At 35.5% G+C, this 268,473-nt stretch overlaps 2 protein-coding genes across 2 annotated transcripts; one reads left to right on the top strand and one right to left on the bottom strand.

Annotated features, from left to right (window-relative positions):
* The first annotated feature begins 46,631 nt into the window (after positions 1 to 46,631).
* Positions 46,632 to 145,246, top strand: LOC148938709 (anoctamin-10-like). Its single transcript, XM_089107598.1, has 12 exons — positions 46,632 to 46,852; positions 89,867 to 90,143; positions 93,240 to 93,356; positions 98,455 to 98,642; positions 104,215 to 104,373; positions 106,063 to 106,282; positions 108,334 to 108,464; positions 120,570 to 120,659; positions 123,076 to 123,270; positions 131,047 to 131,238; positions 136,186 to 136,434; positions 143,085 to 145,246. Exons 1-12 carry the CDS (start codon positions 46,670 to 46,672, stop codon positions 143,130 to 143,132), a joined length of 2,049 nt encoding a protein of 682 aa, XP_088963724.1. The 5' UTR covers positions 46,632 to 46,669; the 3' UTR covers positions 143,133 to 145,246.
* A 4,462-nt stretch (positions 145,247 to 149,708) lies between these two features.
* LOC148938708 (sodium-dependent phosphate transport protein 2B-like) lies at positions 149,709 to 232,064 on the bottom strand. Its single transcript, XM_089107596.1, has 8 exons — positions 231,947 to 232,064; positions 201,965 to 202,100; positions 197,904 to 198,044; positions 169,562 to 169,693; positions 167,441 to 167,632; positions 166,301 to 166,434; positions 152,171 to 152,399; positions 149,709 to 150,552 (listed from the first exon to the last, which is right to left on the bottom strand). The coding sequence occupies exons 1-8, from the start codon at positions 231,947 to 231,949 to the stop codon at positions 149,762 to 149,764; spliced, it is 1,758 nt and encodes a 585-aa protein (XP_088963722.1). The 5' UTR covers positions 231,950 to 232,064; the 3' UTR covers positions 149,709 to 149,761.
* Positions 232,065 to 268,473: the final 36,409 nt, after the last annotated feature.

Here is a 268,473-nt window from a genome sequence, read left to right as displayed (position 1 = left end):
TAAAGGAGTTCAGTTATATGATCTTTGAATTATTTTTAACAAAATAGGTACCTCAAATTGGGGGGGGGGGCAGTTTCCAATTTCCAATCAAATGAACCCCCTATGAAGTTTATACGAGCATCCCTTTCATAAGAACCATATACATCCCCAGGACAACACTTACAACGTCTATCCCGCGGGCTCTGGAGGGTGTTTTTGTTATCTAATTTCTGAAAAACTTCCAAAACACTGGCTATCTCAAAATTTGTAGGGGGCGGTTTTGGAGAAAAAAGAGCTTGGGGGGCTAGTTTAACTCTCTTGACTTTTAAAACGTAAACTAGAACTTCCAATTTCCAATCAATTGAGCCCTCTATGAAGTTTATACGAGCATTCCTTTCATAAGAACCATACATGCCCTTAGGGCATAACTTAGAACGCCTTCCCCTGTGCCCTGGGGGGTTCTATTGAAACCAGATTTTTTTTTCTTACCTGACCTTTGAACTATTTTTAACAAGATGTCTATCTCAAAATTTTCATCAGATGGGCTGGGGGATAGCTGCCCTTGGATCTCTTTTGACTATTAAAAAGTGAGCTCGAACTGTCAATATCCAATCAAATAAGCCCTCTGTAAAGTTTATACGCGCATTCCTTTCAAACGAACAATATATGTCCCACAGGGCATAACTTACAACGCCTGCCCCCGGGCCCTGGGGGGTTGTAACGACACCTGAGTTTTTGTTACCTGACTTTTGAGAAATTTTTAACTTAAGACCTATCTCAAAATTTCTATGGGATACATTTGGGGAAAAGGGGCGTGGGGGGCTATTGCCCTCCAATATCTTTTGACTCGAACAAACTTAGCTAGAACTTTCGATTTCCCATCAAATGAGCTATCTCTGAATTTTTTACGAGCATCCCTTCAATAAAAACCATATATTCCCCAAGGGCATAACTTACAACACCTGCCCTCGGGCCCTGGGGGACTGAGTTGACCCCTGAGTTTTCGCTATATGGTCTTTGAACTGTTTAAAAAAAAGCTATCCCAAAGTTCTTATTGGATGGGTTTGAGGAAAAAGGGCGTGGGGGGCGGGGCTAGGTACCCTCCAATCTCTTTTGACTCTTAAAAAGTGAACTAGAACTTTCAATTTCCAATCAAATGATCCCTCTTTGAAGTTAATACGAGCATCCCTTCCATAAGACCCATAGATGCCCCCAGGGCATAACTTACAACAGCTGCCCCCGGGCCCTGGTGGGTTGTGTCAACACCGGAATTTTTGTTATATGATCGTTGAACTATTTTTAACAAAATAGCTATCTTAAAAGTTTTATTGGATGCATTTGGGAAATTAGGTTTTAAGGGGGGGGGGGGGGAGCGGGTTACCCTTCAATATGTTTTGATGCTTAAAAATTGAACTAGAACTTTCAATTTCCAATCAAATGAGCCCTCTCTGAAGTTTATACGACAATTTTGTCTATACAAAACCTTTATGCCCCCAGAGCATAACTTACAACCCTTTCTCTGAGGGCTGTGGGGGAGTTGTAATCCTCAAAGACCTAATTTCCAGAATTTAAAACTACTTTTAATAAAATGGCTGTCTCAAAATTTTGATTGGATGTGTTTGGGGAAAAAGTGGGGGCGTGAGAGGGGGGTTAGTCGCCCTCAAATCACTTTCGACTATTAAAAAGGGCACTAGCCCTTTGAATTACCAATCGAAGGAGCCTTTTTTGAAGTTTCTACGACACCCCCTTCTATAAAAACCTTATATGCCCCCAGCGTATGACTTAAAACCCCTGCCTTGAGGGTTGTGGGGGAGTGTCCTCCTCAAAAACATAGTTTCTATCTGAAAATCAACTGCGCTGAACAAAATAGCTATCTCGAAATTTTGATTGGGGGGAATGTGTTGGGGGGGAATGAAGGGCGTAGGGGGGGGCTAGTTGCCCGCCAATCACTTTCGACTATTAAAAAGGGCACTAGCCCTTTGAATTTCTAATCGAATGAGCCTATAAAGACCTTATATGCCCCCAGGGCATAACTTAAAACCCTTCCCTGAGGGTCGTGGGGAATTCTCCTCCTCAAAAACATTTTCTATATGGGAATCAACTACGTTGAACAAAATGACTATCTCAAAATTTTGATTGAATGTGTCTGGGGGAATGATGGGCATGGGGGGGGGGGCTAGTTGCCCTCTATTCACTTTCGACTATTAAAAAGGGCACTATCCCTTTGAATTTCCAATCGAATGAGCCTTTTTTGAAGTTTCTACGACAACGCCTTCAATAAAAACCTTATATAACCCCAGGGCATAACTTAAAACTCTTGCCCTGTGGGTTGTGGGGGATTCTCCTCCTCAAAAACATATTTTCTATCTGAAAACCAATTACGCTGAACAAAATGGCTATCTCAAAATGTTGATTGGATGTGTTTGGGGAAATGATGGGCGTGGGGGGGGGGGCTAGTTGCCCTCCAATCACTTTTGACATTTCCAATTGAATGAGCCTATTTTGAAGTTTCTACGACAACGCCAGTAGTGTGTATGTGCACAGTCCGAAACTTACATAGAAACTTACACCTGAGGGTGTGCACAGTCCGAAACTTACATAGAAACTTACACCTGAGGCAATATGCACCACGAAACTTACAGATAGTCTGGTTTGGTGGATATAGTTTGGTTTTGTGGGCATAGTCTGGTTTGATCGGTATAGTCTGGAATGGTGGGTATAGTATGGTTTGATGGGTATATTATGGTTTGGTTTTTCAAAGAGAGTGAGTATTTGACATTTTTGCAAAAAGGGATAAGGAATTCGCAAATTGGACACTATGAATGATAGTAATTAATGTTTTGAATAATAGGAGTGGGAATGATTCTGATCAGTGATTGGATTGTATGATGGTGGAGAAAAAAAAGATTAAACTGATTAACAGTTAAGTTAACCCAGAAGGGGTTGTTAACTCAGGTAATTTGTTATAAATTTGAAACAACATCAGTCTATGAAAATGGCTAGCGACGATAGAATGACATTGTGAGTTGACCTAGCTTTACCTCTCCGATGTGTCAATTTTGGAGGGAAAATCAAAAATGCTCAGAATCTAAAATAAATGGGATCTGCCTCAAGGGAAAGCCTCAGAGGCCCTTTCTTCCCACATTTCTGAGGGCAGGGGAGGGGGGGGGAGTCACAATTTGGGAGAGTAAACAAAACATGCTCAGAAACGAAAATAAATTGCAGCTGCCACACTGGCACGGAACAGCGGCCCCACCTGCCTCCTTGTCGGAGGGGAGGGGGGAGGTGGAGTCAATTTTGGAGGGAAGACCAAAAATGCTCAAAATAATTAATTAACGGGAACTCCCTCAAGGGCAAGGCTCAGAGGCCCTTCGTTCCCCAATTTCTGCGGGCAGAGGCGGGGGACAGGTCAAATGTTGAGGGAAAAACAAAAATACACATAATTGAAAATAAATGGGATCTGCCTCAAGGGGAAGGCTCAAAGGCCATTCGTTCCCCAATTTCTGAGGGCAGGGGAGGGGGGGAGGGTCAATTTTGGAGGGAAAACCAAAAATGCTCAGAATCGAAAATAAATGGGATCTGCCTCAAGGGCACGGCTCAGAGGCCATTCGTTCCCCAATTTCTGAGGGCAGGGGTGGGGGAGGGTCAATTTTGGAGGGAAAAACCAAAATGCCCAGAATCGAAAATAAACGGGATCTGCCTCAAGGGCAAGGCTTAGAGGCCCCTCCTTCCTCAATTTCTGTGGGCAGGGGGGTGGGGGAGTCGATTTTGGTGGGAAAACCAAAAATATTCAGAATCGAAAATAAACGAGATCTGCCTCAAGGGGAAGGCTCAGAGGCCCTTCGTTCACCCAATTCTGAGGGCAGGGGAGGGGGGAGGGTCAATTTTGGAGGGGAAAACCAAGAATACTCAGAAAGTTCATTTTGAATTTCCTTCATTGAAATGCAAGAGTTGGAATATTTCCCATTTCTGAGGGGCAGGAGAGGTGGGGTCAATTTTGGAGGGAAGACCAAAAATAATCAGAATCGAAAATAAATGAGATCTTCCTCAAGGGAGGAAGACTCAGAGGCCCTTCGTTCCCACATTTCTGCAGGCAGGGGAGGGGGATGGGGAGTCAATGTCAGAGGGAAAACCAAAAATACTCAGAATCGAAAAAAAACGGGATCTGTCTCATGGGCAAGGCTCAGAGGTCCTTCGTTCCTCCATTTCTGAGGGGCAGGAGAGGGGGTCAATTTTGGAGGGAAAACCAAAAATACTCAGAATCGAAAATAAACGGGAATCTGCCTCAAGGGGAAGGCTTCGAGGCCCTTCGGTCCCCCATTTCTGAGGGCAGGGGCGGGGGGGGGGGTTCTTTTTGGAGGGAAAACCAAAAATACTCAGAATCGAAAATAAACGGGATCTACCTCAAGGGGAAGGCCTGGGCTGATGTTTGCAAGTCGAAGAATTTGTCTTTGTTGGTTTGAATGTCTAAAGTGCCTGTCTTTCTCTGTTTACATGTCTGATTCTTTTTGTTTGCATGTCCGGGTTGGTGTTTGCAAGTCCAAGTTGGGTTTTCAGACCTACGTTTTTTAGATTTTCGTGGGTGTTTGGTTCCCGGGGTTTATTATTTGAGGAGTTAACTTTAGTATTTCGTGATTTGACGTGCCTGAAATAATGAATTAGAATAGTTAATTAGCTGTTTGGGTTTTCAGACCTAGTTTTTTAGATTTTCGTGGATGTTAGGTTCCTGGGATTTATTATTTGAGAAGTTAACTTTAGTATTTCATAGTTTGACTTGCCTGAAATCATGAATTAGAATATTTAATTGGCTGTTTGGGGATTTTCAGACCTAGGTTTTTTAGGTTTTCGTGTGTGTTTGACTCCTGGGGTTTTAGATTTTCGTTGGTGTTTGTTTCCTGGTGTTTATTATTTGAGAAGTTAACTTTAGTATTTCATGTTTTGACGTGCCTGAAATCATGAATTAGAATAGTTAATTAGCTGTTTGGGTTTTCAGACATAGTTTTTTAGATTTTCATGTTAATTAGGTTCCTGGGGTTTATTATTTGAGAAGTTAACTTTAGTATTTCGTGATTTGACGTGCCTGAAATCATGAATTATAATAGTTAATTAGCTGTTTGGGTTTTCAGACATAGTTTTTTATATTTTCATGGGTGTTAGGTTCCTGGGATTTATTATTTGAGAAGTTAACTTTAGTATTTCATGGTTTGACTTGCCTGAAATCATGAATTAGAATATTGAACTGGCTGTTTGGGGATGTTCAGACCTAGGTTTTCTAGGTTTTTGTGGGTGTTTGTTTCCTGGAGTTTATTATTTGAGAAGTTAACTTTAGTATTTTGTGGTTTTACGTGCCTAAAATCATGAATTAGAATAGTTAATTAAACTGTTTGGGTTTTCAGACCTAGTTTTTTAGATTTTCGTGGGTGTCGGGTTCCTGGGATTTATTATTTGAGAAGTTAACTTTAGTATTTCATGGTTTGACTTGCCTCAAATCATGAATTAGAATATTTAATTGGCTGTTTGGGGATTTTCAGACCTAGGTTTCTTAGGTTTTCCTGGGTGTTTGTTTCCTGGAGTTTATTATTTGAGAAGTTAACTTTAGTGTTTTGTGGTTTTACGTGCCTGAAATCATGAATTAGAATAGTTAATTAGCTGTTTGGATTTTCAGACCTAGTTTTTTAGATTTTTGTGGGTGTTAGGTTCCTGGGATTTATTGTTTGAGAAGTTAACTTTAGTATTTTGTGGTTTTACGTGCCTGAAATCATGAATTAGAATAGTTAATTAGCTGTTGGTGTTTTCAGACATTGTTTTTTAGTTTTTCGTTAGCGTTATGTTCCTGGGATTTAGTATTTGAGAAGTTAACTTTAGTAATTTGTATTTGACGTGCCTGAAATCATGAATTAGAATATTTACTTGGCAGTTTGGGGATTTTCAGACCTAGGTTTTTTAGGTTTTCGTGTGTGTTTGACTCCTGGGGTTTATTATTTGAGAATTTAACTTTAGTATTTTGTGGTTTTACGTGCCTGAAATCATAAACTAGAATATTTAATTAGCTGTTTAGGGTTTTCAGACCTAGGTTTTTTAGATTTTCGTTGGTGTTTGTTTCATGGAGTTTATTATTTGAGAATTTAACTTTAGTATTTCATGGTTTGACGTGCCTGAAATCATGAATTAGAATAGTTAATTAGCTGTTTGGGTTTTCAGACCTAGTTTTTTAGATTTTCGTGGGTATTAGGTTCCTGGGGTTTATTATTAGAGAAGTTAACTTTAGTATTTCGTGACTTGACGTGCCTGAAATCATGAATTAGGAAAGTTAATTAGTTATTTGGGTTTTCGGACATAGTTTTTTAGATTTTCATGGGTGTTAGGTTCCTGGGATTTATTATTTGAGAAGTTAACTTTAGTATTTCATGGTTTTACTTGCCTGAAATCATGAATTAGAATATTAAATTGACTGTTTGGGTATTTTCAGACCTAGGTTTTTTAGGTTTTCGTGGGTGGTTGTTTCCTGGAGTTTATTATTTGAGAAGTTAACTTTAGTATTTTGTGGTTTTACGTGCCTAAAATCATGAATTAGAATAGTTAATTAGCTGTTTGGGTTTTCAGACCTAGTTTTTTAGATTTTCCTGGGTGTTAGGTTCCTGGGAGTTATTATTTGAGAAGTTAACTTTAGTATTTCATGGTTTGACTTGTCTGAAATCATGAATTAGAATATTTAATTGGCTGTTTGGGGATTTTCAGACCTAGGTTTCTTATGTTTTCGTGGGTGTTTGTGTTCCTAAGTTTATTATTTGAGAAGTTAACTTTAGTATTTTGTGGTTTTACGTGCCTGAAATCATGAATTAGAATAGTTAATTAGCTGTTTGGGTTTTCAGACCTAGTTTTTTAGATTTTTGTGGGTGTTAGGTTTCTGGGGTTTATTATTTGAGAAGTTAACTTTAGTATTTCATGGTTTGACTTGCCTGAAATCATGAATTAGAATATTTAATTCGCTGTTTGGGGATTTTCAGACATAGTTTTTTTAGGTTTTCGTGTGTGTTTGACTCCTGGGGTTTATTATTTGAGAAGTTAACTTTAGTATTTTATTGTTTTACGTGCTTGAAATCATGAATTAGAATAGTTAATTACCTGTTTAGGGTTTTCAGAACTAGGTTTTTTAGATTTTCGTTGGTGTTTGTTTCCTGGAGTTTATTATTTGAGAAGTTAACTTTAGTATTTCATGGTTTGACGTACCTGAAATCATGAATTAGAATAGTTAATTAGCTGTTTGGGTTTTCAGACCTAGTTTTTTAGATTTTCGTGTGTGTTAGGTTCCTGGGGTTTATTATTTGAGAGGTTAAATATAGTACTTCATGACTTGACGTGCCTGAAATCATGAATTAGAATAGTTAATTATCTCTTTGGGTTTTAAGACATGGATTTTTAGATTTTATTGGGTGTTAGGTTCATGGGATTTATTATTTGAGAAGTTAAATTTAGTATTTCATGGTTTGACTTGCCTGAAATCATGAATTAGAATATTGAACTGGCTGTTTGGGGATGTTCAGACCTAGGTTTTCTAGGTTTTTGTGGGTGTTTGTTTCCTGGAGTTTATTATTTGAGAAGTTAACTTTAGTATTTTGTGGTTTTACGTGCCTGAAATCATGAATTAGAATAGTTAATTAGCTCTTTGGGTTTTCAGACATAGTTTTTTAGATTTTCATGGGTGTTAGGTTCCTGGGATTTATTATTTGAGAAGTTAACTTTAGTATTTCATGGTTTGACTTGCCTGAAATCATGAATTAGAATATTTAATTGGCTGTTTGGGGATTTTCAGACATAGGTTTTTTAGGTTTTGGTGGGTGTTTGTTTCCTTGGGTTTATTATTTGAGAAGTTAACTTTAGTATTTTGTGGTTTTACGTGCCTAAAATCATGAATTAGAATAGTTAATTAGCTGTTTGGGTTTTCAGACCTAGTTTTTTAGACTTTCGTGGGTGTTAGGTTCCTGGGATTTATTGTTTGAGAAGTTAACTTTAGTATTTCATGGTTTGACTTGCCTGAAATCATGAATTAGAATATTTAATTGGCTGTTTGGGGATTTTCAGACCTAGGTTTCTTAGGTTTTCGTGGGTATTTGTTTTCCGAAGTTTATTATTTGAGAAGTTAACTTTAGTATTTTGTGGTTTTACGTGCCTGAAATCATGAATTAGAATAGTTAATTAGCTGTTTGGGTTTTCAGACCTAGTTTTTTAGATTTTTGTGGGTGTTAGGTACCTGGGATTTATTATTTGAGAAGTTAACTTTAGTATTTCATAGTTTGACTTGCCTGAAATCATGAATTAGAATATTTAATTGGCTGTTTAGGGATTTTCAGACCTAGGTTTTTTAGGTTTTCGTGCGTGTTTGACTCCTGGGGTTTATTATTTTAGAAGTTAACTTTAGTATTTTGTGGTTTTACGTGCCTGAAATCATGAATTAGAATAGTTAATTACCTGTTTAGGTTTTTCATACATAGGTTTTTTATATTTTCGTTGGTGTTTGTTTCCTGGAGTTTATTATTTGAGAAGTTAACTTTAGTATTTCATGGTTTGACGTACCTTAAATCATGAATTAGAATAGTTAATTAGCTGTTTGGGTTTTCAGACCTAGTTTTTTAGATTTTCGTGGGTGTTTGGTTCCTGCGATTTATTATTTGAGAAGTTAACTATATTACTTCGTGTTTTGACGTTCCTGAAATCATGAATTAGAATAATTAATTAGCACTTAGGGTTATAAGAACTATTTTTTTAGATTTTATTTGTTGTTAGGTTACTGTGATTTATTATTTGAGAAGTTAACTATAGTATTTCATGGTTTGACTTGCCTGAAATCATGAATTAGAATATTGAACTGGCTGTTTGGGGATGTTCAGACCTAGGTTTTATAGGTTTTTGTGGGTGTTTGTTTCCTGGAGTTTATTATTTGAGAAGTTAACTTTAGTATTTTGTGGTTTTACGTGCCTGAAATCATGAATTAGAATAGTTAATTAGCTGTTTGGGTTTTCAGACCTAGTTTTTTAGATTTTCGTGGGTGTCGGGTTCCTGGAATTTATTATTTGAGAAGTTAACTTTAGTATTTCATGGTTTGACTTGCCTGAAATCATGAATTAGAATATTTAATTGGCTGTTTGGGGATTTTCAGACCTAGGTTTCTTAGGTTTTCGTGGGTGTTTGTTTCCTGGAGTTTATTATTTGAGAAGTTAACTTTAGTGTTTTGTGGTTTTACTTGCATGAAATCATGAATTAGAATAGTTAATTAGCTGTTTGGATTTTCAGACCTGAAAGTTAATTAGCTGTTTGGTATTATTTGATTCATTGACTGTTTGATCAATGGCAGTAACATTCGCTGGCACTTTGTTTTTGATCGATTCATCTTTATATTCCTTAGTGATATTTTCTGCCAATGCCCTTTTTATTTTTCTAGCAATTGCACTGTCTATTATCACACTATTTTTACACAGGTAACAGTTCCAGCACGTAGACAAGACATGGTTTATCATATTAGTAGAATAGTAGGCCTTACTTTTTGTCTTTGCTTTCATTTGAATGCTAATACCCGAAAGCTGAGAATATGACTTGACACTGGGTAACATGTTACCACTAGCACTAGCAATAAGATGCCCCTCTTTATCAACTATTATTTTTATTTTGGCACTCTCTTTGAGTGCAATCATCTCCGGAGATCTCAATCGCGCATATCCACCATCATAAGAGTTGAATTTTTTTCGGTACTCCAAAGAATTTCAATTCCTTACTGTCAAGATAGTACATGTATATTTATCCAATAGAACTGCCACTTTCACCTATTTTATAGTTTAAAAACTTCTCCTTGTTAGCATTTAATGCTCAAATAATACTACCATGTGAGCACAATTTCTTAAAACGTTTTAACTTCAGTTTCTTAGAGATATTAGTTACTTGTTTATCATTCCACTGTGTAAAAAATACTGCTTTAATACATGCAATAAACTAGGTAGTGTCGATAACCGGCCATAGAGCAATAGCGGGAAAGCCACATTCTCAAATAATAAACTCCAGGAAACAAACACCCAAGAAAATCTAAAAAATCTAGGTCTGAAAACCCTAAACTGCTAATTAACTATTCTAATTCATGATTTCAGGCACGTAAAACCACAAAATACTAAAGTTAACTTCTCAAATAATAAACCGTAGGAGTCAAAAACACACGAAAATCTAAAAAATCTAGGTCTGAAAACCCTAAACAGCTAATTAACTATTCTAATTCATGATTTCAGGCACGTAAAACCACAAAATACTAAAGTTAACTTCTCAAATAATAAACCCCAGGAGTCAAACACGCACGAAAACCTAAAAAACCTAGGTCTGAAAATCCCTAAACAGCCAATTAAATATTCTAATTCATGATTTCAGGCAAGTCAAACCATGAAATACTAAAGTTAACTTCTCAAATAATAAATCCCAGGAACCTAACACCCACGAAAATCTAAAAAACTAGGTCTGAAAACCCAAACAGCTAATTAACTATTCTAATTCATGATTTCAGGCACGTAAAACCACAAAATACTAAAGTTAACTTCTCAAATAATAAACTCCAGGAAACAAACACCCACGAAAACCTAAAAAACCTAGGTCTAAACATCCCCAAACAGCCAATTAAATATTCTAATTCATGATTTCAGGCAAGTCAAACCAAGAAATACTAAAGTTAACTTCTCAAATAATAAATCCCAGGAACCTAACACCCACGAAAATCTACAAAACTAGGTCTGAAAACCCAAACAGCTAATTAACTTTTCTAATTCATGATTTCAGGCACGTAAAACCACAAAATACTAAAGTTAACTTCTCAAATAATAAACTCCAGGAAACAAACACCCACGAAAACCTAAAAAACCTAGGTCTAAAAATCCCCAAACAGCCAATTAAATATTCTAATTCATGATTTCAGGCAAGTCAAACCAAGAAATACTAAAGTTAACTTCTCAAATAATAAATCCCAGGAACCTCACACCCACGAAAATCTACAAAACTAGGTCTGAAAACCCAAACAGCTAATTAACTATTCTAATTCATGATTTTAGACACGCAAAACCAAAAAAGACTACATTAGACGACTAAAATCCTAAACCTTGGTTACCCCGACCTCACGAAAACCTAAAAAACCAAGATCTGAATAACCCTTAACCGCCAATTAAATAGTCTAATTAATGGATAACTGAAAGACAACTCATGGCCGATACAAGAAAAATTAACAAACCGTCCTTACCTAGAAGCTAACACCCATGCAAATCTAAAAAACTCGGTCCGAAAACCCAAAGAACTAATTAACTATCCTAATTCATGATTTCAGGCACGTCAAGTCACGAAATACTAAAGTTAACTTCTCAAATAATAAACCCCAGGAACCTAATACACACGAAAATCTAAAAAACTAGGTCTGAAATCCCAAACAGTTAATTAACTATTCTAATTCCTGATTTCAGGCACGTCAAAACATGAAATACTAAAGTTAACTTCTCAAATAATAAACTCCAGGAAACAAATATCAACGAAAATTTAAAAAACCTAGGTCTGAAAACCCTAAACATGTAATTAACTATTCTAATTCATGATTTCAGGCACGTAAAACCACAAAATACTAAAGTTAACTTCTCAAATAATAAACCCCACGAGTCAAACATTCACGAAAATCTAAAAAACCTAGGTCTGAAAACCCTAAACAGCTAATTAAATATTCTAATTTATGATTTCAGGCACGTAAAACCACAAAATACGAAAGTTAACTTCTTAAATAATAAACCCCAGGAGTCAAACACCCACGAAAACCTAAGAGACCTAGGTCTGAAAATCCCCAAACAGCCAATTACATAGTCCAATTCATGATTTCAGGCACGTCAAATACGAAATACTAAAGTTAACTTCTCAAATAATAAACCCCAGGAATATAACGCCCACAAAAATCAACAAAACTATGTCTGAATACCCCAACAGCTAATTAACTATTCTAATTCATGATTTCAGGCACGTAAAACCACAAAATACGAAAGTTAACTTCTCAAATAATAAACCCCAGGAGTCAAACACACACGAAAATCTAAAAAACCTATTTATGAAAATACCCAAACACCAAATTAAATATTCTAATTCATGATTTCATTCAAATCAAACTATGAAATACTAAAGTTAACTTTTCAAATAATAATTCCCAGGAACCTAACACCCACGAAAATCTAAAAAACTAGGTCTGAAAACCCAAACAGCTATTTAACTATTCTAATTCATGATTTCAGGCACGTCAAATCACGAAATACTAAAGTTAACTTCTCAAATAATAAACTCCGGGGACCAAACACCCACGAAAATCTAAAAAACTTAGGTCTGAAAACCCAACTTGGACTTGCAAACACCAACCCGGACACACAAACAAATAGAATCAGACATGTACACAGAGAAAGACAGGTACTTTAGACATTCAAACCAACAACGACAAGTTGTTCGACTTTGGAACATCAGCCCCGCCCTTCTCCTTGAGTTAGAGTCCGTTTATTTTCATTTATGTGCAGTTTTATTTTTCCCGCCAAAATTAAACCCCCCCCCTCTCCTGTCCGCAGACGTGTGGGAACGACGGGGTTCTGAGCCTTCCCCCTTGTGTCAGATTCTCGTTGATTTTTGATTCTGAGTATTTTTGGTTTTCCCTCCAAAATTGACCCCCTCCCTCCTGCCCCTCAGAAATGGAGGAACGAAGGACCTCTGAGCGCTGCCCATGAGACAGATCCCGTTTATTTTCGATTCTGAGTATTTTTGGTTTTCCCTCTGAAATTGACTCCCCCTCCCCCTCCCCTTCCCTCAGAAAAGTGGGAACGAAGGGCCACTGATCCTTCCCCTTTAGGCAGATCTCATTTATTTTCTATTCTGAGTATTTTTGGTTGTCCCTCAAAAATTGACCCCCCACCTCTCCTGCCTCTCAAAAATGGAGGAACGAAGGGCCTTTGAGCCTTCCCCTTGAGGCAGATCCCGTTTATTTTCGATTCTGAGTACTTTTGGTTTTCCCTCCAAAATTGACCCCCTCCCTCTCCTGCCCCTCAGAAATGGAGGAACGAAGGACCTCCGAGCTTTGCCCATGAGACAGATCCTGTTTATTTTTGATTCTGAGCATTTTTGGTTTTCCCTCCAAAATTGACCCTCCCCCCCTCCCCTGCACTCAGAAATTGGACAACGAAGGGCCTCTGAGCCTTCCCCTTGAGGCAGATCTCATTTATTTTCGTTTCTTATCTTCTTTTGTTTTCCCTCAAAATATAACCCCCCTCCCTCATCTGTCCTCAGGAATGGGGGAACGAAGTGGCTCTGACCCTTGCCCTTGAGGCAGATCCCATTTATTTTATATTCTGAGTATTTTTGTTTTTCCCTCCAAATTGACACCCCCTCTCCCCTGCCCTCAGAAATGGAGGAAGGAGGGGCCTCTGAGCCTTTCCCTTGAGGAATATCCCATTTATTTTTGAGTTTGATCATTTTTGTTTTTCCCTCCAAAATTGACCCTCCCCCCCCTCCCCTGCCCACAGAAATTTTGGGAGGAAGGGCCTCTGAGCCTTTCCCTTGAGGCAGATTCCTTTTATTTTAGATTCTGAGCATTTTTGATTTTCCCTCTAAAATTGACACATCGGAGAGGTAAAGCTAGGTCAACTCACAATGTCATTCTATCGTCGTTAGCCATTTTCATAGACTGATGTTGTTTCAAATTTATAACAAATTACCTGAGTTAACAACCCCTTCGGGGTTACCTTAACTGTTAATGAGTTTAATCCTTTTTTTTTCTCTACCTTCATACAATCCAATCACTAATTAGAATCATTCACACTCCTTCTATTCAAAACATTAATTAATATCGTTCATAGTGTTCAATTTGCGAATTCCTTATCCCTTTTTGCAAAAATGTCAAATACTCACTCTCTTTGAAACACTAACGAAGAAACGACAAAACTAACCAGACAAGGCGCACACCACAAGTCTTAGCCATCCAATCACGCAAAACATTACCACACAAGTCAAACCACGACCAAGCAGACTATCTGTAAGTTTCGTGGTGCATATTGCCTCAGGTGTAAGTTTCTATGTAAGTTTCGGACTGTGCACACCCTCAGGTGTAAGTTTCTATGTAAGTTTCGGACTGTGCACATACACACTACTAACGCCTTCTATAAAAAACCTTATATACCCCCCGGGCATAACTTAAAACCCTTGCCCTGAGGGTTGTGGGGGATTGTCCTCCTCAAAAACATATTTTATATCTGGAAATCAACTACGCTGAAAAAAATGGCTATCTCAAAATTTTGATTGGATGTGTTTGGGGGAATGATGGGCATGGGGGGGGCTAGATGCCCTCCAATCATTTTTGACTATTAAAAAGGGCACTAAAGCTGTCAATTTCCAATCGAATGACTCTTTGAAGCTTCTACGACCATCCCTTCCATATGAAATGCCTCTGGGAAAAAAATAAAACTTGGAAACCTTATGGTCTTTATTATAAGCAGCGCTATAGCGTTGGCTCTGATTTTCTGACCGTTTGAAAATCATACCAGAAAATTCCCTACCCTTTTCTTACTCGTAAAAAGTTCCTTGGAAACTTTCCTCTCCACAGAAAGTTCTCCATGTGGAAAATATCCCATCCTTCCCCATAGAAAATCCCCCCCCCCCGAAAAATTCCGTAAATTTACCAACGACAATTGCTATATGTGAGCAATTGGCACACGGCTTAACATGTAGCCCTTTCCCTAGGGACTACGGTTTTTTTTTCATCCCCAAAGGCATATTAATTGGCCCTATAAACTAGGCTGAAAAAAATGGGTATCTCAAAATTTTAATTGAATGTCATTGTGTCAAAAGGGGCGGGGGGGGGCTAGTTCTCCTCTAGTATTTTTGGTAACTTAAAAAGGGCACTAGAGCACTTGATATATAATTAGATGAGCCCTCTCCTGTTCTTCTAGAACCATTGGCCCGATACGATCAGCCTTGGGGAAAGATAATTAGAAGGAACACGCATCCGTGATATTTTGTTCTTGCGAAAAAATACGAAATTCCAATTTTACTTAGAAACAAGCTACAACCCTCTACAACAGGGCTCTCTGATATGCGGAATATTATAATGCATTTTTCATTAAAACTTCTTGAATTTTGGGGGCGTTTCCCCTCTTTTTTGAATATAAGGCAAACTTCCTCAGGCTCGTAGCTTTTGACGAGTAACATTAAACTTGATAAATTCCATTTATTCTGAATCAGCAGTATTGTTATCAAAATTCCGTTTTTCGAGTGTTAGTTACTATTCGGCCGAGTCGCTCCTTATATTAAAGTTCGTTATACCGAACTATTTGATATTAGGAAAAAGTCAGCGACATGCCTGACAAATATACAAATTACTGAAGAACTTGGTAGCAGATTAAATGTTGTTAAAATTCCCTTGAATAAAAAAAAGAGACTGTAACTGTCATTTCTACTGAAGTACTCAAGAAGTATTTGGACACAAAGTAAGCCGATTAGCCCTGCCAGTACAACAGGAAAACACCAAAACCAACTAGCTTCAAACGAAAAGTAGGTCGTCCCCCAGTGCTTCCATTCCACTAATGTGGGAATAAAGTATTTAAGTGCGAAAAAAAGAGTAGAATTAAAGTAGGATACAATCCGGAAGTAACTATGTTATCGTGCTTACTATTTGAACAGGAGTGTTAACAAAATTTATTCTTGCGCTATATTACCAGTGTTTCTACTAGTAGTATGTTACCTTATATTTTGGGGACACTATGTTCCTTCCCATGCTATTTGGGGACATTATGTTCCTTCCCATGCTATTTGCCTACAGCTCTACAACTTTTCAAAGAGAGTGAGTAGAACCTGTCAAAGAGTTTGAAAACCTTTAGCTTAAAGGAATATCAATGGTCTTGATTAAGACTGCATCGTGTCTAGAATTAATTGGCATATGGTTTTATATCATTTTGCGTAAAAGCTAACTCTATTTGCGAAAAAAGGATATAGCATTTGTGAATTGGACTGTATGACCGATCTTAATTGAATAATAGGGAAAAACAGAGCTAGATAACATTTTCGAATTAAATTGCATGAAGGTGGTAAAAAAGGGTTAAACTAATTACCAGTTAAGGTAAGCCCGAAGGGCTTGTTAACTCAGGCAATTTGTTATACATTTGTAACAACATCAATCTATGAAAATGGTTAACGATGATAGAATGACCTTTTGACAAGACCTAGCTTTACTTCTTCGATGTGTTCTGTATAATACACAAGTGGCGTTTGGTTTGAACAGTGTTGTCAATTTAAAATAGAGTCTAACGTTATAGTATACTAAAAGTTGATACTAAGAGAGACGTAGATGGCAAGAAAAGAATTTTAATAAAGAAATTCAGAACAATCCATAGAAATCCTTACAAATCAAGTAGTGAGGTGCATATGAGTACGAACCGTCAAGGATCATAGGCACCAATCACCCTAACCACCAGGAACCTCAACCCCCAAAGGTCCCCTATTCCCCAAATTCCAAAGGACCCCTCGCCCCAAATTTTTTATAGATATGTGTGTCGCGACTTTTACTATTAGAAAAACAATTTTTGTAGTAACACTTTTCTTTTTTGGACTAATTTTTTTGGACATCGAAATTATTCAACTTTTATTTCTTTTTTTTACCTATCTTAAAATGACATGAAATATGCTTATGGCTCTAACAATTGTACTCTATGCTTGCCCAGAGACACGATGCGGATTTCCCACCCCCTCCCCCCCTTTTTTTCGAATTTTTTTGGATTTTTTTTTACTTTTTATTATTTTTTTTAACGTGATATATTTTTTCAACTTTTTGTAAAAAAAAATCACATTTAATATTTTCCAAATTCAAAATGCGAATGATATAGAAATGTTAGTCGTGACGTTTTCTATTAGAAAAATATTGTTTTTAGGAGCACTTTTTTTATTGGACTAAATTTTTTTTGGACTTCAAAATCATTCAACTTTCTTTTAACGTATCTTAAAATGACATGAAATATGCTTATGGCTCTAACAATTGTACTCTATGCTTGCTCAGAAACACGATGCGGCTTTCCCACTGGTACTATATGGCGGGTTATCAACACTACCTAGTTTAAGGGATGTATTAAATCAGTATTTCTTACACAGTGGAAGAATAAACACAACTCATATCTGTAAGAAGTGAAGATGAAGCATTTTAAGAAAGTATGTTCACATGATAGTGTTATCGTAGCATTGAATTCTGACAAGGAGAAGTAGTTAAACTATGAAATAAGTACAAGTGGTAGCACTATCGGAAACGTATGTGTGCATTGTCATGAAAGTAAGGAATTAAATTTCTTTATAGTACAAAAAAGATTCAACTCTTATGACGGTGGATATGCGAGATTGAGATCTCCGGAGATGATTTCACTCAAAGAGAATGCCAACATAAAAATAATAGTGGATGAAGAGGGGTATCTTCTTGATAGTGCTTGTGGTAACATGTTACCCAGTGTTAAACCATATCGTCAGCTTTCGGGTATTAGTATTCAAATGAAAGCAAAGACGAAAAGAAAGGCCTACTCTTCTACTAATATTATAAACAATATCTTGTCTACGTGCCGGAGCTGTTACCTGTGTAAAAATAGTGTGATAATAGACAGTGAAATTGCCAGAAAAATAAAAAGGGCATTGACAGTAAATATCACTAAGGAATATAAAGATGAAGAGATGAAAAACAAAGTACCAGCAAACGTTACTGCCATTGATCAAACAGTCAATGAATCAAATAATACCAAAGACGAAAAGCATATTGACCCTGTCGATGAAACACCTGTAAAAATCGTGTATGATTCAAAATGGAATAATGATTATTCTACTGATTACGAACTAAGAGAAGACAATAGCTATAGCATCAAGAAAGAACATGGTGAAGCATTTTATGGAACAGATTCAAAATTTCCAAAGTTGATCATTGATATTAATAATTTATAATAATGTATCTACCATATATTTATATTAATATCATATATGTCATTATTCCATTAAAAATATGTTATCTATTACTTTGTTATATTCCCATTATCTCTAGGGTAAGTTAAGACAAACCCTGAGAGAAGCAAACACCTGACCAAACACACAAACAAAAAGAGTGAGAGACACATACAAATACATAGACTCAGACATACAAACCGACAAAGACAGGCACTGGGATAAGCAAACACCTGCCCAGACACACACAGACAAAGAGAGTGAGAAACACATACAAACATATAGATTCAGACATACAAACCGAGAAAGCCATGCACTGGAATAAGAAAACGCCCACCCAAACACACAAACAAAAAGAGTGAGAGAGATAAAAACACATACAAATATATAGATTCAGACATGCAAACCAACAATGACAGGCATTGAGATAGGCAAACACCCGCCCCTACACATAAGAAAAGAGAGTGAGAATGACAAAACACGTATAAATATATAGAGTCTGACATACAAATCGACAAAGACAGGCACTGGTAGAGGCAAACATCCGCCAAGGCACTTATGAAAGGAGAGTGGGAGAGATAAAAACACATGCAAATATATTGATTCAGACATAAAACCGACAGAGACAGGCACTGAGATAAGCAAACACCCGCCCAGACACATAGCCCCAGAAAGTGAGAGAGACAAAAACAAATGCAAATATATAGATTCAGACATACAAACCAACAATCACAGGCATTGAGATAGGAAAACACTCACTCAGACACATAAGGAGAGGAAGTGAGAGAGAGACAAAAATACATATAAATATATGGATTATGACATACAAACCGGCAAAGACAGGCATTGGGATAAGCAAACACCCGCCCAGACATATAGACCCAGAGAGTGAGAGAGACAAAAACACATGCAAATATATAGATTCCGACATACAAAGCAACAATCACAGGCATTGAGATAGGCAAACACCCCGCCCAGACATATAAGCAAAGAGAGTGAGAGAGTCAAAACATATAAATATATAGATTCTGACATACAAACTGACAAAGACAGGCACTGGGAGAAGCAAACTTCAGCCCAGACACATAGGCAAAGAGAGTGGAAGAGATAAAAACACATGCAAATATATAGATTCAGACATACAAACAAACAATAACAGGTATTGAGATAGGCAAATACCCACCCAGACACATAAGCAGAGGAAGTGAAAGAGACAAAAACACATATAAATATATAGATTCTGACATACAAACCGACAAAGACAGTCACTGAGATAAGCAAACACCCACCCAGACATTTAGGCCCAGAGAGTGAGAGAGATAAAAACATATGCAAATATATAGATTCAGACATACAAACGAATAATGACAGGCATTGAGATAGGCAAACACCCGCCCAGACACATAAGCAAAGAGAGTGAGAGTGACAAAAACACATATAAATATATAGATTCTGACATACAAACCGAAAAAGACAGGCACTGTGAGAAGCAAACATCCACCCAGACACATAGGCAAGGAGCCGGGGAGAGATAAAAACAAATACAAATATATTGATTCAGACATACAAATCGACAGAGACAGGCACTGAGATAAGCAAACACCCGCCCAGACACATAGGCAAAGAGAGTGAGAGAGACAAAAACAAATACAAATATATAAATTCAGACATACAAAGCAACAATCACAGAAATTGAGATAGGTGAAAACCCACCCAGACACATAAGCAGAGGAAGTGAAAGAGACAAAAACACATATAAATATATAGATTCTGACATACAAAGCGACAAAGACAGTCACTGAGATAAGCAAACACCCGGCGAGACACATAGGCCCAGAGAGTGAGAGAGACAAAAACCCTTGCAAATATATAGATTCACACATACAAACGAACACGGAAATTCACTGACATAGACAAACATCCGCCAAGATACATAAGCAAAGAGAGTAATAAAGACAAAAACACATAAAAATATATAGACTCTGACATACAAACCGACAAAGACAGACGCTGGTAGACGCAAACATCCGCCCAGACACATAGGCAAGGAGAGTGGGAGAAATAAAAACACATATAAATATATTGATTCAGACATACAAACCGACAGAGACAGGCACTGAGATAAGAAAACACCCGCCCAGACACATAGGCCCAGAGAGTGAGAGAGACAAAAACACTTGCAAATATATAGATTCAGACATACAAAGCAACAATGACAGGCATTGAGATAGGCAAACACCCCGCCCAGACACATAAGCAAAGAGAGTGGGAGAGTCAAAAACACATAAATATATAGTATTCTGACATACAAACCGACAAAGACAGGCACTGGGAGAAGAAAACTTCCGCCCAGACACATAGGCCCAGAGAGTGAGAGAGACAAAACACATGGGTTGAACCTAGATCAACCAAACTTCTTGGATATCTCTCACTATGACTGTGTGTCTGAGTGGGTGTGCTGCCATCTATAATTGCTCTAACCTAAATTAAACGAAATGATGCATAGTCATATCTCAATGCCTGTCATGATTGGTTTGTATGTCTGAATCTATATATTTGCAAGTGTTTTTATCTCTCCCACTCTCATTGCCTATGTGTCTGGGCGGAAGTTTGCTTCTCCCAGTGCCTGTCTTTGTCGGTTTGTATATCAGAATCTATATATTTATGTGTTTTGACTCTCTCACTCTCTTTGCTTATGTGTCTGGGCGGGGTGTTTGCCTATCTCAATGCCTGTCATTGTTGCTTTGTATGTCTGAATCTACATATTTGCATGTGTTTTTGTCTCTCTCACTCTATGGGCCTATGTGTCTGGGTGGAAGTTTGCTTCTCCCAGTTCCTGTCTTTGTCGGTTTGTATGTCAGAATCTATATATTTATGTGTTTTTTACTCTCTCACTCTCTTTGCTTATGTGTCTGGGCGGGGTGTTTGCCTATCTCAATGCCTGTCATTGTTGCTTTGTATGTCTGAATCTATATGTTTGCAAGTGTTTTTGTCTCTCTCACTCTCTGGGCCTATGTGTCTGGGCGGAAGTTTGCTTCTCCCAGGTCCTGTCTTTGTCGGTTTGTGTGTCAGAATCTATATATTTATATGTTTTTGACTCTCTCACTCTCTTTGCCTATTTGTCTGGGCGGGGTGTTTGCCTATCTCAATGCCTGTCATTGTTGCTTGGTATGTCTGAATCTATATATTTATATATGTTTTTGTCTTTCTTACTGTCTTTGCTTATGTGTCTGGGCGGATGTTTGCCTATTTCAGCGCCTGTCCTTGCGGGTTTGTGTGTCTGAATCTGTATATTTGCATATGTTTTTGTCTCTCTCAATCTCTGGGCCTAAGTGTCTTGGTGGGTGTTTGCATATCTCAATGCCTGTCAATGTCGGTTTGCATGTCAGAATCCATATATATTAATGTGTTTTGTATCTATAACTTCCTCTGCTTATGTATCTAGGCGGGTGTTGGCTTATCTAAATACCTGTCATTGTTGCTTTGTATGTCTGAATCAATATATTTGCATGTGTGTTCATCTCTCCCACTCTCTTTGCCTATGTGTCGGGGATGAAGTTTGCTTCTCCCAGTGCCTCTCTTTGTCGGTTTGTATGTCACAATCTATATATTTATATGTTTTTGAATCTCTCACTCTCTTTGCTTATGTGTCTCACTCTCATGTAAATTAAATATCGGGGGAAATAGAGGTTGATGAAAAAGGATTTGAAAAGTGTAATTTAAGGTCACGATGGAAGGGGTGCCCTAAGGGGGAAGGGCAGCCTGAGATGTCGGATGAACCGAAAAGGTATATGAAATTTGAAATGTAGTATACCTCTATTTTTATAACCTGATATATTTTGGAATGCTCAATTTTATATAAATTTAATATATGGATTTTTTTGAAGAAGTTTTTTTTAAGAAAAGAGTAGGTGACATTAAATAAATTCTTACATATTTTTAAAGAAAATTTGAAAGTCACCGAGAGGAGAGGAGGTGGGAATAAAAAAAAAAAAGAAAAAAAAAAAAAAGGTGGGCAGAAAATCCCCATTTTCAATACCAAAATCCCTCAAAGTTTCCCCATTTTCTGTCTTCTTTCTAAGTTACAAGTAAAGACCTATTAGGCTGACTTTTAATACCATTTGTTCAAGACGACTTATTTTGTAACTAAAGACCTTTTACGTGTACCAAAATATCTTCTTTTGACGTTCAAAACACTGCTTTGTATTTATCGACTAGTTAAGCTCGGTTTTGATTTACAGATTCCGGGTCCAGATCTCAAATGCTGGACCATATGAATATATTTTATTTTTTTGTTTCTTTTATCATTATTTTTTCCTTCTCTGTTACTACTTTTGCAACGCCCTCGTTTTTATTTGAATTGGTACGAAGGATTAGCATGAATGATATTCAACCGGTCACTTTTTCATGCATTATTTTTATTTCAACTTTTTTTTTATATTGAGTTGTTAACTTGAAGAAGAGTATAGTAGCAAAAATGAATCCCGTAAAGCTTGATTTAAGGACAGCGCCTGCATTTTGATCTTTTGAATTATTCGATTTTAACTAGTGTAGACTGCTGCCTGCCTCCCAGTTTTCCTGAAACTGCCGATAGTAGACGCACTTTAATTTGAATTCAGGAAAATTTAATGAGAATTACCAAATAATAAGATTTAAGAGAAAACAACAAATACTAAGATTAATACCTCGAGTCAGCGTTGTCGTCGCCATTCCCATCGTCTTTCCCAATGCCTAAAAAAGCGAAGTATTCAAGCGTAGTCGCATCGGATTTCACGGACTTCATTTTTTTCTTTAAACTCTCCGTGAACGTAGGGAGGCCTTTACGCTGCATCCCATACTTGACAGAAATCGTCACAGCCAAAGTTACGTTTTTGAGCCCATTCCTCTTTTCATTTTTTACTGTTTTCAGAATGCTGAAAAGTCTTTCCACAACGACATTTGAGCAGGGAAGTCACAAAATAAACCGAATGACATGAACCACGCTAGTGAACTTTAGCACTCCACTTTGCGTCTTGATGGATGCCACCCAATTCCAAAAATCAAACCTTCAGTCCTTCCCCGTTGATTATTTGTTTCAAATTTCACGAATCTATCCATGTCCAACAGAAAATAGAACGTTTGTTCTATTGAATAGAACACTATGAATATATTGGGATAGAAGAGGCGTTTGCGTAGCTGTATGGGCCTGAGGCCGCTAGTTGTTAGCAGTAGCATTAATTTTATTAATTTCTTCCGTTAAATTCCTTTTAAAAAAACTCCATCCTCACTGAAAATCACGCCCCCCTCAGTAAAATTTCTTGCAGAAGATTCAGCCTGGCATATTCTCCTTAGCATACTTTCATTTAAAAACGAATTCAAGTTTCAATCGTTTTTCAGATCACTCCGGAAGTTTCCCCTTCCGTGGAAATTATTTCCTGACAATCCAGACATGCGAAAAATTTCCCTTCAACAATTAACATGGAACATCTCCAAATGCATAATTGAATAGGAAAAGAGAAAGTATGACGAATAAAAAGAATTTCGCTTAGGAATTCTGTCGAATCCCTGCAATGTAAAATTTCCCCTGGAAAGCTCATCCCCAGAATTTTCCCGCCCGGCGGGAAATTATCTCCATGAGAACCAAAACTAATAACGACCCCTCCCCCTAAAAAAATCTGTGTACTTCCAAATACAAATACTATAAGTAAACAATAAGCAAACTTTATAATTTAAAGACTTATCACCAGTAGAACCCCATTATTGACTCCAGGGGGGCACCACTGCTGCCATCTATAATCGAGTCTAACGGTACAAGATGACGTGTCTTTTTCTAGACCTGTTTGATGGTTATATTGTTTGATGGTTATATGGTTTGATGTTGTTTCTTAGTTCTTTTCTGTTTGTTTGACAACTTGTTTGATTTTTTAAGCCTAATGGATACAGACAGAAGTTTACATTATTGTCAGATAAGGGTGTCTAACGGGAACAAGATCACGTGTCTCTTTCTAGGCCAATCATAGGAGTCGGAAACACGAACGGTACAAGATAATTGACACCTATTTCTAGGTCAATGGACTTACGTAAGGTTTCTCTTATATTACAAAAGGATGCCGAAACAAAGGAACATTCAGAAATTACTTTTAGGGCATTATTTTGGCGAAACAAATTAATCGACATTTTAGCAATTTTTTGGGGATAACAGTTTGAAACATTCTAGAGGATGATTTGGGGTGAAACTCTGTGGTCGTTATAATGCACAAGTACACAATATTGGATTAGTGAGAGAATTATGAGTATGAACCATCAATGACTCAAACCACAATGGACCTCAACCTCCAGAGCCACCTCTCCCCAACCCCAAGACCCCTTCCCACAATTCCAACTTTTTTTGAGGACACCCCTAAATTTTCAATATAGAGGCTCAATTTAAGAGTTAAAACTGTGTAAGAAAAAAGTTAGCAGAATGTCAATATTGACATCGTCTTTCACGATTTGGACAAGCGGATGCTATGAACATCCAATTCTGTTACTTTTTACCTTACATTATCAAATATGGCATTTAGAATAATACTCCATTTTGTTAAAAAAAGTGCCACCCCATCCTATCCCCTTGGGCCAAAAAATGTTTCCTCAGTATAACTATTTCTATTTACAAACCTTAGCGCATCAGCTATTCATACAAACATCCACCAATAAAATCTAATATTAAAAGAACCAACACTTTAAAATTAAGACACAGCGAAAACGTCTTTTTCCAAACGCATTTTTGACCGTTCTGCTAAAATTCTTGGCTAGAAAAAGCTTGTAGACGTTCACGAAACGTTGAATCTTTCTTTGTTCTCTATATACCGGCATGTGAAACAATCCTGCTTATTTCTAACATAATTAAGTGTATTATTAGCAATATCTAATAATGACAAAAAGATATATCATTTTCTTAGGAGTGAAACAAAGCTCCTTTCAAATTAGCTAGTGATAATATTAAACAATGTAGGTAAATTATGAAAACATTAATATTTTTTAGGGCGGTGGATGGTGATTCAAGGGCTCATTGGGTACATTCTTATATCCTTCTTTTTCAAAATTAGATAGTGGAAGTTTTACGATCTATAGATTATTCAGTTTTATTTTATTGCTCTTTGTGGTTTAATGGAGTTCTTTACATTTCTTTGAAAACTAGGATTTTTTTTTCGGACGCAAACCTTCAACAGTTTTAGAAGCTAACCGTGTTTTTACTTTGTTTTAATGTTCAGTGAACTGAAAATTTATACCTTGGAAAGTCATAGAGCTTTCGATTACTACTCTTGTTAATTTCTGCTTGTTTTGAGTTTGACTCGGTCATCTATTGTATTTTTGTCTTGTTTTGAGTTTGACTCGGTCATCTATTGTATTTTCTGTTCATTTTGGGCTCAATTTATTTATCAATGCTGATTTACGGAAGTGTTATTATTTATATTGTAGTCGGTATTATTTTATTTCTCTTTTTTTGTTTAATTTAGTTTACAATTATTTAAAAACATGGATTTTGTATGAGGAAGCTAAACTTATATAGTTTTAGAGGCTAACCGTATTTTTACCTTGTTTTAATATTCAGTATACTGCAAATTTGGAAAGGCATAGAGCTTTCGAGCAACACACATGTTAGTTTATGCTTGTTTTGAGTTTGACTCGGTTATCTATTTTATTTTCTGGTCATTTTAGGTTGAATTTATTTATCGATATTCATTTTCGGAACTTTTATGATCTATAAATTATTCGATTTTATTTTATTGGACTTTTTTGTGTAATAGAGGTTATTTTAATTTCTTTGAAAAAATGTTGGTTTTTATTAGAACGCAAAACCTCTATAGTTTTGTAGGCTATCTGTGTTTTTACTTTGTTTTAATGTTCAGTAAACTACAAATTTATGCTTAACCTTGGAAAGGAATAGAGTTTTCGAGCACTACTCTTGTTAATTTCTGCTTGTTTTGAGTTTGACTTAGTCATTTACTGTATTTTCTGTTAGTTTTGGGTTCAATTTATTTATCAGTGCCCAGTAGTGAAAGTTTGACGTTCTACAGAATATTTGGTTTTAGTTTATTGGTCTTTTTTGGTTTAGTGGAGTTCTTTACATTTCTTTGAAAACCAGGATTTTATCTTAGGGTGCAAACCGTCTATAGTTTTAGAAGCTAACCGTATTTTTACTTTTGTTTTAATAGTCAGTGACCTGCAAATTTATACTTCACCTTGGAAAGGCTCAGAGCTTTCGAGCACTAATATTGTTAATTTCTTCTTGTCTTGAGTTTGGCTCAGTCATCTATTGTATTTTCTGTTCGTTTTGGGTTCAATTTATTTATCAATGCTCATTCGTGGAAGTTTTACGATCTAAAGATGATTTGGTTTTTTTTTATTGCTATTTTTTGGTTTAATGGAGTTCTTTACATTTCATTGAAAACTGGGATTTTATCTTATGACGCAAATCTTCTATAGTTTTAGAGGCTAACCGTATTTTTAATTTGTTTTAATATTCATTAAATTACAAATTTTTGCTTGGACATGGAAAGACCTTGAGCCTTCGAGAGCTACTCTGGCTAATTTCCGCTTGTTTTGAGTTTGTCTCGGTTATACAATTTGTTTTCTGTTTATTTTGGGATTCAATTCATTTATCAATGATGAATTGTAGAAGCTTTAGGATCTATAGATTATTCGGTTTTATTTTATTGCTCTTTTTTTGGTTTAATGGATTTCTTTACATTTCTTTGAAAGCTGGGATTTTATCTTAGGACGCAAACCTTCTATAGTTTTAGAGGCTAACCGTATTTTTACTTTTTTTTATTATTCACTAAACTACAAATTTATGCTTTACCTTGAAAATGGATAGGTCTTTTCAACACTACTCTTGTTAATTTCTGCTTGTTTTGAGTTTGACTCAGTCATTTATTGTATTTTCTGTTCGTTTTGGGTTCAATTTATTTATCAATGCTGATTTGTGGAAGTTCTACGATCTATAGATTATTTGGTTTTATTTTACTGGTCTTTTTTGGTTTAATGGAGTTCTTTACATTTCATTGAAAAACTGGGATTTTATCTTAGGACGCAAACCTTCTATAGTTTTAGAGGCTAACCGTATTTTTACTTTGTTTTATTTTCAGTAAACTGCAAATTTATGCTTTACCTTGGAAAGGCATAGAGCTTTCGAGTACCACTCTTGTTAATTTCTGTTTCTTTTGAGTTTGACTCGGTCATCTATTGTATTTTCTGTTCGTCATGAGGTCAGTTTATTAATCAGTGCTGATTAGTGGCAATTTTACGATCTATATATTTTTTGGTTTTATTTTCTTGTTCTTTTTTTGGTTTAATTGAGTTCTTTATATTTCATTGAAAACTGGGATTTTATCTTAAGACGCTAACCTTCTATAGTTTTGGAGGCTAACCGTGTTTTTACTTTGTTTCAATATTTAGTAAACTGCAAATTTATGCTTTACCTTGGAAAGGCATAGAGCTTTCGAGTACTACTCTTGTTAATTTCTGCTTGTTTTGAGTTTGACTCAGTCATCTATTGTATTTTCTGTTCGTTTTGAGTTCAATTTATTTATCAATACTCAGTAGTGGAAGTTATACGATCTACAGATAATTTGGTTTTATTTTATTGCTCTTTTTTGGTTTAGTAGATTTCTTTACGTTTCATGGAAGATTGGGATTTCGTAATGGGGCGCAAACCTTCAATAGTCTTAGAGACTAACCGTATTTTTACTTTGTTTTAATATTCAGTAAACTACAAATTTATGCGTTACCTTGGAAAGGCATAGAGCTTTCGAACACTACTCTTGTTAATTTCTGCTTGTTTTGAGTTTGACTCAGTCATCTATTGTATTTTCTGTTCGTTATGGGGTCACTTTGTTAATGAATGATGATTTGTGGAAATTTTACGATCTAAATATGATTTGGTTTTATTTTCTTGCTCTTTTTTTGGTTTAATGGAGTTCTTTACATTTCTCTGAAAACTGTGATTTTATATTAGGACACATACCATCTATATTTTTAGAGGTTAACCGTATTTTTACTTCATTTTAATATTCATTAAACTGCAAATTTATGCTTTACCTTGGAAATATTTGGTTTTATTTTATTGCTCTTTTTTGGTTTAATGGAGTTCTTTACATTTCTTTGAAAACTATGGATTTTATCTTTGGACGCAAACCTTCTATAGTTTTAGAGGCTAACCGTATTTTTACTTTGTTTTATTATTCAATAAACTGCAAGTTTATGCTTTACCTTGTAAAGGCATAGAGCTTTCGAGAAATACTCTTGTTAATTTCCGCTTCTTTTGAGTTTGACTTGGTTATCTTCTGTATTTTCGGTCAGTTATGGGTTCAGTTTGTTTATCAATGCTGAGCAGTGGCAATTTTACGATCTATAGATTATTCTGTTTTATTTTCTTGTTCTTTTTTTGGTTTAATTGAGTTCTTTAAATTTAAATGAAGACTGGGATTTTATCTTGGGACGCAAACCTTCTATAGTTTTAGAAGCTAACCGCATTTTTACTTTGTTTTAATATTCAGTAAACTGCAAATTTATGCTTTACCTTGGAAAGCCATAGAGCTTTCGCTCACTACTCTTGTTAATTTCTGCTTGTTTTTAGTTTTACTCGGTCATCAATTTTTTTTTCTTTTCGTTTTGGGATCAATTTATTTATCAATGCTGATTTGTGGAAGTTTTACGATCTATAGATTATTTGGTTTTATTTTATTGCTCTTTTTTGGTTTAATGGAGTTCTTTACATTTCTTTGAAAACTAGGGATTTTATCTTTGGACGCAAACCTTCTATAGTTTTAGAGGCTAACCGTATTTTCACTTTGTTTTAATATTCAGTAAACTAAAATTTATGCTTTACCTTGGATTAATTAAAAAAAAATTTCCAGAAAATAAGTTTTTCAAAGAAAAGTAAAGAACTCCATTAAACAAAAAATTTGCAAAAATAAAATCCAATAATCTACCAAACGTTAAACATCCACAAATCAGCATCAATAAATAAATGAAACCCAAAACGAACATAAATTACAATAAATAACCGAGTCAAAATCAAAACGAGAAGAAATTAACATAGTTGGGCGAAAAACCCCTAGGCCTTCCCAAGATCAGAACAAAATTTGCATTTTACTAAAAAAATACAAATGAATGTGCATTGTCAGTTTAATATACATATACTGATATTTAGTAATCACAATGTTAATATTATTTGATTTATTAAACTTATAAAAGTAAAAACAGTTAAATTTTTCAGTAAAGTGCAAATTTTGTTCTTGGTTTGGGAAGGCCTAGGGGTTTTGCGCCATACTTATGTTAATTTCTGCTCGTTTTGAGTTTGACTCGGTTATTTATTGTAATTTCTGTTCGTTTAGGGTTTCATTTATTTATCGATGCTGATTTGTGCATGTTTCACGCTTGGTAGATTATTTGATTTTATTTTTGCTCATTTTTTCTTTAATGGAGTTCTTTTCTATTCTTTGAAAAACTTATTTTCTGGAAAAAGTTTTTTTAATTAATTTCTGTTCGTTTTATACTGACATAGTCTTTTCAGGGAAAAAGAAAATAATACTTTAAATCTTCTCGTTTTTTAAGAATTTATAGTTTGGCCTGCTATTTGTATGCTGGAAAAAAAATTTCAGCAATTTTTAACAACATAAACCCTTTTAAAAATCTAGACACAAATAGTCCTGTTTAATTTAGTTTCATACCTCCTCTAGTTGACCTGAGATGGAAAACTTGATACCATTCGCAAAAAATCTGTTTACTTTCTTTGATAGCTTCGATAATCTTACGCTATTTTGATTTGGTTAAATTTTTAGAGCAGAAATGGGAGGGTTGGCGTGGGAGGGGGGGAGTGGAAGGGGGATTAGTTGCCCTCAAATCACGCTCGACTATTAAAAAGGCCATCAGCCCTTTCTATTTTCAATCGAATGAGACCTTTTCGAAGTTCTCACGACAAGTCTTTCGATACGAAGTGCCCTGGTCTAAGCAACAACAAAAATAATACATTATACCCACATCGATCTTTACTATAAAAATGTCAAGCCTTCCAATCATATTCAACTATTAAAAAGGGTGCTAGGTCTTTCGATTTCCAATCAAATGAGCCCTTTTGGAAACGACAATGCTTTCTATAAACACCTTATATGCCCCCAGGGCATAAATCACAAACCCTAAGGTTTGTTAGGGTGGTTGTCATCCTCTTAGACAGAATTTCCAGAACTTTCATCTATGTTAAACAACATGGCTATCTCAAAATTTTGATTGGATGTGTTTGGGAAAATGGTGGGCGTGAGAGGGATGTTAGTTGCCTTCCAATAACTTTCGACTATTAAAAAGGGCACAAGCCACTCCAATTTCCAATTGAAGGAGCGCTTTTTGAAGTTTCTACGACAACTTCTTCGATACGAAGTGCCCCAGTCTAGAGGAAATAATTTATAAATAATACATTGTGCCAACACCGTTCTTATATGCCCCCAGGGCATAGCTTAAAACGCTTGCCCTGTGGGTTGTGGGGGAGTGTCCTCCTCTTTACTTAGTCCCCGTTTCTTGTCTCGTTCTCGAGTGTCCCCGTTCTTTACTTAGGCAGCGCGATCATTCTGCCAATGATTTATACAACAACTTTGTATATAAACCCTTATGCCCCCAGGGCATAACTTACAACCCTTGCACTGAGGGTGCTATCATCCTAAAAGACCTAATTTCCAGAAAGTTCAACTACGTTGAGCAAAATGAATATCTCAAAATTTTGATTGGATGTGTTTTGGAAAAGAGTGGGCGTGAGAGGGCTGTTAGTCGCTATCCAATCACTTTCAACTATTAAAAAAGGCACTAGCCCTTTCAATTTCCAATTGAATGAGACATTTTGAAGTTTCTACGACAATGCTTCCAAAAAAAACTTTATATACCCCAGGGCATAACTTACAACCCGTGCCCTGAGGGCTGTGGGGGGAGGGGTTGTCATCCTTAAAGACTTAATTTCCAAAACTTTCAACTACGTTGAATAAAATGGCTATCTAAAAATTTTGATTGGATGTGTTTGGGGAAAAGGTGGACTTGAGAGGGAGGCTAGTTGCCCTCAAATCACTTTCGAATATTAAAAAGGGTATTATCCCTTCAAATTTCAAATCGAATGAGCCCTTTTTCAAGTTTCTATGACAGAGATTTCAATAAAAACCTTATATGTCCCCTGGGTATAACTTTTAATCCTTGCCCTGAGGGTTGTGGGGGTGTTTCTTCCTCAAAAATATATTTTCTATCTGGAAATCAACTACGCTGAACAAAATAGTTATCTCAAAATTTTTATTGACTGCGTTTGGGGGAATAATGGGCGTGGGAGGGGGGCTAATTGCCCTCCAATCACTTTCGACTATTGAAAAGGGCACTAGCCTATTGAATTTCCAATCGAATGAGATTTTTTGGAAGTTTCTACGACAACACCTTCTTTAAAAACCTTATATGCCCCCAAGGCATAATTTAAAACCCTTGCCCTGAGGGCTGAGGGGGAGTGTCCTCCTCAAAAACATATTTTCTATCTGGAAATCAACTGCACTGAACAAAATGGCTCTCAAAATTTTGATTGGATGTGTTTGGGGAAATGATGGGCGTGGGGGCGGGCTAGTTGCCCTCCAATCACTTTCGACTATTGAAAAGGGCACTAGCCCTTTGAATTTCTAATCGAATGAGCCTTTTTTCAAGTTTCTAAAACAACTCCTTCTATAAAAACCTTAAATGCCCCCAGGGCATAACTTAAAACACTTGCCATGAGGGTTGTGGGGGATTGTCCTCCTCAAAAACATATTTTCTATCAAGAAATCAACTACGCTGAACAATATGCCTATCTCAAAATTTTTTTTGGATGTGTTGGGGGGAAGGGTGCGCATGGGGGGGGGGCTAGTTGCCCTCCATCTACTTTCGACTACTAAAAAGGTTACTAGCCCTTTGAATTTCCAATCGAATGAGCCTGTTTTGAAGTTTCTACGACAGCACCTTCTATGAAAGCCTTATATGCCCACAGGGCTTAGCTAAAAACCCCTGCCCTGAGGGTTGTGGGGGAGTGTCATCCTCAAAAATGTATTTTCTATCTGGAAAATAACTACGCTGACCAAAATGGCTATCTCAAAATTTTGATTGGATGTGTTTGCTGGAATGATGGTCGTGGGGGGGGGGCTAGTTGCCCTCCTCTTATCTCAAAATTTTGATTGGATGTATTTGGGGGGATGATTGGCGTGGGGGGAGGGGGTGGGGGCTATTTGCCCTCAAATCACTTTCGACTATTAAAAAGGATACTAGCCCTTTGAATTTCCAATCGAATGAGCCTTTTTTGAAGTTTCTACGACAAAGCATTCTCTAAGAACCTTATATGCCCCCAGGGCATAACTTAAAACCCTTGCCCTGAGGGTTGTAGGGGAGTGTCCTCCTCAAAAATATATTTTTCATCTGGAAATCAACTACGCTGAACCAAATGGCTATCTCAAAATTGTGATTGGATGTGTTTGGGGGAATGATGGGCGTATTGGGGGGGGGGGGCTAGTTGCCCTCCAATCACTTTCGACTATATAAAAGGGCACTAGCCACTCCAATTTCCAATTGAATGAGCTCTTTTCGAAGTTTCTACGACGACTCCTTCGATACGAAGTGCCCGGGTATAGAAAAAAAAAACAAACAAAAAAACAATACATTGTGACCACATCGTTCTTTACTTAGGTAGCGCTAGAGCGCTGCCTATGAAAAGGTGGGCGTGAGATGGGGGTTAGTTACCGTCCAATTAGTTTCCACTATTAGAAAGGGCACTAGCCCTTTGAATTTCCAATAAAATGACCGTTTTTTGAATTTTCTATGACAAAGCCTTCTATAAAAACCTTATATGCCCCCAGGTTATAACTTGAAACCCTTGCCCCGAGGGTTGTGGGGGAGTCTCCTCCTCAAAAACATATTTTCTATCTGGAAAACAACTACGCTGAACAAAATGGCTATCTCAAATTTTGATTGGATGTGTTTGGGGGAATTTTGGGCGTGAGGGGGGGGGGCCTAGTTGCTCTCTAATCACTTTCGACTATTAAAAAGGGCACTGGCCCTGTGAATTTCCAATCGAATGAGCCTTTCAGTAGAAAGGGGGGTGCTACTCCCACGAGGACAATACCCCTTCGAATCCCGATCCGGACACTTTGTTTTTAAAACTACCACGAGGACCACGTGGTTTATGGTTTTTCTCAGTGAGAATGAAAAAACAGGAATTTTCTCACTTGAAAAAACATGAATTTTCTCACTTCGATGGATGTTTTCTTGGACGGTTATGTGTGTTGGTAAATTTATTTGATGTTTTTCATGGATGACAACAGCAATTAATGTCTGTTTTATGGTTTTTGTAAGTGAGAATGAAAAAACAAAAACTTTCTCACATTTATGGATGTTAACAGCAATTTATGTTCCTGTTTAATTGTTCGTTGTAAGTGAGAACGAAAAAACATAAACTTTCTCACATTGATGGATGTCAACAGCAATTCATGTCTGTTTTATGGTTTTTGTCAGTGAGAATGAACATGCTCGACGCGAATGTTATGAGATTGTTTGGCTAACCTAACCTGAGAACTTGATTTACATAATCGGCGGGGGAATTATTGATTCACGAAGGGGAAATTAAGAAACAAACATGGCTTCACTTATCTTTAGACGAACCTAACCTGAGAACTTGATTTACATAATCGCGGGGAATATTTTGATTCACGAAGGGGGAATTAAGAAACATTATGGCTTTCTTTAATCATAGGTCGGACGGATAAACGTTCTTTAGGTCAGAGAGAAAAATTAATGTTCTATTTTTAAATAGGGCTTCATTGATCTTTACTGTCAGGAATTAGAAATGACATCACTTGTTATCTTGGAATTATACGGGAGGCTAAGGAGATAGAAATTCTATTTTTAAATACGGCTTCACTGAGCTTTAAGTCGGAGAGATAAATTGATATTCTAACGAATCCTTAATAGTGTAGCTAGGAACATTTATGAGATGAAGAGATTAACGTAGGAAAGGGTTTCCTAGAAATTTGAAATGTGAAAACACAGGGATGCCAAAAACAAAAGGAACACGCTGAGATTACTTTTAGGGATTATTTGGGCGAAACCGTTTTAGGGAATTATTTCGGCGAAAGAGTTAGAGAAATTTTAAAAGATGATTTTAGAAAAGATTTTAGGAGAGGTTTTGAGTGTGGTCGTTATAGTAAACAAGTTCTATTTGAACAGTGTCGTGAGGTCCTCTACCCCAACCCCAAAGGGCCCCGATCGCCCTACCCCGATCCAAAGGGCTCCGATCCCCATACCCCAATCCCGAAGGAACCCCCCCGTCCCCCAACGTTACCCAGGCGCCCACCCCGGCCCCCCCCCCCCCCAAAGCCATCCCCCGGCCCCCAAAGAGTCCCCTCCATATTTTTTAATACTTTTTTAAGGCTTTATTATATCTTTTCAGAACAAATTATTTTCTTAATGTCCATCCTAAACCCATTTTACAAGTTGAAATGGGTGAAACTGTTTTAGGCATTTTAGGGAATTATTTCGGTTAAACAGTTAGAGACATTTTAAAATATGATATTAGAAGATGTTTTAGAAGAGGATTGGAGGGTGAAACTCAGTGGTCGTTATAATACACAAGTTCCATTTGAACAGTGTCGTGAGGTCCCCGACCCCCATCCCAACGGCCCCCGGTCCCCCTAATGCACATCGAGCCCCCAAAGACCACCGGAACCCCATCCCCCCCCATTTTTTAAAAATAATTTTTAAATTTTTTTAACATGGTATTTTTTTATATAAACCCTTTTCCAACTTGAAGTACTTATCTTTTTAACTCACAACAATACTTTACAGCTTTTTGGACAACCCAACAAAAAAAAATACTATCTAAATAAATTTTCTCTGAAAGGTACTTTCATAATATCACTATTAAAAACCTTTTCTAGCTTGATTTAGTTATCTTTTTCTCCCAAACATATAATTAAGTGCTTTCTGGATGCCTCAAATCAAAGAAATACCTTTAAAATCCCAGTTCGGAGCAAGACACTTTAATAATGTCAATAAGAAGCACATTTTCCAACTTGAAGTACTTATCTTTTTCACACACAACTATACTTTACAGATTTTTGATACCTCAACACCAACAAATACTTTTCAAAGACAATTTCAGTAAAGGTTACTTTGTTAACGTACCTCCTAAGCCCAGTTTGCAACTTAAAGTACTTATATTTTGCACCCAACACTATACTTTACAGATTTTTGGATACCTCAACACCAAGAAATACCTTTCAAAAGGCATTTCAGAGCAAGTTACTTTCTGAATGTCCCTCCTAAACACATTTTCCAACTTGAAGTACTTATCTTTTTCATCCACAACTATACTTTACAGCTTTTTGTATAGCTCAAAACCTCTAAATAACTTTCATAGACCTTCTCAGAGCTAGTGTCTTTCTTAATGTTCCTCGTAAAAACATTTGCAACTTAAAGTACATATCTTTTTCACTCACAACTGTACTTTACAGCTTTTTGGTTGACATCACACCAAGAAATACTTTTCAAATACCATATCAGATCAAGTTACTTTCTTAATGTTCCTCCTAAACCCATTTCCCAACTTGAAGTACTTATTTTTTTCACACACAAATATACTTTACAGCTTTTTTGATACCTCAACAACAACAAATACCTTTCAAATACCATTTCATTACAGTTTTCTGTCTTAACATAACTCCTATGCCCAGATTGCAACTTAAAGTACTTATATTTTTCACACAAATCTATACTGTAAAGATTTTTGGATACCTCAACACCAAAAAATACATTTCAAAATGCATTTCAGAGCAAGTTATTTTCTGAATTTCCTTCCTAAACCCATTTTCCAACTTGAAGTACTTTTCTTTTTCATCCACAACTATACTTTACAGCCTTTTGCATACCTAAAAACCAAGAAATACCTTTCAAATACCATTTCAGAGCAAGTTACTTTCTTAATGTCCCTCCTAAACCCATTTTAAAACTTGAAGTAAAGATCTTTTTCTTACACAACTATGCTTTACAGCTTTTTGGATACCTCAACACCAAGAAATACATTTCAAAGACCATTTCAAAGAAAGTTTCTTTCTTAATGTCACTACTAAACCCATTTTCCAACTTGAAGAACTTATCATTTTAATACACAACAATACTTTACATCTATTTGTATACCTCAACATCAAGAAATACTTTTCAAAAAACAGTCCAGAGCACGTTCCATTGTAAATGTAACACCTAAACCCGTTTTCCAACTTGAAGTACATATCTTTTTCACACACAACTATACTTTACAGCTTTTTTGAATGCATCAGCACCAATAACTAAATTTAATATAACAATTCATAACAACTTAGGTTGTTAATGCTCATCCTAAACACATTTTCCAACTTAAAGTACTTATCTTTTTGACCCACAACTATACTTTATAGCTTTTTGAATGCTCCAACACCAAGAAATACTTTTCAAAGGCATTTCAGAACAAGTTCTTTTCTTAATATGCTTCTTAAACCAATTTTACAAATTCTAAATTTTTCCATAGTATATAGAAAAATCTGTTCTGAACTTTACCAAAGAACACACTTCAATTCTAATTTCTCCAGAGAAAACAAAAATCTTCCACTTCAGTTCATTATTTCACAAAGACATAAAGAAATTTAAAGTTCAATTCTAATTTTTCGATGAAAGATTGAAAAAGTAATGCAATACTTGTGAATATTTTCGCAGAAGATAAAAAGTTGTAGTTCAAATTAAAATTTTCTCAACGAAGTCAAGGAAAGTTCAAGTTCTCTTCTGAATTTTCTCAATGAAAAAGAAATTAGTCATTGATAATTTCTATTTTTCAAAATAACATAAAAATTTCTACTAGAGTACAGTTCTAGCTAAAAGAGATAAAAAAACTAAAATACCATTCCAAATTTTCTTAGTGGTGTATAGACAAGTTCATGCTCTAGTTGGAATTTTACCAGTTACCACAATTCAATACTAATTTATCCAGAGAAAATGAAAATCTTCCACTTCAGTTCTTTATTTCACAAAGACATAAAGAAATTTAAAGTTAAATTCTAAATTTTTCGGTGGAAGATAGAAAAAGTAATACCATACTTGTGAATATTTTCTTGGAAGATAAAAAGTTCAAGTTCAATTTAAAATTTTCTCAACGAAGTGAAGAAAAGTTCAAGTTCCTATTCTGAACTTTACCAAAGAAACACACTTCAATTCTAATTTCTCCAGAGAAAACAAAAATCTTCCACTTCAGTTCATTATTTCACAAAGACATAAATAAATTTAAAGCTCAATTCTAATTTTTCGGTGGAAGATGGAAAAAGTAATATCATACTTGTGAATATTTTCACGGAAGATAAAAAGCTCTAGTTCAATTTAAAATTTTCTTAACGAAGTCAAGGAAAGTTCAAGTTCTCTTCTGAATTTTTTCAATGAGAAAGAATTTAGTCATTGATCATTTCTATTTTTCCAAATAATATTAAAATTTTCCACTTTAGTTCAGATCTGTCTCGAAGAGATGAAAAATTTAAAATACTGTTCCAAATTTTTCACAGAAGATAAAAAAGTTCAAGTTCTCTTCGGAATTTTACCAAAGAACAAAATTCAATTCCAAGATCGCCATGGGAAATAAAAATCTTCACAGTCATGTCTATATTTCAAACAGTCATAGATACATTTAATTGAAATTTCTTAATCGTTCGATATGCGATAGAAAAAGCGTTATCATACCTGTGAATATTTTACTTGACGATCTAACTATCAAGATGAAGTTCCATTTTTCTAAACGAAGTCAAGGAAAATTCAAGTTCTCTTCTGGAGTTTACAAAAGAACACACTTCAATTCTAATTTCTCCAGAGAAAACAAAAATCATACACTTCAGTTCTTTATTTCACAATCACATAAAGAAATTTAAAGTTCAATTCTAAATTTTTCGGTGGTAGATAGAAAAATTAGTACCCTACTTGTGATTATTTTCACGGAAGATAAAAAGTTCTAGTTCAATTTTAAATTTTCTCAATGAAGTGAAGAAAAGTTCATGTGCTTTACTGAATTTTACCAAAGAACACAATTCAATTCTAATTTCTACAGAGAAAATAGAAATCTTCCACTTAAGTTCTTTATTTCACAAAGACATAATGAAATTTAATGTTCAATTCTAAATTTGTTGGTGGAAGATAGAAAAAGTAATACCATACTTGTGAATATTTTCCCGGAAGATAAAAAGTTCTAGTTCAACTTAAAATTTTCTCAACGAAGTGAAGAAAAGTTCAAGTTCTCTTCGAAATTTGACTACGGAACACAAGTAATTTCTAATTTCCCAACAGAAAATAAAAATATACCTCTGCGGATATCTTTTTCAAATAGGATAAAAACATTTAAAGTTCAATTCTAATTTTTTCAGTGGAAGATAGAAAAAGTAATATCATACTTTTGAATATTTATCCAGAATATTAAAAGTTCTAGTTCAATTTGAAATTTTCTCAACGACGTGAAGAAAAGTTAAAGTTCCCTTCTGAATTTTACCACGGAACACACCTCAATTCTAATTTATTCAGAGAATAAAAATCTTTCACATAAGTTTTTAGTTCCCCAATAAAATAAAGAAATTTAAAGTTCTATTCTAAATTTTTAGATGGAAGATAGAAAAAGTAATACTATGGCTGTGATTGTTTTCCATGAAGATCAAAAGTCTCACTTTATTTATAATGTTTCTTAAATTCAGTTCTGATTTTTCTCAAAGAGATGAAAAATTTAAAGTTCTGTTCCAAATTTTTCATAGAAGATAGAAAAAGTTATACATTGATGTTGAATATTCAACATGAAGATATGGAACTCCACTTTAATTCTGAGTTTTATGGAAAAAGTACAAATTGTTCAAGTTCACTTCTGAATTTTCTTAAAGAAGAGAAAAAAGTTAACTCAATTCTGAATTTTACCAATGAAAATTGAAAAACCTTCCACTTCAGTTCTTAATTTTCTCAAAGAAATAAAAAATTTTAAATCTAGTTCTAAATTTTTTTGTTGAAGAGAGGAAAAGTTATACTATGATTGAGATGATTTACCAGTGAATATAAAAAGTTTCACTTTAATTCAAGTTTTCTTAAGTTCAATTCCGATTTTTTGCAAAGAGATTAAAAATTTTAAGTTTTGTTACAAATTTCTCATATAAGAGAGAAAAATTTATACATATTTTTGAATATTCGAAATGAAGATAAAGACCATCACTTTAATTCTGAGTTTTCTCGAAGTAGTATAAAATATTCAAGTTCTCTTCTTAATTTTCTTAATGAAGTGAAAAAATTTAGCTAAATTCTGAATTTTACCAATGAAAATGAAAAAAGCTTCCACTTCAGTTCTTAATTCCTCAAAGACATAAAAAATTCAAAGTTCTCTTCTAATTTTCCAAGAAAATAAAAAGGCTCCACTTCAGTTCTGGTTTTTTTCTCAAAGAGCTGAAAAATTTAGTTCTATTCTAATTTTAAATTAAATTTTTGCTCTTTGTCTTATGGATTTACCCATCAAATTTTTAAATTAGAAAATGAGTGACTCGTTCTATTATTAAAGACTCGTTCAAACTCCTTCATCTAACCTCCAAAACAATAGGTTAGGTTAAGTATAAATAAATATTAATAAATAAATAGAAACATTTCTACATGTTTAAATTAGGTTAGGTTAGGTTACCTTATCATGAGTGCTCATGATAAGTTAACCTACCCTTTTCCGGCGAGTATGAGGTTAGGTTAGGCTAGATTAAGTTAGGTTAGATTAGGTTAAGCTAGTTAGTTTAGCCCACCTACGCTTCACTTAGGATAGCTTTGGTTAGGTGAGAGACGGGCAAAAAGTTAGGTGTATGGTTAGGTTAGGTGATATTAGGTTTGGGTTGATTAAGTTAGGCTAGGTTAGCCTCCGTCCGCGCGCCCACGTCTGGTGTCCTATCCGAACCTCACTAAACCTAAACTAACTTTATACTAACCTAACCTAAACATACACCTAACGTTTTTCCTGACTCTCACCTAACCTAAGCTAACCTAAATGAAGCGTACGTAGGCTAACCTAACCTAACTTAACCTAACTCTAACCTAACTTAATCTAGCCTAACCTAACCTCACCATACTCGCCGGAAAAGGTTAGGCTAACTTATTATGAGCGCTCATGATAAGTTAACCTAACCTAACCTAACTTAAACATGTAGAAATGTTTCTATTTATTTATTAATATTTATTTATACCTAACCTAACCTATTGTTTTGGAGGTTAGATGAACGAGTTTGAACGATTGTCTTTAATAATAGAACGAGTCACTCATTTTCTAATCTAAAAATTTGAGGGGTAAATCCATAAGAAAAAGAGCAAAAATGTAATTTAAAATTAGAATAGAACTAAATTTTTCAGCTCTTTGAGAAAAAAACCAGAACTGAAGTGGAGCCTTTTTATTTTCTTGGAAAATTAGAAGAGAACTTTGAATTTTTTATGTATTTGAGGTATTGAGAATTGAAATGAAAGTTTTTTTTATTTTCATAGGTAAAATTCAGAATTGAGCTAATTTTTTTCACTTCTTTAAGAAAATTCAGAAGAGAACTTGAACATTTTACCCTTCTTCGAGAAAACTCAGAATTAAAGTGATGCTCTTTATCTTCATGTAGAATATTCAAATCAATTTATAACCTTTTCTATATTATATGAAAAATTTTGAAACAAACTTAAGATTTTTATTCTCTTTGCAAAAGATCGGAAGTGAACTTAAGAAAATTTGAATTAAAGTGGAACTTTTTTTATTCACTAAATAATAATCACAATTGTAGAATAACTTTTTTTACATTAAAAAGAAAAAATTAGAACTGAAATTAAAATTTCTTATCTCATTGAAAAATTCAGGATAGAAGTGGAAGGTTTTTTCATTTTCATTTGTAAAATTCAGTTTTGAGTTAAATTTTTTCTCTTCTTTAAGAAAATTTTGAAGAGAACTTGAATAGTTTACACTTCTTCAAGAAAACTCAGAATTAACATGGAGCTCCATATCTTCGTTTTAAATATTCATAATAAATGTATAACTTTTTCTATCTTTTATTACAAATTTGGAAAAGAACTTTAAATTTTTCATTTCTTTGAGAAAAATCAGAACTGAATTTAAGAAAAATTATTATTAAAGTGAAACTTTTTATCTTCCTGGAAAACAATCACAGTCATAGTATTACTTTTTCTATCTTCCATCTAAAAATTTAGAATAGAACTTTAAATTTCTTTATTTCTTTAGGGAACTTAAAACTGAAGTGGAAGATTTTTATTTTCTCTGGAGAAATTAGAATTGAAGTTTGTTCTTTGTTAAAGTTCTGAAGGGAACTGTAACTTTTCTTCACTTCGTTGAGAAAATTTAAAATTGAACTAGAACCTTTTATCTTCCGTGAAAATATTCACACGTATGGTATTACTTTTTCTATCTTCTCCCGAAAAATTTAGAATCGAACTTTAAATTTCTTTATGTCTTTTGTGAAATAAAGAACTGAAGTGAAAGATTTTTGTTTTCTCTGGGGAAATTAGAATTGATTTGTGTTCTTTGGTAAAGTTCAGAATAGAAATTGAACTTTTCTTCACTTCGTTGAGAAAATTTTAAATTGAACAAGAACTTTTTATCTTCCGGGAAAATATTCACAATTATGGTATTACTTTTTCTATCTTCCACCGAAAAATTTAGAATATAACTCTAAATTTCTTTATTTATATGTTAAAAAAATAACTTAAGTTGAATATTTTTATTTTCTCTGTATAAATTAGAATTGATTTGTGTTATTTGTTAAAATTCAGTTGAGAACATGAACTTTTCTTCACTTCATTGAGAAAATTTTAAATTGAACTAGAACTTTTTATCTTCCATGAAAATAATCACAAGTATGGTATAAATTTTTCAATCTCCCACCAAAAAATTTATAATTAAACTTTAAATTTCTTTATGTCTTTCTGAAATACAGAACTGAAGTGGAAGATTTTTGTGTTCTCTGGAGAAATTAGAATTAACGTGTATTCTTTGGTAAATTTCAGAAGAATACTTGAACTTTACTTGACTTCGTTGAGAAAATTTTAAATTGAACTAGAACTTTTTATCTTCCGTGAAAATATTCACAAGTATGGTATTACTTTTTCCATCTTCCACCGAAAAATTAGAATTAAACTTTAAATTTCTTTAGGTCTTTGTGAAATAAAGAACTGAAGTGGAAGATTTTTGTTTTCTTCTGGAGAAATTAGAATTGAAGTGTGTTCTTTGGTAACGTTCAGAAGAGAACTAGAACTTTTCTTCACTTCGTTGAGAAAATTTAAAATTGAACTAGAACTTTTTATCTTCCGGGAAAATATTCACAAGTATGGTATTACTTTTTCTATCTTCCACCGAAAAATTTATAATTGAACTTTAAATTTCTTTATGTCTTTGTGAAATAAAGAACTGAAGTGGAAGATTTTTATTTTGTCTGGAGAAATTAGAATTCAATTGTATTCTCTGGTAAAATTCCGAAGAGAACTTGAAATTTTTTATCTTCTGTGAAAATTTTGGAATCGTATTCTAGATTTTTCATCTCTTTGACATAGATCTGAACTAATGGGGAAAATTCTTATATTATTTGTAAAAATAGAAATGATCAATGACTAATTTTTTTTTCATTGAGAAAATACAGAAGACAAATTGAACGTTCCTCGACTTCGTTGAGAAAATTTTAAATTTAACTATAACTTTTTATCTTCCAGGAAAATATTCACAATTTTGGTATTACTTTTTCTATCTAACAACTAAAAATTATAATTGAACTGTAAATTTATGTATGTCTTTGTGAAATAAAGAACTGAAGTGGAATATTTTTGTTTTTTCTTCAGAAATTAGAATTTAAGTGTGTTCTTTTATGAGCTTCATAATAGAATTTTAAATTTTCTTGGTTTAATTTATAAAATTTGGACCTTTATTTTAGATTTTTCGTTTGTTCGATAAAGATTTGAACTAAAGTTGAAAAGTTTTATATTATTTGGAAAAATAGAAATGATCAATGACTAATTTCTTTTTCATTGAGAAAATTCAGAAGAGAACTTGAACTTTCCTTGACTCCGTTGAGAAAATTTTAAATTGAACTAGAACTTTTTATCTTGCGTGAAAATATTCACAAGTATGGTATTACTTTTTCTGTCTTCCATCGAAAAATTAGAATTGAACTTTAAATTTCTTTATGTCTTTGTGAAATAAAGAACTGAAGTGGAAGATTTTTGTTTTCTCTGGAGAAATTACAATTGAAGTGTGTTTTTTGGTAAAGTTTACAGGAGAACTTGAACTCTTCTTCAATTCGTTGATATATTTGTAATTGAACTATAACATTTTATCTTCCAGGAAAATATTAACAAGTATGGTATTACTTTTTCCATCTTCCTCCGAAAAATTAGAATTTAACTTTAAATTTACTTTTGTGTTTGTGAAATAAAGAAATTAATTGTAAGATTTTTTTTGTATCCGTAGAAATTAAAATTGAATTGTGTTCTATTGTAACTCTAAGAAGATAACTTGAACTTTTCTTGACTTTGTTGGGAAACTTTTAAAATGAACTAGAACATTTTATGTTTCGTGAAAATATTCACAAGTATGGTATTACTTTTTCCATCTTCAATCGAAAAATTTAAAATTGAACTTTAAATTTCTTTATGTCTTTGTGAAATAAAGAACTGAAGTGGAAGATTTTTGTTTTCGCTGGAGAAATTAGAATTCAATCGTGTTCTTTGGTAAAATTCCGAAGAGAACTTGAACTTTTTTATCTTCTGTGAAAAATTTGGAACAGTATTTTAAATTTTTCATCTCTTCGAGACTGATCTGAACTAAAGTGGAAAATTTTTATATTATTTGGAATAACAGAAATGATCAATGACTAATTTCTTTTTCATTGAGAAAATTCAGAAGAGAACTTGAACTTTCCTTAACTTCGTTGAGAAAATTTTAAATTGAACTAGAACTTTTTATCTTCCGTGAAAATATTCACAAGTATGGTATTACTGTTTCTATCTTCCACCGAAAAATTTAGAAATGAACTTTAAATTTCTTTATTTCTATGTGAAATAAAGAAGTGAAGTGGAACATTTTTGTTTCCTCTGGATAAATTAGAATTGAATTGTGTTCTTTGGTAAAGTTCAGAAGAGAACTTGAACTGTTCTTCACTTCGTTGAGAAAATTTGGGATAGTATTTTAAATTTTTCATCTCTTTGAGAAAAATCTGAACTAAAGTGGAAAATTTTTATATTATTTGGAAAAATAGAATTGAATAAAAACTAATTTCTTTTTCATTGAGAAAATTCAGAAGAGAACTTGAACTTTTCTTCACTTCATTGAGAAAATTTAAAATTGAAATAGAACTGCTTATCTTTCGAGAAAATATTCACAGCTATGATATAGCTTTTTCTCTCTACTATGGAAAAAATTAGAATTTGTAAAAAAGATTTAAGAAGAATATTAAGAAAAGAGCTTGCTCTAAGATGCCTTTGAAAAGTACTGCTTGGTGTGGTACTACACAAAAAGCAGTAAAGTATAGTTGTGAGTGAAAAAAGATAAGTACATCAAGTCGGATATTGGACTTAATTATGACGTTCGGAGAATTAATTTAACAGAAATGTACTATTAACGTAATAGTTTTGTGTTGAGGTATCCAAAAAGCTGTATTGAATAGTTGTGGGTGAAAAACATAAGTACTTCAAGTTGGAAAATGGATTTAGGAGGGACATTAAGAAAGTAACTTGCTCTGAAATGGTCTTTGAAAAGTATTTCTCGGTGTTGAGGTTTCCAAAAAGCTGTAAAGTATAGTTGTGAGTGAAAAAGATAAGTACTTCAAGTTGGAAAATGGGTTTAGGAGGGACATTAAGAAAGTAACTTGCTCTGAAATGGTCTTTTAAAGGTATTTAATTTTGATTATGAAATCAAAAAGTTGTAAAGTATAGCTTTTTGTGAAAAAGATAAGTACTTCAAGTTGTAAAATGGGTTTAGGAGGGACATTAAGAAAGTAACTTGCTCTGAAATGGTCTTTGAAAGCTGTAAAGTATAGTTGTGGCTGAAAAATATAAGTACTACAAGTTGCAAAATGGGTTTAAGAGGAACATTCAGAAAGTAACGTGCTCTGAAATGATCTTTGAAAGGTATTTCTTTGTGTTGGGACAACCAAAAAGATTTAAAGTCGATGTTTTAAAGAACAGTGTATATATTTCCATTTGGAAAAGATGTTTAGGAGGGACATTAACATAGTAACTTGCTCTGAAATTGTCATTGAAATGTATTTCTTGGTGTTGAGTTATCCAAAAAGCTGTAAAGTATAGTTGTGGATGAAAGAGATAAGTACTTCAAGTTGGAAAATGGGTTTAGGAGGGACATTCAGAAAGTAACTTGCTCTGATATGCATTTTGAAAGGTATTTCTTGGTGTTGAGGTATCGAAAAAGCTGTAAAGTATAGTTGTGAGTGAAAAAGATAAGTGATTCAACTTGGAATATGGTTTGTGAATGTACATTTATTTATGATGAGGCTATGAATAGTCTTTGTAAGGTGTGAATTGGTTATGAGTCAACCAAAAAGGTGTAAAGGATTGTTGATGGTGGAAATGATCTGTATTTTATGTTGGAAAATGGATGTCAGTTGAACGTCCTCAATGTCAATAGAACCGACATGGTTAAAGAAAGGTCTTGAATGGTTAAGAGGTCAATTTGTCAGAAAATCCATTTGTCCTAGTTGATTACGTCATTCTATGTCCATATATGGATTCCCGTCAGGACCTCCTGATAGGGTTCTACCGATTATGTAATCAATTTCTCAGAAATCCAATTGTCATAGTCGATTATGTCATTCTATGCCCATAAATGGATTCCCATCATGACCTTCGGATAAGTTTCTACCGATTAAGTAATAAATTTCTCAGAAATTCATTTGTCCTTGTTGATTACGTCATTCTATGCCCATAAATGAATTCCCGTCATGACCTTCTGATAGGGTTCTATCGATTATGTAATCAATTTCTCAGAAATCCAATTCTCCTAGTTGATTACGTCATTCTATGCCCATAAATGGATTCCCGTCACGAGCTCCTTATAGGGTTCTACCGATTTTGTAATCAATTTCTCGGGAATTCTCTCCCTTCGATTACGCAATCAATATATCTCTTCCCCACCTTTCCCTTAGAAACATCAAATTAATTCCCCTTTCTTGAATCAATAATTCCCCTTAGAAACAACAATGAATTCCCCTTTCGTGAATCAATAATTCCCCTTAGAAACATCAAATTAAGTCCCCTTTCTTGACTCAATAATTCCCCTTAGAAACAACAAATTAATTCCCCTTTCGTGACATATCAATCAATCTTGACATCACCTGTCAGACATTATTAAACTTCGCCTGGAAACAATTTGATTAATGATTGATAGTACCTGTCAGACATTATTAAACTTTGCCCGGAAACAATTTGATTAATGACTGACTTTAGGTCATTGACCCCATTAACCACGTGTTCTCCCTAATGACTCTATGCCCATATTAGGACCATAAACCACGTGGTCCTGTCACGAGTTATAGGGTCCTTTCTACTCTCATTTTCATCTCACTTATTCTAATTTTGAAATTTATTTTAGCTAAAAGAACTGAAGTGAGACAATTCATCGATTTCTTCTACCATGGGTCCTCGGGGACTGGAGCTACTGAATAACACTAACCCAACTGAGTCTTTATATGTTGTCGAGTTTGCTCCTGATATTGCCTATGAAACACTTGAGTGGATTGTACAGAAATTCCGTCAAAGGGTATTAAATAATGGAGCCGAATTGATTATGAGGATGGAATCCTACGATCCTTCAAAGGTTTTAAAATTTACAATTTAATTTTTTACTGATTAAATAATTGAAGACCCCTGTGAGAATTGTGTCGGTTTTTGAAGTTGGATTAAATAAAAAAACAATTTTTTTATAACTTAAAGTAAGGAGCGACATTAAAACTTAAAACCAACAGAAATTATTCCGTATTTGAAAGGGGCTGTCCCCTCCTCAACGCCCCGCTCTTTACGCTAAAGTTTGACTCTTTCTCAAAACTCTACCTTATAAAACAATAAAAAATTTAGCGTAAAGAGCGGGGCGTTGATGAGGGGACAGCCCCTTTCATATATGGAATAATTTCTGTTCGTTTTCAGTTTTAATGTCGCTCCTTACTTTCAGTGAAAAAACTTGTTTTTTGTTTATGTAATTTCTGAATGTTTTTGAATTAATGCAGGTTTTGAATTTGGCTCACCGTACATGAATAATTAAAACGAAATTTGCATATTGATTTTACTTTTTTTTTAAACTAATAATAACCTTATAATAACCTATGTTTGATTTTTGTTCCAGTTGTTTAAGAATGACTCCTGAATAACAAAGGCTGTTTAATTAGAATAATAACCTCTTTTAAAAGTTAAAAAAAAAATTTAGCGTAAGAGTGAGCTATTGAGGAGAGGCAACCCATCTCATATACGTAATATTTTGGTTCGTTTTAAGTTTTAATGTTGCTTCTTACTTTTAGTTGAAAAAGACTTGTTTTTTATTTAATTACTCATTGTTTTTTAAATGTCAGGAAATCCAGCTCCCCCTCCATAGAAAATTCCCTTCACCCACGAGAAATTTCTCAATGGAAAGATTCTTACACGTAACTTAAATTAGCGATATTTGCGGAACTAATTTTATAAGGCATAGTAACAAAACGGCTCAAGGTGTCGAAACTATTTTTATGAAAATAAAAGTAACAAGTTGAGCAATTCTCAAATCACTGAAATGAATGAAAGAAAAAAGATATACGTAATAATTTATGTTCGTTTTAAGTTTTAATGTTATTCCTTACTTTCAGTTGGAAAAAACTTGTTTTATTGCTAAGATTCGCTGGAAAATACCAGAAACAAATTATTACTTATATAGGCCATTATTTAACAAAATTTTAACTTTAGTGTAAAGAACGAGGTATTGACGAGGGGGCGAAATTCCTCCTTAGTAGTAAAGCATTAATAGATACAAAACGTGATTGCGTAATTTGACTTTCACAAGCCTGAGGCATGGATATGCGTGCAGTTTAACCGGTACATTGGCTTACCACGGGCCAGTCACCTATTACTCTGAACCCTACATGCCTTGGCAGACAGGTTTTCTAATGTGACACTAATTTTTTTTGTGTGTCAATCGGCTAAAAAAAGCTGGTGGTTACTCCATATGATAACCTCATTAATTGGTTTTTTAAAAAACTTGCCAAGCTATAATGTACTCAATTAAAAACCCTATATAAATGAGATGATAGTGTACTGTATAATGCACAAGTGATGTTTTGGAGAGTATTGTCAATTTAAAATAGTTTAGAAATAAAAAAAATTTAACAAGAAATGGCTGAAAAGTGTTTTGAGGGAGATGGGTTGCATGGAGGGTTGAGTTGCACGAGGGTTCAGTTAAAGGGCTACAGTTACACGGGGGTTTAGTTAAATTTTCGTCTGAAAAATAGGAGTTCACACTTAAAAAGTTCTATTAAGAGCAATTTTTATGGAAATGGTTCATTTTTGAACCAAAACTATGCTTTTCTGACTGAAGATACACATTTGAATCAGAAAAAGTAAAAATGTACACAACTGAAACAGAGAAGTGTGTTTTGACTGTATTTTCTATAATTTCGTCTGAAAAATAGGAGTTTACACTTAGAAAGTTCTATTAAGAGCTATTTTTATGGAAATGGTTCATTTTTGAACCAAAGCCACGCTTTTCTGACTGAAGATACACATTTGAATCAGAAAAAGCGAAAATGTACGCAAGTAAAACAGAGAAGTGTGTTTTGACTGTATTTTCTATAATTTCGTCTGAAAAATAGGAGTTCTCACTTAAAAAGTTCTATTAAGAGCTATTTTTATGGAAATGGTTCATTTTTGAACCAAAACTATGCTTTTCTGACTGAAGATACACATATGAATCAGAAAAAGTGAAATTGTACATATCTGAAACAGAGAAATGTGTTTTGAACGTATTTTCTATAATTTCGTCTGAAAAATAGGAGTTCACACTTAAAAAGTTCTATTAAGAGCTATTTTTTACGGATATGGTTCATTTTTGCACCAAAACTACGCTTTTTTGACTGAAGATATACATTATAATCAGGAAAATTGTTTAAAAATATGCTAAAATATGATTCCCGTGAAACTATTGCAGTTTTCTATAAAAATGAATGATTTTCAAAATCAAAGAAAATGGTCCCCATTTAGCTAGTTAAAACTGCGCCTAAATTCTTGATTTTCATTCTAACTTAACTTGTAGGAATAGGAATTCGTTCAAACAAGTAAATCAGCTTTATTTAATGTATAATAGAGCACAAAAAAAGACTTTTATTTTTCCTCATTCTTGCCTCCATGACCAGGTGCTAACGCCTCTATCTCGCTTTCACTTAGTTTCCTTCTTAGTATACGTTAGTAATTATGATTACGCCATCGCCATACTTCATAATAGCCATCATGCGCTATGTAATGATAATCATCCAATCTAGGCTCCCGATCTAAAAAAAAAAAAATTTATAGAAAAACGTTTTACTAGTAAATTCAAATTTCAGAGGGACTTAGCCCCCCTCCCCTCCAACAATACAAAATCTTAAGAATATGACGAGTATATTTGATAGAAACGGCAAAGCACGCTTTTTTCTATTATGTAAATAATATCTCTCCTCCAGATGTATGTTTACAAGTTTTAATTGTTTTGAAAAACAGTTCTTTATCATTCAGAAACAAGCTTTTTCCAAACACGTTGTATTTTTTTCTGGTTTGAATGAAAAGCTTGCGTGTTACAAAGAGAGAGAAAGTTTTGAGAGTCAAATTTCACAGGCTCTTGCTATAAAAACTCGGCTTTACAGCTCTTAATGCTGTTCTGGGTGCTAAACGAGTCATTACCAAGGACTGGAATCCCCCCATGAGCATGGTGACATACGCCAACTGGCAAAATACTGGAAAAGGGTACAAAAAATCTGCAACTACGAGTGCATCCATGGCTTCTGATTCAGATTGCTTCTGAGTGATGTTTAATGTAATATTTTTGGTCACTTTTGGTGCATAGTTTTTGCAGTACAGAGTAGTTGGAACCTCAGATAACTCAAAGCTTATAAACCCAGTTCCAGTTTTAAAAATAAAAGATGCCGTTATCTAGCCTATATATTTAAGGTAATTTAAGAAATAGTAAAAGATATGGTCTCTATTGTACAATTTGTGGGGGTATAGCCAACTCGAGCTTATAAGGTGAGTGAAGGATCTTTTAAAGGCATTTTGGAGAAAAATATTGTTTCAACATTAAAATCTCCAGTACGTGTTAGACCAGATCATAACCCCCAAAGTCACTTCTGTTATCAGTCGTAATTTAAAAAGATTTTTTTTTCCTGTATTGTCTGTAGGCGGTAGCGTAAATTAGGAGAGGGCTACATGAGCAATCCTCCCCTCTATCTAGATCTTCATAAAAGCGAAAAGGAGGATTTGTATGCAAACTATTAAATGGAAAAACAAGTCACAACAACTGGTTTTGGGCCATATTCTGTAATAACACAAGGTTAAAATTAGCCCCTGATTTGTATTAACATCTTCATCTAGGACCAATTTCAGCCTGGTGCTATAAACGATCGTAAACGGCCGAAAATGCTCGTTTTGAGTTTGACTCGATTATTTATTGTAATTTCTTTTCAGTTTGGGTTTCATTTATTTATAGATGCTGATTAGTGGTAGTTTCACGTTTGGTAGATTATTTGATTTTATTTTTGCTCAATTTTTGTTTAATGGAATTGTTTACCTTTCTTTGAAAAACATATTTTGTAGAAAAGGTCAATATAAAAGTGTTATTCAAATTATTCCTTGAGTAGCTACCACTGTGAGGGATATAAGCCCTTTTTGACCCTTGATACAATAGGCAATGGTATAATATAGTGAACATACCTATAAATTTAATAACATAAAATATTTGATTCAATATGTGAAACGCATTAAGAACCTTATTCGGCATTGGGCCAGGTTTATAGACTGCCTATAGACGGTCCGTAATTTAAGCTAATAAAAGTCTAAAACTATAGAGTGGTTTATTGTAAAATTCGTTGCTTCACGAAAAAGGCAAGGGAAGATTTGGTTTTCTTGTAATCTTCAAGAACTTACTTTTGATTTCAGTTGAGTTTGTGAAAATTTAACCTTGGCCTTTTCTATTTATTTCAGCATCATTGTGTTTTAACTCTATATGTGTCTATATGTATATGACAAAAACATTTTTCTTGGGTTGATCTAGGTTCACTTAGAGTCGCGCGCGACTCTAAATGAACCTAGATCAACCCAAGAAAAATGTTTTTGTCACTCTAATAAGTTTATCGCTAGACATAGCTTAGTTTTTTTTTTCCAACTGAAAGTAAGGAACAACACTAATATTTTTTCAAACAGTTCGTGGTAACGAACTGTAAGTAAGGAGCGACTAGTTATTTTTATAGAAACTGCAATAGTTTAAACGAAATAATTTCAATTTTTTTTATAGAAAATGCATTAGTTTAAATGAAAAGTAGTAAATGCAATTTAATTTTGATTTTGTTATTCAGTTTCTTAATTAGAAAAATAAAAAAAACACTTTTTCCACATCAACATCGATAAATAAATGAAACCCAAAATGAACAGAAATTACAATAATTAACCGAGTCAAACTCAAAATGAGCAGAAATTAACATAAGTTGGGCGCGAAACCCCTATGCCTTCCCAAGGCCAGAACAAAATTCGCACTTTACTGAAAAATACAAGTGAATGTGCATTGTCAGTTTAATATACATATATTGATATTTAGTAATCAAAATGTTAATATCATTTGATTTATTAAAGGTGTAAAAGTAAAACCATTTGTATTTTTTCAGTAAAGTGCAAATTTTGTTCGTGTCTTGGGAAGGCATAGGTGTTTTGCGTCCAACTTATGTTAAAATGTCTTAAAAATGGAGTGATGTTTGTTCAGTTCCTTCTTACAATTCGAAACATTCACTTGTATTTTTCAGTAAAGTGCAAATTTTGTTCTGGCCTTGGGAAGGCATAGGGGTTTCGCGCCCAACTTATGTTAATTTCTGCTCGTTTTGAGTTTGACTTGGTTAATTATTGTAATTTCTGTTCATTTTGGATTTCATTTATTTATCGATGCTGATTTGTGGCAGTTTCACGATTGGTAGATTATTTGATGTTATTTTTGTTTAATGGAGTTCTTTACTTTTTTTTGAAAAAGTTATTTTGTGGGAAAAAGTGTTTTTTTTAATTTTTTCTAATTAAGAACGAAAATCCTTTTGTGGGAACATCTTATGTTTTTACGATGAACGTCATTTTTGTAATGAGACCCAGAAAGCGTTTCAAAAAAAATTCTTCCCTGGATTTGCCATAAATTCGCTACCGAAATATTCCAACTCTTGCATTTCAATGATAGAAATTCAAAATAAACTTTGAAAAATTAAGAGAATGTAACTGTGACAAGGTAAATCGCAAGAAAACACTACTGAAATATTCCAACTCTTGCATTTCAACGAAAGAAATTCAAAATGAACTTTGAAAAATCAAGAGAATGTAACTGTGACATGGTAAACCATTCTTTGACAAGGTAAACCACGACAGAACACTACTGAAATATTCAAACTCTTAATTTGGTCAAATTGGCCTCCAAAACATAATTTAATTTTCAATTGTAAAACTATTTTTTACTCATTTATTTTGATTAATACATACTCCTAAGAAAACTCTACTATCACATGGATATTAAAAACCAAATTAATGTTTGAACTAATCAAATAAGGAAAGGTAAATTTTTCAAAAACCCACCTGAAATCAACAGAAGGTACTTGAAGATTAAAAGAAAAACGAATCTTTCATTGCCTTTTCTCGAGGAACTGAATTGCTCAATAAACGACTGTAAAGTTTTAAAATTGTATTAGCTTAAATTACGGACCGTCTATAGGCAGTCTATAAACCTGGCCCAAGCATATTTTTAATATGATAATCTCTAAATTAAAGCATTTTATACTATTAAAAAAACTTCCTATTTTAATTAAACAATACGTCTCTTAATTTGGTGAAATTGGGCTCCAAAACATAATTTAATTTTCAATTGCAAAACTATTTTTTACTCATTTTTTGTTTTTAATACATAGTCTTAGGAAAATTTCATAGCCACATATAGACTTAAAACCCAACGATGCTGAAATAAATAGAAAAGGCCAAGGTTAAATTTTCACAAACTCAACTGAAATCAAAAGTAAGTTCTTGAAGATTACAAGAAAACCAAATCTTTCCTTGCCTTTTCGTGAAGCAACTAATTGTTCAAAACAACACTCTATAGTTTTGGACTTTTATTAGCTTAAATAACGGACCGTCTATAGGGAGTCTATAAACCTGGCCCAATGCCAAATATGGTTCTTAATGCGTTTCACATATTGAATGAAATATTTTATTTAGTAATTTTATAGATATGTTCACTATATTATACCATTGCCTATTGTATCAAGGGTCAAAAAGGGCTTATATCCCTCACAGGGGTAGCTAGTCAAGGAAGAATTTGAATAACCCTTTTATACTGACCTTTTCTACAAAATATGTTTTTCAAAGAGAGGTAAAGAATTCCATTAAACAAAAATTAAGCAAAAATAAAATCAAATAATCTACCAAACATGAAACTACCACTAATTAGCATCTATAAATAAATGAAACCCAAACTGAAAAGCAATTACAATAAATAATCGAGTAAAACTCAAAATGAGCATTTTCGGCCGTTTACGATCGTTTATAGCACCAGGCTGAAATTGGTCCTAGATGAAGATGTTAATACAAATCAGGGGCTAATTTTAACCTTGTATTATTACAGAATATGGCCCAAAACCAGTTGCTGTGACTTGTTTTTCCATTTAATAGTTTGCATACAAATCCTCCTTTTCCCTTTTATGAAGATCTCGATAGAGGGGAGGATTGCTCATGTAGCCCTCTCCTAATGTACGCTACCGCCTACAAACAATACAGGAAAAAAAATCTTTTTAAATTACGACTGATAACAGAAGTGACTTTGGAGGTTATGATCTGGTCTAACATGTACTGGAGATTTTAATGTTGAAACAATATTTTTCTCCAAAATGCTTTTAAAAGATCCTTCACTCACCTTATAAGGTCGAGTTGGCTATACCCCCACAAATTGTATAATAAAAACCATATCTTTTACTATTTCTTAAATTACATTAAATATCTAGATAACGGCATCTTTTATTTTTAAAACTGGAACTGGGTTTATAAGCTTTGAGTTATCTGAGGTTCCCACTACTCTGTAATGCATAAACTATGCACCAAAAATGACCAAAAATATGACATTAAACATCACTCAGAAGTAATCTGAATCAGAAGCCATGGCGGCACTCGTAGTTGCAGATTTTCTGTACCCTTTTCCAGTATTTTGCCAGTTGGCGTATGTCACCATGCTTATGGGGGGATTCCAGTCCTTGGTAATGACTCGTTTAGCACCCAGAACAGCATTAAGAGCTGTAAAGTCGAGTTTTTATAGAAAGAGCCTGTGAAATTTGACTCCCAAAACTCTCACTCTCTTTGTAACACGCAAGCTTTTCATTCAAACCAGAAAAATACAACATGTTTGGAAAAAAAGCTTGTTTCTGAATGATAAAGAACTGTTTTTCAAAACAATTAAAACTTGTAAACATACCTGTGGAGGAGAGATTTTATTTATATAGTAGAAAAATGTATGCTTTGACGTTTCTATCGAATATACTCGTCACCTTCTTAAGATTTTGTATTGTTGGAGGGGAGGGGGGCTAAGTCCCTCTGAAATTTGAATTTACTAGTAAAACGTTTTTCTTTAATTTTTTTTTTTTAGATCGGGAGCCTAGATTGGATGATGATCATTACATAACGCATGATGGCTATTATGAAGTATGGCGATGCCGTGATCATAATTACTACCGTATACTAAGAAGGAAACTAAGTGAAAGTGAGATAGAGGCGTTAGCACCTGGTCATGGAGGGAAGAACGATGAAAAATAATAGTCTTTTTTTTGTGCGCTATTATACATTAAATAAAGCTGATTTACTTGTTTGAATGAAGTCATATTACTACAAGTTAAGTTAGAATGAAAATCAAGAATTTAGGCGCAATTTTAACTAGCTAAATGGGGACCATTTTCTTTGATTTTGAAAATCATTCATTTTTATAGAAAACTGCAATAGTTTCACGGGAATCATCTTTTAGCATATTTTTAAACAATTTATCTGATTATAATGTATGTCTTCAGTCAGAAAAGCGTAGTTTTGGTTCAAAAATGAACCATATCCATAAAAATAGCTCTTAATAGAACTTTCTAAGTGTGAACTCCTATTTTTCAGACGAAATTATAGAAAATACAGTCAAAACACACTTCTCTGTTTCAGTTGTGTACATTTTTACTTTTTCTCATTCAAATGTGTATCTTCAGTCAGAAAAGCATAGTTTTGGTTCAAAAATGAACCATTTCCATAAAAATAGCTCTTAATAGAACTTTTTAAGTGTGAACTCCTATTTTTCAGACGAAAATTTAACTAAACCCCCGTGTAACTGTAGCCCTTTAACTGAACCCTCGTGCAACTCAACCCTCCATGCAACCCATCTCCCTCAAATTACTTTTCAGCCATTTCTTGTTAAATTTTTTTATTTCTAAACTATTTTAAATTGACAATACTCTCCAAAACATCACTTGTGCATTATACAGTACACTATCATCTCATTTATATAGGGTTTTTAATTGAGTACATTATAGCTTGCCAAGTTTTTTTAAAAAACCGACTAATCAAGTTATCATATGGAGTAACCACCAGCTTTCTTTAGCCGTTTGACACACAAAAAATGAGTGTCACAATAGAAAACCTGTCTGCCAAGCCATGTAGGGTTCATAGTAATAGGTAACTGGCCCGTGGTAAGCCAATGTACCGGTTAAACTGCACGCATATCCATGCCTCAGGCTTGTGAAAGTCAAATTACGCAATCACGTTTTGTATCTATTAATGCTTTACTACTCTCATTAGGTAATATGCGGGGTTCTTCCCCTCGTCAATACCTCGCTCTTTACGCTAAAGTTCGAATTCTGTTCCAATGCTTTAAGAATGACCCTTGAACCACAAATGCCTCAATAAGAATAAACAGCTCATTTAAGAGTACTAAACAAACGTTAGCGGAAAGAGCGAGGTATTGAGGAGGGGACAAACCCCCGCATATACGTAATAATTTCTGTTCGTTTTAAGTTTTGATGTTGCTCCTTACTTTCAGTTGAAAAAACTTGTTTTTTATTTAATTTCTTATTCTTTTTTAAATAATGTTGAAAAATCCAGCGCCCCCTTCATGGAAATTATCTTCCCTTATGAGAATTTCCTCCATGGAAAGATCCTCCCACGTAACCCTTGAAAAAAAAAAACAACAAAAAAACAAATAAACACACATCCGTGATCTTTCTTTTGGCAAAAATACAAAATTCTACATTTGTGCAGATAGGAGCTTGAAATCTCCACACTAGGGTTCTCTGATACGTTGAATCTGATGGTGTGACTTTAATTAAGATTCTAAGACTTTTAAGGGTTGTTTTCCCCTTTTTTCAAAAACAAGGCAAATTGTTTCAGGCTCGTAACGTTTGATGAGTAAGATTAAACTTGATAAAAGTTAAATATTTAAAATCAACATAAAAATCTGATTCTTTTGATATATCTATTGATATAAAAGTTCCATTTTTTAGAGTTTTGCTTACTATTGAGCCGGGTCTCTCCTTACTTACAGCTCGATGACGAACTGTTTGATGACAATCTGTTGGAAACCAATGGGTGTCGGGATTCTTGGGGGGGGGGGATCTTGATGAAAATTATAGTGCCCAAATTTAGTATACCTGGGAGTCTTGGAGCAGTGGCTTTTAAGATATATTGGTAGAAAATTTGTATTTTTTTATGAGAAGGTTGTTCATTAGTACATGTTTATTTGTTTTTAATTATTTTTCTTTCTCAAGACTGACTGTATAAACAATATGGGGTATAGCAATAGCAATAAAACAATATTGTATAAACAATAAAGGGTTGTTGAACAAAAGAGGAGGGCTCGTTTGAATGGGAATTGAGATTTCTACTTCCCTTTTTAAGAAACAGAATAGGTAATTTAGCAGCTAAGTTGTAATTCCTCCCAGTTTTAGTGTGAAATAACAACTTTGGCCCAAAGGAGGCCAAAACGCTATTGAGTAAGACCAGAGTAACACCGGAAAGACCAGAGTGTCAATTGTACTTCACAGAAAACTATTTTTTTTTTCGGGCTGTGTGTTTGATTTCTCATAACGTCACCAAAAGAAGAAGAAGAAAACAACAACAAAAGAACCTGACCAAGATCATAGGTAGAACAATAGCGCCGCCTAAGTAAAGAGTGAAGTGGGCTCTATGCATTATTTTCTCTTCTTTTTTATTTTCACCAAGGCACTTTGTATGGAAGGAGTTGTTGTAGAAACTTTGGAGGGGACTCTTTCCATTGGAAATTGAAAGTTCTAGTGCTCTTTTAAGAAACAAAAGTGATTGGAAAGCAAGTAACCCCTCCCACGCCACTTTTTGTGCCGATCGAAGTTTAGAGATGGCCATTTTGCTCAGCCTAGTTGAAAGGCACAAAAATATCCATCCTGTGGTGACATGACCTCCCACAGCCATTGGGACAAGGGCTGCAAGTTATGCAATTTGCAGGTGGTTTGCATATAGCATTTGTTTTTGGGTAACGGGGGCATGTTCTATGCTCGGTGTAGGAAAAGGCTAAAGGTATTGAAGTGAAGCTTTCAGGGACCGTCGAGGGGAGTGTTGAATTAAATCAAAACACACTATGTGCATGAAGGTTGTCAAAAGGGTGTATCAGTGATATTTTAGGAACGGCTTAGAGTATTTGCTTTAGTATTAAGTGCTTTCATTTTATTTAGTTTCACATCCTTCTCAAGCTTCGCCTAAAGTTTCAACTTAATACCATATTCTGTTCCTTAAATATTGCATCTATGTCATTTTGACAACCTGGATACACTTAAAGTCTTTTGATTTAGTTCAATGGTTGTAATAGTAGCCGTAGCAGTCGCAATTGCAGTAGTAGCAGTGGTAGTAGTAAAAACAAAATTAAAGAAATGAACCGAGAGTAGAGTAAGAGGTACCATTTTTGGTGTGCCCCTGTACCAGACGGGTTTCTAAGGTAACACCCATTTTTTGGGGGGTCAATCAGAGAGAGAGCGGTGGTTACTCCATATACAGTAACTTGATTAGTAGGTTTTTTTAATAAACCTGGCAATGTATAATGTACTCAACCATGTTTTGAGAGTTTGATTACATGCCTTACCAGACGGGTTTCTAAGGTGACACCCATTTTTTTGGGGTCAATCAGAGAGAGAGCAGCGGTTATTCCATATACAGTAACTTGATTAGTAGGGTTTTTTTTAAACTTGGCAACGTATAATGTACTCAAGCATGTCTATGATTTCTATGCAGTGTAACTTGATTAATTTTGTAGATAGTCTTGTACACTTTTAGTGTGAATTTTTCAAAGAGAGTGAGTATTTGACATTTTTGCAAAAAGGGATAAGGAATTCGCAAATTGGACTCTATGAACGATATTAATTAATGTTTTGAATAATAGGAGTGTGGATGATTCTAATTAGTGATTGGATTGTATGACGGTGGAGAAAAAAAAAAGATTAAACTGATTAACATTTAAGGTAACCCCAAAGGGGTTGTTAACTCAGGTAATTTGTTACTTGACCTAGCTTTACCTCTCCGATGTGGTCTGTATAATACACAAGTAACGTTTGAAAAGTATTGTCAATTTAAAATAGGATCTAACGTTCCCTTCGTCCCCCCATTTCTGAGCGGCAGGGGAGGGTAGGAGAGGGGGAGGGGGAGTCAATTTTGGAGGTAACACATTCTAAATGAGAAATGGTAAAATACCCGAGACAATGAACAAGTCCCAATATGGCAAGTATTTAGTTAATATAATGCTTGGAAGAGAAATTAAGTTTTGAGGGGGGGTGTAAAAATGGTACTTATTTAATATCCAGGTAAACATAAAACTGGAAATGCCTCAGCAGAAATAGACTATTGCTTCTTTCTAAACTTATCAATATTCCTTGACAAATTTTTTTTTTATTTTTACTGTATTGCTATTATTCAAAACAATGCATTGTCTATGCCACATCAAACTAGCGAATAATTATCGTGGCTTTTTAGGTTTTAAATTTTTTTTCAGTTTAATTAATAAAATAAAAAAATGATGAAATTTAGATTTGTCTAAGCTATATTTTGACTAATTTATATGAAGTGAGGGGGGTGGGGCAAGTAGACAGTAAAAAAAACTATAGGAAAGGCTGACCTTAATTTTATATTTGTTTTAAAAAATTCTAAATTTGAAATACCCCGTTTAACATTTTTCTATTCATTCTTAAGGAGTAATATACTTTTACTTCTTTCTGAACAGTATGGGGTGTGGGTGTGGGAAAGTATTTAGTTAAAATAATGCTAAAAAGGGGGAAATTAAGTTTTGAGGGGGGTGTAAAAATGGTACTTATTTAAAATCCCGGTAAACATACGACTAGAAATGCTTCAGGAGAAATAGACTATTGCTTCTTTCTGAACTAATCAATATTCCTTGACAAATATATTTTTTTATTTTTACTGTATTGCTATTATTCAAAACATTGCATTATCTATGCCACGTCAAACTAGCGAATAATTATCGTTGCTTTTTAGGTGTTAAATTTTTTTTCATTGTAATTAATAACATAAAAAAATGATTAAATTTAGATTTGGCTAAGCTATATTTCGACTACTTTCTATAACGTGCGGGGGGCCCCCGAAAGGAGTCAGGTAAAATAAAGCGAGGCCGGGGGACATTAAGTTTTGAGGGAGGTGTAAAAATGCTACTTATTTAATACCCCGGTAAACATTTGACTTGAAATGCTTCAGGAGAAAGAGACTATTACTTCTTTCTGAACTGTCTGGGGAGTGGGTGGGGGCAAGTATTTAGTGAAAATAATGCTCAAAAGGGGGAAATTTAGTTTTGAGGGGGGTGTAGAAATGCTTGAGGAGAAATAGACTATTGCTTCTTTCTGAACTAATCGTGATTGTTTTACAACTATGCTTTTATTTTTACTTTATTGCTATTTGTCCTCATGATTATATGAATGTACAGTGTATTTTCACGACGACAAGCCTGAGGCATGAATATACAGTGTGGTTTGACGATTACATTGCAAAAAGCGAGCAATCCTTTTATATTATATATGTATATAGTGAACAAACACGTTTTGATAGTATAATTTATATTATTTGATGCAGCCAGATGGCTTTTTTAAACAATATCATCATAACATGTTTTTTTTTGTTTTTTTTTTGGCAATTTAAAATTTTTTATTACAACAATTAAAATTAATTTAGATCGTAGCTCTATGTTTGCTCGTTTTATATACTTCAGCTTGTCTATTCATTTGTGTTAAATAAAAATCTTGAATCTGGAAAATGAAAAAATAAGTATTTAAACAAAATGTACGATGCTGCTAATTAAAGAATAGTAGACTACACTCAGAATTGTTTGATTGACATATGCTGTTAAATCACTTTACGTAAAAAGCTAACTATATTTGCAAAAAGGGATAAGGGATTCGTGAATTGGACCGTACGAACGATCTTATTTGAATAATAGTAAAAATCCAGAGCTAGTTTAGGTTGGAGTTGCACGGGGGTTGAGTTGCATGAGGGTTCAGTTAAAGAGGGCTCACTTGCACAAGGGTTCAGATGCATGGGGGTTCAGTTGCTTGGGGTTCTGTTACACGGGGATTCAGTTACAATGGAACCCACACAAAAACAATGGGGCACACACTAAAGCCAAATTAGGCCAGTGGCCTATGAGAAATCGTAAAATACCCGAGACAATGAACAAGTCCCGATATGGCAAGTATTTAGTTAATATAATGCTTGGAAGAGAAATTAAGTTTTGAGGGGGGGGGTGTAAAAATGGTACTTATTTAATATCCCGGTAAACATACGGCTAGAAATGCTTCAGGAGAAATAGACTTTTGCTTCTTTCTGAACTAATCAATATTCCTTGACAAATATTTTTTTATTTTTACTGTATTGCTATTATCCAAAACATTGCATTGTCTATGCCACATCAAAATAGCTAATAATTATCGTGGATTTTTTGTTGTTAAATTTTTTTTTTATTTTAATTAATAAAATAAAAAATTATTAAATTTACATTTGGCTAAGCTCTATTTTGATTACTTTATATGACGGGAGAGGGGGGGGGGAAAGTATTCAGTTAAAATAAAGCGCGGAAGCGGGAAATTAATTTTTGAGGGAGTATTCAAAATGATACTTATTTAATAACCCGGTAAACATTTGACTAGAAAGGCGTCAGGAGTAATAGACTAGTGCTACTTTCTGAACGGTCTGGGGAGTGGGTGGGGGCAGTTATTTAGTGAAAATAACGATAAAAAGAGGAGAAATAGACGTTGTGTCCAAGAAGATTTAGGATTCATTAACATTTTTCAACTTTATTTCTTTTTTTCTTTTTGTACATATCAGAAAATGTCAAAATATGCTTATGGTTCTAATAACTGTGCTCAATAATTGGTCAGAGACACGATGTAGCTTTCCCACTGGAGGTTTTATGACTCCTCCCCACAATGAATTCAGATGGTTTTAGGACTCATCTCACTACCCATAACTCCATTAAACCTTGAGCGAAGATATAAAAGTTTGATGAAGTATTTCCCTACTTAACAACTACATTAATAGCCTCCAAGATGATAGGACTGTATGACACAGAATTTATCGGATTAAAAAAATCATCTTGTGGTGTTATATTTGAATGTGCTTTTTTATTATTGTCTATGGATCTCATATCCCGGTACACATACGACTAGAAATGCTTCAGGAGAAATAGACTATTGGTTCTTTCTGAACAAATCAATATTTCTTGACAAATGTTTTTTTATTTTTATTCTATTGCTATTATTCAAAACACTGCATTGTATATGCCAAATCAAACAAGCGAATAATTATCCTGGCTTTTTTGGTGTTCAATTTTTTATTCAGCGTAATTAATAACATACAAAATTATGAAATTTAGATTTTGTTAAGCTGTATTTTGACTAATTTATATGACGTGCGAGGGGGGGCGGAAAGTATTCAGTTAAAATAAAGCTAGGAAGGGGGAAATTAAATTTTGAGGGAGGTGTAAAAATGCTACTTATTTAATACCCCGGTAAACATTTGACTTGAAATGCTTCAGGAGAAATAGACTATTGCTTCTTTCTGAACTGTCTGGGGAGTGGGCGGGGCAAGTATTTAGTGAAAATAATGCTAAAAAGGGGGAAAATAGAAGCTGTTTCCAAAAGATTTAGGATTCATTAACATTTTTCAACTTTATTTATTTTTTTATTTTTGTACATATCTTAAAATGTCAAAATATGCTTATGGTTCTAACAATTGTGCTCTATGATTGGTCAGAGACACGATGTGGCTTTCCCACTGGAGGTTTTATGACTCCTCCCCAAAATGAATTCAGATGGTTTTAGGACTCATCTCACTACCCATAACTCAATTCAACCTTGAGCGAAGGTATAAAAGTTTGATGAAGTATTTCTCTGCTTAACGACTACATTAATAGCCTCCAAGATGATAGGACTGTATGACACAGAATTTATCGGATTAAAAAAATCATCTTGTGGTGTTATATTTGAATGTGCTTTTTTATTATTGTCTATGGATCTCGAAGAAATTGACTGTTATCATTGGATAGTGAAGGGGGAAGGGGTGGAGTTCAGGAGGAAGTCAGTGAAATTTGCAGCTTTTTCGGGGTTGAAGCACTCTACGTAAAGGGTAATGTACCTACAGATAAAGTTTTAATTCAAAAGTGTGACCCTAGGATTCCACTTTTCAATCTAGAAGAGTTTAAGTGTCCTATATTTGAAGGGGATTATCATCGTCCTGAAGACGTGGTTAGGTTCTTCGCCCAGTGGATACCTAAGGACATGCCTGATCATGATAAATCCATAACACATGGTAAAAAAAAAATATTATATATCAATGGTTCATTGTTTCTGGCTTTTTAAGTGTTAAATCAAATTAATTTTTTTTTTTAAATATGTGTTTTTTTTTTGTTTTTTTCTCTCAAAAAAAAAATCCTTTTTAAATGTTAATCAAAAAAAATCTTTAAGATTAAACCGTCTATATTCGTTATGATATTTTTATTCATTTCTTTAATTAATTAAGAAATTTTAAGCAGGTAAAAACGACTTTCTTGAATTCACTTCTTGAACCCAGTACAGATATTTAATTCAAGAAATCATAATAAAATCTCAAGTAAGTAATACAGTGTTTATTGTTTTCACCTATTGGATACAAAATCCTGAAATTTCATTCAAGAAATTATGAAGGAATTATAATTAGGTAATACACTCATTCTTGAGGTCACCTCTTGTATGCACAATTCAGATATTTCATTTAAGAAATTATCAAAAATTGTGAGTAAGTAGCAAGTTCTTTCTTGAATTCGCCTCCTGGATAAATAAAAAAGACATTTCATTCAAGAAATTATGACAAAATTCTAAGTAAGTAACAAATTCTTTCTTGAAGTTACCTCATGGATACACAATGCAGAAATTTCATTTCAGAAATTATCAAAAATTGTAAGTAAGTAGCAAATTCTTTCTCGAATTCGCCTCCTGGATCAATAAAAAAGACATTTCATTAAAGAAATTATGACAAAATTCTAAGCAAGTAACAAACTCTTTCTTGAAGTTACCTCATGGATACACAAGGCATAAATTTCATTTAAGAAATTGTGAAAAAATTGTAAGCAAGTAACAAAACTCTTTCCTGAAGTCACCTCGTGGATACACAATGCAGAAATTTCATTAAGGAAATTATGAAAAAATTGTAATTAGTAGCAAATTCTTTCTTGAATTCACCTGATGGATAAACAAAAAGACATTTCGTTCAAGAAATTATTACAAAATTCCAAGTAAGTAACAAACTCATTATTGTTTTCACGACTTAGATACATGATGTAGAAATTTTATTCAAGAAATTATAATAAAATTCTCAGTAAGTAACAATTTCTTTCTTAAAGTCAATTCTTGGATACACAATAAGGAAATTTCATTTAAGAAATTATCAAAAAATTGTAAGCAAGTAACAAACTCTTTCCTGAAGTCACCTCTTGGATACACAATGCAGAAACTTCATTTAAGAAATTATCAAAAATTGTAAGTAAGTAGCAAATTCTTTCTTAAATTTGCCTCTTGGATAAACAAAAAAAAAGATATTTCATTCAATAAATTATGAAAAAATTCTAAATATGTAGAAAATCCGTTCTTTAAGTTACTTCAGGGATACACGACACAGAAAATTAATTATCTAAATGATAGACACTATCAAGTAAATAGCAAACTCTCTCTTGAATTCACCTACTGGATAAATAAAAAAGACATATTATTCAATACATTATTACAAACTTGTAAGTAAGTAACAAACTGTTTCTTGAATCCTTCTCCTGAATGCACAATACAGATATTTCATTTAAGAAATTACGAAAAAATTGTAAGCAAGTAACAAACTCTTTCTTGAATACACCTCGTGGATACACAATGCAGAAATTTCATTAAAGAAATTATGAGAAAATTGTAAGTAAGTAGCAAATTCTTTCTTGAATTCACCTGCCGGATAAACAAAAAGACATTTCGTTCAAGAAATTATGAGAAAATTCCAAGTAAGTAACAAACTCTTTATTGTTTTCACAACTTAGATATATGATGTAGAAATTTAATTCAAGAAATTATAAAAAAAAGGAAAGTAAGTAACAAACTCTTTATTGATTTTCATCTCTTGGATACAAAAAAAAGACATTTCATTCAAGAAATTATGAAAAAATTATAAGTAAAACATTCATTCTTGAATTCGCCGTTTACATGCACAATACAGAAATTTCATTCTATGGGACCTCTAAACATGATTAAACACGTTTTGAAACTATATGCTATTTGCTTGCCTTTCCTCGTCACCTTTCCAAACGAACGGGGATTCCCCACTGGTTCCTACACATTGCAAAAAAGTGACCAGTACGAAAACTCCACGTTTTCAACCAGACTGGTTTTTTAGACAACACCCATTGTCAGGTTGGCCGAGTGGTTAAGGTGCTAGACTTAGGATTTGGTCCCCATATGGGGTCGTGGGTTCGAGTCCCACACCTGACAATTTCCTCCAAAAGTCGACAGGAATGCCCCCCTCCAGCGCTTTCTCGGATATGTTGAATAAAATATGCAAAGTCGACATAGCTTTATTTCATTTTTTAAGGTTAATTTAGACGAGGTTACGTGCGCGCACGTAACCTGTACTGTATTTCTGTATTGTGCATGTAAACGGCGAATTCAAGAATGAGTTTTTTACTTACTTAGAATTTTGTCATAATTTCTTGAATGAAATGTCTTTTTTTGTATCCAAGAGGTGAAATCAATAAAGAGTTTGTTACTTACTTTCTTTCTTTTTTAATTTCTCGAAATAAATTTGTACAACTTGTATCTAAGTCGTGAAAACAATAAAGAGTTTGTTACTTACTTGGAATTTTCTGATTATTTCTTGGACGAAATATGTTTTTTTTATCCAGCACGTGAATTCAAGAGAGAATTTCCTACTTACTTACAATTTTCTAATAATTTCTTTAATAAAATTTATGCATTTTGTATTCACGAGGTGTATTCAAGAGAGAGTTTGTTACTTGCTTACAATTTTTTCGTAATTTCTTAAATGAAATATCTGTATTGTGCATTCAGGAGGAGGATTCAAGAAACAGTTTGTTACTTACTTATAATTTTGTCATAATTTCTTGAATGAAATGTCTTTTTTATTTATCCAGGAGGCGAATTCAAGAAAGAATTTGCTACTTACTTACAATTTTCGATAATTTCTTAAATGAAATTTCTGCGTTGTGTATCCATGAGGTAACTTCAAGAAAGGATTTGTTTCTTATTAAAATTTTGTTATAGTTTTTTGAATAAAATGACTTTTTTTTGTTTGTTCAAGAGGCAAATTCAAGAAAGAAATTGCTACGTATTTATAATTTTTTATAATTTCTTATATGAAGTTTCTGCATTGTTTATACAAGAGTTAACTTCAGGAAAGAGTTTGTTACTTGCTTACAATTTTTTCATAATTTATTTAATGAAATTTCCGTATTGTGTATCCAAGAGGTGAATTCAGGAAATAATTTGCTACTTGCTTACAATTTTTTCATAATTTATTTAATTAAATTTCTAAATCGTGTATATAATTCGTGAAAACAATAATGAGTTTGTTACTTACTTGAAATTTTGTCATAATTTCTTTAACGAAATTTCTTTTTGTTTATCCAGCAGGTGAATTCAAGACATAATTTGCTACTTACTTACAATTTTTTCATAATTTCCTTAATAAAATTTCTGCATTGTGTATCCACAAGGTGACTTCAGGAAAGAGTTTTGTTACTTGCTTACAATTTTTTAATAATTTATTAAATGAAATTTCTGCATTATGTATCCATGAGGTAACTTCAAGAAAGAGTTTGTTACTTACTTAGAATTTTGTCATAATTTCTTAAATGAAATGTCTTTTTTATTTATCCAGGAGGGGAATTCAAGAAAGAATTTGCTATTTACTTACACTTTTTGATAATTTCTTAAATGAAATTTCTGCATTGTGTATCCATGAGGTAACTTCAAGAAAGAGTTTGTTACTTAATTGGAACTTTGTTATAAGTTATTGAATGAAATATCTTTTTTACTTATCCAGAAGGCGAATTTAAGAAAGAATTTACTACTTAATTACAATTTTTGATAATTTCTTAAATGAAGTTTCTGTATTGTTCATATAAGAGGTGATCTCAAGAATGAGTGTGTTACCTATTTACAATTCCTTCATAATTTCTTGAATGAAATTTCAGTATTGTGTATCCAATACGTGAAAACAATAAAGACTTTATTACTTACTTGCGATTTTATTATGATTTCTTGAATTAAATATCTGTATTGTGTCCAGGAAGCGAATTCAAGAAAGCCATTGTTACTTACTTACAATTTCTTAATAATTTAAATAAATGAATAAAACTATTCTAAAGGATAAAGACGGGTTAAGCTTCAAGATATTTATTGCTTAAACGTATTAACAGATTTTTTTTTGAAAAAAAAACACAAAAACAAAACAAAACACATATTTACATAAAAATAGTACTCAGAGCTCACACTTGAACACCCAGAAACAATGATCTTATTATATGCATTAGTTTTTTTTTAAACACTTCTTATAGATCTATCATGATCAGGTATGTCCTTAGGTATATCCAATGCGCGAAGAACTTAACCTCGTCATCGGGAAGCTAATAGTCCCCTTCAAATTTAGGACACTTAAACTCTTCTAGATTGAAAAGTGGAATCCTAGTGTTACACTTTTGAATTAAAACTTTATCTGTAGGTACATTGCCCATTACGTAGAGTGCTTCAACATCGAAAAAGCTGTAAGTTTAACTGAATTCCTCCTGAACATCTTTCTATTCCTGACCAGTGTTATTAAGTCTTGTAATAACTCTATCATAGAATCCCAGTCTGTATACTTACCGTAACGTAGTATCTCACAAGATCTTATCATCCTCAAACTGATTATAGTTAACTATCCAATGATAACAGTCAATCTCTTCGAGATCCAGAGACAATAATAAAAAAGCACATTCAAATATAACACGACAAGATGATTTTTTTAATCCGATAAATTATGTATCATACAGTCTTATCATCTTGTAGGCTATTAATTTAGTCGTTAAACAGAAAAATACTTCATCAAACTTGTATATCTTTAGTCAATGTTGAATTGAGTTTTGAGTAGTGAGATGAGTCCTAAAAACATCTGAATTAACTTTGGAGAGGAGGCATACATCCTACAGTGGGAAAGCTACACCATGTCTCTGATCATTCATGGAGCACTGTTATTAGAACCATACGCATATTTTGACATTTTAAGATATGTACAGAAAGAGAAAAATTAATAAAGTTGAAAAATGTTAATGAATCCTAAATCTTTTGGAAACAGATTCTATTTTTCCCCTTTTTAGCATTATTTTCACTAGATACTTGCCCCAACCCACTCCCCCGACAGTTCAGAAAGAAGCAATAGTCTATTTCTCCTGAAGCATTTAAAGTCAAATGTTTACCGGGGTATTAAATATGTAGCATTTTTACACCTCCCTCAAAACTTAATTTCCCCCTTCCTAGCTTTATTTTAACTGAATACTTGCCCCCACCCCCCTCACAGCATATAAAGTAGTAAAAATATATCTTATCCAAAAATAAAATTCATAATATTTTATTTTATTAATTAAACTGAAAAAAAAAATTTAACACCTAAAAAGCCACGATAATTATTCGCTAGTTTGATGTGACATAGACAATGCAGTGTTTTGAAAAATATCAATACAGTAAAAATAAAAAAAATATTTGTCAAGAAATATTGATTTGTTCAGAAAGAACCAATAGTCTATTTCTCTTGAAGCATTTCTAGTCGTATGTTTACCGGGATATGAGATCCATAGACAATAATAAAAAAGCACATTCAAATATAACACCACAAGATGATTTTTTTAATCCGATAAATTCTGTGTCATACAGTCCTATCATCTTGGAGGCTATTAATGTAGTTGTTAAGTAGAGAAATACTTCATCAAACTTTTATATCTTCGCTCAAGGTTGAACGGAGTTATGGGTAGTGAGATGAGTCCTAAAACCATCTGAATTAATTGTGGGGAGGAGTCATAAAACCTCCAGTGGGAAAGCTACATCGTGTCTCTGACCAATCATAGAGCACAATTATTAGAACCATAAGCATATTTTGACATTTTAAGATATGTACAAAAAGAAAAAAATAAATAAAGTTGAAAAATGTTAATGAATCCTAAATCTTTTGGAAACAGCTTCTATGTTCCCCCTTTTTAGCATTATTTTCACTAAATACTTGCCCCCACCCACTCCCCAGACAGTTCAGAAAGAAGCAATAGTCTATTTCTCCTGAAGCATATCAAGTCAAATGTTTACCGGGGTATTAAATAAGTAGCATTTTTACACCTCCCTCAAAACTTAATTCCCCCCTTCCTAGCTTTATTTTAACTGAATACTTGCCCCAACCCCCTTCACTTCATATATAGTAGTCAAAATAGAGCTTAGCCAAATCTAAATTTCAACATTTTTTATGTTATTAATTACACTGAAAAAAAAAATTGAACACCTAAAAAGCCACGATAATTATTCGCTAGTTTGATGTGGCATAGACAATGCAATGTTTTGAATAATAGCAATACAGTAAAAATAAAAAAATATTTGGCAAGGAATATTGATTAGTTCAGAAAGAAGCAATAGTCTATTTCTCCTGAAGCATTTCTAGTCGTATGTTTACCGGGATATTAAATAAGTACCATTTTTGTACCCCCCCTCAACAATTACTGTATCTTCCATGCATTATATTTGACAAATACGTGCCAAATTTGGACTGGTTCACTGTCTAGTGTAATCGAAAATTGCTAATTGTCAACAGGCCTAAATTGTTTTTAGTGCATGACCCATTGTTTTTGATTTGTTTCCATTATAACTGCCTCCCCGAGTTACAGAACCACGGGAAACTGCACCCCCAAGCATCTGAACCCTTGTGCAAGTGAGCCCTCTTTAACTGAACCCTCATGTAACTCAACCCCCGTGACACTCCAACCTAAGCTAGCTCCGTTTTTTCACTATCATTCAAATAAGATCGTTCGTACAGTCCAATTCACGAACCCCTTATCCCATTTTGAAAATATTGTTAGCTTTTTACGTAAAGTTATTTAACAGCATAAGTCAATTAATCGTTTACGAGTGTAGCTTACTAGTATTTAATTAGCAGTATCGTACATTTTGTTTAGAAATTTCTTTTTTCATTTTCCAGATTCAATATTTTTATTTAAAACAAATTAATAGACAAGCTTAAGTATATAAAACGAGCCAACATAGAGCTACGATCGCAATTAATGGTAATTGTTATCAGAAAAAAATGTCAATTACCAAAAAAAAAACAAAAAAAAACATGTTATGATGAAAGTGCTTCAAAAACCCATCTGGCTGCGTCATATAATCTAAATTATGCTCTCAAAACGTGTTTGTTCACTCTATAGGTATATAATATAAAAGGAGTGTTCGCCTTTTGCAATGTAATCATCAAACAAACTGTATATTCATGCCTCAGGCTTGTAGTCGTGAAAATACACTGTATATTCATGTAATCGTGAAGACTAATAGCAATAAAGTAAAAATAAAAGAATATTTGTCAAGGAATTGCGATTAGTTCAGAACAAAGCAATAGTCTATTTCTCCCCAAGTATTTCTAGTCGTATGTTTACCGTGATATTAAATAAGGATCATTTTTACGCCCCCCTCAACACGTACTTTCGTCCGGTGTGGCATTATTTTCACTTAATACTTGCCCCCCCCCACTCCCCAGACAGTTCAGAAAGAAGAAATAGTCTATTTCTACTGAATCATGTCAAGTCAAATGTTTAACGGGGTATTCAATAAGTAGCATTTTTACACCTCCCTCAAAACTTAATTTCCCCCTTCCTAGCTTTATTTTAACTGAATACTTGCCCCCCACCCCTCACTTCATATAAATTAGTCAAAATATATCTTAGCCAAATCTAAATTTAATAATTTTTTTATTTTATTAATTAAAATGAAAAAAAATTTAACACCTAAAAAGCCACGATAAGTATTCGCTATTTTGATGTGTCATAGACAATGCAATATTTTGAATAATAGCAATACAGTAAAAATAAAAAAAAATATTTGTCAAGGAATATTGATTAGTTCAGAAAGAAGCAATAGTCTATTTCTCCTGAAGCATTTCTAGTCGTATGTTTACCGGGATATTAAATAAGTACCATTTTTACACCTCCCTCAAAACTTAATTTCCCCCTTTTTAGCATTATTTTCACTAAATACTTGCCCCCACCCACTCCCCAGCCAGGACAGAAAGAAGCAATAGTCTCTTTCTCCTGAAGCATTTCAAGTCAAATGTTTACCGGGGTATTAAATAAGTAGCATTTTTACACGCCCCTCAAAACTTACTGTCCCCCTTCCTAGCTTTATTTGAACTGACTAATTGCCCCCACCCCCCTCCCGTCATAGAAATTATTCCAAATATATCTTATAAAAATAAAAAATTAAAAAAATTTTTATTTTAATAATTAAACTGAAAAAAAAAATTGAGAGACAAAAAATACAAGATAATTATTAGCTAGTTTGATGCGACATAGACAATGCAATGTTTTGAATAATAGCAATACAGTAAGAATAAAAAAAATATTTGTCAAGGACTATTGATTAGTTCAGAAAGAAGCAATAGTCTATCTCTCCTGAGGCATGTCTAGTCGAATGTTTACCGGGATATTAAATAAGTACCATTTTTACACCCCCCTCAAAACTTAATTTCTCTTCCAAGCATTATATTAACTAAATACTTGCCATATTGGGACTTGTTCATTGTCTTGGGTATTTTACGATTTCTCATTTAGAATGTGTTACCTCCAAAATTGACTTCCCCTCCCCATCTCCTACCCTCCCCTGCCCCTCAGAACTGGGGGGACGAAGTGGACATTTATTCCTATTTTACGTGAGCGAAGCTTTCCGAAAGGTAATTGTTTGTTATACAGCATAAATCCGCGAGGTAAAGCTAGGTCGAGTAGCATATTACCTTGGTTAACAAAACCTTTAGGGTTACCTTAAATGTTAATCAATGTAATCCTTTTTTTTTCTCCACCGTCATACAATCCAATCACTAATTCGAATCATTCACCCTCCTATTATTCAAAACATTAATTAATATCGTTCATAGAGTCCAATTTGTGAATTCCTTATCCCTTTTTGCAAAAATGTCAAATACTCACTCTCTTTGAAAAATTCACACTAAAAGTGTACAAGACTATCTACAAAATGAATCAAGTTACACTCTGCATAGAAATCATAGACATGCTTGAGTACATTATACGTTGCCAAGTTTAAAAAAAACCCTACTAATCAAGTTACTATATATGGAGTAACCACCGTTCTCTCTCTGAATGGCCCCAAAAAAATGGGTTCTACCTTAGAAACCTGTCTGGTAAGGCATATAATCAAAATCTAAAAACATCGTTGAGTACATTATACATTGCCAAGTTTTAAAAAAAACCTACTAATCAAGTTACTGTATATGGAGTAACGACCGCTCTCTCTCTGATTGACCCCCCAAAAAATGGGTGTTACCTTAGAAACCCGTCTGGTACAGGGGCGCACGCAAAATGGTACCTCTTACTCTACTACCGAGAAGATGAAGACATAGAATGGGATTTTTTTTAAGGTTAATGAAAATACTAGATAAACGAAGCGAGTATTTGAGAGGGAGGACAATTATAAATATAAATGTTTTTAAAAAAATATAAATGTTTTTACTTCTATAACTTTAATAAATCAAATAATATTAACATTTTGATTACTAAATATCAGTATATGTATATTAAACTGGCAATGCACATTAATTTGTATTTTTTCAGTCAAGTGCAAATTTTGTTCTGGGCTTGAGAAGGTATAGGGGTTTTGCGCCCAACTTATGTTAATTTCTGCTCGTTTTGAGTTTGACTCGGTTAATCATTGTAATTTCTGTTCGTTTTAGGTTTCATTTATTTATCGATGCTGATTTGTGGTAATTTCACGCTTGGTAGATTATTTGATTTTTGCTCATTTTTTGTTTAATGGAGTTCTTTACTTTTCTTTGAAAAACTTATTTTGTGGAAAAAGTTTTTTAAATTAATTTCTGTCCGTTTTATATTGACATAGTCTTTTCAGTGAAAAAGAAAATAATACCTTAAATCTTTTCGTCTTTTAAGACTTTATAGTTTGGCCTGCTATTTGTATGCTGGAGAAAACTTTTCAGCAACAACATACACCCATTTAAAAATCTGGACATAAATAGTAGTGTTTAATTTAGTTTCATACCTCCTCTAGTTGACCTGAAATGGAAAACTTGTTACGATTCGCAAAAAATTCTGTTTACTTTCTTTGATAGCTTTGATATACGACGTTATTGTGATTTGGTTAAATTTTAAGAGCAGAAGTGGGAGGGTTGGCGTGGGATGGTGGGAGTGGAAGGGGGAGTAGTTAACCTCAAATCACTTTCGACTATTAAAAAGGGCATCAGCCCTTTCTATTTTCAATCGAATGAGCCCTTTTCGAAGTTCCCACGACAACTCCTTCGATACGAAGTGCCCTGGTCTAAACAGCAACAACAACAAAAAGTAACACATTATACCCACTTCGATCTTTACTATTAAAATGGCTAGCCTTCCAATCACTTTCGACTATTAAAACGGGCACTAGGCCTTTCGATTTCCAATCTAATGGGCCCTTTTGGAAGCGACAACTCTTTCTATAAACACCTTGTATGCCCCAAGGGCATAAATTACATCCTTTATCTTCAGGTCTGTTAGGGTGGTTGTCATGCTCTAAGACCGAATTATCAGAACTTTCAACTACGTTAAACAACACGGCTATCTCAAAATTTTGATTGGATGTGTTTGGGGAAATTGTGGGCGTGAGAGGGGCGGTAGTCGCTCTCCAATCATTTTTAAGTATTAAAAATGACCCCAGCCCTCTCAATTTCAAATCTACTGAGTGCTTTTGAAGTTTCTACGACAAAATTTTCAATAAAATCTCATATGCCCCCAGGGCATAACTTACAACCCTTGCCCTGAGTGCTTGGGGGAGGAGGGGGTGTCTTTATCAAAGACCTAATTTCCAGATATTTCTTCTACGTTGAAAAAAATCGATATTTGAAAATTTTGATTGGATGTATTTAGAGGAATGGTGGGCGTGAGAGGGGGGTTAGTTAACCTCCAATCACTTTCGACTATCACAAAGGGCACTAGCCCTCTCAATTTCGAATTGAATGTGCCACTTTTGAAGTTTTACGACAACTGAATCTATAAAAACCTTATATTCCCCCAGGGCAGAACTTACAACCTTTGCCCTTGGGTCTCTGGGGTGATTATCATCCTTAAATACATAATTTTTAGAACTTTCAACTACGTTTAAGAAAATTGCTATCTCTAAACTCTTGATTGAATGTTTTTGGGGAAATGGTGGGCGTAAGAGGGGGGATAGTTACTCTCCACTTACTTTCGACTATTAAAAAAGGCAATTTCAATTTCCAATCAAATGAGCCCTTTTTGAAACATAAACTTTATATTTCAACATTATATTCTATATAAACTTTACAGGCCCCCAGGGCATGACTTACAACCCTTGCACTGAGGGCTTTGAGGGGGTTATCATCCTAAAAGACCTAATTTCAAGAACTTTCAACTACGTTGAACAAAATGGATATCTCAAAATTTTGATTGGATGTGTCTGGGAAAATGGTGGGCGCGCGAGAAGCGTTAGTCGCTCTTCAATTACTTGCAACTATTAAAAAAAAAGGCACTAGCCCTTTCAATTTCCAAATGAATGAGAACTTTTGAAGTTTCTACGCTTTCAATAAAAACCTTATACGCCCCCAGGGCATAACTTACAACCCTTGCCCAGAGGGCTGGGGGGGGGGGGCTGCCATCAATAATAACCTAATTTCAAAAACTTTGAACTATGTTGAATAAAATGGCTATCTAAAATATTGATTGGATGTTTTTGGGGAAAAGATGGGCGTGAGAGGGGGGTTAGTTGCCTTCACATCACTTTCACCAATTAAAAAGGGCACTAGCGCTTTGAATTTCCAATCGAATGAGCCCTTCTGCGACGATTTCTACGACAAGTTTCTACGACAAAGATTTCAATACAAACCTTATATAACCCCAGGGCATAACTTATAACCCTTGCCCTGAAGACTGTGTGGGAAGTGTCCTGCTCAAAGGTATAATTTCCTGAACTTTGAACTGCGTGGAACAAAATGGCTATCTAAAAATCTTTATTGGATGTGTTTGGGGAAATGGTGGGTGTGGAAGGGGTGTTAGTTGCTTTCCAATCACTTTTGATTATTAAAAAGGGCGCTAGCCATTTTAATTTCCAATCGAAAGAGCCCTTTTTGAAGTTTCTACGACAACGCGTTATATAAAACTTTACATGCCCCCTGGGCATAATTTACCACCCTTACCCTGAGGGCTGTGGTGGGGGGGTTGTCTTCCTCAAAAACCTGATTTCCAAAACATAAAACTACGTTGAATAAAATGGCTATTTCAAAGTTTTGATAAGATGTGTTTGGGGAAAAAGTGGGTGTGAGAGGCCGGTTAGTTGCCCTCTAATCACTTTCGACTATTTAAAAGGGCACTATCCCTTTGAATTTCCAATCGAATGAGCCTTTTTTAAAGTTTCTGCGACAACACCTTCTATAAAAAAACCTTATATGCCCCCAGGGCATAACTTATAACCCTTGCCTTAAGGGCTTGCCCTACGGGTGACTGTCCTCAAAACATAATTTTTATCTGGAAATCAACTACGCTGGACAAAATGGATTTCTCAAAATTTTGATTGGATGTGTTTCGGGAAATGGTGGGCCTGGAGGGGGCGTTACTCAACTTCCAATCACTTTCGACTATTAAAAAGGGCATAAGCCATTCCAATTTCCAATTGAATGAGCGCTTTTCGAAGTTTCTATGACAACTTCTTCGATACGAAGTGCCCTGCTCTAAAGGAAAACATTAATAAATAATACATTATGCCAACATCGTTCTTATATGCCCCCAGGGCATAACTTAAAACCCTTGCCCTGAGGACTGTGGGGGAGTGATCTCTTCTTTACTTAGTCCCCGTTTCTTGTCTCGTTCTTGAGTGTCTCCGTTCTTTACTTAGGCAGCGCGATCGCGCTGCCCATGATTTATGCTACAACTTTCTATGTAAACCTTATATGCCCCCAGGGCATAACTTGCAACCCTTGCACTGAGGGCTCTGAGGAGGGTTATCATCCTAAAAGACCTAATTTCCAGAACGTTCATCTACGTTGAACAAAATGGATATCTCAAAATTTTGATTGGATGTTTTTTGAAAAATGGTGGGCGTGAGAGGGGCGTTAGTCGCTGTCCAATCACTTTCAACTATTAAAAAAGGCACTAGCCCTTTCAATTTCCAATTGAATGAGCTCTTTTGAATTTTCTACGACAGCGCTTTCAATAAAAACTTTATATGCCCCAGGGCATAACATACAACCCTTGCACTGAGGGCTCTGAGAGTGTTATCATCCTAAAAGACCTAATTTCAAGAACTTTCAACTACGTTGAAAAAAATGGATATCTCAAAATTTTAATTCGATGTGTTTGGGAAAATGGTGGGCGTGAGAGGGGCGTTATTCGCTATCCAATCACTTTCAACTATTAAAAAAGGCACTAGCCCTTTCAATTCTCAATTGAATGAGCCCTTTTGAAGATTCTACGACAACGATTTCAATTAAAAATTTATATGGCCCCAGAGCATAACTTAAAGCCGTTGCCCTGAGGGCTGTGGGGGGAGCAGTTGTCATCCTTAACGACCTAATTTTTAAAACTTTCAACTACGTTGAATTTGAAAAGGTGGGCGTGAGAGGGGGGTTAGTTGCCCTCAAATCGCTTTCACCTATTAAAAAGGGTACTAGCCCTTTGAATTTCGAGTCGAATGAGCCCTTTTCAAGTTTCTACGGCAAAGATTTCAATTAAAACCTTATATGCCCCCAGGGCATAACTTATAATTCTTGTCCTGAGGGTTTTGGGGGAATGTTCTCCTCAAAAATATGTTTTCTATCTGTAAATCAACTGCGCTGAATAAAATGGCTATCTAAAAATTTTTATTGGATGTGTTTGGGGGAATGATGGGTGTGGGGGGCGGTTAGTTGCCCTCCAATCACTTTCGACTATTAAAAAGGGCACTAGCCCTTTGAATTTCAAATCGAATGAGCTTTTTTTGAAGTTTCTACGTCAACGCCTTCTATAAAAACCTTATATGCCCCCAGGACAAATCATGAAATTTTAGTCTTGAGGGCTGTGGGGGAGTGGCCTCTTAAAAACCTCATTTACTATCTCGAAATCATCTACGTTGTACAACAGGTTTGTCTCAAAATTTTGAGGTTTTGGGTTGTTGGGCCTTATGGGCGTGGGGGGGGGGCTAGCTGCCCTCCAATCACTTTCGACTATTAAAAAGGGCACTAACCCTTTGAATTTCCAATCGAATGAGCCTTTTTTGAAGTTTCTACGACAACGCCTTCTATAAAAACCTTATATGCCCCCAGGGCATAACTTAAAACCCTTGTCCTGAGGGTTGTGGGGGAGTGTCCTCCTCAAAAACATGTTTTCTATCTGGAAATCATCTACGACTGAACAAAATGGCTATCTTAAAATTTTGATTGGATGTGTTTGGGGGAATGATGGGCGTGGGTGGGGGGGGCTAGTTCCCCTCCATTCCCTTTTGGCCATTAAAAAGGGTACTAGCCCTTCGAATTTCCAATCAAATGAGCCTGTTTTCAAGTTTCTACGACAACGCCTTCTATAAAAACCTTATATGCCCCCAGGGCATAACTTAAAACCCTTGCCCTGAGGGTTTTGGGGGAGTGTCTTCCTTAAAAACATATTTTCTCTCTGGAAATCAACTACGCTGAACACAATTGCTATCTCAAAATTTTGATTGAATGTGTTTGGGGGAATGATGAGCGTGGGGGGGGGGGGGCTATTTGCCCTCCAATTACCATCGACTGTAAAAAATGGCACTACCCACTCCAATTTCCAATCGAATGAGCCCTTTTCGAAGTTTCTACGACAACTCCTTCCTTACGAAATGCCCGGGTATGGAGAAAAAAACAAAAAAAAAAACACATTCTTTACTTAGACAGCGCTAGCGCGCTGCATATAATTAAAGCGTTTTGATAAAAGTTAAAATTAACCGTAAAGATTAGGAGGTCAGTGGGGGGGGATGACGCCCTCCTTTATTTAGGATAGCTACTTCATTTTGTAATGGCCAGGGCATCTACTTCAGTCTTTTTTCTTTTTTTTTTACAAAGGACACACTAAATTTAAGTTTAAATTACTAAATTAAAATCAATGGGAAGATTTATGGCTGAGGATGATGGTGGGTCCCCTTATATTTATGATGATACTCAATATGATATCGACGCAAAGATATGCTCAATAATTTTATTTTTTTTTAAATCGGAGGTAACGCTCTAGCATTGCCTTAGAGAGGACCCATGTGGTCTCAATTTATAGTTTATTTTTTCTCCTCCCCTTCGTATGGAAGGGATGGCTGTAGAACCTTGGAAGAGGGCTCAGTTTATTGGAAATAAAAGTTCTACTGTCCTCTTAAGGGTGAAAATTAATTGTAGGTTAACATGCCCTCCTCCCACGCCGACCTTGCTCTCCTGCTGGCCTTCCTCCCATGCCATTCTTCCATACCCAGTCCCCTTAACTCCCCAAGACATCTGATCAAAATTATTTGACAAACTTGACTTAATATTCCCACCAGCTTGGCGTGATCGTCGAGGGAGCAGATATCCTGCTTCAGAGCAGCCGGTCTTGAGCAGCCGAGGGTGCTCTTTCAAATCTTGTTCCTGCCTTGCTTAGGAACTGATATAGACTGTCGGACTATCTTATTCTTGGACGGCCATGTGATCGTTTCCACTCAGCGACCATTGTGTTGAAATTGTAGGTGATGCAACTTGCGGTTTGTTTTGATATTTGGAGGAGATGGCAATAATATCTCAATTTACGCTGCGCTACCTGTAGGTAAAGTGGAATGTGTTTTTACGGGTCAGGTGGTTGGCGTTGCTGATAAAATCATACCCGTGGACTCCTGTCTTTCAGACGTTTTTGAATTGCGTCTTATCTAGCTTCTTTTGAGTCATGGTGGTTGTTGGCCAACTTTTGCGCCGTATAGTTAGACTTGGCCTACAGAAGTATTGATTGTCCGCATCTTTGTGATGCGACCGATATATGGGTTGTGCCAAATTTTATAACGCTCCCTAGGATGGAAGATGCCTTGACGACTCTTGCGCTGGTTTCGCTCTTGACTGAACCATCATTTGTCAAAATGGAGGCGAGGTACGGGCTGTACAATACTGCTGCTTGATTTTGACTTATTCGACTACAGGAAAGGTTGGTGGGGAGGGCTGTGAATCATTAAGCCTGATTTTCCTTTTGATCGAGCTGATGTTGGGCCCGGCTGCAGCAAGTTCTTCGAGGGTGTTTGACATGAGTGCCAAATTAAGCATCGTTGGCTAAGTAAGCGTCACTCAAAAGTCTATCACCGAACCTCTGGCCAAAGTTCAATTGGGTAGTCGTCCTTATCATCACATAGTCAATAACACGATTAAATAGCTCAGGAGCTGCGGTTCGTCCTTGCCGAGCTCCTGGACAAATGTTGACTTGCTAGCTACCTTTCCCGTTAACTCGGGCACAGCTTGACGTTTGTTCATCCAGTCATAAGTAGCGCATGCGCTGCCTAAGTAAAGAGTTTCTCAAAGTGAGAGCAGTACCTTTGGGGCAAACCGGTTTCTCTGAGTGTGAGCCACAGCGACTCTCATCTACTGATTAAAAAATGGCTTTGAAATTTACAAAGGTTATGAGCGTCTTCTTTCAAAGCCCCATTGTCTTCTCTATCACTTGCCGCAGGGTGTATATCTTCTCGCTTGTAGAGTGGTTGTGCCTAAATCCTGTTTGTTTGATTTTTCGGTTTCTTTGAAGCATGCTGGAGCAAATGTTGAGGAGTTTTCATTGCAGGAGTTTCACTGAGCATTGACACCTGGATTCTTTCCGTTTCCGTAGTGGTAGAATTATTCCAGCCCGCAAATCCTTCGGAATGATCTCAGTGTGCCCCACTGCGACAACAGCACAGGGGGACCCGTATGCTTCAGGAGATCGGTAGCTACACCACGAACACCGGGCGCGTAATTATTTTTTAATTTCTTCATGGATTTAATAATTTTGTTGAGAGAAAATGGACGAGAGAGGGGAATCATAGGTGAAAGAGATGCAGTTTTTACCAGATCTGGGTTAAGTGATAGAACAGCGTCGGCTTTGAAGGGTAGATCTTTCTATCTTTTGCTCTTTTAATGTTGAGGGAGATTCGTTGGGAGTGCCTACCAACTGAGGTGGGCTCCTTGGAGGTAACTTTACGGAGATATTTGTACAGTGCTCCATTGCCACTATTACCGGCGACATCGTCCAGCTCCTTGACCTTGTATTCGACGAACTGTTTCTTGTCACGATGGACGAGTATATTTCTGATGCTGTTCAGCTTGTGCTATGCTGGCATCTTGCCACTGAGGCAAGTTCGGTGGTCACCTGACAGCCATTGCACTTTACGCGCTTGCCTTCGATCAACAGAGGTAGCTGCTTTCAAAGTGTTATACTTGAATTTTCTCATGCCACCTCGGAATCAGGTAGGGACTCGAGGCACTCAAATTTAGTTGAAATTTCCACAGCATATTTTTAAGACACTAATAAAGACACTACGGTCTTTTTGGTTCTTGCGATTGAAACGAGAAAGTCTAGCTCCTGACTCGCATTTCTTAAGACGGAAGCGAAGAGTTGCAGAAACAAGTCTGTGTTCGGTTTTACGTAGGTTGGTTCCCCTGTACGTTCCATAGCTGGTGATAGACGATCTTCATTTCTGACTTGCGATGATGTAGTCTATCATCTTCCTGGTCTTCCCATCGTTGCTGTTTGTGCATCCTCTTCCCTTAGTTAGGTTTAGCTGTTGGTCAAGGCTCGGTCCTTAGGCTTGCAAGGGTCGATAGTCAGAGGGGTAAAGCATCCGAGGCAAGGTCTTATCTTTTCATACCAGTCATTTTTAGATCGAGGGTCTCCGGCCCTAATGATCCTAGGCCTTTGGATTTGTGGTCCACTAGGGTTGGCTCAATCCACGTCGACTAGATTAAGGCAGCCCTTTTCCGCGTTCTTAGCTCAGATTGGACCTTTCCTAACAAGTGGGACGGGAGGCCAAACTAGAGTGACCTGTGCAATGTCCAAGTAAAAACTTTCCGGGCGAACATGGCCTTTCAAACCTTCCAAATATCTGGAAGGCTTTTTTAAATATACTTACAAGAATGATGTAGCCACGGCAAATTAGCAATTGTTTATAGATAAACTTTATTGTAAAAAAAGGAAACATGTTTGATCTTGGGTGCCCAATTAGCTTGAAACCTTCAGGGATCTTCCTCTGGGGCCAATTGGATCAAATAGTATGTTGATGACGGTGTTTGGGTTTCCTAAAGTGAGCCAAAAACGCTCTGTCCCTGATCAATTTGAAACTTGCAGTTGTAAGTCCTTGGATCAAGAGGAGTTCAACATGCTACGAAAATTGTTTGAGACATTTGAGAAAATTGCCCCCTCGCTGCAAAAGCCCCCAAAATGCCACATTTTTCTTATATGTATAAAATCTATATTCGTATGTCATTGGCCTAAGGAAACCAGTGAAGAAATTACGAAAAAAAATCTATGTGTTCCTCCAAATGTAGAGCCTAAACAATGGACAATTTTTCGTTTCTGAGAAATTTGACACTTAAACCCATAAGCCCCAGGGCAAGGAGATACGTAGCCTACCTAATATGTTAGCTTATGGGCATACCCTCCTCCCCCAAAAAAAGTTGACTTTTAACACGGCTGATTTTTTCTGATTTTGGCTTCAGAGCCAAATTATTTGGCTTATATGCTAGGGACCTCAATGTAAGTGAAAAATTGAAAGAGCTACCACAATCAAGAGTGGGGCTACTGAAAGCCCTTTTAATTTCTAATTAATCATTCTAATTCCTGTTCGTTTCATCCATTAATTCATAGCAGTATCTACTGTCCACGCGTTTGATACCCAGTTTAATGTCTTCTGTTTTGGGTTTCATCTATTCATTCATTGTAATTTCTGTTCGCTTTAACTTTAGATTTTAATGGGCTTTTTGCTCTTATGTAAAAAAAAATCTTTTTTTTTTATAAAATGCCTTTTAAACATATTGCAAGTAAAGAGCTACATTAAAATATAGGTAACAGAAACTACTCTATATGTGTGTGTTTGGGAGGGGGGCCTAGGGGTCCCGTCAGTGCCCAATTATTTAAGCTAAAATTTGACTTTATTCCGAGATGCTTGTCATAGGCAGCGCAACAGCGCTACCTAAGTAAAGAACGGATCTTGGCACAATGTATTATTATTTTTATTTTGGTTTAGAACAGGGCACTTCGTTTCGAAGTAGTTGTCGTAGAAACTTCAAAAAGGGCTCATTCGATTGGAAATTGGAAATTTTAGTGCCCTTTTCAATAGCCAGAATTGATAGGAAGGCAGCTAACCCCCCTCTCACACCCATCATTTCCGCAAACACGTCCAATCAAAATTTTGAGATAGCCATTTTGTTAAAACGTAGTTGAAAGTTCTGGAAATTAGATCTTTGAGGATGACACCCTGGGGTTACATAAGGTTTGTATTGAAATCTTTGTCGTAGAAACTTGAAAAAAGGCTCATTCGATTGGAAATTCAAAGAAGTAGTGCCCTTTTTAAAAGTCAAAAATGATTTGAGGGCAACTAACCCCCCTCTCACGCCCACCTTTTTGCCAAACACATCCAATCAAAATTTTTAGATAACCATTTTATTCAACGTAGTTGACAGCTTTGGAAATTAGGTGGGTTGTAAGTTATGCCCTGGGGGCATATAAGGTTATAGAAATCGATGGTGTATAAACTTCAAAAAGGGCTCATTCGACTGGAAACTGAAAGGGCTAGTGCCCTTTTTAATAGTTGAAACTGATTGAAGGGCAACTAACCCCCCTCTCACGCCCACCATTTCCCCAAACACATCCAATTCAAAATTTTGTGATATCATTTTGTTGAACATAGTTGAAAGTTCTGGAAATTAGCACTTTGAAGATGATAACCTCCTCAGAGCCCTCAGGGCAAGGATTGTATGTTATACCCTAGAGGTATATAAGGTTCTCATAGAAAATATTGTCGTAGAAACTTCAGAAGGGGCTCATTTGACTGGAAATTGAAAAGGCTAGTTCCCTTTTTAATAATCGAAAGTGAATGGAGAGGAACTAACCCCCCTCTCACGCCCACTGTTTCCCCTAACATACCCAGTAAAAATTTTCAGATAGCCCTTTTTTTCAACATAGTTGATAGTTCTGGAAATTAGAACTGGAATCGGAGGACGAATACGCCCCCCCCCGCGCGCCCCTCATTTCCGATCAACACTTCCGATCAACACTTCCGATCAACATTTTGATATAGCCATTTTGCCGAAGGTAGTTGAAGGGTCTAAAAATTATGTATTTGAGTATGACCACCCCCCGCCCCCCACAACCCTCAGTACTAATCTTGTAAGTTATGCTCTGGGAGCATAAAAGGTTTTATAAGAAGCGTTGTCGTAAAAACTTCTAAAAGGGCCTTTTGTTTTGCAAATTGAGAGGCATATTGTCCTTTTTAATATTCGAAAGGAATCGGAGGGAGAATCACCTCCCCCCCCCCACACACACACGCCCATCATTTCCGATCAACATTTTCATATATTCATGTTGTTCAACGTAGTTGAAAGGGCCGAAAATTTGAGGATGACACCCCCTCCCCCGATAGCCCTCAGGACAAGAGTCCTAAGTTATGCCCTTGAGGCATATAAGGTTTTTTATAGAAAGTTTTTTTCGTAGAAGTTTCAAAAAGGGCTTATTCGGTTGGAATTGAGAGGACTAGAGCATTTTTTATTAGTCGAAAGTGATCAGAGGGCAAATGCCCCCCCCCCTCCCACGCCCATCATTTCACCAAATACTTCCAATCAAAATTTGAGATATCCATTTTGTTCAACGTATTAAACGAGCTCATTCGTAAAATGAGCTGAAGAAATCAAAAATTAAACACTACTATTTGTGTCATAATTTTGAAAAGAGTTTATGTTGTTAGAAATTTCTGAAAAAGTTTCTCCAGTATATAAATAGCAGTCTAGACTATAAAATTCTTAAAGGAAAACCGGAAAGATTTAAATTATTATTTTCTTTTTCCCTGAAAGAGACCTTGTCAGTATAAAGCGAACAGAAATTAATTAAAAAAAACTTTTTCCACAAAATAAGTTTTTCAACAAAAGCAAAGAACTCCATCAAACCAAAAATGAACGAAAATAGAATCAAACAATCTACCAAGCATACAACTACCACAAATCAGTATCACAGGCAGCGCAATCGCGCTGCCTAAGTAAAGAACGATGTTGGCACAATGTATTTTTTCTTTCCTTTAGACCAGGACACTGTATCGTATCGAAGGAATTGTCGTAGAAACTTGGAAAAGGCTCATTCGATTGGAAATTGGAATGTCCCTTTATAATAGTCGAAAGTAATTGGAAGGCAACTAAAACCCCTTCCACGCCCACCATTTCCCCAAACGCATCCAAATTTTTAGATAGCCATTTTGTTCAGCGTAGTTGATTTCCATATAGAAAATATGTTTTTGAGGAGGACACTCCCCCACAACCCTCGGGGCAAGGGTTGTAAGCTATGCCCGGGGGGTAAGGCCGTATCCAGGGGGGGGGGGGTTACCCGGTTTGAACCCCCCCAGAAATTTTTGACCGAGCCGAAAATAAGTAGAAAAATTAGTAAAACCTAGGTAAAAATCAGTAAAATTAGTCGAAAACTGATTCAAAAATTAATAAAACACCCCTCGAAAAAGTCAAAAATTAGTAAAACCCCCCCTGAACAAAAATCCTGGATACGGCCTTGCCTGGGGGTATTTAAGGTTTTTATTGAAAGCATTGTTGTAGAAACTTCAAAAAAAACTTCTTCGATTGAAAATTTATAGGGCTAGTGCTCTTTTTAATTGTCGAAAGTGATTGGATGGCAACTAATCCCCCTATGACGCCCACCTTTTCCCCAAACAAATCCAATCAAAATTTTGAGATAGCAGTTTCCTTCAACGTAGTTGAAAGTTCTGGAAATTAGGTTTTTGAGGATGACAAAAAACAGCCCTCACACAGCCCTCAGGGCTAATATCCTTTGCTAACCGAGCCTAGTTTGATTTACTGAAGCTCATTTGTCCAGTTTCTTAGGGTTTCATTTGAGCTGTGATTACCAAAATGATTACTGTACCAATAAATATCTGAAATTTTTTTTTTTTTAGTTGGTTGCTTTACTTAGCGCTTTTTAATAATAATTCGGTAGTAATAATTTTTCTGACTGTTGCTTTACAGCTTTCTCTTCAAATACCCGAAGGCCGGGTTTAATACCAAGAAAGTTGGATTCTAAGTACCCAGAGTCGGGAAAAAGGGATATGTTTTTCTTCCGGATTCTTTCGTGTGAAAGCAGCAGATTCCTTTTTTTTATACAATGAAGAATCCGTGGACTGAATGTTTGAATGATGTCGTTTGGATTTTTCTTAGATTTCAGTACGTTCGGAATCCAGGTTTTTCTGGGTAGTGAAGTAGTGAATCGGGCCTTGAGATTTCAAAAGGATGCTTTTGTAAAACGAATGATAGTTCCGCTTTTCGCTTCTTGATTGGCGAGACTTTCGCTGAACAGAAAAGCAGGTGTGGTAAAAGGGAAAAGGACGTGTGAAGACGTGATAAAAGACAACTTTTACCGCTTGCCAAGCTATATTGAATATTAGCGCATCCAGGCTATCCATTTTCTGGAAAATGGGACGGAAATCTGGGAATGTAGATAGGTCTTCCGTCGATTTTTTCCGTTTTCTGGACAGGAAGAATCAGATGGTCAAAAAATTGAAAAATGGGACGGAAGTGGTCGTGTGGACAGCTTTTCTGGAAAAAAAAAATGCCAGAAGAAGGAGACGATTAGACACGATAAGTGATAAATAAAAATAGTTGTCTAAGATAGTTTTGAATAGAAAAAAGGTAAATTGTCTAACTGAGGCTCTAAATTTGTTTTCTATATGTTTTGGCTCAGAAAAAACAGATTTGATGAGGATGGTGGATAAATTTGTACAGATATTAAAAAAAAAACCCACCAACTTTTTGAAAAAACCGCCTAGTCTGGAGGACTATTCGTTTTTCCAGATTTCCGTCCCATTTTTCCAGAAAACGGATGGTCTGGATGCGCTACATGGCTGCGAAGCATGACGTGAATTCTTGGGCGGGAAATTCAAATAACGATGAAACGTGGATGTGTCTACACGTTTTCTCGAAACTTTGGCGAATTGTTTTGGCCTAAAATAATTATCGTAGATCCTAATGATCCATCAGAACGTTTTCACTTCGAAATAATACTAGGAATATTGACAATCAGTTGTTAGTTACAACTAGAAACCACGTTTTACCGTACTTCGAATTACGCGCCTTGATTTTTAAGTCATCACCGTGCAGGCCTATGTTGTTTAACCTAAAAACCGTATTCCGGGATTTTTTTCGAAATTTCGAGATTGTTTTTGAAAAAAACCGGGATTTTATTTTTTAGCTGGTGGCAACCCTGCTTGTTGGTATAGCGTTCGACTTTGAAATAGTGTCTTGCGTTCGATTTATTTTTTTTCAATTACGGTCTTCTCCCTTCTATACGATCATTTACAGATATTTTCACTGTTTTTGTAGATGTGATGCACTCATTTTTTTTAAAGCTTGTCCCAGGAAGGTATTTGGGCAAACATTTTGATTCAAAAGGGAATAGAGGTCATCCAGTTCAGGGTTTGTAACGACATTCTGAGTAGATCTCTAAATCCATATCCTAACGAATGGGGTACTTTTGTCAAAATCCTGTGGTAGGGGGGTGTCAAAGATGGAGCTAATTTTCCTTAATCAAGTGAAAATGACCGAGAAAACTGAAAAACTAGCCGTATCATAGGCAGCGCAATCGCGCTGCCTAAGTAAAGAACGATGTTGGCACAATGTATTATTATTATATTTTTCCATACCAGGGCATTTCGTATCAAAGAAGTTGTCAAAGAAACTTCTAAAAGGGCTCATTCGATTAGAAATTGGAGTGGCTTGTGCCCTTTTTAATAATCGAAAGTGATTGGAAGGCAACTAACACCCCTTCCACGCCAACCATTTCCCGAAACACATCCAATCAAAATTTTGAGATCCATTTTGTTCAGCGTAGTTGATTTCCTGATAGAAATTATGTTTTTGAGGAGGACACTCCCCCACAGCCCTCAGGGCAAGGGGTTGTAAGTTATGCCCTAGGGGCATATAAGGTTTTTATTGGAATACAAATGAAAACAAATGAATGTGCATTGTCAGTTTAATGTACATATACTGATATTTAGTAATCAAAATTTTAATGTTATTTGATTTATTAAAGTTATAAAAGTAAAAACATTTATATTTTTTTTTCAGTAAAGTGCAAATTATGTTCTGGCCTTGGGAAGGCATAGGGGTTTTGAGCCCAACTTTTGTTAATTTCTGCTCTTTTTGAGTTTGACTCGGTTATTTATTGTAATTTCTGTTCGTTTTGGGTTTCATTTATTTATCGATGCTGATTTGTGGTAGTTTAACGCTAGATATATTATTTGATTTTATTTTTGATTATTTTTTTTAATGGAGTTCTTTACTTTGCTTTCAAAAACTTATTATGCGGAAAAAGTTGTTTTAATTAATAGTAATAAAAAGGGAAAGATGTACTGAACAAAACTGACATGTTTCAGCGGATGCTTAAATTATGCAGGCTTATCTCAGTTTTGACAACATTTTTGGAGAAACTAAATTTCAGCTGGGGGGGGGGACAAACTTGAGTCTGGAGGAAAACTGAGGTCTGGAAGGGGAAGTTGTCCCATCTGCCTCATAGTAAATGACGCCCATGACCCCAACCCCTTACCAGTTAGGGATGGGAGAAGTGTAGGCTTGTGGTTCTGAGACCATTCAAAGTTGTATATTAAAAGAAGGATTACTTAGTGTTATACTTACTTATTCAAATTATTTACTTGACAGTTCCACCATAATATTCTCTCCCTACGTAAGATTGTGCAGCCAAAGAGGAAGAAAGACAAGTGAAAACAGTTCTGTAGGGGAATTTAGGAAATTTTTGAAATGAAAATAAACTTAGTTTGTAATACCATTTATCGTACCTACACAACAAATGATCTTTTTTTGAAAATTTCGATCCATTTCTGAGTAGTGAGTCGCTTTTTTTTTAGGGACAGCGCAAATAAATCCCAAAGCCTAAAGTCACATTTGTGTTGAGCTAGCAAAATTTTCCGCAAGTATGTTTATGTATAAACCTGTCCGCTCAGTTAACCTTTTGTGTCGAAGCTACTAGCCTGGAGCTACTTTCTTAAGTATGACTAAATTTCATTTTTTAAGACAAAGAACTAAAGATTTATTTTTTCTTTTAAACTTTTTTTTTTTACAAAAAGAAACGACACTATGTTTTGATTTTTATCCACTCTTAACTTATTTTTCCCTTCAATTCTTGTAGGCCTCTTAGTTCAGCTCCTTAATAAAAGTTAAGGTGTCTTATCTTCCCTAGATTGGAGGTGATTAGAAATTATATAAAAAAAGTTTTCAACTGAAACTAAGGACTAACATTAAAACTTAAAACAAATAGAAATTATTCCGTATAAATAGAAAAGGTCATAGCACTGTTGTTTCTAAATTAAATTTTAATCAAAGACGAGCATAGATTAATTAAAAAAAAAAAGTTTTTCCGAGGGAAGTAAAGAGCGAAGTTGAAACTTAAAACGAACAAAAATTATTACTTGAAAGCATATCTAACATATATCAATAAAACTAATGCAAGTAAATCAACTGTTGATATTTCTCTATGTTTGTAGGATTACAGAAAACTAGCGCTTTACTGAAAACACAAAAGCCAAGTATAAAAACAAGAATATTGACTTAGGAGTCAAAAGTAAATACATAGCCTCACAACAACAAACTAATCTATAACGCTTTTCATTGTCCTACAGGAGCTATGATATCAGTAACTTTCAGTATACAATTAAAGTTATCTTAAATACTTAGGCATAAAAATAATAAGTTTAAAGTCATTACACCGTATATAAAAATAATGGATTGATTTATCTGGTAACATCTTGGTCTCACCTATTATTATTCGAAATGAAGAACATAATCAACCGTAATATGACCTCTGGAAATACAGTTATTTCTCTCTGTAAAACGGAGAATTTTAAGTTGTGATACAAATTCTAAAGCGAGTCTGTAGTCCTAATACTAATAAGATTCCTTTACTCCGAACTTGTCTGCAAAATAATCATGAAATGTCCTTTTCAGATCCAAAACGACAGTCAATTATTGAACTGAGCACATTGTGCAGAAGTGATGCCAAATTAAACGATGCCAGAATGATGTCAATAAAATAAATAATACAACAATCTAAATATGCTTTACTTTTATACTGTTAAAAGTGTCCTTAAAAGGTTTACTTTTGCCGTAACTCCTATATTGTTTTGTGTTTTCAGTAAAGCGCTAGTTTTCTGTAATCCTACAAACATAGGGAAATATCACCAGTTGATTTATTTGCATTAGTTTTATTGATATATTTTAGATAGGCTCTGGAGTAATAATTTTGTTCGTTTTAAGTTTTAACTTCGCTCTTTACTTCCCTCGGAAAAACTTTGTTTTTTAAATTAATAGTATCCTAAGGCAGTAAATGAATGTCGAATACGACACGCCAACGGTTTTCTTTTTTTTTGCGTATTGAAACGTCGTAATTGAGGGTGAACAGGTTGACAATGAACAGCAATTGTAAATTTTCTTAACAAATACAGAACATTGTTACATGCAGAAAAAATGGAAATAAAACCACATACTAGAGTAGAGTCGATCGCAGAGCTTGTAAAAAATAGAATTAAAACTAAACTTTAATTACGTATTTACTTTGTTTTAGGGATTCCGAGTACATCTTTCTTGTACGATGGCATGCCTAGTCAAATTAGCTGAATCTGTGCGATTGAAAAAACTTAGTAAAAAAGGGCAACTTAGAGAATTTAGCCTCATTGAAATTGACCAGTTTGTCGATTCTTTAGAAGAAGTGCACGGGATGTTTACGTCAGCTGAAAAACAGGGACTTGTGCGCTACGCTCTAGATAATTTAAGGGCAACGCCTCATGAACGCTTCCTACCTGGCTATCCTAATATAAGACTCTATCATGGACAATCAATAGGTAATCTCTTGCAAACTATTTCCATTGGCAGGTTTCATTATCTTCTTCTTGTTGACATCACAAGTTTTATATATTTAAATATATTGATTAAGTTATTTCCTAAATACGTAATATAAGGCCTCATGCATAGGGCCGTATCCACAGGGTAACGCGTTTGAGTCCCCCTCACCCCAATTTTCGTCCAACTCGTAAAACGTAACAAAAATGCATATAAACAAATCTTTAATGTGTTTTGGGATGTCTATTTTGTACACCCTCCCAACAAAATTCCGGACACGCCCACTGTCATGCACATTATTACTGTAAATGTTTGAAAAATCTCTTTTTATTGGAGGATGAGCATTAGGTATTAATCAATATCCACGGAAATTCGTTCAACATTAATTATTGGAATTCGTTCAAGAATTATTGTATCTCCACGGTGAAAGGGGTGCCCTATGGCGGAAGGAGACCCTGCAAAACCGGGAATGGTACTTTTTTGTGGTTTTGAATTTTATTGTAGATACCTTGTCTTCGTCAATTATGTTTGGCTACCCGATTAAAAAAATAAAAGAGGTTTTTAAATTAGTGTAGGTGACATTAAAGTCCATTAAAGTCTAAGATTATCATGTCACCAAGAGGAGAGGAGGTGGGCTTTAAAAAAAAAAAAAAAAAAAAAAAAAAAATTAGAAAACACCAGTCGAAGCTGTTACGCTGCCGTTTTCCATTTCATTATTGCTTTAAGTGATTTTGATACTATATGCTTAATTTTATATGCTAAGTGGTCAAGTTATGTAACATCAACAAAATCTTTATCACTTAAACAAGTCCTTTCACGCTAAATAACGTCAGAATCTAAAAAAAACCATCATTGTCTAAAATCATCATAATTATGGTTAGCGAATGATTCAAGTTTAAAAATGTGAAATAGAGATGGAGATGGGACGCCAAATTTTGGATTGTAATTAACCATACATAGGTGCAACTTTTGCACATTACCGCAAAGTGCTGTAACGTTTGAAAAAAATTTCAAAAGAATTGCCGATTTAGTATTTTTTTTTAATTTCACGTCCCTTGTAATAACAGAAGACATTATCCTACGCATGGGCGTAGGCAGCATATTGTCTTGGGGGTGGGGGGAGGCAGATATTGTCTAGGGGGGGCAGTTGATAGTGTGATGGAGTTTTATCAACTGCTTTTTCCAAACCATCTGCTTTTTCAGCCATATCTAATGTAAATTTGAAGGTCTAGGATGGGGGGGGGGGCAGCTGCCCCCCCTCCCAACGCCCAATATCCAACGGTGGTGTAATTTTGCTCAGAAGTTAATTATGCATAGAGGCAACTTTTCCCCTCTACCTCGAAAGTATCATCAGAAATTCGCTTTTTTGATACCCCTAATAGAGATTGAAGCTCTGATCAAGTGTAATAAGTTTTATAGGAAAGGTTTATTTATTTAAAATTTCAAAATTTATTCGTTGCCTATCCAGAAAACCTATTCTATCACTACTATGTTGAGCTTTTCATTACATAACATGAATTTATACGTAACACTTACGTAAAGTTTTATGCAGAGCTCAAGTCTACTTGGTATCACCTTCTTTATGAACTTGACCTGTAAGTTTACATAACCTAATGCAAAGTTTAATTAAGTTATGCTTGTGCAAAGAAATCTAGGGTGTGTGAAAGTACCATTAAGGACTGACAAACGTGGCGTTTTCAAGTTTAAAACAGCCTCATGATTTGAGTCAGTTTTTGATCTAGAAACTTAAGATCAGATGAGAATATATTTACTCCCCACAATAGCTTCATCTGTAGGCGACGTGAATATATAAAAAAAGGGGTGGTACTTATTTAAAAAGACGTGTCTTACACCAGGTTTTGACTCAGATAGTCTTTCTAGACTGATCGCTTTGAGCGTTTTTTGGTGCTGACTTATTTAAGTTGTAAAAGCAGAAGATAATGCTAAAGGCTGTAACAGGAAACAATTGCAATACGAACAAGACCCTTCGAAACATAATTAATTCGACATAATTCAACATAATTAATTCGACATAGTTAACGACTGTCTTGTAACTCTGAATCCATCCCTAATTGAAGTTCCACTTGGGCTTGAAGATCGTTTTGGGTCCTCCTCTTTCATTAACCTGTGAGTTTAACTCTTATCTCTTCAGCCAGACAGAGAAGGTATTGTAAGCTGACGACGACAACTAGTCTTTATCTCCCTGGGGGGGGGGGTGACTTCTGGCGAGTTCGTATTATCAGCCATTGAGCATAGTCTTTGCGAGACGAATGCCTCTTATAAAACGGAAAACTATTAATTATTATAAATTATTACAATTTTTTATTTAGAATTATTAAAGTGTATATAAATCATAAATTATTGCTATATAGATTGCACAATATATTTATGAAAAACTAGCTTCAGGGAAACTAATATGTGATATTTTCCAATATCTGAAGAATTCGTGCAATTAGCGCTTTACTGTAAACTGAGATTGCTTGAGTCTTTTAGAAAATTATAATTGCATACAAAACTTATCGATATCATGGTCGGTATAGAGCCTTATATATTAGTCTTTGATTTTCTACAGGGTAGTCATAGAATTCCCTGATCCTAGGAGAACATCCTGTTATTTTTAAGGGTGGTTTTGTGTTTCTTTTGTTTTAAGAATCAAATTTTATTTGTTTCAGTTTTAAGAATTCTTAAGATATTGAAAATTTTTACCAAAATAGTTTCCGGATATTGTTTTCACGATTCGATTTGGAAACACTGGTGAAATTTTTGCGCGCGAATTTTGACCTTTAACGTTCTGCAGGAACCCAAAAAAAAATCATAGAAAATCCCGATTTTCTGATATAGATAGACCGAAGATGGATACAGGCGGAAAAAATGTTATCATTTTGATGTACTTGGTATTTTAAATTAGATAATATACAGTTTTTAGATAAAATAGGAATAATTTATTATATAAAATAAAAGGAGCTGTTGTTACGATGGATTGTAGCCTTTTATATCTTAATGCGAACACTTAATTTCTAGCACATTGTTTCAATATATTTTCTTATTTTAAGTAAAGCAAAAATCTTCAATTTAATAAGTTATTTATCCATTTTTAGTCGAAAAATGCTACTCAAAGGGTATTATTGTTCAGATTTATCCACTACATGACTTACCAAATCTCAAACAATTGGGAAAAAAATGGTACAAAACTATTTTGGAGCCGCAACCTCTTGGTAAGGCTGGTGCTTTTATTTTTATTATTTTAATATATTTTAATTTGTTTTCTTATTTTACAGCATGAGCTACTCATAAGTGGACTGCCACTTTCCTTTGCAGCGCTAGGCATGCGTAATTTTGATAATTTTGTGTAAAAGGTACCTTTTTTTCCAAAATTTATGAACTTGGACAGAAAGTACTAAAAAATGCTGCTTTTGTAACGAAATTCTACTTGTAATAGTCCTTATTTTGGAAGGAAATTTACTACGAATAGTGCTAATGTAGCTCAAGCAAACCCGATCATGTAAACCCTAATGGAAACTTACAGCAACTAGAAACAGGTATCAAATGCCCTGTTGTTGCTCGGCGAGATTGACCTTTGCTTGGTACTACGGGATCTAGATCTTTGATCTCAGCTGCAGCATATCTACTACGAATAGTGCTAATGTAGCTCAAGCAAACCCGACCATGTAAGCCCTGATGGAAAGTTTACACTGACTGGAAACATGTGTCAAATGCCCTGTGGTGGCGCTGCGAGGTTGACCTCTAAGTGGTATTACGGGACCTAGATCTTTGATCTCAGCTGCAGAATACATTTGATTTAAACAAACTAATACATATTAATGATCATTGTAATCTAAAATGTATTCGAAATTTGCCTTTGTAGATCAGGAATTTCAACTAATTTGTGCAGATCCCCACCTTTGAGGTGGTATTAACTTATTGAGAGAAGGTTTCTAATGTCTCAACATTAGAAAGATTACCTATATAGAATATTACCTATAAACATTACCTATATAGAAAATAGCGACAAGAATATCGCTACTATAAAGGGGCAGTGCTGAAATTCGTTGAACCAAGCTAGCATAAAACATGTTAGTAAACTAAGGATCAAGATCCACTAATCAATGATGCATAGGGTGTCGATGCGTTGCTGCTTTGGGTCTTTTTACAGGAACGGGTAGCGAACCTGTGACCCATCCTTGCAGTAACCTGCACCCCTGGCTCCGTGTTGCCAAACAGAGGATCACCATACAACAACATAACAATACAACATATAACAATAACATAAGTGAAATCAGTAGTCTCCCCTGGGTATGGATGTTATGATGTCGACAGAATTATTCCACGTGAAATGCTAAAAATGAGATGTTGAAATCCAAAGCATTTGAAATGAAATCAAAGATAAATACTGAAATACAAAGCGGAATTGAAGTAAAATCAAAGTGAAATACTGAAATGATATGTTGAAGTCCAAAACACTTAAATGGACGAATCAATTCTTGAAGTAATGTGATTAAAAAAGTTGTAAATTTTACTTTAAAGAGCGGGTATACGGTGGACAGGACGGTTTACGGTTATACGGTTTACGGCTTACACCGTATCGTAAACGTGGCTCTTTACTTTCATACAAAAATGTTTTTTCTATTGTTTTTTTTTTATAATGGAAAACCAAAGTTATGCTTCTTAAAAGCCGTATTTGTCAAAGCTTATTATCGTTTGCGGTATATACGATTATTTCTTTTTTTTCTGCTATACAACTCGTCAAGTCCCTAAGACACCCAAGTTGACGTTTTCATGAAATCTCTAAAGCCTAATCATCAACTAGACATTTACTCAAAATGTAGAACTTTGTCGCGGCCCCCTTAAATTTTTGGCCGCGGCTCCCCCTGTTCATTTTTATGTTTTTCCGAATTGGGCTTGAATTGGGGTTAGCCATCTATTAGAAATGCTTATGGACGAAAGGACCTTGTATCTATCAATTGATAGATTGATTCCAATCTTATATCAATTGATATCAATTGATTCCAATCTAATGTTCATGCAAATTCAAAATAGGATTCCAAGAAATAGCTAATGAGGCCTCCTAAGGGATACGGTCCTAAAGACCCTCTCTGTTTGTGTTGGATCATCAGTACTCTGTATATAAGAATGTTGTGCAAGTACCACTACTACTACTAACAGTTCACCGCAGCACCAAGCCGCCTGAGGCCAACTCACGCCTACGCACGCTCCGCCTGCATCACAATCTATTCACTCTTTACATCCTCACAGGAAGTTCCTATTTCCCTTGAATATTTCTTTAAGACATCCTCCCACCCCTACCGTGGTATAAGTATAATTCTTAGGTATAAGAAACTGCAATCTATTATGGGTCTTTATACGTTATTGGTGTGTTGAGTATAACTGGATCAAAATTTTAACGCTTGATATTTCAACAACAATAAAAAAACGCAAATAAACGCTTGATATTTTATACAATCAGGTTAGACTAGTTTCAAACAGTTCGTGGTAACGAACTGTAAGTAAGGACTGACCTGGATCAATAGTTATCGAAACTCTAAAAAACGGAATCTTGAAACCAATAGGTACATCAAAAGAATCAGATTTTTATGCTGATTTCAAATATATAATTTTCATCAAGTTTAGTCCCATCAAACCCATCAAAAAATAAGCGCCTGAGAAAATTTGCCTGATTTTCGAAAAAAGGGAGAAACACCCCCTAAAGACATAGAACCTTAATGAAAATCACACCATCAGATTCAGCGTATCAGAGAGCCCTACTGTAGAGGTTTCAAGCTCTTATATGCAAAAATGTGGAATTTTGTATCTTTTACCAGAAGAAAGATCACGGATACGTGTTTTTTTGTTTTTTTTGTTTTTTACGTGGGAGGATCTTTTCATGGAGGAAGTTTTTGAGGGGGAAGGGACATTGCTATGAAGGGGGCGCCGGATTTTTCAGCATTATTTAAAAAAAAAAACGATCAGAAATCAAATATCAAAATAACAAGTTTTTCAACTGAAAGTATGGAGCAACATCATAACTTAAAACGAACAGAAATTATTACGTATATGATCTGGGTTCGCCCCCTAGTCAATATCTCGCTCTTTACGCCAAAGATTTTTTAGTACTTTCATAAGAGCTATTTATTCTAATTAACGGCGTTTGTGATTAAGGGGTCATTTTTAAAGAATTGGAACGAAATTGGAAGTTTAGCGTAATGAGCGAGGTATTGACTAGGGGGCGAACCCCATAATATACGTTTTAAAAATATATGAACATAGAAGTTCGTTACTGAAGTTAATTAGTAAGTTGTGCATATTTTTACTAATAAAAACGTTTATAAATAAAATTAAAGAACTTTCGAGAAAGCCATTTAACCAAACAAAAGTAAAATTAATATACAAACTTCGTTTTAATTGTTCACGTACAGTGAGCCAAATTCAAAATCAGCATTAATTTAAAAACGTTCAAAAATTAAATTAAAAAATTTTTTTTTAACTGAAAGTAAGGAGCGACATTAAAACTTAAAACAAACCGAAATTATTCCCTATATGAAAGGGGCTGACCCATCCTCAACACCTAGCTCTTTACGCTAAATTTTGACTCTTTCTCACAACTCTATTTTTTAAGACAATAAAAAACTTTAGCGTAAAGAGCGAGGCGTTGAGGAGGGGACAGCCCCTTTCATATAGGGAATAATTTCTGTTCGTTTCAAGTTTTAATGTCGCTCCTTACTCTCAGTTAAAAAAACTTTTTTTTTTAATTTAATCAGGTCAAAGGACACTCTTTGTCCTACTTATGTTTGGAATTAGCGGTAAAAGTAAAAATAAAAGCGGTAAAAAAAAATGTCACACTACGAGTCACATGAAATTAAAATTGACAGTTTCTTAAAAAAAAAAGTATTGCTGATAATTTGTTCAAACTAAAATAACCGGTTTGTGGAAGTAGTGTTTTTGATATTCAACTTGTTTTCATCCTAAAAATATAAATTGTAAATTTCGATTCAAAATTACGTATGAAACCAAGAGAGGAAAGGATATAATAAATGAAAAATCAAATCAAATAGGTGAGAAAACGAGGAATTTGTCAGCCAGTGGGAAAACATGAAGACGAAGAACAAGTAAATGTTTTGACAAGGACCTCCGCCAAGTCGTTCTCAGTGCTAAAAAAAAAAAAAAAAAAAAAAAAAAAAAAAAAAAAAAAAAAATCTAACCTTTCGGAGTGAATCTAACTAGAGCAGAAAGTGGAATATCTTTTTTTCTTTCCAGCTGTTGTTAGATTCACTAACAACAATATGTTCTAACCCAATATGTTCAAGTTTGTTCAAGAATGTTTCACTTTGTTTGTGAAGGATAGAAGGGGGGGGGTGGGTCTTAGGACTTCTTAGTTTTTATGGACTTCTTAGAAGAGGGGATCTCTATATTTTTGACAATTCATAAAAAGGAGTCCTCAGCATTTGAAGAATTCTATTTTACGAACCAAATTTAATGTGCCAAATGAATAAACTTTCAAGATTACCTTGGTTTTAGACGCTACATTATTATCAACAAGATGTTAAAGAATGTGTTTGTTTAGCTATCTCTAGTGTGTATGTGTGTAGGTTTCGTGTGTTCGCTTACCCTAGAAGTTCCCAAACATCCTAATCACAAATTAAAAGAATCGCCGGATACTTAAAAAAAGTATTAAACAATTTTTCACTGAACTCTGCACACTGTACAAATTAAAATTTTACCTGGTGGGTATTTTCACCTAAAAATTATCAGAACCTGGGGGGGGCTATCTCATTCTATGCTCAGGCCTTGTTCAAACTATTAAAAAAAAATTTTAAATGAAAATTAATATTGATTTTTATTTCTCTATTAACGTCAGGTTCTCTTTCAATAGATAAAGTCCATGGCCAGCTTAAAAATTCTCAAATGCCGGGGGATCCCCGAACGCTGTGCTGCAGGCAGGCATAATTCAAAACGAGTTGAAAATAAAAGAATTTAAATTAATGTTTATTTTGTTTTTCTTGTAATGTCAAACTATCTTTCAAATTGTTGAGGTTTGAACTGAAGTTAAATATCCTTAATTACTGGGAGGGGGAGGGCTTATCCCATCCTGTGTTGAGGTATGGTTTTAATTATTTTGAAAATGAATACTTGGGAATTAATGCGTATTTTGTTCTATGTTAATGCTGTCTTTTGATCCAAACTGATGAAGCTCGAAAAATCTCAATAGTTTGGACCCCCCCCCCCATCTTCTCCTGTGTCAGGCTGGATTCAAGCCTATTTTGAAAATAATGAAACTTAATTTTAAGGTTTTTTAATATTGGTTCCTCTTTCAATTAGATGAAGTTCGAGCCTATTTTGGACAAGGATTGGCCATGTACTTCAGTTTTCTTGGATTTTATACTTCATACCTTATTCTTCCGGCTTTGTTTGGCTGTTCTCAACTTCTGCTATGGTTGTTCAATTTTGAAGATGGCAATGAATTATTTTGCATTTTCAATGTACTTTGGGCAACAATATTTATTGAGGTAATTATAAATGTTTCGCACAGGCTTTAAACCCGCCCTACTGAAGTTTTCAAAATTGGGCAAACTTGGCGAAAACAATTAAGAAATAAGGAAAAATCGTGAAGTTTTTGAAGTTTCTGAAGGGGACCATTCCTGACGTCACCAGAACTTACTATTTGTTTTTTTTTGACATTTCCTGTAATTTTATAGAGGCAGTCCTTTGTATTGGGATAATTCTGCCCCTCCAAGATCCAATATAAAAATGAATTATGTGCTCCTCACATTCTAATGTTGATTTTTAAGATTGATTTTTGTTTCAATATTCTTCGGGCAATAATGTTTATTAACGGAATTATGTATTAAGTTTTTCAAGACTTTCATCTCGTATAATGCTATAGAAAAATTAACTCACTCCACTCAATGTTTCTAAAGTAATATTAAGTAAGGATAAACGTTTTTTCGGAGGGGGAAAGACTGTTTCAGTCTTTTTATAAGACTGAAATACAACGGAAAGTTGTATTACGAACTCGAAATCTGGGTGTGCGTGTGTGCTCTGTAAAACGTAAAAGGGATATTCCGTGTATCTTCAAACAGTAAAATATCTTAAAAACCTAGGTTTGGGCTGAGAACGTTTCTCATATGTTTACTGACCCTAGAATGTTAGTTATAGGAAACCCATAGGCCTCCTTTATTGGGGTGTAGGTTAAAAGTGAAAATAAAAAATTGCTACCCCGTATAACCTTCAGTTATTTAGACCAAACGTGAAAATGAGGCAAACTTTGAGTAGCCCTCGTGAAAATTTAGGGGGGACATAATTTTTTCAATATCTAGGGGGAAAGGGGAAATTATTGTTTTTCAGTTTATTCCATGAGAATACCAAAAAATTGCATTATTTGATGAAAATGCCCATAAAAGGGTATTTTAAACTTTAAATTTTTGATATCAAAGGATTTCATCGTGTTTTCAATTTTTTCAGTGAAAATACATAAAACGTCATTTTTCAATGATTAGAGCTAGGGGATAGAGGCCCGCACCGTCTCCCCCTTCAAGTGACGCCACTGCAAACTTTGACTGAATATTTTCCAAGTCAATAGCTATTCGTGTTAGTTATTCCATAGTTATTCCAATGCAATAGCATTGGTGACACAAATTTACTGATTTTTTATTATAGAAAATTCGGTAAAATTAAGTACCAAGACAGCAGTTCAGTATTGACAATATTTGCTTGCTAAACTTAAGCTGTTTGCTAAACTTAAGCTGTTTGCTAAACTTAAGCTGTTTGCTAAACTTAAGCTGTTTGCTAAACTTAAGCTGTTTGCTAAATTTAAGCTGTTTGCAAGCCAAAGGGGTAAGATCCCCTTAAATATCATGAGATCTACTATGTTTGACATACAATACGCTATAAAAATTGCAACAAATTTTATTTTATTCCATACCATATCTGTTATAAAATCAGGGGGAGAGCAAGGATTGAAGATATTGGAAAGTAAGAATCCAAAATTCTGTAAGGACTGTTTTGTCATAGCAATTCTGCAACTACTGCTACCACCTCAACTCGTCTTAGCCCCAGTCTGCCTGGGCATCTACCAAAACACAACTAAATACGGTCCTCCGCCATTCTTCTCTCAGAACCTCACTCTCAACCTTCAGCTCTGAAGCTCTTTAATCTTTTCTTGGGACCTCTTTCCATCTTGTTTGAGAATACCCTGCTTTTTTCACCAGCTGAATTCCCAAAAGTAACGATTGCTAGTAATCTATCATGGCCTTCCTGACTTGACTAGCCTGGCATTTTGTTCATTACAGCCACAGACAGGGGGATTAAGTTACATTTTTTTTGCATTTAGTTTTACGTGATTTTGCTCAATTGAATACTGTCTTTTTTTTAACCTAGTTGTTCTACACACAAAAATATTCGTATGCTGACCAATGGTCGATGTAGTGCTGGTACCATTTTCCTGATTCTCTGCCTTTGGTCGGGAGAGGAATGTGTGCTTGGGGGAAAACATCTGATGCTTTCCGTCATTTCCCCTCCAGATTTCTCCAGACACAAATTTGGAGCTGCGGGGACTCTGGCTGAGCTTACACAGTCACACCACTAGCCCCCATTCCAAACGAAATTACAAACGACACTGGGACTCGAACTTCTGCCTTTCAGACACATGATTTCAAGTCTAGCGTAATTACCAATCGGCTAGTACTGCCCAGCTCTTCTACATCTTACACAACCACCTAGGTAGATGAAGCTATCTAGGTAGATAAGAATTGCTGGAAAGGAGAACTATATTTCTTGGTATTGTCTTGTTTCATTTATATCAGTCCTAGGGACGCACAGGGGGGAGGGGGCTTTGGGGCCTGAGTCTCACTGAAATCCTAACTTTTGAAATAATAAACTTTTCCTAATTTTCTGGGTTCTTTTTATTCAAATTATCAAGCAAAATTAGTTTTTTTTATTTCCGCTCCCCCTTAAAAAATCCTGCAATCCTGCATGGCTTATCGATCTCACACCGGTGTCGGATCTGGGTGGGAGTTTTTTTAGTTTTTATTTATTAGACTTTCTTGTTCTTGACATTTTTTCAGTTTTTTTTAAAGTTATATTTATTAAGTATATTTCCACTACATGGATATGCTCTATTTCGTAAGGGGATTATTCATTACGTCGTATGATCGATTTAAGTCAAGGATTTAATAACAAAATTATAAAAAAGTATAACAAATCTGAAATCTCTCCCTGTTAGATGACTAGTTCCTTAAAATCAAAGTGGGTGCAAATCCCTGTTTCAACAAACTATGATTTTTATTTTATTTATTTTTACTATTATATATTATTATTTATTATTTTTCACAACATTATATATTTTATTTATTTTTACTTTATTAATTTTTATTTTATTTATTTATTTATATTTACTATGGAATCAATCAGTTTTGTTTCTGGATGGTTTTCATGCCGTGTATGCCCGTCCATCATTTCAGTAAAATAACAAAAAATTTCAATTAAGAAATTAATTTTCCGTACCGTTATACATAAACGTGCTTTTATCTATTTTTTCAAATTTTACACTAGAAGATTTACAGTTTATATTAGTTAATTTACAAAATTTACAGCAGAGAAAATAAACTTAAAAAATTTCCTGGAAATTGGAATATGGTTGAATTATGTTTTCGAAATAATTATCTAGGAAAATTTTGCCTGCTCTTTCCAGTGGTAATATTGTAATTATTCTTTTGGTTATTTTTTTAGAAAATGGAGTGAAAACTGTCAAGCATAATATGATTTTGCTAGAAATAAGAAAAAATATATCGCACAAACGTGTCCAGTCCACCTAACTTTTATCCTTTTTGATAAACAAAAGTGAAAACTTGGCCAGAAACAAAAATCTATATCAGGTCGAATGTAGGAAAAGCCAGAATTTTTTTTGTTTATTTTTTGTCTCGTCATATGGCGGAATAAAAAGACATACATATAAACCAAAAAGTGTAAGAACAAGGCAGATATTATAAGAGCAAGAAGTATAAGGCTCATTGCTCTTCAAGGGGTTCTGATTCTTGAGTCAGGAAGTTTATTGGTGAACAGGGGCGTAATTTGCCACGGTGCAGGGGGGCAACTGCCCTTCGCAGACCCCAGTCCCCCCCCAGACCACAGTTTGCCCCTCCCCCCAGCTGAAATTCAGTTTCTTCCAAAATCTTGTCAAAACTAAGAAACCTGCATAATTCAAGCATCAACAGAAACATATCAGTTTTTTAGTACATATTTACCTTTATAGTACTATAAGTTACCTCTATGGTACCAAACGGTTTATTATTTTTAGTTTTTATTGTCATTGTCACTTGATTTGGGAAAATTAGCTCCAACTTTGCACCCCACAGGATTTTGACAAAATTACGCCCCTGTTGGTGAAGTGTCGTACATGAGGTTATTATAAAAAGGATGATTTTTTTTCATCAAGAAGTGGCAACAGTGACATAAGATTGTCGTATTTTGATTTGCTTATTGATTTTCCATTTGGATATTTGGCACCAGCACTTTTGTTACAGTTTTTCCTGGTTTCTGCAAGTTCATTATTTGAAACGGCTCTTCATCTTCCAAGTTTGTCCTATAAAATTCAGAATTTAAAAATGTTTTTCATACAGGACCGTATCCAGGATTGTTTTTCCAGGGGGGGGGGTGGTTACAAAAGGATTTTTTCGGGGGAGGGGGCTACAAAAACTTAAAAAGAAATAAGAATATGTTTATATTCAATTTTTGTTACGTTTTTTACGAGTCAGACAAATATTTCGGGGGGAGGGGGTCAATCCCCCTAACCCTCCCTCTGGATACGGCCTTGTTCTCATATCAAACCCAACGTAGGCTATGTCTAACTACGAAACACTGATTTTTTTTTGTAACAATGTCTCTTTTAGTACACATTTGTTTAAAAAAAAAATCGCCCCAGTCAAGTAGTTCTTATTTCTTCTTTTCATCTGCAACCATTGGTATTTTCTATTTTGTACACTGCGCAACGTTGACCCCATCTCCTGGAATTTTGACAGGGATATTAGACGTTTTCTTTGCCTGTTCGATTCGGGCATGGTCACTGTTACACTCTAAGTAGGTAAGATATGGCTCTAGGAATTCCTGATCGATATGTGACAGGTTTCTACCAGCCAAGTGAGATGTTTAGTGAGAAAACATATTCGACACAAACATATTTCTGTTTTGTGAGCCACAGGTGACAGAATAGTGTTACAGTTTTTAAAGTCTCAGCAAGATTAAAGGGGCGGAGGAACAAGCTCAAGGCTACCTCCCTGGCCCCTTTGTCTCCCATTGCTTCATGCCAGAAGTAGTTACAGGACCGTTCGTTCTTATGAGAGAAAACATGAACTGCGAGATTATAGATCCAAAGCTGCCGTTTATAGAAAGCAAGTTTCGTTTTAAGATCCGGTGTTGGTAAGCACTGCTGCAGACCAAAGCAACACACCTCCTGTTTTCCTTCACTAATTCTCGCTGATGCTGTTTCATCCCTTTTTGAATGGTAAACCTTAATGCAGAGTCGTGGGTGGCTTTTTCTGTTCTGACTGCTTCTTCAGCCTCGTCACTGGTGTCAGATTTTTCCTGAATAACAAATTTTTCGCATATGCCACAAGAATCCTTTGCTGGTATTTCTTCCACATTTTCTGAAGACGTCTTATTAATTGCTTCTCTTGGAAGAGTAGAAGATATTATACCTTTTTCTGAGCTCTTAGATTGCACAGTTCCTAACTCTCAATCTTGTCAATCAAAAAGTTGTCATAAGACGCCTCTTGCAAACATTGTGTTTTTATTTTTCATCATACAAAATTATTGGGCTTTTTCTGGGGTTCTCTCCTATCTTCTTTGAACGCTATGGAGACTTATTTTGCATCAATGATACGAGGTACTATTGTTGAAAAATTTTGTCTGCACTGTTCCTGAACGACATGAACACTTTCTTCGCGCATATCTTTTTTTTTTATCTTTCTTTTATTTTGATATCTGATATCTTTATTTTTGATATATCTTGTATCTTGGATATCTTTATTTGTGATATTTTTTCTTTTATCTTTCTTATATATTTCTTTTTCTTTCATCTTTCAGATGTGGAAGCGTAGAAGCAATGAACTGGCTTATACATGGGGAACATTAACACCTGCGCCCTACGACCATCCCAGAGCAAATTATCGGGGGAAACTTCTGGCAGATCCGGTGACCGGGCAAATACAACCCTATTATCCCAGATGGAAAACTCTTATTAAAGTAAGGAGATATCTTTTGGATTATTTCGTCTTTTAAGCTTATTCGCTGAAGAATAAAATAGGGTAGTATGATTGACATAGGCTAGTTTTTTAGGGCCTAGGAGTTGCCGTAAATGTTATTAAAGAAAACAATAAACATTACTGCGACAAGCCTATGGCTTTCTCCTGTATTGAATAAAATAAATAAATTACCCAGTAATATGTTACCAAATTTTAAAGTAAAATCTTGCAAAATATTTTCAGATAAGTTAATAGAAAATATATTCAGTGGCCACACTGGCTTTAGAATACTTTTTTTTTTGCCTAAATATTTGTTCTTATATTTATATGCACATTCAATTCTTAGATTTTGGAATCTGTACATTTTTTGAATTTGAAGATTTCCTTACATTTTCATTCTTAACCGTCTTTTTCCTTTTTTTTTTAGCCTTTTCGCTATCAGGTATAAATCTTCACCAATTAAAAAAAAAAGAAAATAAAAGAAAATAAAATTAGAAAATTAGAAAATAAAATACATAAAAAACTAAATATAATGTACCAAAATTGCACATAGTTCAGCTATAAGGATAAAAAAAATAAGATTATTATTTAATAATATTTCAGAACGGAGAAATTTTAATATCTAGGACAAGAGGCGTCACTAGTCAAACTTTTCTTGGAGGGCAATGGATTTTAGCGTTTGGTTGGTAATTTATACAGATCGATTTTATTGATATTACTATTAAAATTACTTAATATTTTGTTTTTTTCCGACCGAAACTGGTAGTTTTATAAGCTTATTCATCCTTATAAAAAAGTTTAATTTCTTTTTCCGAATTGTTTTACAGACTTTCTGGAAACATTGCCCCCCCCCCCTCCCCCGATGCGTGACGATCATGACTCGGACAAATTGATGGCTGAAACTTCAAAATGGGACGAGAACTTCCCAATTCGACAAGGTTTCTCATTTCTATCTGCTAAATTCATTTCTTAATTCATCGTAATTTTTCGTTCGTTTAAAGGTTCATATCCTGTATAAGGTAGTGCCTGCTTGCTAAAGTTTTGAATTAATCTTTACTTTTCATGGAAAAACTTTGTTGTTTTTTTTTCTTCAGTAAAAGATCTCGGTTGTACTTTAGACCGGTTCCCGTAGCGTTTCTGTGCTTTTTGGCTTCATCTTATCACAACACCAAGACACTTGAGGCGAACACAGCCGTTCATGGTACTCCACGCCACGTTTCAGAGCTTCACTCTTGACTCTTTAACATGATGTTTCTACTCTATTTTATTCCATTTCTACTTTACTTCATTTCATTTACTTTTAAAATTCTTTTTACTTTATTTCATTCCATTCGACAACGTCCTCCTTCATTTCGCTCATCGATTTGTTTGAAGTAAAATATTGGCAACCTAGTCAACCTATTATTCGTAAAACGTGACTGGAGTATTTTTAGTTTTCTTTTATTGTAGCTTTAAAGTTAACGAGTAAAAAGAATTTATGGGGTTTGATTTTTCTTTAAGTCTATTGTGGATCACTTCCCTTAGGGTTTCTATGCCTTTTGGTTGCGTTTTAAATTATGCTATGATCATTTTTTCACTTTTACTTTAGTTTTATTTTGGATCACTTCCTATTTGCATCACTTTTGGTTGCGTTTTATATTGTGCTGTGGTCATTCTTTAACTTTTACTGTAGTTTTTAGTTTTACTTTAGGTTTATTGTGGATCACTTCCCATTGTGTTTATCTGCCTTTCGGTTGCATTTTACATTATGCTGTGGTCATTTTGGTCCGAAGACTGGCTACTTGCAAAGCAAAAGGAGGAGTGGCCTATACACGATCTGGCACTTTATATACCGGGTACAGTTTACACCTTGGTTATTGTTGTAATGAACCGTTTCTATAGAATTTTCGCTACCCGATTGACTGAGTGGGGTAAGTACTCTTGAATCTCAACAATTTGAGCTCTAATTTAGTTTTCGAATAATTTAATCTTTGTCTATACCATTCTTGGCCTACCGTCTAAGGCTAGTTAAATCTACAACTCAATTGTGTTATTTTCTTATTTCAGCTCTCTACTTCTTGTCTCGAACATTTTTTTTTGTTCAAAAGCTTGATACTTCATTTTTTTAATTTCAAACGAAATATATATATATATATATATATATATATATATATATATATATATATATATATATATATATATATATATATATATATATATATATATATATATATATATATATATATATATATATATATATATATATATATATATATATATATATATATATATATATATATATATATATATATATATATATATATATATATATATATATTAAGCCAAAAGTTGTGTGCCAAAAGTTGTGATCATATCCAAAATCCAAAACTTGAGTTTCCCTTAAGCCAAAAGTTGTGTTCCCCAAAAGTTTTGTGCCAAAAGTTGTGATCATATCCAAAACATCCAAATTTTTTTCGCCCCATTTGTTTTCTCAGGCAAATTTTTACGCTACTAATCTAGGACGCTATCGATCAATTTAGGACTATTGGACATGTATAATTTAATAGCAAGCAGTGGGTATTCATTGGGGTTTAGCTCCCATTATATCTTGGATAGATATGGGTATGATCTGAAAAACGATCAGAAATTAAATAAAACCATCAAATTGTTTTAAATGAAAGTAAGGAGCAAAATTAAAACTTAGAATGAACAGAACTTATTCCGTATATGGTAGAGGGGCTGCTCCTCCTAAACTCCCCGCTCTTTACGCTAAAGTTTTGCAGTGCTTTAGAAATAATTCTTACTCTATATCAACGTTCCTTGTGTTTGAGCAGCCGTGCTTAGAAAAGCGGAACAAAACGGGAAACTGTTTTATTGTTTAATTTCCTTTTTATTTAATTCCAGATTTTTATTTTATTGTTTAACTTAGACCTTTTTATTTAATTTAGACTTTTTACCAGTCAACTATGCAACGATATGCATCAGTGCTGCAGTATGCCACTAGCTATATCTTTCGATCTTGTATATTACTATTTGTATTTAAATAGAAAAGTTCACTTTAATCTAATTTTTTTCAAATGAAATTAATTCAATTGAATTGAAAGTAAATCGAATTTTACCGCTCGCTGTCCTTTTCTAACCGTAGAACACGTTTAAGATGTTAAAAAACCTTTAAGCTTCTTAATACTTTTTTTTTATAAAAAAGGATGAATTAACAGAGAAAAATCGTGACTTACTGAAATATGTCATCTTCTTAACTGTCATTTTCTCTATAGTGCTTAACTCCACAAACAATTTACTGACAATATTCAAAATTGTTGGAATATTCACAATTTTTGAAATGAGCAAAAAAGTGTTTGAAATGAGCAATAATTTAGAAAAAATCCTTGTTCAAAAACTGGCAGAAAATTTTCGTTTTGAATCAGTCTGACCGTTTTTAATTTAAAAAACACTACGTCTGTCCAGCCCTTAACTGATAATTTACTGAACAGTTTTACCTTTTTGCTTCTTCTACCCCCTCCCCCTCCCCGAAATTTTGCCCGATTTGTAAAAACATACCATAAATCCGCATTGACAAGTTTCGGATGCGTTTAAAAATGTTTTATCCTTGTTTTTATTTTTCTTAATCAAACATGAAAAACAGGATTCTTAAATGAAAATACCAATTTTTTGTTTTATTTTTTCAAATCAAAGGGAGGGGTCAGGCCGAGACGCTTATCGGCTTGTATGAGTCAATATTGGTAAAGTTGCCTTCTAGCTAGTGGTAAATTCATGACATGGGATGACTTTTACGCCATTTTGCTTCTTCTACTAGTAACACTGAAGTGATAATTTTAATGCCTATTAATTATCTAATTGGATTGCTAATTAATAACCTAAACTAATTAATAATAATAGAATTAACAGTAATCTAATGAATAATCTAAACTTGAAATGCTAATTTTATGCTAATTATCTCCGTATAATTAATCAAATGTTCCAGAGAATCATCGTACTGAGTCCCAGTTTGAGAGGAATAGAGTGGTCAAACTGGTTCTTTTTGAATTTGTCAACAACTTCATGTCACTTTTTTACATCGCTTTCTACCTCCAAAATATGGAAATGCTCAGAATGGTAAGTCGATTTATATTTACAATGAGAAAGAAAAATTATTCAGTCAACTTATTTAGAACACCCAAAAATTACTAGAGAGCAACGTTATCGTCCTCTCCAAGGCTCTGTGGCCAGTTAAAAGAGCAGGGAACAGAAAGGTTCAACTTCTTGCACTCTGTAGAAATTGACGTTAAAACTGTAGAATGAGGGCAAATGGAGGAATTTAAGATTCCGCAGAATAAATGGTAAAAAAGAAGAAGAAAAATAACATGAATAAATGATAGAGCAAAGAAGATCGAAAACACGAAAATTCTGATAAAAAAAGTGAACAAAAAATGATAGAGAAAAGAAATCAGAAACGGGGAGGCTTCTGGTAAAAAAAAAGAGAGAGAAAAAGAATAAAAACACACAAAGAAAATGATACAATAAAGACGGTAAGAATCGCAAAGCTTCTGGTAAAAAGAAGAAGATAGAAGAAAAAAGTAGAATAACAACAATTAAAAAAATAATACGGAGAAGAAGATAAGAATTGCAACACTTCTGACGAAAAAAAGAGAAATAATGTTAATAGTGCGAAGAAGATCGAAAACACGAAAATTCTGAAAAAAAAAATGAAAAAAAGTAAACAAAAACGATACAGAAAATAAAAGTCAGAAACGAAAAGCTTCAGGTAAAAAAAAAAAGAGAAAAAAGGATAGAAAAATAGAAAAAAAATTATTCAGCAACGAAGGTAAATGTTATAAAAAGAGCGCAAAAGGAGGAAATTATAAATTCGCAGCATAAATGTGTCAATAAGAAAAAAGAAAGAAAACCAGAGCCCGATGAATTTATTATATTTTCTTAGCCGCATGACACTTACGAGCCTACTCAAAAACTGTGTTCCATGTATGTGACACGCAATTAAGAGATTAAAATCAGATTTTACTAATCAACTAGAAATTGATTTATATTTTATATCAAATTGCATTATGTTTTTTTCCGTGTTAGCGATTTAAAATGTTATGTCTCTTCTCGGTAAGTGTACATTATTATTTGGCGTATGAATAATAAATAAAATTATAATTTATTGCAAGGACGTCATTTGGGGAGGGTCAGAGGGGTCGAAACCCACCTTCATTGCAAAATAAATGGAATTTATTTTTTGAAACGGGAATTTCATTTTATATTAAAATAGCGCAAACATAATGTTTTCTTCTGTCTTGCCCCTCTTTTTTTCCTACAAAATCTGCCAACATAATGTAGCATTGAAACATAAATGTTTTCTTCAGTTTTCCAGATAAAATATCTGGGCCCTTCAACCCTTGGCCCTAATATAAAATTGAAATTTGTGGTCTGATTTGGAGTAGGGCTCCTCAAGTGCTACATAATAGCAGTTAAAAGATAGATTTTTTGATTTGATTTTTTATCCTTTTTTTTTATTTGTTTTGATTTTTTGTATAATAAATTGCATAGATTTTAGTTTAATTTATATTCATTCTAGCTTGGGCGACTATTTTGGAATTTGTACTTGTATTTTTTCCCTTTTCTCAGTGTGCGAAAACTTATCAGTACAACATATAGTTATACATATAGTACAACATATACATATAGTACATATAGTATACATATACGTATATATATACATATAGTACATATACATATAGATATAGTACAATATACATGTACATATAGTACAACATATAGTGTATGAAAAAGTATGTATGTACGCTTTTAATGATCCTGAGAAGCTAAAACTTCAATTCAATGATGGTCTGTGGTTTAGATAAGATTCGTGTCGAGAGAGGAAATTTGGAAATCGAAAATAATGTTGTGAGAGAAACACATATAATGTTTTTTATATGTTTTTTTTTTAAAGAAAAATAACTAGAATAAGCCGTTGATCTTTAATTCCTTGCTTATTTCTTAGCTTCTTGGTCAAAAATAATTTTTATAAGGTGGTAAACTGGAAAAGGATCATCCATCATTGTAGCGATAAAAAGGTTGATACTTGTGGCGGTAGGAAATTTTCCTAGAGTAGTACTTATAATACGATAGATTCTGCCATACAGGCTAGTATCGCTCGCAATTAGTAAGGGAAAATTGAATGTTTAGGCACATAAATGTGGCCTCTTTTTTTCTTGAGTTATTTGGATGTCCGAGTCCCTCTAGGAGCGTTTACCTTGGAGACATACGAACTAATTATCTATTATTGGGCTAGACGCAGACATATAAATGAAATAAACACAGATAAAAAGACAATAGTTTTATTGACTTACATATTTAGGTGTACAGCAATGGGTCACTTCAAATGACAATAATGGTGACAAAGATGAAAGAGTTTAAGACTTCTATCAGAATGGTCCTGCTTCAGCTTTACGAATCCTCTCAAAAAGCACTTCTACCCTACCATCAAAACATAGCTTTTCAGTCCTGCGCCATGAGGACTGGCTCACCATTGGCCCAAGAGGACCAAGGATGTAATTCTTTCGTCCAATAATTCCTTTTAGATATTTCTGATGATTCAGGCGTTTACACGGTTTTTGCCTTTTAAATTTCCTTAAAAATATCGTATGTAGCATATTTTTTATTTTTCACTCTCTTAGCGAAATCTTAAGCCTGGATAGTGCTGTTCTTTGTCTGAGGTGACTGCACTTTCTCTCTTTGCTGATTAAGGACTTCATTTTTGAAACTAGGTGTAACATAATTATAGAAAATCTGAATTATCTTTAGAAAGAAGGAACTTTATTTTGGTATTTTAAATACATTGTATCTTACTCATGGTACATATAACCCTTCCCTTCAATTAATGACGTTCCGTCATTAGTAACTGCTCATTATGAGTGCTAAAAATTTGCTCTATATTTTTTTATTTCATTCTACATCCCTATCTAAAATACATTTACCGGACTAAGATTGTTTATGGTTCTAGGTTAGCTACTATACTAAGGATTTTTTTTTCTATATCTAACACTGATTACTTTTACATTTCCAACAAGGTTGGGGCTATTCTACCTTTACATTAGTTTTTTTTTTGAATTCACTTCTTTTTTTTGTCTATATGGTACACTACTTTCTATCTACGCTACATTAAATGAATGACATGATAATACTACACTTAATTCTACTTGAACGTCTAGCGGTACATACATGAATGATTTATAACAAACAATATTGGGTTTACCATATTCACTGGTAACATTAAAACTTTCACTATTGGGATTTTTGAATTGTCCAAGTTATTAGGAAGTAACATATGTAGATTCATATCTATTAATCACCTTCGAGTCCTTAGTGTACTACACCCTTCTGTTGTAAATTATTGTCCTTCACTCTTTTTGTCGTGGCAGAAATTTTGAAACATTTACGTGATGGTTTCTTCATGGAACAGTTCGACCCTGGTTGTCTTTACACGAAGTTTTCTCTAATAGTCAACTGGGAAATGATGCTTCCCACTATAGGTGTTGGCGTATTTCTTCTCAGCATATGATTGTTTAGGATATCTTGAGGCACATAGAGAATGTATTCTCGCGTTAAAATTGTTCATTTGTGCCTTTTATAAAATTGTTAGCTCATGGCTTGCGTCGATTAGCCTTTGCGGTGATTCCTAGGTTAATCACAGGGTAATTGAAGTTTGGATTTGGAATGGGTTGTCATCAAACTATAGTGACTCTTTTAACGTATTGTCTTTAACTTCAACTTCAAACATCTTCAAATATCGTTTAACTTCAAATATCGTTAAATATCGTTTATCTTGTTCTGATCGATGGGGTTCTCAGAATTAAACTTCAAATTGTCTTTAACTTCAGCTTCAAATATCTTTGAATTTCTTTAAATATCATTTAACTTCAAATATCGTTAAATGTTGTTTATCTTGTACTGATCAACGGGATTCTCAGAAATAAACTTCAAATTGTCTTTAACTTCAACTTCAAATATCTTTGAATGTTTTTAAATATAATTTAACTTCAAATGTAGTTAAATATCGTTTATCTTGTTCTGATCGATGGGGATCTCAGAATTAAACTTCAAATATAGTGTTACCTGATACGTAATATGGTTCATGGTCGAAGAAACGACGATCGAAGGTAACTGTTGTTTTCGTAGACGAAGCTGGGATGAAAATTGCCTGGAGTCTATGGTGAGTACTCTTCGTTGGTTGAGATATGATGAAAATAGATGCTACTGGGTCGTATCTGTACTGGGTGACTCATTGTAATGCTCAGTACCAATGTGTCTATTTACTTCCTGTAATAAAAATAACGAGGCATAATCACACGTTCTTTGAAGTAAATACTCATACAATAATTCACGCATTAATTGGGTTATGATAAAATAATTGTTCCCATTGGGAAATTCAATACATAGGAGTTTCTTGTAAAATACTAATTCTTCAACTTTAAGTGTGGTCTCTTATTATACTTTCTAATATACACTGTTACATACACTTTATTTTAACTTCTTTCAACGCTTAGTTAATTTTACATTATATTTAAAATAATCATTTAAACAGAGTTTATGCTACATGGTTAATTTTTTAGGTCTAATTTTACAACTTATTTCATGCCTGTATTGTTCACACAAGTCCGTGCTGTTTAAGAAACGCATGTTGTAGCGTCGTAACCACACGGTTTTACGTAAAAGATATTACAATGAGGGAACAAGACATAACAAGGACGAGTGGAGACCTCTATACCCACTCGTTTTCTAATGTCATCCCTATTTCTTGGCTTAGCCGTTCTCATGGGGCTCCGGGTTTAACCTCTGCATTTCAGCTGTTTCCCCGTGTTCTTCTCTTGGATTTTCGTCCTATTAGTTATAGGATTTTTCCGTAATTACAAGTCAATAGGGTTCTTATGGTCAGGGAAGTTGCGAATGCGAAACACACGGCCAATAGTACGTTCCACCAGGAATTGATCGAGAACAACCCGTATCCACTATTTACATACGTTAATCTTTGGTCTTCATTTATAAATAGAGGAATTTGCTAATCTAATGGTTCTCTAATTTTTTCAAGTCTTATTATCCCTTTATTCTTTTCTATTTCTGACCATACCGAGGTTTTTATGTCCTCGTTTTCTCTATTGTAAAGCGTCTATGACAGGTTGACTGTCGGGACTTAATTTATCTTTGTAGTTTCTACTATCCTTAACATTGTAATTAACCACGTATGGATGGTTGAATCTGTGTTACAGTTCTACAATTTTGTGTAGTTATTCTAATAACCAAATTTTTTCTCAGTAATTCTGTTTTGTAACTTGGGTCTATTCTTTCTGTTTTATTGTAACAAGATAAAGTTCCAACAGTTTCTCTTGGAACAGAAATCATGATAGTGTTCATAAATATGAACAGGATCAGCTCATAATTAGACGCTTCTGTACTGGTAGTTTTTTTTGATTTTATAAAGCTGCCAGATATAAGGGTATAGCCTACTGAATTGCATAGTTTAAAAACTAAACTTCTTTTCAAAATACCCGACACTCCGAACTAGTCGTGTTTACTTCAGTTAATAAAAACAAATTCGCTCTATCTCCTGAACTGCAAGATCCAACGTCTGAATATTTTTGGATATTACTACTCTATATAGTTTTGGGGGTAGCCCTTGCAAAAAGGTATTTAGTATGACTTTTTCATACAGTTGCCCAGAACCACTTCCGTATTTTGCTTCTACAGAAATGTGTATATTATCAAGATATTCCCTTATATTCTGTGAAAAATCAAAGTTTACTACTCCGTGTTTTAATTTATTTATAGAACTGGTTTCTATAAATCTCTCTTTGAATGCTTTTAACAAGTCATCAACCGTATTTAGTGGCAAGTTGGCGTCATTTCCTATGGTATGTTCGACCTGTTTTAGAATAGTGAAGGCCTGGCCTTTTAATCGTAGTAGGAGCATGTCTTTTAATGCTCCAACTTCTGTTTTTGTTAGTTGTACAAATTGGGTCAATTGGATATTAAATTCGTCAAGATCTAATTGACCATTGTACTCTGGTATAGATTTTGCTCTCTTTACATTTTTTGCGACTAACTTTTGCACTATTACTAACTCACTAAGTTCTTCCATTTTTTTTGAATTAATTGGAAATAAATTTATTTTTTACTTAATCTATTTTGGGGGATGCTACTATCTCCTATGAGATATAAGGGTTTTCCTATCGTAGCTTAGCGGTAATAGGCCTAATCACTGTTCTTATATGTCTGTATCTTTCCAATAATTAAATTTAAATTACAAAGTTTTAATAGCCTAATTAGTTCGCACTCTAATTTCCGACTCGCACCATTTGTAGCAATAAAAATTTTGTAGCGAGAGATACAGACATATAAAATGGAATAAACACAGATAAAAAAGGCAATAGATTTATTGACTTACATATTTAGGTGCACAGCAATGGGTCACTTCAAATGACAATAATGGTGACAAAGATGAAAGAGTTTAAGACTTCTATCAGAATGGTCCTGCTTCAGCTTTACGAATCCTCTCAAAAAGCACTTCTACCCCATCATCAAAACATAGCTTTTCAGTCCTGAGCCATGAGGACTGGCTCACCATTGGCCCAAGAGGACCAAGGATGTAATTCTTTCGTCCAATAATCCCTTTTAGATTTTTCTTATGATTCAGGTGCTCACACGGTTTTTGCCATTTAAACTTCCTTAGAAATATCGTACGTAGCATATTTTTTATTTCTCACTCTCTTAGCGAAATCTTAAGCCTGGATAGTGCTGTTCTTTGTCTGAGGTGACTGCACTTTCTCTCTTTGCTGATTAAGGACTTCATTTTTGAAACTAGGTTTAACTTAATTATAGAAAATCGGAATTATCTTTAGAAAGAAGGAACTTTATTTTGGTATTTTAAATGCATCGCATCTTACTCATGGTACATCATTTGGCACTCCGTACATTCTAGATTCTGGCACTACATTCCAGTACATTCCAGATTCTGGCGCTCCAAATTCCAGCTCCATGCAGTGGCATGTTGCCCATAGAGAGTAAGAATAAATAAAAATAGAGAATAGAGAAATAAAAAATAGAGGAAAAAATGCGAAATAAAAATAGAAAAATAAAAAGAGAAATAAAAATAGAGAGATAGGAACGTGAAAAAAATTTACATAATTTATTATCCTTGATGTTTACTATCCAAACGCTTGTTTGATGTTGTTGTTGTCATGCACCAATTTAAAACTGGGCTTTAAGTTTAAGGATGCTCAAACCTACAACTTGAAAACTTTTCAGGAAAATAAATCCCGTTTTCGGCTTCTCTGTATTCCTATAAAAACTAATTAGGTCCATGCTGAACCTGCATATATGGATACTTCTCATAATAAAGCTGTTTTAATTAACAAAATATCATAATAAGATAATATTGGAAAAATAGTTCTGTAAACTACCACTAGATCGCTAGTAGTATTGATTTTCTTTGACGTTGAGAAACGAGCATTTGAGCATTCTATCTTATAGAAGCTTTGCTTTAGCTATTCGTAAGTCCAAGTTCATGTAATCAAGCACGAATTCTGACGAATTCCAAGTTTTTGAGCAATTTGGAGTTCCAATATTCGGGTTCGATAGTTCGAACTTTCGGGTTCCATAGGGGCTTTAACCAATATTATTACTTAGAGTGCTATAAATAATGTTTAAAGTTATTTTAAGTTATATTTTGAACAAATTTTACTTTGAACGTAAATTATATTTGAACTCAGCCCCCTTTTAATTTTTGAAAATTTATTTTGCATTATAACGCTTTTGCATTTAAGTCAGGAAAGAAAGTTAAAATTTCTATATTTAGTAATGAATTAATCAACTACCTTTACTTAAAATCAAAACTGTGTATTCAGTTGCTGTACTATGAGTAATAATCTTTAGGTAATGGTTAAACTGAGCTATTTCATTTATCTTTCCACAACAGGTCGTATCCAGGATTTTTTTTAAGGGGGGGGGGGTGTTACAAAAAAACTTTACAAAGCACATCAAAAATAATATTTGTATTTTGGTTACTTTTTTACGAGTTTACAAAAATTTCGTGTGTGTGGGGGGGGGGGTAAATCTGGTACTCCCTCTCCTGGATATGGCCTTGCTGGTGGTACCGAAATTCAAGTGACTGAAATTCATCCTAGCGTTTGGGATTCTTTAAGATCTAAATTTGGGTGAACAGGAAAAGCGAATGCATTGTGCTATTTGCTTTTCAAAATAATGCGCCATATTAGCCTATAAAATTCTCATAGTTTGTCTTTGGCACACTAAGCATCTTGGCCTATTTCTCACTAAACTCCCCCAATTTGCTTTGATATTATATGCTTTAAATAGCTTTTAGCTTGAGCAGAATATAGACTATCCCATTTACAGAGCTGTCTATTTTTTTGTACATACTTAAATATAAGAAAAAAATAGATGGCAATAATGTACCCCTTTGCTTCGTGTGAATCTTGTTTTCAATATTAAGGCGAATCAAGTTTGTTTTTGCATTAAAAAAAAAAAAAAAAATCAACTACGTGAAGAATTGAAAAGTGTTAAGCGGGGCTCCCACGGCGTCAATAAAGTTAATAAAGCTGTCCATAAAGTTAATAAACCGTTTTCCTCTTATAACTTTATTGACTTTATGGTTGTCGAAAAGAAGTTAAACTTTATTTAACTTTTTCAATAAAGTCCGGAAAGTTTAGCCAATAGGAGAAGACTTGTGGAAAATTTCAATTCAGCTAAAAGAAACTAATTAGATAGCCAGTCTTGAACTTTTTTCTCTAATCTGTGGAACATTGAAGCAGAGGACTTGCTTATTTCACTAGTGAGAAATAAACCTTTAATATACAATTCCTCACAAGGGGAGCATAAGGACATAATTTGTGTTATAAACGCATTTAAAGAAATAAGTGAAGTAATGTGTTAAGAATTGGGTCCTCATTTGTATCTGTGAGCCTTGTTTAGTAAATTTTAAAGTAAAAACAACATCTAACTTAAGACTAACTTATTAAATTGAAAAAGTTGTCAAAAAACAATGTCAGATATATTCAAGAATGAACGTGTGAATAATTCAAATTAATTGCTTCAAAAAATTTCCATAAAGTCAGGAAGGTAAAATTCATGTGTGAGCGCGACGAACTTTATGGTATGTAACTTTGCGGAATACTTTATTAACTTTATTGACGCCGTGGGAGCCCCGCTTTAATAGTGTTGGGGTATTGTGACTTTGCAATGACCATTACTGTATCATTTACTGAACTATATTATCATCTGTTCATTCATAAACTAAGTTATTGCTCATGGGTTAGGTGTTCTAAAAATATCCCACTGTTTTTCTTGCCAACAGTGAACAAGACAAGCCTGGATTTGTTTTGTTGTTTTGTTCTAAGAATTACTATGCAGTTCTCTTCCTATCGTTTCACTTTAATTATTAATTAATTTACAAGTAATAATTTTTGTATTAATTATTAATTGCCAGATACATTGGCTAAGTGTGAGCAATATTAATAGGTTGAATTATTACTTCTCTCTTCTCTATGTGGTTATTAATTATAATTATTATAATTATTATAATTATTAATTATTATTTCTCTATGCGGTGTATGTATTCTGCGGTATTTTTCTGCTCTGAAAAATGTCGATATTTTTAAATAGTAAAATAACTCCATATATAGTTTATTTGCAAAAAGTTTAGGGGGTTCAAGGTTGGAATTCATTGGCTCTGCTCCCCGAAAAGATGGTATGAGCCTTATTTGTTAGACTAAGATGATGTAGCAAATCCTTTTGCTCGGGTGGGGCTCAGTGGTGTGACTGTGGAGGTTCAGCTACCGTGAGTCTGGGGAGCTTACGAATAAACCAACTCCCAAGTAACATCTGAGTTTTAGATACCAGGTGAGGCTGGGAAAATACCGAGTCCTGCTGCAAGATCAAGAGATTGCGATGAATGGATGTCCCACTTAGACCAAACATACTTCCCAACCTGAAAACAAAATTGTTCTATTCCATAAAAACCGAAATTTGGAGATCATCTGGTTTTTAGAATATTTTTTTGCTCTCTCGAATGGTCCATGTGGAAACACTGTTCAACTCTATAATGCTTAGAACGAGAAAGTTCAGTTTCATCGTAATTGATACCTCAGCACTTTTCCTGAGAGTGAAAATATCTTACGAACGAAAATGATTTTATTAAGTGGATTATGAAACGTTCATAAATGAACGTTCGAGTCTTTAATCGCATTTCACTCCGAATGTTGGAGTAATAGAATATTTTCGCTCACAGGTCTCAACTTGACGGATGGGTATAATCTTATGTGGTTCTCAAGTTACTAAGAAGTTACAGTTTTTACGAAAGGATTTATATCTTGCTTTCTCGCCTGCAAAGCTTTAGATATTTGAGCTCTTTGATATTTAAATCCATTTTTATTAATTGGGGTCATAAAACAATCTTCTTTGGGCAAATGTCTGATGGATAATAAGTCGGCCAACTCAAATTGCGTTGTTCTGGTTTCTCTTCTTCTTCTCTAAAATTTAGGTTTCTTAGTAGAACGGACGTTGAATTGCTGTACCTGATTTCGGAAATCTTTGGAGATCCTCTGTCATTTAGCATCATTTTTTTCTGCTCTTCGAATATCTATAAAGGGACTTGGTACAACCCTCTATTTCTTAGCAACAGAAAAATCAATTTTATCCTAATTATCATGTTAGCAGTTTTCCTGAGATCGAGATTGTCTTACGAGGGAAATTATAAATTATAACTTATAAAATATTTATATATAATATCCCAGAAATTATGAATTATAACATGGCGCTTATTTGTTTTCAGCATCATTAACTGCCGAAGAAAACGTACGGTTTTTTCTTTTTGCCGTATTGAACCATGAAAGTAAATAAGCGAAACTAATTCATTAAATTTGACAACACCTTTCGTATGTAAAAATTTGCTTTTCTTCTGTAGAAACCTGTTGACCCCTAAGGGCAACTTCACCTTAAAAAGAAAGCTACACTTTTTTAAGCTATTTGATGCTAGATGTTTTTAGCTGATATTTCATTCACTTTTTTTATCCACTGCTACGTGGATACACTTCTCTTCTCTTATTACGTGTCCTCCTGTATCTTTTTTTTATCAATAATTATAGTGATTTTTAGTTTCATTTCTTGTCATAATGTTATTTACTGTCTGCAAGGCTTATGTACAAGTAATAACTGTCCTACTAATATGCTGTGCCACTAATTTACTAAATTTACTACTAATAACTAGCAATTATGTACTACTAATAATGTTTTAAAGTGCCAATGAAATCAAAATGAAAACACCCTGGAATCAACTCAGATTTGTTTATGCTTGAAAACCGCGGTTTTCTAAGGTTTTTATTTTTGCCCCATTGAACCATGAAAGTTTCTACTTTTTTTCCATGCTAACCCAAGGTCTGCGTTGCGCAGGTACCGATCTCCTGATTCAATGCCTTCGGCCGGGAGTGCCATACGTGGTTGGGGGCAAATCCTCCGACGCATCTTATGTTTTTCTCCAGATTTCTCCTGGTACCCATTTAGAGCTGGGTCGACTCCGGATGAGCTTACAGAATTTGACCCCCGTCCACACCAAATAACCAGCGACAGCGGGACTCGCGCCACTTACCTCAGGATTTCAAGTCCGGTGCGCTAACCACTCGCCTAGAAAAGTAATTAAGCAAAGCTAATTCATTAAATTTGACGACACTTTTCGTCTGTAGAATTTCGCTTTTCGTTTGTAAAAATCTGTTTATCCCTAAGGACAACTACACCTTCATAGAAAAGCTACACTTTCTTTAGCTGTTTTATGCCAAATGCTTTTTTTATTTTGTACCCACCACTACCAAAAACTACATATTTGCATAATGAAGCTTTTTTTTATTAAAAATAAAATTCCCGGTTTTTATTAATTTGTGAGAACATGCATGGTTGCTTAGATTTCCAACTAACCATTTCAACCAATCAGATTTCAGCTGTCCTCATCATTGGCTAAGCATCCAACAAATCAGATTTCAGCTGTTCTCATCATTGGCTAAGCATAACAACAAGTGAAAAAGTATCGGTACAATATTTAACTAGTTGTGTATTTTATCACTTTTTGCTGTTGTCCTATATCTTCTCTTGTAGTCATGCGATTTTTGTTAGGCATGAGCAATGTATCTTTTATGTTCTAATATTGTTTTTTTTTTTTAGCAAATCGCAACGATGTTGATAGTTTTACAGTTCTTGAATCATTTTGAAGAGGCGCTGCTGCCGATAGTACTTCGGTATGGTTCAGAAAAGGTAAGGCTTTTTCTTTACTATCTAGGGTAAGGGCTGGATTTCACCGTAGGCAATTTCCTGATAGCTTGAGAAGTCTAGCAATAGATTGTCAATTGTTTTTTTCCTTTATTCAGTCAAATAAAATGATTGAGCGATTCATATTGAGCTAAAGAATAAAAATAAAACTCTAAGTAGGAAATTCTTTCAGTACAGAAATCAAATCTCATGAAAACCCTGAAAAAACATGTACGTCTAAAAAATAAAAAAAAATAAATTACGAAAATTAAGATTCCTAAAAAAAATTAAAACAAAGAAGATTCTTAAAAATGAATTTATGTGAAAGTAAATGAAAAAAATTGGAACATCAAAAATGATGCTATATGAAAATTAATTCTTAGAAACATGCTCTTCCTAGGGCTCTGTATTCTTTTTCGTTTTGGGTAAAAATTATCCTGTCTGAGACCCATTATCTAAGTTCAAGTGGTTCAAATCGAACTTTTTCAGGTAAGAGAACCAATGATAGAGTCTATAGATTATAGAGAGTGAACCCAAGCCGTATTAATAAGGTTTTCTTTAAGGACGAGGGGGAGGGGGTGTCAAATACGCAAAGATTACATTGCGCAAAGACCACAAGTTCTTAAAGTGAAAAATTTCTTAGACCACACTGCTTTTCCATTTACAAACAATTAAGAAAAAAAAAAGGTTTTATCTAAATAGAGCAGTGGAACAAAACAAAAGATAAAACAACAATAACAATAAAACTTTAAATAATAAAAAAAAATCTGAATATTTTAACTTCACGTCCGGAAGCTTCTTTTAAAAAAAAAAAAAAAAAAAAAAAAAAATAGGGAAAAAGAAACAATTGAAAAAAACAAACAAGAAAAACAAAAACTAAAAAAAAAAAAAAACTACCAAAAACATACAAATATATTATTTGGATTTTTTGTATCAAATTTTTTTTATCTTTTATTTTGTTCCACTGCTTTATTTTAGTCAAACTCGTTTTTCCTCCTTAGTTTTTTGTTAAAGCGAATCTTAAGTAAGAACTTCTCTTCCCTGTTTTTCTTCTGGGGGCTGATGTACTAGTGACTTTTATACTTGCATACAAAACAACCAAACATTGGTAAATGTAAGACAGATCTAAGCCGGAATCAAAGGATATTGTCAACCTCAACCAAACCAACCCATATTTCATTGTCTGGTTTTCCTTTCTCCTGTAAAATTTACATCTCCTAAAACGACGAATGTTGAATCACTGTAACCATTTTTGGAGATCTTCTTTCATTGTTTGGTTTTCTGTTCTCCTGTAAAATTTACATATCCTAATTTAACGAACTTTTGAGTCACTGTAACCAATTTTGGAGATCTTCTTTCCTTGTTTGGTTTTCTGTTCTCCTGTAAAATTTACATCTCCTAATATAACGAATGTTGAATCACTGTAATTAGTTTTGGAGATCTTCTTTAATTGTTTGGTTTTCTGTTCTCCTGTAAAATTTACATATCCTAATTTAACGAACTTTTGAGTCAATGTAACCAATTTTGGAGATCTTCTTTCCTTGTTTGGTTTTCTGTTCTCCTGTAAAATTTACATCTCCTAATATAACGAATGTTGAATCACTGTAATTAGTTTTGGAGATCTTCTTTAATTGTTTGGTTTTCTGTTCTCCTGTAAAATTTACATCTCCTAATATAACGAACTTTGAGTCAGTGTAACCAATTTTGGAGATCTTCTTTCCTTGTTTGGTTTTCTTTTCTCCTGTAAAATTTACATCTCCTAATATAACGAATGTTGAATCACTGTAACCAATTTTGGAGATCTTCTTCATTGTTTGGTTTTCCGTTCTCCTGTAAAATTTACGTCTCCTAATATAACTAACTTTAAATCAGTGTAACCAATTTTGGAGATCTTTCGAGATCCGTTATCATTTAACATTATGTTTTATGTTCTTTGGATGGTTTATGTGGAGAGTTGGTTCAACCCTCTACTTGTTAGAAACAGAAAAACCAGTTTTACCAGAATCATCTTGTTAGCAGGTTTTCTGAGAGCGAATTTACCTTACGAGGGAAATCCCGCTTATTTGTTGATGGTATCCCGTAGTATCCTCTATCCCGTTTATTTGGTTTTAGTGTCATTAACTGCTAAAAAAAAGTTCAAGATGTGTTGATTGGTGTGTGAGGAAGAGAGTGCTTCCATACCAATAGGTAACTTATCACCCTATTTATTTGGTAAATAAAACTAAAAAATTGCGTAAAAACTGAAATTCAACGTTGTGTTTATTTGTTTTTGAGTGCTAATTAGATTGATTTCCATTTTTTTGACTTTCTTTGACTTGTCGCAAATTATTGTCGTTGACGACTATTCAGCACCCATTGAATTGTCGTTATTGGCAACTTCACTTTTATAAGAGACTAATTGAAGAAACTATTGTAATCTAAGATGGAGGAGTTGCTCGTAAACTACTTAGCGAAGAAGAAGCGTTATCGTCGATTCTTAGAAGCTCGTCTTAAAAAAGAAGATCCTGAATACCGACTAACAGCTGAAGATATAAGAAACTTGAAGATAGACGAAATATCAAGTGATGATCCAGCATACCGTCAAGCAGTGGACGAGGGACTGCTTGAAAGCTATTATGTGAGTAATTAAAACATCAAAATAGCTATAACTATTATTATCATAATTATTATTACTAATCCATATAAAGCAAGGTGAAACATAAGTCTGGTTGATTGCACTGAAAATAAATAAATAGCAGAAAAGAATGGAACAAAACAATAAAAAATAATGGAAAGATAATAGGTGACGGTGTTTATGCGATTTTTATTGGGAAGTATACCCTGCTTTGTCTCACCCTCTGGGAATTGAGGTTTGGCTTCCAGGAAACGTTTTATGGGATAGGGAGGAATAAGGTGATTTTGAGAAACTGAGTAAAGTTCTACCAAAGAACAATTGTGAAAAAGCCGTGCTGACGTGATGATATTGAGCGTAAACAGTTAATAGTGTACATAATGAAATACAGTTTCTTATCTGATATTGTAATCCTGCTCAAACTTGCATAGTCGCTGCTTAAATTTACATATTACAAATTTTTAACTTATGACTTTAATCTGTCAAACAACGGCAATTAGCTCTAACTTTGGCCTTGGCTGGAACAGCACAGGCTAGGCAAAATACTACCATTGGTAACCTAAGCAGATCTATGGGTCTAAGCAGATCTATGGGGTTGAAATAGTATTTTAAAAATGTTTTATCAAACTACTTGCATGAGAATGATCCTACGTTAAGGTTAGAAACACAATATTTTGTATATATTGAGAGTTTCTCTGAAATAATTCTGTGAAATAATTCTAAATTCGATGAGAGTCATCACTCACCTTGGTGAACAGAAAAATACTTTAAAACACTACGAATAGCTTGAAAAATATCTACAGTTGCTTGTTTCTGCTTTCCCCCCTAGTTTTAGTACTTTGTGCTGAATCCAGTTGCCTTGAAGACTGTAAAAAATGCTTGGTTTGTGAATGACCACAAAGCACTACCCACAGACCTGCAAACTACCATAACTGCAAATCCAATCATATTACTTTGTTTTTATTGGATTTTATTTGATTATGTTTAGGTGTTACGTTTAAGTTTTTTACATTAAGTTTAAATTAAGTTTAGATGTTACAAGCACAGATCACTGATTCTATTTCACAAAAGCAAATTTATTTCTTTTGTCCAGGTTTTCGGGGATGCAGAGTCTATTCTTAAACAAACTATTTTAGAAACTAAAAAAAAATGATTAGACTTAATTAGAAAAACAAAAGTTAATAAGAATATTAAATTAGAAAAATAACAAGTAATTAGATCTAGCATGTGTCAATATTTTCATATTAACATGTGTCAAAATGTCAACATTTTGTACCTGCAACTGAATAATAAAAAACTCTCTTTCTACAAGAACCCCGAATATAGAGAGTGGAGTTGGTCATAAGTATGAAAATCATGAATTTTTTTTTTAATAAGGATTCTATTTTGACGACTTAGGAATGTACACAAAGTCACAATCCCCAGGTTGGGTATTGTCATGATTGTAATTTCTTTGCAGAGGGATTCACAAATGCTTGCTGAATGTGCAACGTTGAGTGCATATTTATTTTTTCTGTTTGTGTTCAAGAATATTCTGTATTTTTAGTTAATAATTTTATTTATCAATTTGCTTGTCTTGAAAGACGTACATCGTTTGCGCGTATAAAGTTTTTTGCCTTAATTTTATCTATGAGGTCTTTTCACTGTTTGGCACATTTCGTCCTAGCCTAGTATTTGACTGTTTGTTTGTCTTTGGAGAATAATTTTGCTTCAGGTTTATAGTTGTTTTAGAAGGGAAAAAACTTTCTAGTAGCTGCCTTGGTCTATAAGTCTCGCCAACGGCACTTTTTTTGCATTTTCTTTCTTTTTATAAGTAGGACAATTTCAATAAAAAAAAGTTTATTTAATGTGGCTGAGTGAAAGAAAAAGTATTAAAAAAAAACAAAAAAAACAATGCTATGATAACTCAAGTGAAAAAAATTTTAAAAACAAAAACAGTGAAAAACAACTAAATTTTACATTTTAGGTGTAAATAAAGATATACTGTCTGAATTTTTAATTCTTTTGAGGACCTAGACCTATTCTTCTTCTCTTGTGGCTATAGTTAATGCATATGAGGGGGGCGGGGGCTGATTGGTATTACTGGCTTATTTTGGGGTATCGAGTTGTATCCACGGGGAACAAGTAGTTTAGTTACTTTACAGTATCTTCACTCCTAACAGAAAATGGAGACATGGATAATTGGGTACCAGCCAGGGGGTCAATATTCTGATCTCTACTCCCAGTTGCAAGTACGCCCGTGGGTATAGCCAATAATTCTTTCTGCGATGTTTTAGTCCATCCCACACTAAATGATGATGGTCAATTTGGTTTGGAACAAGGTTTTGGATTGTCAGGATGTTAATTCAGCCACAAATGGTTCTACACAGGGAGTGAGTGATCTTATCAGTTCAACCTTTCCAGTCCATAAATCCAACCGAAAAACTACCCATATACGCCCCTGGATGTCCAATAACCTGATAATCTCTTCATACCGTAAAAATGACCTATATAAGTTAGCTTGTAAAACCAGTAGCGTTATTGACCTATATACCAAACTCGTCCGGGAAGCAAAAAAAAATTATTATTATTCAAAAATCTCTCACTGCAAAGGGAACTTGCGAAAAATTTGCTTCACAATAAATGAAATTCTTTGGAAAAAAGGAATTCAAAATCTATACCTTTTAACCTTAAGGACATCAGTGGCAGATTAATTGACCCAATTTCAGTACCGGATGCTTTTAATAATTATTTCACCAATATTCCAAATGCTAACTGCTGTTCCCCCTCGCGAGTCAGTACACCTAGCAAGAATCCCAGATCCATGTTTTTCTCTCCAACTGATAGTAAAGAGGTGCTTCAAGTTATCGAATCTCTCTCTAATAGTAGTACACCTGACTTCTTTGGCATACATAATAAGCTTCTTAGGACCGTATCTTCCTATGTTTGTGAACCCATTGTGCACATAGCAAACCTTTCTATGATCAATGGAGTCTTCCCAGAAATATTTAAATCAGCAATTGTTATCCCGATTCATAAAAAGAGGCGATCCGCCTGAGATAAGTAATTATCGTCCAATCTCACTTCTCCCAGTTATATCTAAAGTGCTCGAGAGAATTATCTTCCGACATCTTTCCTCCTTTTTATTGGGGATCCATCCTGCAGATTCGTTAATTTCTCCTTATCAATGTTGCTTCCGTTCTAAATTTTCAACTACTCATGCACTAATCGACGCTACACAGCTTATCCGTTACCGACGTGACCTTAAAAATACCATAATGGGCTTATTTATGGATTTTTCTAAGGCTTTTGATAAAGTTGATAACAGTTTTTTATAAAGTAAACTTAAGGACATAGGGATTCGTGGAATTCCTTTCTCATGGTTCGGCTCTTATCTCTCTGGTAGAGTACAGAGTGTGAGTCTGGGTGGCATGACCTCGCATCCCCTACCTGTCCGGAGGGGCGTCCCGCAGGGCTCTGTTCTTGGTCCAATACTTTATCTCCTTTCTATTAATTATTTGGTTACGGACCTGGGTCCATCAGTGCACCCAGTACTTTTAGCTGACGATAGCAACTTTTTCATCACCGGCCCTAATTTACCATCCGTCGTCACCTCTGCTCAAATCCTTCTGAATAGAGTACAGGAATGGTCTCTCGTTAACTGCATGACCATTAACAGCAAGAAAAGTCAGGTTGTTTTATTTCCAACCCCTCACAAAAAAATGAAGCTCAGCAAGCACTGTGCCTAAAATATTGCATCAATCTCCTCCCGCAGGTCGAAGTTGCCACGTTTCTTGGTGTCCACATAGATTCCTCCCTGTCATTTGCAACGCATGTTTCCTACATCAGAACCATAATCTTGCAACAGGTAATTATGATTAATCGTGTGAATAATTTTCTTCCTCCTGATATCCTTGCCACCCTTTATTACTCTTTTGTTTACCCATATATCTCATACTGCAGATCTGTTTGAAGCAACACTTATCCTTCAGTTACCAGTAAATTAAAATCTGCCAAAAACCGTCCCATCAAAGCAGTTTTTCGGCTGCCCGGACTGTATTCCACCCAGGACTTGTACTCCGATTTTGGTATTATCCCTTTTGGACAAATCATTAAAAAATTAAATCTATCCCTTGCATACTCCGCTTACCATAAAAATATTACTCCCCAATTATTATCTTATTTTAATTGTAATAATTCTGAAGGCCTCTGCCTTCGTTCATCCAACCGTTCCTTTATTGTCCCCAAGTGTGTCTCTAGCTCCGCCCAGCGATCCCCCATTTATAAATCTAAACTTCAATGGAATATAATACCGTCAGGTGTCGAGCTATCCACAGGTTTTCGCAAGCTGTATAACAATGTTGCTAAACTTTGATATTATAATTTTCTAAATTCTTAATCAATTTGCTTTAATTTACCCGTGTTTTCTCTTTTTTTTCAATTTCTTGTTTTTATGGTCCTCAACAAGTTCGTTTCCAGGATCCTTATTATTATTGGTGTTATGTTTCATTTTTGTTTGAATAAATTGAATTGAATTGAATATTTTCTCTTGTAACTTCAACATCTTACCTTGTCAACTACTTGTGGAAGAAAAAGCACATTGTTTCCAATTATTTTATAACTCTCTAAAGTTTCTCATGCAGGTATTGGATTAACGACGCTTTTTGTCTACTATGATCCATGCGTCAACCCTGCAATGTGTTTCTACAGCTGAGGTCGAACCCTGGGTTTCGTATTAATAATCTGAGATCAAACCCACTGCAACAAAACTTATATATACAAATTTAGCAAATCAACCATCTTTCCTTGCGACTGAGGGGATTGAACTCGGAAACCATGGATTAAGAAGCATGGTTTTATCCACTCCTCTCTCACAAAGCATTGTACATGGAGATGCTCGTATAAACATATAAAATCAACCATCTTTCCTTGAGACACAGGGGATTGAACCCGGAAACCATGGATCAAAAGCCACGGTTTTATCCACTCCGCTGTCACGAAGCATTGCACATGCAGGTGGTCGTATAAATATATAAAATCAACCATATTTTCTTGAGACACAGGGGATTGAACCCGGAATCCATGGATCAAGAGCCACGATTTTATCCACTCCGCTGTCACAAAGCATTGTACATGCAGGTGCTCGTATGAATATATAAAATCAACCATCTTTCCTTGAGACACAGGGGATTGAACCCAGAAACCATGGATCAAGAGCCACGGTTTTATCCACTCCGCTGTCACAAAGCATTGTACATGCAGGTGCTCGTATGAATATATAAAATCAACCATCTTTCCTTGAGACACAGGGGATTGAACCCGGAAACCATGGATCAAGAGCCACGGTTTTATCCACTCCGCTGTCACGAAGCATTGCACATGCAGGTGGTCGTATAAATATATAAAATCAACCATATTTCCTTGAGACACAGGGGATTGAACCCGGAATCCATGGATCAAGAGCCACGGTTTTATCCACTCCGCTGTCACACAGCATTTTACATGCAGGTGCTCGTATAAATATATAAAATCAACCATCTTTCCTTGAGACACAGGGGATTGAACCCAGAAACCATGGATCAAGAGCCACGGTTTTATCCACTCCGCTGTCACACAGCATTGTACATATAGGTGTTCCAGTAGTTTCAGTTTTGAAAACGAGCTGCAATAGGGCCATACAAAATATTTTGAAAATCATAAAAGATATTTTCTACATTTTTAAACTGTCACTCTTTAATACTAATAACATACAGCTATTCCTTGTCTATATCATTTGATTAGTCTTGGTTATGTTTGCTTGTGAAATTCTAGAAAAGCAAGACATTATACAAACAAGTTACAGCTTGGAAATAAAGCTTTAAAGCTAGGAAAGGAAATAAAGCAAGACTTATTTCCTTTCGTTTCATAATAGTTTACAGTGAGTCTGGTAAACATCGTCATTGATCAATATCAGCATATCTTGGTAGAAATTTTATATCCGTTGGAGAATGATGGTTTATTGGATCTCCACCATCATTTAAGTAAGACGCCACAGGGGTCACATTTCGTTCAATCATACGTTGAATAGCAATCAACCAGGATCAATCGGCTTCTCATTGCTACAAAAAACTTTAATTTCATTGGTTTTTGTGAAGAAAAACTTTCCATACCTGAGTATCATTCGCTTACATCAGCTTTACAATCAGCTTCACTTACGTGAGAAGCATTATTAGTAAATATACTTAATGCAGTGAAGATGTAAAAAGTAGAATAGTAGAAGTAGAAAAGTAGAATAGCCAGTGCCAAGGGTGGTTTTTCAAGATTGGAAATGTTTGAAATATGGGAAGATACGTCTGTGAATCAAGGTTTGAATATAGGAAGCTACGGTGAGGACAATAGCCAAATATTATACTGAAATGTGAGCGCTTCGGGAGACGGATAAGGATTGGTTAGATGTTTTCCAGAGGAATTGTCCAAGGATAGTTTTGAGTATTAGTTCGACTAACCGCATTTCAAAGAGTAAGCTGTACAAAAAATGCGGCTCTATCGTACTTTCTAGGGCTATAATAAGATAAAGGTTAAGATAGCTTGGACAAGTTTTGTGATTGAAGGACGACAGATTACTAAAGATCGCCCTTTCTGACCATCCAATTTGGGCCAAATGGAAAGCAGGTCATTTTTAAATGGGGTGGGGGGGAAGATTTCGTGAGAACGAATTTTAAGGAAATTGGAGCTCCTTGGGAGGGGTAAAGAGGGAAGCTTTGAGTAGATTGGGATGAAGGAGGAGTCTATGAAACTGTGTTGGCCTTATTTGGTTTGGTTTTGCTGTGAGTTGTTGCTAGTAATAGTAGCAGTAGTAGCTTATTACCTTTCGATACCTGACTGAAAATAATACATTGAATTTCATTCATTTTGGTAGATCAGTAACCGGTTCGTTAACGAACCCCTTTGCCTAGCAAAAGGTCTGCTTTCCAGGCCTAATGACCCTTGCTTTGCTCGAACTTTAGATCTTCCAATTTTACTTGTATTTTTGCGGTGTACGGTTTATTTATATTCTTGCAGGATTTTTTTTTATGGTTTTCTGGCTTGAAATGAAAAAAATAGTCTTCTAGGTTCTAGTTCTTTTTTTTCTACTGTAGTGCTTTTTTGGTAGGCCATAATTACAGGGTACCTTCTAATAAAATTTCAGCTTAATCGGAAAAAAGTGGAAAACTTTGAAACTCCCCTCCAGGAACCCCTGTCCCTGCCACATAAATTCGCAGTCCCTATGACTTAGCCAACATATTCCCGAAGTATTCAAGGTAATTAGTCCGGCTGTTAAGGATATGTAATTTCTTTTTCATATCATGCGTTTCGATCGTGGAGGATAAAACAAGATGACGCATCCATGCGTCATCGCGTCGACGCGTCTGATGACGCGTCGTATTCTGTCGGCTATGTATTAAAAATATCTCCTTTAACTTTTGAACGAATTTCATACATATATTTATATTGCTGTATTTGTCAATATCTAGGATATTTAAAAGACAATTAAACAAAATATGAAAGATAAAAGTGGATAATTTCCTCAAATTCAATTCTTGGAAAAGTATAATACACATTGAGGTTGAATTTGAAAAAAAAAAAAAAGATGTCTAGGATTGCACATACTTTATGAATTAATAAAACAAAGCGTTAATTGTGGACACAATTGAGATTATTTGGAACTATTTATGCAGTTTGTTTATGTTTCTGTCTTTCCTGAAGTTGCTGGTGTATCAGTCCTATCGAAGAATTTAAAGCAAAGGCAACTGAAATCTTTTTAATTTATCATTTCAATTTCAGGGCACAATTGAAGATTATTTGGAGCTGTTTATACAGTTTGGCTACGTTTTTCTCTTCTCTGCTGTATACCCAATGGCCGGTATTTTAGCCTTATTGAACAACTTACTAGAAATACGCGCTGATGCCTTTAAGATGTGCAAAGTATTCCAAAGACCGCCATCTATGAAAGTTAGACACATTGGAGCCTGGCAGGTATTAATGTGTTGAACATAATTTGAATGTCGTACCTTTTTTGCCATATTCCAAATCTGCTGACACTAATGACAAGCTGCCTTGGCATTTTCAAGTCCCGGTCTTTCATTTGGGAGCCAAATTGAAATTCGGGCTTTGATACTTTAGCTGCAAATTTACTAGAAGAATGAACAGGTAGATAAGCAGATAAATGGGCACACCCTTTATTTTGTGTGTATAATTAAATAAAAGAAAAGAAATTCAACTGAAATTAAGGAGCAATATTAAAACTTAAAACAAACAGAAATTATTACGGTTATGAGTGGGGTTGCCCCTCCTCAACACCGCGCTCTTCACGATACACTTTTTAGTACTTCTAAAAAAAGCTTCTTATTGTTTGAATGAAACGACCCTTGTGTTTCAGGAGTCGCTCTTAAAGAATTGGGACAAAATTAAAAACTAGCGTAAAGAGCGAGGTGTTCAAAAGGGAGCAACCACCCTCATATACGTAATAATTTCTAGTCGTTTTAAGTTTTAACATTAATCCTTACTTTCAGCAAAAAAAAATCTGTTTTTTTTATTTAATTTCTGATCGTTTGAGTTGGAAAAGAGAAAAAAAGACATATAAAAAGAATTTTGTGTAAAGATTCTGGCAAATTCCCCCAGTGTAACAATTTCTCTAAAAATTCCACACCCTGGAAACTCCCCCCTCCCCTCACCCGAAAAATGTATGCATACTTCCCAATAGAAAATGCTGCACGTAAACAATGGGTAAATTTTATAACTTAAAGACCTTTCCCCAGGGACTGTAGGGTGTCATGTTATCTCCAAAGGTATAGTTAGTGGGTCTTTCAACTATGTTGAACAAATTGGCTATCTCAAAATTTTGATCGGAGTGTGGGATGGGCGTAGTTGCCCTCCGATTTTTTGGTTACTTAAAAAGGACACCGAACTTTCAATTTACCTTTGAATGAGTCCTCTGCCGGTGTTCTATGACTTCTTGGTCTGTTCAATCACCCCTAAAAAAAAAAAAAAAAAAAAAAAAACAACCATCCGTGATCTTTCTTTTGGCAAAACTATAAAACTCCACATTTTTGCAGACAAGAGCTTGGAAATCTTCATTATGATTCTCTGATACGCTGAATCTGATGGTGTGATTCTCATTAATATTTTTTGACTATTAGGGGGATGTTTCCTCTATTTTTCGAAAATCAAGCAAATTTTCTCAGGCTCGTAGCCCTTGACGAGTAACATTAAACTCAATGAAACATAAATATTTGGGATCAGCATAATAAGCCGATTCTTTTGATATATCTATTGGTGTCAAAATTCAGTTTATTAGTTTCGGTTACTATTGAGCCGCGTCGCTCCTTACTTATGGTTCGTACTACGAACTGTTTGATATGCAGGATCTGTGTCCTCCCGAAATATTGCCACACCCCAAAAATGTCCTTCACTCAAATCTGATCAGACATTTACACAGGAGACCTGGGGCCGCTCCCTAAGTCTATTTATGATTTCCTATGGTTTCCTTTCTATCTATATAAATGAATTCGAATGTATGTCTATGTGTCTTTATGTATAGAGCCGTTTTTCACTCATCAATTTGCTAAGATCTTACATCTTTTTTAGTTTTTAGGCAAACGTCTTTCATCATTCTGCTCTGATCAGTGGTCTGAGAACAATGATTAGTATGTCATCAAAGTTCTCTCATCATTGTTCTAGAGCAGATGATGGCGTCCTTTACACTTTTTGCTAAGATCAGTGAGCTGTAGATCTTAGAACAAAGATGAGTTAAAAAACGATAATCTTTGCAGAAAGATGCAAGATCTTAGATGTACGAGTAAGATCCTAGTGCTAAAAAACGGGCCTTATGTTTCCTGTATGCATTACTAAGAAACTGCTGAGTATAGTCTTGCGAAGGTTTTAGGTATAAAAATCTCCCCTCACCCCCTCAAGGCCCTCTTACTACTTTTCGCACTGACTGAAATTAGAGATCCCTAAACACAAATTTTTGAGAATTGCTTCTATTCACATTATTCACATTTTATGGATATTAATTATCTAACAACGCCCACGGGTAAGCTAACAATCTTAGCCTTAGTTTTTAAATATCTTTAAATTAAAAAAAAACGATTGGTATTTTCCACGTGAGGGAAATTTTCGAGGGGGAATTGTCGGGGAGATTTACAAGGGAAGAATTTCCGTGGGAGGGATTAAATTTTTCTGCTGAGGTTTATGTGGGAGGGAGGAACTTTCTGGGGAGGTTTTCCGTATGGGTAATTTTTAGTGAAGGGAATCTTGCGGGGGAGGGGGAATTTTTCTTGAGTTTTCTTTCATTTGAGATCGCAGCAACGCCTTATGGGTAAGCTGTGTTTTTTGTAAAACAGTTAACTGTATCTAGCTCCCCTTGTGCCTGGATAAAGCCCTTGAACAGTTCTCTATGGCGTTCCGGTGCCCAGCTAGCTGCGGAGGAAAAAAACGAAAAAAGATGCTTCCCATGCCAAAAAAGTGATTTTCTCTGTTTTTCAAGCCAGTGGATTTTCTTTTTTGTTCAAGCCAAGGGATTGTATAGCCAAGTTTCCAAGATTGTGTAGCCAAGATTGTATAGCCTAGTTGTATAGCCAAGCCAAGTTTCCTGTATAGGATTTTCGGCCATGGCAATTCTATTGGTGTACTTTGTGTTTCGATGCGACATCATTTTAGGGGTTTCAGGCTACTTTTTTGGTTACTATGGGTCATGTTCGTCTTTTACTAGGTTGCAGCTATCGCTGTAACCGCGAAAAACCGGAGTTTCAGGATAATGATCTTTTATATGGCGTGATTTTCTTTTATTTGGTACGATTTCTGCCGCATGAGCCCAAAATCCAATGAGTGACTTTGATGCTTCAGAACTTCAGATTGAACTAACTTTAGAAAGTCACATCATTACTTGAAATTCTTCATGCTATGGGCAGCTGTAACTGGATATCTCGAGTTCCTATTTCGAGTTCATTAATTAATTCTTGATTTTTGATAATGCTAAAGTGTGCTTCCAGAGTTTAAAATTTAATGTTACTTGGTATATTACGGTTCGTAAGACCAATAAGTCGCCTTGTAAAACAGTCTAATGTTTTGTAGTCTGGTTAATAACTTCGAGGCTACTGAAACAATTTTTTTCTATAGTTTTTGAAAGTGATTAGATTGTATACTAAAGATATTTTATCTGGTGAAACATTTTTGAGATCCTTTGATTAATTAGCGTTTTATTTTGTCGAGAATGCTTAAAATATTTTTTTGCTTCCAGAACTAAATCCTGTCTTTTTCTGTTTGGGTTTTGCATTTTCAATGAAATGTTAATTTTAGATAATTCTACTAATAATAATGATATCACGAGTTCATTTATGTGAGCTTGTTTTGTAGATATATGCTGCTGACGATAATTTTTATATATATAGATCAGATATTATATATTCGTATACCTTTATAACAAAAGAGCTGGTTTTGCCAGCTTTTGCCTGCCTGTCTCCGCTCGCTCGGGTCTCTGGTCCTCACTTCTATAACAGGCTTAGGCTTTTGGCCGTCACAAATTGACAGCAAGGTGCCTCTCAAAATTGTTTTATGCCGTCTCATTTTTTATCAGGGGAGGGAGTATCTTTTTTTTTACTTTCGTTGTTTTTTTTAACCTAAGTTTTTCCATAATTTCAAAATTGATGTAAAACAGTTTCACGTTTCTAGCTTGAACTTGTTATCTGCAAATATTTTGGAAGGATAAAGTGGGAGGATAAAGGATAAAGTGGAGGTTAGAGGATAAAGTGGGAGATAGTTGTAAGTACACGTTTATGTTTGAGCGTGCTTGCATAAAACAAGAGGTTCTGTGTAAAGTATTGTCCGATCCGCTCTGTTTCTATATATTAAATTATAGGTTAACCCGGCAAGGTAACCCTGTATGGATGATGGATTTCTGGGACTTAATAATTTCTTAGACCACACTGTTTTTCCATCTACAAAAATTAAGTGAGAAAAACGGGTTTAATAAAGCAGTGCCAATCTGAATCTAGTGAGGAGAAATATCTACTCTACTAGATATTTTCGGTGTCTTTTTTGTGATTAGAGTTTTGCAGTGTCTTGGAAGTTTAATTAAGATTTGAGTTTTGTTTACTTGTTTGTCTTTTTTTCTATCTCTTGTGTGTTGTTGTCTTTTTTTTGTCTTTTTCTTTGGATGATTTAACTTATTTTTTTCCTTTTTTTCCCCGTTGATAAAGGCTCCCGGATGTGGAGTTGAAATATTCGAAATTTTTTTTATTGATAAATGTGTTTTTTGTTTTTTATTCTTTGTCACTGCATTATTTAAATTAAACCCATTTTCCTCGCTTATTAAATTTCTTTGCATCTTTCTTTTTTTTATTAAATTTCTTTTTTTATTAAATTTCTTCTTATGTTTCCTTTTTGATTAAATTTCTGTTTTTTACTAAATTTCTTTTTATCTTTCTTTTTTTTATTAAATTTCTTTTTGTATTAAATTTTATATTAAATTTCTTGGTTAAATTTCTTTTTCGCTTATTAAATTTCTCGCTTATTTAATTTTTAGATTTCCGGGGACTAAATCAGGATGTCTTCCAATTAGTTTGGATGAAAAACAAAAAAAAGGATGTAGAGTGCTTGTCACAAAGAATCTAAGACAAATTAGCATTCCTACTCCTTATGGGTTGAGAATTTAACAACAGATATATAATAAGTCACGTAGAATTTGTTGAAAACTTGCCAAAGAACTTGTAAAAGGAAGAAAAGAGAAAAGGCAGAAATATAATTGAGAGGAGGGTGAGGGGGGGGGGTGTAGTTTGACAGTTGTCTTAAGCATAACAGGCAGCTTGGTCCTGGGACGAGCTGTTTGCAGTAGTATAGTTTATAAAGTTTACACGATCCTCAATTTTATTAATTAATGCGTAGTAAATTCATCAACTCCCTAATTATTGTCACTACTTTCAGCCAGCTTTACAATTTTTGGGTGCTCTCTCTGTCCTAACAAACTGTGGCCTCCTTTATCTATCACCGTCTCTCAGAAGCTCGTTTTCTGACTGGTCAGAAACGTCATGGCTCCTCCTTTGGGCTGGTGTTGAGCACTTGCTTCTTGCTCTTCAGTTAGTACTTGCAGTGGTTATACCAAATGTGCCATTGTGGGTTAGACAATCAATGGCAAGGTCTGAACATGAAATGAGAAGGAAGCTGGAGGAAAGAGTAAGTCAATTTAGAAAAATCCTTTTAAAGGTGAACATTGATTGCTCAAGGTTGAAGAAATTGAACTTGCAGGATTAAAAGAAAAATTAGTAATAATAGAATAAAAGTAGAAAGTATAATCCAAGTATGTATTTTGAAATATATTATGCGGAGGACCACCCCTTTGAAGAATTAATTTTTTGAGTTGATAAAATTAATATAGTAGGTTTGAGCTGAAACTATTTGCTTCATTTTAATTTCCCATAGACGTCTACAAGCAAAAATTAGCCTCAGAATATTTGGCTAATTTTCATGAGAAAAGAAAAAAATACCAAATTTGGTTCTGATAATTCGAAAGACTGTTTGTTACTTAGCATAAGTTTTAGTGGAGATCAGACAAATTAGAAAATATGCTTTGCCATTTTGATTACTATTAAAATGTAGATTGTTTATAAAGATAAGTAGTTCAATTTCCAACTATTTTGTGAACGAGAAACAAGTTTCTTAGCATATTTTAGAAGTTAAGAAGAAGATAAACCTCCTAATATCTGAATCTGAAAAACCAAACATTATGAAAGAAAACAGATTGAACTAATTTGGAAACCTTGACTTTTGTACTTTTCACATCTTTACTGCGTTCAGTTTCTGTACTCACATGGTAAGTTAAGCTATGTACGTTAAGCCAAGGTGAGTTAAGCCATGTGGTTGGTAGTTTCGGTGCGTAACATCACCTCTTCATCACTATTAATGTTAAGAATATATAGTTTCTTAAATTAGGAAAAATAGTGATGAAGAGGTGATGTTAGGCACCGGTGTCTAACATCACCTCTTCATAACTATTTTTCCTAATCTAAGAAACTATATATTCTTAACATTAATTTTGCACTTAATCTTGCAGCCTAAGCTGCCGCTAGGTTGGACGAAAGGCTTGCTACCTGTAACTGTAATTGAGACCCGATAAGTGTCTAATTACCCATACATGTGGGTAATTGTAGGTGCCCTACCTCTTTTGATCACCCCCCCCTCGGGATCTCACCTTGGACTCTTAAATCTCCAAAAATGTTTTCGTTTCCCAACCTTTTCACTTAGGGCACTCGAAGTCAGGGCTCAAAGTAAAAGTCACCCAAACTTAGGACTAAAGTCCCCAATCCTTGGGGAAATCCCAAGGGGATGCAGTCCTGCACAAATCATGTCCATATTTTAAGTCTAAGAGAGTTTTACGTTCTCAATACCGTGTTCTCTCACAGCTTTCGGCGTTTTCCATCGGATGAAGTCCTTCAGAATAATATATATAAAATAGTAAAAAAAAGGTGAAGAATGTGACATTGGACTTACAATCCCTATCTCTGGCTGATCTGACTCTGGCTGATCTTACAGAGTCATTCCACTTGCCTCTGTTCAAACGAAATAACCAGTGACACCAGGATTTGAACCCTTGATCTTAAGTCTCTTAAGATCAAGTGATCTTAAGACAAAAGGATCTTAAGTCTAGCGTGCTAACCCCTCAACTAGGATGGCTCTAGCCGTCCCAAAATGGTACTAAGTACAACCCTGGTTAACTCCTAAATCCATACTGAATCAACTACTAAATTTGATTTCCATTCTAATCGCAGCAACATAATTCTCATGCATAGATCTAATCACTTTAATTTACCTTGTCTCATGTGTGTATCGTTATCTATAAATAAAAGTTCAGATAGGGATAAAATCCTTTTAATAGACAGTGATAAAATTCACAAAATACTAAATATTTCGGTCACATATGCAGTGACCGTCATCAGTACTTTGACTTGACTTGACTTCAAGACGCGACTGTACTACAAAAGTAAATAATTGAAAGCTGAGACTTTATCGAGGTCTAAATGATTTTTAGCCCTGTTTTTGTAATGTTTTTGCATAATAAACACTTATCGGGTCTCAATTACAGTTATAGGTAGCAAGCCTTTCGTCCAACTTACAAATAAAGCAGTGACAAAGATAAAAAACAAACAACACATTTATCAATAAAAAAAATTTCGAATATTTCAACTCTACATCCGGGAGCCTTTATCAACGGGGAAAAAAAGGAAAAAAATAAGTTAAATCAATCCAAAGAAAAAGAAAAAAAAAGACAACAACACACAAGAGATAGAAAAAAAAGACAAACAAGTAAACAAAACTCAAATCTTAATTAAACTTCCAAAACACTGCAAGACTCTAATCACAAAAAAGACACCGAAAATATCTAGAAGAGTAGATATTTCTCCTCACTAGATTGAGATTGGCACTGCTTTATTAAACCCGTTTTCCTCACTTAGCTTTTGTAGAACAATTGATGCCAGGGGGCTATTGCCAGTGCTTCTACTATCTTCTAAAAGTTCGGATTTCCCTGGATTTCCCTGATTGAAAATTGGATTCTCCAAATGTTAGCGTAGAGATTTGGAAGAATCCGTGGGGAAATTTGGGGACACCTTGGAATATGTCCATTGCTGAGTGACATAGGAAAAGTATATTATAGTTATTACTAAAATTTTTATTCCTAAATTTGTGGCGTCGGATACTCTTATCTCATTTTCCGCTAGTCTTTTACATCATCATGAAGTTTTAAGTAAAAAATGAATCTTCTTTTGAAGCAGTCAACAGAGAAACTTTTTGGGAAAGCGTCTCCATTAAGATCGTGCTAAATCGAAATACAACGTCGAACTAAGCTGTATGTTTTTGGCGTATCAACCTTAAGATAATTGGACCGAGCTGTGTACCTTCGTGTCTGTCTTGTCGGTAAACACTGAGGAACACAACCTGAGAAAGGTTTGCAGAAGGAGGTGAATTTATCTACTTCGAGAAAACTGCTATCGACTCTACTTCAAACCGTTCACTGACTGGAGAGAGTCGTGTGGCAAAGAGTGAACCTGCCCTATTAGTCCTATTCTATATCTTTTGAAGTGGTGCCAACAATTTTTTTGGCAGAAGGTTTTTGCAGCGAAAGGATAACCCCAGCTTTCTTGTGCAGGAGGCTCTTGCCCGATCAAGGTCAATTTTCCGAGAGATATCTGTAGAAAAGTGAGCTCTTGGAAGACGAAGCCCATTGACTCTTTATAGCTTCATTCGTGAAGATGGCAGTGAAGATGGGGGTGTATGCATGACACTTTTTTTTATTGATTTTGGCCATGAATTCATCGGACCACTTTTCAATTTTCAGAAGATCCGTCTCTACGAGTAGGGGGCTTGGGCCTTCGTGCTTTGGGACAGCTACTTATGTCGTGGTTTTGTCGACAAAATGATGCAGAGGGCTTACAAGGTTGTCTCCCATGTCATTTATGTAGATATGAAAAAGCGTAGACCCCAAGATACTACATTGGGATACGCCTGCCTTTGTTGGATATTTGTGGCAAGTGAACCCTTCAGGAAAAACTCGCTGAATCGACTATCAGAAAGAAACCTCTCGATTATTTTAACAGACGCCCAAGGATATCATACACACAGAGTTTCTTTAGTGGGCCACGTTGCCATACTCTGTCGAAAGCTTTACTGATGTCAAATGGCAATAGCCTGATGCCGTATCCTTTTTCTAGAAGTTTGAACCCCTCCTGACGGTGGGCCACTAGGCAGTCAAGCGTTGAATGTTTCCGGTGGAATCCATATTGATGTTCGACTAAAAGATCATTTTACTCAAAATTTTTATAAATTATATGATTGGAAATGCTTTCTTGGTCTATACGAAGGGGGTTGTATATGGCTTATATGAAGGTGGTTGTCTCCTCCTCAATACCTCGCTCTTCGCTAAAGTTTGAATTTTGTCCCCATTTCTTTAAGAACGACTCCAGAAACACAAGCCTCGTTTAATTAGAATAATAAGAAGCTTTTTTAAAAGTACTAAAAAACTTTAGCGTAAAGAGCGAGGTGTTGAGGAGGAGGCAACCCTCTTCATAAACGTAATAATTTCTGTTCGTTTTAAGTTTTAATGTTGCTCCTTAATTTCAGTTGCAAAAAAACTTGTCTTATTACTTAATTTTCACAGGGTTGGATCTAAACCTATCGATGTCCGGGGCAAGAATGGTACCCCCAGTCAACAGACCCCTTTTAGATTTCAAATTTTGATTTTTCTACTTCTCTAAAGAATCTATTTCTTTATTGTATATTTATGCAATTATTTTAGTATATTAGTATATTTTGTTTATGTAAATCCTAATATGTACAACAGGTTTCAAGAAAAACTCTTAAGGTTCTACGTACCAACATTTTATTGGTAACACAGGGCACATACATTTTAGATTATATACAATATATCTTATCCTGTACGCTAAAACCTAACTTTGCGTACTTTTCTTGAAGCAACTGTCTTTATAATGTATTCATGTGGAAGTTTCGATGCTATTTCATGGTCTATGTGGATTATACTCAAGTTTGCCAAGGCCTGCTCGACATCCTTCTTCGAAGACAGTTTTTAATTAACATTAGTTTGTTAAAGCTTCTTCCATTAGAAGCAACTGATACATGCTTACACCTTCAAGGCGATTGTCACGTTTGGTGAGAGTGTGTCCTCTTTTAAAAATAAGATAAAGAATTTCTTAATGCATAGGGATGGGTTAAGGTGGGGGGTTGCTGTCTTCTGTCTTCTATCTTCTGTAAGTATTGGTTCGCGGTTCCCATGAGGTTTATTTTTTATATATTTATATGTTTGCGTTTTTTTTCAATATATGTGTAGTAAGTGAGTAAAATATTGAGTCCCGCCACAAACAAATCTTTATAGATTTTCATGTGGTAGGTCTGTTTGATATGATTTTTTTGTGAATATTGGTCTTAAAAAAAAAAATGAATTTCTCTCTCTCTCTCTCTCTTGTAGACATTGTCAGTATATAGCGAACAAAATATTGTGTGACATTATTACAACGGTTAATGCGGTTAATAACAATTTCAACCGAATATTTCGTGGTATATAGGCTATGGGAGCTAGGTTATATTTCTATTTTAATCCTCTTGTGCGAAAAATACGATTTATGCAGCAAATAATTTTCGAAATTGCTCTTAAGATAATTATACCGGACATAATTCCAACGAACTGTAAACAAAACAACAATGAAATTTTTCGTCCCACAGAATATTCCTTGACCTGTGAAATGTTGTTCACTCCTTCAATAAGCACATAAATATGATCTGTGTGCCTGTATACATTTTTTGAATTATTAAGATGATCCCTGATAAAAGGCATGAAACTCGTTCGGAACCCCTTGGTAATAGGATAGATCGGCGTGTAAGTTGGGACAGCAGGGGAGGATAAGCAGGGGAGATGGGACCTTGTGGGTTTGTGAAAATCAGGGAAAATGTTCTCAGTGCTAGTATCGGAAACGACGGGCCTAGCAAAGTAATGGCAAATATTGTCCCTCCTTTCGTTTAAGATAGTAAGGTGTGCAGCTCTAAGGAGGAAGAAGTATCGGATTTGACTTTCTTTGTCCTACCTTTGTTGGCATATTGTTGGGGTTCCACCCGTGTTTCTTTTCTTTTCAGATAAATGACCCATTTTCTTTTCTGTAATTATATTTGCCTATGAGATGATTTTTAATCCTAAGTTGAATTCTGGTTGCTAAGCTAGACTCTTTCGCAATATGTAAGCTATGAAGTAAATTCTATTCCGGTCTTCCTGGTCTGAGCCACTGAAAGATAAAGTTAAGAAAAAGTAGAATGGATTTTGAATGGGGATTGGGAGGATTGGCTAGGGCCAAGCGAAGGTCCACCCCTATGCAAAGTTGTTTTACAGAATGAATATTATTTTTGAGTTAGTCTACATTGATACCCCGTTTGGGGAAGTCTATTCTTTTTGTTATATGTGTGTCTTTTTTGAAGATTACAAGTAAGATATTTTCTACAGCTGTGTAGACTATTTTCTCAGGAACCCAGATAGGGGAGGAACAGAGTTACGAGATACCGTCATTATTATATTGACAGGGGGGTTTGTTACCTTCCAAGGAGATAGCTAGAGATTTTAGTGGTGACCCGTGTTGGGTGCACCCCTGGCCTTAGAATTTGGCCGTCTGACCGCTTGATCACGGTATCATACCCTGGGGCAGGGTATATTGTAAATTGGTTACTGACATACCCTACATTTACAGAACTGTTGTGGTAGGCGCGGGCATCCCATTATAATATTTGGCGCCACCAGGGGCTTTTCCCTCCAGTAAGTGGTGTAACACCATTTTTGCACCAATAAGTGGTGACACCCGTACCTTACCACCCGAATACATATTTATTCAGATGAAGTATCAGAAAATCCAGAAGAATTTAGAAGAATGGTCGAGCTACATGGAAGAAGGTGATTCGAACGAAGCTTTGCTACCAGCTTTCTTCCTCCAGAGAATGGGATCTAATTGAGATTTGAGGTCTATAAGGATCAATTGAAGCTCGAATTTCCCTGAGGTGAAGATCATCAAATTTCTTGCGAGCTTCATTTTTAAAGATGAAGAGGGAATAAGGATAGAGAATCTTCGATCCAGACAATTGTTTCTACTCCTTTAAAATTTTCTATCTAAGTATCAGGACGTGTTTTATCTCGTAAAGATCATCTTGTAAAGAGTTGAAGTCAATAGTAGATTTTACACATTTTGAAACTGGGTAAGGCGAGTTTAGGTTTAGGGTTGAATATTCTATTCCAACATATTTAATACCATATTTTTTAAATTCAATTTTCTTTCTTTCAGGTATATAGTGATTTGGAGAAACGTCTTTCGAAATCCTGTGATATCTAAACGAAAAATAAAGTCTGCTGTTCAGCCATCACCTTCCGAGTTAACATTTAATTATGCCTTAAGTGTCTCTGTCTTAAGATTTTTCCAGTGATTTTAACTGATATTTATGTCCCAATGTTAAGTCAGCTTATTCTTATCACGTTTGGTCTCTTCGCTGCAAAGTCAAAATTTATACCGTTAAACAAAATGAGATGAGGTAGTGAGAGAGGTTTTTGTCCTACCCCTGGGTGGCCTCCTCACCTTCTTATGAAGTAAATGTGCTTTCATAAATACAACCAGGGAATAGCCAAGTCTGTCTCACTTAATAGCTCATTTTCGAAAAAAAGGCTGAGATAATTTTTTGTAATGGGCACAAAGATACTTCATGATTATTTTTTTCTTTTGTTTTTTTTTTCTCACTATTGTTGTTGCTTCTCTTGCTGTAGAGAAATAAAGGGACTAACTGCGAAAAATATTAAAAAAATTTGAATAGTCAAAAGCTATTCTATTCTTTTACTGGCTAAAAATTTCACACAACAGAACCAATCAGGTGGGATTTAACTTTCTTTTTTTTAAATATTCACAGATAAACTAATGAACCAAAGTTCGAAACATTTCGGTTTAATGGCTTTGCTTTTGTTTATATTTTTGTGTTAAATCATGAGTGTTATTTTTGTTTTCTGGAAACTGTGGTTCTTTGAAATTCGAGTTTGTTTAGTTTTTATGGTGTTTTATAGCAATCCCTCCCGAAGGAGAGTCTGTGAGTTTGTTCAAAAGGCATATCTGCGATATCTCAGGAACAGCTAAGGGTATTAAGTTAAAATTGTCAGAGCAATAAGACTTTTTCTCTCTCTCTCCCTCCTTCTCTCTCTCTCTCTCTCCCTCTCTCTGTCTATTTTTATAAATTCTTTAGAAACTAACATATTTGGCAGTCTATAGGTTTTTAACCAGTGATATCGAAAAACTTCCTATGGTGATTGTTAAGAGTTTAAAGAGTGTGCTTCCTTCTACCTAACTGCATAATGTGTAACTGCATAATGCTCCCTTCTACCTAACTGCATAACTGCATAATGTAATGCAAATAAATTATTGATATATCAATTTGGTAGTTTAGTTTCAGCATTTAATTCCTTGACCATTGGTTCTCGTCTTTTTAACACATTTTTTTCTCTCTATTTTTTTCTCACACAAGGTTTATTTTGTCTCACTCAAGTACAATCTGTGTTTTAAATTTTTAAAACTAGGCTATTTGCTGTGTGTGTCTCAACGGGTTAGTCTCAATATTTCAGCGCATGCGTCAACCCGTCACTACGCAGTACTGAACGTCAGACGACTTACGGATTCCCAAACGAACCAAACAAAACTTTTATTTAGTGGAATTTTTTGTTAAAACAATTTTAGTTTTTACGAGTTTCCAAAAATTCTTGAAAAACTTCTAAGAAATATTGTATTATAATGTTTTATTTATTGCTATCCCTTGTGGAGATAGGCATAGGAAGTGTCAGTTTGGTTTGATTGTCGTCGGGAAAATTTCTTTCAAATCTAAATGCATACCTAGGATGGGGAGCTACTCTTCTAACTTTGACCTCAGGAGTTTTCTTTTTGATGGTCATTAGACTATATGGTCATTAGACTATTGCAGATCAATGTTGTCTTTGGTAATAATTCTATTATTAATCCCCATTTCTTCATCACAAGCTACGCAATTTTAACAATGAATTCAAATAATCAGTGACAAATTTTAAGTCCAACATAAATGACTGATCTTTTGTAAAGGAATAATTAATTTTATTTGAGTTATTTGCTTTCAAGTGTAATTTTTTAATTTTGATGATAGTGATGAACTTAATCTACTAATCCACTAGTAGTGCTAAACTCTCTAGGGTAAGTAGGACTCACAGGTACTGTATATCTTCCTTCAAACTTGGACAAAATGGCCTAAAGGGTTCTAATTGAACAAAATGATACAAAAACAGTGATCGTCCATGGATTAAGTGATCATTTTTGGGATTGAAAATTAACAAATGTTGCTTATAGACAAGCATGCACTCACGCCGGCTTTATGTTTTGGAGACGAGGAGATTTTAGAGGCGCACAGATTTTAGAAAACTTGTTAAGTTTCATTTTACTTGTTAAGTAAAATCATTAATTATGCGGAAAATACAAGAAATTGCGAATCCCAAGGTTTTTTTTTCTTGGGGGGGGGGGATAAAGCGGAGGGGAATTACGAGCCGGGAGACCCCCCCCCCCCTCCAATCATTCCTTACCAGCAAGCTTAGTTGCCATGCGTAATTTTTTACGTTTTCTGTAATTGTAGCGTGTCATTCTTTTCGAATGAACTTTTAATGCTTAAGGTCAAATTTGGTCAATCACGAAGCAACGAAAAATAAAAGGTTTCTAAACATTTCGAATCTGTTTCAGGTCAATAAGGCAATAGGATGCGCAGATTTTTTTTTTTTTTTGAAGCAGCATCCGTTGTACGTCTCTACCGCTTTAGAAAAAAAAGGTGAAAAATTTATGACATGACGATAAATGGACAATAGATTTTCTAACAGAGATCTGATATGTCTATCATTGTTATGTCAAATAACGATGACATGACGATGTCAAATAACGATGACATGACATGACAAATTTATGATATGACGATAAATGGACAATGGATTTTCTAAGAGAGATCTGATATGTCTATCATCTTTGTGTCAAATAAAGATGACATGATGATGTCAAATAACGATGACATGACTTGACAAATTTATGACATGACGATAAATGGACAATAGGTTTTCTAACAAAGATCTGATATGTCTATTATCGTTTTGTCAAATAACAATTTTTACGTGCATTATATTCGATTGTGTCAATATATCGAGTAAGTATAAGCCATCAGAATTGACGCCTTTTCTCTGAGCTGAAGATCAATATTACAAGATGCCTTTTATAAGATAACGCAACCATAATATGAAAAGTGGGTCATAGGCGTCGAACCATCTTTAAATACGCCTATGCTGCATTTTTTCAAAAAATTCTCAAGGTCACAAAGACCTTAATTAGCTGTTTCTTGAAAGATCGCATTAGCAGTACTCTGTGCATCAAATTTCAAATGGGGTCAAATTTCATCTGTAATGAAGATGGATATCTGAGAGGCCAACTTGCATCTATCCACGAATAGAGCAGTCAATAATGTCGAAATGATTTAAAGTGTTAGGAATGATTCAAAAGCAAGAACATTGAGTCCTTGCATGTACTTTGCATTCTTTTTGTTGAAAAAAACTGAACACTTGCTCAGTGTTCTTTGAAAATTACGCCAATTTAAGGAGTAATTCACTGCGCAACTTCCTCAAGAAAGCGCCCATGTGGTGGAATTGTGCCGCTTCTTGTGGCACTTCTGACGATTGCTGAAGGGTTTGCTGTTAAAGCCTTAGGGGTGAAAAGTAAATTTAATTTTTATTTTGGAGCCAAACTTTTCAAAATGCATGTTGCTTAATTCACTTACTGTACTATCTAAAACGATATATTTTCTTCTCGAAATTATGTTTAATTTGGTTGTATCTAGTGAGGATGAAAAATTTCCGGTAAGGTTATATACCTTGACGGATGCTGTTCATAAGCTTACTACAGGTGCCGCGACAATTACCTTGCCTAAATACATAAGGAATGTGTTCGTATGTGTCTAATAATAATTTTAATATGTATTTTTTGGAGGGGTAAGGAAAAACGGGGGCGGGTCTTCCCCCATGCTAACTGATTAAAAGCAATGAAACAACGTGTTTTATCTTCGCCAGTATTCATGGTCTGTCTCCGAATGCTGAACAAAGAACAACAGAAGGTTGAAAAAAAAAAACATTTAAAAAACTAGATTGTGAAAAAAATGACAATAAAGCAAGAAATTGCAGAATCAAGAATTTAGAGAATGAAATATTCATTACTTCCTGCTAAAGAAAAATAAATGATTGAGAATTTCTGTTTTTGGATGATCACGATGAAATTCGGCGCAGTTTTTGTAAACCAGCACCAATAACTAGACAATTTCTCAAGCTCAAATTGGCGCTGTTTTCTTTGCAAATTGGTGCCGAAAAAAGCTACGTATGTTCTAGACTTAAGACAATATTGAAGGAATTGTGTCAACATAAATGGTCAAAATACAAATTTATATGCAAGTATATTGCGCTAAAAAACAACTAAATTGCATGTTATCTAAACGCAGCATTCAAAAAGATAACTCAAAACAATCCGGGAGAAAGTAAAAAGTAGACTAACCTGAACCGCGGATGTTAGTATTTCTTTATTTTCGTTGACTTCATTGTTTTTTGTGTATTGTTTCATAAGTACGCACGACTGTGAAAGAGAGACTAATGGGTCTTCCTGTTGGAGGGTATAGGACACTAGTGTTTGGACCTTAATAACCAAACCGTAGCATACTCACACCTTTTGCTAAAATCCAAGATTCATGAATGACATGGGTTTATCCTTGATTTTAATGCTTACAGTAGACATGTGCTGTCAAAGGCCGTACCCAGGTTTTTTTTCGGAAGGGGTTTTACTCAAAAATTTTTTTCGGAGGGGGTTTTACTCAAAGATTTTTTTCGGGGGGGTGGTACATAAAAAACCTCAAAAAACGCATACAAAATTTGTTTATATCCATATTTGTTACGTTTTTACGAGTCGAACAAACATTTCGGGAGGGGGGTTCAAAACCCCCTCTGGGTACGGCCTTGTGTGCTACAGAAGCGTAAAAACAAGAAATTAATTTTAAAAGCTTGTATCAACATTGATCTGTTCGTTACTGCTACCTATTAATGCTATGTCTTGGTATCCACTTTAATGTTCGATATAGATGGCTCTTTTCTAGTTTAAAAAATTATGGCTGATCTCCTCTGTAATTGGCCTGTCATAAATTTTATCCCTGAAGGTTTTATGTGTTTCAACTAAAGAAAGTAGGGATGGGATACGTAGCTCGCGCTGCTGTCATGCGTAATTTTAAATTGGTTGACACAAGTGACTAACATTTGGCCAGGACATAAGGTTGACGGTCTAGAGAAGAAGGTTATGCCACCTCCACCCTCTCACAGCAGAAAGACCTGCTGATACCCCTCCCAGCAGATAGTGTGTAACAATCAGTATTAAGAAGATTATACATTTCTGAGTACTTAAATATTTCCTTGAATATAAATTTTAAGAGCACTTTAAGTGCATACTTAAATAAGTTTTTTGCGTTCTTGTGGCAACTAAAGCACCAAAAAAACTTCTTAAATGCCAATCGGAGATTAGAAAAAACAATGGTGTTGGGCTTATTTTAACTAAAAGACAAATTTCACGGAATTAGTGTTGCCTTTCCTTATGAAAAGACGTAAGATTTTAAGTTATAAGAAAATGTTGAGCAGAAAGAACGCCCAATTTGGAGTAGAATACTTTGAAGTAGCAGGTTTTCTGCTCCAGCCAGCTGGAAGCGCAGCTGCTTTAATCAAATTAAATTCCCAGGAATTTAGTACCAAACCATACACAAAGGACTCAAAACTACTGTACACTTGGGTCATACCACACAAGACGCATCCATCATAATTTTTTTTTTTTTTGAAGCGGAAGAGAACGAAATCTTTGAATAGCCTCAGTATGGAGAGAGATTAAATTGCATAGGTTTTTCCGCCAATAAACTTGCTTTGCAATTTAAAAGACTTAGTTTTCAACATAATCAGCTTTTAAATAAGTATAATAAAAATTATCAAGACATTTTGAACGATATTTTGAGGTAGCTAGTGGGATGTATTTTTTATCTTCCTTTTATATTTTTTTAATTTAGAGTTGGTTTCGACACAAGCAGGTGCCAGGTTACAGAGGATAGGTTGAAATTAGTTCTTAGAAATTAGGCTTAAAAGTGAATGGGTTCTTTGTTGACAGTTGTGGTTATGCAATTATGGGAGGTAAACTGGCTCAAGTGTTATTCTTTCAGAGTTGGGTAGTTTTTACTTTGAATCAGTTCTAGGTGAGCGGTGGTGAATGAAGGTTTGAAAAGTTTTTGGGTGTATTTTATATTTTGGGGTATGGTATTGTTCGTAGATATTACACAGGGGATACTACATAGGGGTATGTCATATGATTCTATGTCAGGTGCGCTCATTAGCATAGGTCAGGAAGCTTAAGTGCCAACACCCATATAGTCAAGTGAGTCTCCCTCTGAGTAGCCCTGATATGTGGTGATTACCTGTGGAGCATTGATTCTTGTACACTTACGATGTTTTGGCTTGGTTTTGTGACAATGATTTACATTTACTAATGCTGAATTTGCTCTATTTTAGACTTGATTTTTGGACTATTGGGTTGGATGTACTGTTTTGTCCTAGGTGATTGGATCGATGAGTAAGGTCATCCTTGTTCAAGTGCTCATTTATCTCAGTTACTAAATTAGGATGACAGTTTTTTTTTATTTTTTTTTTTTATACAATAATATTATATACTATATATGTATATACATATATATATATATATATATATATATATATATATATATATATATATATATATATATATATATATATACATATAATTATCCTTCTCCTAAGTCACAAAATCACTAATATCCTATAACAATTGCAACTATTTAGAGAGACTAAAAATATGTATTAAAAAAAGATTTATTCTCAAAATTAAGATTATTTGGATATATTTTTTTCTTCATCTTCATATGTGAGGTTATCAGCTCCTTTGCATTTTTCGGAGATGTGGAGCTCCTCAATGGCATTTTCATCAATATTTTTAGCACATACTTTGTTACAACATGCACAACTCTGGAAACAACTTCTAAAAATTCTGTCATAGGGCTCAAGTGAATGTAAAAAATCTGGTAAAAAGTCCCAAGTCCTTAAAAATTTTGGTAACCAATTTGGCTTGTGATTTTGTATTACATTGACAGCAATAAGGACTATCCCTATTACTAATAAAACAGAGCTAACAATTGCAAATACAAGGGTACCAGCGAGTGAAAGGCCAAAAACGACCCCTGGCAAGACAAGGAACATTCCAATTAAATATACAAAGGCGAACCAGCGATATTCAGCGGTTGTGTCACCCAAAAATTTACACATTGGAATAGGAAACCTAGTGAAAGGTATTACATAAAAGAATAGAAATCCAGTAAGGTTAAAAAACAAGTGACATAAAGCTATCTGAACTGTATTGTGAAGAGAATTGGCAGGAGCAGCCAATGCTGCAATTAAAGATGTTGTTGTTGTGCCAATGTTTGAGCCAAGAGTGAGTGGATATACGCGCTCAACTGTTATTACTCCTACTCCGACAAGAGGTGTCAGAGCTGATGTGAAAACGGAAGATGATTGGACAAGGAAAGTTAAAAATGCTCCAACGACAAATGCGAGGTATCCAGTTAACGCTGGTGCGTATGGAATATCGGCGTTAATAGTCTTCTTGATGATCATTGCAATTTTTCCTAAAAAAAAATGTTTGAGCTTAGGTGTAGGCTATCAATCTTTCAACAAAATAATTTGCAAAATTCACTTATTTTAAAATATCAGGGGTGGCTTATCAATGAAGAAGGCCATTTTACAGTGGCCATCGAAATAACAAAGTAAATTTTATACTTAATATTTCTTCTTTTGCCTGATTTTGAACCCCCTGAAACCTCCACCAGCTGAGGTTTCAAGAATAACTAAATCTTTTTTTTTACACATATTTTTGGAAAAATTGTCCCATTTTCAAAGATTTTTGTCAATTTTGAATCCAAACGAGGATCTGTGCTTGGAAATATTTTAACATGTGATAACTTATTTTCCTGAAACCTTGTATGTTTTGAAAGATACGCCCATCATCACATTATTATTTATCATTCAGTCGTAGATTCTGTTTGCTTGTCAAAGACTTCGATTCCTTACGTTAGAAATCAGTGTAGGAAAGTGGGACAAAGTTGAAAAAAAAAACCCAAAGGTCAAACCAAAAGTTGTGGGGAAGGGGAAGGAGAAAAAAGTTAAACAATTAAATTATGCGGGGATCGAATAAAATCAAATAAAATTGGAGATTTCATTAAAGAAACACACATCCGAGGTTATACCTGTTATTTCCCATTAGGACTTAGAACATTGGATCTCTTGTGCTGATGGAAAAAAGTAGGAGCGTGAAAATTCATAATTATTTGAATTAAGTAAACATCAACTATTTTCAAAATCCCTAAATTTTTACTTTGCCTTTCTCTTAAGCGATTGTTTACTCCTAATTTTTCCTAGGCACTTACGCTAAGGATGAACTCTCGGGCATAGAGGCTCTTATGAGATTTCTTAAGTTTTTCAGGAAATTTATTGATTTTCACTGCTTTTTAAATAAGTTTAATCTATTCCGTCTACTTTGATCACGAATTTGATTGAAGATGAATTCTTCGATTACCCAGTTACATTTTCAAAATAAGAGAAAAGCGTGGTCTGTTGATGAAGCGGTAGAAGTGAGATTAATGAATCTTAAAAGTTAAATGTCTTGAAAAGCTATTGATTATTTACAAAAAAAGTATAATAAAATTGCCCCGGTATTTAGGGAGAAATTTGGTTTAAATGTTTACCAAGGAACAAAAATAAAAGCACTTAAAAAAAACTTTAAAAAAATCAAGTGTATTCAGATGCACTAAAAAGGTAAAAATATATACCCCAAAAGTCGGAAATTGTGTATGATTAACAGTAAAAATGTGCGGCGGCCCGAATATAAACACTCAAGGAGTTACGAAATTTTCTCAAACAAATTTACCCTTTCATTGTCAGCAATAACATTTTCAAGTTTTTCGGGTAGCAAGAACAAAAGTTTTTATTAATTTTTAGTGCACTGGGAGAGGAAGCAGTTTTTTAAAAGTTATTTTGTTTCAATTCTAGTTATTTGCTACCCTTCCCCCAAGGCTAAAATTTTGTCCCCCCCCCCGCTCGGAAACAAATTTTGTTGGAGCCTGTTGTTCCCTTACTCCCTGCTCATCTCGACTCCTTGTGTACTGAGTTTGTTACTTCTTGTGTTGAAATGTCGATTTTTGCCCCCTTCTGACGCTCGCCTAAGCAAGGCTATAGGACTATAATTACCTTTAAGGCTGGAGTTCAAAATCTTCACAATGAGGACAAGGCATGTGCAAAGTGTAAGCAAGGAAATTGCGAAAAGTATACCGCCAACCGCTGCATCTGACAATCCTGTTTCCGCAAATAAGAAGTCGTTTATGGTGCAGCTATGCTCGCCACATTGGATTTTAATCAGTGTTGCATTTTCGAAAGATTCATTCTTTGTTGCCCAGCCTTCCAAGACGGAATCATTGAGCTAAAATAAGGAAGTCAGAGGCTAATTGACTATATTCCTGTTTAATACAATTATACAAATTAACAACTATTGCTCCTCGTTTTCCTCACCATTATTAGTTATTAATTAGCCAGAGATAAAAAGCATATAAGATCTCTTGCAAATAATTGTAAAATGTCAGAATTGAACTCCTGGCTAAACCAAAGCAAAATCCCTGACTGCAGCTCTACCAAGCACAGGCATGTATAGAACAAGTAAGGCAGATAAGTATTTTGTAATCGACAATTGTGCTAATCAGCCTAAACCCCCCACCCCTGCGTATGTCCTTGACCAGATATCTTTCACCCATTATAACACCATTATTACCCCAATTTGCCTACATCAGGGTAACATATCATCATCAGCGTAGCATAATTACCCATTTTATAATAAAGTAAAGTCGATAACTAGAAATACTACTATACCAGCCAGTGATAGGCCAAGAATGAAATCAGAAAATTATTAGTTTTAACATATTTAGGTGCAGTGGCCTAATTTCGTCAAAATACTGGGGGGGGGGAGGCAAGTTGGAGCCAATTTTCTCAAATCAAGTGAAAATGACAGTGAAAACTTAAAAATGATCCATTTATTACCGTAAAGGTAAAGATATACTAAAGAAAACTGACCTGTTTCTCTGGATACTTGAATTATGCAGACTTATTTTTTTTTTTTTAATTATTTATTAATACACATAACGGTAAGCTAAAAAGCTTGTCGTACTAATACAATACATAATAAAATGAAAGGCAACACAAAGGTCTAAACTGAAAAGGCACTTTTGTAAAACTGGCTATCAACCAACATATTCTTAAACGATTCAACTGATCCGGCTTCAACAACTTCTGGCGGTAAATTATTCCAAGAGTCTGTGATCCTATTAACAAATGAATTGTGTCCGATTTTCCTGTGGGTTCTTGGTGGGTAAATTTTATAAGGATGCTGTCGTGTCAAGTGGTAGTGGCTGAATTCGAAAAATTTTCCTACCTCAATATCGTCCACGCCTTTGATTATTTTGAATGTGTTTATGAGGTCGGTACGGCGCCGTCGGAAATGCAGTGAAGGAAGTTGGAGCCTAGTTAGTCTTTGTGCGTAAGGAAGGTGTTTCAAATAAGGGATCATTTTTGTCGCCCGCCTCTGAATCTTTTCAACTCGGTGCTCGTCTGTTACATTCAGAGGAAACCAAACAGAAGTATTATATTCAACAACTGGCCGAACAAATGATTATAAAGTAACATAAAATTCTTAAGATTAAACTTGCTGAAATTCCGTTTTAAAGTGAGGAGTTGGTAATTTGCATTTCTTACTACAGTCGAAACATGTCTATCAAATTTTAAATGTGTATCAAAGTGAACACCGAGGTCGTTTACAAATTATTCTGACGGTATATGTGAGCTAGATAGGGAGTATGCAGGGCAGGGCTGATTTTTAGTCCGGTAATTAAGCATTGTCCATTTTGATGCAATAACAAACAATGAGTTAGATTCGCAACATCGTGATACTGAATCTAGATCATCTTGAAGTAAAGGCTCATCATCGGTAGTTATTATTGGTCGGTAAATTTTAGCATCATCAGCAAACAACTTCACTGACGAATGACGAACACAAGATGGTAAATCATTGATGAAAATACAGAAGAGTATAGGGCCCAAGCAACTACCCTGGGGTAGTCTTTTGACAAGATTTTTTGACAAGATGACAAGATTTTTTTTGCGGAAACTAAATTTCAGCTCGGGGACTAACTAAGGTCTGAGGGGAAAACTTCAGTCTAGAGGGGGTAGTTGCCCCCATGACCTTATAGCAAATTACGCCCCTGTTAGGTGCCGTAATTTATGGGTTTGTGTTACTCGTTCTCAAAAGCATACTTTAAGGGATTACTTTCTGCAAGAAGTCCCATCATTTCAATTCAATCCCATACTTTATTTCAACCATTATGCAGAGGATTTTTATCATCCTAGATAAAAGTATTAGCAAAATAGCCAAGGTACAAGGTTAAAAACAGTTCGAAGAAATAGAAGCTAAGTTTGCCAACTAATATTAGAACATCGGAAGCCATGGCAAACGCTGTATGGCTCTGAAACGTCGGCACTTCAAAAGGCTGAGGAAAATTTAGAAAACATTTTTCAGAGGAATTGTCTGAGGGCAGCCTCAGGTACATTCGACTGACCGTATATCAAAAGGTGAGCTGCATGAACAGTATTTTTTTGTATCTCAATTTTTAAGACCGTAAGGCTTCATCCAGATTGGGAAGAAATGCCTTAATTTTTTTAGTAAAGTTCTAAAGCAGCAAACAATTCGTTATCAGTTAAAGTCGTCTTGGTGAGCAAGCCATATAAAGCCAATGAAACTCAGGCAAATAATAACTCAAAAATGTTTCAGCAGGACTATCAGAGCAAGGCAAGTTAGGTAAAAACCTTGACAAATCATTTGTCACTGTGTCACTGATGATAGATGACGTAGACCATGAAACATATGATTATGAAAGGCTCTATTCTTGAGTCTTAATTTTTTTTTTGACTGGGTATTCACGGCAGCACCCAGCCGCCTGAGGCCAACACGGCCCCGCATACCCCTCTTCCAAACTATAATATATAAAGATTTACTCTTGTCCTAATTTGCTTCAAATGCTTTCCGTCCCATTCGGAAGCGACCTGTTTTTTTTGCCCCAGATCGATGGCAAAAAGTACAATCTTTGACAATATGTCATCATTCATACGTAAATCGTGGCATACCAATCTGAACAATTCTTCCGTTAAAGCCCATAGGTGTGAGATAAGACCACATTTTTCGTACAGCTATTGTTTTATAAACGGTCAGTAACTAAGGCTATCCTTAGAAAAATTCCCCTGGTAAACATTTAACAGATATTCTTCAGCCTTTCGAAGCGTCCACATTTCAGACATTCTGCTTTTACCGTGCTTCCAATATTAATCTTAGTTCAAAGACGCATCTTATTATTCTTATAAACTTTTTTTCAACTTTGAAAAAAAAACCTGTGCCTTTGACACTAAGCATGGGCAGTGTTCTGTTTATCTGAAGAAACAGAAAAAAATAAACAGGTCTTGATTGAAACAGAACAAAAACAGAACAGGTCAATAAAAAACAGAAGACCTGTTTCCGTTTCTGTTCTGTTTTTTGGTAAAAACAGAAAACAGCTGTTTTCATTCAATTAACAGCTGTTTAAACAACTGTTTTTCAAACAAATAAAGCTTAAAGAAGAAAAAAATTGTAAATGATAAGTTTTGGTTTATTATCAGTACTATTGCAGCATTTTTCCGCCAAAAAGAAGTTTTTTAATAAAGTGGCAAAAAACTGTCTATGCCCACAACATCGCCATCCTTTTTTAATGGTTATTTTCTACCATTTTCTCGTTCTTTTTTCCAAAAATACGCTTTTATGTTTATACAGAATCTCCTCGAATTTCCCAGAAATGCATACTAGTTATTTGAGACGTTTTGAAAATGATATAATTTTTGTCGTCAAATTGCGCAGTCAGCTCAAAGCCATTAGTGTTTAAGCAGAGCCTATAGGCTCTGCTTAAACTAGCTCTGCCTATAGGTTCAGTTATCATTTCGCATTTGACCTGTGAACATCTATTGATTTTTAAGCCGGATTAAATTTGGAATAAACTACAGTGGATTGCAGTGACCGGCAGTTTTGAAATAAGTGAAATAATAAGTGGATATTTACGGACTATTTTACCACTTGGATGTATTTACTCACTCATATAAGGTCATCTATTATTTTACTATCTTTTTAATTTGGTTTGATAATCTGATTATAATTCAATATTGTTAATTAGCGAGCAGAAGAGGGGAGTTTCTTGTCGCAAGGGCCGTTATACCTGCCGGGAGTGTTACTCCCTTAAACTGCGGGGATCTGGTAGCAGGAAACCTACGCTTCCATCGCTTATTGGTATCTGGTTCTTATGGTATGTACAAAGAACAATGAATAATGGACTTGTTTTTTTGCCGGTTTTAAATTTTTTGCAATTTAACCGTGATAATGGAGTGAATGAAATCAAAACACTGCAATTTGGAAAGGAGTTTTTTCTGGGCTTGCCGAGTGTAATTGAAGTTAAAAAATTCTTCTACGACGCGGCTGTACCTGGGACTGAGCTTCCAAGAAGACAAGGGTCAAAGGCTTTGGAAAGCGATTCGAAGAATATGTGAAGTATATTCAAGAATCGTGATGATGGAAACATAGATCTGCCGATGTTTTTATTTTGTTTTTCAAATGGCGATACTGCCATCTTTGCTTTGGATTATTCGACTTTTAACGTAAAATTAAACAGAATAGAGCGCGTCCTAAAGACTAGTTAAAGCAAGTTCGATTCGTATGATAATCACTTTCCACCACTGCCTGAACTGACTCTCACACCACTGTTGTTGTCTCTAAAGTGCCGCAAACACTAAATGACCCGATAAAACGCAAAGAAGTGCTCGATAAAGTGAGCTGTTATGATGCAGTTACCAACCTGAGTTTGCGAGGTGACAAACGGCTCATCAGTGTTAAAAACTCTGCTCCTGTAGAATGCAAAGACTATTTCAGTGATTTTAGCAGAATCTCATCCAAGGTGTTCACTAAGTGGTTTTTCGGGATAGTCAGAGGAATATCGAAGGACTTAGACCTCTCATTCTTTCAAGGATATCCAGGTATGGTGGAAGCTATGCGGCTCGGTGACACTGGCACGGTTAAGCTTGAGTTTTGTGACAGCATGTCAAAAGCTTAGGCTATGCAAAATGGTGTTAAACTTGGATATGAATATTTATCTGTGAAAGAATATCTCTCGGCACCTCGGTGCTGTCTAAAATGCCGTTCGCCAGACCATAAAGTAGCTGATTGTGCACGTTTGGTTGCGAGGTGTGCACGCTGTGCGGGCCCTCATATTTCCACCAAGGATTCTCCCTGCCAGCTTGATGCAAGATGTACCAATTGTGGTGAGAATCATTACAATTGATGATTTCACCACAATGTGCCAATTGTGGTGAAAATCATGCCTCCTTTAGTCTTAGATGGAAAGTACTGAGAGATATCATTGCCAAGAAGAAATGATTGTGCCAGTTTCGATTGTTTCGCTTAATTTAAATGGTACTCGTTTAAAGGAGCATATGATTGATGAATTGTGTGACCAGTTTGACATAATATGCCTTCAAGAACACCTCCTGACTTCTACTAGCATTAAAGTGTTAAAAAGAAGTCGTAATCATTCCGTTTTTACAACTAATGCTGAAGTTACTTTTGGTAGACCTTCTGGAGGCCTTGCGTGCATTGTTAAGAATAACCTGAGTTTGCTCTCTCCAGTGTGTTTTCACAGTGATAAATTCATCCTTGCGGTTCGGTTTGGTAATACTGTGCTGATAAATGTGTATCTCCCGTGTAACAAAAAAACCCTTTCCGTTTTAAACGCGTATATGAAAGCCTCGGCAAATCTTAAGGCTATTCTTGCGTCTGTTGTATAGACTGGTTATGATTTCATAGTGGTTGGTGACTTCAACACAGATATTACAAGTCAGTCAGTTCGATCCAATTTAGTCCTTGATGCTTTTTCTGCTTATGAAATAGACGAGAAAAGTGTTGATTATTCATATATTCACCAATCTGGAAGTTTGTCTAATATTGATCATGTAGTTTCCTTGCCAAATATTAATGTATTGACTGTTCTTGTTCATGAAGACTATCGTGATATTGACCACCTCCCGATTTCGTTCTCTGCTTCAGTAGTCGCTTCCCATTCTACTAGACCATTTACACCAAGTTCTAAGTGGTTTTACAGGAATAACTGGAGTAGAGCTAATTTTGCACTTTATATTACTATGTTGTCTGCATTATTGGGTTCTATAAAAGTTCCTTACCATTTGCTTCATCTGGTTTTGATTTTCCTGCGTCGAGAAAGGAGTGGTCTCATGTTCTGAATTCGGATAAGCTTAGTAGTGATTTTTCTGAAAGTCCTATAGCAGTTTATAGTTGGGTGTCGTATTATAATGACATTTTCGACAAGGTGAACCGGGAAGTTGAATAGCTTTTTAGTAACCTTCTTGAGTCGTGGTTGCCTAATCGTATTTCTCAAAGTAATGTATTACCAGTTTCTACTGTTGATATTGGTCCAGCTATTAAGAACATGCAATCTAGCTCTGTTGATCAAGACGGAATTTCGTCTTATCATCTAAAAGTAGTTTGCCCAACTTTGATCGATCACCTTCAGCTACTGTTTCAGATGTGTTTTTCTACTTCCATGGTTCCCGATCGCTTTCTCAGTGGTACAGTCACCTCGGTTTTTAAGCGTGGAAAAATTTTGTCAGGGTGTACTTCTTACCGACCAATGTAGTACTGTTTCATGTACTCTTAGGAAAATTTTTGAATATATTCTTCTCCCTTCATTTCAGAAAATGTTAATTTTGGTGAAAACCAATTTGGCTTTCAAAAGCTGGGATGTCAGCACGCCCATCGTGTTCTAGCTTCCTTCCTGTTGCAATCTGCTAATAATAAATATCCTCTTCATATCTGTGCTCTTAATCTCTCGAAAGCTTTCGATAGTATAGCCTACTCACATGCACTCTATTCACTTTTTTCTAATAATATTACCCTTCTATTGTTGTTTTGTTACGGTACTGGTATTCTAACTCTTTTATTCGGGTAAAATGTAATGGAGTAGTTTCTGATTAAAGGGTGTTTCTTCGGCGTGGGGTCCGTCAAGGTGGTGTGCTTTCTCTAATTATTTTTAAGTTATGTATTGCTCCTATCCTTTCATCCTTGCCTTCGACTTTCATTTCTGACGGAATTGATGTCTCGTATCTTGCTTATGCGGACGATGTTCTCCTTGTCCGTCGTTCTAGGGCTGGACTCTCACTTTCTGTCAGTTGGATCTCAGACCAGTTCAGACGGATTGGGCTTATGTTGAAAGTTGATAAGTGCGAATATACTTCATTTAATTCGAGTGCGAGTCTCCCTCTTAACTGTGTTTTTTTCTCTATTCCCTGTGTCTCTTCTTTTCGGTGGCTTGGTCTTCACATTACTAATAATCTCAAAACACTTCGGGCTCTGACAGTTTCTAATGCACAAAAAAAAAAAAAAAATAAGATAGGATATTAAAAAATTGTTGCGAATAGAGGGAGGTACAATAGAAAAGCACTTGGGAAATTATATTCTTCATTTTGCGATCATTACATTTTTTTTTTATCTGGTTTTCTTCCAATTCTGAAGCCTAAAGATCTGAATTCTATCCGGACTTATTATTTTAAATTTTCTCGGTATCTTTTGTGCCTCCCTTCGTGGTTCCGGAACCGACATCTAATATCGCGATTCGGCCTCCCTGATTTAAGGGAAAAAGTGACAGCTTGCAGGAAAGCTGTCGTTATCTGCAGGTCCTACTGCGCAACATAATCTACGTCGTTTTATGTAAATAATTGTTAAGTGTGCGAGTTTGCTTTTTTGGGGTTTTTTTCTTTTTTTTTTGTTCTTGATGTACTCCGCTTCTTTTTTATAGTGGGTAATAAATAAATTATTATTATTTATAGTTGCTTTTGCGGGGGACAGTCTCCCCCTCCAGACAATGCTTTCCCCTTCCCCCATTCTGATGTTTGTGAGCAATTTAAAACAATGTATGAAAGAAGAAAAATGCACGCAAAATGACACCTTTTACCGCCAAGTAAAAAATTTTCGTTGCTTCGTGGCTTAAAACAACTTTTTAAGATTATTTCCTAGCCAATCTGTCTGAGAGACAAATCAAAAGGAAAATTCATGGTTTAAAGGTACTTAGCATATTTTTACGGCGCTTTGCGCTAGAAAATTATGTTCTAGCCCTCCACTGAATTCATTCTTAAGTAAATATGCAAAATGAAATTTCTCAAATTCTGAATTTCAAAGAAACTTATACCATTTGCCACAGAATACTTTCTTTAAGTACTCTCTTCTCTTAAATAGGTTTTCAAAGGGATGCAAATATAAGAACAATTCCTTTTGCTTTGCGGCCACAGTTTATATAATTAGCAGTATGATCTTTCCCTATCTCACCTATTATAAAAACCCGGACCGAGGTGCGAGTGTTCCAGAGAACCTATAAACATAAGCGGCATTAGATCTTTTCACGGGTAGACAAAGAATAATCACCTACGGAACAAGTACTGACAAAACCACTTGACTGGTTCAACCAACAAGTGGACAATAAGTGCACAAATAAGTGGGAGGAGCTTTTTGTTTGCACCGAGAATGAAGAGCCAGAAATCATCTGCGGTAAACTTACTGGATAATTATATAAACTGTGTTTGCGGCAGAAAATACTTTTTCCAACCAATACACTTGCTTTATTATAGAAAGTGTTACTACTTCAAACTTTTGTTTAAGCATAAGATTGCACATGCTTTTGATTATTTAGGCACGTTTTTATGGTCCATTCTCAAAGGAAAAGGGGTAGTGACAACCTCGACTATCAATGTTTGATCAAGTGTAACGTGTCTTCGGATAGCCTGTGCTGCAACCTCGTTTTTTACAGACTCCCAGCTCCCCACTCTTCTTCTCCATTACTTTCATCGCCCTCTTCCTTAGACACTGCATCAATTTATTCAGATTCTTCAGCAAACGTATCTTCATTTCCGGAGTTTTCAGAACAAGGAAAAGAAAGACCGTCTGAATCATTTTCACAAGTTGGATCGACATCTTTGACTCCATCAAAGGATTCCAAGCAATCTTCTTCAGGGATGTCATAGGCTAAGCTTCGAGTGGACCAAAATCCAAGAACACGTGCAATAGATTAATGAAGACAATGTTAAAAACATAAAGTTCAGGATAAGGCTCATATCTTACAGGCTTTGGTGACATTGTTCCCAGAATCAGTCACAACGCGGAACATCTTATCTGTCATTGAAAATTTCCTGATTGCAACTTGGATTGCTGAAAGGATGTTAGTAGTTGTATGAGAATTCTTATGCATCTTGAAATGGGAAAGATAGTGGTGTAATGTTTGCTCATTTTTCATCTTCATGTGGTAATAGGCAGTGATGCCTATAAAGTCAGGTCCTTTTGCAGACCAGCAGTGAAAAGTCAAGCTAGTCTGAGTGGCAGATCTTAAAGTGGCCTTCTGAACTTCTTTTTTTTTCTGGCAGCAAAACTTATGTGACGATGGACGTCCCCCAAGTAGTGCTTTCAAGCCCCCAGTTGTTGTTTTTAAATAAGCTGTTTCATATCTGGCTTATCAAACACAGAAAGTGGCAATTTGTCCTTAAACAGGATTTTGCAGTAGAGCATCTGCAGACCAGCTTGTTTTGATTGATTGGAAATAAAGAACCGTCGTATCTCTGCTCTTCTTATTCCAGATTTGACTAATCCATTGCCCTCTGTGTTAATTGCTTTATTATCTGGAGCTTTCTCAACGGAAGCAGCCTGAGCTGATATATTTTTTTTAGTTGGTTTGGGTTTGATATTTGCTGCACCATCCGCATATACTTTATCTTTGTGCATATCAATTGTGTGCTTCCTTTTAATATAGTATATAAATATCATGGCAGAGACTCCCTTAGCCTTTAGAGACGCTCTTCAGAAGTTGCACCTTTCTTAGCTTCCTTTTTTCCGTAGGGTATCCAGAGAGATGTCTTAGAACATTCAAGTCGTCATCAGAAAATGAAATCATGCTTGTCTTAAAAGAAATGTTGATTTTAGGATTTTTCACAAAATTAGAAGCACCTTCCAGCAGAATACCATTTTGAAAATTGCACCTCCAGCCAAATATCTAACCTCTTTCACCTCAGTGGCGTAATTAGGGGGAAAGGAGCCAATTTCCCCCTGAGCCGTTTTGTTTGCGCAATGAGCCAAGAAAACCTGTCGGCAAATAAAAGTAAAATGACAGCTCCTAACTACAGTTTCCTAAAAACTTAGACAATTTGCAGTACAATATTAATTTTTACGGGAATCTACTTGTCTATAATAGGTATTTAAGAGACACATACAAGAAATAATATACTGCTTAGTGATAATTTTTTTTTTATTCATTGCGTTGTATGGCAAAAATAACCGTGTTCACCGGAAGATGTGTTATCCTACAGAATGAGAAAAGTGTATCAGCACTTTATAAGACTTTGGTGAACACGAGTCTTATAAAATGTCTAGGCCAGAATCAGCTAGTTAGGCCGCTGTTTCAACTTTAGGGTTTTCCCTGAAAGGATTTCCATTGATGATATTTAGAGATGGCTTTATTAACATGAGAAAAAGTATATTTGGCATCTTGAAAAAGTATATCTTGTTATTTAGATGCAATAAAACGTGCCAGCAAAAACGTATATTTCTACTGGACAAGACTTCATTACATTTACATTCCTGTCTGACTAAATATTTTAGAAAATTTGCAATTAACAATCGGTATGTATGGTAATCATAGCAAGTCACTGTTATCTAGCAGCACAAATTCCATAAAAATTAAAGTTTTCCCCGTTGAATTAAAGTTTTCCCGGTTAAAGGTGCAATTTACTTCCCATGTAATGTAGGATACAGAGGCCCTACCAATAGAACCAGAATATACAGTAATAAGTGGTTTGTTTGAATCCTGCTTCACCTAGACAGTATCTATGCAGCTTTGCTGCTCAATTGACTTAATAATATACACTAAAAAATTAAGTTGTTTTAGTGGAACAAAACTGCACCTTACCGTTCTCCCATTTACACACCTACCTACTCATCTGACTCCTAAGCCCTAATTATGCCTAGCTGAGTGCCATCATTTTACTTAATTCTGCTGTATATTAACGCTCCAATTCCAAAAACTGTATGGGACGTAACCACGCTTCTTCAAAATTTCATATTATGATTTAAAACACTATTTTGTAAGTTCGAAATTTCTTAATATCTCATTCTCGAGTCAATAAGGTAAAATTGATATTGGATGTTTAATGTGCGGGGGTCACCACTTTTAAAGGCAAAAATGGCGCAAAGAGTTGCTATGCCACTTACTGGAGGAGGAGATCCCTCGTCGGCCCCAAATTAGTGGGATTTCCGCGGTTACTCCAACGGTTCCGTATATACTAACGTGATCGGATGGTCTATGGCCACATTTAAAGCCAAAGTTTACCGATAAGATTTCTAACTATCTCTTTTAGACTCGACCTAAGCTGAAAAGTTAAAAGAGTACATAGTAAAAAAAAGCTTACTGTAATCACTACACGTTGTATAAAAGAACTGAACTCAAAAAAGGACTCTTTCTCCCAGCCCGCTAGCCGTGTGCTGCGACAGGGGTTACGAGGGTGGTAAATGAATCTTTCCAGCCAATCCTAGGACTTACTAATTTACTGGTCAACCTCCCTAAATGCGCAACTTCCTGCCTAGTGGTCTATTAAACACGTACGCAATTAAGAGGACCCAAAATGGCGTCACAAAATAAAAGGAAAATTAATATTTATTGCTCGGGAAGGAAAATAATTAAGCGGCCGAAAGAAATAAATCTGGGAGGGACATTTATCTAAAAAACTGGTACCAAGGGGTCCAACAATTGAGAATAGAAGAAAAACAGTTAGAAAAAAAAACCAGAAACAGGACAAAATGACTATTAAAAAAAGAGAAACAAAATAGAACAGGTAAATAAAAAACAGGTCATCTGTTTCTGTTCTGTTTCTGTTTTTTTTTGTAAGAACAGAACAAAAACAGGTACTTTAAAAACAGAACAGAAACAGAAAATAGAAACAGTGCCCATGCTTATTTGACACTCTACTTGTTACTAAATTCACCTTATTTACTAAAAGTACTACTCAGGCAAATGAAGCTATCTACTTGGTTGATATTATCGCTACCTAATATCACCTCTTCACCCTCACTTATTCCTAGTCTGATAAGGTTTAATTTCCCTAACATTAATTTTAAAAACTGTTTTTATAACCCGAACTCTCAGAACTCCATATATTCATCTAACTCGTTAGCATTTTTTTACTTAGACACTAATCACTTTAATATGTATATCTGGTATATCATACAACGATAGAACCTTTACTACAACTTTTCTATCAGCTGAATCAAATGTTTGTTCAAAATCTATAAAAATTAGGACTTAAAGGGGTCTCGATACCTCTTTTCTTAAAATCACACTGTTCCTCTCTTAAAACTTTACCTGCAGTATCTCCTTGTCTAATAAGCATCATAATATTAAATAATTTGGTTCCAGGAGAATTCAAGCTAATAGCTCTGTAGTTACAACATTCTCTCTAATTGCCTTTCTTATAAAGGAGTTTAATTTAAATTTTTCTTAAATCACTAGGTTCTCTGTCATTTTCAAAAAATCATATTTATAGTTTTCATGAGCCTAAATCATCTCTAATTTCGCAACTACTGTATTTCAAAAACTCGTTTAGCACATTAGGATTACCGGAGGCCTAATCGTTATTCGGTCCTTTTAGTACTGTTTCTAATTCCTCACAAAACAAGTCTTCCTTTATTTTCAAACTAATGTAATTTATTTCAGTCTTTTCTGCATCAATTCCTACAACTTAATCACTATTTACTATATTTTTCAAAGGTTCTTCTCATCTCTTTTTAACACCCTCTTTAAAATTTTCTGTTAAACATCTGCCGAAGACATTTTCTGCTATTCTTCGTTATTCAAAATAACTCGTCCTTCACTTTTAAATTATTAAAATTTGTTTCTATTTTTGTTTTGCATCATTACCCACAACTTTATCACTATTTACCATATTCTTAAAATGTTCTACCCATATCTCTTTGAAATTTTCTGCTAAACACTCTCTAATGGTTCGTTTACGCATTGCGGAAATCCATGCGGAAAATCAAGCTAAAATAACGCTGCGTTTTAAGGCAAAGATTTCAAATTATTGCAACAGCGGGACCTATGTTCTTACCCTCTCCTGATAGCTGTTGAGCAATAGAAAGCCAAATGACACCGTTTTTCTTAGTTTTCTTATAGCCTGGATGCGCAGGATCATACAAGCTGAGGTAGCCTTGAACCAAAGTTACAAGACCGTGTAGTTTTTGATAATCCATACTCATGGTTTTTTATTCATTTAAAAACCTTGCCAAGATTCCGTCCTGATTTGACCAAAACGTCGCGGAAAGCTAGAGATTTTTTCAAGCACGAAAACGGACGGAATTTTCGCACGGATTGCTAAATCCGCATGAATTTCCACAATGTGTAAACAAACCATAAACATCTGTCGGAGACATTTTCCACTATTCCTCGTGAAAATACTAGAAACAAAACGCAGTGGGGAATATGAGCTAAACATAATAGGGCTTTAAACTGCCAGACTTCAAAACTTGAGTATATAAACAGCATTCACATTAAAATTGTATAGAAGCCCTGAAGCCCACTTGGGAAATTCTAAAGCCATGTCGGTCACATTTTGGAAAATCCTCCTATAGTTCCTTTAATCTATAATTTAACTGCTGTTTTTTTTTAGCAGATACCAATTTAATTCATTTTTGTTCTTTTCAGCTTCGAAATATTTGTTTTAGTCCACGGATTATTATTATTTTTTAATGAGGATCGTAAGTCCAAGTCTATTGGCCCAGTGAAAGGCATACATCTTTTACTGCACTCAAGTTTGTGCAGCTGCATCTGCTCTCCTGAACAATTCAAAAAGTGCAGATAGAAGGATTATAAGTTCCTCTTGCGGTGTATTTCGCTTCTGCTGCTAGTGAGCGCATACGTTACTCCTTAAATAAAAAAATAAACTTCATCTCTAGCAGGATTGTGTCCAGGGGAGGAGTATCCGGCTTGAACCCCCCCCCCCCCCGAAATTTTTCCCGACTTATACATAAGTAGCAAAAATGCTTGTAATACCTACCCCTGAGAAGATTCTTTGTACCCCCCCCCCAACAAAGTCCTGGATGTGACCCTGCCCTCAAGAATTTGATTCAGTTGGATATTATCTAAATTCTGAATTCTGTGATATTACCTGGACTATTAAATCTGTGAGAGGATCCGTAATTACTCCAAGTGTTTCTATATTCCCGCCACTTCCAGACTCTCCTATGCCACCAACAATTGCTGAAGTCACTGCTTCTAAATAACCAACGCCAAATGCACTTCCTGAAATTTATTATAAGTAAACTGTGAATAAATATAATATGAAGTAATTTAGAACGGAGTGGGATAAAACAACGAGATGGACAACGTTAGTTTTCGGGAACACTTTTTGTCTGTTTTAAAAATCAACTATTTCAAATGAATTAAATAATGGTGGTGTGAATTAAATTGTCTCCTTCCTGTCTATCCTTCACAGATTCATGCTCCCTAAACTAATGCGTCTCTTCCTTCCATTGTAATTTTGCTTAGCCATCTAGCAGCAGATTTTGTTGTGCAACGTTTTCCTTTTCAATCCAATGTGATTTTTGCTGATTCTTGTTCCATGCCTTTTTCTATAGTTGTTCAGAGTCTTGTCATCTTATATAATTCGGCATGCGTCATAGATACTAGATTGATAAGATCACTCTTGGGGGGGGGTAATGTAATTAATGCTCTTGAAATGCATATAAATATGACGTCACTTACATGAATTGTTTCTCCAAAATTAAGGCGAATCTGCTCGAACTCGTGACCTATCCAAATCGTTTTTTCAGGCCATAAAATCCCAGTGTGCCAATTTAAAAAAAAAAATTTGGAATCGTTATAGAGAAAAAATAAATACAGTAGGCTTGTTTAAAAACAAGCCTACTGTTTAAAAGCAGTGGCTTGTTTAAAAAGAGTAGATATTAAAGAAGATAGGAAAACCATAGAGATAGACAAACGAATAAAGGGCAGATGTTTACTAATTTTCACTATTTGTTTAATTTTTCCACTGTAAAGTAGAATGAATACAGAATAGGTTGACATCGGGTTAAAGATAGAATCTGACTGCAATTTTTTTTGCAGAATCTGGTCTCAATTCTTTTTTCTCTAGATAAAAAAAAGTATTTCGGACCGAAAAGAATACGATGAAACGGAACAAACCAATTACTAGAGTGTATTTTAATTAAGTGAGTGAAGCGTAAACCTTAGAAAAAAGGCACAATAAGGTATTTTGAATTACCACAGTTGACCCACGGTATTAACTTACTTGATAATACCTCAATAGTGAATAGGACAATCACTGTAAGCCAGTTGAACATATCATGGATTGTAGCGCCAGCAAATGCTCTACGAAATTCATTTTCGTTCCCAATTTGAGTCATGGCCACGATGGTATTTGTAACAGAAGTGCCAACATTGCAACCCATTATAATTGGAATAGCCTCACGTACTGGAATGACTGAAATGTGATTAAATATATTAAATTAAAATATATTGATTAATATATGATATTATATTGAAATTATATAATATTATAAAATTATATTGATTAATATATAAATTATAAAATGAATATATAAATTATATAAATATATAAAGAATATAAAATTATACTGATTAATATATGAAATTAGAATATATAAATATAATAAATGAAATTAAATAAGATGATATTAAATGAAATAAGTACATTAAGTAAAGTAACTATTTTTGCCCGAGAAAAGATTAAAATCTAAAAAAAAACCCATCAATTTCTAAACAGTGAAAAATTTAGAATTAAAGTTTTGATCAATTTATAAGCCCAATTGACAGAAAAGAAATTTTTGTGCGATTAAAACTTATGTCAATAGACTATTTATAATTTCTGTATGTCCTTCATAGTATACCCAGGGTTACTCTAAATTTGAGGAGGCTACCACTCCTCAAACCCTACACTTTTTATTAAAAATTTAACTTTTGCACAGCAATGGCTTGAAAAAAAGTTCATTTAAGGGCTCGACATACGAAGCTTTTTCCGGTCACTAATTTCAGCAGCTCAGTGGGCAAACGACAGCAGTATAAAAACAACGCCATTTGCGTGGGAATCTCAAAACTAATTTCTTCTTTTGCGTCCCTTCATGCACCATGTCAATTATTTCCAGCTTCTCACCTACCACCATGTTTTTACTTGTCTCTTTGTACTCATTTTTACTCGAATACTGAATGCACAATCACCAAACTATCGGTGTAAACAACGCACAATCTGCAATAAAGCACAGTACTAAATACTGAGTTAACACTGACAGACGCTTCAGTAGATGCTATTCACCAACTCGTTGCAACCTGCACAGCGGGGTTTCGACTCACAGAGTCCGCTGAAAAAGCTTAGAAATACAGAGGTAAATTTTGACTTCTGGAGGTAAAGTAAAAATTAATTTCAACTTATCTACTGAATTTACAGCTCTAAAGGTAATTTTCGGGTCACTTCGAAATACAGGGATAAGATACAACCGCAAAACTATTTCAAGTTTTGCATGGTTTTTTCTTCTACTTGGACCGTTTTTCATAGGCGATTGAAAATCATTCAAGATATCGAGGATTTTGAGCTACCGAGAGTCGACTGCACAGGAGGGCTGCAAAAAATTTCAAGGGGTGAGGGAGTAGCAAATTGTAAAAAGAGGTTTAGCCAGAATCACTCTTGATCATTTCGTAACTCAAAATTAAATTGGTGTTAGATTGTATTATCCTTGGACGAAAGATATCGAACCCCCCAAAAAATAAATACAGGAGGGACTTCAAAATTTTCCAGGGGTGATACAGTTGGAAAAAGGGTTTTGCCTGAATAGTGTTATTCTTTTCCAAATATTACAAAATGTTGCCCTTTTTTGTGCTTCTTCTTCTTTGAGGGGGGGGGGAGTGAAGCTTCCTCTCTCTATGAGTGCCCTTGCCTTGAAATTTGTTTATTTGTCGTAATTAAATTCTCTATTTATGTCCTAGTAGAGGTATACAGTGAAACTCGATGTAGGGAAGAGGGGGCTAGTACCAAATACTTGCTCAATGGATAGGGGCTTTTGATGGTTTTCTTATCTATTTAACTTACATTTAGCCTTTAGGTTGACAAAAAAGCAATAGTTTACACCAACACTCATAGTAAAGTTATGAACCTGCAATTTTTTTCAAGAATCAAAACAGAAAATTAACAAGTTGAACAATAAACCTTTTTGTAGTATTTAGAATACATGTTGCCACGCTAAAAGCCTCTTGAGGAGGGAAGCTTAAACCTTTTAGACCCCTTGAATACACTCGTAAGCGTAGCATCATACCTCAATTGTTTACAGAATTTTTACAATTTCGATTTTAACAGAGGAGGGGGGATGCACTATGGAAGAAAAACGGTAGAATGACTTACTGTTAGCAGCGATCATTGCCACCACTATCGAAGATGACGTAGATGACGATTGAACAAGGACAGTAGTCAAAATTCCAATCATTACACCAACAACTGGATTTTCTAGTAGCGAATGATTTGAAAAAACATCACCTGAAAGGTTAATTTATTTCTGTAAAAGGTAAAGTACATGTCACTGGCAATCTATTATTTTGTATTATCTAACCAGAATTTCTGTTGTCAGTTATCAATATATTATTTTCAGTTATTGGTATATTTTTTAGAGGGGGGGGCAATTGGCTATTATGTGATTCATTGCTGATACGTCATTTGAGGCAATCAAATACATAGTTGATGTAGATGACATAGTTGTAAATTGTTAATTTTTAAAGCCTACAGCCTCTTTTAAAATAATTTACTTCTGTGAATAAGGTGGAGTTTGAGTAAAACTGTAATTGTTTAAAATCATGACAGGTGCCTAACGGCCCAAAGACCTTTCAAACCTATTTAGGTCACTATAAACATACTTAATACAAATTGTAAAAGAAATACTAAGAAAAAAGGAATTAAAGAATTGTTTTGTATATGTCTTAAAATGGAAAGGTATGGTCTCGTGAAATCATTTAACTAAAAAGAGAAATTCAGGCCGTCATTATAATGGAAACGTAGTGTGGCGTTGGGACATTATTTGTATTTTGACATAACACCTTTAAATTAGGTGTTGTTTTCTTAGACCACACTGCCGTTCTAAGACGAACAAATAAACTTTCAAATGGCAATAAATCCATTTATTTAGACAGTGAAAAAACACGTACATAAGTCCAGATATTCTGGTCACATATACAGCGACCGTCTTCAGTAGAAATACTAAAATAATAAAATTGAACAAAGCATATTTATATACAACAAAATAAATAACTTTTCGGGTTATTCACAAAATAATGAACTTCCGGATTATTTACTAGATTATTAGAAAACAAGGAAGGCTTTGCCACTTTCATTGGAAATTCGTTTTACATTTGGGCAAGATTAAAGAATAAAATTTACATCAAGAACTTTGAATGAACTTTGTCAATGAACTCTCTCTGAAAAGAATCTAGTGAATAATCTGGAAGTTCAATATTTTGTGAATATCCCGAAAAGTTATTTATTTTGTTGTATATGAATATGCTAGTTTCAATTTTATTATTTTAGTGTTTCTACTGAAGACGGTCGCTGTATATGTGACCGAAATATCTGGACTTATGTGCCTGTTTTTTCACTGTCTAAATAAATGGATTTATCCCCATTTGAAAGTTTATTTGTTGGACCTTATTTAATTAAAAACATCATACAGTAGAGATACAAAACCAGTAGTATTTCACAGTAGTATTCAATATATTTTCATCAGATCAAGTTGTTTAGAAAAGAAGAATAAATTAAATAGAGGAATAAAAAATAATAAGAACTAAAAAAATGCAGAATAAGAAGAGGGGAAGAAACAAACAGCCAAGTGAAGAATGATTATTCACATGATGAAAACTGTATTTTTTTGAACATGATGAAAATTATTATTTTTCTTTAATGTACAGTCTCAAACTAACTGTCATGGTTTGTTTCAGTAGTTATGTGAGAAGAGAAAGCATAACATTTGTAATTTTTTTTTAACTAATCAGAAGGGATAAGAAATGCTTAGGCCTAAAACGAAAAAAATGGAGACACTGTCGGAGGGTATAATCCTCTTGATATTGTGTGCAACTTGTAGCAGGGTAATTTTAATGAATAATGTGTGGTTCATAGGCAGCGCAATCGTGCTGCCTAAGTAACGAACGATGTTGGCACAATTTATTATTTTTTGTTTTTCAATACCAGGGCACTTCGTATCGAAGGAGTTGTCATAGAAACTTCGAACAGGGCTCATTCGATTAGAAATTGGAATGGCTAGTGCCCTTTTTAATTGTCGAAAGTGATTGAAGGGCAACTAGTTCCCCCCTCACCCATCATTTCCCCAAACACATCCAATCAAAATTTTTAGATAGCCATTTTGTTGAGCGTAGTTGATTTCCAGATAGAAAATATATTTTTGAGGAAGACACTCCCCCACAACCCTCAGGGCAAGGGTTTTAAGTTATGCCCCTGGGCATATAAGAACGATTTTGACGCAACGTATTATTTATTATTTCTTCCTTTAGACCAGGGAACTTCGTATCGAAGAAGTTGTCGTAGAAATTTTCAAAAGGGCTCTTTCAACTAAAAACTTGAATGGCTTGTGCCCTTTTTGATAGTCGAATGTAATTGGAGGGCAACTAACACCCCTTCCACGCCCACCATTTCCTGAAACACATCCAATCAAAATTTTGAGATAGCCATTTTGTTCAGCGTAGTTGATTTCCAGACAGAAATTATGTTTTTGAGAGGACACTCCCCCATAGCCCTCGGGGCAAGTCTTGTAAGTTATACCCTGGGGGCCTATACGGATTTTATAGAAGGCGTCGTCGTAGAAACTTCAAAAAAGGCTCATTCAATTGGAAATTCAAGGGGCTAGTGCCCTTTTTAATAGTCGAAAGTGATTGGAGGGCAACTAGTTCCCCCCTCACCCATCATTCCCCCAAACACATCCAATCAAAATTTTGAGATAGCCATTTTGTTCAGCGTAGTTGATTTCCAGATAGAAAATATATTTTTGAGGAAGACACTCCCCCACAACCCTCAGGGCAAGGGTTTTAAGTTATGCCCCTGGGGGCATATAAGAACGATGTTGGCACAATGTCTTATTTATTATTTTTTTCCTTTGGAGCAGGGCACTTCGTATCGAAGAAGTTGTCGTAGAAACTTTGAAAAGGGCTCATTCAATTGGAAATTGGAATGGATAGTGTCATTTTTAATAGTCAAACGTGAATGTAAGGCAACTAGCGCCCCGTCCATACCCACGTTTTCCCGAAACACGTGCGGTCAATACTCTGAGACAGCTATTTGTATTACCGTAGTTGAATTACCGATAGAATATATGTTTTTGAGGAGGACACTCCCCCATAGCCCTCGGGGCAAGTGTTGTAAGTTATACCCTGGGGGCATATAAGGATTTTTATAGAAGGCATCGTCGTAGAAACTTCAAAAAAGGCTCATTCTATTGGAAATTCAAGGGGCTAGTGCCCTTTTTAATTGTCGAAAGTGATTTGAGGGCAACTACCCTCCCTCCCACGCCCACCTTTTCCCCAAACACATCCAATCAAATTTTGAGATAAACATTTTATTCAACGTAGTTTTAAGTTCTGGAAATTAGGTCTTTGAGGATGACAACCCCCCCCCCAACACAACCCTCAGGGCAAATGTTGTAAGTTATGCCCTGGGGGCATATAAGGTTTTTATAGAAGGCGTCGCAGTAGAAACTTCAAAAAAGGCTCTTTCGATTGAAAATTCAAAGGGCTAGTGCCCTTTTTAATAGTCGAAAGGTATTAGAGGGCAACGAACCCCCCTCTCACGCCCACCTTTTCCCCAAACACATCCAATCAAAATTTTCAGATATCCATTTTATTCAACGTAGTTTTAAGTTCTGGAAAATAGGTCTTTGAGGATGACAACCCCCCCCCACAGCCCTCAGGGCAAGGGTTGTAATATATGCCCTGGGGGCATATAAGGTTTTTATAGAACGCGTTGTCGTAGAAACTTCAAAAAGGCCTTATATGCCCTTGGGGCATATAACGTTTTTATAGAAAGCGTTGTCGTAAAACTTCAAAAAGAGCTCATTTGATTATAAATTGAAAGGACTAGTGCCCTTTTTAATAGAGGAAAGTGATTGGAGGGCAACTAACTCCCCTCTCAAGCCCACCATTCCCCCAAACACATGAAAATCAAAATTTTGGAATAGCAAATTTGTTCAACATAGTTGAAAGTTCTGGAAATTAGGTCTTTGAGGATGACAACCCCCACCCACCATCCCTCAGGGCAAGGGCTTTAAGTTATGCCCTGGGAGCAAATAAGGTTTTTATAGAACGCGTTGTCGTAGAAACTTCAAAAAGGGCTCATTCGATTGGAGATTGAAATGGCTCGTGCCCTTTTTAATAGTCGAAAGTGATTGGAAGGCAACTAAAACCCCTTCCACGGCCACTATTTCCCCAAACACATCCAATAAAAATGTTGAGATAGCCATTTTGTCCCACGCAGTTCAAAGTTCAGGAAATTATACCTTTGAGCAGGACACTCCCCCCACAGTCTTCAGGGCAAGGGTTATAAGTTACGCCCGGGGCATATAAGGTTTTTATTGAAATCTTTGTCGTAGAAACTTGAAAAAAGGGCTCATTCAATTTGAAATTCAAAGGGTTAGTGCCCGTTTCAATAGTCGAAAGTGATTCTAACCCCCCTCTCACGCCCAACTTCCTCCAAAACACATCCAATCAAAATTTTTAGATGGCCATTTTATTCAACGTAGTTGAAAGTTTTGGAAATTAGGTATTTAAGTGTGACAACCCCTCCTCCCACAGCTCTCAGGGCAAACTTTATATGCCCTGAGGGCATATAAAGTTTTATTGAAATCTTTGTCGTAGAAACTTCAAAAGGGCTCATTCAATTGGAAATTGAAAGAACTAGTGCCTTTTTAATAGTTAAAAGTGATTGGATAGCGACTAACGCCCCTCTCACGCTCACCATTTTCCCAAACAAATCCAATCAAAATTTTTAGATATCCATTTTGTTCAGCGTAGTTGAAAGTTCTGGAAATTAGGTCTCTTAGGATGAAAACCCCCCCAGAGCCCTCAATGCAAGGGTTGTAAGTTATGCCCTGGGGCCATATAATGTTTATATAGAAACTCGTTGTAGAAATTTCAAAAAGGGATCATTTAATTGAAAATTGAAATTGCCCTTGCTCATAGGCATGCAATCACGGTGCCTAAGTAAAGAACGATGTTGGCATAATGTATTATTTTTTTCCATACCAGGGCACTTCGTATCGAAGGAGTTATCGTAGAAACTTCGAAAATGGCTCATTCGATTGTAAATTGGAATGGCTAGTGCCCTATTTAATAGTCAAAAGTGATTGGATGGCAACTAACACCCCTTCCACGCCGACCGTTTCCCCAAACACATCCAATCAAAATTTTGAGATAGCCATTTTGTTAAGCGTAGTTGAAAGTTATGGAAATTAGGTCTTTGAGGATGATAACCCCCCCCACACAGACCCCAGGGTAAGGGTTTTAAGTTATGCCCTGGGGGCATATAAGGTTCTATAGAAAGAGTTGTCGTAAAAACTTCAAAAAGCGCTCATTCGATTGGAAATTTAATACTCAAAAATTTCGATTGAATAGTCAAAAGTAATTGGAGGAAAACTAACACCCCTTCCACGCCCACCATTTCCCCAAAAATATCCAATAAAAATTTTGAGATAGCCATTTTGTTCAACGTAGTTGAAAAATCTGGAAATTATGTCTTTGAGGATGACATGCACCAAAACTTACAGAAGGGTTGTAATTTATGCTCCGGGGACATATAAGGTTTTATAGAAAGCGTTGTCGTAGAAACTTCAAAAAGGTCTCCTTCGTTTGGAAATTGAAAGCGCTAGTGCCCTATTTATTGGTCGAAAGCTATTGGAGGACAATTAACACCCCTCTCACACCCACCCCTTCCCCAAACACATCCAATCAAAATTTTGAGATAGACATTTCAGAGGCAACGCTGTAGCGTTGCCTATAGTAAAGGCCATACGGCTCTAATGTTGCATTATTATTTAATTTTTTTTTTCCCAGAGGCACTTCATACGGAAGGGGTCTTCGTAGAAACTTCAAAGGGGGCTCATTCGATTGGAAATCGAGAGTTCTAGTGCCCTTTTTAATAGTCGAAAATTATTGGAGGGCAACTAGCCCCCCCCCCCCCACGCTCATCATTCCCCCAAACACATCCAATCAGCATTTTGAGATAGCCATTTTGTTCAGCGTAGTTGATTTCCAGATAGAAAATATACTTTTGAGGAGGACACTCCCCCACAACCCTCAGGGAAAAGGGTTTTAAGTTATGCCCTGGGGGTATATAAGGTTTTTATAGAAGGCGTTGTCGTAGAACTTCAAAACAGGCTCAATCGATTGGAAATTAAAGGGCTAGTGCCCTTTTTAATAGTCGAAAGTGATTGGAGGGTAACTAGCCTCCCTCCCCCCCCCACGCCCATCATTTCCAAAAACACATCCAATCAACATTTTGAGATAGCCATTTTGTTCAGCGTATTTGATTTCCAGATAGAAAATATATTTTTGAGGAGGACACTCCCCCGCAACCCTCAGGGCAAGGGTTTTAAGTTATACCCTGGAGGCATATAAGGTTTTTATAGAAGATGTTGTCATAGAAACTTCAAAAAAGACTCATTCGATTGGAAATTCAAAAAGCTAGTGCCCTTTTAATAGTCGAAAGTGATTGGAGGACAACTAGCCCCCCCCTCCACGCCAATTATTTCCCCAAACACATCCAATCAAAATTTTGAGATAGCCATTTTGCTCAGCGTAGTTGATTTCATGATAGAAAATATATATTTGAGGAGGAAAATCCCCCAGAACCCTCAGGGCAAGGGTTTTAAGTTATGCCCTGGGGGCATTAAAGGTTTTTATAGAAGGCGTTGTCGTAGAAACTTCAAAACAGGCTCATTCGATTCGACATTAAAGGGCTAGTGCCCTTTTAATAGTCGAAAGTGATTGGAGTGCAACTAGTCCCCCCCCACGCCCATCATTTGCCCAAACACATCCAATCAACATTTTCAGATAGCCATTTTGTTCAGCGTAGTTGATTTCCATATAGAAAATATATTTTTGAGGAGGATACTCCCCCACAACCCTCAGGGCAAGGGTTTTAAGTTATGCCCTGGGGGCATATAAGGTTTTTATAGAAGGCGTTGTCGTAAAAACTTCAAAACATTCTCATTCAATTGGAAATTAAAGGGCTAGTGTCCTTTTTAATAGTCGAAAGTGATTGGAGTGTAACTAGCCCCCTTCCCTCCCCCCCCACGCACATCATTTTCCCAAACACATCCAATCAAAATTTTCAGATAGCAGTTCTGTTCAGCGTAGTTGATTTCCAGATAGAAAATATATTTTCAAGGAGGACAATCCCCCACAATCCTCAGGGCAAGGGTTTTAAGTTATGCCCTCGGGGCATATAAGGTTTTTATAGAAGGCGTTGTCGTAGAAACTTCACAACAGGGTCATTCGATTGGAAATTAAAGGGCTAATGCCCTTTTTAATAGTCAGAAGTGATTGGAGGGTAACTAGCCCCCCCTCCCACGCCCATCATTTCCCCAAACACATCCAATCAAAATTTTGAGATAGCCATTTTGTTCTGCGTACTTGATTTCCAGATAGAAAATATGTTTTTGAGGAGGACACTCCCCCAGAACCTTCAGGGCAAGGGTTTTAAGATATGCCCTGGGGGCATATAAGGTTTTTATGGAAGGCGTTGTCGTAGAAACTTCAAAAAAGGCTCATTCGATTGGAAATTCAAAGGGATAGTGCCCTTTTTAATAGTCGAAAGTGATTGGAGGGCAGCTAGCCCCCCACGCCCATCACTCCCCCAAACACATCCAATCAAAATTTTGAGATAGCCATTTTGTTCAGCGTAGTTGATTTTCAGATAGAAAACATGTTTTTGAGGAGGACAATCCCCCAAAACCCTAAGGGCAAGGGTTTTAAGTTATGCCCTGGGGGCATATAAGGTTTTTATTGAAGGCGTTGTCATAGAAATTTCAAAAAAAGCTTATTCGATTGGAAATTCAAAGGGATAGTGCTCTTTTTAATAGTCAAAGTGATTGGAGGGCAACTAGCCCCCCCTACGTCCATCATTCCCCCAAACACATCCAATCAAAATTTTTAGATAGCCATTTTGGTTCAGCGTAGTTGATCTCTAGATTGAAAATATGTTTTTGAGGAGGACACTCCCCCACAACTCTCAGGGCAAGGATTTTAAGTTATGCCCTGGGGGAATATAAGGTTTTTATAGAAGGCGCTGTCGTAGAAACTTCAAAACAGGCACATATGATTGGAAATTAAAGGGCTAGTGCCCTTTTTAATAGTCGAAAATGATTGGAGAGCAACTAGCCCCCCCACGCCCATCATTTCCCTAAACACATCCAATCAAAATTTTGAGATAACCATTTTGTTCAGCGTAGTTAATTTCTAGATAAAAACTATATTTTTGAGGAGGATACTCCCCCACAACCCTCAGGGCAAGGGTTTTAAGCTATGCCCTAGGGGCATATAAGGTTTTTATAGAAGGCGTTGTCGTAGAAACTTCAAAACCTGCTCATTCAACTGGAAATTAAAAGGCTAGTGCCCTTCTTAATATTCAAAAGTGATTGGAGTGTAACTAGCCCCCTTCCCCCCCACGCCCATCATTTCCCCAAACACATCCAATCAAAAATTTGAGATAGCCATTTTGTTCAGAGTAGGTGATTTACAGATAGAAATTATTTATTTGAAGAGGATACTCCCCCACAACCCCCGGGGCAAGAGTTTTAAGTTATGCCCTGTGGGCATAAAAGGTTTTTATAGAAGACATTGCCGTAAAAACTACAAAAAAGGCTCATTCGATTGTAAATTAAAGGGCTATTGTCCTTTTTAATAGTCGAAAGTGATTGGAGGGCAACTAGCCCCCCCACGCCCACCATTTCCCCAAACACATCCAATCAAAATTTTGAGATAGCCCTTTTGTTCAGCGTACTTGATTTCCAGATAGAAAATATATTTTTGAGGAGGAAACTCTCCGAGAACCTTCAGGGCAAGGGTTTTAAGTTATGCCCTGGGGGCATATAAGGTTTTTATAGAAGGCGTTGTCGTAGAAACTTCAAAAAAGGCTCATTCGATTGTAAATTCAAAGGGATAGTGCCCTTTTCAATAGTCGAAAGTGATTGGAGGGCAACTAGCCCCCCCCCCACGCCCATCAATCCCCCAAACACCACCCCACCAAATTTTGAGTTTGCCATTTTGTTCAGCGTAGTTGATTTTTAGATAGAAAACATATTTTTGATGAGGACAATCCCCCACAACCCTCAGGGTAAGGGTTTTAAGTTATGCCCTGGGGGCATATAAGGTTTTTATAGAAGGCGTTGTCATAGAAACTTCAAAACGGCTCTTTCGATTTGATATTCAAAGGGCAAGTGCCCTTTTTAATAGTCGAAAGTGATTGTAGGACAACTAGCCCCCCCCCTACGCCCATCATTCCCCCAAACACATCCAATCAAAATTTTGAGATAGCCATTTTTGTTCAGCGTAGTTGATTTCCAGATTATATAGACGCAGACATATAAATGAAATAAACACAGATAAGAAAGACAATAGATTTATTGAACTTACATGCTTAGTTGTACAGCAACGGGTCACTTCAATGACAATAATGGTGACCAAGATATAATGATTTCGTACTAATCGTTTCAGATCTGACTTAATATTAAAAATTAAAAAACACATCTACCCCACTTCCAAACGCAGTTCTTTCGTCCTGCGCTGTAAGGACTAGCTTGCCATTGGCTCAAGTGGACCAAGGATGTAAGTCTTTCGTCCAATAATTTCTTTTAAATATTCCTGAGGATTCAGGCGTTCACACGGTTTTTGCCATTTAAACTTTCTTAGAAGTATTGTACGTAGCATATTTTTTTTGCTACTAATTATCTTAGCGAAATTCGAACGACTAGCGTCGCTGTTTGACTGAAGCTTGAAATGCAATCTCCCTTTTTGCTGATTAAGAATTTAGACTCTTGGAAATGGTATTTGAACTCAATTAGGGGACGTTTAATTTCTGCCAGAATCATCTTTAGAAGGAAAGAATCTTGTATTTTAAATATATCGCCTTTTACTCCTGGTACAGAGCCGTAAGCATATTTTGTCATTTTAAGATACGTAAAAAAAAAAAATAAATAAAGTTGAATAATTTCGAAGTTTTAAAAAAATAGTTTGTTTTAATGAAAAAAATATTGAATTAGAACCATCAGTCCTCATCATTATGAGTATCCAAAATTGGACTTAAGTTTCACATTTGAACTAGAGAATTGTATTTTCCATTATTTTCTTACAAGAAACTAGAGTTTACGGTCAAAAACCCTTATGAGCTCAGATTTTACGGAAATAGTTTTATTTTTTGATCCAAAAATAGACTTAAGTTTCACATTTGAACCAGAGAATTGTATTTTCCATAATTTTTTTACACAAAAACTAGAGTTTACGGTCAAAAACCCTTATTAGCTCAGATTCTACAGAAATAGTTAATTTTTCGATCCAAAATGGACCTAGGTTTCACATTTGAACCAGAGAATTGTATTTTCCATAATTACTTACAAAAAAAACTAGAGTTTACGGTCAAAAACCCTTATTAGCTCAGATTTTACGGAAATAGTTTTATTTTTCGATCCAAAAATAGACTTAAGTTTCACATTTGAACCAGAGAATTGTATTTTCCGTAATTTTCTTACACGATGTGGCTATCCCACTGGTATTCTATGTTCGGTTATCGACACTACCTAGTCTATTGCATGTATTAAATCAGTTTTTTTTACGCAGTGGAACGATAAACACATAAGTCCTATCCTTAAAAAAAAGTGAAGATGGAGCATTTTAATAAAGTGTGTTCGCATAACAAGGTTATTGTAGCATTGAATCCCGAGAAGGAGAAGTATTTAAACTATGAAACAAGTACAAGTGGTAGCACTATTGGAAAAGTATGCATGCATTGTCATGACAGTAAGGAATTAAATTTCTTTGGAATAGCGAAAAAATTCTAATCTTATGTTGGTGGTTATGCGAGATTGAGATCTTCAGAGATGATTGCACTCAAAGAGAATGCCAACATAAAAATAATCGTTGATGATAGAGAAAAAGTCCTTGCTACTGTTGCAGATAACACATTACCTACCGATACATCCAATCGTCAGCTTTCGGGTATTAGCATTCAACAGAAGGTCAATAAAAGAAAGGCCTACTATTCTACTAATATCGTAAACCATATCTTGTCTACGTGCCGAAACTCTTACCTGTGTAAAAATAATGTGATAATAGACAGTGAAACTGCCAGAAAAATAAAAAAGGCATTGTCAAAAAATATCACTATTGAATATAAAGATGAATCGATGAAAAACAAAGCACCAGCAAACGTTACTGCCATTGATCAAACAGTCAATGAACCAAATAATAACAAAGACGAAAAGCATATTGAGCCTGTTGATGAGACACCAGTAAAATTGTATATGACTCTAAATGGCATAATGATTATTCTACTGATAACGAACTAAGAGAAGACAATAGCTACAATATAAAGAGAGAACATGGTGAACTATTTTATGGAACAGATTCAAAATGTCCAAAGTTAATTATTGATATTAATAATGTATCATAATATATTTTTGTTTTAATATTCTACATAGCATTATTTCATTAAAAATATTACATTGTTATGTGTTCATTATTTTTAGAGTAAGCTAGCATATCAAACGTTTAGAATGTCTATTAAAACATCGGAGATGGAAGAAAAGGAATTTTCATGCATCTATTGTCAGACACATGGGATAACATTGACAAAATCTAGGTATCAAAATGAATAAATTCTTTATCAACATCCATTGTTGGATATGTCATTATGTCATTATGAAAAAATTGTAAGTAAGTAAGTAAATAAGTAAGTAACAAACTGTTTCTTGAATTCACCTCTTGGATACACAATACAGAAATTTTATTCAGGAAATTATGAAAAAAAAATTGAACAAATTCTTTATTAACATTCATTATCGATTGAAGTCGTTTCCTAGACAGACAATACAGCAATTTCACAAAATTTAAATATAAGAGGGATTAAATTCTATATCAACATCCATTTCCCGGATACATAGGAAAAAATAGGCAAAATCTAATTGTTAGAGTGAATAAATTTTATTTATCAACATCTTTTGTCAGATACATCGAATAAAATTGACATAATCTAAGTGTCAGAGTGAATAATTTTTTTTCATCAACATCCTTTGTCAAATGCATCAAATAAAATTGACAAAATCTTAATTTCAGAATGAATAAATGCTTTAACAACATCCTTTATCGGATATGTTGGATAAAATTGACAGAATCTAAGTATCAGAGTGACTAAATTCTATATCAGCATCCTTTTCTCGGATACATAGGATAAAATATCGGATAAAATTGACAAAATCTAAGTATCAGATTGATTAAATACTGTATCAACATCCATTTCTCAGGTACTATGGGTAACATTGACAAAATCTAGGTATCAGAATGAATAAATTCTTTATCAACATCCGTTGTTGGATATGTCATTATGTCATTATGAAAAATTGTAAGTAAGTAAGTAAGTACGTAAGTAACAAACTCTTTCTTGAATTCACCTCTTGGATACACAATACAGAAATTTAATTCAGGAAATAATGAAAAAAAAAATTGAACAAATTCTTTATTAACATTCATTATCGATTGAAGTCGCTTCCTAGACAGACAATACAGCAATTTCACAAAATCTAAGTATTAGAGTCATTAAATTCTATATCAACATCCATTTCTCGGATACATAGGAAAAAGTTAACAAAATCTAAGTCTTAGAGTGAATAAATTTTATTTATCAACATCTTTTGTCAGATACATCGGATAAAATTGACAGAATCTGTGTCAGAGTGAATAATTTTTTTTATCAACATCCTTTGTCAGACACATCAAATAAAACTGACAAAATCTAAATTTCAGAATGAATAAATGCTTTAACAGGGCCCTGCTTCCCGGCCTGGGGTGATTCCTGCGGCGCTTCCCGGCCCACCGCAATGGGCCCGCAGCGGTGGGCCGGGAAGTGCCGTGGGTTACGCTGTGATGGGCCGGGAAGCACCGCGGGAAGCGCTGCGGGCCAGGAAGCGGGACCCTGTTAAAGCATTTATTCACTCTGAAATTTAGATTAGATGAAATTAGATGAAATTAGAAATTTAGTAAGTAAGTAAGTAAGTAAGTAAGTAAGTAAGTAACACACTCTTTCTTGAATTCACCTCTTGGATACACAATACAGAAATTTAATTCAGGAAATTATGAAAAAAAAAATTGAACACATTCTTTATTAACATTCATTATCGATTGAAGTCGCTTCCTACACAGACAATACAGCAATTTCACAAGATCTAAGTATAAGAGTGATTTAATTCTATATCAACATCCATTTCCCGGCTACATAGGAAAAATTTAACAAAATCTAAGTCTTAGAGTGAATACATTTTATTTATCAACATCTTTTGTCAGATACATCGGATAAAATTGACAGAATCTAAGTGTCAGAGTGAATCATTTTTTTATCAACATCCTTTGTCAGATACATAAAAAAAAACTGAGAAACTCTAAATTTCAGAATGAATAAATGCTTTAACTGGGCCCCGCTTCCCGGCCCGCGGCACTTCCCGCAGCGCTTCCAGAACCACCGCAGTGGACCCGCGGCACTTCCAAGCCCGCCGCAGCGGGCCCGCTGTGATGGGCCGGGAAGCGTCACAGAAAGTGCCGCGGGCCGGGAAGCGGGGCCCTGTTAGAGCATTTATTAATTCTGAAATTTAGATTTTGTCAGTTTTATTTGATGTATCTGACAAAGGATGTTGATAAAAAAAATTTTCACTTTTAACTTTTAACTTTTTCCTATATATCCGAGATCCCAGGCTCAACATGCTTTTCGTCTTTGGTTTTATTTGGTTCATTGACCGTTTGATCAATGGCAGTAACGTTTGCTGGTGCTTTGTTTTTCGTAGATTCATCTTTATATTCCATAGTGATATTTTCTGAAAATGCCCTTTTTATTTTTCTGGCAATTTCACTGTCTATTATCACATTATTTTTAAACAGCTAACAGTTTCGTAACGTAGACAAGATATGGTTTACGATATTAGTAGAAGATTAGGCCTTTCTTTTATTGACCTTCCGTTGAATGCTAATACCCGAAAGCTGACGATTGGATGTATCAGTAGGTAATGTGTTACCTGCATCAGTAGCAAGGACTTGTCCTCTATCATCAACGATTATTTTTATGTTGGCATTCTCTTTGAGTGCAATCATCTCTGGAGATCTCAATCTCGCGTAACCATCAACATAAGAGTTGAATTTTTTCGCTATTCCAAAGAAATTGAATTCCTTACTCACATGACAATGCATGCATACATTTCCAATAGTGCTACCACTTGTACTTGTTTCATAGTTAAAATACTTCTCCTTGTCGGCATTCAATGCTACAATAACCTTGTTATGTTAACACACTGTATTAAAATGCTCCATCTTCACTTTTTTTTTAAAGATATGAATTATGTGTTTATTGTTCCACTGCGTAAAAAATACTGATTTAATACAAACAATAGACTAGGTAGTGTCGAAAACCGGACATAGAATACCAGTGGGAAAGCCACATCGTGTCTCTGACCAATCATAGAGTACAATTGTTAGAGCCGTAAGCATATTTTTTCATTTTAATATACGTAAAAAAAAAAAAATAAAGTTGAATAATTTCGAAGTTTAAAAAAAATAGTTTGTTTTTATGAAAAAAATATTGAATTAGAACCTCCAGTCCTCATCATTATGAGTATCCAAAACTGGACTTAAGTTTCACATTTGAACTAGAGAATTGTATTTTCCATAATTTTCTTACAAGAAACTAGAGTTTACGGTCAATAACCCTTATTAGCTCAGATTTTTCGAACATAGTTTTATTTTTTGATCCAAAAACAGACTTAAGTTTCACATTTGAACCAGAGAATCGTATTATCCATAATTTTCTTACACCAAAAACTAGAGTTTACGGTCAAAAACCCTTATTAGCTCAGATTCTACAGAAATAGTTTATTTTTCGATCCAAAATGGACTTAAGTTTCACATTTGAACCAGAGAATTGTATTTACCATAATTTTCTTTAAAAAAAAACAACTAGAGTTTACGGTCAAAAACCCTTATTAGCCCAGATTTTACGGAAATAGTTTTATTTTTCGATCCAAAAATATACTCAAGTTTCTCATTTGAACCAGAGAATTGTATTTTCCATGATTTTCTTACGAAAAACTAGAGTTTACGGTCAAAAACCCTTATTAGCTCAGATTTTACAGAAATAGTTTATTTTTCGATCCATAACTGGACGTTAGTTTCACATTTGAACCAGAGAATTGTATTTTTCACAATTTTCTGACAAAAAACTAGAGTTTACGGTCAACAACCCTTATTAGCTCAGATTTTATGGAAATAGTTTATTTTTCGATCCATAACTGGACTTAAGTTCCACCTATGAGCCAACGAATTGTATTTTCCCTAATTTTCTTACAAAAAACTAGAGTTTACGGTCAAAAAGCCTTATTAGCTTAGATTTTACGGAAATAGTTTTATTTTTCGATCCATTATGGATCTAAGTTTCACATTTGAACCAGAGAATTGTATTTTCCATAATTTTCTTACAAAAAACTAGAGTTTACGATCAAAAACCCTTATTGGCTCAGATTTTACGGAAATAGTTTTATTTTTCGATCCAAAATGGACTTAAGTTTCACATTTGAACCAGAGAATTGTATTTGCCGTAATTTTCATTAAAAAAAACAACTAGAGTTTACGGTCAAAACCCTTATTAGCTCAGATTTTACAGAAATAGTTTATTTTTTTATCCATAAATGGACTTATGTTTCACATTTGAACCAGATAATTGTATTTTCCATAATTTTCTTACAAAAAACTAGAGTTTACGGTCAAAAACCCTTATTAGCTCAGTTTTTATAGAAATAATTTATTTTTCGATCCATAACTGGACTTAAGTTTCACCTATGAGTCAACGAAATGTATTTTCCATAATTTTCTTAAACAAAACTAGAGTTTACGGTCAAGAACCGTTATTAGCTCAGATTTTACGGAAATAGTTTATTTTTATAGGTTTCAGACAACGCATACTTACGAAAGACTAAGAAACCTAGCTAATAAAAGCCGGAAATTGCAAATTAACCATCCCAAATCATAAGTTTCAGACAAAACACACCTACGAAATACTAAGAAACCTTAGCTCATAAAATCCCGAAATAGTAATTTACATACCCCAAATCATAAGTTTCAGATAACACACACCTACGAAATACTAGGAGACCTAGCTCATAAAAGCCGGAAATAGCAAATCACATATCTCAAATCATAAGTTTTAGACAACACACACCTACGAAATACTAAGAAACCTAGCTCAGCAAAGTAAAAAATAGCAAATTACACACCCCAAATCATAAGTTTCAGACAACACACACCTACAAAATACTAAGAAACCTAAGCTCCGAAAAGCCCGAAATAGTAATTTACATAGCCGAAATCATAAGTTTCAGACAGCACACACCTACGAAATACTAGGACACCTAGGTCATAAAAGCCGGGAAAAGCAATTTACACATCTCAAATCATAAGTTTCAGACAACACACACCTACGAAATACTAAGAAACCTAGTTCAGCAAAGTCAAAAATAGCAAACTACACATCCCAAATCATAAGTTTCAGACAACACACACCTATAATAATAATAATAATAATAATAATAATTTATTTATGACTCACATATGAACATTATAAATGACACTGCGGAGTAATGGAAAATACAAAAGAAAAAATAACAACATCATTACGAAATCAAACAACAACAAAAAAATACAAATTAACCGATATGATGATGAAAAAAACAAACTAAGGGGTCAGAGACAGAAACAACATTACTAGTATTCATAATAATATTAGAAGACACACTGGCCAGTCGCGCGCAAGCATCAATGACACCATAACAGGATACAATATTTCTATTTTTATAGCGGCCGGGTAAATACATAAGATATTTACAATATCTAAAGTAACCACTTCTAAGTCTCCGTAAATCTTTTTTCCTCAGTATGTGGTGGACTCCAGATAGAAAATTTACACCTGGAGAGCAAAAACTATTATAAAGCCGGACTAGGCCCTTACGATTATAACGCCCTCTATTTGGAGATAACTTACCATATGACACACGAATATTTTTTAATGCATTAGTAACCAACTCGGAGCAAGTTTCGGAAATGGACGGGCAAAACGATATACCAAGCCACTTGACTTTATCCAAACAAGGTAATGAAATCAAACCGAGGCTTAATGAAGATACAGAAATGCTACTATTAAAACACATAAACTCACACTCTCCCCTATTAACAGATAGGCCAATATCACTAAGTAGAGAAGATAGCTTACTGAAGTTCTGAGCCAGCCCTGGACAAGAAAAACTAACTAAATGAACATCGTCGGCATATGCAAGTATGAGATAGATGTTTTAAACAAGTAGCGAGGAGACATTTAAATATATAAGGAGATAAAACTCCTCCCTATCTAACGCCTTTCCTAACAGCTACCGAATCAGAAGTATTTGACAGCCACTTAATACGCACATAAGAATTATCATACCAATACCGCAATATAGAAATAACTGAATAATTGACTCCAGAACAAGCAAGAGAATGCAAGGCCTGGGCGCGAACAACATTATCAAAAGCCCCGGAAATGTCTACTGTGCAGCAATACAATGAACGCTTCTGGGCAAAAGCTTCCTTTAACAACCGGCTGAGCACATGATGCGCCTTGGGGCAACCAACCCCTCTTCTAAATCCTAGTTGAAAGACGAAAAATCGCACTTAGAAGTTATTTCAAGCCAAAGGACATACTCAAAAATCTTACTCATCAAGCAAGATACAGTAATCGGTCTATAATTCGAGCATGAATCTGGATCTTTTCCGCATTTAAGTATAGGCGTGACACTACCAGAAAGAAAACTATCAGGAACCAGAGATTGAGCTATACAAATCTGGAATAATAACTGCAGGTGTTTCAACAATAATGGGCAATCATAAGCAAAATTTCTAAAACATAGGCCATCACAATCAGTAGAATCTGATCTTTTTACTTTCTTCAGCGCCCAACGTAAATCACTCATACTTATCGCAGGGACTCTATATTGACAAACAGACACTGGCAGGACCCAACTAAGTAGTTTAGAAAAATGTTTCTGAACACACTGATTAAATACGGAAAATATGTCAATATAATGGCGCACAAATTTCATAAGGTTTAATTCCGACTGAGGTGGGGGAGAACACTTACTGCTATTGATAACTCTTTTCCAAGTCATTTTACTATTTGGAGCGTCCCACGCGTTGAGCCTTGCATTACGTAAGCAAGATTTGTATTCTTTCTTCGTTTTTTGCTTGACTGTAAACACAGCACCGGAGGAGGGTCGATCGCAAGCGTTCCACAATCGCAACCAAAACTTTGCGCGGTTCTTTACCTTTTTCACTTCCGGATGTATATTCCACAGGGGCTTGCGAGACCCAGAACGCACGTGCTCAATCGGAACTGCAACTTTTGTGGCCGACTTTAGACATGCCACTATCTGGTAATAATAAGAATTTAGGTCTTCCTTAGAATCAGGGCACTTTATCAAAGTCTGGAGCAAGTGAAACGGGACTTTAATAGTTGAGAGTAGAGTGCATAAAGTAGTAATATACATCTCAACGTTTATCCGATTCCAATTGGGCTTTTGATACCATTTTGAATGGGGACCCTTAAAGTGGGCTTGAACATCAGGAGGCTCAATTAGGCACGAAATAAGGAGATGGTCATCATTGATTTTATCTTCATCAACAAACACCTTTGATTTAATTAGACCGGACTTAGACACAATAATATGGTCGAGGTTGGATTTAACGGAGCCTCGATTATGAATGTAAGTATAAGCCAGGTTCTTAGAAGCGACATGATAGACACTTGGCAGATAATCTAGCAGGAGTTCAGATCGATCAGATGAGGTCAATATGTCAGTATTCATATCCCCGGCTAAGATCCAATCAACATTTTTATCTGCAAATTTTATGAAAAGAGATTTCAGTTTATGGCAAGCTTTAGCAAAAGCAGTAAATGACTGAGTGTTTCGATGATTGCATGGGAGATACACATTTACAAAAGCCATGTTATTACACTGTATTGCTAGAATATTAGCATCAGAATAAATTTGCATGGGCTGATATCCCGACCGAATGAAGATAGCGGTGCTGCCGGAAGGGCGACCGTGGGTCTTTTTTGCTTCTTGAATAAATATATCATGTGTAGCAGACCGCCTTAAACTGTTCGTATTAACTTTGGAAAGTAGATGCTCCTGTAGGAATACAACATCAAAATTTAGCAGCTCGTCAATTTGCAGATCCTTATCTTTAGTACCATTAATGTTCAGAGAAACAAAACTTAAGGCTGTAGGAGAAGCCGTCATGTTGTCTTGGCAAGTGCATTTCTCAGTACCGAGCATTTTAAACTATAAGAAATATGATTTCTTCCGCAACTGGCGCACTTAGGAGCAACTGAGCAAGGGTTGTCCGTGGTGTTTTCGTGAGCCCCAGCACAGCGGGAGCATTTTGGTAAATCAGGAGAGCGTGGTCATCTAGCAATAGGGTGATCTACCCCTTGGCACCGGAAACAGCGACGTGGTAATTCTTGATAGACTTCAACACGAAAAAGCTCATATCCAACTCGGAGACCATGGTTAATTGCATTTTTCAGTGCTAACTGATCCAGAAATTCCAAACGAAAACATTTTGAATGTCCTATTTTTATAGCACGTACTAATCCCGGTATGCTTTCCTTTAGAGAAGATTCTGATACATTTTCAGGGATACCCCGAACAATACCAAGTGTTTTTTTATCAAGGACCTTGGTTTGAACATTATGTAGGCTCTTAAAGGCTGAGGCGGCAAGGGATACGGCTGACTGCCTATCTCGAGTAACAACGATCCACTTTTTATTCTGATTATCAGGTTTTAGTCTTAAAATCCCTTCATGACCTTCAAGCGTATTCAATTTATCTTTTCACAAACCAGGATCACTTAAATCGGTAGGAACAATTTTCACAATTGCTGCATATGTAGGTTTATCTTCAACTAAAGGGGGAGCGACGGGGGGCGGGGGGCTAGGTTTGAAGCTTTTCTGACAAAGCGCGTAATTCATTAAAACAGGCGTTTACCTTACTACTAAGCATGGAATATGCCGATGCGGGAATTATCGGGATTTCACTCGCGTCCGGCACACGAAGTCCGGCACATCTATATCTTCAGAGTCACTTCTTTCAAACGCTGCAATAATATCGGCAATACTATTTTGTTGGGCGTTGTTACCAACTCGCCTGGGTGGAACTTCCCTCGGAAACGCTTTCTGGAGGAAAAGCTTTCTCGCATCTAACACATCAGTAGCCGAAAAAAAAATCCAAAGCTTGATCTTTAATAGAATCGTGGGAAATCCCTTGTTCGAGATTTTTCTGTATGAAATTCAACACTGGATTATAAAAAAGTTTATCTTTCGCCCAAATTCCAGGATCAATCATTTTCACTTACAGTAATATAGTCCATAAATCGTAATCCCTTATTCCACTTATGAAACCAAATTGCTTCGATTAATCGTGTCCGTAAATCATAAGCCGTAAAAACTTATGTAGATGTCCAGAAACTAGTTTAAAAAATTAAGCAAAGGTTTCATGTATAGGTCAGGAACTATAATCCTTTCAAATATTGCGAAATCTAACTAACTTCACTGGGATTATAATTCAATGAAAAATCTTACTGGTTTGACAATGCTAATAAAATATCCAATTTATGAAAGGTCCGTTCACTTCGAACTCTGAATCAATACTCCTATGAAAGGCTAAGAAATCTAACTCAGCAAAGTCAAAAATAGCAAACTACACATCCCAAATCATAAGTTTCAGAAAACACACACCAACGAAAGACTAAGAAATCTAAATCAGAAAAGCCCAAAATAGTAATTTACATACCCCAAATCATAAGTTTCAGACAACACACACCTACGAAATACTAGGAGACCTAGCTCATAAAAGCCAGAAATAGCAAACTACCCACCCCAAATTGTAGGTTTCAGACAACACACACCTATGAGAGGCTAAGAAACCTAGCTCTGAAAAGCCAGAAATAGCAAACTACCAACCCCAAATTGTAGGCTTCAGACAACACACACACATGAGAGACTAAGAAACCAAGCTCTGAAAAGCCCAAATAGCATCCCAAATCATAGGTTTCAGACAACAAACACCTACAAAAGGTTATGAAACCTAGCTCAGAAAAGCAGGATATTGCAAACTAAAGATCCAAAATCATAGGTTTCAGATAACACACACCTTCGAAATACAAGGAAAACTGGCTAAGAAAAGTCAGAAATAGCAAATTACACACCCCAAACCATAAGTTTCAGACAACACACACCTACGAAATACTAAGAAACCTTAGTTCAGAAAAGCCCGAAATAGTAATTTACATACCCCAAATCAAAAGTTTCAGACAACACACACCTACAAAATACTAGGAGACCTAGCTCATAAAAGCCAGAAATAGCAAATTACACATCCCAAATCATAAGTTTTAGACAACACACACTAAAGAAAGACTAATAAATCTAGCTCAGCAAATCCCGAAATAGTAATTTCAATATCTCAATTCATAGGTTTTAGACAACACACGCCTAAGAAATACTAAGAAACCTAGTTCATAAAGGACGGAAATAGCAAATTACCCACCACAAATTGTAGGTTTTAGACAACACATACCTATGATAGAATAAGAAACCTAGCTCAGAAAAGCCAGAAGTAGCAAACTACCCACCTCAAATTGTAGGTTTTAGACAACCCACCACTATGAGAGACTAAGAAACCTAGCTCTGAAAAGTCAGAAACAGCAAACTACCCACCTCAAATTGTATGTTTCAGACAACACACACCTATGAGAGACTAAGAAATCTAGCTCTGAAAAGGCCAAATAGCATCCCATATCATAGGTTTCAGACAACACACACCTACAAAAGGCTATGAAACCTAGCTCAGAAAAGCAGGATATTGCAAACTAAAGATCCCAAATCATAGGTTTCACACTACACACACCAACGAAAGACTAAGAAACATAGCTCAGAAAAGTCCAAAATAGTAAATCACACATCTCAAATCATAGGTTTCAGACAACGCAGACCTACGAAATACTCAAAAACCTAGCTCAGAAAAGTCCAAAATAGCAAACCGCCCATCCCAAATCATAGGTTTCAAACAGCACACACCTATCCTTCTGCCAATCAACCCATCTCCCCCAAAACACTTTTCAGCCATTTTTTGTTAAAAATTTAATTTTTCAAGTCATCCACTCGGGTTTTACGCTAGGAATTCGGCCCACAGTACAGCAATAAAAGCACTCTAAGACACCCCACTGACTTCACCACTCCAATTGTGTATTATACAGAACACATTGAAAAAGTAAAGCTATCCGTTATTAAAATTTTCTTCTTGTCATCTACATCTATCTTAGAATCAAATTTTTAGTATACTATGACGTTAAACTCTATTTTAAATTGACAACACTGTTCAAACACCACTTGTGTATTATACAGTACACATCGCAGAAGTAAAGCTAGGTCAAGTCATAAGACCACCCCTTTTTTTTCTCCTCCTTCATACGATCCAAATCGCGAATGTTATCACCGACATATTCATATCAAACTATTCTTGGCTAAAGGCAATTGTCCAAAAAAAAAATAATCAGAAACCGCTCTTGATAGCACATACTTTAAAGAAATGGAGCAGTGGATAACGCATGGGTGATAGACAGCTTTTCCCACAAAATGATTCCTAAATACGCAATTTGACAATCTCTAGTTTTCGATTTAAAAAAAAACAAAAAAAAAACAATTATTACTCTCAAAACATGTTGGACCACCTTATAGGTTTGCCAGATTTTTTGCAATGTGCACGTGAAGCTACGCTGCAAATTCTTGTACAGTTGATATCAATAACAAAAACCCTGTTTGGTTGTCATATACAACCATGACTATACTCTCAAAACGTGTTTGGCCACTTTATAGGTTGCCAGCTTTTTTTTAATGTACACTTGAAGCTACGCTATATATTCTTGTGCAATTGATATCAATAGCAAAAAAAAAACCCAGTATGATTGTCTTATACAACCTTGACTATACTCTCAAAACAAGTTGGACCACTTTATAGGTTGCCAGCTTTTTTTAAAATGTGCACGTGAAGCTACGCTGCACATTCTTGTACAGTTGATTGTGTTGTGTTATACAATCACAACCATACTCTCAAAACGTGTTTGACCACTTTATAGGTAAAGGTTTGCCAGATTTTTTAAAATGTCCACGTGTAACTGTAGTGTCTCAGGCGTAGGTTTTCCTGTCCCGTTTCTTGTACCCTTTCATGTACCCCTCAAATCTTATACAAGCTTACTACTGTCATTGGAGCTTTACTGAAAACTAATTATATTACAATTGTTTTCTTTTGTACTTAATATTTAAAATAAATATTAAAATTACAGTAAAATTTTGAACTGATGAGCTTTTAGCAATTAATATCATTATGCATCAAATATTCAGTTTAATTTATTAGTTCTTTTCAAGATTGGCCAAGAAAAATATAGTTTCACTACAAGCAAAATTTGGATACTGCCCCCTTCTTTAACTGTAAAAACCTAAAGCCTTCTGCGTCATTGGTGCTTCACTGAAAACGAATTACTCGTATATTACAAATTTATTATTTTCCAGCTCTTACAGCATTGAAAATGAAAATAAAAATTACAGTGATAAAAAATCTTGAACTGATGGATCTGTCAACAATTAATATCATTATTTATCTAATATTCAATTTGATTTTGTTTATACTTTCCAAGACTGTTCAAGACTCATATAGTTTTGCCATTTTTTTTTAACTCTGCCATTTTTTGTAACTAATCGTGTTAGTTTTTTATGAAAACATTATATGGCTTCTAGGCATTTCTATTTGAGTGGAAAACTGCACCTCAAACTTTATGGAACATGCCTTTTCTTGCATGAAACACCAAAATATAATAAAATGTCAAGTTTCGGAGTGTTCCACCACTCACAAGCAAGTGCCATTTGTATTTTTGAATCCACATGGTCAATTTAGAGGGCGGAGGGTAGGCTAATTCTCTTTGCAGCCCCATTCCGTCGTGATATGATTCGTATTTTCAACACCTGGCGTCAGGACTATCATATAATCTACAAAGCATACAACTACCCCAAATCAGTATCAATAAACGAATAAAACCCAAAACAGAACAAAAATTAAAATAAATATTAGAGTCAAACTCGAAACGAGCATAAATTAATGTGAGTAGGGTTCAAAACCCCTATCCTTTCTAAAAGCCAGAATATAATGTGTACTTTACTGAAAAAAAAAAAATTCAAATGAGTTTACTGAAAAAAACAATGTGTATTGTCAATTTAATATACATATGCTGATATTTATTCCCTAAAATCTTAATTAATTTTTGATTTCTTAAAGTTACAAAAGTGAAAATATTTTAAAGAATTGTTTTCAGTAAAGCGCCAATGACGCAGTAGGTTTTAGGCTTCTGCAGTGAGACGATACCCAAACTCTTGTTTGTAGTTATTTTTATTCGGTTCAAACTTGATTTGTATTTTCAATTTAAGTTTCACTCGTTTTAAGATTTATTTATTCATTTACATTAATATATATTGTATGTTTGTTCGCATTGATTGTTATTTAATTTCTGTTCATTTTAAGTTTCATTTATACTTGTATAGCAAATATTTTTTTTCCGTTTTATGATTTATTTTCATATTTATTCGAAGGATTACTCGCTTTAAGATCTATTTATTCATTTAAATTATTACTTGTTGTTGGTTTTAGGCTATGATTGTTTATTTAATTTCTGTTCGTTTTGGGTTTCATTTATTCTTTAATAGTAATTTCTGGTCGTTTTGAGTTTGAATTTTAACAGGTATTTGTATCTGCTGAGTTTAAGTTTAAAATGACCTTTACTTTTCTTTGAAAAACGTATTTTTCGGAAAGTTTTTTAAAATTAATTGTTCAAAGTAGTTGAAAGTTCTGGAAATTAGGTCTTTGCCTTCGTTGTCGTAGAAACTTCAAAAAGGGCTCACTCAATTGGGAATTGAGAGGGCTAGTGCCCTTATTAATAGTTAAAAGCTATCGGATAGAAATTATGTTTTTGAGGAGGATACTCCCCCACAACCCTAAGGGCAAGGGTTGTAAGTTACGCCCTGGGAGGTTATAAGGTTTTTATCGAAAGCGTTGTCGCAGAAACTTCTACAAAATCTCGTTCGATTGGAAAAAAGGGCTAGTGCCCTTTTTAATAGTCAAAAGTGATTGGTGGGCAACTAATACCCCTCTCACGCCCACCTCTTCCCCAAACCCATCCAATCAAAGTTTTGACATAGCCATTTTATTCAACGTAGTTGAAAGTTCTGGAAAGTAGGTCTTTGAGGATGAAAACCCCCCAAGAGCCCTTAGGGTAAGGGTTATAAGTAATGCCCTTGGGGCAAATAAGGTTTTCATAGAAAAGGTTGTTGTAGAAACTTCAAAAAGGGCTCATTTGATTGGAAAATGAAATGGATAATGCCCTTTTTAATAGTCGAAAGTGATTGGAGGGCAAATTAAACCCCTTCCCCAGGCACGATTTATCCAAACACATCCAATGGAAACTTTTAGATGGCTGTTCTGTTCAAAGTAGTTGAAAGTTCCGGAAATTATATCTAAGAGGATGACACTACCCCCACAACCCTCAGGGTAAGGGTTGTAAGTTAGGCCCTTGGGGTATATAAGTTTTTTATTGAAATCTTTGTCGCAGAAACTTGAAAAAGGGCTTATTCGATTGGAAATTCAAAGGGCTAGTGCCCTTTTTAATAGTCCAAATCGATTGGAGGGCAACTAACCCCTCTCTCATGCCCACCTTTTCCCCAAACACATCCAATCAAAATTTTTAGGTAATCTTTTTTCAACGTATTTAAAAGTTTTAGAAATTAGGTCTTTGAGGATGAACCCCCTCAGAGCCCTCGGGGCAAGGGTTGTAAGTTATGCCCTGGGGGCATATAAGGTTTTATAGATAGTTGTATTGTAGAAAGTTCAAGCAAGGGCTCATTCGATTGGAAATTAGAAGGGCTTTTGCCCTTTTTGATAGTCGAAAGTTATTGGAGGATAACTAACACCCCCCCCTTTCCCCAAACACATCCAATAAAAATTTTGAGATAGCTATTTTGTTCGACTTAGTTAAAAAATCTGGAAATTATGTTTTTGAGGATGACACTCAACCCACAGCCCTCAGGGCAAGGGTTATAAGTTAGGTCCTGGGGGTATATAAGGTGTTTTTTTTTTATAGGATTTGTTGTCGTAGAAACTTCAAAAAGGAATCATTCGATAGGAAATTGTAACGGCTAGAGCCCTTTTAATAGTCGAAAGTGATTGGATGGAAAGTAACCCCCCTTTTACGCCCACCATTTCCCCAAACACATCCAATCACAATTTTGAGATAGCCATTTTGTTCAGCGTAATTTATAAGTTTGGAAATTATGTCTTTGAGGATAACAACCCCCTCACAGCCCTCAAGTCAAGGGTTGTAAGTTATGCCCTGGGGCATATAAGGTTTTTATAGAAATCGTTGTCGTAGAAACTTTAAAAAGGGCTAATTCGATTAGGAGTTGAAAGGGCTAGTGTTCTTTTTAATAGTCGGATGTGATTGGAGGGCAACTAACACCCCTCTCATGCTCACCGTTTCCCCAAACACATCCAATCAAAATTTTAAAATATAAATTTTCTTCAACGTAGTTGAAAGTTCTGGTAATTAGGTCTTTGAGGATGACACCCCCCCCTTCCCAGCCCTCACGGCAAGGGGTGTAAGTTATGCCCTGGGGGCATATAAGGTTTTTATTGAGAGTGTTGTCGTAGAAACTTCAAAGAGGCTCATTTGGTTAGAAATTTAAAGGTTTAGTACATTTTTTAATAGTTGAAAGTGATTGGAGAGCAACTAAGGCCCCTCTCACGCCCACCGTTTCCCCAAACACATCCAATCAAAATTTTGAGATAGCCATTTTGTTTAACGTAGTTGAAAGTTCTGGAAATTAGGCCTTTGAGGATGACTACCCCCCCCCCCCCTCCCCCCACAACCCTCAGGGCAAAGGTTGTAAGTTATGCCCTGGGGGGCATATAAGGCTTTTATAGAAAGTTTTGTCGTAAAAACTTAAAAAGGGCTCATTCGATTGGAAATGGAAAGGGCTAGTGCCCTTTTTAATAGTCGAAAGTGATTGGAAGGGTTAACATTTTTATAATAAAGATCGATATGGGTATAATGTATTATTTTTTTGTTGTTGTTTTTGTTTAGACCAGGGCACTTCGTATTGAAGGAGGAAGTTAGAAAAAGGCTCATTCGATTAAAAATAAAAAGGGCTGATGCCCTTTTAATAGTCGAAAGTTATTGGAGGGAAACTAATCCCTCTCCCACGCCCACCCTCCCATTTGCTTTTATGTTTAAAAAATAAATGTTGCCTTAAGATTAAATCAAAATGCACTGTGGTAATTCTAATTCCCAATAAGGCATCTCAGAAGTATCCCAAGAACGACTGAGGGTATTATGTTCAAGCTTTCGGGGCTACTTGTATTCTTAAAATTTAACCAAATCAAATAAGTGCATCCAAGCTATCAAAGAAAGTAAACAGATTTTTTTGCGAAAGGTATCAAGTTTTCCAATTCAGGTCAACTAGAGGAGGTATGAAACAAAATTAAACACTACTATTTGTGTCTAGATTTTTAAAGGCGTGTATGTTGTTAAAATTGCTGAAAATGTTTCTCCAGCATGAGAATAGAAGGCCAAACTATAAATTTATAAAAAAACGTTCTTAATTCTTAAAGTATTATTTTTCTTTTTCCCTGAAAAGATTATGTCGATATAAAACGAACAGATATTAATTAAAAAAAAAACTTTTTCCATAAAATATGTTTTTCAAAGAAAAGTAAAGAACTCAATTAAACAAAAAATGAGCAAAAATAAAGTAAAATAATCTACCAAGCGTGAAACTACCACCAATAAGCATTGATAAATAAATGAAATCCAAAACGAACAGAAATTACAATAAATAACCGATTCAAACACAAAACGAGCAGAAATTAACATAAGTTGGGCTCAAAACCCCTATGCCTTCCCAAGGCCAGAACATAATTTGCACTGTACTGAAAAAAATACAAATGAATGTGCATTGTGAGTTTAATATACATATACTAATATTTAGTATTCAAAATTTTAATATTATTTGATTTATCAAAGTTATAAAAGTAAAAACATTTATTTTTTTTCAGTAAAGTGCAAATTATGTTCTGGCCTTGGGAAGGCATAAGGGCTTTGAGCCCAACTGATGTTAGTTTCTGCTCTTCAGTTCACCATTTAATTCTTTCTATTGAATATGCTGCTAAAATTATTGAAGCTAGAAATAACAAAATTTATGCACAAGAATTTTAGAAACTAATTCTGGAACCTAGTTTCTAGGCTTCTTGTTTGTAACCTACCAGTTGCTTTTCCACCAAGGAGCTGGAATGCAGTTGAAAGAAGATCCAAAGATACAACAAAAACGTACAGGTTCACCAAGAGGCCAATGGTTTTCAGTATTCCTATGACCACTCGCTTGACTTTTTCCTTCCCCGAAAGCTCTAAAAATAAAATTTATGCTGAGTTCAAAATATTGGTAGGACTTCCTGGCAACTGATTTGACTAGCTACTGATGATTAACTTTGACTAACTGTCTGGCAACTGATTTGACTAACTGATGTGACAAATGATTCGACAACTGATTTTACTAACCTGAATAAGTAAACATAACTGTGAAAAATAAATGTGGAATTTTATTCTAATAAGTAAAAGAGAAGATGAATTACTCATTTCCATTGGTAGTGACTCATTAAATGACGTTATAATACGAAAAAAAAAATTTGTTGGTTTTCACCAAAGTGATATCAGACGATTTTTTTTGGTTCTTAAACCTTTATTAAATACCAATTAAACCAGCACATTTTTTAGTTTTTAGATTGCAATCATTGCTAGGAATGTATATTCATTTCAGGTTCTTTTTTTTGTTTCACCTTTTTCTTTCTGGATTTAATATGAATCACTTCGGAATAGCCTATCCATTTGTCATAGTGAATATCAGTGAGGGTATCGTTAAAATAAATAGTAGGAAAGTTTCAGATCACACAAGGGGCCAACTTGTGTTTTCGTCAAAAGCAAGATTTTTTGTTCAATAAAAACGAGAATTTGTCACCAAAAACAATAAATTTGGTTAAAACAGTTGGTTTTGATTAAAACTGCTGGTTTTTTTTTACCATTTGTGTTTACTGGAAAAAAAAGAACGACTCAAGTGAATCTTAGGTTAGGCTCTGAAAATAATTGAATTTTTAGGTTCTCAATAATTGTTAGGTTCTCAAAAATAATTAATTAATCAAAAAAATCAAAAAAAAATAATTGTTAGGTTCTCAAAATAGTTGAATTTTGCTCCTGCAACCATATTTTGTGTTACACAACAAAAGAATATCACCATGTGCCAAAACATTCGATTTACTTCCGTTTTAAAGTATTTGTTTTAATGAAGATAGTGAGCAGTATTAAACTCAGAACGAGCTGAAAATGCAATGCATATGAGGAACTAGTACTATACAAAACGCATACCGGAGTGCAACAAACATTGTATGTTGGTAATTATATGCGTTTTATTTACCAATTACCTCCCAAGACATTGGAATTGAATGTTTAAAGCAAAGAGCAAGAATAAGCCCTTCTATTGTCGATGTATTGTATTAATGAAAATTCAAACTGTTTGTATCATGCTCTTGTGTGAGTTTTGTCCTTGAAGCAATGGTAGAAAAAAAAACTTTAGTAACAGAAGTTTGAGGGAGGTAAGCTACGGGAATTATTATTCTGTTCGTTTTATGTTTTAATATCCTTTTTTATTCACTTAGACCTAGGTCTCTCCGCGCCGGCTTGTGCATAAGGTGATAGCGGTGCCTCTAAACAATGACCCCTCCACAATGGCCTCTCCAGCGCTTTTGGCCAAAGACCTTCAAGGACTGTCCTTGATAGTGTGGCATCCTTCTCGAAATAACGTCTAAGTCCAGTCTCTGACGTATGTGTCTTCTGATTCCGGGATGGACCCAAGGCCAAACTTCTTGGTCCATACAACCTACGACCATTCTCACCATGTGCCCCCCACAGCACCATCCACTGCTTTTAAGTTTATCCGTAGCAGTTTGTCAATTAAATACCAAAGATTCTGTCTGTCCATTAAATACCAAAGATCTGTTTAAGATAGTTATTCTCAAATCAGTTGATTCACTTTTCAAGCTGCCTAAACAAAGGCTAAGATCCGTATTAGTGCAACAGCACGGAGAGAACGTTGCTTTAAAACAGTCTAAGTTTAAATTTCAGGGAGTACGGTATGTTTAAGCATGGTAATTTAGTACCCAAGGCTTCCGTCAGATTTAAAGGTGCTCTCAAGGTACTTAAAGCTTTCTTGCTTTAGCTTACGGTTTTTAACTTACGGTCTTAAGAATGTTTAAGGATACTTTTTTTGGTAGAAAGTGTCCTTGTTTCCTCAAAATACTACACAAAGTTGCAATATATTTATTTTTTCTCTTCCAGGGGGACAGAAACAGCTACTCTGTTCCAATTTGTGAATATTCGTCATTTCCACGCAAATTCTCTGGCTTCGGGGGTAATTGGACTGGGGTGTTCTGGGGTAATCCTGTAGACCCAATTTGGACCTACAGCATTATCTAAAGTAAGTCAATTTACTATTCATTACTATGAATGATCAGATACAGAATGTTTGTTGGTATTTTTTTTTTCTTTTTTAATTACCGAGTCTAGCCAAAAGTTAACTTGAGTAGCCACAATTTAGCTGAATCGCAAGCTGCAGCAAGACTGATTTTTGAACCAGTCGGTGACTTCCGTCTTTTTGCGAACACGTCTGGATGGAACTGCATACTTTTCTGCGCATTGAAACGCGTGGTTGATTTCTGCAAGATAACTCGTAAGTTATATTTCGATCTCGTACTCACTAATATACGACCTGCATTCTGAAGTAAGTAGTAAAAACAGGAACTTTAATTTTGTTGAGTAACGTGTCACAGTCAGACATGAATAACTGACGATCAACGTGACTCCATTCTTGAACATAAAACCACTTTTCCTCTTGTGGGGTTTTGTTTTCGATATTGCACTCAATTGTCGCACAAATAGGTAAGTGGTCAGAATAGTAGCCTTCATGAAAGTACAACGGCTTGTTTAATGGGAAAGGAAGAAACAACTTAATCGAGGTTCGAGGTTGAAGAGCTGCAGCCAACATAGGTATAGGATTCATTTTTGTCAACTAATGAATACTAAGGAGGAATGGAGCTCCAAAGGAGCTGTCTTCTGGGGAGCATTTTATCAGTCAAATCACAGTTAAAGTAACCTATTAATATCAAGCGCGTCACTGCGGCGGATTTTGCGTTTTTCTTGATCAGCTTACACAGTTTTTTGCAAGCCCCCATAAACTTTGCGTCGGTTGTCTCCTTACAATACTTTGTAGGTAGGTAAACATTCATTATGGACGTGTTCAGATATGACACTGCAGAAATATGAGAATATACTTCGATCAACTTACAGGGTAAGCGAGTCAAAATGGCGAGGCCACCGGAGGGGCGTCCACACGTTGCCATTGTTTTTTTTTCCGGATAGGAAAACACAGTGCAATCCGACGAGATTTTGATCAATTCTCTTTTGTCTGCTGACAAAAAATATTCTTGGAGGCAAATAATATCATATTCATTGAGCAACTGGGTCAAAATAGGAATCTTATCAGAAACTTTTCAATTTATATTCCATGATAGAATCGAAGTTTTGTTTTCACAATAAACTTTTACCATCAACATCAATCAAAATAATAATTACTATTCCTGAACCACCTTAAAAAGGTAATTTTTCCTCACTTGACATAAAACGCTTTTTTAAATTTTTGGTTAGGCCTACTTTTGGCAGAAATTCGTTCTTTGCTTGATTGCGGCGCATACAGCAACCGTAATTTCTCAAACAATTTTGTTGTAATTTCTCACCATTTTCTCACTGTAATTTCTCACATTTTTCATTTACTTTATCATCATAAAATAACTTGCCTTGATTGGCTCCTAACGTTGTACATACAAAGCTAAAGACTTGAAAAAAAACAAAAAACTTGTCATTGGTGTTTAAAATCTTTTTAAAAGTCAGTCCCTTGGCCCTTTCCACCCTAAAGTCTAGATACTAAAGAATTAGATCTAAACGTACTTAGACCAGGACTACAGAACAAAAGTAACTAAAACTAACAAAGCGCTAAAATGTGCCAAAAATAAAATCCTGTGCATAAAATAAAAATGAATAAAAAGCCTGAGTCATGTATCTGTTTCGTGGTCTTTTAACAAATTTAATTAACTACTTGAAGCGAAATCCACATTGAAGTAGATGAATACATTTGAACAATTATTGAGACTATCTTATTTGTTGAAAATCAAGTTTTCCTTTTATTGACATAGAAAACATTAAAATAAATATATTCCCTAACCTGACCAAGCTGGTGAGTCATCAATCAAGTCTGCTGTCTTCCATGGGTCCTCTTCTTCTTTTACTTCGACAACTTTTTCCTCCCAAGTGTCTCCAATTCTTAGCTTCAAGTCTCCAGCCCTCTGTCCTCGCTCTTCCTATGAAAATATTTCTAGTTCTTGAATTCGTTTCTACTACATGCGCTTGGCCCGGAAAAAATATATCCAAGGGCTAGCGATACGGCCACGGATATCAATGCGTTCTCTTCATTTTCATATCTCAAGCAAAACAAAAAATTGCAAAACAGAGAGAAATGAGGACAATAACAGTCAGTCAAAAACAGAAGAAAAAATTATTCCCTTTCATCGTTACTTCGAAGGGGTCCTTATTATAGTTTCAGCGCTTATTCTGAGGTTTGGTTTTTATATTGTCCTTTGGACTTTCATTTGCATTTTTATTATTATTCTGCACTGACGACGGTTGAGTGGAGGTATAAACCGAAATATTTGCATAATTTTGTCTTCCGTTTTTCACTGGCTGTTATTGTCCTCGTTTCTCTCTTCTTTGTGATTTTTTTTTGTCATGATTAACCAGTGTAGTCTCATAAATTATTTAAACATAACTAGCTTATGTTTAATTTTGAAAGACTTACCTCTTCTTTCCTAATAATATGTCTTATGTATGTGCCTGTACAAGGGGATTGCATTCTGATCACCAAATCTCTGATTGCCCCAAAATTTTTAAGGAAAAGCACAATCTCATATAGTTAAAGCATTTTGTTTTATATAATTGTATACAATTTCATTGTTGTACAATGCATATAATTTATCAGAGGCTAGCGTTTCCTATAGTAAAGGCCATTCGGCTCCAAGGATTTATTGTTTATTTATTTATTATTTATTTATTTTTTTCCCCAGAGGCACTTCATATGGAGGGGGTCGTCATATGAACTTCAAGGGGGGGGGGGGCTCATTTGATTGGAAATCGAGAGTTCTAGTACCATTTTTAAGGGTCAAAAGTGATTGGAAGGCAACTAACACCCCTTCAACGCCCAAAATTTCCCCAAAAACATCCAATCAAAATTTTCAGATATCCATTTTGTTCTACGTAGCTGAAATCCAAATAGAAACTATATTTTTGAGGAGGACACTCCCCCCCCCACAGCTATCAGGGCAAGGGTTGTAAGTTATGAGGGTTGTAAGGTTGTGAAACTGTCGAGGGTTGTAAAACTGTCGAGGGTTGTAAACTGAGGGTTGTAAAACTGTCGTAGAAACTTCAAAAAGGGCTCATTCAATTGGGAATTCTAAGGGCTAGTGCCCTTTTTAATAGTCAAAAGTGATTGGAGGGCAACTAACCCTCCTCTTCCGCTCCCATTTACCCCAAACACAACAAATCGAAATTTGAAGATAGCCATTTTGTTCAACGTAGTTGAAAATTCTAAAAATTAGGTCTTTGAGGATGACAACCCCTCCCCACAGCCCTTAGGGCAAGGATTGTAAGTTATGCCGTGGGGTCATATAAGGTTTTTTCATATAAAGCTTTGTCGTAGAAACTTCAAAAGTGGCTCATTCGATTGGAAATTTAAATGTCTAGTGTCATTTTTTATTAAACGAATAATTATTCGTTTTCTAGAATATTTTCGTTTCAATGGGTTGGCGGCATTAGCCCTCTTTCCCCCTTAGACTTAAAAAAAAAATTTTTTCATGGAAAAATGGGTACTCTTCTATTAAACGGACTCTTTTATATAGTGCTAGTTTGGTTAATGCTAATCAAATAAAATAAGATGAATATATAATAGTTTAGAAACAAATTTGGGCTATATATTTGAACATTAGGGAGGGTGGGGGGCAAAGCATAGCATATATTAAATACGTAACCAAATCTAACCTAGGTACCTATCATTCAGCCATAATCCTTAGATCGTTTGGTTATGTAAGAAATGAGTAGGAGTTTCAAGACGCAATTTATTTGTTGAAAAATCAGTTGATACAAGCTTTTGTTGAAATATCTTCCTATTTGACAGCTATAAAACGAGTCCTTAAAAGTAGTTGTGACAAAGAAATTTAACTTTTATTATAAAAAATCTAAGAAATTTAAATAATTATAATACGAAAACGAAAAATTTTGAGATAGCCATTTTGTTCAACGTAGTTGAAAATTCTGGAAATTAGGTCTTTGAGGATGACAACCCCTCCCCACAGCCCTTAGGGCAAGGATTGTAAGTTATGCCGTGGGGGTATATAAGGTTTTATTCTATAGAAAACATTGTCGAAGAAACTTCAAAAGGGGCTCATTCGATTGGAAATTTAAATGTCTAGTGTCCTTTTTAATAGTTGAAAGGGATTGGAAAGCAACTAGCATCCCTTCCACGCCCACTATTTCCCCAAAAATATCTAATCAAAATTCTGAGATAGCCATTTTGTTCAACGTGGTTGAAAGTTGTGCAAATTATATCCTTAAGCAGGACACTCTCCCCACCCCCCTCAGTCTTCAGGGCAAGAGATATAAGTTTTGCCCCGGGGGCATATATGGTTTTTATGGGAGGTATGCTCTTATAAACTTCAGAGAGGGCTCATTTGATTGGAAATTGAAAGTTCTAACTCAATTTTTAAGCATCAAAAGATATCGGAGGGTAACCAGCCCCCCCACGCCCTTTTTCCCCAGATGCATCCGACAAAATTTTGAGATAGCTTTTTTGTTAAAAATAGTTCATAGATTATATAACAAAAACTCCGTTGTCGACACGACCCCCCAGGGCCCGGGGGCTGGTGTTGTAAGTTATGCCTTGGGGGCATGTATGGTTCTTATGGAAGGGATGCTCGTATAAACTTCAAAGGGGGTTCATTTTATTGGAAACTGAAAGTTCTAGTTCACTCTTTAAGAGCCAAAACAGATTGGAGGCCACCTAGCCCCCCGCCCCCCTCTATGCGTTTTTTTTCTCAAACCCATCTGATAAGAACTTGGAGATAGCCATTTTTTTAAATAGTTCAAAGACCATATAACGAAAGCTCCGGGGTCGACACAGTCCCCTAGGGCCAGAGGGCAGGCGCTCTAAGTTATGCCCTGGGGGAATATATGGTTCTTATGGAAGGGATACTCGTAAAAACTTTAGTGAGGACTCATTTGATTGGAAATTGAACGTTCTAGTTCAACTTTTCATAGTCAAAAGAGATTGGAGGGCAACTAGTCCCCCCCCCGCCCCTTTTTCCCAAATGCATCTGATAAACATTTTGAGATAACCATTAAGTTAAAAATCGTTCAAAAGGCAGGTAAAAAAAATACAGGTGTCGACACAACCCCCCCAGGGCCCGGGGGAAGGCGTTCTTAGTTATGCCCTAAAGGTATGTATGGTTCTTATGAAAGGGATGCTCGTACAAAGTTCAGAGAGGGCTCATTTGATGGGAAATTGAAAGTTCGAGTTCACTTTTTAATAGTCAAAAGAGAGCCGAGGGCAACGAGCCCCCCCCACCCCATGCCCTTTTTTCCCTAAGCCCATCCGCCATAAAATTTTGATACCGCAAGTTTTTTTTTAAATTGTTAAAAAATTAGATAACAAAACTCCAGCCTCAAAAAAACTTCACAGGGCCCGGGGGGTAGGTGTTTTAAGTGTTATCTTGGGGGCGTATATGGCTCTTATGAAATAGATGCTCGTATAAACTTCAGAGAGGGCCCATTTGATTGGATATTGAAAGTTCTATTTCACTTTTTAAGAGTCAAAAGATATCCGAGGGCAACTAGCCCCCCCCCTCCCACACACCCTTTTTTCCCAAGCCTAAGCGATGACATTTTTAAAGTAACCATTTCATTGAAAATAGTTAAAGGTCAGATAAAAAAAACTCCTGTGTTAAATCAACCCCCCAGGGCCCGGAGGCAGGCGTTGTAAGTAAAGCTGTGGGGGCATATATGGTTTTTATGGAAGGGATGCTCGTTTAAACTTCGGAGAAGGTTCATTTGATTTGAAATTGATAGTTCTCGTTCACTTTTTAAGAGTCAAAAGAGATCGGAGGGCAATTAGCCCTCCTATAAATGATTTAAAATGACACTCCTAAAAATGTTAGTATTTATTCAAAAGTTTCGACGAACACAACTGTTGTTGAATAAGCTGTTCACAATATTTTTACGGCAGAATTTTGGGCAAACGGAAAGGGGTATTAATGTCTGCATTGATGTAAATTTTGCATGACGTTTGATCGTCTACGCAGCCGAAGCCATCGCGACCTCTAGAAAGCCATCGCACTTCTCTGATGTTTAACTACATTGTAGATGTTTACATATCATAGGAAGCGCAATCGCGCTGCCCAAGTAAAGAACAATGTTGGCACAATGTATTGTTTATTAGTTTTTTCTTTAGACTAGGGCACTTCGTATCGAAAGAGGTGTCACAGAAACTTTGAAAAGGGTTCATTCGAATGGAAATTGAAGTGGCTTGTTCCATTTTTAGTCGAAAGTGATTAGAAGGCAACTAACACCCTTTCCACGGCCACCATTTCCCCAAAAACATCTAATCAAAATTTTGAGATAGCCATTTTGTTAAGCGTAATTGATTTCCAGATAAAAATTATGTTTTTGAGGAGGACACTTCTCCACAGCCTTCAGGGCAAGGGTTTTAAGTCATGCCCTGGGGGCATATAAAATTTTTATAGAGAGCGTTGTCGTAGAAACTTCAAAAAGACTCATTCGATTGGAAATTCAAAGAACTAGTGCCCTTTTTAATAGTTGAAAGTGATTGGAGGGCAACTCACCCCCTCAAGCCCACCTTTTACCCAAACACGTCCAACCAAAATTTTGAGATAGCCATTTTGTTCGAGAAGTTGAAAGTTCTGGAAATTAGGTTTTTGAGGATGACAGCCCCCCTCCCAGTTCAGGGCAAGGGTTTTAAGTTATGCCCTGGGGGCATATAGGGTTTTCATAAAAAGTATTAGTAGAGTGCTAAGTTATACTTTGCCGACCGCCATAGCAATTCCCATGCTATTTGCCGACCGCACTAGGAATTCCCATGCTATTTGCCGACCGCAATAGGACCATGCTATTTGCCGACCGCAATAGGACCATAGGAACTGCCATAGGAATTCCCATGCTATTTGCTTGAAGCTATAGGAAAATATTTCTATAAAAGCTATACACCTTTTCAAAGAGAGTGAGTATCCTTTCACATGGTCTTCCATTTTGCTTGAAGCTATAGGAATTCCCATGCTATTCTACGACCTTAAAAGCTGGCAAGGTATATTGTGGTCAAACATCTTTTGTGAGTATTGTCAAAATTATATAAGTTAACCAAACAGGTTTTTGAGACAACACTCATTTTTTAGGAGCCAATCATAGACATTGGTGCTTGCTCAATATACGGTACCTCGAGTGGTGATTGGTTAAAAATAAAGGACTAGTTTTTATTCATCCTTGAGATTTTTGTATAAAATGTTCATACATTGCGATTTAATTTTCATTATGTTTTGATATATTCTAGATAATACATCGATTATTATTAACTTTGAAACAATGGATATTTCTATTTTCAACGTGAGTATAGTTTACTGAATTTCTTAATTTATTTCCAAAAAAAAAGCATTTTACCAGTCAATTCAAATTTCAGGGGGACTTAGCCCCCCGCCCCCCTCCAACAATACAAACCCTAAAATATGATGAGTATACTCGCTAGAAAAGGCAAAGTATGCTATTTTTCCATTATGTAAATAAAATCCATCCTCCCCCCTCCTTTTTTTACGGTTGTAATTGTTTTGAAATAGTTCTTTTAGTTCAAAAAATGTCATTTTCCCCTTCATTCTTTTAAAATTAGCTTTCTTTATCGGCTTAAATAGAACAATCTGTGTTTACAATCCATGTTACAAAAATGATCGGTTTTAGAAGCAGACATTACAGGATTGTGTTATCGCATAGATTAATAACACATTTGTTCGTGTTATTCAAGACACGTTGACAAAGAGTTTTTTTTTGTCAAATTAAACGAGATATTCTATTTTCAATGTATTTGATGAAAGCAAATGGGTTTAATAGATGATTAAGAGGCTTTTATAAAAATATTAGGCGGGGAAGGGGGCAATGTATCAATTCTAACACCTTCATTGTAAGGTGAAAAAACAAACTATTTCTTCGAATGAACAGTAAAGGGGGAGAGTGGGATTCTTTGTGCAGACTAATTTTTTCTTCTGTAAAAAAGGGGATCGTTTTTTCCATGCTAAATTTTTTCTTCTTTTTAAGGATGAGGATTCATACAATTACTCCCCCCCCCCGGAAAAGAGAGCTAAGGCTAAAGGCGTTACTCCAATGAAACAAGTGGAGATAGGTGATCCATTGGGAGCCACTCACATCCATTCCAGACCGGCGCTGCCTGCCCAAGACCCACCCATGCCAGCCCCCATGCAGCCAGGTAGAAAGCTGAAAAGAGAATAGATGGTTGCTCACATGATGGTGAGCCCCGCTGCTCCAACCCTCCAAGCCAGTGACATCGCAGCCACCACCACATCTAGCTCCCATCATGCTTTGCCAGGACCATACGGCACTCAACTACAGTCTGAATTTGGAAATGTGAGCATTTTTACTTTATTGCTATTACAAATAGTAGATTTGTAAAAAAAAAAGAAAAAAGGAATAAACACGCATCCATGATCTTTCTTCAGACAAAAAATACAAAATTCAACATTTTTGCAGATAGGAACTTGAAACTTCCGCAGTAGTTTTTCCTGATACGCTAAATCCGATGGTGTGATTTTCACTAAAGTTCTATGAATTTTTGGGGGTGTTTCTTTCCGTTTTTCGAAAATAAGGCAAATTTTCTCAGGCGCGTAGCTTTTGATGAGTAAAAGTAAACTTAATGAATCTTATATATTTGAAATCAGCATAATAATATAATTCTTTTGATGTCTCTATGGGTATCAAAATTCCGGTTTTTAAAGTTTCGGTTACTACTGAGCCGTGTCGCTCCTTACTTACAGTTCGTTACCACGAATCAGATGTATTTTAACTGTGTGTATTTTCATTAATCAGAAATAAAACCCTAGTTTCTTAAATGATCAAAAATTTTTTTTATAACCAAAAATAAATATGTATTCTTGTTAATTAGAAATAAAACCCAACTTTCTTAAATTATCTAATATATCCTAACCGAGTGCATTCTTATTACTCAAAATTCAAACTAATTTTTCTTAAATGATCATTTTCTTTTAATAAATCAGATGTATCTTAACCATACGTATTCTTATTAAAAAAAAACAAAAAACAAAACACGAGTTTCTTAGTAACGAAATATTTTTTATTAGATCAGTTTTATCTTAACCAAATGTATTCTTACAAGTCAAAAATAAAACAAGTTTTATAAATGATCAAATATTTTAATAAATAAAATGCATCTTAATCCTTTCTATTCTTATTAGTCAAAAATAAACCCGGCTTTCTCAATAAATCAGTTATGAATGGCATATATTTATTTCCACATCATTATTTCTTATGTTTGATCCGGGTGCTGTAATTTTTTCAATATACATATAAACCGAATTGTATTTTAATAATGATTTTGAATATCTTTAAGTCATTTTGTTTAACTTAATCCATTAAAAGTTATGAGAAAATTAAGAATTATTGAATTAGAAATTATGACGTTGCATAATTTGTTTCCACAACACGTTTCTATCTAGTTTCGGAGACATAATTACTTATAGGCTACTGGAATATATATAGGGGTTAGAAACGTAATTTCAACCTGTAAGAATATTTCAACAAAGAAGAATATTTCATTCGAAATAATTGAAAGTTCCATCAACTATGTATGTGGGGATAACAAAAACTCCACACGCCCATTGTGCATGGGTCGGAAGTTATGCAAATGAAGTTATGTTAATCATGATGAAATATACCAAAACATAATGAGAATATAATACTTTAGTAACAAAATTACGGAAACTACAAAAAGAATTATGAAAAGCAGGCATCATAATGAAATATACCAAAATATGATGAGAATATAATACTTTAGTAACAAAATTATGGAACTACAAAAAGAATTATAGAAAGTAGGCCGTCCAGAACGCATTATATTAAATAACTAACTTAAACAACTCTATACATTAGATAAGGAAGGATCCTCCCCCGTAACCCCCTCCTCCGTTACCCCCCTTCCCCATCCTAAAAAAACCCTCCTGAAACTTCTTTATACTTCCCATTAACCAATACTATATGTAAACAATGGGCAAAGTTCATAACTTCCAGCCCTTTCCCTGGGAACTTTGGGGGATTAAGTCATCCTGAAAGACATTTATTAGATTTTTGACTATGCTGAACAAAATGGCTATCTCAAAATTTTGTTGTGTGTGTGTGTGTATGTGTGCGTGTATGTCTGTGAGCGGTGCATGCGCCGCGTCCACTCGATAATTTATTGAGATATTATAATTAAAATTGCAAATTAAATAGCTGCGTAATGAGTTTCAATTTTTTGCTGTGTGTTAATGTTTCTGCGAGTGTGTGTGTGTGTGAACGGTACATGTGCCGCTTATTTTTTCTGTCTACTCGATAGTTCATTGAGATAGTAAAATGAATATATCAAATTCAATAGCAACGTAATGATTTTCCCTATTTTTTTGTGTGTTTGTGCGCGTGTGTGTGTGCCGCCTCTGTGTATGTCTCGTCTCTGTGTGTGTGTATGTGTGAGCGGTGCATGCGCCGCGTCTACTCGATAATTCATTGAGATAGTATAATGAATATTGCAAATTCAATAACAACGTAATGATATCCGACTATGAAAAAAAATAGTGTGCTATAATTATGATAAAACTTTCCTAAAAAAAATTGTTTGATAAATCCAACTAAGAAATAAATAGTGTGCTATAATTATGATAAAACTTTCCTAAAAATTTTTTTTTGATAAATCCAACTAAGAAAAAAAATAGTGTGATTTAATTGTAATAAAACATTCCTAAAAAAAAATTTTTTAATAAATCCAACTAATAAATTAATATTGTGCTTTAATTGTGATAAAACTTTCCTAAAAAAAAAATTTTTTGATAAATCCAACTTATAAAAAAATAGTGTGCTATAATTATGATAAAACTTTCCTAAAAAAAAAATTGTTTGATAAATCCAACTAAGATAAAAAAATAGTGTGCTATAATTGTGATAAAACTTTCGTCAGAGAAAAAAACTTAATCCATTCATTTTCTAGTTTCAAGGGGAAGCTACGAAAACAACTGACTTCCCTGGCCCGGGACTTCAAAGTATCATGGGTAATTGTCCCCTCTTGCCGGATGATGATGTTAGTGTAGGTATGTTATTTGGTATCCCCTTGGATTTTCAATTTACAACTGATGAAATGGACAGCCTTATGCAAATTGTTGGACCTAATGTTCCCGGGGATATTTTTGACGATGATTTTATTATTAGTGATTTGGATCCTGTGCAAATAGGTGCAGGACATGAAAATAGTGTCATGTCTCCGGAACTACGTGAATTTTATTTGTTAGATTCTGTTCTAGGTCACTTGCAAACACACAGGGTAGATTTTAATCCTCCCGTAGAAAACGTGATTGACAGGAGTGTTATTTTAACAGACCCTGTAAATGTTCTTCATAGCTACACCGACCAAGTTCGATCACTCATTGAGATTCAGATTCAGAATTGGGGGGGTCAAGGGGGGGGGGGGGTTAAAGCATCAGTAAATCAAAAAGTTTATTTACAAAAGGGGACATCTGGTGACATTTTTTATTTTCATTTTTAAACTGGCAACCAAACTTTTTACCCTGGTCTAAATGAATTTGAGGGTAACTTTTTCAACTGGGTTAATAAATTAATTTCGACTTTGGACACATTTAACGAGAGGGGAAGCGGGTCCACAATTTTATACATTGAACACATGGATCTGAATCTCAGTAGATTTAAAAAAAACTTTATTTTTAAGAGGGGGGTCGGGGGTTTGGAGTAGTCAACGAATAAAATATCACCCAGATTTGTCGACTACGGGAGGAGTTCAGGGTTTCAAATTTGACACAGGGCTGCAATTCTCTAAATATGCATTTTTAGCAGGAGCCCATAAAACATTACAAAAATAGTCGACAGTGGGAAATCTCGATAGTCTTGCTCAAAACGGTGGAGAAAATTTCCCTAAAGTAAATTTTGAGTGTTTAGACGGAACATATCCGGTGTCCTTGAAAGAAATAACCATATTTAAGAAAGCAAATGAAAATCTTGGGTTGGGGGTGGTTGTTCTCCATTATGACACAGAATTTGTAAAGGGGGGAAAGAAACCAAATAAAAAAGGAGTTTTATATTCAGTTAGGACACCGTCGGTAGATAATGTTAATAATTAGGTTTGGGTTATTTACGAGCCTCCCAAAGATGTAAATTCCTACGGTCATTTTTCCCCTGTTAAAGAAATAAGTCGACTCCTATCCCAAAGTGTGAAGAAAGGGGAACGTCTCTATTGCCCCATGTGCATTTCCCCATTTAGATCTGAGAGAACATTCTCGGATCATATGAAATATTGCAAAATTCATGGCAATCAAAGAATAGAAATGCCGGCAGAAGGAAAAGATACTTTACAATTAAAAAATTTCCAAAATTCCCTGCTACAAGTTGATAAAGTATCTTTGGACTGTGAATCAAGACTGGTGGAGGTATCGGACCCATCAAGGCCAAATATAGTCATGGGGCAACAAATAGTTGCGTGTTTCAATCCGCATGCCCGTCGCAATTCTAATAATAAAATGCAGTTGGAAGAGTTTTTTTTGGCTATGGATGAGGAGGGTAGCATGGAAAAGTTATTGGTATCTTTAATAAAAACAGCAAATAGTGCAAATTCATGATTGCGTCACACCACCTACCCAATGACATTATCATATAGAGAGCAACAGGCACTAAAAAAAGGGACAATTTTTTGGGTTTGTAGGGGTGCTCTTGCCCTAAAAGACGCTGTCCAGGACCATAATCACCTTATTGACCCCAATTCAACGGAAAAAAGTAACTTTCGGGGAAGGGCTCACAATTCATGTAACTTAAAAATTAAACAGCAACTTTTTATTTCGGTTTTTATACATAATTCTAACTACGATCTGAAGTATGTGCTACCAGCAATGGCACATTTTCAAAGAAATGGAACAGTGGATGATGCATGGGTGATAGACAGCTTTTCCTACAAAATTTTCCTAAATCATCGGAAAAGTTTCTTGTTTTGGAATTTATGTGGAGATTTGTTGAAGACGACATTGAGTACACGAATAAAATTCGCTTTTTAGATTCTTATGGTTTTTCCCCAACTCATTGAGCGAAATTGTTAAAGTGCAGAAAAAAGATGCCAGTTGGGATAATTTACCCCTTCTCAGGAAACAATTTCAAAATGGTTTATATGATTTGTTGACGGTCAATGGCATATATCCTTATGATTATTATTGTTCCATGTCGAGATTCGCCGAGGAAACTATTCCCTCGATTGAATCGTTTACGACAGTCTACACGATCGTAGGTTCACCCCCGATTAATACAGTTTTGCTAAAAATGTGTAGGAAGAGGGAGGGTGCAAAAATGGGTTTGACTACTGCAAGCTGTATTTGTTGAGTGATGCGTTAACATTGTTATACATGATTTTGAAAATTATGGAAAAAATATATGGAGACTTAAATCCTGCTTTGGGCCTTTATTTTTCATCTCCTCATCGGGTGATTGACCTCATCCTTAGATTTACCGGAAAAAAAATCTGGTTAATTACTGGAATCGTTCACCACTTGTTCATCGAAAGGTCAATGAGGGGTGGATTTGTTTTTCACGAGGATCGTATCTTGGAAACTGATCCAACTGGAGAGAAGACGGGGACAAAATTAGATGCAGTTTTCCTTGATATGAATTCTCTCTACCCCTCGGCCATGTCTTATTATTTGCTACCCTGCGATGACTATAAATGACTCAATGACCCTCAAGCTCTCCATTTTACCAACATTGACAGTGTTGAGGAGAATGGGCCAGTTTGATGGTTTTTTGAAATCGATGGAGAGATACCAGTGGAGCTTCAAGATTCAGTAAAGGATTTTGTTTTTTCGTTTATCAATAGACCTGTGACTAGGGACTCTTTGAGCCCTCGCAATAGATATTTCGTCGAGGTGGACGGATTTCATTGGTCCCCTTCAAAACAAAAACTTATTGCTGACCTTCTTCCTAAAAAAAATACTGTTGTACATCATGTGACTTTAAAATGGATGTGCAACAACGGTTTCAACGTCACAAAGGTTCATAGAGCCCTCCAGTTTAGCCAAAAACTCTATCTAAAAACGTTTGTTGACACTTTTGTCAACAAACGTTCTGAAGCACAAACGAAAGCCGAAAAAGAAATTTATAAGCTCATTTTGAATTCGGCTTTTGGTAAAATGTGTGAGAGTGTTCGCAATAGAAATCGTTGTGACGTCGTGACCGATACCGAACAATGTGCTCGAATTATTGCTGATCCAAATTACACTTCCTTCACGATCATTGGCCCGGACATGGTACTATTGAATAGAAAAAGAAGAAGCGTTGTCCTGAATAAAAATATTGCTGCAGGCAGTGCGATCTTGGAGATCTCTAAAAACCTCATGTTGTAATTCTACTACAATGTGGCTAGAGTACAGTGGTCGAAAAAAGGGCAAGTAGAGGTCTTCTATGGGAACACAGATTCTATACTGCTTAAATAGTAAAATCAACATCTACGGGGTGGTGGGGTAGACGATGGCTGATTTGGCTAATAAATGGACTACACCAATTGGAATGGGCTATATGTAGATCATGTGCCCCGGCAAGTATAAAATCAGCAATTTTTGTTTAAATCATAACCGGGGAGCAACTTGATTTCCAGTATGGTGTTTATTGTCTTATAGTCGTACTTTATGCAGACACTCAGCGAGGAAATCAAAAACCGTGGCAAAGGGATGTCCATATGCAATGTAACTAGGACGCTTAGCATGGCCATTTAGGTAAATTGTATTGCTCAAAATACAACCCCCTGAGCCCAATTGCTGGCAATTCGTTCCCTCAACTACAGGAACTTTACTGTAAATGTAGAAATGAGTACCATTTCCGACAAGGTCTATGTTTGTCAAGACGGTGTGACTACCCTCCCCCTTGGGCACTATTTAACTTCAGACCGGGCCGAATGTGTTATCCATAGGGAAAGTCTCGGTTTGAATAAAGTCCTATAAATTTTCCCAAAACCTTGGGGGGGGGGGGGCTCGCGGCCTTTGGGGGGGGGGGGTAGTGGCGCACCGCCACGACCAAAGTTATCTTTTTTTTACTTAGAGCAGTTTTTTTTTTGCTTTTGTAAATATACATGTTGCATTCAAATTAAAAAAAAAGTGATATTATTTTAAGTGCTTTTTTTAGTGCATTTTTGTATAAATAAATTAAAAAAGTTTATTTTTCTTTGTTTTCTGTAAAGTGCTGTTTTTAATACAAGAAATATGATTCTTTATTGATTTTTTTTGTTCTTTACCACACAGACTAGTAATAGGGGAAATTATTTAGTCATTAGACAACTATAGTCTACAGTTAGTTGTTCAGGTGAACTGTTGAAGGGAACAAGTATCAATTTAAAACACCATTCAGATCGTTTCTGTGTGGGCCCTTAATGTCAGGGAAAACAACACTCTTAACTAAAATAATTAAAAATTGTGATAAAATATTTGTGGAAAAGCCGAAAAAAATCTACTATTGTTACAGTATTTGGCAGGAGTCATACGATCAAATAAAAGCAATTGCCACGACGGGATTGGTGCAGATACAATTCATACAGGGACTTAATGTTTTCAAAATTATTGAAGCAAACTCTTGGCTTATCAGTGACGATCTGGCTGAATCTATTGAACAATGGTCCAAGGAGATGCTGCAATTATCCACCGTTCGCTCTCATTATGAACAGATTTCCGTTACTCTGGTTCTACACTATCTCTTTCATCAGAGCAAATATATGCGAACACTTGCATTGAACTGCACCTACTATATCATCTACAGAGTTGTTCGTGATTCTAGCTCGCTAATAACTCTCAATAAACAGATATACCCCGGTGCCCATAAATTTTTGCTCTCAGCATACAATCAGGCAACTAATAAACCCTACGGCTATATCCTATTGGATCTTAATCAAAATACAACGGAGGATCTGCTTGTAGTCAGAGATATTTTCGACAATGAAATTAAAGTATATCTTCCGGTGAACACTAAAAAGACCTATTAGTCGGTATCATGACACTGAAGAAAATACATGAAAATAGACATCTGTTTTCCGTTTTAAGCACTTCAAAACCATTGCTTAGGAAGGCTATACTCAAACATGGTATGGACAATGATTTCATTAATCTAATATCTGAACTTTGTTTAAATTTGACTGAGGGCAATTTTCAACTGTCAGAAGTAGTTAAGAAGCGGGCAATGAATCATCGGTCATTTGTAGGAACATTAACCTAAAAAAGCAAAGGAAATCGTTTGAAAAAGAAACTTCATCTTCAGGTAGGTGGTAGCTTTTTCACACTTTTACAACCAATAATTGCAGGACTTTTCAACAGTTGTCTCTAGATGGTGAAACCCTATAAATTGACTCCAATAGAACTCGCTCTCTCACCCGTGGAACACTTTGAGAACAATCTGAGTAAATTCCTTGACAACGAGAATATTGAGGATCATAAGAAGCTGCTTTTACTTCAAGATGTGTTTCATCGAGAGAAAAGATTATAGCCCTATTTTGTGATACTCACTGCTGGTACTCGTCACAAAAGAGAATTTCTTCCACAGTATTCTGCTGCTGCTGCTGCTGGAACACGGTTTAAGAAGGAAGACCTGGATTTAATTTTATCAGAATTCGTATATAAATTCGCCAACTAATATAATTAACAACTTAAACGACTCCTATCCTATCTCTTTGAAATTGGTTAAAATCATATTAAAGTTGAGAGCAATGGCAAAGGGATTATAATTCCAAGCGAGAGCTATGATCAACTCGATTTAATCTATGACATGGTTACAAATCGTAAAGGACTATTATCATTTGACGCTCATCTATACAACTTTTTAAAGACATTAAACTTCCCCAAAAGTCTTATTAGCAACAGACAAATTCTACAAAAATTAAATGAACATTCATCATAAACAACAACAACACCAATAAAATGTGAAGAAGAAGAAGAAGAAGAAGAAGATTGTAAATCAATCTTGGAAAATAATAGCACACCTAGTGGAAAAAACTTGACGATGGTGGCGAGGAAAAAGCGAAAACGTATCATGTCACCATCACCAACCACAATTAGTATACAAAAGGGTAGCAGACGTTACACAACGTGTTTACGTTCAAAATGGTTGAAGTTCTGAAATGTGTTTATGAAAATATTGGTGAGGTGGGGAGTTTAAGTTCACCCACCACTCTTTCCAAGGTCACTGGTGTTCACACTAAAAGTGTACAAGACTATCTACAAAATGAATCAAGTTACACTCTGCATAGAAATCATAGACTTCGTGCTAATCAATATCGAAAAACTAAAGCCTTTTTCCCATTGCATATAATGCAAGCAGATCTCCTAACTCTAGATGAGATTCAAAGACGTCACAATTCACCGTACAAGTACATTCTACTTGTAATCAGTGTTTTTAGTCGCTATGCATATAAAATTCCATTGCGGACAAAGAGAGGCGTTGAAGTTGCTCTGGCCATTGAAATTATTCTCGAACAGGATTCATATAAAAAAATTCAAACGGATCGTGGTAGTGAATTTGTTAATCCCCATGTTTCAAAAGTACTAGTGAAATATATTACATTACTCTATCATAGTCATAGTTCTATAAAGCCCGCATTGCCCGAATGATTGATAATAACTATTCGCCTTTAAATTTAAAGATATTGTACTTTGAAAAATACACCGGCTTTTATTCATGATTTAGATAAAATCATGTTGATTTATAATCAAAAACCTCATCGATCATTGTCCAACTCAACCCCAACGGAAGTTCAACATTCTAATAATGATGCATGCGTAAACTTTCTTGAAAAGCATTTTATAGAAACGATTATCAAGAAGAACACTACATACAATGCCAGTGATATTGTTTGACCCTATTGGGCAAATAATGTTTTTGAACAGGGGACTTACTTATGACCCATCAAAATGTTTAAAGTGACAAAAATCCTAGACACTAAACCCTTAACTTATCGTTTACGTGCTACCAAAGATGAAGAAATTCTCGGTGGCTTTTATGACTATGAAATACAAAATGTTAAAAACATTAGTGAAATATTTCAGACTGAAAAGAAATTAAAGACTCGTACTTACAGGGGTTGGAACCAGTTAGTTGTTCGGTGGGTAGGATACAACTCTGATTTTGATTATTGGATCTGTGTTGAAGATATTGGCAATGCTGAATTATTTATATGTAAATCTTATGTCCATTGTTTCCGATCCTCTCTACAACGACTTCAATACAAGTGATTTTTGGACAAAACTCTCCCCCGCCATCAAATTTGACGGTGCGTATAAAGTGGTTCTTGTCGACTGTATTCTCAAAAATACCTATGACATTCTGAGAAAGGATCGTGTGTATGATATAAAAGTTATACCATTCGATTGCACACTCTTTGTCGACTATGAATGGGTTGAAGCACTTAAATCTAGCGAATATCCACATGCCAAATTGAAATATATTGAATACGATAATATGACAGATTTGTTTCGTACAATCAATAGAAAAATCTCATATCGTAGGAATGGTAAATTCCATTTTAATTATTCTTTGGAACACGATAGGATTTACATTACCACACCTGTTGACACTGAAAAAATTTTCCTCAATGATAATCTGAGACGTTCTTGGTTTTAAACATAATACGATCAATGGGAAAAATGCTGGGGCCATTTACGGGATAGAGAAAGATATTTTTGGTGATTATACCCCTGGTTTTACCTCGGACGCTTGCATATTTCTCTATGCATCCTTTGTGGAAACATCGAGACTCGGTAATTCAAATGTCCCCCTCCTACGTGTTCTTGAACGAAAAACATCTCATGAACATGTTCATCACTATGATATAAAGCATCTTCAGTATGTTCCTATAAACACTTCGTATTTGGAACTCTGTCAGTTATCACTAAGAAGTGAATTGGGTGATCCTTTAGCAATAACAAAAGACTTAGCAGTGATTACATGTCATTTTCGATCCATTGTTGGCGACAACACAATCACCTAAAATGAACAATAGAAGAATTCCATTCGTCTGCCCCGATATCGATTGCTATGTTGGTGCTTTGAGTCCACATCAAATAGGCAATGGATTGGACTACTACAAGGGACGTACTACGATGTCTGGCTATGGTCTTGGTACATGGTTTGCTAGGCTATTTCATTCCGCACTACCCCTTGCCAGAAAATATCTTGTGCCTGCTGCATCAAATTTTGCTGCCTCCACACAACAGGACTGGGGATCGGGCAAGAATTTCAAGGAGAGTGTTAAGGAAAATAATAGATTTTCAGCAGGAACCATTGGTGAGCAATTAAAATCTCGGCAAAATGGAGAGAGACTAAAAAGAATGTGTGCACTTTTTTCTTTGATCAGTCTTCTCCCAGGAGGTACGTGAAGGACACCAAGAATAACTTTGATGAATAAAACGAGGAAGAGCAGTAAGCCAAAGAAGAAGAAGAAGATTTTTTGATCAAAGAAGGATTTCTTCTCTTAATATGACTTATCTCCCCCACAAGGAATTATACCCATCACTTTCTTCTTCAATGAATCGATTCAATGCCGAAAATGTTAGTTGTAACGTTAAGTACTGATGAAAAAAGCAGTTGTATCCTCAGCAGCCCCTCTTAGGGAACACACGCTTGCTATTATTACCCAGTGAAGGCTATATCATTGAGTTGTCGTCAATATGTATTGATTTAAATGCTATGGTAAAGAAAAAGTCCTATAATACAACTCCAAATGCTGCTGACGGTCTCTCCTACGGAAACTGTATTCTACACAACCTATTTAAACAAATTAATGTATTTATTAATGGAACATTGGTGAGCACTAGCAATAATTTATCAAACTATGCAAGCTACATACAATTTATGATGATGACCCCAAAGGCATACAAGGAGATGAGAGGGCAATCATTGGGCTATGAATTTCGATCAGGTATTGATACTGATGGCGATTTGACTACAGCTGTGACCCAGGAGATTTATCTGGTTTGAACATTAAATCATGAGGTATTCAATATATCTCAGTAGTTTCCCCCTAATGTCAAGATTGACATAAAGTTACAGCAGGTCCCATCAAATTTCATTTTGAGAAAAACACTTCCAGCAGCACCCGATGCAAATGTCGTTATCACATCGACAATTCTCCACGTCCAAAAACAAAAGGTTATTAGCTCTGTTGTATTGGCAGTGGAAAAGCTGAGAGCCAATGGCAACAATATTAAACTTCGCGTCACTCAAACAATCAGCAATCAACGTCACACTACCTCCGGATCTTGTAATTACTCTGATTCATCATTTATCAATGGAGAAATCCTATCAAAATTGGCCTATGCCTTTGTGAAGAGTGGCAGTACCGTTGGATCCTGGACTGAATCCCCCATGATTCTAATTTTTTCGGTCTATTGAGCCTCGTGTGCAAAGTGAATGATATTCCACTGTACACTCTATCATTTGACGAAAAATCCTATAGAAGTCCGTACGAGGTAACCATGCAATCCCTAGATTATGACTCTCAGCTATTTGAAAATGGAATAACCGATTACATGTTTTAAACAAGTCACGGTTTAATCGTTTTGGACCCGTCGGGGACTCAGAATATGAGCATAGTGTGAACAGGGAATTTACGTTTAGAGCGTACATTTGCTAATACTCTGACTGAGAGTATCACACTAATATCATTGATTCAATTTGAAACCTATTGGGAAATCACACCCGACGGCTGTGTTCTACCAGACCAGCACCATGAACACAAACCAAATAATCAACTTATTTAGTATGGATCCATCCATGTCCCTGTACAAGTCCTATTGTATAGCTTAGGACTTCATTGGAAAAAATTCCAAGCGTTAACAATACCATGATCATTGTTAATAGCAGTCAGTCGACTTTGAAGACCCGTCATTGGCTATGCATCTTTCAAACAGCAAACAATATTGAATTCTTTGATCCTCTTGGCCTATCTTATAAATTCTACACTCCATACATCAGCAACTTTATTGAAAATAGTGGGAAAACCATTATTGAAAATCAACGAAGAGTACAGGATTTAACGACTAAGACATGTGGCTCTCATGCACTACTCTTTTTCATGTTCAGATGTCGTGGCTATACCTACAAACAGTTTCTCGACATCTTCGTTGACTTACCTCGATTGAGCAACTTTCTAGTTGAAAAAATACTTACAACCTTATTCAATTGTTTTTTTAGTGCTCTACTAATGAAATGTTCTTAAAAATGTATTTTAAATTATTAATTAATAAAAGATAAAATTTATACACATGATAAAACTACTTTTTTGCCCTTTGGATTTCATCTTCTATTAGGTATAGGTATTTTTCGGCAACAACTAATGCAGGTAGATTATCTGAATTCACAGTGTACTGATCCTGATGTACTGCAATGTCAGGCTCGCATTTTTCTACAATAGAGTGTAATTTCACTCTTGTCGTATCTCTTTGTATAGCCAATTATACTATTCTCATTTATTCTATAGAATTGACATTTTTCAATTTGTTTATTTGAAGCAATTTCACAAACAGTGTCCTCAAGTGTCGAATCATATTCCGTCAATGCCAAATAAAAATCAGTGAGCTTATAATCATAACATCCATTGTCTTCACAAAGATGATGTATAAACCATATTCGTTTGTTATTCCAGCAGTTTAATTGCTGACCTAGTTCCTCCCCCTAGAACAATCTAAAACCGCGATGATACCTATCTCTTAGCAATAAACTAAAATCACCGTTATGATTCTTTCCAATCATACCTGGATATGCATTCTCCCATTGATTACATTTATCGTAATGGTAATTGGAGCCTAGGTGACCTCTAGGATGATAGGCACACACCGCTTCAAGACAGGAATTACAACCTTTAATTTGTACAGCATATCCTCTATGCAATTTACACGGGTTACATAATCTACACTTTTCATCATACTCATCAATCATTGTGCAATTCTCACATGATGACCAGCTTCCCAGTGTGTACATACATAGGGAACATGTATGGAACATTTTTTCATGTGTTGGCACTCTCACTGCCACAATGAAACTGAGCTACCAACAACAAAAAATTGTCTGAGATAGAGAGAGGAGTAAATCATTCTTGAGCACCATCTTTCTCATGAAAAAAAAGTCCTAAATTTCTAAACTAATGTTTAAAAGCATATCCACAATATCATTTTGCCGTGTCGTGATCAATATATCATTAAACTGTTTAAATGTATTTGGATCACGACGTAGAGGTTTTATACAGAAGTTTAATAATGACTGATCACTGTCCATTATGTCGAAAAGCAATCCTTGAGAAAAGATCTTTCTTTGGCTTGACAACTCTAGAAAATCATCATCTAGAATAAAAAAATTTCCATAAGCACTAGATTCTCCATGATTCGCTCTTTCTCAAATCTATCCAGTTTTTTTTAGTCCTAACACTCTCACAACCAACTACAGAATAACCAGAATTTTGTTTCTAGTCTAAAAAATATATGCTAGTCTACTATAGAAAGAAAAAAACCTTTGATTTAGAAACAATTTTATTGAGTATAATTACAATAATAATATTCACTGATGCATTTTGTTCTCATCAATATATTTCGATAGCACATCTAATGCTGACCGAAGTTTATTTATATGGAGAATATTTTACTTTTCCAGCAAAACATAGTTGCTCCTCCTGCTTAAAATTGCTTAATGATATCACGTATCTAGCATACATATTGTCCCATTCAAGGCATAGTCTACAGCTTCCGGCTATTTCCACAGCCACATTGGGTATTCGTATATCGTTGCTGCTGCTGTCGGCTCCATCATTAATCTCCAATAATGTAAATACACCACTCATTTATCTCTACTAATATCGTCTCAAATAAACTATTCTCTCTGAATTCAATTTTCTTATTAATATGAATTGTCATGGAAATCTGTCCTTTTATTCAAATCCCAATCATCAATAAAGTTATCGTATATGGAGCAATCTCCGCTCTCTCATTGGCTCATAAAAAACAGTTGTTGTCTCAAAAACCTGTTTGATTAAATAAAATAATTATGATCATACTCTCAAAACATGTTTGACCACATTATACCTTGCCAACTTTTAAGGTCGTAGAATAGCATGGTCCTATGGCGGTCGTATAATAGCATGGTCCTATTGCGGTCGGCAAATAGCATGGTCCTCTTGCGGTTGGCAAATAGCATGGGAATTGCTATGGCGGTCGGCAAAGTATAACTTAGCACTCTATTAGCATTGTCGTAGAAACTTCAAAAAGGGTTAATTAGATTGAAAAATTGAAATAGCTAGTACCCTTTATAATTGTCGAAAGTGATTGAAAGGCAACTAACACCCCTTCCACGCCCACCATTTCCCGAAACACATCTAGTCAAAATTTTGAGATAACCATTATGCTCAACGCAGTTGAAAGGTCCGGAAATTATATCTTTGAGTTGGACACTCCCTCCACAGTCTTCAGGGTAAGGGTTTTAATTTATGTCCTGGGGGCATATAAGGTTTTCATAGAAAGCGTGGTCGTAAAAACTTGAAAAAGAGTTCATTTGACTGGAAGTACAAAAAGCTAGTGGCCTTTTTAATAGTTGAAAGTAATTGGAAGGTAACTAACCCCCCTCTCACGCCCATTATTCCCCCAAAAATTTTTGGGGACTTCGTATCGATTTTTTTTCCATACCAGGGCACTTCGTATCAAAAGAGCTGTCGTAAAAACTTTTAAAAGGGCTCATTCAGTGGGAAATTGGAATGACTAGTGCCCTTTTTAATAGTCGAAAGTCATTGGAAAGCAACTAAAACCCCTTCCACGCCGACCATTTCACCAAAAACATCCAATAAAAATTTTGAGATAGCCATTTTGTTCAACGTAGTTGAAAGTTCTGGAAATTATATTTTTTAGCATATTTTGACAGGATGTCAACCCCCCCCCCCCAACACAGCCCTCAGGGCAAGGGCTCTAAGTTATGCCCTGGGGTTATATATGGTTTTTATAGAAAGCGTTGTCGTAGAAACTTCAAAAAGGGCTCATTTGATTGGAAATTGAAATGGCTAATGCCCTTTTTAATAGTCAAAAGTGATTGGAAGGCAACTAACACCCCTTCTACGCCCACCATTTATCCAGAAACATCCAATCAAAATTTTGAGACAGCCATTTTGTTCAAAGTAGTTAAAAGGTCCGGAAATTATTTCTTTGTGGATGACCCCCCCCCCCCCCCCCACAGCCCTCAGGGTAAGGGTTGTAAATTATGCCCTGGGGGCATATGAGTTTTTTTTTATAGAAAGCGTTGTTGTAGAAACTTCAAAAAGGGCTCATTCGATTGGAAATTGAAAGGGCTAGTGCCCTTTTTAATAGTCGAAAGTGATTGGAGGGTTACCTTCCTCTCACGCTCATCATTTCCTCAAAAATATCCAATCAAAATTTTGAGATAGCCATTTTGTTCAACGTAGTTGAGAGGTCTGGAAAATATGTATTTGAGGATGAAACTCCCCCACACCCCTCAGGACAAGGGTTGTAAGATTTGCCCTGTAAGTACAATGTTTTTATACAACGCGCTGTCGTAGAAACTTCAAAAGGGCTCATTCGATTGGAAATTGAAATGGCTAGTTCCCTTTTTAATAGTCGAAAATGATTGAAAGCAACTAACACCCTTCCACAACCACCATTTCCCCAAACACATCCAATAAAGATTTTGAGATAGCCGTTTTGCTCCACGCAGTGAAAGTTCAGGAAATTTTACTTTTGAGCAGAACACTCCCCCCAAAGTCTTCAGGGCAAGGGTTATAAGTTATGCCCTGGGGCATATAAGGTTTTAATTGAAATCTTTGTCGTAGAGACTTGAAAAAGGGCTCATTCGATTGAAAATTCAAAAGGTTAGTGCCCTTTTTAATAGTCGAAAGTGATTTGAGGGCAACTAATTCTTCTCACGCCCATCTTTTCTCCAAACACATTCAATTAATATTTTAGATAGCAAATTTATTCAACGTAGTTGAAAGTTTTGGAAATTAGGTGTTTAAGGATGACAACCCTTCCCACCCCCCACAAAAAGGGCTCATTAGATTAGAAATTGAAATGGCTAGTACCCTTTTTAATAGTCTAAAGTTATTGAAAGGTAACTAACACCCCTTCCACGCCCACCATTTCCCCAAATACATCCAGTCAAATTTTTCAGATAGCCATTTTGTTCAACGCAGTTGAAAGGTCCGGAAATTATACCTTTGAGCTGGACATTCCCCCCACAGTCTACAGAGCAAGGGTTGTAAGTTATGCCCTAGGGGCATATACGGTTTTCATAGAAAGCGTTGTCGTAAAAACTTAAAAAAGAGTTCATTTGACTGGAATTTTTATTGAAAGCGTAGAAACTTCAAAAGGGGTCATTCAATTGGAAATTGAAAGGGCTGGTGCCATTTTAAATAGTTGATAGTGATTGGAGAGCGACTTACGCCCCTTTCACGCCCACCAACTTCCGAAAATATCCAAACAAAATTTTGAGAAATCCATTTTGTTCAACGTAGTTGAAAGTTTTTGTAATTAGGTCTTTTAGGATGATAAACCCCTCAGATCCCTCAGTGCAAGGGTTGTTATCAAAGTGATCCCTGAGTGCAAGTTATGCCCTGGGGGCATATAAAGTTTATATAGAAAGTTGTTATAGAAATTTCAAAAAGGACTCATTTGAATGGAAATTGAAATTGCTCTTTTTAATAGTCGAAAGTGATTGGAGAGCGACTAACGCCCCTCTCACGCCCACCATTTCCCGAAACACATCCAATCAAAATTTTAAGTTATTCATTTTGTTCAACATACTTGAAAATTCTTGAAATTAGGTGTTTGAGGATAGTAAGCCCCTCAGAGCCCCCAGGGCAAGGGCTGTAAGTTATGCCCTGGTGGCATATAAAGTATTTATAGAATGTTGTTATAGAGATTTCAAAAAGGGATCATTCGATTGGATATCGAAATTGCCCTTATTAATTGTCAAAAGTGAGTGGAGAGTAATTAACCCCTCTCTTACACCCACCATTTCCCCAAAAACATTCAATCAAAGTTTAGAGATAGCAGTTATGTTCAGTGTAGTTGATTTATGCACAAATGAATGTGCATTGTCAGTTTAATATGCATATACTGATTTTTAGTAATCAAAATGTTAATAATCTTTGATTTATTAAAATTACAAAAGTAAAAACATTTATGTTTTTACTTTCAAAAAAAAAAAATTTTTTTAATTAATTTCTGTTCGTTTTATATTGACATCAATTAAAAAAAACTTTTTCCACAAAATAAGTTTTTCAAAGAAAAGTAAAGAACTCCATTTAACAAAAAATGAGCAAAAATAAAATAAAATAATCTACCAAGCGTGAAACCACAAATCAGCATCGATAAATAAATGAAACCCAAAACGAACAGAAATTACAATAAATAACCGAGTCAAAATCAAAACGAGCAGAAATTAACATGAGTAGGGCTCAAAACCTGAATGCAAAACCTCGTAGAAAACTTGATACCATTCGAAAAAAAATTGTTTACTTTCTTTGATAGCTGGAATACACTTACTCTATTTTGATTTGGTTAAATTTTAAGAGCAGAAGTAGTCCCGAAAGTTTGAACATAATACCCTCAGTCGTTCTTGGGATACTGCTGAGATGACTTATTGGTAATTAGCATTAAAACAGTGTATTTTGATTTAATCTTAAGTCAATCTAAGTCAGTTTGATTTAATCTAAACATACTGGGCAAATTGGAGGGTGGGCGTAGGAGGGAGACTAGTTGCCCTCCAATCACTTTCTACTTTTAAAAAGGTCGTTATTCCTTTCTAATTTCAATTGAATGAGCGCTTTTCGAAGAGACAACTCCTTCGATACGAATTGCCCTGGTCTAAAAAAAAAAAAAAAAAATACATTGTACCCACATCGATCTTTGTTATAAAAATGTCAAGTCTTCAAATCACTTTCGACTATTAAAAAGGGCAATAGCTATTTCAATTTTCAATCAAATGATCCCTTTTTGAGTTTCTACGACAACGCTTTCTATAAAAACCTTATATCCCCCCAGGGCATAAATCACAACCCTTGCCCTGAGGGCTGTGAGGGGTTTGTCATCCTCAAAGATCTAATTTCTAGAACTTTCAATTACGTTAAACAAAATGTCTATCCCAAAATTTTCATTGGATGTGTATGGAGAAATGTTGAGCATGAGTGGGGTGTTAGTTACTCTTTAATCACTTTCAACTATTTAAAAAGGCACTAGCCCTTTAAATTTTCAATCGAATGAGCTCTTTTGAAGTTTTTATGACAACACTTTCAATAAAAACCATATATACCACCAGGGCCGGGGGGCAAACCCCTTGCCCTGAAGGCTGGGGGGGGGCGTTGTCATCCTCAAAGACTTAATTTAAAGAACTTTCAACTACGTTGAAGAAAATTACTATCTCAAAATTTTGATTGGATGTGTTTGGGGAAATGGTGAGCGTGAGATTCGGTTTACTTGCCATCCAATTATTCCTAACTACTAAAAAAGGCAAAAACCATTTAAATTTCCAATCGAATAAGCCCTTTTAAAGTTTCTACGACAATGCTTACTATAAAAACTTTATGCCCCAGGGCATAACTTACAACACATTACCTGAGGGATGTGAGGGGGTTGTCATCCTCAAAGACAGGATTTCCGGACCTTTCAACTACGTTGAACAAAATGACTATCTCAAATTTTGATTGGATGTGTTTGGGGAAATGGTGAGCGCGAGAGGGGGGTTACTTGCCATCCAATCATCAATGGTTACTTCCTTTTTGAAGTTTCTACAACAACACTTTTTATAACAAAAAGTCTTATATGTCCCCAGGGCATAACTTACAACCTTTACCCTGAGGGATGAGGGGGGAGTGTCATCCTCAAAAACATAATTTCCAGACTTTTTAGCTACGTAAAAAAAAATGGATATCTCAAAATTTTTATTGGATGTGTTTGGGGATATGGTGAATGCGAGACAGGTGTTAGATATCCTCCAATCCCTTTAGACTATTAAAAAGGGCACAAGCCATTTCAATTTCCAATCAAATGAGCCATTTTTGAAGTTTCTACGACAACACTTTCTAAAAAAAACCAACCTTATATGCCCCCAGCGCATAACTTACAACCCTTGCCATAAGGGCTGTGGGGGGTTGTCATCCTCAAAGACCTAATTTCCAGAACTTTCAACTACGTTGAACAAAATGGCTATCTAAAAATTTTGATTGGATGTTTTATGATAGATGGTGGGCGTGGAGGGGGTGTTAGCTGCCTTCCAACCACTTTCGACTATTAAAAAGGGCACTGGCCATTCCAGTTTCCAATCAAATGAGCCCTTTTTGAAGTCTCTATGACAACGATTTCTATAAGAAACCTTTTATGCCCCCAAAGCACATCTTATAACTCTCGTCCTAAGGGCTGTGGGGGTGTTATCATCCTCAAAGACCTAATTTCCAGAACTTTCATCTATGTTAAACATAATGGGTTTCTAAAAAAATTGATTGGATGTTTTGGGGGAAAAGTTGGGCGTGAGAGGGGGTTAGTTGCCTTCCAACCACTTTCGACTATTAAAAAGGGCACTAACCCGTTGAATTTCCAATCGAACTAGCCTTTTTTGAAGTTTCTACGACAACGTTTTCTATAAAAACCTTATATTCCCCAGAAAATAACTTACAACCCTTGCCCTGACGGCTGTGGGGGATTGTCCTCCTCAAAAACATAATTTATATCTGGAAATCAACTATGCTGAAAGAAATGGCTATCTCAAAATTTTGATTGGATGTGTTTGGGGAAATGGTGGGCGTGGAAGGGGTGTTAGTTGCCTTCAATCACTTTTGACTCTTAAAAATGGCACAAGCCACTTCAATTTCCAATTGAATGAGCTGTTTTCAAAGTTTTTACGACAACTCTTTTGATACGAAGTGCCCTGGTCTAAGACCAAGAAAAAAAAATGATGCATTGTGCCAATATCGCTCTATACTATAGGCAGCTATAATATTATAGCTGCCTATCTATAGCAGCTATAATATCAGCTATAATATTATAGCTGCGTTCTATAATATCGTTCTGTACTATAGGCAGCGCTATTGCGCTGCCTATGAAACCTTATCTGCCCTAGGGCATAACTTAAAGCCCTTGCCCTGAGGGCTTCTGGGGGGGGAGGGGGTGTCATCCTCAAAGACATAATTTATGGACCTTTCAATCATGTTGAACAAAATGCCTGTCTCAAAATTCTGATTGAATGTGTTTAGGGAAATGTTGGGCGTCGGAGGGGGTTTAATTGCCCCCCGAACACTTTCGACATTGAAAAAGGGCACTAGCCCTTTCAACTCCCAATCGAATGAACCATTTTACGAATGAGGTCTTTTAACATGTTGAACAAAATGGATATCTCAAATTTTGATTGGACGTGTTTGGGGATATGATGGGCGTGGGGGGGGTGGCAATTGCCCTCTGATCACTTTTGACTAATAAAAAGTCACTAGTCCTCTCAATTTCCAATCGAATGAGCCCTTTTTGAAGCTTCTACGACAAAACATTCTATAAAAACCTCATATGTCCAAAGGGCATAACTTACGACCCTTGTCCTAAGGGCTATCGGGGGGGGGGGGGGTGGGGTGTTATCTTGAAATTTCCAGACCTTTCAACTACATTGAACAACAAGGATATATCAAAATGTTCATCGGAAATGTTTGGGGAAATGTTTACTTTTGACTATTAAAAAGGACAATAGGCCTTTCAATTTCCAAAAAATAGCCGTTTTTGAAGTTTTTACGACACAACTTTTCTATAAGAAACCTTTTATGCACCCAGGGCATAACTTACAACCTTACCAATGAGGGTTGTGGGGGGTCATCATACTCAAAGATATAATTTTGGACCCTTCAAATGTTGATAGGAAGTGTTTGTGGAAATGATGGGTGTAAGAGGGGGGTTAGTTGCCCTCAAATCACTTTCGACTATTAAAAAGGGCACTAGCCATTTGAAATTCCAATCGAATGAGCCCTTTTTAAAGTTTCTACGACAAAGATTTCAATAAAAACCTTATATGCCCCCAGGGCATAACTTATATTCCTTGTCCTGAAGACTATGGGAGGAGTGTCCTGCTCAAAGTTATAATTTCCAGAACTTTCAACTGTGTTGAACAAAATGGTTGTCTCAAAAGTTTGATTAGATGTGTTTGGGGAAATGGTGGGCGTGGAAGGGGTGTTAGTTGCCTTACAGTCGCTTTCGACTATTAAAAATGGCACTAGCCATTTCCATTTTATATCGAGTGTCCCCTTTTTGAAGTTTCTACGACAACGATTTGTATAAAAACCTTATACGCCCCCAGGGCAGAACTTACAACCCTTGCCCTGAGGGCTGTGGGGGGGGGGGGTAGTCATCCTTATAAACCTAATTTCCAGAAATTACAATTACGTTTAATAAAATGGCTGTCTCAAAATTTTGATTGGATGTGTTTGGGGAAAACGGGGACATGAGACAGGGGTTAGTTGCCCCCCAACCACTTTCGACAATAAAGGGCAATAGCCCTTTAATTTCCAATTGAATGAGCCCTTTTTGAAGTTTCTCCGACAAAGCTTTCTATAAAATCATTATATGAACCCAGGGCATAACTTAAAACCCTTACCCTGTGGGCTGTGGGGGAATTGTCTTCAAAATCATAATTTCTATCTGGAAATCAACTACGTTGAACAAAATGGCTATCTCAAAACTTCTATTGGATGTGTTCGGGGAAAGGGTGGGCATGGAAGGGGTTTTAGTTGCCTTCCAATCACTTTCGACTATTAAAAAGGGCACTAGCCATTCCAATTTCCAATCGAATTAGCCTTTTTTCTTATATATATATATATATATATATATATATATATATATATATATATATATATATATATATATATATATATATATATATATATATATATATATATATATATATATATATATATAGCATATACATTTTAACTGTATATAACAAGATATTCCTCCGTTTCTCAGTCTTTTCTTGATGGTTAGTCTTCACGTGGATTTCAAAACTGGCCCTAAGAAGCAAGAATATTTTGTGTATTTATAAAACACAATTAGTTTAAAGTATTGGCCCCATTATCCATTTACATGAACCCCTACAAAAATAACTGTCAATAAACCGTTCCTAATTTTTGATACCTTTCCCAACAGTACAAAATCATTTCGAGCCAGGAAAGGAACAATATCAAACCCTCAAAATACCACATGAAACACAAGAAGGCAATTAATTTAAATTTTATTCTTTATCATTAACTTACGAATACAAAGAATAGCTGGCGTGGTTGAGTCTAGATACAAACCACTTCTTCCGCAGAGTACTAGAAAACCACGGTACTTTACTGCAGAATTAGACGTTAGCAAATTAACAGAGTGCTATACTTCCACACCTCAGTGGCCTTAGCAATCACCAATCTCACTCCTGGTGACTAATGACGTCCTTACGACCTTGTAGCCGTACTAGCTACAAGCGATCACATCACAACTGACAGCAGCATAAAATATACTACTTTACTGACGACCAGTAAAGTGGCAGCTCCACAAAAGAGCAGGGGTCCCTCTTTATGTACAGCTTTTGCCTCAAAATCCGAGTTTCACTTTCTAGGCCTAGAAAGGCAGTTAGTGAGTCAACTCAGCTTAATAGAACTCACCTAAGAATTATATAGAATTAATGATGAAATGAGATTACTTCGATGGGTATGCCAAATTACAAAATTGAAATGTTTCCGAAAGTCGAAGTTCTTTGTAGTAGAACGTCTTTTACCCCTAGGAAGTCACTATATGAAAGTTCTTACCATGGCAGCCACGTTGAGGAGCTTTGAGTGTAATTTAAATCAAATTTCATACATTATCATAATAGAATTTGTGTTAAATTTAAAAAATATTTGGGCTTTGTTTATAACACAGTATTTTATCTGGGAATCGTTCTGTAATCTTGTAAAGTGCCAATCAAAATTAATTTGACGTTCTTGTGATGGTTTCTAGCCGCTGATAAATTCTCTGACAATATGTTTTTCATTAGTAGGCGAATTCTCAGAAATATTTTTGTAGGCTAAACGTAATTGCAATACTTGCATGGACATATTCTTTCAAAAAGTAAGGTAGGAGGCACGTCACTAAAATCAGGTCTTAGTACCCGGGTCGGTGCTCTTGGGATCTAAAACTGGGTAGTAGTTTTCTAATTTTGAGACCCAAAGGCATCTATAGTGGGGGCAGCAGTTGACTAATTTTAGTACCTTGGGAAATATAATAAATTTGATTTCATGTTTGGCAATTCTTTTTATTTTATTTCCAATTAGTAGCTCCAATTCACAAAATTTCGGGGGGGGGGTAGATATATATTTTTTTAAATGCTTAGTTTGAAAAGGGAACTTACATCAACATTACTAAAAGGAGTGCATCTAAAGTAGGGGATAGCTGTTTACTAATTCCAGTACATTGGAAATCCAATAAATTTTGTTCCAGGTTTATTAACATTTTTTATTTGGTTACAATTTGTATCACCAATCCACGAAATTTAGGGCTGGGGAAAAGATTTTCAAAAAATTTTATTGAAGATACAAAAAGAATGCTTTTCAAAATCAAGGATGGGCGATTTTCACGGGACTCTTCGATTTCTTAAGGAAAAGAGGTGTACACTCAAAATCTTGAGAAAAAAGTGGAAACAAGCCTCCCCCTTCCAATTGGCGGAACAGGCGGAGGTAGTAGGTCAAAGAATGTTTGTTTCCCCTTTTCTTACATCCACAATTTTGACTAATGTTTTCATAGCAAAACAGTTTTAGCTAGTAATGATCCCATATATACCCATTGTTTGTACAATCATAATATCTTTAACTTTTTCTCTGAGCACTGAAAATAGATACCACCATCCTCAGTCCTAGACAACTTCAACTTCCTTGGGTACCGCAACTGTGAATCTGCTACCCTGACGTTAGATCTATAGAGGTCTAAACCTGTATATTGAAGAACCGACTTTAGTTTTGTTTTACTTTAGCATCGATTTTAGAAGCACCATTAGCTCTAAATGAGTAACTGGGGAAATCTTTGGGGGGGGGGGAACACGGTAAACGTCGGATGATTTGCTTCGAACCACGCAGTGCACTCCCTGCCGAAGACAGTAAATCAGGAGATCGGTTCCTGCGCAACGCAGACCATTGGTCAGCATCCGGATAAGTTTTAAAAGTTAAACTTAAGTTTTAACAAAAGTGAATATGATGCATATACAAAGATTAAAAGACAGATTAAATTCATTAGTGACATATATTGAAGACAATGATCTGAATCAATCTATGAAAAGTGGCGAGCTAATTACTAGCGAGAAAGAATCTTCGTTAGTCTATAATAGATAGTGAGATTGTCAGGATTAAAAATGACTAGATTTGAGAACCGAACAATCATACGGAATCTAGTGACTTTGGAAAAACTTTTGCTTCTAGATGATGACTTTCTAGAGTTAGCTCTCCACAGGAAAATATTTTTCCAAAGAAAGCATAACGATATAATCAGAAGAGACTATCCGTCTTTGGACTATTGCATGAAACTTTTACGTCGTGGTCCAGATATATTTGCTCAATTTATTGACATATTAATTGAAACAAAACAAAATAATATAGTGGTTTTGTTTTTAACCCCTTCCTAAAAGTTCATTTTACAAGGCAACAAGAAATAAGTAAAAAATCCAGTCTAAACAGGTTTCATGAGTTCACTCGGTTAATCCTCTTCCTAGAACACATTCATTTTGTTGATTGCGAGTCAGTTTCTTTTTGGAAGTGAGACAGTTAATACTGGAAATTTTTTTACACATATCCATTATGTTTGTATGCTTTGAGCAGCTGGTCATCCTATGAAAATAGTACTATTGTTGATGACTGTAAAGAAAAGTGTAGATGAGTAGACTAGAGGTTTTCTATGCTCCAATTGTCACTGTGATAAATGTGGTCGATGGGAAAATACTTACCCTGGCATCATTGGCCAAAAACCCTAAACGTGATTTTAGTTTATGGTTAAGAGGCTGGTATTGTCGTGGTTTTAAATTGCTTTGGGAAGAAGAACCTGGTCTACGCTTCAATTGCTAGAATAATAAGAGGGTCTGTTTTTATGACATCGCTGTGAAGATACCGGCTACTCTGATTATAAACATACTGACTTTTATTTGGCTATTACAGAAAGTAATTCTTCATATGAGAATTTTGTGTGTGACACTGCTTCAGATAAGCAAATTGAAACAGGTGATTTTATCATATGAATCAAAATAGTATTGTTGACTTTACGAAGAGATAGAATAAAAATTAAGTTACATTATATTGTACAAAATGTGACCCTGACTTTGCATGTCAAGATGAATATAAGTTGAATCCTGACGAACCGGCACCACTTATCATTAACGATGGTTACCTATACGTGGAAGGAGAAATCTAAAGGACACAGAGTTTTGTACATACAAGTTTTATTAATAAACAAATTTACAAACATTTTAAAAGTATTTCACTCTTAGGGTACTAAAATTTATATTATAAATTGAAAAATTTATATTTATATAATTTATAAATTTATATAAATTTCAAACTTTTTCATAAATTTTATGAAAGAGTATTTTCAACTAAAAATTCGTTCAATTGAGGATTGTCGCCATAAATGCTGTGAAATTCACTGTAAGTATATCCACGATATCAAAAAATAAAATATAATAGTGCATGAAAACCACAGCTTTTGGTTGATGAATCTTGTACTTGCTTCCAATTTGGAATAATAGTTTTTCCATCTTGCTCAAGAAAGTTTTTAATGTGAGGCGTGTAGAAGGCAAACGTTCCAATAAGAGGATCAAAAATTCAACATTCTTCGCTGTTTGAAAGATGTACAGCCACTGACCCGTCCTTACGCTTGACGGACTAATATTAGCAATGATAAAGATATTGTTAACACTTTGAATATGGTCGAGAAAATCCAAGGGTATGCAATAGGATTTGTATTTAGACATATAGGGATCCAAATCGAATAAAATGATTATTTGATTTGTGTTCATGGTGCCAAGTCTAATAGAACACTGCCATCAGGGGCAATTTCCCAACAGGTTTCAAATTGATTTAGTGAAATTTATACTAGACTCTCCTCCAATGGCTCGGCAAAGGTACATTCTAAATGTAGAGTGCCCGTTCGCACAATAGTCATATCTTGAGTACCGGATAAATCCAATATAATAATACCATGAGCTTTGCAAACATTTCTTCGGTTATACCATTTTCAAATAATTGTGAATCTCGATCTAGGGACTGCATTGTCAATTCATATAAGGTCCTGTAGGATTTATCAAAGGGTAAATTATAGAGTGGAATTGCATTCACTTTAAATACAAGATATGAAAGTCCAAACATTTCAAGTTTATGTGGAGAATTTGTCCATGATCCTATGGCACTACCACCTTTTACAAAAGCCAAAGCAACTTTTAAAGGAATTTCACCGATGATAAATGATGAATCGATGTAAATACGTGTACCTGTAGTAATATGTCGTTGATTCGTGATTCTATGAGGAACAAAAAGTTTGATATTATTTCCACTAGCTCTTAATTTCTGAATTGCAAAAGACACAGAACTCATAATTTTTGTTTTCGTACATGAAGTATTGCCGAGGAGAGAGAGACTGTTGCATTAGGTGTAGTGCAAAGTACTTCTTGGAAAATAAAATTGGAGGGAGCAAGTTGTAGCTTTATATCAATCTTAATATTGAGAAGCAGCCATTGAGGTATATTAAATATATCATGATTAATTTTCCCAACCAAGTGTAAATCTTTAGTTGTTGCATTTGTAAGTATATTGCTAGTGTCAGTGTCCGTTTTATATTCATATCCCATAGCCAAACCTCTCAATAAACTATAGGACATGGAAGCCATCAGCGTAAATTGTATATAACTTGCTTAGTTTGAAAGACAATTGCTTTGGGTCACCCGCGTAACATTTATGTAGACATTAATTTTCCTACACAAATTGTGTAATACACAGTTTTTGTAGAATAACCCCTAGGCTGCACCAAAGCCCCAATAGTGTAGTGTAGAGGACGTAAAATCGGCGGCAACCGGTGCAATATTTTTTTTTGCCAGGGGTAATGCAGAGCGAAATAACTTAGCAAATCAATTGCCGGAGACCGTAACCAGAAATTGAGGAATGACCCCTGTAATAGTCCATTCCATGACCTTATTGTCGGGGTTCAAGAGTAGCTACAAAGCAATCAATATCAGGACAAAGAAAAGTATTATTTCTATTGGCCTCACACTGAATGGGTGGAAAATGACATGTTGTCACAGCCAAACCTTTTGTTATTGCTAGAGGATCGCCCAATTCACTTCTTAATATTAACTGACAGAGCTCCCAATACGAAGTGTTGACTGGAATATATTGAAGGTACTTTATATCGTAGTGGTGAATGTATTCGAGAAGTGTTTTGTTTTTGTTCAAGAATAAGTAGAAGGGGAACATTCGTATTACAGACTCTCGAATGTCTCGAAAAAGGAAGCGTAAAGAAATATACAAATGTCAGACGAAAAGCCGGAGCATGGTCTACAAAGATAACATAACCCTGACCACTAAATTGTTTCCTTTAATAGTAGGATCTATAAACCAAGAACCTCGAGTAAATCTTCATTGAGGAAAAATTTTTCATTCTTAAATGGAATGGCAGCGTAAATTCTTCTCTCTTTTGTTGAATAGTTGAATGTGAAACCACCTTCTTACGAATCGAAATTTTTTGTTGAGAACCCGATACAGCTCATGCATATTGTTGTATTCCTCGTAGAGTTAGATGGCAAAAGGGTAATAATCAAAGTCAAAACTTGCTACCAAACCTTCGTCGGAGAAGTCAAAGGGTCTAACTTTTATGTAATATGTACAATCCGTTCTCAGGATGTCATAAGTATTTTTAAGATTACAATCAACAAGAGCAACTTTATACGTTCCCTCAGATTTGATGGCGAGGGAGAATCTTGTCCAAAAATCGCTTGTTTTATCCCAATTATCATAGAGAAGATAAGAGACATTGGATGTTAATGTCACATAAAAATCATAAGGCATTGTGAGCGTCTTCAGCGGTAATCGAAGAATCAAAATCAGAGTTGTATCCTAGCTAACGAACATACAATTGTGTCTTACCCTTGCGAGTTCGACTCTTTAGTATCTTTTCAATATGATACATTCTATTGGTTTTAACTTTTTGTAACTCATACTTGCAAAAACCTTCAAGAATCCTTGTCATCTTTCAAATCATGTAGAAGATACGATACAGGTTCAGTGTCAAAGACTTTGGAAACTTTAAAAAGTTCAGTGGACCAAAAGAAATCCCCCTTTTCAAAAATATTACTTGTTCGATTTATTTGAATTGTATTACCAACATTATGTTTTTTCTTTTTCACAACCTATCCAGTTGTTCAAGAAAAATGTGAAGTGTATAGTTACTGTGAACTTAAAGAGGACTAAGATTAGAAAAAGATCAATGAGGGCGTTGGTTACAAATCAATAAGATTTTATCTAAGTCTTGAATAAAAGCAGCAGTATTTTCAATGTACAATATCTCGAGAATAAAAGTCGAATTGTTCTTTTCAATCGTTCAGCCAATGCTGCCTTTATTGGACTTTGACAATGATAGAGTATTGTATTGTATTTCAACAAAACTTTTTTTAAATGTGGGTTAACAAATTAACCTCCCACATCTGTTTGAATTTTTCTATATGAATATTGTTCAAAGATAGATTCAAGGGCCTTAGCAACTTCATCACCTCTCTTTCAATGCAATGGAAAGGCATATTCTGAGCAACTAAAGGCACTGATTGCATGTAGGATACACTTTTATGGGTTATTGCGACGTCTTTGAATTTCGTCTCGAGTTAAAAGATCTTGTTTTAATATATATAAGAGGAAAAGGGCTTTAGTTTTTCGATAATGACTACCACGAACACTAAAACTCTGATGAAAAGTGTAAAACTGGATTCATTCTGTAAATACTCTCTCACCAACTTCTTTTGAACTGCAGCGACTAGACCAATTGTTGTGGGGGAACTTAAACTTCCCGCTTCACTAATATTTTCATGCACACGCTTCAAAACTGGACTCTTTTTTAACGTAAACGTGGTGCGAAGCGTCCCACACACTTTGCATACTAACAGGTGATGCACTGATAATCAAATGCCTTCATTTGATACCTCTTAAATCATCACTCCCACTTGGCATGCTTTCCGAAGACGATTTAAAAACATCCTTTGATATTTCTCCGTATTTCCTTAATCGTCTAGAATATGTTTATTACCAATAAGACTTTTTGGAAAGTTTGACCACTTTAAAATTTATACAGATGACTACCAAATTATTCAAGTCTTTTACGATTTGCAGTCAAATCTGATACCAAATCAATTAAACTGTAACTCTTGCAGTGGATTATAACATCATTATTTTTGCCTTCAATTTGTAAAAGTTCATTTTTGGTGAGATAAGTGAAGACTTTTACTTTACTCACGATACGAATGAGGAATTAGTTCCACAATACTTGATCAAACTTTATATAATTCTTCTTATTCCTGTGTTGGTGCTGTTGGTGATGTTGAACTTTTAGGACTTGAAGGCTGATCCATGACATTTACCACGATCGGTCTTTCACGGTAGGGTTTTTGCCTATCGACGCGTCGAAGGGCATTATGAAGCAAAATTAATTTTCATCATCGGCAATTGTTTCATTGTTAATAAATTCATCAAAGATTGTCTTCAAAGTGCTCTTTTGGTGAATGACGGATTTTTATTGGCATCAATTTGTAAGGCTTAGCCACCTCTAGAGAATAGTGTTTACAAGTCCCGCGAGTATTGGCAGTAACAATGAAAATAAACTACCACCCACTTGAACAAACCGTTTTCTTTTAAACTCTTTTCCTTTCTTTTAGCAAGCCAGAGCACGTACAAGTCAACGATATTGCTTTGTCCGCTGCTTGTCTATTTCTGGCTCTTCAACATTTTCTTCAGTTAAATTTAAATAAAGCTCAGATAGGAGGTTAATAAATTCATTGTCAATGCCGTGTTTGAGTATAGCCTTCCTAAGCCGCAGTTTTGAATTACCTAGGATGGAAAATAAATTTCTGTTTCATATAGTTTCTTCAGTGTCATGAAGGCAAATAATGGCTGTTTTTACTATTTAAGGTAGATATACGGTAATTTCATTATCAAAAATATCCGTGACTACTAGTAACTCTTCGGTTGTGTTTCGATTGTGATCCAATAGAATGTAACCATAGGGTTTATTAGTAGCTTGATTGTATGCCGAGAGTAAAAATCTCAGTTCATCGGGATACATTTGCTTGTTTAAAGTTATAAGAGAGCTTGAATCACGAACAATCCTATAGATGATATAGTAAGTGTAATTCAAAGCGAGTGTTCTCTTACATTTGCTCTGATGAAAGAGATTATGGAGAAAAAGGGTTACGTAAGTTTATGATGAGGAGAGCGGGCCGTGAATAACTGTAACATCTCCTTTGACCATTCTTCAATCCATTCAGCTAAACTATCAATAATAAATCACGAGTTTGGTTCAATAATATTAAACAAGTCAAGTCCCCGTATGAATTTTATATCTGGCGCAAAAGTCTTTATTTTATCATAGGCTCCTGGGTCCTGGGTAAGTTCCTGAGTAGGGGCAAATATCAAATTCAGAATTTACCGATAAAAAAATACCACAAGACGATGGAATGAAAGTTTTATTTTTTTTACGTCCTGGGAGGCCGGGGGGATGTACAACACGTTGGACATTGTGACTCAAATTCATGTAAGTTTTAAATACAAGTTACAAAAGGCCATGACAAAACATACGATCAACGTACATAACATACGAAAATATCCTTTATCATTCATGGAATCCCGAAAAACATTCTCGAACTTACTTGCCATCCTAAAAGCAGAGATAGACCGGACACGCTTCGCAGAACACTTTTGTTCGCATTTTACAACCAGGCATCTGGCATCGAGCCGAATTCTTCACCGTCGCGGGAAGTGAGAAAGATGCTTTACATTCAATTTCCTTTCCGGTCTGGATGACAAAGGGCATCTATTTCCTCTTTTAGCCAACTGCTCCAGTTTATCTTCATCATTATCGTCTTCACATTTGCTAAAGTCGCCCTCGGTTAATCACCAAAGATCTTCAACTAAATATTCAGCTACCTGAAATCTGAAGTGGATCAGCTGATCATAGGGTTTGTTCCCTTTAATTGAATCCTGCCTGTAGAGTAGCCCCGCATTCGAAAGAGCCACATTAATGAAATGGTGAAGAACTCGAACTGGCCACTTCTTTGTTCTACTGCTGAATCTGTAATAACTACCATGCGGTCACAGATATCGACTGCGCCCATGTACTTATTGTACTGGCATACCACAAGAGGACTAGGGATATCTACATATTTTCTTTCAGGCTTGTCGTATCTTGACACAGTTAGTTCTGATTTTTTGCCATAGCAACTTAAAGCTAGAAAAATGGGCTTGTTGTCGTACCAGTGCGTAACGGCTACAACTCGATCTTCTCGCGTGATGGTAAAAGACGTCCCACGTCCAGTTCTTATTAGTTCACGATCGGTCTTCGCTGGTGGACCTTCAAATCGATTTTTCATGAGCTTGCTGGTTACATTTATGCGCTTTTCTGATAATTTTTCGAGCAATCATATGCTAGTGAAGTACCTATCGAAGAAAAGATATGAACCATCACTTGGATCTTGGCATAGGTGTAGAACAGCGGCACTACTTAGACATTTAGCTTGTAGTTCTGGCACAAAGGTTGTCGTTCCTTGATAGATTACGAAATCATACACCAGACCTGATGAGCCTTCTAAAAAAAAGTTCTTCAAGCCAAGAGGATTTGGCTTATCTAGTACGTAAGGCTTCAGGCTGCATCACCCAGCAAAGGGAATCATTTGTTCGTCAATAGAAACGAATTGTTCTCACTCAAGCTTTAGACACTCATCTCGCACCAAATTCAGCAAGGGGTACACTTTCCAAAGACGAATTGTTCTCACTCAAGCCTTAGACACTCATTTCGCACCAAAGTCAGCAAGGGGTGCACTTTCCAAAGACGATCATTTCTTTTGGTATTCTCGCCAACCTCGTCATTCAAAAGGAACTTCCCATTCTGTCTAAGCTGGAAAAACCAATCTCGAGGCATTTTCTCGAAGATGATAGGGACTCGAAATTTCTTGCTCCAAAACATTCGAAGACGGGGAAACTTCAGGTTACTCGAGACGATCGAAATGCCCAAGAATACTTTCAGTTTGGAGGCACTAGCGAGCAAAGATTTTTTTGTGGCCTTATGCCAATGACAATTCATTGCGAAAGCCATTGTCTCAAAAAATGAGTCAGGGAAGTACTTCAGAAAGTATTCATGTGGCTTCCAGCTTTCCCGTTGACCTGAATCTGAGTACAAGGGAATGTATGAATGATGCTCGTTTAAGGTATCTGAACTGGTTCACATTTCGTTCGGGTGGAGAATTTTCCTGAGCGACTTGTTGGTACGTAATCAGTTGTGAATGCTGGAATATACTGCGCTAGTGGAATGTCGTCCTTTTCTTGGTTGAATAGCACTGAAAATTCATTGAGATTAGCCTGATCTAGAAAGCCTTGAAACTCTTCTTCACTGTCAGAGGACACTTGGTTTGCATCTTTTGCGCATGTTTTTCCAGGTAAACATCACTCAGGGTCAGTTTCGTCTCCGCTATGTTCCAAGTGGCTGATATCGCTGTTTTCAAGCAAGGACAAGGCTTGTTCCAAGGATACTGCAAAAGACAAAAAAAAACTGTTAGCGCTTTAGACCTCACAGTAGGAAATTTTAGACATACAACAACTCCATTTAAATAGCCTCACTGAAAAAAAAATGTTAGGCATAATCAGAAAAAAACTTAACTAAAAAAATACAATCTTCCGACCCGTTGGAATTCTAAGGTAAGGCCGAAGGTACAACCCATTGTACAATACTGAAAGTCCTTCTGCCAGATGGCAGCAATAACAGTAAATGCGTTACAAATCAAACCTGTCAATACTTCGGTCTTAGGGTATATCGCCTAATTTTTTCTATTGTCTAGGCTATCTCATTATATTTTTTATCTAATTTCTTACCTTTTGAAATTTTTCGCTATTTTAGTCTCTTTATTTCACTTGCTCCTCGTTCAGCCTCCAAAAATGCTACTGGACTGAAAAAAATCACAGATGGCAGCAAACACCTCTTGCAGAAAAGAAGACAATCTTTAAGTCCTGATTTGCAGTAGGTTGGACGATAAAATTCATAAGCAAATATAAAACCGGTTGGACATCAGGTCCCAGGAGGATAGGACTCTTGCCGCACACTACAGCAATAATAGATATTTTTGGATTTTCTAAAAACATTTGAGTACGATTTTGAATTATTGTTGTTAAAAGTGTTGTTATGCCAGACATTGGAGGACCGCCAAGAAATTATCTTAGAAATTAAATTGTATTTCGGTCATATAATGCAGAGAAATGTAGAGGAACCCTCCCAGCAATTACTTTTTTTTATGACGTTTTTGATTTGCTTGAAAACCAAATGAGATCCAATGAAACCTTGCCCAAATTTTCCATTCATGATCCATCGGATGTGCCATTAATACCTTAAGAGCCAAATAATATTATAGCATCTCGTCTGAACGATACTGGTAGAACAAGGCCGTATTCAGAAGGAAGGATATGGGGTTTGACCCCCTCCCTCCAAAATGTTTGTCTGACTCGTAAAAATTTAACAAAAATGGACATAAACAAATTTTTTATGCGTTTTTTATTTATTTTTTGTTTTATTCCCCCCCCCCCCAAAAAAAAAATTTAAATTAGTTTTGAGTAAAATTCCCTCTGTTACAGACTTGCGGTAGAATGTTGACTTTCTTGGTGTATAGCAAGAAACCTAATGCACTATCCCTCCTGTCCCAGTTCAGTGGCCTTCCGCTCCTCCAACTATTCCTGCCACAGTCACGGTAGTGCTTACAAATTTACCTGAAGAGCTAAAATAAAGAAACCCTGCAAAGGAGCGTGAATTTATACAGAAAATCAACTGTGCCGAGAAGGTAAAGCATGTCGATCTGAAGGATGATAGTCTTATCTTACATATCTCTGATGAAGCCGCTGCCCTAAGTGTGCTAGCACTTATTCCCCCAGAGGTCTAAAAATTCATTCGAAACTGGCAAAAAATTAGCATTTAGGAATAATTCGAATCGATAAGGATTTTGACTCGTCTACTATACCTGGTTTGCTTAGTAGCGTTACAAATTCTAGACGTTTCGGTCAGTCGTCTGTGGTGCAGCTCACCTTTAGTAGCAAGGAGGATCTTGAACACGCCCTAAGATTTGGAATTAAAATTGAATATTGCCTGTTTCATGTTTTGAAGCCCTTGACTAGGTTCATACAGTGTATTAAGTGTCAAAGACTTGGCCATATAGCTAGCTATTGTGCAAACGAATGGAAGTCCAGTAGATATGGCGAGAGTTGTCACAGTATCACTGGTGAGAATCTGTGTACGGCAAATATCGTGAAATGCGCAAACTGTTGCAGCAATCACGTCAGCAGCAGTTTCGTCTTCCCCGAGAATAACAGGCTTTCAGCTCGCAGTGGTAATCCAGCTCCCCAGTCATACCCCCGAGTTCCGTCCGGTAAAATGCCATGAAAAGTAATGACCCAACTAGTATTAAGCTGTTGTTCCGAAACACTAATGGTGCCAGAGAAAAGCTAGATGTATTAGCTTCCACTTTTGGTTTGTTTGATATAGTTTGCATTGTGGAACACCTGTTAAATACAGACAATGCTATGCGGGTTGAGCTGTCAGATGATCATGATTTTTTTTATTCATTCTGCTAAGACGTCACTACGTTGACCGTCAGCTGGTCTCGCAGTTGTTCTTGATAAAAAGTTTAGAAGTAAACTAGTTGATGCTAATGATTTATTTATTGCTGTTGATTTAGGAGGTGTAACTGTATTGTGTAGATACTTGTCAACTAATCATCGTAATGCTACTTCAAATCATAAATTCACGATATCATATGCCAGATAATGCAAAGTCACACATAAAATTAGGGCATCAGGAAAAAAACTCTGCTTTGCGAAGACTTTAACACAGATTTAAGGAATGATACTGCTTCCCTTTCTCAGATTTAAAGAGCCTCTTTTTCTTCTCACCTACATATTTTACAAAAAGATCAGAATTACACATATATGCACAATTCTTGGAGCACCTCAGATTTGGATTTTATTACAACAGATCTTCAAGAATCGGCGAGCCTTAACGTACAGGTATCACAATATTTTTTAATTAGTGACCATTCACATCTAGAACTGTCCTGCTCATTTCCAGTGTCATTAAGTGGCGGATCAAGGATGAGGAAATGGTTCTCAAAGAGGTCGTAGGATAAAATAGATATAGAGTTGTATCTTGAAAATTTAAACTCTATGTTGCGTAAAATTAAGATATTATATAATCTTCTTTGTTCTTTGCGTCGTGGGGACTCCCTGAATGTTGAATGCTACCTTGCAGAAATATCAAATTCTCTAAAGGTTGCCCCAAATGTTGCCGTCCCTACTGAATCAGTAAAAACTAAAACGCGTAAAAGGGGATGAACTGATTTTCCTAGGTTAAAGGAAGCTAAACTCCGTCATTGTTTTTGGTAAGGAATATGGAAGGATTGTGATAGACCTCGTTTAGGTATAGTTTTTGGGTTTGTTAAATGAACGAAGCATAATTTTCAGAAAGTCGTGAAAAATTGGAAAAAATTACAATTTGAAATTTTATTACAGTCAATACAGGATAAACCACAGCGTTTTGGAAACGGGAAAGTTGTGGAGAGCGGTTATTAAACTTATACGTTCCACTTCAACCATGATAAATCAAATTACTGTATGATCGTAAACTATTCGTGTTTTTTCATTTGTTTGTACTTCTCTAGTGTATTTTTATAATGTATCGAAAGAAGGCAAAATAAATTATTATTATTATTATAAGTCTTAATTGATAGTAAGGTAATGACCGTGTGGTACTCTCACACCGTCCACGTGCACATAAACTTTATCCAATATGGTCGAGCTGGCATTTTCTCTACTTGAACTGTATGGTTTTAATTTTAAAGAGTGAGTCGCCATGACGTTCGCTCTTGGAATTAGGTTATTTTCTACACATTTCCTATAAATACTCATGTTAAAATATTCCTTTACATAGTGTGAAGGCACCCTCTTGCAGACTTTTTCATATCCTCATTGTGTGTTTGCTCACACCTTCGGACCAGCAAGTAAACCGTGGGATATCAAGAGTAGTGATAGGTCAATCTATTCAAGGGGGGTGTCCCTCCATATAGCTATAATATATTCGAGCAGAGTGTCCCCCATATAGCTATAACAGTTTCAAGCGCACAGTACCCGTACCTCACAAGCGCACAGTACCCCCTTATAGTGTTAATTAAAGGTAGCGGACAGTACTCTTTTTTATATTAAATATACAGGCGGGCAGTACACATACCATTCAATGGGATAGTCATTCCAACAGGGCATTAACATGTACCATAAAAAAATTACCACGTCTAAAAAGTCATAATTGTGTTTGTTTTTTTATGTTTTGATTAAAATCAGCCTACCATGAAAATTCGTGTTTTCACGAAACAGTGATTTCGAAATTAAATTACATGTGTCTGATAGACTCATGGTAAGGGTAAACGAACTTGCATGTTACGAATTTATATGGCAATGCGTTAGGCGTGTTTTTTTTATGACATATCATGCATACATCGATGGATGTTTTCGTGGTATTATTGAATGAAGTGAATGGCTATGAAATTCTCTCTGTTAAGCAATTAATTTAGGCGTGTTTTCTTATGTTTGACCTTGAACACGATTATAAGAACTCTGACAATGAGTTATTTTCTCAGTTCAAAATTGGCATTTGAAATACAACCATGTATTCTAACAAAAGGAATATTGATGAAGGCTACACGCAAGAAGTAAGTTATTCATTTATATTCTTAGTGGGTAAAGAAATAAATTCTAATATAATTTCTAGGGTGGTTTATACAGTCCCCATTATAGTTAACGAATTGTTAAATATTTTTGAATCTGGATCTTCAGAGGTTGGTAAAGAGCAATATCAAAACAAAACAAAAGTATGTAAACACTGCATTTAAATGGCTTGTGACCCTAGTACATTATGCAAATCATACTTATTTTTATTCTAGCCCAAATTTCCCCACCCCCCACTATGCCAAAACCCTCCACCACCACCCCCCGCCCCCCTCCCCATCTCCCCCAACCTTTTTTTTGGTCATTTTTTTAACTTTTTTGTACATCTCTTAGAATGTCATGAAACATTTTTAAAACACTAAAAATTCAAATTTAATATTTTCCAGCTTCAAAATGGGAATGATATTGATATGTGTGTCGCGACTTTTACTATTATAAAAATAATGTTTGTAGTGACCACTTTTTTTTCGGACAGTTTTTTTCTACCTTTTTTCTTTTTCAACTTTTTTTACATCTGCAAATCATATCAGAAAAATAGAATGACACTTTTGATTTAAGTTTTAAACATATTCTTGTGCATACTATTGATGAGGACTGATGGATCTCTTTCAAGATTTTTTTCATGAAAAACAAACTATTTTTTTTTAGAATTTCCCAGAGCTCCCCATACCCGTTGAGAAGACAAGGAGGGGCGAAGTGACTCCAGTGGTCATTTCAAACAGACCACCTGTTAAACAATAGGTTCGTTTGTCGAAACCATTAAGTTCATCAAAATCCACCGTAAACCACCCAATAGCCAACTGTCCAGCTGACACATCAAACATCCAGAACAAGATGCTACAACCATCCGGACCCATCATAAGCCAGCCAACAGTCAACTGGTCAACTACCACATCCAACATCCACAACAAGATGCCACAACCATCCGGACCCATCATACACCAGCCAACTGTCAACTGGTCAACTGCCACACCCAACATGCAAACTATAGCTCCAATTCGAGAAGCTGATGTAGTCATGGAACCAATCATCTCTCTCCGTGATTACATAAGAAAAATTGTGTCTTATATCTCTCTCTCTCTCTCTCTCTCTCTATCTCTGTATATATCTATCCCAATGTGTGTGTTATAAAAAAAAAACAGTTATTAAGTGTGTATATTTGTGAACGATGTTTTAATGACAAAAAAAACACAACGTCTCGATGTTAGGATCTAACGTAAATTAAGAAGTAAGAAAAGTAATAAAAGGGTAGCGGTTCTACAGATTTAGGTTATTAAAAAGAAATTTTTTTTCAGATTAATTGAAGTGTCACATTACCATATAAAAAAATATGGCATAATTTCTCTTTCATATACCATGTTACACTCGAAGAATCATATTAAACACACACACACACATAAATACACACACTCAGACACACGCACACGCACACGCACAAACACAAACACACACATACACACACATATATACGGACACACACACACACACACGCGCACACACACACATACACATACTCACACACTCAAAGAGAGACAATCTTAATGTACTTTTTCCGGTAAATGAGAAAATAACTTCACATTCATTTGTTTAGATAAGTGTACGGGAGCCCCCACCACCAACACACTTCGAAGATAATATCAATGATGAATCACAGGAATGGATTACAAGTTTTTTAAGTGATTGTTTTGGTGATGATTGTAGTCGTACTAGTAGTAGTATGCTTATAAGTCCTGATACACTCGAGGGTTTGTTGAGTGACACACAACGCAACATCCCCATCATTGAGAAAAATAGTGCAGGACATGAAATCCCCGTACATGTCATGCCCGTTTTTAATTGTAGTATGCTTCCTCCGAATATAGGAGATGGTTACATTAATGTACCATGTACATCTACAAGGGGTATGGCTCAACCAGCTACCCTCGAATGGGTTGATCGTCTCAGTCCTGATACACTCGAGGGTTTGTTGAGTGAGTCGGGGGATTTCAAACCACGCAACATCCCCACCATTGAGCAAATTGGTGGAGGACATCAAATCCCCGTAATGCCTCCTGTCATTCCCGATTTTAATTAAGTTGACTCTGCCTCGCACAATTTATATGTTTATAGGACTGATTTTAGGGATCCATTTAATTCACTAACATCATGTAGCATCATAACGGATCCGGTAGACATAGTACACTCCTATGTGGGCAATATTCGAGCCCTTCTTGAAAGAGTGATTCGGGAGGGAGGTGGGAGGGATGGGATTAAGGCTGCCATCGCACAAAAAATAATTTATTTAAATGAAAAGAAGGATGAGGTGTATGAGCGTTATTTACTTACTGAAATGCTACAACTTCATCCGGACCTGAATAATTTTTAGGGTGTTTTATGGAATGGGTTGAAAATATAGTAACGAAATTGGATAATTATATTGAGGGGGGTAGTGGGTCGATGGTTTTATTTATTGGAAGTTTGGATATTAATGTGGGTAAATTTAAAAAGAATTTTATTTTAAGGAGAGGCCGCGGGAGTGGGGCGGTGGGGGCAAAATATAATGAAGATTTAAAGGGGTGTAATGGTGTACAACGATTTGTTTCGATACAGGGCTTCAATGCTTCAAATATGCATTTCTTGTGGCAGCTCACAAGCCTCTGCAACAGGATGCTAGTAAGATACTAATGGACGATTATGCAGTTAACGGGAGTCCACATTTCCCTAAAGTAGATTTTAATTGTTTAAATGATCAATATCCAGTAACACTTGATGGGATAACTATTTTTGAGCGGGCTAATGCACATTTGGAAATTGGTGTCACTGTGCTACAATATGAAACAAAATTTTAGAGGGGTGACCGCAAAAACGGGGTTATATTTCCAGTGAGGGCTCCGTCCATTTAATCAGTGGAACATTGCGTTTGGCTTCTTTACAGGCCAGCCAGTGAACCCGATTCAATTGGACATTTTTTTCCAATACCGTTGATTAGTCGGGTTCTGGGGGAGGGTAAAGGGAACAAAGGAGGGGGGAATGTTACTATTGTCCAACATGCCTTCCTAGATATCGGTCAGATATTAAGCTAAACAATCATATGAAGCATTGCAAGCGTCAGGGATGTCAATCTGTGCAAACGGTTAGTGGTGAAAGGGCCATCTTGCGATATAAGAACTTTAAAAATTCACTCCAGCAGAGTGACAAGGTGGCCTTAGACTCTGAAGCTGCTCTCATAGATGTGTATGATCCATTGAATTCAAAGCTTGTTAAAAAACTTGAGGTCATTGCAGTCTCTTATGCTCACGCACAAAGAGACTCGTGTAATTCCATGCAATTGGTAGAGGTAGTTGAGAGATTGGGTGGTGAGGATTGTATGCTCTCAGCCGTGACAGCACTCATTAAAACAGCAAATAAATCGATATCACGGCTGTGAAATACGTCCTATCCAATGACTCTATCACCAGAGGACGAGTTGGCCATTAAAACTGAAAAAATATGTTGGGTTTGTAAGGGGAATTTGTTGAGGGTAATGGGAAAGTGGGAAATGGGAAGGGGGTAAGGGGAAAGGGGGTAAGGGGAAAGGGGGTAAAGGGATGGTCCGTGACCATGATCATTTGGGCAACCCGATTGTATCGGGATTGAGTAATTTTCGTGGAGTGGCCCTTCAATCATGTAATTTAAACGTTAGTCAACAATTGTTTCTACCTGTTTATATACACAATTCCAGCTATGACCTGAAATTTATTTTACCGGTGTTGGCACGATTGCAACGAGGTGGAGTTGTAGATGGAGCATGGGTAGATGGTTCTTTTTCTTATAATATCATACCCAAGTCGTCTGAAAAGCTGCTGCTCTTAGAATTCAAATGGCAAATAATAGATAACGATAAATTGTGCATGAATAAGATCCGTTTCTTAGAATCCTTTAGCTTCTTCCCCAAATCCCTAAGACAACTCATTGAAGTTCAAAAAAGCGACGATTTTAATAGTTTCCCCCTCCTTAAGCAACACCTCCTTAAACAGCACTTTCCAGACGGTGAAATGTATGATTTATTAACCTGTAAGGGCATATATCCGTATGACTACTACAACTCCACCGCGAGGCATTCTGAGGAACATTTACCGTCCATCGCCTCGTTCTACGATTCACTTTACGAGCGTCAATGCACCACTGTCAACTATGAATTTGCCAAGAGGATTTGGGTGAAGGGAGGGTGTAAGAATGGGTGGGATTATTGTAGATTGTACCTGGCAAGTGATGTATTGACGTTGCTGGATATTGTGTGTAAGAACACGGATAAAATCTATGGGGAATTTGGGTTGGATTTAGGTTATTATTTTTCCACTCCTCATTTGGTGATGGATTTAATTCTTAAAATCAGTAAAGAGGAAATAGGCTTGATGACTGACGTGGATCAGCATCTATTTGTAGTGAGATCAATGAGGGGAGGGTATGTTTTTCATGGAGATCGTATCCTTGAAACTGATCCGACTGGACAAGACACCGGTTGAAAGTCGGATGCAGTTTTCTTAGATATGAACTCCCTCTATCCGTCGACAATGTCTCACTACTCTTTGCCGCGTGGAAATTATAAATGGCTTAACGATCCTTGTGCTTCAAATTTCCAAAACATTGCCAATGTTGAGGAGAATGGACCGCGGGGACGGTATATTTATATCGATGGTAAAATACCCGTGGAGCATCATGACTCGGTGAAGGATTTTGTTTTCCCGTGCATAAATAGAGCGGTGACTAGAGACTCTTTGAGTCCATACAATATTTCTAAGGTTGAGGATGGTGGTGTGCACTGGACACCTTCAAAACAAAAACTTATCGACGACCTTCATCCGGAAGAATATATTGTTGTAAATCACGTTCTTTTCCGGTAGATGGTAAAAAACGATTTCAACATCACAAGAGTAAATATAGCCCTCCACATTAACCAGAAACCCTATTTGAAAACGTTTATTGACACTTTTGTCGATAAACATTCCGAAGCGAAAACGAAGGTTGAAAAGGCAATCTCTGAACTCATTTTGAACTCAGCCTTCGGTAAAATGTGTGAGAGTGTACGTAATCGAAGTCGTTGTGACGTTGTGACTGACCCAAAAGAATGTGCTCGAATCGTTGCCGATCTAAACTTCACATCCTTCACCATCATTAACTCGAATATGGTCCTCTTAAATAGAAAAAAAAGAAAAGTAATTCTAAATAAAAATATTGCAGCTGGCAGCGCAATAGCCGAAATATCAAAAAACTCATGTTGTCATTCGTTTACGATGTGTGTAGGCGCCAATGGCCGGGGAAGGTAGAAGTTCAAGTATATTACGGGGATACCGATTCACTTTTGCTAAGAGTTAAAACAGAAAATTTATTAGAAGATTTGGAAGAAGGCGCGCACATTAGGTCTCGAATGGACTTTACCAATTGGGACGAGTCCATTTACCCGGAGCTAGTGATGCACCAAGCCCCGAATAAATTATTAATATTAAAATCCTGGAGTGACTTGATTTCCAGTGGTGTGCTTGCAGGTCCGAAGGTGTACTGTGTGCAAGCACACAGCGAGGTAATCAAAAAGTCTGCAAGGAGGTGCCTAGACACTACGTGAATAAGAATTTGGACATGAATGTATACAGAAACTGTGTTGAAAATAGTATAGTTCCAAGGGCGAAAATCATGGCAATTCGCTCTTTAAAATTTAAAAACCATACAGTTTTAGTTGATAAAATAGCCATATGTCCCGTGTCGGATAAAGTCTATGTGTGCGCGGATGGTGCGAAGGTGCTACCCCATGGACATTATCTAACTTCTGACCGAAGTGTATGTCGAGATTATAGACATTGCCTCGGTCGGTAAAAAATTCAATAGTAAATGGTTTGGTGGTGGTGGGATTCTTTTTAATATATATATTTTTTGAACTCAGCAGTGGTTTTTTTTCACAACGCAGCAGTTTTTTCCCCAACTCATCACTTTTTTTATAGCAAGGCAGAGTTTTATGTTTTTTTTTTGTAAATAGAAAAGTGTTCAAATTGTTTTTTGGCCCCGCGCCCGTGGCCGGCCTTTTGCTGGTAGGGGGTACTGGCCTTCGGCCGGCCACCACCAGCGGCCGCTGTGCCCTTCCAGGATGGGGGAGGACACCTTTTTCCAATTGTGATAAGTGCTTTTTTAGTGTCTTTTTATTGAATTTATTACATGATTGTGTCTTTTTCATGTTTTTTTATGTGTGTGTATGTATTAATGAACTATTTAGTATTTTTTGTAGTGATGTTTTTATTCTGTAAATAAAAAACTTGTATCATTCTTAAAAATGTTTTCTTGTTCTTCTCGAATCTGATTAGGGAAATTACTATTATTATTTATTCAAGGGAATGATGCAATGTACAATCAGTTGTGTTTTGACATCGATGCAAGTGGGGAATATATATCAATTTAAAACTCCATTTAGGTCGTTTCTTTGCGGACCATCAATGTCCGGCAAAACGATACTTTTAACAAAAATAATTCAAAATCGTGATAAAATATTTTTAGAAAATCCAACAAAAATTTACTATTGCCATAGTGTTTGGCAAGAATCCTATGATAGAATAAAAACTATTGCTCCAGACACGAAATTCATACATGGACTTGACATTTTCAATAGCATTGAATCAAAATCTTGGTTGATTATTGAGGATCTAGCTGAGTCCATTGAAGAATGGTCTCAGGAGATGATACAATTGTTCAGTGTCCGATCTCATTATCAACAGATCTTCGTTACCCTAGTTCGACACAATCTGTTTCAGCAGAGCAAGTGTATGAGAACACTCGCTTTGAATTGCACCTACTATATCATCTACAGGGTTTTTCGTGATTCCAGTTCCCTCATAACGTTAAACAGACAAGTGTATCCGGGTGAACCGAAATTCCTACTCTCGACCTACAATCAGGCTACCAGCAAACCCTACGGATATATTCTATTGGACCTGAATCAGAACACACCCGAGGATCTGCGTGTAGTCACCGATATTTTTGACCATGAAATTACTGTATATCTGCCAGTGAACAGTAAAGAAGCTCGTTAGTTGCAATCATGACACTGAAGAAACTACATGAACATCGACATTTATTCACTGTCCTAGGTAATTCAAAACCACGACTTAGGAAGGTCATATTCAAACATGGTGTCGACAATGATTTCATTAATCTCATATCTGAACTTTTTTTAAATCTAACTGAAGGTAATGTTCAACTGCCAGAAGGTGTTAAGCAACAGATAAAGCAACATCGTTCCCTTGTACGCTCCCTAGCATCAGCGGCAAGCAAAAATAAAGGAAACGATTTTAAAAGGAAATGACTTCTTCAAGCGGCTGGTAACTTCTTTACACGTTTACTGCCAATCAATGCAGGACTTGTAAATAGTTTTCTCTAGAGCGAGAATGGCCAAACCCTATAAATTGACTCCAATTGAACTCACCCTTTCGCCAAAGGAACATTTCGAGGACAATCTCAATAAATTCATTAACAATGAGACAAGTGCCGACGATGAAAAGTTAATTATGCTTCAAAATGCACTTCGCCGAGTTGACAAACACAAGCCCTATCGTGAGAGACCACTCAAAGTAAATGTCATTGATCACAATAAGGAAATGACTCCATCATCATCATCATCATCATCATCATCAACAAAAATAACACCAAAAGAAGAAGAAGATTTGTCTAAAGTTATGACAAGTGTTGCAGATCTAATGCCTCATTCCTATCGTGAACAGTGTAAAAGACTCTTGACATATCTCAATGACAGTGAACATGTTCAAATTGATGCTAATAGGAATCAAGTTGTAATCCATGGCAAGACCTATATTCTACTTGATTTATTATCAGATTTGGTCACGAATCGTAAAAGACTTGTATCATTTTACAGTCGCCTGCATACATTTTTAAACTCATCAAACTTTCCCAAAAGCCTTATTGCCAATAAGCATATTTTAAAACGATTAAAGGAATTTAGTCAAAAATCAAAAGATGTTTTTAAATCATTTTCGGAAAATACTACTAGCACGCCAAGTGGAAATGACTTGACAAGAGTTATGAGTGGGGGAGTCAAGCAAAGACGTCTTAATATCACTGCATTCCCCTCACCATCACCTGTTAGTATGCAAATGGGTAGTCGACACTTCACTACGTGTTTACGTTCAAAATGGTTGAAGCATTGAAACATGTTTATGAAAATATTGGTGCAGTGGGAAGTTTAAGCTCACCCACCACACTTGCTCAAGTCACTGGACTTGAAAAGAATCGGGCGGCAGAGTATCTACAGAATGAAACAAGTTACACTCTACATCGTAATCGTAGAGTTCGCGGTAATCACTATCGAAAAACTAAAGCCTTTTCCCCATTAAAAATACTACAAGCAGATGTTTTGACTCTGGATGAGATTCAACGGCGTCACAATCACCCATACAAGTACATTCTACTTGCAATCAGTGTTTTAGTCGCTTTGCAAATGCCGTTCCACTAGCGGTCAAAGAGCGTCGAAGAAGTTGCTAAGGCTCTTGAAATCATCCTTGAACAGGATTGCTATAAGAAGATTCAAACGGATCGGGGTAGTGAATTTGTTAATCCCCATATAAAGAAGGTTCAACTGAAATATAATACAATCCTCTATCATAGTCATAGTCCAATAAAGGCAGCATTGGCCAAACGGATGATAAGAACTATTCCGCTTTTAATTTCTAGATATTGCACTTTAAAAAAATGCTGCTGCTCTTATTCATGACTTGGATAGAATAATGTTGATTTATAATCAAGGTCCACATCGATCCCTGTCCAACTCAACGCCAGCAGAAGTTCATCCAGATGTCAATACATTTGACACTTTTCTTCAACGGTATTCCAATGGTGATGGTAATGAGGAGAAAAAGAAGAAATTTAATGTTGGTGATACTGTTCGAATTAATCGAACTACTAATGTTTTTGAAAAGGGTAATTATTTGTGGTCCACAGAACTTTTTAAAGTCTCAAAAATCCTAGACACTAAACCCATAACGTATCGTCTACGTGACATGAAAGATGATGAGATTCTTGGCGGCTTTTATGATTATGAATTACTAAAAGTTAAAAACACCGGAATCTATTAGATTGAAAGATATTAAAGACTCGTACTCACAGGGGCATGAAACAGTTGCTTGTTCGTTGGCTAGGATACAACTCTGATTTTGATTCTTGGATCAGTGTTGAAGATATTGACAATGCCCAATGATTTTTATGTAACTTTTATGTCCAATGTCTCCGATCCCCTCTACAATGAATTGAGTAAAACTAGTGATTTTCGGACGAAACTCTCCCCCGCCATCAAATTCGATGATGGAAAGTATGAAGCGGCTCTTGTCGACTGCATTCTCAAAAATACCTATGATATCCTGAGAAAGGATCTTGTGTATGAGATAAAAGTTATACCATTCGATTGGTCACTCTTTGTAGAGTGTGAATGGGTTGAAAAAATTTAAATCTAGTGAATATCCCCATGTTACATTGGGATATAAAGAATATGGTACTATGACGGACTTGTGTCGTGCAATCAATAGAAAAATCTAATATCGTAGGAATGGTACATTCCATTTTAATTATTTAATGGAACACGATAGGATCTACATTACCTCACCTGTTGACACTGAAATGATTCATCTCCATGATAATCTGAGGGCTGCTCTTGGCGTTAAACAGAATAAAATCAGTGGAAAAAACGCAGGCACTGTTAACGGGATGGATCATGTTATTTTTGCTAATTATCCACCTGGTTTCACCTCGGAATCTTGCATATTTCTTTATGCATCCTTTGTGGAAACATTGAGAGTTGGTAATTCAAATGTCCCCCTCCTACGTGTTCTTTAACGAAAAACAACCCATGAACATGTTCATCACTATAATATAAAGCATCTTCAGTATGTGCCTGTAAAAACTTCGTATTTGGAACTCTGTCAGTTACCACTAAGAAGTGAATTAGGTGATCCACTAGCAATAACAAAATGTTTGGCCGTGATTACAAGTCATTTTCGACCCATACGGCAACAACAAAATTGCTCATAGCAAAAATATTTTTGTATGTCCTGATATTGATTGCTGTGTTACTGCTCTCCAACCACGACAATTGGGTCATGAAATGGACTTTTATAAGGGCTGTTCGTCAATGTCGGGCTACGGTCTTGGCAGTTGGTTTTCTAAGCTATTTCGCTCTGCATTACTACTGTCTGAAAAATATATTTCGCCGGTTGCTGTATATTTTGCATCCTCTACGCTACACGATTGGGGGGATGGTAAAGATTTTAAATAAAGTGTTTCACAAAATTTCAGGTCAAGCGCACGATCCCTTGGCGAGTGTTTGTAATTACGACAAAACGGAAAAGGTTTTAAAAGGAGGAGAAATATATCTTCACTCATCAGTCTCTACTCAGGTCAGGAACGAAAGACATCATCATCCCTCCTAACAAAGAAAAGTAAGAATAAGAAACCAAGAAGAAAAATTGTTAGATCGAAAAGGGATTTATTTTCCTAGATGGCATATCTACCCCACAAGGAATCTCATCCCACTGTCACCACATTTCTAAATCTTTTCAATGCAGAAAGTGTGGATGTCAGTGTAAAACACGGGTACTATGAACAATTCTATCCACAGCAACCCCTCTCTGAAAATATGCATTTTCAAATTTATTCCAATGAAGACTACTTCATAGATTTATCATCCACATTTATCGATTTATAAGTTGTGGTGAGGAACAAGTCTGACAATTCACCTCCCTCTAACGTCGACGGACTATCCTATGAAAATGGTATACCAAACAATTTATTTAAACAAATATGTGTCTACATAAATGGAACACTGGTGAGAACTAGCAACAATCTATCAAACTATGCTAGTTACTTACAATTTATGTTGATGACTCCAATGGCCTATAAGAAATTGAGAGGTCTGCTAATGGGCTATGACTATAGATCAAATGTTGATACTGACGTTGAACTCACTTGGGCAGTGAGCAAGGAGTATCATTTAGTTGGTAGACTCAATCACAAAATATTCAATATATCCCAATGGATGCCCCCCAATGTTAAAATTGATATAAAGTTACAACTTGCACCGTGCAATTTCATATTGAGAAAACCACTTGATGCAGCACCCGATGCTAATGTCAATATCACCTCGGCAATACTTCATGTGCAAAAACAACAGGTTATGAGTTCTGTTGCTTTGGCAATTGAAAAACTAAGAGCCTCTGTAAATAATATTAAACTGCTCGTTCCTCACACAATCGCCAATCAACGTCATATTGCCACTGGATCAAGTACCTACACCGATTCTTCATTTATAAATTGTGAAATTCCTTCGAAACTTGCCTTGGCTTTTGTAAAAAGTGCCAGTGCCATAGGATCGTGGACAAGTTCACCACATGAATTTGAATTATTTGGACTTTCCTCTCTTGTATGTAAAGTAAATGGAATTCCTCTCTACAATTTGTCCTTTGATAAATCCTATAGAACCCTATATGAGTTGACAATGCAATCCCTAGATCGAGAATCTCAACTATATGAAAATGATATTACCGATTCAATGTTCGCAAAAAGTTATGGCATCATTGTTTCGGACTTGTCTGGTACTCAAGATATGAGTATTGTCCGAACGGGTTCTGTACGTTTAGAGTGTACCTTTGACAAACCAATGACAGAGAGTGTAACATTAATCTCACTCACTCAATTTGAAACCTATTGGGAAATTACCCCCGATAGTAGTGTTCTTTTAGACTTGGCACCATGAACACCAATCAAATAATCAATGTATTTAACATTGATCCTTTTATGTTCAAATACAAATCCTATTGTATACCCTCAGAGTTTCTTGATTATATTCATACAGTTAACAAAACCATTGTCATTGTTAATAGTAGTCAATCAACTGTGCAGACGGGTCATTGGCTATGCATCTATCAAACAGTAAAGAATATATCATTTTTGGATCCTCTTGGTCTACCGTATGTATTCTACACACCACAGATCAAAAACTACCTTGAAGGAAGTGGGAAAACAATTATTCAAAATCAGATGCGAGTACATGATTTATCAACCAAAAGCTGTGGTTTTCATGCATTACTTTATTTTATTTTTCGATTTCGTGATTATACTTTCAGTGAATTTCTCAACATTTATGTACACAGTCCTCGTTTGAATGACTTTCTAGTAGAAAATACCTTTCATTGCCATTTCAGTGCCCTAAGAATAAAGTGTTTTAAAAATTTATGTGAATTTGTTTATTAATAAAATATATATGCACTATAAAAAAGTCTTTTGTCTTCATTGTTTAGATTTCTTTTTCTTCATAGTCATTTAGATTGTCATCATTATAGTCATCGTCATCGACAACGATTAGTGGGGGCAGATCATTAGGATTAAATTTGTACTGATCCTGGCGTGCAAAGTCTGGATCACATTTTCCACAATATATTGTAACTTCATTTTTATTAAATCTTCTTGTGAAGTCAATGATACTATTACGATTCATATTAAAAAATTCACCTGTTTCTATCTGATTATTTGAAGTAATGTCACACAAAATATTCTCATATGAAGAATCACTTTTTGTCACAGCTAAATAAAAATCACTAGGTTTATAATCATTACTACCATTGTCCTCACAACGATGACGCAGGAACCATACTCTCTTCATGCTTTTACAATTGAAACATGCTCCAAATTCTTCTTCCCAATACAATTTAAATCCACGACGATACCAATCCCTTAGAAATAAGATGAAGTCACGTTTAGGGTTTTTTCCAATCATACCAGGGTAAGTATTTTCCCACTGGTCACACTTATCATAATGACAATTGGAGCATAGATATCTATTAGGATGATAGTCACAAGTCTCTTCAAGACAGGTATTACAGTCCTTAATTTGTATAGCATATCCTTTATGCAATTTACACGGATTGTATAGTCTACACTTTTCATTATAGTCATCAACTGTAGTACAGTTCTCACATGAAGACCAGCTGCCCAGTGTATATAAACATAGTGAACATGTTTGATACATTTTTTTCGATGTTGTCTGTCTCACTGCCAAAAAGAAACTGACTCAAAATCAATAAAAAAAAACATTGTCTTCTAGGAGGAGGAGTAATCGAGCATCGTCACGAAAACTTATTTTATACTGTTTTAAAGAAAGAATTTCTAGGTAGTGGTTAAAAGCAGAATCACAATGTCATTTTGCTTCGTTTCAATTAATATATCAATAACGTGAGTAAATGCATTTGATTCACAACGCATAAGCTTCATACAATAATCCAAAGATGGGGAATCAGTTCCCATTATATAGTTAAGTATTTCCACAGAAAATATTTTCTGTTGAAGAGATAATTCCAAAAAGCCATCATCTAACACTAAACATTATTCCAATTTGACTAGATTCCGTAAAATCTCCTGATTCTCAAATCCAATCATTCTTGATACTCCCACTACCAACTATAGACTAAAATAACAATTGCAAGTTTCTACTTTGTGCACAATCTCAATACCTATTGGTCACCCACTTGTATGGTACGGGTACTGTCCGCTACCTTTAATTAACACTATAAGGGGGCACTCTGCTCGAATATATTATAGCTATATGGGGGATACTCTGCTCGAATATATTATAGCTATATGGGGGGACACTCTGCTCGAATATATTATAGCTATATGGGGGGGGGACACTCTGCTCGAATATATTACAGCTATATGGGGGGACACCCCCGTTGAATAGATTGACCTATCACTACTATCAAGTCGTTCCCCGTCTCGGATTTTAAAAATTACAACTTATTTGGGCCTGGTGCTTCACTATCTCCGGATAATGGACTCGTCCCAGTTGTTGTTGTCCATTCGAGAGCTAATGTGCTTACCATTTTCCAAACGTCTAATAAATTATCTGTTTTAACTTTTAACAATAATGAATCTGTATCCCCATAATGTACTTGAATTTGTCCCTCCCCTGGCCATTGGAGATTAAACACATTGTAATAACATTCCAATATAAGTTTTCTTGAAATTTTGTTTATGGCACTGCAAGCGGCAATGTTTTTACTTAAAATGAAACTTCTTTTTTCTATGCAAAAGGACCATATTGGAGTCAATGACCGTGAATGATGTGAATTTCGGATTTGCAATGATTCGGGTACCTTCTTTTGTGTCGGTTACAATATCACAACGACCCCTATGGCACATACTCTCACAGATTTTACCGAACGCTAATAAAATTAAAGATTTTTTTTCAATCTTCGTTTTTGCCTCAGATCGTTTACTGACTAAAGTGTCAATAAACGTCTTCATATATGACTTTTGACCAAATTGGAAGGCTCTCTGAATCTTTGTGACCTTGAAACCGTTGGCCAGCATCCTCCACAAAAGAACGTGATGTACAACGATATTCTATTTCGGATGAAGGCCGGAAATAAGCTTTTGTTTTGAAGTTGTCCATTGCATACCTCCATCCACTACCAAAGATAAATTATAGGGACTCAATGAATCCCTAGGCACCGGTCTCTTTATGCACGGGAAAAAATCCTTCACCGTGAGTCAAGAAGTTCCACTGGTATTTAACCCTCTATTTAAAAAAAACACCCTTGGGCTATTTCAATTTTCAATCAAATGAGCCCTTTTTGAGTTTCTACGACAACGCTTTCTATAAACAACTTATATCCCCCCAGTGCATAAATCACAACCCTTGCCCTGAGGGCTGTGAGGGGACTTTCATCCTCAAAGATCTAATTTCTAGAATTTTTAACTACGTTAAACAAAATGTCTATCCCAAAATTTTCATTGGATTTGTATGGGGAAATGGTGAGCGTGAGCGGGGTGTTAGTTACTCTTTAATCACTTTCAACTATTTAAAAAGGCACTAGCCCTTTCAATTTTCAATCGAATGAGCCCTTTTGAAGTTTCTATGACAACACTTTCAATAAAAACCTTATATACCACCAGGGCATGGGGGGGGGGGCAAAACCTTTGCCCTAAGGGCTGGGGGGCGTTGTCATCCTCAAAGACTTAATTTAAAGAACTTTCAACTACGTTGAAGAAAATTACTATCTCAAAATTTTGATTGGATGTGTTTGGGGAAATTGTGAGCGTGAGAGGGGGGTTAGATGCCCTCCAATTGCTTCCGACTATTAAGAAGGGCACTAGTCCTTTCAATTTCCAATCGAATAAGCCCTTTTAAAGTTTCTACGACAATGCTTACTATAAAAACTTTATGCCCCAGGGCATAACTTACAACACATTACCTGAGGGATGTGAGGGGGTTGTCATCCTCAGACAGGATTTCCGAACCTTTCAACTACGTTGAACAAAATGACTATCTCAAATTTTGATTGGATGTGTTTGGGGAATGGTGGGCGCGAGAGCGGGGGTTACTTGCCATCCAATCATCAATGGTTACTTCCTTTTTGAAGTTTCTACAACAAGACTTTTTATAACAAAAACCTTATATGTCCCCAGGGCATAACTTACAACCATTGCCCTGAGAGATGTGGGGGGAGTGTCATCCTCAAAAACATAATTTCAAGACTTTTCAACTACGTCGAAAAAAATGGATATCTCAAAATTTTGATTGGATGTGTTTGGGGATATGGTGGATGCGAGACAGGTGTTAGATATCCTCCAATCACTTTAGACTATTAAAAACGGCACAAGCCATTTCAATTTCCAATCAAATGAGCCCTTTTTGAAGTATCTACGACAACAGTTTCTATAAAAAAAAACTTATATGCCCCCAGGGCATAACTTACAACCCCTGCCATATGGGCTGTGGGGGGTTGTCATCCTCAAAGACCTAGTTTCCAGAATTTTCAACTACGTTGAACAAAATGGCTATCTAAAAATTTTGATTAGATGTTTTATGATAAATGGTGGGCGTGGAGGAGGTGTTAGTTGCCTTCCAATAACTTTCAACTATTAAAAAGGACACTAGCCATTTCAGTCTCCAGTCAAATGAGTCCTTTTTGAAGTTTCTACGACAACGCTGTCTATAAAAAAACTTATGTGCCCCCGGGGCATAACTGACAACCCTTGCCCTGAGGGCTCTGGGGGGTTGTCATCCTCAAAGACCTAATTTCCAGAATTTTCAACTACGTTGAACAAAATGGCTATCTCAAAATTTTGATTGGATGTTTTTTTATCAATGATGGGCGTGGAAGGGGTGTTAGTTGCCCTCCAATCACTTTCGACAATAAAAAAGAGCACTAGCCCTTTCAATTGTCAATCAAATGAGCCCTTTTTGAAGTTTCTACGACAACGCTTTCTATAAAAAAATTTTATGCCCCCAGGGTATAACTTACAACCCTTGCTCTGAGGGCTGTGGGGGTGTTGTCATCCTCAAAGACCTAATTTCCAGAACTTTCAACTACGTTGAACAAAATGGCTATCTAAAAAAATTTATTGGATGTTTTGGGGGAAAAGTTGGGCGTGAGAGGGGGTTAGTAGTAGAAAGGACCCTAGTACTCCCACGAGAATACCATATATGGACATAGAGTCCCTATGGCCGTCAACATCAAATATGGTTTTCTCACTGAGAATGAAGCCCCAGTTGAAGATTCTATGACAACGCTCTAGTAGAGAAGGGGGAATTAAGAAACAAACATGGCTTCATAGTTGTTTGGCTAGCCTAACCTGAGAAATTGATTTACATAATCGCTAGGGGGAATTATTGATTCACGAAGGGGGAATTAAGAAACAAACATGGCTTCATTGTTGTTTGGCTAGCCTGACCTGAGAACTTGATTTACATAATCGATAGGGGAAATTATTGGTTCACGAAGGGGGAATTAAGAAACAAACATGGCTTCATTGTTGTTTGGCTAGCCTGACCTGAGAAATTGATTTACATAATCGCTAGGGGAAATTATTGATTCACGAAGGGGAAATTAAGAAATACTAAGGCTTCTTTAATCTTAGGTCTGAGGGATAAACGTTCTTTAGGTCAGAGAGAAAAATTAATATTCTATTTTTAAATAGGGCTTCATTGATCTTTAGTGTCAGGAATTATAAATGACATCCCTTGTTATCTTGGCATTATGCGGGAGTCTAAAGAGATAGAAATTCTGTTTTTTAATATGGCTTCACTGAGTTTTAAGTGTGAGAGATAAATTGATATTCTAACGAAACCTTAATAGTTTAGCTAGGAAAATTTATGAGATGAAGAGATTAACGTAGGAAAGGGTTTCCTAGAAATTTGAAATGTGAAAGCACAGATATGCCAAAAAACAAAAGGAACACACAGAAATTACGTTTAGGGATCATTTGGGCGAAACGGTTTTAGACAGCTTATGGAATTATTTCGGCGAAACCGTTAGAGACGTTGATTTAAAAGATGATTTAAAAGAAGATTTTAGAAGAGGTTTTGAGTGTGGTCGTTATAATACACAAGTTCCATTGAACAGTGTTGTGAGGTCCCCATACCACAACCCCAAAGGGCCCCGATCGCCCTACCCCGATCCAAAGGGTTCCAATCCCCATACCCCAATCCAGAAGGAACCCCCCAGTCCCCAAAGGTTCCCAGGGCTCCCACCCGGCCCCCCCAGACCCTCAAAAGCCCTCCCCGGGCCCCCAAAGGCCCACCGATCTCCCAAAAGACCACTGGGGTCCCGAAAGCCTTCACCCGGTCTCCAACTGTCCCCCAGGCACCCAACTGGCCCCCCAGGACCCCCAAAGGCCCTTCACCGGTCCCCAAAGGTCCCGCAGGCTCCCAAAGGCCCCCCTCCCCTCCCTCTCCCTCCCTCTCCTCCCCCTCCTCACCGTCCCCTCCCCTCCCCTCCTCCAAATCCCCCTCCCCTCCTCCCCTCCCCTCCCCCTCCCCTCCTCCCCTCCCCATTTTGTTTAATATTTTTTTTGCATTGAGACACAGAAGGGCACCCTCCCCCTGGCCCCCCCAAAGGGCCCCCGACGCCCCACTTTTCTGAGCTGGATTTCTTAGCCTTTCATAGGTCTGTGTTGTCAGAAAATTATGATTTGGGATGTGTCGTTTGCTATTTGGACTTTTCAGAGCTGGATTTCTTAGCCTTTCGTAGGTGTTTGTTGTCTGAAACTTCTAGTTTGGGATGAGTAGTTTGCTATTTCAGACTTTTATGAGCTAGGCTTTCCTAATATATCGTAGGTGAATTTTGTCAGAAAATTATGATTTGGGATATGTAAATTACTATTTCGGGCTTTTATTAGCTAGATTTCTTAGTCCCTCATAGATGTTTGGTGTCTCAAACCTATAGTTTGGGATGAGTAGTTTGCTATTTTTGACTTTTCTGAGCTAGGTTTCTTAGCCTTTCATAGGTGTGTGTTGTCAGAAACTTATGATTTGGGATATGTAAATTACTATTTTTGACTTTTCTGAGCTAGATTTCTTAGCCTTTCATAGGTGTTTGTTGTCTGAAGCCTATAGTTTGGGATGAGTAGTTTGCTTTTGGACTTTTCAGAGCTGGATTTCTTAGCCTTTCGTGGGTATGTGTTGACTGAAACTTATGATTTGGGATGTGTAAATTACTATTTTGGGCTTTTCTAAGCTAGATTTCTTAGTCTTTCGTGTGTATGTTTTGTCTGAAACCTATGATTTGGGATTTGTAGTTTTGCTTTTTGAACTTTTCAGAGCTAGGATTCTTAGTCCCTCATAGGTGTTTGTCGTCTGGAACCTATAGTTTGGGATGAGTAGTTTACTATTTCAGGCTTTTCTGAGCGAAGGTTTCTTAGTATTTCGTAGGTATGTGTTGTCTGAAACTTATGTTTTGAGATGTCTAATTTGCTATCTCAGGCTTTTCTAAGCTCAGGTTTCCTAGTGTTTTGCAGGTTTATTTGGTCTAATTATTGTGGATTTTGTTTTGTAATTTACATTTGTTGTAATTAACGATATAGTGTCCATATTCCTCTCGTGAGATTTTTTGACTGAATAATGGGACTTGGGGTAGGTATGAGGCATCGTTTTAACTTGTCTGAGATGGATGTATTAGAATATCATGCATCTTGGTTGTCTGAAAAATATGATTTTGGATGGTTAATTTGCTACTTTGACTTTTCTGAGCTAGGCTTCTTAGCCTTTCATAGGTGTATGCTGTCAGAAAATTATGATTTGGGATTTGTAGTTTGCTTTTTAGACTTTTCAGAGCTAGGATTCTTAGTCCCTGATAGGTGTTTGTTGTCTGAAACCTATAGTTTGGGTTGAATAGTTTGCTATTTCAAGCTTTTCTGAGCTATGGTTTCTTAGTATTTCATAGGTGTGTGGTGTCTGAAACTTATGATTTGAGGTATGCAATTTGCTATTTCCGACTTTTCATAACCAGATTTCTTATTCTTTCGTAGGTGTGTGGTGTCTGAAACCTATGATTTGGGATGTGTGGGTTGCTATTTTTTGACTTTTCTGAGCTAGATTTCTTAGCCTTTCGTAGGTGTGTGTTGACTGAAACCTATGTTTTGGGAATGAGTGGTTTGCTATTTTTGACTTTTTTGAGCTAGATTTCTTAGCATTTCATAGGTGTGTTCTTTCAGAAAAATATGATTTGGAGGTTGTAGTTTCCCATTTAAGGTCTTTATTTGACAAAGACTTAAACAACTTTAAAGCTTACTTCAAAAGTATTCGTTGGAAGATAGAAAAAGTAATACCTTGCTTGTGAGTATTTTCTCGAAGAGATGAAAAATTTAAAATACTGTTCCAAATTTTTCACAAAAGAGAAAAAAGTTCAAGTTCTCTTCGGAATTTTACCAAAGAATATAATTCAATTCTAATTTCTCCAGAGAAAAAAAAAATCTTACACTTCAGTTCTCTATTTCACAAAGACATACATAAATTTAAAGTTCCATTCCAAATATTTCGGTGGAAGATAGAAAAAGTAATACCATACTTGTAAATATTTTCCCGGAAGATAAAAAGTTCTAGTTCAATTTAAAATTTTCTCAACGAAGTGAAGGAAAATTCTAGTTCTCTTTTGAATTTTCTCAATGAAAAAGAAATTAGTCATTGATCATTTCTATTTTTCCAAATAATATAAACATTTTCCACTTTAGTTCAGATCTGTCTCGAAGAGATGAAAAATTTAAAATACTGTTCCAAATTTTTCACAGAAGATAAAAAAGTTCAAGTTCTCTTCGGAATTTTACCAAAGAACAAAATTCAATTCTAATTTCTCCAGAGAAAACAAAAATCTTCCACTTCAGTTCTTTATTTGACAAAGACATAAAGAAATTTAGAGTTCAATTCTAAATTTTTCGGTGGAAAATAGAAAAATTAATGCCATACTTGTGAATATTTTCACGGACGATAAAAAGTTCTAGTTCAATTTAAAATTTTCTCAACGAAGTGAAGAAGAGTTCAAGTTCTCTACTGAAATTTATCAAAGAACACAATTCAATTCTAATTTATCCAGAGAAAATAAAAATCTTCCATTTAAGTTCTTTATTTCACAGACATAAAGAAATTTAAAGTTCAATTCTAAATTTTTCAGTGGAAGATAGAAAAAGTAATACCATACTTGTGAATATTTTCCCTAAAGAAAAAAAGTTCTACTTCAATTTAAAATTTTCTGAACGAAGTGAAGAATAATTCAAATTCTCTTCTGAAATTTAACAAAGAACACAATTCAATTCTAATTTAAAAACATAAAATAACAATCTTCGAATTAAGTTCTTTATTTCACAAAGACATAAAGAAATTTATAGTTCAATTCTAAATTTTTCGGTGGAAGATAGAAAAAGTAATACCATACTTGTGAATATTTTCACGGAAGATTAAAAGTTATAGTTAAATTTAAAATTTTCTAAACGAAGGGAAGAAGAGTTCAAGTTCTCTACTGAATCTTATCAAAGAACACAATTCAATTCTAATTTATCCAGAGAAAATAAAAATCTTCCATTTAAGTTCTTTATTTCACAAAGACATAAAGAAATTTAGAGTTCAATTCGAAATTTTTCGGTGGAAGATAGAAAAAGTAATGCCATACTTGTGAATATTTTCACTGACGCTAAAAAGTTTTAGTTCAATTTAAAATTTTCTCAACGAAGTGAAGAAGAGTTTCAAGTTCTCTACTGAAATTTAAGAAAGAACACAATTCAATTCTAATTTATCCAGAGAAAATAAAAATCTTCCATTTAAGTTCTTTATTTCACAAAGACATAAAGAAATTTAAAGTTCAATTCTAAAATACGCCCGCGTCCGTAGGCTAACCGAGCCTAACCTAACTTAACCTAACTTAATCTAACCTAACCTAACCTAATCATACACCTAACTTTTTGCCTGTCTCTCACCTAACCTAAGCTAACCTAAGTGAAGCGTACGTAGGCTAACCTAACATAACTTAACCTAACCTCATCTAACCTAACTTAATCTAGCCTAAACTAACCATACCCGCCAGAAAAGTTTAGGTTAACTTATAATGAGTGCTCATGATAAGTTAACATAAACTAACCTAACTTAAAAATTTAGAAATGTTTCTATTTATTTATTAATATTTATTCATACCTAACCTAACCTATTGTTTTGGAGGTTAGATGAACGAGTTTGAATGATTGTCTTTAATAATAGAACGAGTCACTCATTTTTTAATTTAAAAATTTGAGGGGTAAATCCATAAGACAAAGGAGCTAAAATTAAATTTAATATGAGAAGAGGAATTTAAATTGTTCATCTCTTTGAGAAAAAAACATAGCTGATGTGGAAATATTTTAGTTTTTTGGAAAAATTAGAAGAGAATTTTGAATTTCTTATATCTTTGAGAAAGTAAGAACTGAAATAGAAGTTTTTTTCATTTTCATTGGAAAAAATCAGAATTGAGCTAATTTTTTTAACTTCTTTAAGAAAATTACGAAGAGAACTTGAACATTTTGCACTTCTTCGAGAAAGCTCGGAATTAAAGTGATGCAACCTTATCTTCGTGTCGAAGATTCAAAATATATTTATAAATTTTTATATCTTATATTAAAAATTTGTAATAGAACTTTAAATTTTTCATCTCTTTGCAAAAAATCGGAACTGAATTTAAGAAAATTAGAATTAAAGTGAAACTTTTTATCTTCACTGGAAAATAATCACAATCATAGTATAACTTTTCCTATCTTCTATAGAAAAATTTAGAACTGAACTTTAAATTTTTTATGTCTTTGAGAAATTATGAACTGAAGTGGAAGGTTTTTTCATTTTCATTGGTAAAATTCAGAATTAAGCAAACTTTTTTCTCTTCTTTTAGAAAATTCAGAAGAGAACTAGAAAATTTAGTACTTTTTTAATAAAGTTCGGAATTAAAGTGGAGTTTCTTATTTTCAGGTGGAATGTTAGCAATTAATGTAAAGATTTTTTTATCTTCTATGAAAAAATT

Source organism: Artemia sp. Qi Xiang Cuo, unplaced genomic scaffold (assembly GCF_049724085.1).
Source record: "Artemia sp. Qi Xiang Cuo unplaced genomic scaffold, ASM4972408v1 HiC_scaffold_3018, whole genome shotgun sequence".
Lineage (NCBI taxonomy): Eukaryota > Metazoa > Arthropoda > Branchiopoda > Anostraca > Artemiidae > Artemia > Artemia sp. Qi Xiang Cuo.
Note: the sequence above shows the minus strand (reverse complement) of the source record. Positions and strands in the feature narration are given on the sequence as shown.

What these genes read in the sequence shown, in the direction of transcription:
- LOC148938709 (XM_089107598.1), top strand. Translation starts at nt 46,670, where the DNA reads ATGGGTCCTCGGGGACTGGAGCTACTGAATAACACTAACCCAACTGAG. An exon ending in GACTGCTTGAAAGCTATTAT is followed by an intron (nt 123,271 to 131,046) that starts GTGAGTAATTAA and finishes TTTCAATTTCAG; the next exon opens with GGCACAATTGAAGATTATTT. An exon ending in GAAGGAAGCTGGAGGAAAGA is followed by an intron (nt 136,435 to 143,084) that starts GTAAGTCAATTT and finishes TCTTTCTTTCAG; the next exon opens with GTATATAGTGATTTGGAGAA.
- LOC148938708 (XM_089107596.1), bottom strand. An exon ending in GGCAATGATCGCTGCTAACA is followed by an intron (nt 167,633 to 169,561) that starts GTAAGTCATTCT and finishes ATCACATTTCAG; the next exon opens with TCATTCCAGTACGTGAGGCT. An exon ending in CACTATTGAGGTATTATCAA is followed by an intron (nt 166,435 to 167,440) that starts GTAAGTTAATAC and finishes AATAAATTTCAG; the next exon opens with GAAGTGCATTTGGCGTTGGT.